The following is a 279379-nucleotide window of genomic DNA, read 5'->3' as shown; positions in this document are numbered from 1 at the left end:
AAGAGTGTGTTAGAAGTTGTGTTACAGATCAGAGATTCCTATATGGGATAAAGCTGTTGAGAATGAAGCTCAATCAGGTATTACACTTGTGCCTTATCATCTCACTGATTGCCTTAAGCAATGCAGCTTTCCCAGTAAAACAACCAAAAGAAAATGTCTGGGAGACTTTGGCCAATGCATCAGGCCTAGATACCATCTGTCTAACTCATTCAAGGCCAAAGAAGCTATTCTCAACATGTTTGGTCAGTCTACCAGCAGACAAATGGCCACCTTCCAAACATGCCAATCTAAAACTTTCACGATTCGGTTCAAATCCAGTGGAAAGTTGGGATGTTTGGACCAAATCCCTTCCGGAGGCTCCTTACGAACCTCAGGAATTGGAAATTCTTGGTTCAATAAAGATGGAGTTTTGTGTAGTATTCAGTTCTCCAGGGTTGAAACAAAATAAGACAAGATAACAGATGTCACTCCAAATTATGAAATATATAGAAATGCAACATCTTGGTGCAATTCAACAGTAAAAATGAGCATATTGTTCAACCAGGCTCCATTGCAATTGCCACAAGGGATGTTTCTCATTTGTGGAGACAGAATTTGGCCTGCAATTCCCTCAAATGTCAAAGTTGGTCCATGCAGCTTTGGAAAGCTTTCTTTGCTAACACCTAATGCAAAAATGATAAAAGAACATAAGTGGCGGGAAAAAAGATGTGTTGAGCAATATAAATCTGACTGTAATGACAAATTTGTAGCTTGGAATTTTGGACAAAGGTTTTCTGCAGCTCTCCTTTTACCTGGTGCTGCTGCAGGAGCAGCCTTAAGACAATTGGATCAATTAGGCTGTTCGCTATGTAAGAACTCTCATGCTGTCTCTCTTGCACTGAGCAATGTTAACTGATGCTCAGAGTGTGAGACAAGTGACTCTGCAAAACAGAGCAGCAATTGATTATCTTCTGTTAGTGCATGGACATGGATGTGAAGAATTTGAAGTTATGTGTTGTATGAATTTTTCGGATCATTCAAAATCCATCCATGAAAGTATACGGCAATTAGAGGATGGAATTGTAGAGGAATTCCTTGTGGAACGGGGGCATAGGATACCCCAGGAGAGCTTGGGCATCCCAGGGCTGTTGCAGAAGTACCCCCGACGGGGCCTCAGGCTGAAAACAGGCTTGCAAGGCACCTGCTAGCTGGCAGCCTTGAACCGCCTTGGGAAAAGGTATACACTGGTCAGCTCCCCTGCTGCTTAGAGGCTTTCTCATGGGAAAGGGGCGTGAACTTTGAAAAAGTATAACTTGGTGAAGGTAAACAATAAAACTGGAGCACGATGCTCAAATCGTATCGGTGTTCATGTCGTGTCTCAGGCTGGCTCTCCTGCACCCAGGACCCCCCCCCCCCCCCCCCCGCTAAATGGAATAGCTAAACTTGGAGAAGAAAGCGGATCATTGTTGAATGATTTGTTCAATTGGTTTGACTGTACACCCTTATGGAGAAAAATTTTGAAGATAGGTTTGTATGTTTTAACTATTGTTGTAATTCTTTTAGTATTTGTACCTTGTATACTCCACTGTGCTAGACGAGCCACGGACAAAGCTGCCAAGGAAGTGTTTTTGGTTCAAACAGGAGGGGGAGATGTAGGAACCCAGAGTGCCGAGAATATTTCTCTGCCTGTTTTGAAGGGTTCTTACCCCGCTGAACAACACTGTTTTAGCCTCAAATCTTGGAAAAAATTACCAACAGTCAGACAAGAACTAGAAAATACAGTGGTGTGAATTAGGTGATAGACTACTATGTAAGATTGTCACAGGGTGAAAAATTTAGAGGTTTTGGGCTTCTCTTTGTAGTAAATAGATAAGAGTAAAAACTATCAAAATGGAGGATTGTTGTTGTTCTCTAAACCACCTTCTCCTTCTACTACTCCATGTTCTGCAGTAAAAGTAGTTTGGAATGATTGGATAGAAAATTCTGCAGTTCCTGGCTGTGTTACTGAATAATTGGTAGGAAAGTGAAAATAGTATATGTTTTTAGTAACCATTGGTTAAATTATCTTTAAAAGGCTGTGTAAATCTTGACAGAGAGTCAGAAGAAGCTTTCACTCCTGCTTTTTTGTGCTCTGTGCTGTACCTGGGTCATGCTAGTGGCTCTGTTCCTCTGATAAGACTTAATAAACAACTATCTGGAAGCATTGAAACTCAAGGAAAAGTCTCAGTTTATCTTTGAAACTCCTTGCAAGGACTTTTAGAAAATTCTCTCCCATCAGGAGGGACTTGATTTACGGCACGGTACAGTGTCAACCCACTAATGTTCCTTAGCACTTTTCAGTTTTGTTCCCTCCAGATAGAGCAAAGCCAGTTCCTATCCCTGTTCCCTTGAAGCCTCAGCTCTAGCAAGGCAAAATAGCTTTCTATGAACACAGAATGTGTAACACATACACAGATCTGTTCATGTAATTGACATAATAGCACAGAAAGTCAAGCAGGAAGAATCTCCAGGGAAGTACATATTTGCTACTATATGCATTTTCTCAGTAGGAATTCTCCCTGATTTGGATGCAAATAGCTATTTCCTAACTTATGGAGTAGTTTACTTCACAGTCTTTCAACTATTTAATGTGATTAAGTTTTTCAGTTCTGTGCAATTTTACAGAGAAAACTTTTGCTGTTGATTTGACACTTAAAAACTTTTATCAGATTTAGATCAAAGGAAAGTTTTTTATTCATAATTCAGACCACTTTGACTGTAGAGGGATTCCTTGTGGAATATTGGGTACGCCAGGAGGGCTTGGGCATCCCAGGGCTGTTGCAGAAGTACCCCTGAAGGGGCCTCAGGCTGAAAACAGGCTTGCAAGGCACCTGCTAGCTGGCAGCCTTGAACCGCCTTGGGAAAAGGTATACACTGGTCAGCTCCCCCGCTGCTTAGAGGCTTTCTCATGGGAAAGGGGCGTGAACTTTGGAAAAAAGTATAACTTGGTGTAACCAAATAAAAAAACTGGAGCACGATGCTCAAATCGGTGTTTGTGTTGTGACTCTGGCTGGATTCCCCTGCTCCCGGGACCCCCCCTGCTACACGTGGCACCCGAACGGCAGGGACCTGAGTGAGTTTTGCTTCATGCAGGTTCGCTTCAATGCGGTAACACACCGAATTTCATCGTATCGGTGCAGCAGAGCCAGGGGAACCAGAGCGGGTGGCCCCAAAGCCAAGTAAAGCCGGGGGCCTGGTCTCAAAGCAGAATAGAAAGCCAGAGGATAAGTCCCAAAGCCGAGTAAAGCCGGGGGCTAAACCTCAAAGCCGAGTGGCTGGAGACCATATCTTCGCGTGGCTGAGTGAATACCCGCAGCACAGAAGCTATGGACTACAAGGCAGGACCTCGACTCCTAGCTAATATTCTCTCTATGAGAGGCGAAATCGTAAAAGACCGAGATCTGAATGCCCTCATTGCATGGGCCTGGGAACATGGATTATTGAGTTACACTTTGCTTTTGTTCTCAACCGAAGCTTGGGGGGAAAGTTGGATATAAACTGTGGCTGTCCACGATTGAGGGAGGAAAGGAAGCTAAAGAAGCTAAAGCTCTCGGCTTAACCTGGAGGGCAGTAACTAGCACTCTCGCAGAGATGAAAACAGAGAGGACAGTGGCCATGGCTGCCATAGAGGCTTTAGAGAGTAGCAGCTCCGGGAAAGAAACAGACGGGGATCTTACGGAGTGGTGGCCAGAGACCAGAGCAGAGTCCTGGGTAGCATGGTTCTTCGGGCTGGCCGCGAGAAAACCGATTAAAGGCACAGCAGCACCTGTCCGCTCACTGCGGGAGTTGCTGGATTCGGCAGGGCAGGATGTTATCCTTCCGACGTCTGAGAGAGAAATGGCTGCTAACGCGGAAGCAGAGCCGCCCGACTCAGGGGGCGGGGCACAGGCGGGCCAAGGAGACACAGGCAGTCCTGGTGCCCGGCCGAAAGCAGCAGAGCAGACGTGCGGTCCTAAAGCCCAGCCAAAAGCGGCAGAGCACAACCCCCCTCTGCGAAACAGCAGAGCAATGTCCAGCAGCGAAGTAGCTTCTGCGGTTTCATCGCCTGCAGAGCCAGAGCCAGCCAGGGCTGCTGGGGGTCAGCCCCAAGAGGGGGAGAAGCACCAAGAAATGATGCAAGAAGTAATCAAGAAGCTTGCTGACTTATCTACACGGCAAGATGCGCTAGACTCCAAAGCTTGTGATATTACACCATCAGCACCGTGGCATCCTGTGGCCCCACCGGTCAAGTTAGCACTCAAACCTCCTACATTCCTGTCGGGAGAATCAAGCACAGTGCCTACAGCCCCTCCCTCCTCGCGAGGGGAGGTGCAGCCATCATTTCCATCAGCCCCGACGGAGAGGACTGACCCGTTGCGAAGGAGATGGAAAGGAGTTATCCGTGATGCAATCATTGAGGGTGATTGGCAAGCAGTGAATGCCCTCGCTTGCCCTGTACAGATACAAGGGGACACTGCAAAGTGGGAACCCCATGACTGGAAAATCTTGCAGCAAGCCAAGCAAACAGTCACCACGCATGGCTTGCGGTCTGAAACTACACGAAGCATTCTGCAGTTTATCTTTACAGCAGATGTCCTATGTCCTGATGATTGCATCAGCATTGCACAACTGTTATTAACCCCTTCTCAGTTCCTGCTCTGGGAGCAAACATGGAAGCAGCTAGCACAAGAAGAAGCTAGCAAACATCAAAGTGACACACAAGACCCACTGTATACACTCCAAGCTGACATGCTAACTGGGAGCGGAGCTTACGGGGCGACGGTGACACAGCTGACCATGCCCGTAGTCATTCATCAGTTGTCACAGACTCTTGCCCACAAAGCCTTGTTGTCAGTACCTGAAAAGAAGAAGTCTCCCCCGTATGCAGCAGTCCAACAGGGGCTGTCAGAACCATATGGTCAGTTCATCGACCGTTTGTCAGCAGCCTTAAAGGATGCAACTGAGCTCTCTGAAGAGCTCCAAGAGCAAATGTTCTTTGCCTTTGAAAATGCTAATAGGCAAACTAAGACAATTCTTGCCACTCTGCCCCAAGGAGCAGGTGTAGATGAGATGCTCGTGCATGCTACCCGTGCAGAACAGTCATCTCAAACAGCTGCCTTTACTGCAATGCTGCAGAATGTCCTGCGACAACAGGGACAAGTCATCGCCGCAGCACTGACCAGAGGGGTGCCCAGCAAGTGGTGCTGTGCTACGCATACAAGACCCTGAAGCGAGAAGGCGCAGTCAGCATCAGCTCCTGAGGAAAGTGATGCCACTACTTCAACAGCTGGAACACTGGGACCTCCATCCCGAGAAGCCTTGGGAGAGGCTGCAGGTGTGGCTGAGTGAGGGAGCTGAGGACTTGCCAGATCCATCACTCTCCGTAGCAGGAGAAGTAGCGAGACCCTGGGCGAATGTAACAGCTGCCCTAGGTGGTTGCTAGTGACTTGTGGTGGGTGTCGGGAAACCCTCTCCAAAGGCAAAACTAAGAAGGGGAGTTGCATAAATTTTTGGGTATAGCACCAGACACAGAGGTAGAGTGAGAAATTGTTTTTTGACTGTCTTGAGACAAGAGCATTAGTGGAAATTTTCAGTCAGCTGTCCGCCCATTTAGATCGAGTGAAGGCAGTCAGTTTGGCTAACATCTATGTTTTTACCTGGTGCTTCAGCAGCCAGGGCTCACGCTATTTTGCATAAACTTGCTTTCTGGGAGAGGGATAAGTTAAACATAACTTCGCAGATGCTTGATGAGTTAAGCGTAGATGTTACTAGTGTTAGACATACAATATTACAAAATCGAGCAGCCATTGATTTTCTACTACTAGCTCACAGCCACGGCTGTGAAGAGTTCCAGGGTATGTGAGAGATTGGCTTAAGAGTCTGGGTATCACCAGATGGCTGTGTAACTTGGTAGTAGAAGGCTGCTGATTGCTATTTGTAGTTATATTAGGTTTAATAATATTTGGGTGTATTTTTTTTTTTCTTTTGCCTTAAAGCAGGGCTGCAAAAAATCATCGACCACACCTGGGTTGCCCAAAAAGAAAATGGGGGATATGTAGAGGGATTCCTTGTGGAATATAGGATACCCCAGTATTACCGCCGGCCTGGTTCCTACGGTATATCACCGTGTCCTGCAGCCATAGGGACGAGGAGGAGGAGAAGATCCAGCAGGCAGGAATTGTGCAGCAAGATTGATTGACTTAATTATTTTACAAACTCTTTTATAGATGTTTTTCTTCATCGTCTAAATGGACAAAGGACCAGCCACCCCTTGGGGGTGATTGGCTAAAATCCTAAACCATCCATTGTCAAAATATTTTTCTACTATACCATAAACAAGACTTTTCAAGGTTGCAGGTGTCTTGGTTGTTTACATTCCCTGCTACCTCTTCTGTGAGAGAGAAAAGTCTGTCACGGACTTAGAAAATAGCAAGAAAATCCTCGCTAACAGCATTTTTGAACCTACAATTCCCCCTTTTTGTTTTATAAGATAACAACTCTACTATTAATCCTAAATAGAAATCTACATCAGTTATTAATTCTAAATATGTCCTTAAGGCTTTAACTATCTGACTCCATAACAAGAAATTTAAAGTTCAGTCTCTGCTTGTGGAAGGACCATCTGCCTGATGGTTGGTATCCTGGTCATCATCAGAAGAGTCATTAGGCTGATGATCTACATTCTGGTCGCCATTTGGATGGTTGGCGTTCTGGTCATCATTTGGAGGTTGCCTGTTCTGCCTCTGGTGCCGTAGGTCAGGGCGAACGCATTTTGAAGGTAGCCACCGTATCCCAGCATCTGTGGAAACGCAAGCATACCCACGACCCCAAACGATAAGCTCATGAGGGCCTTCCCACTGGTTAGTGAGTAAATTCCGCACCCAGACTTTTGCCCGGGGCAGTTGTCTGTCGCCTGCAGACTGCAATGAGAGAAAATGATTCAGAATAACAGGATTATTTGAATTTTGTGGTACTGTGATTAATTGTATACAAAGCTTTTGCTAGTCGGCTCTGTGGAGTTTCTCCATGCATTCCCCTTTTCTGTTTGTCCAAAACACACTTCAAGGTACCATGAGCGCGTTCAACAATGGCTTGGCCAGTAGGAGAATGTGGGATACCAAAGGTATGGTCTACACCCCATAGGTGCAAGAACTGCTGCGTCTTCTCCGAGGCATAGGCAGGACCATTAACGGTTTTCACAGAAGCTGGCGCGCCCAGGACTGAGAAAGCCAATTTCCAATGGTCAATGACATCACAGCCCTTCTCTCCAGTGTGAGCAGTAGCCCACATAGCCGAGGAGAAAGTGTCAATAGACACGTGCACATATTTCAGCCAACCAAATTCTGGGATGTGAGTTACATCCGTTTGCCAAATCTGCAAGGCTTTTAGCCCTCTGGGGTTTACCCCCGCTGGCAAAGGCGCAGCGAGTCCGTGACAGTCAGCACAAGCACTGACAGTGTCGGGCGCCTCGGATGGTTTTAAATGAAACTGCTTCTGCAGGGTATGTGCACTTTGATGGAAGAAACCGTGCGATGCCTTGGCTTGTGCAATTTTGTCAGGCTGAGGCCCTACCCATGCAGGGTTGGCCAGCATGTCAGCCCTGGCAATGCCTTCTGTTAGAAACCCTGGTAAATTGGTGTGACTTCCAATGTGCAGAATGTAATACGGATGCACTCGAGCCTGAATTGCAGACCACAAGGTTTGCAACAGCGAAAACAGAGCCGCATTGTTCACCTCCTTCAGAAGGGAACCATCTAAGCGTTGGGTGATATCTGCTACATAAGCAGAGTCAGTAACCAAATTCAAAGGTTCCTGTGAGAATCACTGAAAAGCCATGGTAACAGCCCTTAATTCAACTAACTGAGCAGAGTCTGACTCGGATTGGTGTGTTAACGAACCACCTCAAAGGCAGTGTAGGATACTGTGCACTCTTACACACAGTGACCCCTACTAAAAATTTGTCCCAATCCATACGCCCCAAGCTGCCAACACATCCCGTCCCCAAAGATTATGGGAAGTGGTAGCAACATAAGGCCTAATCATAGCTGGGTGTCCCTCTGCGTCCTTCACCACCACAGGCCGTTCGCTTAAATAGCTCTGTGTGGTTCCTCCTAATTCTGCAATGGCCGATCCAACCAGGGCTAAAGGCCATGAGGGAGGCCACGCAGAGAAGGAGATAATAGTTACATCAGCACCCGTATCAATCAAACCTCGAAGCTGAATCCGGGGTGGTTGGGCGTTCGGCAGGACCAGGGTACATGTCATCTGTGGCCTTTGGTCAGAGATGTCTGCAGTCCAGAAGGCCTGCGGAAGTCCCGTAGATCCACTGCCGTTATCTTCGTGAGTTTGTTCTACCCTGGGGACACAAGACTTAAAAGGCACTAATTTAGCAAGGCAGGTCTTTTCAGGAATAGTTACAGGGGGTTTTTGTGTGGAGACCATAGCGCAAATCTGACCTTTAAAGTCAGCATCAATAACTCCAGAGTGCACTAAGATTCCTTGATGGGCAATATCAGGTTTTCCCACCAGCATTGCACTGGATCCGTGGGCTGAGGGTCCATATGCATCCAAGGGAACCTTATAAATACCGCTAGAGTCTAAGATGACTGCGGCTGCGGTGTGGACGTCAAACCCGTCTGATCCCTGGGTGCCGTGTGATCCCTGGGTGCTGTCTCTAGGGTGGCTGGGTAGGCCTGTGCCTGTACCTGAACCACTCTCTGGGGGAGCGGCTGCATCGGAGAGCAATTCCCCCTCCTTGCACCCTGGTGGAAGTTTCCCGGCAACAGCCGACCATCGGCATGAGTCTGGGATCTACAGTAGTCCGAGCAATGCCCTGGCCTGCCACACCTCTTGCACTGGGGGATCGGTGTGTTCTCTTTTTGGCTTGGCTTAGGCCGCTTCCGTTTCTTCACCTGTTTTGGTGGCTTTGGTTCAAGACCAGAAGATGCGTGAACAGGCTGCAGGAACGCAGCCAAAGCAGACCTTTTCTGGTTCCCAGATCCCACCTTACCACAGGCTTCGACCATGTCTGTTACCTCAGGATCCCCTGGTAAGGCATCTATGATTTTTCTGCACTCCTCATTTGTGTTATCTCTCACTAACTGCCTTAACAACAACTGTCTTAACCTGTCATCCTCAACCTGCTCCTCGAGAGAAGCAGCGACTTTCTCTACAAAGGAGAGGAATGACTCTGATTTGCCTTGAACTATTTCAGTATATCGCTTTCTGGGCGCAGACAACTCTATGGTTTTCAACAGGGCAGCCATGCTGACCTGTTGAGCTTGCTGCAGGATGCTAGAGGACAAGTTACCCTGTAGGCTGGGATCAGAGAAGGGACCAGTCCCCATCAAAGCATCCACTCCTGCTGTCTGTCTAGGATCAGCAGCAGGGAGCTGCAAATTTGCTAATGCAGTCTTGCCGGCCAGCTTTCTCCAGGTTTTCTCAAAACCTGTAAATTGTACAGGTTGAAATAGAATTTGACCTAAGTGTCTGATATCAAATGGAGAAAGCAAATCTGTATTTATCACCCTTATTATCTGCATAACCTCAGCAGAACCTAGCCCATATTGTGCCACCTTGGATTGGAGGTCCTGGGCAACTTTCCAAGCAATTACTTCATGCTTATCATGCTCCCCTGTATCTGGGAGAGCCTTATAACTGGGAAAGCTTGGATCTCTTTTGGGGAACCAGTACCATCCTGAACATCTGGCACAGCCTGTGGACGGAGTGTAACAGCTCCCCGGTTACCCCCAGAATCCTCAGATCCATTTTGCAGTCCAAGGATTTCTAATAACCTCCAGTCACCCTCCTCCAATGCTCGCATCTTAATAGACTCTAAGAAGCTATTATAATGCGTTGGACGCACTGTTACTGTGCAGTCCTGAAAGGTCCAGGGGCTAGACCGACGCAACCTCTTTCTTCGCCGCGCGGCTACAGCCGCCTGACGACCTGGGGCCAGAACCTCATCTGCCTCACTACCTGACGAGGAATCATCAGGCAAAGGCAACTTTGGGGTGCTGGGAGTGAACAGAAATGTACGTGGAGGGGCACTTTGGCTAAGTTTCCTAGAGGCAGAACAGACAGCACAGACTGCAGCTGGCTGTGCCGCAGTTTTTACAGCAGTTTATTTACCGGAGGCCGTCTCGGCCAATCCCGACCGAGCCGGCACTGGAGCTGCTGCCGCCATCTTAGCCTTGCTCTGCGGACGTGCCTGGCTCCGCCGCCGCTGGCCCATTCTCGGTGGTCGTGCCCGGCGTCGCCGCTTCTGCCCACTGGTCTGCAGCCGCCATCTCTGGCCGTGTCTCTGCAGCCGCCGCCGCTTCCGGGTTTTCCCGCAACAGCGCTGCTTCCGGATTCACCGCCGGCCGTGCCGTTTCTTGGCTCGTAGCCCCGTCTCCTCTGTCTGGCGGGGGGGGCGCGGGCGGCGCAGGCTGTGCTGGCGGCGCGGGCGGTGCGGGCTCGGGCATTCGCTGCTCTAACAGGCTGAGCAGGTCCTCTATCCTTCGGGATAGCTTCGGTAGCTCTGTCAGCAAAGGCAGATGCTTCATTAAAATGTGGATGGCTCGGTTCTGCGACTGCGCAGAACAGTCCAGCGCCAGGGAGGGCAGCGGATCACACCCAGGGAGTCTAGGTGCAGGCACGCCCAGCGCTACGCCGACTAAGAAGTTAGATCCAGGTCCATACGCAACCGAGCTAGGAGCCGCTCTGGGCATCCAAGTGGCCAAACCGCTGATTTGCGGCGCTGCATAAGCCATGGCCGACACCAAGCTGAGCGGCAAGGCATACTGCATGCCCTCCCGCTGCCCCGACCCCCCTGCCTCTGCCGGCGCAGGGTCTCTGGGGGCTGCGGAGTCCTGCAATTGTGCAGGGTGAGCTGTCGCAGGCTCTGCCTGTGGAGCCGGGGGGGGGGTTTTCCGAATCCACCATCATTTGCCCCGGAAACCCAGTCAACGGGGCCCCCCTCGGACATTCCTCTGTCACTCATCACCGAGATAGGCGATCCAGCCCTGCTATCACAGTCAAGGTCTGTCAGCAGAATAAATAACAAGTGCCAGGTTTTGTATAATTCTAACGCTGCTGGGTCCCCAGTCGGGAGCTCGTGTCGGACAGCAGATCCGAGTTCCTGCCATAAGGAAAAGTCCAGGGCAGTATCTCTGTCCATGGAAATCCCTCTTAAAGTAGCCCAGTCTAATAATTCCCGAACTGAGTTTTCAGGAATGGAGGTGTGCAATATGCTAAACACACCTTTCCAGACCAGTACGACAGCATCGTTCTGTGAGCCACTGTTCGCCATTTCTCAGTTCTGTCGGACCTCCCGGTCCCGGGGGGGAAGGGGAACAGCGTACCTCTAGAGGAATTCAGCTTGGCTCGCAGCAGCAGGACACGTCAGAGAGTGCAAATCACATCGGGCAGCACCAAATATTACCGCAGGCCTGGTTCCTACGGTATATCACCGTGTCCCGCAGCCATAGGGACAAGGAGGAGGAGAAGATCCAGCTGGCAGGAATTGTGGAGCAAGATTGATTAATTATTTTACAAACTCTTTTATAGACTTTTTTCTTCTTAGTTTAATTGGACAAAGGACCAGCCACCCCTTGGGGGTGATTGGCTGAAATCCTAAAACATCCATTGTCAAAATATTTTTCTACTATACCGTAAACAAGACTTTTCAAGGTTGCAGGTGTCTTGGTTGTTTACATTCCCTGCTACCTCTTCTGTGAGAGAGAAAAGTCTCTCATGGACTTAGAAAATAGGAAGAAAATCCTCGCTAACAGCATTTTTGTACCTACACCCCAGGAGGGCTTGGGCATCCCAGGGCTTTTGCAGAAGTACCCCTGATGGGGCCTCAGGCTGAAAACAGGCTTGCAAGGCACCTGCTAGCTGGCAGCCTTGAACCGCCTTGGGAAAAGGTATACACTGGTCAGCTCCCCCGCTGCTTAGAGGCTTTCTCATGGGAAAGGGGCGTGAACTTTGGAAAAAAGTATAACTTGGTGTAACCAAATAAAAAAACTGGTGCACGATGCTCAAATCGTATCGGTGTTTGTGTTGTGACTCTGGCTGGATTCCCCTGCTCCCGGGACCCCCCCCTGCTACATTTGACAAATTAATATGAACTCATAGCTCTACAACAGCAGGTCATTAGGTGTGTTCCAGGGCTTTTGTATAAGCTGCATCAAGAATTCTGAAAAAACTACAGTGCTCAGAGTTGTAGTGGACAGAGTTCTGCACAGCAGGTATTGGGAGGAAAGGGCTAAAAGTGGAAGATTTGGGAAGGAGGGACTGGTTTTGCTCAAGTGACGTTGGAGCTGGGAATGCTAAGAATGCTAGGGTGGGGAACTCCATTTGTTACACCTACTACTGATATCCTCTGCCTGTTTTGCGAAGTAGAATTCTTGTGTAGAGATAACACACTCTCACAGACATGCTTGAATGTCCTGATGAGAGAGAGAGAGATCAAAAGCTCAGAAATCATAAAAAGCACACAGCATGTTGATAAACTACACGTGCATGAGTCTTTGATAAATTGGTGAAAACAACAGGCCTGCTGCCCACTAGGATGGACTAAGACTAGTGTGCCTGCATTCCCACTTGTGTCTTTGCCTGGGTGGTTTTTTTTGGATCCTCCAGCCAGCAAGGTAATTAAATAAATCTGCTCTTTGCATTTCATCTGTGGGTTGTAGTCTCCTTGGCTACCTGCATGTGTCAATTCACACAACAGGAAAAAATACCATTTTCTTTTCTTGTCATTTTCTGAGATTCATTTTTGCACTTGGAAATTGCAGATATACAAAAAAACTTACAAATATTTGCAGACTCTAATACCTACAAAAAAAGTTGGTGAAAAACTGGATCCTGAGGATTTGAAAAGAACTGTTATGATCCTGTATCTGAGTTGGGACTGGAATTTGATAGTGTTGGGGTTTTAGGAGTTCTCCTGGGGTTTTTTTCTGTTAAAGGAATTTTCCCCATACGTGTTGCTAGGGGGACAAATTGCTGGGTACTTAAGAAAAACAAAAGAGCTGGTTACAGAAGTGGGGTGCATCTGGCTACTCTTTTGTTTCACCCGGGTGTGCGGTCAGTCGGGTGTGCAGTCAGTTGTCAAGTTTGGACAGAGAGGGAGGCTGTTTCGTCGGCTGCTTTTTCCTTCTGCTGGAGAAGCCCCGGGATCCCAAGCCCACCTTTCCCTGCATTGCTGGGAGCTGGGCCGTGGCCGCCCTGCCCCCGCCGTTGCTTCGAGCCTTTGCTACGTTGTAGCCCTGCTCGCCTTGCCTGCCCAGACCTCCGGGGGTTTCCCACCACAGCTCCACAGTTTGGATACATCTCGTCTGCCACCCGGGATTTGTGCTTGTCCCTGCCGTTCCAGCCTGCTGTTCCTGAGGGTCCGGCCAGACACCGGGATCGGCTGCCTAGGGGTTTGTGAAGCTTCTTTGTCCCATCCCTTCCCGGGATCCCAGGCCACCAGTGCTGCCTGCTCCCCGAGCTCCCTCTGGAGCGCCCTCTGCAGCCGCGGGGAAACCATCGCACCTGCCCTGCTCACCGGGAGCCGCCAGCGCCCCTGCCACCAGCTGTGAGCAGAACTGCACCCGAGGGGAAAGGGCCTGACAGCCGAGAAGGCTGGGACTGGGTTTGTGATTGTTTGCTGTTACTGCCAAAGTTATTTTTGTTTGTTTGACTGGTTATACACATATAGATAAATAATAGTAAAGAACTGTTATTCCTATTTTCCATATCTTTGCTTAAAAGCCACTTGATTTCAAAATTATAATAACTTGGAGGGAAAGGGGGTCCCATCTGCCATTCCAAGGGAGGCTTCTGCCTTCCTTAACAGATACCTGTCTTTCAAACCAAGACAGATAGCAATATCCATAGTGCAATTATGTTCTGTGCTGTTACAATGCGTTTTACCTCCCAGTGGTTTTCACTGAGTACAGATCAAGATAAAGAGTGAAGATGGTGAAGTAAGCTTGTTTGAAGGGGATGGAAAGGAACAAGGATTGCACCGCCTCTTTCTCAATTAGCATTTTTCTCCAGAAACGGGGGACAGTGTGATGGGCTCTTAAAGTGTAGCTTGGAAACTGAACTACCTCATGCTTTTCTAGAGTCTGGTATGGCACTGCATCATCAGGAGCTTCCACGGGAGCCCAGTGCTTTCTTTCATGGGTGTGCTTCTGCTCTCTGTCTCACTTCCATGAGCAGAAGGGCAACATAAGATTGCTCTTTCCATTTTACAGGGATTCTGAATTAGAGATAGCTGAACAAAATATGCATATGCATGTATACGAGTCAAATAGCTACATCAATGCAAATGCAGTTTTCCATAGCTGATGGACATGCAAGAATGTATGGAATTCTATATTTCAAGGTGTCTTTTCGCTTGAATTGGAATCAAGAAGATGGGACAAAAATCTGCCTAAACTGTTCCTTCTGAAATAATGGAACAAGATACATTTCGTATCCATACTTTGAATATACTTTATCATCCACGTTTATCTCAGATTAAAAAAAAAAAGGAAAAAAAATGTTTTGCAACAATCAAAAAAGGAAAGAACTAAAATTATTTAAAATATAAGAATAAATCCCTGTTGGGGTTTTAGTTTTGTCCTAGTTTTTTTCTGTTAGAGGAATTTTCTCCCATATGCATGTTGCTAGGAGACAAATGACCATACTTAAGAAAGACAAAAGCACCCCGTTTTTGGGGGTGGGGTGGGCCTGGCTACTCTTTGTTTCACCTGGGCGTGTTGGGAGTTCGCTCTCAGCGTCTGGAGAGAGAAGCCGCGGAGAGAAGAGCTGCTGGTTCCCGTTTTGTTTTCGGCGTCTTTCCTCTCTGCTGGAAACAACACCGGGATCCCAAGGCTGCTTTCCCTGCCCTGCTGGAGGCTGGGGTTGGGGCCGCCCTGCACCGCTGCTGTTTCGAGCCTTCGCTGCATTGTAGCCGTGCTCACCCTGCCTGCCTGGAGCCCCGGGGGGGTTCCCCTTTTGGATACATCTCGTCTGCCACCCGGGATTTGTGTTTGTGCCTGCCGCTCCGGCCTTGCCATTTCCAGCCTGCTGTTCCGGGAGTCCAGGACCGGCTGACCAGGGTTTGTGAAGCTCCTTTGTTCCACCCTCCCCCGGGATCCCAGGGCACCAGTGCCGCGTGATCCCCGAGCTCGCTCCGGAGCGCCCCCTGCAGCCGCGGGGGAACCATCGCACCTGCCCTGCTCACCGGGAGCCGCCAGCGATCCCTGCTGGCTGCGAGCGGAACTGCACCTGAGGGGGAGTAGCCTGACAGCCGAGAAGGCCGGGACTGGGTTTGTGTTTGCTGTTATTGTCATAGTTGTTGTTGTTTTGTTCGACTGGTTATATATCTATCTATCTATCTATAAATATATATATAGTAAAGAACTGTTATTCCTATTTCCCACATCTTTGCCTAAAGACCCTTGATTTCAAAATCATAATAACTCAGGGGGAAAGGGGTTATATTTGCCACTTCAAGGGGGGCTTCTGCCTTCCTTAGCAGACACCTGTCTTTCAAACCTAGACAGATTTTGGCGCCCAACCGTAGGGCCTGAGGGCATTAAGAGAGAGAGGTGAAAAAGGAATAACAGTTCCTGGATAGCTTAATTTGGTGTGTTGGATATAGGAACCTTGTTAGGCAGCAATATGTGGTCTACTTTGCCCTGGTTCGGGTGGCATGTGGCTGTGGCTATATTCTTCCCCTTTGCAGCTCCTTACTTGAATATGGGTCCTCTCACTAAGGCTACCATTGCTGTTATCCAGCTTGCGCTATGGGTCGAGAAGGTGAGGAATTCATGGGTTTTTAACTTCCTCCGGAATGTGGGCACGTGGATAAATGGCTATCACACACTGAGCGCATGTTTTTGGGGTTATGTTAACAATGGTACCTTCTGTGAGGAAATGACACCAGGGGAAGTTTTCCCCCAACCCCTCAACCAGTTCTTTGGACCCAGCCCATCAATTTTTGAAGGGTTTAGATTCCCTCTGAATACTAACCACCTGCTGCTGGTAGGCCTACTCTATTTAGCATTCAAGGATAAGTTGAGATTGGCTTGGATAACTACCCAGACACCAGCCCCAGAGACTAGAGATCCTGCCCCAGAGCCTGATCCTGCCCCAGAACCTGACATGGCCCCAGAGAGTAAAGTCCCTACCCCAGAGCCTGATCCTGCCCCGGAACCTGACACAGCCCCAGACACTAGAGACCCTGCCCCACAGCCAGATACTGCCCAACAGCCCACCTCAGAAATGGACTACCCGAAATGGGTGGGGGTACTGGCGAAAGGGATGCAGGAGATGTGCCAGGAGATGGGCCAGGTGCGCCAGGAGATGGGCCAGGTGCACCAGGGGATATGCCAATTGCTAAGGGAATACACCTCCTCAGCTAGTGAAAAAACCTCTCCCTGCCCCAAAGAGGGTGAGTCTGACGGTGCAGCAGTGGAACCCACGGATGTTACAACCATCCAGGTTTCAGCTGAACCACAAGGACAACCACAGCCAGCAGCAGTTGCCCCTGTGCAAAGGAGGAAGTGTAAGACCAAATCAGTACGACCAGTTAATGATGATGGGGAACCAGGGCCCTCACAACCAGCAGGGGAGCCAGAGCCAGAAATCATCATTGAGTCCCTGTCGTACGACAATCGCCGTGGTATGCGAGACGATATTGTGCGAAGGGGGCGTGAGCCTTATACCACCTGGCTACTTCGGGTTTGGGACCTTATGGGCACAGGTGTGCAACTGGATAGTGGTGAGGCAAGGTATCTGGGATCGTTGACCCAGGACCCAGGCGTGAACCAGGTATTTGTGAGGGAGCCAGGGCCCCTTTCTCTCTGGGACCGGCTCTTAATGAGTGTGAGAGAAAGGTTCATTCACAAAGAGAGAATGCAGGAGTACCATCATAGAATGCAGTGGAAGACACTCGAGGAAGGGATCCAACAGCTAAGAGAGGTGGCAGTATTAGAGGTACTCTTTGGGAGGGATGGACAGCACGGTAATGACCCCGATAAGGTCAGGTGCACAGGACAGATGATGTGGAACCTGGCAAGACTAGGGCCATCGCAATACACCACCTTCATTGCAACCATTGATGCTGACAATAACCGAGAAACAGTGGGCTCTGTTGCCAACAAGCTCAGGAATTATGACAGCATGGTCAATGGTCCGCTGAAAGCTCATGTCTCTGCTGTGGTCCAGGACCTCAAAGAGGAGATGAAGGAGATGAGGAAGGAAATGAGGGAGGAGATGGAGGAGATGAGGAAGATCAGTGTGGCACCAGTGCGAGTCACAGGCCCCCAAGTCAGAGCCCGTCGTCCCCCAGCTAGAGAGAGAGGGTACACCCCACGAGCTGAGCTGTGGTTTTTCCTGTGTGAGCATGGGGAAGACATGAGAAGGTGGGATGGGAAACCCACCTCTGTCCTGGCAGCGCGGGTGCGTGAACTCAAGGAGGGAGGCACTAACCGAGGGGGTTCCACTAAGGTGAAAGTAGCCTCAGCCTCCCGTGACCGAGCTGCCAAGTATTACAAAAGGGAGGATGATATGTCAGATCCCCTCGAAGGTACCTCTAGTATGTATGCCCAGGGAAAGAATGATAACCAGGGCTAGAGGGGCCCTGCCTCTAGCCAGGAAGAGGCACGGGAGAACCGCGTTTTCTGGACGGTGTGGATTCGATGGCCTGGCACATCAGAGCCACAAAAATATGATGCATTGGTTGATACTGGGGCACAGTGTACTTTAATGCCATCGGGACATGTGGGGGCAGAACCTGTATCCATTGCTGGGGTGACAGGGGGATCACAGCAGTTGACCCTTTTGGAAGCTGAGGTGAGCCTGACTGGGAAGGAGTGGCAAAAGCATCCAATTGTGACCGGTCCAGAGGCCCCATGTATTCTGGGCATAGACTTCCTCCGGAATGGCTCTTACAAAGACCCAAAAGGACTCAGGTGGGCATTTGGGATTGCTGCTGTGGAGGCAGAGGGCATTAGGCAATTAAACACCCTGTCTGGACTATCAGAGAATCCTTCTGCAGTTGGGCTCCTGAAAGTGGAAGAGCAACGAGTGCCAATTGCCACCTTGACAGTGCACCGCCGGCAGTATCGGACGAATCGAGATGCTGTGATTCCCATCCACAAGATGATCCGCGAGCTGGAGAGCCAAGGGGTGGTCAGCAAGACCCACTCACCCTTCAACAGCCCCATTTGGCCTGTGCGCAAGTCTGACGGGGAATGGAGATTGACTGTGGACTATCGTGCCTTGAATGAAGTGACTCCACCACTGAGCGCTGCTGTGCCGGACATGTTGGAGCTCCAGTATGAGCTGGAGTCCAAAGCAGCAAAGTGGTATGCCACTATTGACATTGCTAATGCATTTTTCTCCATTCCTTTAGCAGCAGAGTGCAGGCCTCAGTTTGCTTTCACCTGGAGGGGTGTGCAGTACACCTGGAACCGACTGCCCCAGGGGTGGAAGCACAGTCCCACCATCTGCCATGGACTGATCCAGGCTGCACTGGAAAAGGGTGAGGCCCCAGAACATCTGCAGTACATTGATGACATCATTGTGTGGGGGAACACCGCAACAGAAGTGTTTGAGAAAGGAGAGAGAATAATCCAAATTCTCCTGGAAGCTGGTTTCGCCATCAAGAAGAGCAAAGTCAAGGGACCTGCCCGAGAGATCCAGTTCCTGGGAGTAAAGTGGCAAGATGGACGACGTCAGATTCCCACTGAGGTCATCAACAAGATCACTGCAATGTCTCCACCGACCAGTAAGAAGGAAACACAAGCTTTCCTAGGCGCCATAGGTTTCTGGAGGATGCACATTCCTGAGTACAGCCAGATTGTGAGCCCTCTTTACCTGGTTACCCGCAAGAAGAACGATTTCCATTGGGGCCCAGAACAACAGCAAGCCTTTGCCCAGATCAAGCAGGAAATCGCTCACGCCGTAGCCCTTGGCCCAGTCCGGACAGGACCAGAGGTGAAGAACGTGCTCTACTCTGCAGCCGGGAACAATGGTCTGTCCTGGAGCCTCTGGCAGAAGGTGCCTGGTGAGACTCGGGGCCGACCACTGGGATTCTGGAGCCGAAGTTACAGAGGGTCTGAAGCCAACTACACTCCCACAGAGAAAGAAATCTTGGCAGCTTATGAAGGAGTCCAAGCTGCCTCAGAAGTAATCGGCACAGAGGCACAACTCCTCCTGGCACCCCGACTACCGGTGCTGGGGTGGATGTTCAAAGGAAAGGTTCCCTCCACGCATCACGCCACCGATGCTACTTGGAGCAAATGGATCGCCCTCATCACGCAGCGCGCCCGAATTGGAAACCCAAGTCGCCCTGGGATCTTGGAAATAATTACGAACTGGCCAGAAGGTGAGACCTTTGGGTTATCTTCTGAAGAAGAAGAGGAGCAGGTGACGCGTGCCGAAGAAGCCCCACCGTATAATGAGCTACCAGAGAGTGAAAGACAATATGCCCTCTTCACTGATGGTTCCTGCCGAATTGTAGGTGCTAGCCGGAAATGGAAAGCTGCTGTATGGAGCCCCACAGGACAAGTTGCACAGGCTACGGAAGGAGAAGGTGGATCGAGCCAATTTGCTGAGCTAAAAGCCGTTCAATTGGCTCTGGACATAGCTGAAAGAGAGAAGTGGCCAAAGCTCTACCTCTACACTGATTCATGGATGGTAGCCAATGCTCTGTGGGGTTGGCTGGAAAGGTGGAATAAGGCAAACTGGCAGCGCAGAGGAAAACCAATCTGGGCTGCTGAGGAGTGGAAAGACATTGCCACTCGAGTAGAGAAACTATCTGTGTAGGCCCGTCATGTAGATGCTCACATCCCCAAGAGCCGGGCTAATGAAGAACATCGTAATAACAAGCAGGTAGATCAGGCTGCGAAAATAGAGGTGTCCCAGATAGACTTGGATTGGCAACATAAAGGGGAGTTGTTCCTAGCTCGATGGGCCCATGATGCCTCAGGCCATCAGGGCAGAGATGCCACCTATAAGTGGGCACGAGACCGAGGGGTGGATCTGACCATGGACAGTATCTCCCAGGTGATCCATGACTGTGAGACATGCGCTGCGATCAAGCAGGCCAAGCGGGTGAAGCCCCTGTGGTATGGTGGGCGGTGGTCCAAATACAAGTATGGAGAGGCCTGGCAGATTGATTACATCACACTGCCTCAAACCCGCCAAGGCAAGCGCCATGTGCTCACAATGGTAGAAGCCACCACAGGATGGCTGGAGACCTACCCTGTGCCTCACGCTACGGCCTGGAACACCATCCTGGGCCTCGAAAAGCAAGTCCTTTGGAGGCATGGCACCCCTGAGAGGATTGAATCTGACAATGGGACTCACTTCAAGAACAGCCTTATAAACACCTGGGCTAGAGAACATGGCATTGAGTGGGTGTACCACATCCCTTACCATGCACCAGCAGCTGGGAAGGTTGAGCGGTGTAATGGACTGCTTAAAACCACCTTGAAGGCACTGGGCGGGGGGACTTTCAAAAACTGGGAGGTGCATTTAGCAAGAGCCACCTGGTTAGTTAACACCCGAGGCTCCACCAGCCGAGCAGGCCCTGCCCAATCCGAACCCCTATAAACGACGGATGGAGATAAGGTTCCAGTGGTGCACGTGAGAGGTATGCTTGGAAAAACTGTTTGGGTAAAGTCTGCCTTGAGCAAAGACAAACCCATCCGTGGGGTTGTTTTTGCTCAGGGACCAGGTTGTACCTGGTGGGTGATGCAAAGGGATGGAGAGACCAGATGCATACCGCAAGGGGACCTTGTTTTAGGGTGAACTACCCACGGCTCTGTACTTGTATCAGTATCAGCATGTACATATGTATATAATTTGGGTGATGCATGTATTTATATGGTTAAAAAGGTTAAGTTTCATGTAACATGTTAGTATGGGAAAAAATTCGGGGTGGATAATGTTGGGGTTTTAGTTTTGTCCTAGATTTTTCTGTTAGAGGAATTTTCTCCCATATGCATGTTGCTAGGAGACAAATGACCATACTTAAGAAAGACAAAAGCACCCCGTTTTTGGGGGTGGGGTGGGCCTGGCTACTCTTTGTTTCACCTGGGCGTGTTGGGAGTTCGCTCTCAGCGTCTGGAGAGAGAAGCCGCGGAGAGAAGAGCTGCTGGTTCCCGTTTTGTTTTCGGCGTCTTTCCTCTCTGCTGGAAACAACACCGGGATCCCAAGGCTGCTTTCCCTGCCCTGCTGGAGGCTGGGGTTGGGGCCGCCCTGCACCGCTGCTGTTTCGAGCCTTCGCTGCGTTGTAGCTGTGCTCACCCTGCCTGCCTGGAGCCCCGGGGGGGTTCCCCTTTTGGATACATCTCGTCTGCCACCCGGGATTTGTGTTTGTGCCTGCCGCTCCGGCCTTGCCATTTCCAGCCTGCTGTTCCGGGAGTCCAGGACCGGCTGACCAGGGTTTGTGAAGCTCCTTTGTTCCACCCTCCCCCGGGATCCCAGGGCACCAGCGCCGCGTGATCCCCGAGCTCGCTCCGGAGCGCCCCCTGCAGCCGCGGGGGAACCATCGCACCTGCCCTGCTCACCGGGAGCCGCCAGCGATCCCTGCTGGCTGCGAGCGGAACTGCACCTGAGGGGGAGTAGCCTGACAGCCGAGAAGGCCGGGACTGGGTTTGTGTTTGCTGTTATTGTCATAGTTGTTGTTGTTGTTTTGTTCGACTGGTTATATATCTATCTATCTATCTATAAATATATATATATATATAGTAAAGAACTGTTATTCCTATTTCCCACATCTTTGCCTAAAGACCCTTGATTTCAAAATCATAATAACTCAGGGGGAAAGGGGTTATATTTGCCACTTCAAGGGGGGCTTCTGCCTTCCTTAGCAGACACCTGTCTTTCAAACCTAGACAATCCCAAAACCAATAATGAAATGAAGCTGAACAGTTATAGATGAGGAATTGTAAGATAAAGCATGTAGAAGCTCTAGAAGAAAATTTCTTGTGATCTGTAGCTTTTTTTCTCCTTTACCCTTAAAGAATGATAAAATTAAGTACTAAGTCTTTTACATTCTGCACTCTTAGGTCTATGCTATCATGGATACATCCAACAGATGTATGATGTTCAGAAAATACCATTACCATGTCTCCTGGTTCTGGCCAGGACAGGCTTAATTTTTGCAGTAGCCAGGAGGGGGCATAGCCAGGACCCGGAGGTTATTCTATACCACCTCACATCATTGCTGGGGGCAGGGGGAAGGGAGTCTCCTCTGAGGAGAAAGGGTTCCTTCTGGTCAAGTAAGCATGGCAGAGGGAGTGGTGGGGTGGCCCCAGGTCCGAGCTGGAGGGAGTGGTGAGGGTAGCGTGGCAGAGGGAGTGGTCAGGTATCGTCTATTGTTGGGGGTTTCTGCTGTGAGCAATACCGTTTTTTTCTTGTACCCTCTGTCATTAGTATTGTTGCCGTTGCTGTTTCTTATTTCTTTGCTGTTTCCAGTAAATTGTTCTTATCTCAACCCATGATCTTTACCTTTTGTGCCTCCAATTCTCCTCTCCAGCTCACCACAGGGGGAGGGGAGGAGTGAGCAAGCATCAGTGTGGTTTAGAGAGTCTCAGTGGGACCACTAAATTGGGGAGTACCGCTCCTAAACTACGCCACCATGTTTGATGTCTTGGTCTTGTATTTGGGTGGCATAAATGTTGTGATACTTTTTCACTTCAGTCCACACTCCTTCAATAAACCTGTTGCCCAAATCCCTAGATTAATGGCCTGAAATAACCCTTTTCTGTAGGCATAATAAAAAAAAAAAAGTAAATTCTGTTTGTTCAGGAAATGAAGTTGGTCTTAGACCCTTAGGCTGTATCTCTACTAGTAAATTAAATATGCTCAAGGATGTTTCCTAGACATTAAAACCACCAAAAAGCCCAGAACTGCACCCATGCCTGCTAGCAAAACCTCTCCTTCCTTCAGATGCTGCCTGTTGCAGGTGGACTGTTAAACACAATAACTCCTGAAGGGTACTGAACAAGGAGGCTGGTGGGAGCAGGGCACAAAGCATGTGGGGGTAGTCCTAAAACTTTGATGTTACAGATGACCATGTTCTAGCACTACTTAATTTACTGGAAAAGCAGAGAGTATGTTGTAAAAATACAGGTCACCATCTCCTGCAAATGTATACTCTGTGCTTTGACATGGAAAGAAGGAAGGAACCCCATTAGTGACATCACTTACTACTGCTAATCACATTCTTGTTCAGATACCATGGTTTTGTGTTGCTGTTGAGACGGACATGACATACACACACACCCCGACAGCTCCAAGCAAAAAAGCTCCCTTTATTACTACACAGCTTCTTTTATACAATTTCTTAGCATTCATGCTACATGTTCATTGGCTATTAGGTTTTATCTGTTTACATAGTTTTAAAGCATAACAAGCATAATTTCAACCATCATACACCACGATGTGAACATGTGATGGTCACGCAGCATGCTTTTCTACCCATAATTCAGTTATGTCTCTTTACCACAGTCCTCTACTTAGCCAAAGTAACAGGTCTGAGCCATGATTTTACAAAGGCAACAAGGCTTTCATTTTATAAGGCTTTACCTATATGCAACAGTTTTGAGGAGCATATTTGTAGTAAAGAACAGACACGCAAAGTAAGTTTTTAAATCCCCTAGTTTTATCTATCTTCCCGTGCTTTTTCATGAGTCCAAGTAACACAGCTTTCTGCAGTACCAACTGGACTTCTGTATAATGTTGTCATGATCCAGTTATTAAAGTTATTAGAAATGCCTCTGCCCAAATTAAGGTGCAAATGAGACCATGTGCCAATAGTATGGGTTTTATTTGATAGTAAATATGAGAGGGAGAGAGAAAAGAAAGAGATAGAAAATGGGGGGGGGGGGGGGGGGGGGAACAGAAAGAGAATGACAGAGAATTAAGGAAAATATCACCACTCCGTGGATCCCAACAATGTTCTGTTGATCCTCTCCAGCTGGTCTTCTTGCTGGTAAAAGTCCCCCAAAAAAGCATAGAATCCGATGGGTTAATATACACTCAGGCCAGGTGGCAATGTCCAGGTATGTTCCCCAGGGGGGGCAGTCTCTTGCAGCAGACTCTGGATCTGTTGCATCATGTGCAATCCTGTGGTGCAAAGCCTCTGGGGAGCGCTTTGGGGGATTTTTGATGGATTATGACACCCCCTCATCTGCTCTTCACGTGAATGTCCTGTGGATGTTACCTGTGGGGTTGGGGGTTCCACAGCTGGGCCAGTTTCTGTAAGGGAGGATGGGTATTAAGTGCCTCTGACCAGAGGTTACACCCAAAACCTCCTCCCCCCCACCTCGTTTTGGAGGGAGTAAACCTGGCTTATGTGGGCTGTGGTCTCCTCCACCCCAAACACAGCCAGGGAAGAATCTCTGTTGTGTTTGGCTCTCTTGTGGATGCATTCCTTTCCCTCAGCCTTGTTTGTTTTTCCCTATGCCTGAGATGATTGAACAATAGCGTCCCCTTTATCTTATCTAGGCAGCTTACAGTCCAAAGTTCCAGTCAGGTATCTTCAGGGAGGCTTCTTTGGTTGTAGCTTCTTTATACAGTTTTTGTTATAATGGGCAAAACTCTTTCATAACAATGTTTAAGGCATGAATCATTTCAGTCCGACAAATGTAAGAAAGGTAGACTTTTAAAAATAGTTGCATTTGCTTACATCTCATGCTAAATTTTCAAAGGGAATAGCTTCCCTTACTTCTTTCTGAAGACTTTTAGTATTCTGCTATTTTTATAAAAATAGAAGTTTAATTTTGTCCTAAAGAACATAGAGAAAAAGTTTTAACTGATTTATTTTTCATAGTAATAATATTAGTATTAGGCAAAGAAAGCAGCATATTTTAGTGAACCTTACCAACAGCCAGCAGATTTACAACAAGGGGATGTTTTACCCAGACTTACAGACAGATACAACACATTCATGTAAGGATATCGCTGGTCCTTAAGAGATGGTATAATGTGTGCATAACAAATATTTTAATGTAGAGGAAGTTGTAGTGATATGCAGAAAAGACTCCACTACTGGAATAAGTAGTAAAGTAGGTATGTTTATTCCAGTGCTGGGACGCATGGGGGATAGCTCCTCCAAAGTCATGCTTGCCGACAGCTGCATTCAGCTTGGTATATATCGGGTTACAAGTTCCATATTCATTAAGTTTCCCAATACACCTATACATATTCATTACCTAGCCCCACCTAGCCTCGCCTCGTGTTACAATGAGCCCTAAAGTCATTTACATCTGCGTTGTGCTTGCGCAGTGTTGTCTGGTGGTTGTGGGCAGGGGTCATCCTCAGATGAAGTAAAGGGTCTTCCTCATTCTGAACTTTTCACCTTGCTTCCCTGCGCATGCTCTTTATGTTCCTGGCCCAAGTCCAAACTTCAAGTCTGGTTTAAGTTAGGTTTAAAAATAGGATCTTTGGTCAAGATTCCTTTCCTTTATCAATAGTCTTCTATCTTCTCATCCTGCTTTGCTAGGCACAATAAGTGTTGAGCAAGCTGTATGCATTGTTTTTAACAGCTTCTTAGCAAATCATTTAACCTCTGCTTCCCCCTCCTCCCCCTAATTCAGTAGAGCTTCTTTCATGAATTTAAACAATTTCATCTTGTCAGGAAAATTAATCCACAAACACCAGAGGTTTATGTCCAAAAAGGAGACAGAGGAGTCCTGTAACTTTATTCAAATAAAGGGAGAGGCCATGGGGCATTTCCCCTGGGGTCTCTCAAATTTTTGGAGGGCGCAACTTCCTTTTATCCTGATTTCCTGGCTGCATTTCCCTCTCTCTTTCCCCACTGGCAGAGGTGCTTGAGAGGTACAGACTTCCCAAAACGCCTAATACCTAAGGTTCCCTTCTAATGTATATCCCCCTTTATTTTAATTCTTATGAAATTTATGGTTCTTCCCATTGTTTCTTTCATCTCTCAATAGCCAATTTCATTAATCAGCAGACCTATAGTTTATTTGTAAAGACAAATCTCTTTCTTTCCATTCATCAATCAGTGGAATCCTTCCCGCTGTTTCTTTTATCTCTCGGTACTAGTTTGTTCCGGTTTAGCCAAATTTAGAAATATATCCTCTGAGAGAAAGCACAACCACCCCTCCCCCACCAGGTTTGGGAAAAATAAATTTTCCTTGAAGGAAAGTGAAGGAGAGAAAACTATTTATTTAACAAACACACGGGAAAAGGATAATAATGCTAAATAATAAAATCTCTCACTGTGGAGGAAAAACCTGGGAAAGCGTTAGAGTCCTCCCTTTGGTCTCCTCGGAGCTGGGGCTTGGCCCAGGGCCAGGCCCTCTGTGCCCGGTGGAAAGTCCTCCTGATGTGTTCTAATATTGAAGCAGTCCAGTAGAAAAGGGAGAAAAACTGAAATTCCAGGGAAGGAAAATGTTCAACTCTCAGTCTCTCTCCGGAGAAAAAGAAGCTGAACCACTGGCCAAAAGCTGACTGGAAAGCAGCAAGCCGGGTGCTTTCTCACTTCCCCGCCACAGCTGAAAAAAAAAGTCACTATCTCTGTGTGACCTTGAACAAGCTGCAAACAGCTTTGAGAAAGTTTTGCTCAGTTTTTTTTCCTTCCCCCTCTCAGGCTCAGTTTAAAGGCATAGAAAGGCGCAAGAATTAATTTCTGGGCATAGGGCAGCGATATGAGATACACATCATAAAGTCACCACAAGACATTCCACCCCTTATCCCATATTGTTGGCTCAATGCCCAAACTAAGATATTCTAATTCTACACACACACATCAATACATACATACATATATATATACACAGCTATGTATGAACAGTGACAGTGACACTCAGCAAGCAGTGGTATACAGGCATTTCACATTACAGGTGGTTTTCACCCATCAATCAGATCCCCCTGTGGTACACAATGTGTTGTTCCATCTTTCTGCATTACCCACCATGTGCAACCAGTTCCCTGAGCAAAGACAACCCCACGAATGGGTTTGTCTGCACTCGAGGCAGAATTTATCCACACAGTCTTTCCTAACAGACCTCTGACATGCACTACTGGGACCTTATCTTATGTAACTTTCTGGAGGACTAGCTGAGCCTTTTCAGGAGAGACTCTATATCCACTTAGTCCCAGAAAATTTAAAAGACTTACGGTCCAGTTCTTGCAGTCTTCACGGGTCCTTGTTGCTATTAGTAGATCATCGACGTACTGCAGAAGTGTACCTTCTCCAAGTGGCGGTGTCCAGGCTTCCAGTTCTTGGGATAATTGACCTCTAAATATCGTGGGGCTATTTTTGAATCTTTGTGGCAATACAGTCCATGTAAGTTGGCTTTTTCTCCCTGTTCTGGGGTTTTCCCATTCAAAGGCAAAAATTTCCTGACTGCTTTCAGCTAATGGCAGACAAAAGAAGGCATCCTTTAAATCTAAAACTGAAAACCACACCATCACTTTGTAATTTTGTGAGTAAAGTGTAAGGATTGGCTACTATGGGATGTAGTGTTTTTGATATTCTATTTATTGCCTTTAGGTCTTGAACTAACCAATAACTTCCATTTGGCTTTTGTACTGGCAGAATTGGGGTATCGCAGGAAGATCTACACTCTCTCAGCAACATCTGATCAATACATTTAGTAATTATTGGTTTTATTCTGACTTGTGCTTCATGCCTTAGTGGATATTGTTTAACTGACACTGGTTGTGCCCCTTCCAGTAGTTCAATAATCACTGGGGGAGCCTGTTTTGATTTCCCTGGAATTTCAATATCTCATCTTTCAGTCTTGTTTGTTTGGTCGGTTGGGTTTTTTTTTTTCCTAGGCCTGAGTTGATCAAAGAATGGGTTTTCCCTTTATCTAATCTTAGTGGTTTAACTTACAGTTTAAAGTCCTAGTCAGGTATCTTCAGGAGGCTTCTTTATACAGTTTTTGTTATAATAATATTCTTACTCTGCTGTATAATTCTATACATTATGAAGGATTTGTTTTTATGATACAGAACTAACACACAACACATTTTCAAACAAAATGTTCTCATGCAAACATATCTTTACATCAGGGTGATCCGGTTTGGCCAAATTTAGAAATATATCCTCTGAGAGAAGGCACAACCACCCCTCTCCCACCAGGTTCGGGGAAAATAAATCTTCCTCAAAGGAAAGTGAAAGAGATCAAAACTATTTATTTAACAAACACACGGGAAAAGGAAAATAATGCTAAATAATAAAATCTCTCGCTGCGGAGAAAAAACCTGGGAAAGTGTTAGAGTCCTCCCTTTGGTCTCTCTGTGCTTGGTGGAAAGTTCTCCCAATGTGCTCTGATATTAAAGCAGTCCAGTAGAAAAGGGAGAAAATCCGGAATTCCAGGGAAGGAAAAAAATTCAACTCTCAGTCTCTCTCCGGAGAAAAAAAAGAAACTGAACAACTGGCCAGAAACTGACCTGGGAGCAGCAAGCCGGGTGCTTCCTTGCTCCCCTGCCGCAGCTGGAAAAAAAAATTGCTATCTCTGTGTGACCTTGAACAAGCTGCAAACTGCTTTGAAAAAGTTTTGCTCAGTTTTTCCTTCTTCCTCTCAGGCTCAGTTTAGAGGCATAGAAAGGCACAAGAATTAATTTCTGGGCATAGGGCAGCGATATGGGATACACATCATAAAGTCACCCCAAGGCACAGGGCTATGCTCTGTTTTCCAGGAGACAGATTATAGCACTCTTGTCATTTAATCTTGACACAAACTACAAACTGTGGCTTTATTTTGGTGCGATGAAAAATGAAATTAATTCTCTTTCAAATTTAGGGTTTTTTTATCTCAAGTAGCCTTTTTTGTTTGTTTTTGTTTTTTTTTTTTTTAATTTTAGTGAATAAATTGCCTTCATCACATTCTGCACCTACAACTGAGATTGCAGAATGTGCTATAAATAGGAGGGGTGAGGAAAAGTTAAAATACCCTCTTAAGACATATGGCATGAGATTAAACAGCACATTAGTTTGAGAGCTGGTAGAAGGCTTTTCTGTATCCCTCTTGGTTTAGGAAGGGGGATTCAATCATTTCCCATGTAGCATTTGCTTGTGTTTTGTCAAGATTCTTTAATTCACTAATTAGAAAATCCAAAAAAATTTAGCCAGATTATAATAATTTTGAAGCCATCTGAGGCAGAACTGGGAAGGTTAGTCCATATTTGTAGGATTTCAAATATGTATAAATTCTTATACCAACTCTCAGGATAATATTGGTTGAGACAAATTATACATCCATAAGACCTTAGCCACACCATTTTTCAGTAAAAAGACAAAACGAGTTAGACAAAAATTAAACTCAAGAATAGGTAGAATGCTTTAACTACTATTTGATCTTTCACCATGTCACTTCCAATGAAAACACAAACAAATTACAAGCATTAATCAACTGACAATGCGAGCAATTATGGTGACACTTTAAATTTCATTGGTTTTCACACAGCTCCATCTCATGTGTTGGTCGATTCCTATAAAAGAAAAGTGAAAATTTGGCCCACTAGACCGATTATTAAAAAAGAAGTAAAACTTTTTTTCTTTTTTTTTTGGGCTAACACAAAGTGACGGTGAAGCAATGGTTATCATATTTATGTGTGATTTTTCTGCTTGCAGTTTCCTTGCTCTTAAACTGCTTTCTTTATCTTTGATGTCAGTGTTGCCCACCGACCACAAACACAAACCAACAGAGAGTCAGTTTATGCGGTGCTTTATTCAGGGCCCAGGGACCTGGGGACTGGTGTCCCAAATCAGGCTTCCCAAAGACCTATCGTTTCACTCAGCTCTTTATACAGTTTCAAACATTGGCACACATACAAAACATTAACAATTGATAATCATACCCCAAGCCGTATATCTTCATGGTTGTCTAGTCTTAGATAATGCTCAACGAACTCCCACCACTGAAATCCCCCTTGCATGCCACATATATCAACCCAGAACTATTTACTTTTAGACATGTTCTCCATGCCCAGCTAATTCACTACTCCTAACTTCCCCACCCAGCACATTCCATTCCTGTTTCCCAAGAGAACTATTTCTACACCTGAGGCCTTACAGCCTAGCAGAGCCTTAGCCTTACTACTTCTAAAATCCAATATCCTATCCTTTTTGTATCAAGTCCCCCCTTTTGAGCATCCTTTGAGCTTCTTCTGGGTTCGCAAGGATGCTCAACAATTCATGTCGCCGTTTCGCGATAAGCAGGAGGTGGAGTGGCTGGTTCTGCCAGAACTTCTCTTCGCATTATCGCCTTCATTATTCGCCGAGAGTGTTGACCTTCCTTGACAATCATTCCTAAAAGACACTTATATACTATTAAGGCAACTAAAAGGATTATAACAATCATGATTCCATACTGTACAATTGAGGATATCCACCCGGACATCCGAATTCCCAGGGAGCTGAACAGTTCTCCTACCCAATTATGTTCTGCCTCTTTCTGAATATTATTCACCTTTCCTTCAATCTGTTCTAATTGACTTATATCCTTTTCTACTTCCTGTGTAACATTCGGGATGTGAATGCAGCAATGATCATCTCTACCATGCAGATATCCACATATGCCATGCTCCTTCAACAATATCATATCTAAAGCCATCCGATTTTGAATTGTCATCCTAGACGTAGCTTGTAACTGCAGATTTAAGTCCTTGAATCCCTTCTTGGTCACAGCCGCCAACCTTTCTGTTTGCCCCAACAATTTGTACAACATTTCCCTGCTTCGATATGATGATATTGGTGCAAAGAGAGATTCTAATACCCACCCAAATTTAACTCCTGAAGAAGGTCCATGCCAATCTTCCCCTTCTTCTAACCCTATGTCTCTAATTTCCTGACTTATATCTCGCTTATGTCTCATTTGTATTTCTGAGGCCGTCAATTTTGTCGATTTCCAAAAAGGACAAAGAGTTGGAACTCCTAAAGTAATTTGTGTAGTTGGACCATCTACCGGCATATGAGTGGTCCAGTGTCCGTGACCCATTACCCAAACTAAATTTCCTGGAGCTCGGATTGATGTAGTTTTACAGTTTAACTCTCCTTCTGTATTTTTGTCTTTTATCATGTGGTTATATCCCCTACATTCACAGCCAAATCTCAAAAGTACCTTTACAGGCAGTAGACTCACAGACTCACTTGGGCTGTCACAAGTGAAGACCTTAGTGCAATTCCAATCGGTCATTCCAGGTGCATCTTTTCTCCAACTACCCTGTCCTTGATAGGTCTTTGAGTAAGTTTGATTTTTCCGTCCCTTCCAATAAATACACCATTGAACTGTTCCTATGTAACTATAGGTTTCTAACAAACTAGGTCCCCAGATTGTCTGCCATTGCTCCATGGTAGTTGTGTTTGTAACATTCTGGCATATTATTTCAAAATATTGTTCAGTTGCCTGGACTTGTAGCGTTTGCCTCTCATCGTATTCACACCATCCTACTCCATGGAATCTTCCGATTTTGGTAAATACAGCATTCGGAAGCTTGTAACAATCTGCTCGGTTCCCCGGGGTTTTCCAGTGTTTCCTTATCACATTTGTCCGATTAACCAATTTAGTTCGGATCCTAGTCTCCTGGGTACAACTTAAGGTAACTGTTCGATTAGATGCAGGCATGTCTGGAGCTGGTATAATTCCCCATGGTATAGGATCTCCTGCCGCATGGGGCAAAGGCAGACATGCAGTGATTGCTGATACATTTTGTGTTTGCCCAAAATCCCTAATTAAACCCACAATCAGATTCTCTGGTTTGGTTCGGATTTCATCCTCTGGTACCTGCCGAGTCACCCTTGTTCTTTCAACATAAACACTAATCATCCCGGTTGCCCACCAGTCATCTCGAGCAACCCAACACCAGTATTGTCCATTATCTTGCTGTTCCAGGACTTCTTTAATTACTAACACTATTTCTTGGGGTTTTCTTCTAATTTGATATTTCCCTTGAGCCACCAAGTTCTGTCCTCCAAACCACCATTCATACTCAGTGTAGCTTTCAGTTGGTATCCTACATCTTAAAACCAAATCCTGCCCTTCCTTTGCGTTATATATTTTCTGTTCAGGCTTGATTCCTCGATCCTGTTGTAATACCACTTCTACCTTCCTGACCCCATAACCTCCCCTATTACCACAAACGAGAACACAAAGGTATTTACCCTCCGATCTACCAATCTCTGAGTTCGTTATATTCAACCATCCTCTGCTTTCATTTCCCTGCGTCCACCAACTTGTCCCTTGTACCTGTGGATTCCACATTTCCTGTGTCGTGTTCCATTTCCACCATTTCATTCCAATCTGTTTCTGACACCCTGTCTCAATTTTATGAGTACATTTTATTCTGAGAGGAGGTCCGTCCCACATATCTACTTTCCCATTTGGGAGAGTCACCTGGACCTTATTTTCCGGTTCTGTTTGGGAGATATTTAAAATGTCAAGATTTACGAATCCATAATCATAACTCCCTTTTATCCAAACTATACAAGCATATTTTCCTGTTCTGGCCTTTGTTACATTGGATATCTGCAGGGTAGTCCTACCTTTTTGCTGCTTCTCATCCCAGACCGTTTCTACTCCTTTATCTTGAATTTGATCCTTGGTGATCCATTTCCATCGTGCCCTGACTCTGTCCCATCCAGCTCCCTGGTCATCGACAAACAAACATGTGAGATTTACATTTGAATTCTCCGGTACCCACACCCTTGATTCAGGTATTGTGATTTTAACAAAGGTTTCAACAATTATTATTTTACTCAAGAGTAACAACAACAGCATTAATTTTTGGCTTTGAACACCATTCTTGTGGGAGATAGGGGGGGTTCCACCGACCATCGGGAGGGGACCTTTTTGACCCGTGTGTAATGGATCCAGCTGTTGATCCCGTCGACCTTGACGGCGGTGTAAGTTGTCATTATCACTTGATGGGGGCCGTCCCATGTTTCCTTCAGAGGCTCCACCGACCAGTTCTTCACATAAACTTGGTCTCCTGGGTGAATGTCGTGAGCAGGAGTGTCCAGAGGTAACGGTCGATTCCACTCCAGCGTGGATCTCAGTGCTGCAAGGGTCTTATTTAAAGACAAAACATAATTTACAATCATCTGATCCCCAATTACATGTGGGTCCCCTTGATAGGTTACAGCATGATATGGTTTGCCGTACAAAATTTCATACGGACTTACCCCTATCCTTTCTCGTGGTTTAATCCTAATCCTCAGAAGGGCTAGAGGCAATGCTTGGGGCCACTGTATTTTAGCTTCTTGACAAATCTTTTTAATTTGATTTTTCAGAGTTTGATTCATTCGTTCCACCTGACCACTAGATTGAGGTCTCCAGGGGGTGTGTAAGTGCCACTGAATTCCCAGAATAGTAGAAACTTCCTGCACGATTCCTGCAGTAAAATGTGGTCCTCTATCTGATGATATTCCTAAAGGAACCCCAAACCTCGGAATAATTTCCTTGAGAAGGGTTTTCACTACCTCCTTGGCCTGGTTCGTCCTGCAAGGGAAAGCTTCGGGCCATCCCGAAAAGGTGCACACATAAACTAGTAAGTACTTGTATGCCTGAGATTTTGGTAACTCGGAAAAATCTATTTGCCAGAATCCCCTGGTTGTGGCCCTACACGTATTTTCCCCATTTGGACTTGTCTTCTAACCAACGGGTTATTTTTAATGCAAATCGGGCAGGTGGCATTTATTCTTTTGGCCATTGTTATCATCGAATTAGAGAGTACTATTTTCTTTAGATGTTCTACCAATGCTTCTGCACCACAGTGGAGTTTGTTATGTTCAGTTTTCATGACTACTTTCATTAATTCCACTGGCAGTATAACTTGTCCCACCGGTGTTACATACCATCCTACAACATTCCTTCTTGCTCCAGTGAATTGTGCCAACCGTTCATCCTCCGGAGAGTAGCACGGTTTCTCTTCCAAATAAAGTGCAGCGGGATTTTCTCTTGTCGGTATCAGAGCCATTTGAGTCCAGACCAATCTGGCTGCCTTTTTCGCAGCTTCATCTGCCATCCGATTCCCCTGAAATTCCTTCCCGGAGTCTGCTTGATGACCTCGGACATGCATGATCGCTACTGCTTTAGGTAAGTGTACAGCTTCCAACAACTGAATTATTACTTCCTTATGTTTGATCTGTGAGCCTTGAGAGATCAAAAGTCCTCTTTCTTTCCACAGAGCCCCATGGATGTGAACTACACCAAATGCATACTTTGAATCAGTCCAAATGTTCACTTTCCTGTCTCTACTAAGGACCAATGCCCTTACCAACGCCCATACTTCTGCTTTTTGCGCTGAAGTTTCCGGAGGCAGTGCTTTAGCTTCCACTATTTCCTGGAGTGTCACCACAGCATACCCTGCATACCTGGTTCCATGCTCCATAAAACTGGATCCGTCCGTGAACAGCTCCACATCGGGATCTGCCATCAGGACATCTTTCAGATCTTCACGGCTGGCATACACTTGTTCGATCACCTCCACGCAGTCATGCTCCAGTTCTCCTTCCTCTTGGGTGGACCTAAGGAATTCTGCTGGATTGAGATGGTTGGTTATTTTCAATTCAACATCATCTTGTTCCCGCAACTGAGCCTGGTACTGCATCATTCTGCTGGAGGAGAGCCAATGCCCCCCTTTTTGTTCCAAGACGGCTATGACCATGTGAGGTACATATACCGTGATGTGTTTTCCCAGTGTCAGTTTCCGTGCCTCCTGAATTAGGATTACCGTAGCAGCCACTGCTCGCAAACACCCTGGCCACCCTCCGCTCACCATGTCCAGCTGTTTCGAGAAGTACCCCACGGGCCTCTTCCATGACCCCAATCGCTGTGTGAGTACTCCTAAAGCTAATCTCTGCCTTTCATGCACATACAATTGAAAGTCTTTTGTCAGGTCCGGCAGACCCAGAGCGGGGGCCTCTTTGAGTGCTTGCTTCAGTTCCTGAAAGGCCTTGTGCTGTGTCTTACCCCACTTGAATTCGGGTTCCTTGATTGTTTCATATAGTGGTTTGGCCATAAGTCCGAAATTCGGAATCCACAGGCGACACCAGCCGACCATTCCTAGGAAAGATCTTAGTTCCTGATTATTTCGTGGTACAGGGATTGCACAGATGGCTTGAATGCGGTTTACCCCTATTCTCCTGACTCCTTGTGATATTTCACATCCCAGATAAATCACCTTCTGTTGCACCAGCTGCGCTTTTTCCTTGGATACTCGGTATCCTGCCTGACCCAACATGTTTAATAGTTCAATTGTTAACTTTGAGCACAGTCCTCGCTCCTCTGTTCCCAGGAGTATGTCATCCACATATTGTAAAACAACATAAGAAAAAGGAGAATCTTTTACCTTGGTAGTTTTCCATTCCTCTAACTCCTTTGCTAGCTGGTTTCCAAAAATGGTGGGTGAACACTTAAATCCTTGTGGCAACCTGGTCCATGTTAACTGTCGCTTGCGGCGAGTGTCTGGGCTTTCCCATTCAAAGGCGAAAATGTGTCGACTCTCGGGGGCCAGTGGCATGCAGAAGAAGGCGTCTTTTAGATCAATCACTGTGAACCACTGAAAATTCTCAGAAATCGATGTTAACAATGTATATGGATTGGCCACCACCGGGTGTATATCTTTGGCAATTGCATTTACTGCTCTCAGGTCCTGCACCAACCTGTATTTCCCATTTGGTTTCCTTACCGGAAAGATTGGAGTATTAAATTCCGATTCGCATTCTTGTAAAATCCCTAATGCTATAAATTGCGTGATCATTGGGGCAATTCCTTTCCTGGCTTCCAAACTAATAGGGTACTGTCGAACTCTTACCGGGTGTGCCCCTTCCTTTAATTCAATTTTCACAGGAACGGCTACCCTGGATCTGCCAGGGGTCCCTGTTTCCCATACCCACGGGACTACTGCCTGCTCTATTTCCTGGGGTATCTCCTCTGTCTTTGTCTCTTTAATCACAAAAAGTTTTGCCAGATTCCCCTCCGGGATTTCTAGTTTAGCACGCCCTTTCTCGAATATGATTTTTGCATCCAGTGCCGATAATAAATCTCGCCCCAACAAGCATTCCGGGCTGCTTGGCATATATAAAAACTGGTGATCCAATTCTTTGTTTCCAAATTTGATTTCCAGTGGCCGCAAGAATGACCTCTCCACCACCTCCCCCGACACCCCTACTACTTTCACAACTGAATCACTTAACGGTCCTATTTGTTCATTGATTGCAGAGAAAGTGGCTCCTGTATCTACCCTAAATTCCCTGGGCCCCCCGTCAACTTCCAGGACCACTTTTAGATCTTTATCTAGTCAGCTCTGATTTTGATAGCTCCCCATCATAAAGGCTTGAGCGACACCTTGTGGTCCTGGCGCGAAAGGGTTTAACCCATCATTCGCATTCATTCCCTGATTCATGGGATTCCCTCCTGGAAAGTTACTCATCGGTGTCCCCATCCCCAAATTGAGGGGTCACTCATTCTTCCAATGACCTTCGGCGAAGCATCGGGCGCACTGATTGGGCCCCAATTTACCTCTACCCCTACCCCTCATCTGGTTCCCTACATTCTGATTCACAAAACCTCCGAAACCACCTCTTCCCATGCCCCCGTTTCCTCTGCCTCGTCCCCTCCCCCGGCCTCTCACATTCATCTGACTTGCCTGTTGTAACACTGCCAACATGCTTGCTTGTTGCTTCTTCACTGCCTCTTTCTCTCTATTATTGTACACTTTCCATGCTACTTCAAGCATTTTCTCCAAGTCCCGAGTATCATTCCCTTCTAGCTTTTGTAGCTTCCTCCTAATATCCTCCTGTGACTGTCCCATAAATATCAAGGCCATTTGCAGTTTTCCTGCCTCCAATCCCACGTCTAAGTCTGTATACCTCCGCGCTATTTCTTTCAGCCTCTCCAAGAACGCAGATGGTGACTCTACCTTATCCTGTCTTACCGCATACAACTTAGACCAATTTAAAGTCTTTGGAATTCCCCTCTGAATTCCTTCCACCAACAGCTCCTGATAAACCTGCAACCTATGATACTCTTCTGCCAAATTAGGGTTCCATTCTGGATCTTCCCTTGGTACTATTTCATTCACATTCCCTATTCCTTGTAGTGCTGGTGCTCGCAACTGAATCATATCCCTTGCCCGATTAGACATAGCTTTAAATACCATCTCCTTTTCCGTAGAATCCATTATCGAGTCTAGCAACACCTGTAGGTCATTCCAGTCCGGATTCTGTGTCTTTATTACCATTTTCACCACCCGAGCCACTTTTTCAGGATTTTCTCTATAAGCTCCTGCAGATTGCTTCCAAATTATTAAATCATTGGAGGAGAACGGAACTTTCACTCTGACCCGATCCCCTGTTGGTCCAACTGCTTCTCCCAATGGGGCCATTAGATGTGCTCGAGAAGCGCTTTTTCCCCTGTCCAGACGCCCTCTGCGAGTACGCTGGGAGAGCGGAGTTCGGGATTGTTCCCTCCCTCTCTCCCTGGGCTCGGGAGTTCGGGATCGTTCCCTCTCTCCTTCCTCGGAGTCAGATTCCTCTTCCGAAGAATCTGAGTCCGGGAGGGGGAGGTTGACTGGGTCGGATGGTGATACCAACAAAGACATATCCTCCTCAGGCTCAGAAAACCGTAGCCTTCGCTCTTTACAACCCGCGCATTCCTCTGGTTCCGTTTCTAACACCATCATTCCACATTTCCTCTGCCAGTCCTTTTTTCCTATTAGCTGATAAAACAAATCCAAATAGGGTATCTCATCCCACTTCTCATTTTCCCGTAAATACCGCATCATGGGGGTTATAATTTCAGAATTAATAGTGCCATTCCACGGCCACTGCATCCCCCCAGTTTCATATTCAGGCCATACCTTATTACAATAATCAATCAATTCTCTTTTCCGCAGCTCCCGTCCCAATTTACCCTCCTTCCAATGACTTAGCAAACACCCGAGGGGAGAATCCTCCGGAATATCCTTATCTGAACTTGACAAAGCCCGAAACACCCGCAACGGCATCATTCCAGAGGTATGCAACCACACAATAACGCACACAACTAATAACACACAGACTAATACCAATACCAATTACCACAATATCCAATTCCCTCCTTGCTTATCTCGTCGCCGCGAGAAGCAAGGGCTGGCTCTGCAAAGCTTTCGCTCTGTCTGACGGCCAGCACCTAGGCTTTATAATCCCAAACCAATGCCCCAACCCTGCGAGTAGAGACTCGTCTTACCGGGCAGGCTACCACCACCGGTTTAAAAGGAATAAAGCACCTTGTGGGCTTACCTCACGGTTGTCCGTCGGACGCAGGGTCGGGCACGGGCTGATGTCTCCCCAGAAATCACCTGGTGCCGGCACGGAGCAGATCACCCCGCGAACCGCCCCTACGACCCCCGGAGTCCCACCTGGGTCGCCAGAAAACTGTTGCCCACCGACCACAAACACAAACCAACAGAGAGTCAGTTTATGCGGTGCTTTATTCAGGGCCCAGGGACCTGGGGACTGGTGTCCCAAATCAGGCTTCCCAAAGACCTATCGTTTCACTCAGCTCTTTATACAGTTTCAAACATTGGCACACATACAAAACATTAACAATTGATAATCATACCCCAAGCCGTATATCTTCATGGTTGTCTAGTCTTAGATAATGCTCAACGAACTCCCACCACTGAAATCCCCCTTGCATGCCACATATATCAACCCAGAACTATTTACTTTTAGACATGTTCTCCATGCCCAGCTAATTCACTACTCCTAACTTCCCCACCCAGCACATTCCATTCCTGTTTCCCAAGAGAACTATTTCTACACCTGAGGCCTTACAGCCTAGCAGAGCCTTAGCCTTACTACTTCTAAAATCCAATATCCTATCCTTTTTGTAACATCAGGACATTTGACATTCCTAGAAAAGAGAAAAGAAACAAACTTCCCCCCAAAAATGTGAAAAATATGTCTGAGTGAAACAAGAGTTTAATTGCATTAACTTATTCAAGTGGAGTTTTAGTTATTATTCTATGAAGTGCTTGTTGCACCACTTTTGTTGTTTCCCACAGGTTTTCAGTGGGGTTTCCTCCAGTTGATTGCTCAGCGGAGAGAGTGAGACTGCTTTTAAAAGTTTTGAAAGAGTTGCAGTCTGTGAATCAGGCATTTGAATTGCTTTTTCTTTTTTTCCCAGGGTTTTAGTAGGCTTCTGCTTTTCGCCCTGAAGCTGTTCACCTTATCAGTTTGCTCTTTATGTTTGTCTTGGGGTGACTTTATGATGTGTATCCCATATCGCTGCCCTATGCCCAGAAATTAATTCTTGTGCCTTTCTATGCCTCTGAACTGAGCCTGAGAGGAGGAAGGAAAAACTGAGCAAAACTTTTTCAAAGCAGTTTGCAGCTTGTTCAAGGTCACACAGAGATAGCACCTTTTTTTTCCCAGCTGCAGCAGGGGAGCGAGGAAGCACCCGGCTTGCTGCTCCCAGGTCAGTTTTTTTGGCCAGTTGTTCAGTTTCTTTTTTTTCTCCGGAGAGAGACTGAGAGTTGAACATTTTTTTCCTTCCCTGGAATTCCGGATTTTCTCCCTTTTCTACTGGACTGCTTTAATATCAGAGCACATCGGGAGGACTTTCCACCGAGCACAGAGTGCCTGGCTCTGGGCCAAACCCCAGCTCCAAGGAGACCAAAGGGAGGACTCTAACGCTTTCCCAGGTTTTTTCTCCACAGTGAGAGATTTTATTATTTAGCATTATTATCCTTTTCCCGTGTGTTTGTTAAATAAATAGTTTTGATCTCCTTCACTTTCCTTCAAGGAAAATTTATTTTCCCCGAACCTGGTGGGGGAGGGGTGGTTGTGCCTTCTCTCAGAGGATATATTTCTAAATTTGGCCAAACCGGCACATATTTAGTGCTGCCCAACTGTGTGGCTCGAAGGAAAGTGAAAAAAAGTGTGTTAATTACATTTTGGTTTGAATTTACTTATTCTGTGTTGGGGTAAAGTAGTCACCATGTTGGTTGAGTTCATAATGTTTCTCTGGCTTGATGTGTTCATGTCTTTCTGGTCCTTAGGCTTCATTGAGGTACTGGTGGTTTTTTGGTCCCTAGGGTTGTTTGCCTATTCACAACTTGCTCCGATCTTGTCCCTGATATGTAAATTTTACAGATAAGGGAGGCGAATCAGGATTTCTATCTTGCTGTGCTCGGTGATAATGATTTATAAGAAGTTGACAGAGGTACAGGCAGCTGTTCGAAGTGTGCATGATATGTGGTTTCTCCGTCCTAACCCCAGTCCTAGCTTCAGTAGCCTGTTTTGGGAATTTATTAGTAATTGCACCCAGATTGTTAGAGGAGGAGGAGACGGGGTTTCCCTTCCCTTTAGATTTGATAGGTTATCTTTTGAGAATGTTCAGTATCCCCTGGATGTTAAAGAGACCACCTTCCTGGTATTTCTGGTATTTTATCTGGTAAGCTTCCTCTATGTGGTTCGCAGCTTGTCTAGAATGAGAGCTCAGATTTCCAGGGTGACTGATGAGACACCTGACCCAGAGGTCAAAAATCCTGAGTGGTGTGGGGAATGGGAGGACATTGGCCAAACCCTAAAGCAATTCTCTGGCCCAATGGTTTGCAATTTCCCATCTGAACAAATTCAGAAACCAGCTGAGGTGGGGAAATATCTGAAAGAGAAATACAATGAAAATTCTGAGAAAAAGGTCCTTGCAATATGTTGGGCTTTGGCATATGCCTATCACACACTGCAGCAGGTAAAGGTAGAGGGGCAGAAAGATAAATCAGCAAAGCCTGCAGACACCCCAGTCACTCAGACTGCAGCCACACCAGACAGCAAGCCCAAACCAGATGGAGAGTCTAAGCCATTGACAGTGACTCCTGTCACGAGGAAAAAACACACCACCAAAACTGATCGCCCAGTGAAAGATGAGGATAATGCAGGGGAAGGAACTCAGGACAGGCATTTTCCCGAAAGCTTCTCTATAGCCCCCACAAACGAGGCTGCATGACAAATACTTAGGCCTGCCTAGGGACAACAACATCCCCACAAGGCAGCAGCTGCAGAATTGTCTTCAGGATTAGAATCTGCCAATTCTAGTTCTCCACAATAAACCACAGACTGGTGGGGGGGTTCCCCACAAGATAGGAGCTCTGGATTCGCCTCAGTACTGAAACCTGCCAATTTTGGCTTTTCACAACAAAACACAAAAGGCACAGGGGCATGGGTCCCCTCCAAACAGGAGTCTTACAGCTCCGCACAAAACACCAAGCAGAAAATGGAACTAAATACCCAAATCTATTAACCACGATGTCCACAATTCTTACAACCTCTGCCATTACCTTTGCCATTGCTTTTGCCTTTTCCTCATCTCCTTACATACACTTGCTGCACTTTTCTAACCAGTTCCTCTCAAATTTCTCACTATTCTCTGCCACTCTCCCCTCACTCTGACATTATCTACACCTTCTTTTTTTTTTGCCATGCTCTTGAAGTACAATACTACTTTCTCTCACAATTAATACATGCACACAAATACAAGCTTCACAACTGTTTTCACACACTAAACACAGGATTTCAAAAGGGAAATCAGATGGAGCTACTAACGCAACCAGGGGCTTGTAACCATAAGCCTCGGTGTGCCCTCGGGCAGAGGGGAAGCAGCGTTAGCCTCCACAACGTCCTCGCTGGACAGCTCAGTGGAAGCAGCGTGGGATGGGTGCGTGCGCTGGCTCCTCCTCAGAGGAAGAACGTTGGGCAGCCGATGGATTAGGCTCGCGTTAGCCCGGAAGCAAGAAAGGTGGGAGGGGCTTCTGGTGTGGGTTCCAACAGGTTTATTTGCAGGAGGGTCCAGGGACCAGAGAAGCCCCGAGGAGAAGCGGGCTTGCCCCTTTATGGAGGGGTGGAGCAAGGCACGGAAAGAGAAAACAACCAGTGGGGTAGAAGCAGAGGGGAGGATACAATTTTTCAGAACAAATGGGGAAAACAGGGAGGCAGGAGTCATAACAGGGAACCAATTAATAACTAAGAAAGGGAGAACTTTCTGGAACAGAGGGAGGTAATTTAGGATTGGGAGCCACCCAGGGGGAGGTAACCTAGACCTCAGTGATCTCTTCTGGTGACTGACATTTGATGGTTTCAGCCCGAGAGCAGGCTGAGCCACCCCAGCATCTCCCCCTTCTTTATTACATTGAAATGAAGGGAAAGGCTTAAGGGATTTCAAAACCAAACACTTAAAAATGGGAAGGGCTAATAAAATTAACAACTCCATAAAGAAATCCCATACAATGTCCTTGATAATGGAAGGAATCCTGCCGCTGGAGTTCCCAATGTACAGGAGGAGCTGCAGCAGCAGGTGGGACAGCAGCATGTAGGATGTCATCAGGCAGTCATGGGAGATAACTTTAGGAAAAGTATAACACAAATATGATTAACACAAAATTAACTTAAATAACAATGGCTCCCTTGGACTCCCCCTCTTTCAAAACAAAACTGAGGGGTCATTTTGGGAAGGAGGACACATTTTAAGGAGACTGAGAGGTGGAAGGTTTGTTTTTCAGGCCTGGAGGAGGAGTCTTTTTTCCAGGTGGCTTGGTTTTTCTTCTTTTCCAGGCTGTGGCAGATTCTTTCCTTTGCCTAGCATCTGCAGGTGGTTTCAAAAAGGGTTTGATCCACTTCCCAGGGATCCATCTTGGACCCTCTGGGGTGGAAACACACCCGTAGCCTCTACCCTGGGTGACTAGGAGGTACGGGCCACGTATCTGTAAAGTGTCAGGGTCTTTTATTAGGACCTCAGGTCTCTCAGTCAGTTTATGTTTGGCAGAGTTTGTGAAGTGTCTCAAGATGGGAGGATCAGGTTCTTCATAGGAACAGTTTAAAAAGTTCAAAGTGAACAACGCTTTGGACAGTCTTATGATGGGGGCAGCGATCTCATTGCCACCCTTTTGTTGTTCTAGCAGTCGTTTTAGTGTTTGATGTTTCCTCTCCACGATGGCTTGGCCTGTGGGCGAGTGAGGGATGCCAGTGATGTGATCCGCACCCCACTCACTCATGAATCTGTTTAACTCTGCAGAGGTGTATGCAGGGCCATTGTCAGATTTTAATTTATTTGGTGTCCCCAACACAGCGAAGGCCTGGACTAGGTGGTTGATGACATCTTTGGCCCTCTCCCCACTGTGAGCTGAGGCAAAGGTTGCACCAGAAAAAGTATCCACAGAAACATGAATATATTTCTGGCGGCCAAATTGGGGGAAGTGGGTGACATCTGTTTGCCATACCTCACAACTGCCTAGGCCTCGCGGGTTAACCCCCTGACCTAATGATGGAAGCTGATGTTTCTGGCAGCTGGGGCATGTCGCCACAATGGCTTTCACCTGATCTCTAGTGAGGTGGAACATTCGGATGAGAGCTGGAGCATTTTGATGGAACATTGCATGGCTCAGCTGGGCTTGCTGGAATCTGTTAGGCAGATTCGCTAACTCAATGGGCATAGCTAGGGCATCTGCTCTCCTGTTCCCTTTGGCAATAAATCCTGGCAGGTCAGTGCGTGACCTCACATGCATTACGTAAAAGGGTTGCTTTTGGTGGGAGACAATTTGGATTAGCTTCGAAAGCAATTTATAGATTTTTGGATTTGCCACCTCTCTGAGCAATGCTCTTTCTGCTCTGGACACCACTCCTGCTACATATGCGGAATCTGTTACCAAATTAAAAGGTTCGTTGAACCGCTCAAATGCTCTGACCACTGTGGCAAGCTCTGCAATCTGCGGTGATCCTTCGACCACCTGCACATCAGACTCCCACTTCTGAGTGCAAGGATTCCTCCAAGCGATGACAGACTTGTGAGATGCCCAAGAACCATCCGTAAAGATTGTCAGGGCATTGAGGGGTTCACGACTCTGAATTTCTTTTGGAATTAATTTAAAGGCCAAATTGAACAATTTGTGTTTCGGGTTGTGAGCCAATATTTGTCCCGAATAACTATCAAAGGCAAATTGGAGATGATTGTTGTTTTGAAGGAGATGGTCCAGTGCATTGGTTGTTAGTGGCAGGTAAACACATGTGAAATCACACCCCGCAAGGGTACGGAGGCGAGACCTAGCCTTTATCACCAACTGAGCCATGAGCTCCTGTGGCGTGGTAATACTTTTGGACGGCTGGTGCGAGAGGAAAACCCACTCAATAATCAGAAGGGGATCCCTCTGCACCTTGTCCCACTGGAAAATCAGCCCATGAAGGTATGGCATTTTCCCCAACACTATAAATTGAAAGGGCAGACCTGGGGCATAACGATGGGCTTGGCGAGATGACAGCGCCTCTTGGACCTTGATGAGGGAGTTTCTTGCCTCTTCTGTCAACTGCCTTGGGGATTTGAGATCCTCCTTCCCACAAAGCAGGTTGAACAGAGGGGCAAGGTCCTCAGTCATCAGTCCCAGGAGCTGCCTCACCCAGTTGATGGACCCGGAGAGTTGATGGAGTTCCTGCAGAGTCTTGGGGTTATCATTGATCTTTAACGGTTGGGGCACCACCATCTGCTCCTCTATTTTTAGTCCTAGATATTTAAAAGGTGAGGTCTTCTGGACCTTTTCTGGATGGATTTCGAATCCATCGGCCTCTAAAGCCCTGATTACCTCCCCCAGAGTCCAGTCCAGGTACTGCTGCGTGGGCGCACACACCAAAACATCTTCCATGTAGTGTAGGATCACATCTCTAACTGCCTTTTTCCGGACGGGACAGAATGCAAGCGACGTACCACTGGCAGATGGCGGCAGAACTCGCCAGTGGTAGCACTGCATGGGAGCCTCTCGGTTGAGGGAAGGCACCGAGAAGGCAAACTGGGGTGCATCGTCCGAATGCAGGGGGATATGGAAGAAGCAGTCCTTGATGTCTATGACTGCTAGCTTCCACTGCCTAGGGAGCATAGAGGGTGATGGCATTCCGGGCTGCAGGGGTCCCATGTCCTCAATGACCTCATTAATTTCCCGCAGGTCGTGAAGGAGTCTCCACTTGTCTGTCCCCGGCTTCCGCATCACAAAGACCGGGGAGTTCCAAGCGCTGTTGGAAGGCTCGATGTTCCCCTTCCCCAGCTGCTCCTCCAAGAGTGCAGTGAGCGCTCTCAATTGGTGTGTTTTTAAAGGCCACTGATCCACCCAGACCTTTTTATTGGTGAGCCAATTCAATTTCTGGGTGGGGCGCTCCGCAGTGGCCCCTACTAAAAATCCCGGGCTTGAGATGGGATCTCAACCCGGGCTCCCCACTGGGACATGAGATCCCTGCCCCACAATGTAAACCCAGAGTCAATAACAAATGGACAGACTGTTGCAATCCGCCCCTCTGGACCCTCAATCTGGACAAGCGTCCTGCTTCTCTGGGCAGCCACGGATCCTCCCACACCCGTAACAATACCTTCCGCTGGCTGCAACCCCCAATGTGACAGCCAGTTGTTGGAGGTGATGACCGTCACGTCTGCCCCCATGTCCATCATCCCTGCTAGGCTGATGTCCGAGCCCTGGCATGGAATCTTGAAGCTCAGCATCATCTTATCTTCCCCTACTACCTCAGCCCAGAAGACAGATGGGTTGTAGTTTTCTGGTGAACTTCTGGGCATGAGGATGGCCTGGGCGAGAACTTGGCCAGCTGCAAGAAAGAAAGGTGGATGAATACATTGGATGTTAATTGTAAAGAGTCTTTGTGACCCTACTTGAACGATCTCTGGTGTTATTGAGATCTCTGGTGGTGTAAGCGTAGTGTCTCCTATAACAAACAAGCAGCAGTCTTTCAATCCTTCACAACTCACGAGGACCCGCCGAGGTGTGATGGAGTCCATCGTGGTTGCAGTAGTGGTGGCCACAGTTTTTCTGGTTGCAGCTTCTTTATTTATGTCATCACGCAGGGCTGCAGATCCGGGCTGGGTCCTCAGTTTCCCGGCTGTATCTCCATAGGAGTGGGTGATGCTACTTGCCCTAGGGAAACAGCTTGGAAACTTTGATTAATCGGGGCTGGAGCTCTGCAGTTCTGGGCCACATGTCCTGGCTTGCCACATCTGTGACAAGTCCAGGTTCTGTTTGTCATCCTCTTGTCCTGAGGTGCTGTTGCCTCAGCGGCACCCGCAGCTCCTACCACATTCCCCCTTGTTTTTAAATTTGGTTGGCCAATTGGAACTAAGGTTGTGCAGTGTTGAATCATCTGCTTTAACGTTGGTGAAGGATCAAGTGGAAGGGTCATAATCACTCTCTTACAAGGTTCATTTGCATTAGCTTTTGCTATTTGAGTGATTATGCTTTCTCTAATTCTTGTATCTTCCACTTGCTTCTCCACCACTAATTTTAATTTGTCAATAAAGTCTATATATTGCTCATTTGGAAGTTGCCGAATTTCAGTAAAATTTAGTAGAGGCACCGATTTAGGGGGCATCATTAAAAATGCTTGCTCCGCCACATGTTTTACAGCATTTAAGACCGGCTCTGGGGTGTTTTGGGCCTGGTCTTGTGGCTTGGCAAGCAACCCCTCACCGGTCAGGTGGTCCATGGAAACCCCTGTGTTATTAGGGTCTTGCAACAGGATTGGGAGGACCTCTCTTAGTTGCTTTCTCCACCTGTCATCCCACATCTCGAATTCGGCTGGAGAAAGCAAGCAAGAAAAAATGCTTTGGAGGTCTGCTGGGACCAGCACTGTATTAGTGAGTGTGGCCCACAGGAGATTCCGGAAATACGGACTCTCCCTCCCAAACTCCTTCTGGGCTTTACAAAGTTCTTTGAGCCCAGCAGGGTCAAAGGGTTTCCAAGTGGGGTTGCCGCCAGCTCAGTTATAAGTAACTGGAGCAGCAAAGGGACCGGAGGAGGCTCCCGGTTCCGGGTTCAAGATGGCATTGGTTCCAGTTTCCACAGCGTGGGAACCGGAAGACGAGGCGTGGGAACCAGAAGGCTCCTCCCGGTAGGCGGGGGCTGAGGACAAAGAGGAGTGGCCATGGGAAGGGCAGGGACTCCCGACGCAGGGGGTGGTACCCAGCACGAAGGAGGAGCTCACAGACGTCAGGTTAGGAGGGGGCAGGGCCAGGAAAGGGCGAGGAGGAGGGCGGAGAAGAGGATTTTGGGAAGAAGAAGGAAAAAAGGCGGGCTGTGCCATGCGGTCTCCTCAATTTTGGGGGAGTGCAGGAACAGCAGGAAAAGGGGACAAAACAGTGGACGAAGAACAGCCTTCGCCGTCATTTTCAGGGCAATAAAACTGGGAACCTCTTTTTCGGCGAAAAACTGGGGAAGAGGGCATAGGAGAGCAGGTTTGGGTAGAAGCCGAAACAGCCTGACCAGAGCTACTACGGAGGGGTGGCTGAGAGGATCGAGGAGAGTCAGGGAGACGGTAGCACCCCTGTGCCTCTGGGCATTTTACAACTCCCGGTCTTCTCAGCGATGGGGTAGTGGGATAAGGAACATGAGGCCGGGGGGAGGAGGGACTTGGGAAGAACTGGGGAGAATTCGGGGCTTTTCCTTTATTTTCCGATTAGCTTTGTGTATATCTCTCAAAGCCCAGACCATGTAGAGAAACCTGTCTCCAGAGGGATCTCCCCTTTGGTTTAATTCTAATAATTTGTCCCCCACAAATTGCCAAAACATGGCCGACTTCAAATTAATAGGGGACATCTGGGGAAAATAAAAGAAGAGCCACTTAACAAACCTTTTCAAAAACCCCTTTGATAACTTTAACCCACAATTCTTCAGGGACTCCCCAACTTGGAGATAAACCTCCTGCTGAGGCTGGGAAAGCATAGCTCCCATCTTAAACCTCAGCCTCAATTTCACCCACCACCGGCAAAAAGGAGAAATTAAAAATAATTTCCCAGGGGCCGGGAATCACAAGAATACTCACATACACGAGAAGACACAGGTGTCCGGTCCTGGAAACAAAAAGGCACGGTGGGGTCCTCCGGATCAGGCTGCTCTCCTGGCAGGAGTTGGCAACCTCCTCTCGGAGCGCGGCTTTTAAAACAGAACGCCCTGCCGCGAGAGGCGTCGGCAACTCCAAATCGCTGCCAATCGCATCCCCCTGGCAGAGAGGACGATGCAGAAACACACGTGTGTGTTGTCCCTGTTCGGGGCGCCAACCTAACGCAACCAGGGGCTTGTAACCACAAGCCTCGGCGTGCCCTTGGGCAGAGGGGACGCAGCGTTAGCCTCCACAACGTCCTTGCTGGACGGCTCAGTGGAATCGGTGTGGGATGGGTGCGTGCGCTGGCTCCTCCTCAGAGGAAGAACGTCGGGCGGCCGATGGATTAGGCTCGCATTAGCCCGGAGGCAAAGAAGGTGGGAGGGGCTTCTGGTGTGGGTTCCAACAGGTTTATTTGCAGGAGGGTCCAGGGACCAGAGAAGCCCCAGGAGAAGCGGGCTTGCCCCTTTATGGGGGGGTGGAGCAAGGCACGGAAAGAGAAAACAACCAGTGGGGTAGAAGCAGAGGGGAGGATACAATTTTTCAGAACAAATGGGGAAAACAGGGAGGCAGGAGTCATAACAGGGAACCAATTAATAACTAAGAAAGGGAGAGCTTTCTGGAACAGAGGGAGGTAATTTAGTATTGGGAGCCACACAGGGGGAGGTAACCTAGACCTCAGTGATCTCTTCTGGTGACTGACATTTGATGGTTTCAGCCCGAGAGCAGGCTGAGCCACCCCAACAAGCTATATTAGAAAGGCGTTGGGGGTCTGGATGTTTTCAATTCAATAGCTAAAATCTTTTCTCTTCTAAAATCTGCCTCCCTTCAGACAGTAAGATTGAATTCCAAACCAACGGTTTATATGATTTATACTCATTCAGTCTTTGCCAAACGCTTCGCTTTTCTCTGGCCGAGCCCATCGCCGGGGGTACGGAACCGCAGATAGACCCCCTCACTCACTTCGCACTTTGACAGCACGTCTCATCCACTCACACAGCAGCAGAATAGCAACAGACAAAACAAAAATAGCAGTACAATAGCACATGACAGTGGCATTCAACCCCTTAAAGGTACCTTTCACAGTGGGATCCAACCCCTGGGGGTCCAACCCCTTTAAAAGTACTTTTCCTCTTGCCCAGGACTAATTTTGGGAGACCCAGTCTTCCTCCGGACTTTCAACCCACCCTCAGGGACTCGAACCCTGGACCTGCAGGTATTTCTGTGTTTAAAAGGAAGAGCAAATACCCTAATTTTGTGCAGATGGCCCTTGTCTGCCCCGCCATGAGCCAAAGGACAGCTGAGCTCCCTCTGAAAATTCAGGGTCGCGACTGAGAGGTCTCCTTACCCATGGATCCAGCAGCTGGGCAGAGAGGGTCCCATCTCAGGGTGTCAGATAAATAGCGCCGAAACCGAGCCAGGAGACACTTCAGAGACAGAGTCAGAGAAGTGGGTGTTTGCTTTATTCGGCGCTCCGGGTGTGTGGGGATAGCTCCTCCAAACCCACACACCGGTGCTCCCTACAACACAGTATTATGGGTTAAATTATGAATATTCATCACATTCTTTGGGACAGGTGTGGTTATATAAATTATTTCTCGGAAGTCATTAATACCATTAGCATACGGGTCACGCATGCGCTGTGTGTTCTGGTGGTCTCTCCTCTTCTTCCTCGGGGGTCTTTCTGATGAAGACCAGTAGTCTTCCTCACAGTGCACTTTTCACCTTTCTCCCTGGGCCTGTGTAGTCCTTTGAGGAATGATTCAGCAGTCTCTGAGATAATCCTTGTCCCCTCTATCTTGACAAGATTAGGGTGAGTTTGGCTTCTTAGGTTTTGTAATTAACATCTGCTGTCTGAACTAACATTTGCTGTCTCCCAATAGTTAACTTGTGCTTACATGAGTTAGTTGTTGACTGCCCTTTCCTCACCTTCTCCCCATTGGCTCCCATTCCCTAGTCCTGCCTTTGTACTGCCCCTGTGCCCTCAGATCATTGGTCCCTGGTGCTCTACCCCGTCCCCATATAAAACCCTGGACACGGCATTTTTCTCTCGTCTTTCGTCCCTGGTCACCTTCACGGTGCAACAGCAATAAACTTTCGTCCGTGGAACACTATATGAGGACCCCTCCTGACTCTTTTGTCTCTGGTAACGCATGAGGTATCCAGCTTGAGTGTGTGTGTGTCTCCATGCCTCTAGCTGCACGGGTGAAGAAGTTAGCCTGCTAGTGTGCTACACGGCATTGCCGGAGCAAATCCCCTGCCCAGGACACTTTCAGAATAATGCAGCGAACTCTCCACCGAACACAGCGCATAGCATTAGGAAACAACATGGAGACACCAAGGTCAATGGAGAAGGAGGGGGAGGAGGTGCTCCAGGTGCCGGGGCTGAGATTCTTCTGCAGGCTGTGGTGATGACCATGGTGAGACAGGCTGTCCCCCTGCAGCCCATGGAGGTCCACTGGGGATGCAGAGATCCACTTACATCCCTTGGGGGAGGTGCCCATGCCCAAGCAGGTGGATGCCTGAAGGAGTCTGTGATCCTGTGGGAGAACAGGCGGAGAGGGAGGGCCCTTGCTTCCAGGCTGGAGCAGCCTGGCCTTGGAGAGCTGCACCCCGTGGAAGAGTGACCCACACCGCAGCAGTTTTGGGAGGACTGCTGCTCGTGAGAGTGGACCCACATTGGAGAAATTCATGGAGAACTGTCTTCTGTGGGAAGGGACCCCACAGTCTCACAGGGGAAGGACTCCTCTCCCTGAGCAGTGGGAGAAAACCTCAGGTGACAAACTGACCAAAACCCCCATGCCCTGTCTCCCTGCACTGTCAGTGGGAAGGAGGGAGGGGTTGGGGGGAAAAAAGGTGTTTTTAAGGGCTTGTTTTACTTCTCATTATTGTCCTCTGATTTTGTTAGTAATAAACTTACTTTGTACCTCTAAGCTGAGCCTGTTTTGACCTTGGAGTGTTTTCTCCTGGTCCTTATCTCAACTCACGAACCCTTCATTTAAATTTTTCTCTCCTCTGCCCAGCTGTACCAGGGATGGTGAGTGAGTGGCTTTCATGAGTACCTGGTGTTTGGCCAGTATCAAACCACGACAGGTGGCACTGTATGTAATAGAAGGGCTTGAATGCATGGAGTTCACAGTTGACAATGGCACAGTTGAGAGCCTCTGGGTAAGAATCAAGGCAAAACAAATAATGCAGATGTCACCATAGGAGTCTACTACAGACCTCCTAGCCAGGACAATGATGCTGACAAATTATTCTTTGAGGAACTACGGAATACTTCCAAGTCAACTGCCCTTGTCCTTATGGGGGAACTTCAGCTTGCCAGAAATTAACTAGGAGCATCGCTCAGCTGGTACAACCCAGGCCAGAAGATTCCTAAAAAGCCAGGATGACACCTTATGGAACAGGTCCTAAGGGAGCCAACTCGGAAAGATGCCCTCCCCTATCTACTGCTTGTCAACAGAGAGGATCTCGTGAGTGAAGTGGTGATAGGTGGCCATCTTGGACACAGTGACCACGAATCAATCGAGTTTAAAATCTCTGTTGACAGGAGTTAAAGTGCCAGCAAAACCTCAACTCTGGACATGAGGAGACCTGACTTCAGGCTGCTCAGGGAGCTATTGAGTAAGGTCCTCTGGGAAAATGTTTTTGCAGGTGCTGGGGTCCATCAGTGCTGGTCACTTTTTAAACATCACCTCCTAAGGGCACAGGAGCAGCAATTCTCAAATGTCAGAAGTCAAGCAGATGAGGCAGAAGGCCATCTTGGCTGAACATCATTCTTCTCTTGGAAATAAGGCAAAAAAAGAAGGTGTAGGGCCAGTGGAAGCAAGGTCAGGTGACATGGGAAGAATACAGAGATGCTGCTTGCCACTGTAGGGAGAAAATTTGTGTGACCAAAGCTCAACTGGAGTTGAAGCTGCCAGAACTGTGGGGGACTATAAAAAGAGTTTTAAAAATAGATATTAATGGCCATAGGCAGCATAAAAATAATATCGACAATTACAGGATGAGGATGGTCACCTCATAAACAGGGACATGGACAAGGCAGAGATGTTTAATGCTTTCTTTGCCTCTGTCTTCATGAATGACGAGCCAAGGGGGTCCCAGTGCCCTGAGCTGGAGGACCATGACTAAGGCAATGATCAACTCCCAGTCGCCCCAGAAATTGTGTGAAATCTGCTGATCCAGCTGGATCCCTACAGATCTATGGGGCCTGATGGGATTAATCCAAGAATCCTCCAAGAGTTGATGATGTCATCACAAAATCTCTGTGATGATTTTTCAGTGGTCTTGGGAATCCAGAGAGATCCCAGCTAACTGGAAGCTAGCAAAACTTGTCCTGATTTTCAAGAAGGGCAAGAAGGAGGACCATGGAAACTACAGGCCTGTCAGTCTCACTTCAGTGCTTGGTAAAGTTATGGAAAAGGTTATTCTGGGTGGTATTGAAAAACACCTGAAAGACAATGCAGTCATTGGTCACAGCCACCACGGCTTCATGAAGGGAAAGTCCTGCTTATCAAACCTGATTTCCTTTTATGACAAGGTTCCCCACCTAGTTGATCAAGGGAAGCCAGTTGATGTAATCTTTTTGGATTCAGTAAAGCTTTTGATACTGTCTCTCCCAGGATCCCTCTGGAAAAAATGTCCAGCCCACAGCTGGATAAACACATCATGTGATGGGTGAGCAACTGGCTCATGGGTTGGGCGCAAAGGGTTATAGTTGATGGGGTGAAATCAGACTGGCCACCTGCCACTAGTGAGATTTTGAAGAGCTCCATCTTAGGCCCTATGCTCTTCAACATCTTCATAAACAAATTGGATGCAGGACTGGAAGGGATGCTAAGCAAGTTTGCATACGATACAAAACTGTGAGGAGCTGTTGGCTCCCTTGAATGCAGGGAGGCCCTGCAGGGAGACCATATGAAGTTTAACAAGGGCAAGTCCTGGAATGTGCACCTGGGAGGGGGCAACCCTGGATGTACAGACAAAATGGGGAACGAGATGCTGGAAAGCAGTGCCACAGAAAGGGACCTGGGGGTCCTGGTTGACAGAAAGTTGAATAAGAGTCAGCAGTGCCCTGGCAACCAGGAGAACCAAATGTGTTCTGGGGTGCATCAGGCAAAGCATTCCCAGCCAGTCAAGCAAGGGGATGGTCCTGCACTGCTCTGCACTGGTGCAGCCTCACCTGCAAAATTTCAGACCACAGAACCATGCAACAGACCACAGAATCACAGAGTGGGTTGGGTTGGGAGGAACCACAGTGGTCCAACCTCCTTGCTTGTGGGGAGGAAAGAGTCAAAAATGGAATATTGGTGAGGAGAAAGAGTTGTTTTTAAAATTGTTTTCTTTCAATATGACCTTGCAGCTGGGGGATGCCAAGAATATCCAGTCTGGGAAATTTCACATTGTCGAGAAGTGGAATTTCTGTAGAAGATAACAGAATGTTGTTAAAGACTTGAAAGCATTCTTCCCATAGGCTTGGGGCCTCTTTGTAAGGGGGGAAGGGAAGTTCCGAGATTGTAAAACACAGCCTGGAAAAAGATTGTGCATGCTCCAGGCCCTTTCATATGTAACACAAGGCTTAGGCCTCACTGCTTTTTGCCCCTGCTAAGATGGAATAATCTTAGAAGTGTATGCGTCCCTGTTTTGCCAGCAAAATAATGGAATAAATCTTTTCTTCACACTTCAGTGGCCATCTTGGTGTTACCTGCATATATTCAGTTCACACACTGCTCAAGCAGGGTCATTCTAGAGCACGTGGCACAGGATTGCATCCATATAGTTCTTGAATATCTCCAGTGAGGGAGACTCCACACCCTCTGGACAATCTGTTCCAGTGCTTGGTCACTGCACAGGAAAGAAGTTCTTCCTCATATTTAGGTAGAACTTCTTGTGCATCAGTTTCTGCCTATTGCATCTTGTCCCATTGCTTGGCACCACTGAGAGCTCGGCTCCATCCTCTTAACACCCTCCTTTCAGATACACTGATGAGGTCCTCTCTCAGTTGTCCCTTCTCGAGGCTGAACAGGCCCAGCTTCCTCAGACTTTCATAGTAAAAGAGATGCTCCAGTCCCTTAATCAACTTTATCGAATTTCGCTGGACCTGCTTCAGGAGCTCTATGTCATTCTTTGTGGGGTATGCCCAGCCCCTGCCCTGGAGGGATGTCTGCTGAGATGAGGAGATTGCTCAATCTCCCAGCAGGACTCCCTGGGAAGGCAGCTAACTTTTCACTTAGGGCGAGAAAAGACAGACCCAGAATCCTCTGGGAGACCCTATGCAGATCCTTTGTAACTCATTGGTCTCTACCCTCTGGCACCTACCCCCTGTATCCCTATAAAAGCTAGCCCTCTGCCCCTGTGAGAGAGAGGAGTACGGACCAACAATAAAGCTACCTTCATGCAGAACAGCTACACGAGCCTCTCGTCTCTCTCTGGTCTAGCCTGGAGGCTGCCCTGCAGAGCTGTGCTGAAATCACGAGCTGATAATCACTAAAGAGCTGACAGCTTCTGCACGGGCCCTCCTAGCTAGCAGCTGAAGGAAGACACCGGACCTCGGGAAGGCAATTCCTTCTGCGACCATCTCCCCGGACCAGTCACCTCTTCCTCAGTCAGAGCTACTGACCCATCACCAGCTGTAATAATTCTTTGTCCTGAGGAGCCCAGAACTGGACACAGAACTCCAAATGTGCCCTCACCAGGGCTGAGTAGAGGGGCAGGATCACCTCTGTGACCTGCTGGCGATGCTCTTCCTAGTCCACCCCAGGAGACTATTGGTCTTCTTGGCCACAAGGGCACTGCTGGCTTATGGACAGTTTGCTGTCCACTGGGACCCCCAGGTCCTTCTCCGCAGAGCTGCTTTTTTCACCCCCAGTCTGTACTGGTGCCTGGGGTTATTCTCCCCCAGGTGCTGAACCCTGCACTGGCCTTTGTTGAATTTCTGACAGTTCTTCTCTGCCCATCTCTCCAACTTGTCAAGGTCCCTCTGAAGGCCTGCACAGTACTCTGGGGTATTGGCCACTCCTCCCAGCTTTGTGTCATCAGCAAACTTGCTGAGGACGCATCTACCCCTTCAGCCAAGCCATTGACAAACAAGTTAAACAATACTGGGCCCAGTATTGAACCTTGGGGGACACCACCAGTGACAGGCCTCCAACTAGACCCTGTGCCACTGATTATGATCCTCTGGGATCTGCCATTCAGCCAGTTCTCAATCCACCTCCCTGTCCACTCAGCCACTCCACAGTTCCTGGGTTTGCCTATGAGCATGTTGTGAGAGTGTCGAAAGCCTTGCTGAAGTTGAGGTAGACAATATTCACTGCTCTCCCCTCATCCATCCACAGAACCATAGAATCATAGAATGTTAAGGGTTGTGAGGGACCTTAAAGATCATCTAGTTCCAACTCGCCTGCCATAGGCCAGGAGACGTCTTGCTAGACCAGGTTACTCAAGACCTCCAGCGTGGCCTTGAGCACTTCCAGGGATGGGGCATTCGCAACCTCCTTGGGCAACCTGTTCCAGTGTCTCACCACCCTCACTGTAAAGTATTACTTCCTAATATCCCACCTAAATTTCATCTCCTTCAATTTGTACCCATTACTCCTTGTCCTGTCACTGCAGTTCCTGATGAAGAGTCCCTCTCCATCTTCCCTGTAGGCTCGTTCAGATACTGGAAGGTACTGTGAGGTCTCCACACAACCTTCTCTTCTCCAGGATGAACAGCCCCAACTTTTTCAGCCTGTCTTTGTAAGGGAGGTGCTCCAGTCCTCTTATCAACTTCATTGGTCCTTCTCTGGACTTGTTCCAAACGTTCCATGTCCTTCTTACTTTAGGGGCACCAGAACTGAATGCAGTACTCCAGGTAGGGTCTCACAAGAGCAGAGTAGAGGGGCAGAATCACCTCCCTCACTCTGCTGGCCATGGCCCTTTGGATGCAACCCAGGTGTTCCGGTTTGGCCAAATTTAGAAATATATCCTCTGAGAGAAGGCAGGTCACCACCCCTCCCCCATCAGGTTCGGGAAAAATAAATTTTCCTCGAAGGAAAGTGAAGGAGATAAAACTATTTATTTAGCAAACACACAGGAAAAGGAAAATAATGCTAAATAATAACATCTCTCACTGTGGAGAAAAACCTGGGAAAGTGTTAGAGTCCTCCCTTTGGTCTCCTCGGAGCTGGGGCTTGGCCCAGGGCCAGACCCTCTGTGCCCAGTGGAAAGTCCTCCTGATGTGCTCTGAGGTTGAAGCAGCCCAGTAGAAAAGGGAGAAAATCCGAAATTCCAGGGAAGGGAAAAAAAATTCAACTCTCAGTCTCTCTCCAGAGAACAAGCAGCTGAACCACTGGCCAAAAGCTGGTTGGAAAGCAGCAAGCTGGGTGCCTCCTCGCCCCCCTGCCACAGCTGGAAAAAAAACCTATCTCTGTGTGACCTTGAACAAGCTGAAAACTGCTTTGAAAAAGTTTTGCTCAGTTTTTTCCTTCCCCCTCTCAGGCTCAGTTTAGAGGCATAGAAAGGCACAAAGTTAATTTCTGGGCATAGGGCAGTGACATGGGATACACATCATAAAGTCACCCCAAGACACCAGGACATGGTTGGCTTTCTGGGCTATGAGTGCTCACTGCTGGATCATGGTGAGTTTTTCTTCACCTGTCACCCCCAAATCCTTCTCCACAGGGCTGCTCTCAATCACTTCTCTGCCCAACCTGTAGGTGTGCCTGAGATTGCCGTGACCCAGGTGTAGGACCTTGCACTTTGCTCTGTTGATCTTCATGAGGTTTGCATCGGCCCATCTCTCAAGCATGTCAAGGTCCCTCTGAATGGCATCCCTTCCCTCCAGCCTGTAGCCTGCACCACACAGCTTGGTGTCATCAGCAAACTTGCTGAGGGTGTTCTGGATCCCACTGTCCATGTTGCAGACAAAGATGTTTAACAGCACTGACCCCAGTACCCATCCCTGAGGGACACCATTCATCACTGGTCTCCACATGAACAATGAGCTGTTGACCACACCACTTTGTGCATGACCGTCCAGCCAGTTCTTTATCCACTGAGTGGTCCATCCACCAAATCCATGTCTTTTCAATTTAGAGACAAGGATGTCATGCACGACAGTGTCAGACGCTTTGCATGAGTCCAGGTAGATGATGTCAGTAGCTCTTCCCCATCCACCAATACTCTAGCCCCATCATAGAAGGTCACCAAATTTGTCAGGCATGATTTCCCCTTTATAAAGCCATGCTGGCTGTTAACAATCACCTCTGTTTTCCATGTGCCTTAGCATAATTTCCAGGAAAATCTGTTCCATGATCTTGCCTGGCACAGAGGGGAGACTGACTGGGCTGTAGTTCCCCCAGTTTTCTGCTTTCCCCTTTTTATAAATGGGGTTATATTCCCCTTTTTCCAGTCATCAGGGACTTTACCTGACTGCCACAATTTTTTTTAAATGATGGATAGTGGCTTAGCAACTTGCACTGCCAGATCCCTCAGGACCCACAGATGAATCTCATTGGGTCCCATGGACTTGTGCACATTCAGATTCCTTAGATGGTCTTGAACCTGATCTTCTCCTACAGTGGGCTCGGGGTCTTCATTCTCCCAGTCCCCACATTTGCCTTTCCTGACTTGGGTGATGTGGCTGGAGCGCTTGCCATTGAAGACAGAAGCATAGAAGTAATTGAGAACCTCAGCCTTCTCTTTGCTTTGTCCAGGGTAGCCAGGTCTCCTGTTTCCTTCCAGAGAGGGATTGTCACCAAATTACTGAAAACTGGGTAAAATAAAACTCCTTAACACCAATTTTTAGTGTTAAAGAGGGCATCATTTATTCAGGTGCCTGGAGTGGCATGGGGCATAACTCCTCCTAACATGCCCCCCAATTTCTACAAGCCTATTGCTCATATACAGTCACTACGTGTGTATTATAATTTGCCCATCGCCATAAAAACCCTTCCCATGTTCCCCAAGTTCCCAAACTCAGTCCTTGTTTTGACTGTAGCTGCATTCCTGAGACAGATGTCTCCTCTTTATCTTCTAACATCCTTGCTTGGGTAGCAATTTCTGCATGCCTTGTTTCTCTACTAAAGGTCCGCAGACACAGTGTCTTCTCTGCCAAAAGTTCACAGTCACAGTGTCTTTCTACTAAAAGCTCACAGTTACAGTAGAAATTGAATTAACCATTTTGGTATCAGGCTCGCATTATCCCTAGTCTTTCTTTTGCTTGCAACATATCTATAGAAGCCCTTCCTGTTATCCTAGGTAACCCTGGCCAGACTCAATTCTAACTGGGCCTTGGCTTCCCTAACCTTGTCCCTAGTTAGTTTCCTGTACAATTTCCCTGTATTCCTCCCAGGCCACTGTGGATACTAAAAAGCTAGGAGCAGAGGAATTTTCCAGCTGCTGCAGCATCCTGTGAAGTTTTCTTTCTCATGCAAGCTAGCTGAGAAGCAGTTTGAGATTTTTGTAAACCAAGGCTTTATCTCACAGGTGCAAACTTGTTTTCCAACTATTGTTTTGGTACACTGGTGAAAATATTTTGAATGGGTGTTGTGGAACCTCCATCTATCATTCTAGAGGGTGGTTGATCAAGGGACCAATCTTATCATGCTCTCTTGCAGACCAAGTTATATAACCCATCTTGTAATTAATAAAATAATTCCATTTCTCCTTGGACCTCTGTGGTGATTCTTGCTGTTTCTTGGTACAACAGCGACAGGCCACCTGTCCTTGTTTCTACTTCCTGAAAGCTTATTTTTTCACTCTGAGTTTGCCCTAAGCTCCTTATCCATCCATGGAGGTGATGCCTTTTCCTGGTCTTAAAATCAAGAGTCAAACATGGTTAGAAGGGGAAAAGGAATTTTTCCTTGGTATTTATTTTATGGATCTTTAGGTGCATACGTCCAGGTCAAATGCACCAAAATGTACCCTGCAAAAATGCCCACCCAAAAGATCTGGTATAACATTATAGGTTTTACTAATTAGCATATCTATCAAAAATTCTCCAATGAGAGGCTCGAGTGAGCCCCCCTCCCAAGGAACCTTCTCGTGGATGGTTCTATCTTAGTTTACAGAACATGTTCTGGAGATGACCTTGGGGTCTGGGGCACACTGATCCCTAGCTACAAAGCTTCTAAAATGTTTCGTCTCAGCTTGACAAACAAGTCCAAGAATGTAGGCAAAAAGCACTAAGAATACAGAAGTTGTAAAAAGGTATAACAGGGGTATAAAAGAAAAGGCAAAAAATCTTCATGGCATCAGAGGCCTCCTGGCATTTTTGCCTAATTTCCTCCTTGTTGGGATGCATTGCTCCTGAGCTTGGAGGAAGTGATCCTGGAATATCAGCGAACATTCTTGGGCCCCTCTGCCTTGGTCTACTGAAGTCCAGGTATCCTGGGGTGACTGTATGATACTGTATTCCCTATTGTCGGGCTGTGCCTTTAAGCGAGATCCGAGGGGGGGGGGAAGGCGGTGGAATTCTTTTGGTGGCCTGTGTTCAAAATCACAGATAGCTCAATCACTCTCTTCCCAGTTCTCGGCTTTGCAGCAGGGAAGGGAGCTGCATTCTCTTGCTTTTCAGCTAGCTTCTTCTTCGTTAGCTGAAGCAAGGAGTTTTCCTGGGACTGTGGCTTCTTTTTTTCTTGAACTGTTCAGCTTGGCTCTGGTCCGGAGCACAATCACCCGGAGGCCCCACACTGCAGCTCGGAGGGGCCCATGCTGCATCCCAGATCTGGAGAGAGCAGACCCACACTTACAGAAAGGACTCTGAATCTACCAGGTCTTCTCCACAGCGAGAGGTTTTATTATTTAACATTATTCATTCTCTCGTGCCTGCATGAACCCGGTTTGTTAAATAAACAGCTTTTTTCCACTTTCATCCAAAAAATTTCTTTCTGAACCTGGTGGGGGAGGAGCTGCTGAAATCTGCCATCTATTAGAGGACACGTTAATTTCAGATGTTTCCTCCTCAAACCGAGGCACCAGGGCAGTGAGCTTGCTGTGAGTCGGGGAAACAAGGGTTAAGTGAATTACTAAAGAGGCTGCCTGCTAAAACAATGCATATAGCTTGCCTAACATTTATTGCATTTGCCAAGTAGGAAAAGGGAGGACACAAGACTATTGATAAGGAGAAGCAGCTGTGGCCAAAAGATCCTGCTTTGGACCCAGAAACCAGTTCAAACCAGCCTTGGGGTTTGAACTTGGGCCAGGGACTCAGGGAGCATGTGCAAGGAAGGAAGGTAAAAAGTTCAAATTAATGAAGACTCCTTACTTCATCTGAGGAAGACTCCCTACTTCATCCCAGAGACCCCTGCATGAGGCACTGCGCAAGCGCAAGCCATATGGAAATGACTTTGGGCTCATTATAATATGAAGCAGGGCTAGGCGGGGCTAGGAAATGAATATGTATAGGCGCATTTGGAAACTTAATGAATATGTAGCTTGTAACTCAATATATAGCAAGCCAAATAGTATTGCTGGCGTGCATGCATTTGGTGGAGCAATCCACATGTGCCCCAGCGCTGGAATAAACATACCTACTTTACTATTTATTCCACTCATTTCAAAAACAGCCTCATAGACACCTGGGCCAGAGAACAGAGGATTGAGTGGGTATATCATATTCCCTATCATGTACCAGCCTCTGGGAAAGTTGAACAGTACAACGGACTGTTAAAAAACACATTGAAAGCAATGGATGGTGGGACCTTCAAACACTGGGATCTACATTTCACATGGGCCACCTGGTTTGTTAACACTAGAGGCTCTACCAATGAGCTGGCCCTGCCCAATCAAAACCTCCATGTACTGTAGAAGGGGATAAAGTCCCCGTGCTGCATATGAGGAATGTGTTAGGGAAGACAGTTTGGATTAGTCTTGCCTCAAACAAAGGCAAACCCATCCATGAGATTGTTTTTGCTCAAGGACTTGGGTGCACTTGGTGGGTAATGCAGAGGGACAGGGAAACACAATGCGTACCTCAGGGGGATTTGATTTTTGGGTAAGAACAGTCTGTAATGATGAATTGTATGATATTGATTGCTGAATGACACTGCCACTGTGTGCCATAACTCCCATGACCAATGAGGATGGACTGCTCCAGATACACGAGTCGTGAGCCCCTGTTGCAGCAACCAGCCAAAAGCACACCAGCCTTCCTGCCCTGGAAGACATCTAGGACAGATAGAACCAACAGTCATGGACTAAATGAACTCAACAGACAGCTTTGAGTGACAGCCATTGAGTATGGACATGATACCTGTGCTTGTGTATATTTTGTATATAGTTGGAAGATGTAGGATCTGGGCATGATGAAAAAGGTTTAGAATAAGGGGTGGATAATGTCCTGGTTACAGCCAGGACAGAGTTAACTTTTTTAAGTAGCCGGGAAGGGGGGGTGGCCAGACCTGAATGGTATTTAATACCACCTCACATCATTGCCAGGAGCAGGGGAAGGTGATGAACTCTAGCTTCTGAGAGGAAGGGTGTCTTTTTCTGGTTGTGAGAAAAACATGGTCAGGAAAATGCAGTATTTGTCCTGGTTTTTCATGTAAATAATTTCTTTGTCTTATGCCTTTTGTTATTAAATATCGTTGCTGTTACTGTTCCTTTTCTTATCTTTTTTTTTCTTATTCTTATTTTTTAGTGATTTGTTCTTATCCATTGATCTTTGGCTTTTGTGACTCCAATTCTCAAGTCCATTCCGACACAGCGGGAACGGAGAGGGGAAGAGGGGAGGAAATGAGCAGCGTTGGGTTTGGGAGAGTCTCAGTGTGAGTGCTGAGTTGGGGATTACTTTTCCTAAATCACGACACTCCTCTTTCACTTGGATATGGAAGTTATCATCAATACATTCCAGGAACCTCCTGGATTGCCTGTGCCCTGCTGCGTTGTTCTTCTGTATCGGTTTGCATGGCCTGGTTATGGTACCAGGAGGGCCTACAGGGGTGGCTTCTGTGAGAAGCTGCTGAAAGCTTCCACCATGTCTGGAAGAGCCAATCCCTCCCTGGTGGCTCCAAAGACAGAAGTGCCGCTGGCCAAGACTGGGCCAATTAGAAATGGTGGTAACACCCGTGTGATAAAATATTTAAGAAGAAATCAAAACCAAAAGTTGTTGTGCAGCTTTAATTCCAGCCAGAGAAGAGTGGAGTGAGAACATGTGAGAAGAACAACTCTGTAAACACCAAGGCCAGTGAAGAAGGAGTGGAAGGAAGTGTTCCAGGCACTGGAGCTGAGATTCCTTTGCAGCCCATGGTGAAGACCATGGTGAAGCAGGCTGTCCTCCTGCAGCCCATGGAGAAGCCCCACGCTGGAGCAGGTGGATACCTAGAGGAGGCTGTGATCCTGTGGGAGAGCCATGGAGAGAGGAGCCCTGCTCCCATGCAGGAGCAGCCTGTCCTTGAAGGACTGCACCCCGTGGAAGAGTGACCCACGTTGCAGCAGTTTGAGGGGGACGGTTGCCTGTGGGATGGACTCACATTGCAGCAGTTTGCAGAGCTGTTGCTCGTGAGATGGACTTACATCGGAGAGGTTCACAGAGAACTGTCTCCTGTGGGAGGGACCCCACGGTGGAGCAGGGGAAGGACTTCTCTCCCTGAGCAGTAGGAGAAGTCACAGGTGATGAACCAACCATAACCCTCATTCCCTGTCTCCTTGTGCCACTGGGGTAGGAGGTAGAGCTGGAAGGCAAGGGGGGGGGGGGAAGGTGTTTTTAAGGGCTTATTTTACTTCTCATTATCCTGCTCTGATTATGTTAGTAATAAATTCACTTCATATGTCTAAGTTGAACCTGTTTTGCCCGTGATGGTATTTGATGAACGATCTCTCCCGGTTCTCATTTCAACCCATGAACCCTTTGTTAAATTTTCTCTCCACTGTCCAGCTGCAGAGGGGAGTGAGCAGCTTTCATGGGTGCCTGGTATCCAGCCAGCAGCAACCCATGACACTTTCAAAAAGATGTTGGGGTGGTTGAAGTCTCCCATGAGGACCAGGGCTTGTGAACATAAGGCTGCTCCTATCTGTCTGTAGATCTGTCTTCCCGGTCGGGTGGCCTGTAGCAGACTCCCACTATTATGTCACCTACCCTGACACTGAACCATGCCATAAATCAAATCCCTCCTGATGGGAGAGAATTTTCTAAAAGTCCTTGCAAGGAGTTACAAAGATAAACCGAGACTTTTCCTTGATTTTCAATGCTTCCAGATAGTTGTTTATTAAGTCTTATCAGAGGAACTGAGCCACTAGCGTGACCCAGGTACAGCATAGAGCACAGAAAGCAGGACTGAAGTCTCTCTATCACGATTTACACAGGCTTTTAAAGATATTTTAACCAATAGTTACTAAAAACGTATACTATTTTCACTTTCCTAACAATTATTCAGTAACATGGCCAGGAACTGCAGAATTTTCTATCCAATCATTCCAAACTACTTTTACTGCAGAACATGGAGTAGTAGAAGGAGAAGAAGGTTTAGAGAACAACAACAATCCTCAATTTTTATATTTTTTACTCTTATCTATTTACTACAAAGAGAAGCCTAAAACCTCTAAATTTTTCACCCTATGACAATCTTACATAGTAGTCTATCACCTAATTCACACCACTGTATTTTCGAGCTGTTATCTAACTGTTGGTAATTTTTTCCAAGGTTGGAGGCTAAAACAGTGTTGTTCAGGGCGGTAAAAACCCTTAAAAACAGGCAGAGAAATAATCTCGGTACTCTGGGTTCCTATACTGCCCCCTCCTGTTTTAACCAAAAACACTTCCTTGGCAGCTTTGTCCGTGGCTCGTCTAGCACAGTGGAGTATACAAGGTACAAATACTAAAAGAATTACAACAATTGTTAAATCATACAAACCTGTCTTCAAAATTTTTCTCCATAAAGGTGTAAGGTCAAACCAATTGAACAAATCGTTCAACAATGATCCGCTTTCCTCTCCAAGTTTAGCTATTCCATCCTCTAATTGCCATATACTTTCATGGATGGATTTCGAATGATCCGTCAAATTCATACAACACATAACTTCAAATTCTTCACATCCATGTCCATGCACTAATAGAAGATAATCAATTGCCGCTCTGTTCTGCAGAGTCGCTTGTCTCACACTCTGAACATCAGTTAACATATCGCTCAGTGCGAGAGAGACAGCACGAGAGTTCTTACTTAGCCAACAGCCTAAATTGATCCAATTGTCTTAAGGCTGCTCCTGCAGCAGCACCAGGTAAAAGGAGAGCTGCAGAAAACCTTTGTCCAAAATTCCAAGCTACAAATTTGTCATTACAGTCAGATTTATATTGCTCAACACATCTTTTCTCCCTTCTCTTATGCTCTTTTATCATTTTTGCATTAGGCGTTAGCAAAGAAAGCTTTCCAAAGCTGCATGGACCGCCCTTGACATTTGAGGGAATTGCAGGCCAAATTCTGTCTCCACAAATGAGAAACATCCCACGTGGCAATTGCAATGGAGCCCGGTTGAACGATGTGCTCATCTTTACTGTTGAATTGCACCAAGATGTTGCATTTCTATATATTTCATAATTTGGAGTGACATCTGTTATCTTGTCTTTATTTTGTTTCAACCCTGGAGAACTGAATACTACACAAAACACCATCTTTATTGAACCAAGAATTTCCAATTCCTGAGGTTCGTAAGGAGCCTCTGGAAGGGATTTGGTCCAAACATCCCAACTTTCCACTGGATTTGAACCGAATCGTGAAAGTTTTAGATTAGCATGTTTGGAAGGTGGCCATTTGTCTGCTGGTAGACCGACTGAACATGTTGAGAATAGCTTCTTTGGCCTTGAATGAGTTAGACAGATGGTATCTAGGCCTTATGCATTGGCCAGAGTCTCCCAGACATTTTCTTTTGGTTGCTTTACTGGGAAAGCTGCATTGCTTAAGGCAATTAGTGAGATGATAAGGCACAAGTGTAATACCTGATTGAGCTTCATTCTCAACAGCTTTATCCCATATAGGAATCTCTGATCTGTAACACAACTTCTAACACACTCTTACATAAAAAATTTACACCATTAACTTTCCCACTTTTTACATAAGACTCAGTCCACAGTTCTTGTACAGAAAGACAACTGATGTCTGTGGCATCGACCGTAGTGTTGACACTGATTCACATCTGCGTGCTCGCCTCCTTGTTCCCGGAGACAATTCCTGCTTGTTTCTGGACTTGATAAGGTTTCATGTTTTTTGCTGGAATCCACTTTGGTCCTGCACCTGTTGAGACACAAGCATACCCTTTTCCCCAAGTTATTAGTTGAAATGAACCCTCGATCTTTCCGGTCTCTAAATCTTTGATCAAAACTAAAGAATTTTCTCTCAATTTCCCCTGAGTACTATTTGAAAAATGCCTGATAATTGGTGGAGTAGGTTCTGCAAAGGAGCTATTCAGGAAGTTTAAAACGTACAAAGCTTTGTTCAACCGCATCTGAGGCGTAGCCTCTGCTTCCCCCCTTTTCTGTTTATCCAAAAGGGATTTTAAGGTATGGTGTGTTCTTTCAATGATGACTTGGCCTGTAGAAGAATTAGGAATGCCAAATATATAACGAACACCCCAATTTCTTTAAAAATGTGTTAAGGGTTCGTCCTCTGTAAGCTGGATCATTGTCTGTTTTAATTTCCAGAGGAACACCTAAGGCTACAAATGCTTGCAAAAAATGTTGACATGCATGTTTCGCTATTTTGACTACATGTAGGGAAGCAAAGACTGCACCTGAGAAGGTGTCCACAGACACATGAATATTTTTAAATCTCCCAAAAGATGGGTATTTTGTAACATCTGTCTTCCATAATTGCAGGCTCTGCAATCCTCTTGGATTGACTGCTCCTGTGGATACAGGGGGTTGCACAAGCTGACAGTCCGGACAGGCACTTATGATGGCCTTTGCTTTAAAAATGCGAAATGTTCGCATAAGTGCTTGTACGTTCTGACAAAAAAATGCATGACACAGTTTTGCTTGTTCAAAAATGTTTGGCAAAGTGTTTGAAATGACCATGGTCAATTTGTCTGCTTGTGCATTTTCCTCTAACTAAAAGTCTAATTTTTTCAGACACAAAAGATAAGAACACAGATTCTTATTATCAACTTCTTTCAAAAATGATCCTTCTATTCTTTTAATTATATTTGCTACATAAGCTGAATCTGTAATTAGATTGAATGGTTCTTGAAACAAATGAAATGCTCGAACAACTGCTGCTAATTCCACTATCTGGGGTGAGCCTTGTACTATCTGAATATCTGACTCCCATTCTTTTGTAGTTGCATTCTGCCATGTTATCACTGACCTATGTGTTTTCCTTGAACCATCATTAAATAACGTTATTGCGTCTAATGGCACTTCACTATTCATGGGTTTTTCTCTAAAGCCTATTTTTGCTTGTAGCAGTTTGTGGCTTGGAAAATGAATTGAGCAAATGCCTGAGTAATCTAACAATGCAACCTGCAAATCATCTGATTTTTGCATTGCCCAATCAAAATATTTCTTTTTCAAAGGCAGATAGATTGGTGTGAAGTCCTTGCCTGCCATTGTTAGCAACCTTGCTCTAGCTCTGATTATAATTTGAACTGCCATTTCTAAAGGTGTGAAAATAGTTTTAGGGGATCTGTAGGGCAGAAAAATCCACTCTAATATCAATAGAGGATCTCGCTGTGACGAGTCCCATTGAAATATGAGACCATACAATTGCATCTTTTCTCCCAACACTGCAAGGAAAAACAGTTGGCTCAGTATAAACCGATGTGCCTGTCTCTGTTGAAGAGCTTCAGTAATCTTTCTAAGAGCTTCTTGAGCTTCAGATGAGAGGGTTCTAGGTGAATTGATATCACAGTCTCCCCTCAAGAGATTAAAAAGTGGTGCAAGTTCATCATTTGTGATTCCTAAAATTGGTCTGATCCAGTTGATCTCTCCCAAAAGCTGTTGTAGATCTCGCAGGTTTTTTATTTGAGTTCTGACTTGTATTTTCTGTGGTCTTATTGCTTGCTCTGTAAGTCTCCATCCTAAATATCTCCACGGTGAATTTTCTTGAATTTTTGAAGTAGAGATTTCTAATCCGGCATTTTGGACTTCTGTAATCACACTGTCACGAGCTTCTTGTAGCTCTTGTTGTGTGGACGTTGCAATGAGTAGATCGTCCATATAATGAATAATTATTGCTTGTGGATGTTTCTTTCGCGCTGGATATAAGGCTTGCACCACAAACCATTGACAAATGGTTTGAGAATTTTTGAGACCTTGTGGAAGAACAACCCAATGATATCTTTGCAGAGGTTCTTGTCTGTTGATACTTGGGACAGAAAATGCAAATCGAGGAGCATCCTCTGGATGAACTGGGATATTTGTCTTGGGGTGACCTTATGATGTGTATCCCATATCACTGCCTATGCCCAGAAATTAATTCCTATGCCTTTCTATGCCTCTAAACTGAGCCTGAGAGGAGGAAGGAAAAAACTGAGCAAAACTTTTTCAAAGCAGTTTGCAGCTTGTTCAAGGTCACACAGAGATAGCAATTTGTTTCCAGCTGCGGCAGGGGAGGGAGGAAGCACCCGGCTTGCTGCGCCCAGGACAGTTTTTTTTTTTGGCCAGAGGTTCAGCTACTTTGTTCTCCAGAGAGAGACTGAGAGTTGAATTATTTTTTTCCCTGGAATTTCAGATTTTCTCCCTTTTCTACTGGACTGCTTCATTGCTTTAACATCAGAGCACATCGGGAGGACTTTCCACCGGGCACAGAGGGCCTGGCCCTGGGCCAGGACTCAGCTCCGAGGAGACCAAAGCGAGGACTCTAACACTTTCCCAGGTTTTTTCTCCACAGTGAGAGATTTTATTATTTAGCATTATTTTCCTTTTCCTGTGTGTTTGGTAAATAAATAGTTTTTATCTCCTTCACTTTCCTTCGAGGAAAATCTATCTTTTCCCAAACCTGGTGGGGGAGGGTTGGTTGTGCCTTCTCTCAGAGGATATATTTCTAAATTTGGCCAAACCGGAACAATGTTGAAGAAACAATCTTTGAGATCAATGATTACAAGTGGCCAATCTCTCGGAATCATTGAGACAGATGGAAGTCCAAGTTGAAGTGGTCCCATTTCTTCTATGACCTCATTAATCTTTCTGAGGTCATGGAGCAATCTCCATGAACCGGAGGTTTTCTTGCGAATCACGAATACTGGAGAATTCCAGGGACTATTAGTTGGTTTTATGTGGCCTTTCTGCAATTGTTCTTTAACAAGACTCTTGAGAGCACTCAGTTTCTTCTCTTCAAGGGGCCACTGGTCCACCCATACAGGTTCATCTGTTTTCCAGGTTAATTTCAAGGTGGTGAGTGCTGCAGCAACCCCTATTAAAAATCCACTTTTTTTTTTGTTCCCCATTGTGATAAGATGTTTCTTCCCCATACTGTGATGGGCTTCTGCACAATGAAAGGACGAATGACTGCTGTCTTTCCTCCTGGTCCTGAAACAATGATTGCATACTCACTCTGCAGGCATAGGGTATTTCCTCCAATACCTGAAAGTGAGTTCAAAGGTGCCCTCAAGCACCATTCTTTGGGCCAAAAGAGATAAGAGATGACTGTAACATCTGCACCAGTGTCCAAGATTCCCTTGATTGAGATTGTCTTGTCTCCACATGTTAAGCTGCAAACAAGCACAGGTCGATCATGGCCTATCTGCTTCACCCAACTGGCATGAATGTCCACATCCTCAGTGTCAATTGAAGCTTATTGATCAGTCACTGGCATGATCTGTTCTGTTGCATGAGATGGTAACGCAATAGCTTTGGCTATTGGAGTATTTTCTCGAATAACCAGTGGAGGACGTAAAGGTTGAGTCAAAACTGTTAGCTCTTCATTTTGATCTGCTGAAACAATTGATGGAAAAACAATGAGCCCTATGATGCTAGATCTTTCCTTGCCTACTATTAAAAAGTCTTGTCTCTTCCAAGATGTTCCAGTGACCCCTGTGGGTATCACTGCATGATTTTCATTCATAAAACATACTAATTTGGAAGCTGCCATTACTTCTGCGGAGTTTTTTCATTACAGATCTGAAAGAAGCGTTGCTATTTGCTCTCTAAGAAGTCTTCCAAGTTCTTGCCCAAAAGCATTTGCTTGGACTGCTGCAACATGCTGAGGTGTGCCCACCTTGCTGCATGCTTCTATCATTTCAGCTATGGTCGCTTGACCAGGTATAGCACAGATTAGACGTTTGCACTCTGCATTAGCATTTGCAAAAGCAAGACCTTGTAGCAGATATGGTTTTGCTGCTTCATCACTAACTTGTCTGTCCAAGGCTTGCTTTAGACGATCGACGAATGAGGTAAAAGTTTCAGGAAGACCTTGCTTTATTTCTGTGTAAACGCCTTCTGGGGTTCTAGTAGGTGGAATTTGTAAGATTGCTTTTTGCGCTGCTTCTTTGATATCTATAAGCACATTTCGAGGCAAAACCACTGCCTGATCTTCTGGTCTAGCATGAGGTTCATCACCAGCCAATTGCTCTAATGGGAGAGCTGCATGTGGTCCTCCTGCATATTTTTCTCTCAGCTCACGAAATGCTCTTCTCCATCTTGCATCCCATAGCAGGAGTTGTGCATCTGTAAATATTGTTGAGGCAATGCTTCTACAGTCAAAAGGTACTAAATCATAATTGTTAAATGTGCCTCTCAAAAGTTGTTTGAAGTACGGACTTCCCAGTCCATGATTCTTTACTGCATCCATTAAATCTTTGATGACTTGATGATCCATAGGTTGCCATACAGGAGGATTTTGATTTTGTCTGGTATACATAACCGGCATTACAATACTATCTGTTTCAGCTGTATTAAAATCTCTATCTTTGAGACCTTTTTTACCTAATATTTGACCAGTCTGTTATAACAGACGTATCTCTTGAAACATATTTGTTAGGCAAAACCATGTCCATACCAGTATCTCGTGTACTTGCAGCTTGATTGGACTGCAAGGATGCAGGTTCTCCTTCACCGAAGAATCCATGCATACCATTTTCTTCTCCCCCTCCTGGATGAGGAATAGGGGGCGGTATTTGCGGCTGTGCGCTGTAAGGTAATAAACGAGGAGTGGCTGAACCTGCCATCACAGGTGGCTTTGATCTGGATAGTGAAGGAAAGGGTACAGTGGATCGGGGTAGGGTACTGACACCATGCGGGATGGGTGAAGGCTGGGGACCCAGTGCTGCAACCTCTTGAGGTAGATAATCTGCACATTCTCTCAGTCGGAAATAAAGATGACGAACAAAGTCATCCGAAAGCTGAAAGCGACCGTGAAAAAATGAGGGATCAGATGCCTGTTGTTGTGGAACTCGAAGCTTCAAAGAAGGCATATGAAAAGTTGGAGTTGTATTAGTCGTTGTAAAAAGATGAGATGAAGCTTGGGAAGATAGCGGAATGCTTTCTGAAGCTATGCTGGTCACTATATCCTTCTCACTGAAGTGTTGAGCAGGCATTTGAGGATGAAAAAGTCCGATAAAATCAGCTGAATGTCCCTGAGAAGTTTGAGAAGAATGTGCATGAAGTGGAATGTCTCGATGCGAGATGTCACTTTTAATAACACGTGCTTGTTCCTGTTGTGATGGAAGAGGTGTCTACATATAGTTGAGAAAGTCCTCTTTCTCTTCTGGAGATAAAATGGTTTTTGTTTCGTTGAAATCGTATGGGAGACATGGTTCAACATCGTGTGATTGTTGTGATAATCCTCTGAGTGGTGTTATCAGAGTGAAGATAGGGGGTACATGCGATGGTAACACGGTAGTTGTTGAAATGTCTCTGCTGTGTGTCCACGGCTGTGGCTGCGGTGCAGACGGGGGCTGTGTTGACACAGGGCTGGTAGGAGGTGTAGCTGCCGAAAGCTTGTAGGATGTAACTGCAGTAGCCGAAAGAATTGCAGTGCTGGCTGGAGGTGCTGTGCGTATCGGCCGTATCGGTGTAGCAGCTGAGGCGTCGCTGACTGGCTGCCGTGCCGAGCGAGCAGCCGGGATCGTGGATGGGGCCGGGCTGGCCTGAGAAGCGCTGGTGCCGGGGAGCGGTGGCGTGGCTTGGCTGGAACCGGGGGCGTGGCTGACGCCCTGGCCAGGGCTGGGGGCCGGGCCAGGAGCGGCTCGAGTTGCAAGCGGCGTTGCCGAGGTAACCGCGGTATCTGTAGATGGGTTGCTAATGCTGCGCCGCGCAGGCGTGGAAGCGAGGTTTCCCAAACGCGGAAGTAAAGCTGGGCTGGCAGCGGCGGGAGTGATGACGTCAGCAGCAGGCTCCGCCGCCGCTGCCGCGGCGGGCCGTTCAAACACGGAAGCGGCCGCGAATCCGCGCCGCGTGGGGGTAGCGGGAGGGCTAGATGGAAGCTCTGGGACCGCCCCTGGCCGCGCGCGTGGTTCATTTGATCGGAGGACCCCAGGCTCCGGAGCTAGGGACTTGCTTCTGCCTTGCGCCGTAACGGATAGATCGGGCGAGATGGAAACCACGCCCTCCGAGGCAGGCTCCATTTTTAGGGAGGTGGTCGGGGGCCCCTCGTCTCCCCCCCGGGCATGCGCGCCTGAAGGAAAGTCTAAAATTGCCGTATCATATTCCTCTGCCGGACCTATTAAAAGTTTTAACTTCGGTTCCGGCAAAAATTCGCGTTCCGCCTTTGGAACGGCCGCGCTCCCCCCCCCCCTCCCCCGCCGCCTGCGGTGCCTGCAGGGACTCAGAACCGCTTGCGCCAAGAGCCTCGGGGACTTCCGCACGAACATCGCGTTCTCCGCCCGCGTCTGAGGGTGGGGAGGGTTCGAGCGGGGTTTTAAAATCTCCCGCTGCACTTACAGGTGTCAGCAAAGCTTCCGCGAGATGTTAAAGATCCCCTCTTCGTCAGAAGCAGGAGGTGCCACCTCCAAAAGCGTTTCAGAAATTATTGTAGCTAATGGTATTAATTTTTGAGCTGTTTCGTCTTTTAGGCTGCCGTAATGATATAGAATAGTATTAATATTTTCCCAAAAAGATGGTAAATATAAATCTCCAGTCACTGTATCAGGAAATTCTCTCGTTATCCAGGATACCAAGCATCGTATTTCTTGTAGAAATGCTGGCATGGGGTGGTTTCGAACTAAGTTCGCCTCCGGTTGGGAAGGAACTGCACCCATAATTTGTTTCGTGGTCTAGTTTTGGACAGCTTACCTTGTTTTTGATAGATGTTATGGGCTCGGGAAATCCCAGTCCGAGTTCCGTCCAGCAGACCACGGCTCCTCCTCCCCCCTGTCGACCGAGGTTAGGAGATACTGGAATTTCAAGGCCGACCCCGCGGGGTTTTCTTTTCGTCTGGTCTTAGGTGCGCACTGCTGTCCAAAAGGGTCCGGGTCGTTCTGTTCCGTGGAGGTTGAACACGGAGCACCATTTGACACTTTAACGTGCCATAAATCGAATCTCTCCTATGGGAGAGAATTTGCTGAAAGTCCTTGCAAGGCGTTTAAAAGATAGAGACGTCTTCTGTAGTTTCAATGCTTCTAGATAGTTGTTTATTAAGTCTTATCAGAGGAACTGAGCCACTAGCATGACCCAGGTACAGCATGGAAGGAGGAAAAGTAGGAGTGAGAGCGAGAGAGAGCCTAATTATCAAGATTTACACAGCCTTTTAAAGACATTTTAACCAATAGTTACTAAAAACGTACATTATTTTTACTTTCTTACCAATTATTCAGTAACACGACTAGGAACTGAGGAATTTTCTATCCAATCAATCCAAACTACTTTTACTGCAAAATATGGAGTGGTAGAAGAAGGAGAAGAAGGTCTAGAGAACAACAATCCTCCATTTTGATATTTTTTACTCTTATCTATTTACTATAAAGAGAAGCCTAAAACCTCTAAATTTTTCACCCTATGACAATCTTACATAGTAGTCTATCACCTAATTCACGCCACTGTATTTTCTAGTTGTTGTCTGACTGTTGGTAATTTTTTCCAAGGTTTGGAGCTATACCAGGGTTGTCCAGGGGGATAAAAACCCTTAAAAACAGGCAGAGAAATAATCTCGGCACTCTGGGTTCCTACACCGAACCTCATGCTAGACCAGAAGATCAGGCAGTGGTTTTTGCCTCAAAATGTGCTTATAGATATCAAAGAAGCAGCGCAAAAAGCAATCTTACAAATTCCACCTACTAGAACCCCAGAAGGCGTTTACACAGAAATAAAGCAAGGTCTTCCTGAAACTTTTACCTCATTCGTCGATCGTCTAAAGCAAGCCTTGGACAGACAAGTTAGTGATGAAGCAGCAAAACCATATCTGCTACAAGGTCTTGCTTTTGCAAATGCTAATGCAGAGTGCAAACGTCTAATCTGTGCTATACCTGGTCAAGCGACCATAGCTGAAATGATAGAAGCATGCAGTAAGGTGGGCACACCTCAGCATGTTGCAACAGTTCAAGCAAATGCTTTTGGGCAAGAACTTGGAAAACTTCTTAGAGAGCAAATAGCAACGCTTCTTTCAGATCTGCAACGAAGTAACTCCCCAGAAGTGATGGCTGCAGAATTCACTGGGGGACCATGCTTTAAATGCAGAAATATGGACACATGAAAAAGTATTGTCCAGGACCTGAAAAAAATGGGAAAACATCAGGCCTCTGTCCAAGATGTAGAAGAGGAAAGCATCATGCCAATCAATGTCACGCCAGAACAGATGTGGATGGGAATCTTTTACCACTTCCAGGAAACTTGAAAAGGAGCGTGGGACGCCAAAATGCTACGACACAAGTGATGGCAACGGCTCAATCCGTAATCCCACGGGGAACACAGTTATTGGAGAAGGTCACTCAAACTCCGTCAGCTGGACCATCTATAGATTCCCCAGCGACCCAGAATTGCTACAACCAGGGGTGCAATGCAAATTGGCAACTTCCAAATTAGTATGTTTTATGAATGAAAATCATGCAGTGATACCCACAGGGGTCACTGGAACATCTTGGAAGAGACAAGACTTTTTAATAGTAGGCAAGGAAAGATCTAGCATCATAGGGCTCATTGTTTTTCCATCAATTGTTTCAGCAGATCAAAATGAAGAGCTAACAGTTTTGACTCAACCTTTACGTCCTCCACTGGTTATTCGAGAAAATACTCCAATAGCCAAAGCTATTGCGTTACCATCTCATGCAACAGAACAGATCATGCCAGTGACTGATCAATAAGCTTCAATTGACACTGAGGATGTGGACATTCATGCCAGTTGGGTGAAGCAGATAGGCCATGATCGACCTGTGCTTGTTTGCAGCTTAACATGTGGAGACAAGACAATCTCAATCAAGGGAATCTTGGACACTGGTGCAGATGTTACAGTCATCTCTTATCTCTTTTGGCCCAAAGAATGGTGCTTGAGGGCACCTTTGAACTCACTTTCAGGTATTGGAGGAAATACCCTATGCCTGCAGAGTGAGTATGCAATCATTGTTTCAGGACCAGGAGGAAAGACAGCAGTCATTCGTCCTTTCATTGTGCAGAAGCCCATCACAGTATGGGGAAGAAACATCTTATCACAATGGGGAACAAAAAAAAAAGTGGATTTTTAATAGGGGTTGCTGCAGCACTCACCACCTTGAAATTAACCTGGAAAACAGATGAACCTGTATGGGTGGACCAGTGGCCCCTTGAAGAGAAGAAACTGAGTGCTCTCAAGAGTCTTGTTAAAGAACAATTGCAGAAAGGCCACATAAAACCAACTAATAGTCCCTGGAATTCTCCAGTATTCGTGATTCGCAAGAAAACCTCCGGTTCATGGAGATTGCTCCATGACCTCAGAAAGATTAATGAGGTCATAGAAGAAATGGGACCACTTCAACTTGGACTTCCATCTGTCTCAATGATTCCGAGAGATTGGCCACTTGTAATCATTGATCTCAAAGATTGTTTCTTCAACATTGTTCCGGTTTGGCCAAATTTAGAAATATATCCTCTGAGAGAAGGCACAACCAACCCTCCCCCACCAGGTTTGGGAAAAGATAGATTTTCCTCGAAGGAAAGTGAAGGAGATAAAAACTATTTATTTACCAAACACACAGGAAAAGGAAAATAATGCTAAATAATAAAATCTCTCACTGTGGAGAAAAAACCTGGGAAAGTGTTAGAGTCCTCGCTTTGGTCTCCTCGGAGCTGAGTCCTGGCCCAGGGCCAGGCCCTCTGTGCCCGGTGGAAAGTCCTCCCGATGTGCTCTGATGTTAAAGCAATGAAGCAGTCCAGTAGAAAAGGGAGAAAATCTGAAATTCCAGGGAAAAAAATAATTCAACTCTCAGTCTCTCTCTGGAGAACAAAGTAGCTGAACCTCTGGCCAAAAAAAAAAACTGTCCTGGGCGCAGCAAGCCGGGTGCTTCCTCCCTCCCCTGCCGCAGCTGGAAACAAATTGCTATCTCTGTGTGACCTTGAACAAGCTGCAAACTGCTTTGAAAAAGTTTTGCTCAGTTTTTTCCTTCCTCCTCTCAGGCTCAGTTTAGAGGCATAGAAAGGCATAGGAATTAATTTCTGGGCATAGGCAGTGATATGGGATACACATCATAAGGTCACCCCAAGACAAATATCCCAGTTCATCCAGAGGATGCTCCTCGATTTGCATTTTCTGTCCCAAGTATCAACAGACAAGAACCTCTGCAAAGATATCATTGGGTTGTTCTTCCACAAGGTCTCAAAAATTCTCAAACCATTTGTCAATGGTTTGTGGTGCAAGCCTTATATCCAGCGCGAAAGAAACATCCACAAGCAATAATTATTCATTATATGGACGATCTACTCATTGCAACGTCCACACAACAAGAGCTACAAGAAGCTCGTGACAGTGTGATTACAGAAGTCCAAAATGCCGGATTAGAAATCTCTACTTCAAAAATTCAAGAAAATTCACCGTGGAGATATTTAGGATGGAGACTTACAGAGCAAGCAATAAGACCACAGAAAATACAAGTCAGAACTCAAATAAAAAACCTGCGAGATCTACAACAGCTTTTGGGAGAGATCAACTGGATCAGACCAATTTTAGGAATCACAAATGATGAACTTGCACCACTTTTTAATCTCTTGAGGGGAGACTGTGATATCAATTCACCTAGAACCCTCTCATCTGAAGCTCAAGAAGCTCTTAGAAAGATTACTGAAGCTCTTCAACAGAGACAGGCACATCGGTTTATACTGAGCCAACTGTTTTTCCTTGCAGTGTTGGGAGAAAAGATGCAATTGTATGGTCTCATATTTCAATGGGACTCGTCACAGCGAGATCCTCTATTGATATTAGAGTGGATTTTTCTGCCCTACAGATCCCCTAAAACTATTTTCACACCTTTAGAAATGGCAGTTCAAATTATAATCAGAGCTAGAGCAAGGTTGCTAACAATGGCAGGCAAGGACTTCACACCAATCTATCTGCCTTTGAAAAAGAAATATTTTGATTGGGCAATGCAAAAATCAGATGATTTGCAGGTTGCATTGTTAGATTACTCAGGCATTTGCTCAATTCATTTTCCAAGCCACAAACTGCTACAAGCAAAAATAGGCTTTAGAGAAAAACCCATGAATAGTGAAGTGCCATTAGACGCAATAACGTTATTTAATGATGGTTCAAGGAAAACACATAGGTCAGTGATAACATGGCAGAATGCAACTACAAAAGAATGGGAGTCAGATATTCAGATAGTACAAGGCTCACCCCAGATAGTGGAATTAGCAGCAGTTGTTCGAGCATTTCATTTGTTTCAAGAACCATTCAATCTAATTACAGATTCAGCTTATGTAGCAAATATAATTAAAAGAATAGAAGGATCATTTTTGAAAGAAGTTGATAATAAGAATCTGTGTTCTTATCTTTTGTGTCTGAAAAAATTAGACTTTTAGTTAGAGGAAAATGCACAAGCAGACAAATTGACCATGGTCATTTCAAACACTTTGCCAAACATTTTTGAACAAGCAAAACTGTGTCATGCATTTTTTTGTCAGAACGTACAAGCACTTATGCGAACATTTCGCATTTTTAAAGCAAAGGCCATCATAAGTGCCTGTCCGGACTGTCAGCTTGTGCAACCCCCTGTATCCACAGGAGCAGTCAATCCAAGAGGATTGCAGAGCCTGCAATTATGGAAGACAGATGTTACAAAATACCCATCTTTTGGGAGATTTAAAAATATTCATGTGTCTGTGGACACCTTCTCAGGTGCAGTCTTTGCTTCCCTACATGTAGTCAAAATAGCGAAACATGCATGTCAACATTTTTTGCAAGCATTTGTAGCCTTAGGTGTTCCTCTGGAAATTAAAACAGACAATGATCCAGCTTACAGAGGACGAACCCTTAACACATTTTTAAAGAAATTGGGGTGTTCGTTATATATTTGGCATTCCTAATTCTTCTACAGGCCAAGTCATCATTGAAAGAACACACCATACCTTAAAATCCCTTTTGGATAAACAGAAAAGGGGGGAAGCAGAGGCTACGCCTCAGATGCGGTTGAACAAAGCTTTGTACGTTTTAAACTTCCTGAATAGCTCCTTTGCAGAACCTACTCCACCAATTATCAGGCATTTTTCAAATAGTACTCAGGGGAAATTGAGAGAAAATTCTTTAGTTTTGATCAAAGATTTAGAGACCGGAAAGATCGAGGGTTCATTTCAACTAATAACTTGGGGAAAAGGGTATGCTTGTGTCTCAACAGGTGCAGGACCAAAGTGGATTCCAGCAAAAAACATGAAACCTTATCAAGTCCAGAAACAAGCAGGAATTGTCTCCGGGAACAAGGAGGCGAGCACGCAGATGTGAATCAGTGTCAACACTACGGTCGATGCCACAGACATCAGTTGTCTTTCTGTACAAGAACTGTGGACTGAGTCTTATGTAAAAAGTGGGAAAGTTAATGGTGTAAATTTTTTATGTAAGAGTGTGTTAGAAGTTGTGTTACAGATCAGAGATTCCTATATGGGATAAAGCTGTTGAGAATGAAGCTCAATCAGGTATTACACTTGTGCCTTATCATCTCACTAATTGCCTTAAGCAATGCAGCTTTCCCAGTAAAGCAACCAAAAGAAAATGTCTGGGAGACTCTGGCCAATGCATAAGGCCTAGATACCATCTGTCTAACTCATTCAAGGCCAAAGAAGCTATTCTCAACATGTTCAGTCGGTCTACCAGCAGACAAATGGCCACCTTCCAAACATGCTAATCTAAAACTTTCACGATTCGGTTCAAATCCAGTGGAAAGTTGGGATGTTTGGACCAAATCCCTTCCAGAGGCTCCTTACGAACCTCAGGAATTGGAAATTCTTGGTTCAATAAAGATGGTGTTTTGTGTAGTATTCAGTTCTCCAGGGTTGAAACAAAATAAAGACAAGATAACAGATGTCACTCCAAATTATGAAATATATAGAAATGCAACATCTTGGTGCAATTCAACAGTAAAGATGAGCACATCGTTCAACCGGGCTCCATTGCAATTGCCACGTGGGATGTTTCTCATTTGTGGAGACAGAATTTGGCCTGCAATTCCCTCAAATGTCAAGGGCGGTCCATGCAGCTTTGGAAAGCTTTCTTTGCTAACGCCTAATGCAAAAATGATAAAAGAGCATAAGAGAAGGGAGAAAAGATGTGTTGAGCAATATAAATCTGACTGTAATGACAAATTTGTAGCTTGGAATTTTGGACAAAGGTTTTCTGCAGCTCTCCTTTTACCTGGTGCTGCTGCAGGAGCAGCCTTAAGACAATTGGATCAATTTAGGCTGTTGGCTAAGTAAGAACTCTCGTGCTGTCTCTCTCGCACTGAGCGATATGTTAACTGATGTTCAGAGTGTGAGACAAGCGACTCTGCAGAACAGAGCGGCAATTGATTATCTTCTATTAGTGCATGGACATGGATGTGAAGAATTTGAAGTTATGTGTTGTATGAATTTGACGGATCATTCGAAATCCATCCATGAAAGTATATGGCAATTAGAGGATGGAATAGCTAAACTTGGAGAGGAAAGCGGATCATTGTTGAACGATTTGTTCAATTGGTTTGACCTTACACCTTTATGGAGAAAAATTTTGAAGACAGGTTTGTATGATTTAACAATTGTTGTAATTCTTTTAGTATTTGTACCTTGTATACTCCACTGTGCTAGACGAGCCACGGACAAAGCTGCCAAGGAAGTGTTTTTGGTTAAAACAGGAGGGGGCAGTATAGGAACCCAGAGTACCGAGATTATTTCTCTGCCTGTTTTTAAGGGTTTTTACCGCCCTGAACAACACTGTTTTAGCCTCCAACCTTGGAAAAAATTACCAACAGTTAGATAACAGCTCGAAAATACAGTGGTGTGAATTAGGTGATAGACTACTATGTAAGATTGTCATAGGGTGAAAAATTTAGAGGTTTTAGGCTTCTCTTTGTAGTAAATAGATAAGAGTAAAAAATATAAAAATTGAGGATTGTTGTTGTTCTCTAAACCTTCTTCTCCTTCTACTACTCCATGTTCTGCAGTAAAAGTAGTTTGGAATGATTGGATAGAAAATTCTGCAGTTCCTGGCCATGTTACTGAATAATTGTTAGGAAAGTGAAAATAGTATACGTTTTTAGTAACTATTGGTTAAAATATCTTTAAAAGGCTGTGTAAATCGTGATAGAGAGACTTCAGTCCTGCTTTCTGTGCTCTATGCTGTACCTGGGTCACGCTAGTGGCTCAGTTCCTCTGATAAGACTTAATAAACAACTATCTGGAAGCATTGAAAATCAAGGAAAAGTCTCGGTTTATCTTTGTAACTCCTTGCAAGGACTTTTAGAAAATTCTCTCCCATCAGGAGGGATTTGATTTATGGCATGGTTCAGTGTCAGGGTAGGTGACATAATAGTGGGAGTCTGCTACAGGCCACCCGACCGGGAAGACAGATCTACAGACAGATAGGAGCAGCCTTATGTTCACAAGCCCTGGTCCTCATGGGAGACTTCAACCACCCCAACATCTTTTTGAAAGTGTCATGGGTTGCTGCTGGCTGGATACCAGGCACCCATGAAAGCTGCTCACTCCCCTCTGCAGCTGGACAGTGGAGAGAAAATTTAACAAAGGGTTCATGGGTTGAAATGAGAACCGGGAGAGATCGTTCATCAAATACCATCACGGGCAAAACAGGTTCAACTTAGACATATGAAGTGAATTTATTACTAACATAATCAGAGCAGGATAATGAGAAGTAAAATAAGCCCTTAAAAACACCTTCCCCCCCCCCCCTTGCCTTCCAGCTCTACCTCCTACCCCAGTGGCACAAGGAGACAGGGAATGAGGGTTATGGTTGGTTCATCACCTGTGACTTCTCCTACTGCTCAGGGAGAGAAGTCCTTCCCCTGCTCCACCGTGGGGTCCCTCCCACAGGAGACAGTTCTCTGTGAACCTCTCCGATGTAAGTCCATCTCACGAGCAACAGCTCTGCAAACTGCTGCAATGTGAGTCCATCCCACAGGCAACCGTCCCCCTCAAACTGCTGCAACGTGGGTCACTCTTCCACGGGGTGCAGTCCTTCAAGGACAGGCTGCTCCTGCATGGGAGCAGGGCTCCTCTCTCCATGGCTCTCCCACAGGATCACAGCCTCCTCTAGGTATCCACCTGCTCCAGCGTGGGGCTTCTCCATGGGCTGCAGGAGGACAGCCTGCTTCACCATGGTCTTCACCATGGGCTGCAAAGGAATCTCAGCTCCAGTGCCTGGAACACTTCCTTCCACTCCTTCTTCACTGGCCTTGGTGTTTACAGAGTTGTTCTTCTCACATGTTCTCACTCCACTCTTCTCTGGCTGGAATTAAAGCTGCACAACAACTTTTGGTTTTGATTTCTTCTTAAATATTTTATCACACGGGTGTTACCACCATTTCTAATTGGCCCAGTCTTGGCCAGCGGCACTTCTGTCTTTGGAGCCACCAGGGAGGGATTGGCTCTTCCAGACATGGTGGAAGCTTTCAGCAGCTTCTCACAGAAGCCACCCCTGTAGGCCCTCCTGGTACCATAACCAGGCCATGCAAACCGATACAGAAGAACAACGCAGCAGGGCACAGGCAATCCAGGAGGTTCCTGGAATGTATTGATGATAACTTCCATATCCAAGTGAAAGAGGAGTGTCGTGATTTAGGAAAAGTAATCCCCAACTCAGCACTCACACTGAGACTCTCCCAAACCCAACGCTGCTCATTTCCTCCCCTCTTCCCCTCTCCGTTCCCGCTGTGTCGGAATGGACTTGAGAATTGGAGTCACAAAAGCCAAAGATCAATGGATAAGAACAAATCACTAAAAAATAAGAATAAGAAAAAAAAAGATAAGAAAAGGAACAGTAACAGCAACGATATTTAATAACAAAAGGCATAAGACAAAGAAATTATTTACATGAAAAACCAGGACAAATACTGCATTTTCCTGACCATGTTTTTCTCACAACCAGAAAAAGACACCCTTCCTCTCAGAAGCTAGAGTTCATCACCTTCCCCTGCTCCTGGCAATGATGTGAGGTGGTATTAAATACCATTCAGGTCTGGCCACCCCCCCTTCCCGGCTACTTAAAAAAGTTAACTCTGTCCTGGCTGTAACCAGGACATTATCCACCCCTTATTCTAAACCTTTTTCATCATGCCCAGATCCTACATCTTCCAACTATATACAAAATATACACAAGCACAGGTATCATGTCCATACTCAATGGCTGTCACTCAAAGCTGTCTGTTGAGTTCATTTAGTCCATGACTGTTGGTTCTATCTGTCCTAGATGTCTTCCAGGGCAGGAAGGCTGGTGTGCTTTTGGCTGGTTGCTGCAACAGGGGCTCACGACTCGTGTATCTGGAGCAGTCCATCCTCATTGGTCATGGGAGTTATGGCACACAGTGGCAGTGTCATTCAGCAATCAATATCATACAATTCATCATTACAGACTGTTCTTACCCAAAAATCAAATCCCCCTGAGGTACGCATTGTGTTTCCCTGTCCCTCTGCATTACCCACCAAGTGCACCCAAGTCCTTGAGCAAAAACAATCTCATGGATGGGTTTGCCTTTGTTTGAGGCAAGACTAATCCAAACTGTCTTCCCTAACACATTCCTCATATGCAGCACGGGGACTTTATCCCCTTCTACAGTACATGGAGGTTTTGATTGGGCAGGGCCAGCTCATTGGTAGAGCCTCTAGTGTTAACAAACCAGGTGGCCCATGTGAAATGTAGATCCCAGTGTTTGAAGGTCCCACCATCCATTGCTTTCAATGTGTTTTTTAACAGTCCGTTGTACTGTTCAACTTTCCCAGAGGCTGGTACATGATAGGGAATATGATATACCCACTCAATCCTCTGTTCTCTGGCCCAGGTGTCTATGAGGCTGTTTTTGAAATGAGTGGAATAAATAGTAAAGTAGGTATGTTTATTCCAGCGCTGGGGCACATGTGGATTGCTCCACCAAATGCATGCACGCCAGCAATACTATTTGGCTTGCTATATATTGAGTTACAAGCTACATATTCATTAAGTTTCCAAATGCGCCTATACATATTCATTTCCTAGCCCCGCCTAGCCCTGCTTCATATTATAATGAGCCCAAAGTCATTTCCATATGGCTTGCGCTTGCGCAGTGCCTCATGCAGGGGTCTCTGGGATGAAGTAGGGAGTCTTCCTCAGATGAAGTAAGGAGTCTTCATTAATTTGAACTTTTTACCTTCCTTCCTTGCACATGCTCCCTGAGTCCCTGGCCCAAGTTCAAACCCCAAGGCTGGTTTGAACTGGTTTCTGGGTCCAAAGCAGGATCTTTTGGCCACAGCTGCTTCTCCTTATCAATAGTCTTGTGTCCTCCCTTTTCCTACTTGGCAAATGCAATAAATGTTAGGCAAGCTATATGCATTGTTTTAGCAGGCAGCCTCTTTAGTAATTCACTTAACCCTTGTTTCCCCGACTCACAGCAAGCTCACTGCCCTGGTGCCTCGGTTTGAGGAGGAAACATCTGAAATTAACGTGTCCTCTAATAGATGGCAGATTTCAGCAGCTCCTCCCCCACCAGGTTCAGAAAGAAATTTTTTGGATGAAAGTGGAAAAAAGCTGTTTATTTAACAAACCGGGTTCATGCAGGCACGAGAGAATGAATAATGTTAAATAATAAAACCTCTCGCTGTGGAGAAGACCTGGTAGATTCAGAGTCCTTTCTGTAAGTGTGGGTCTGCTCTCTCCAGATCTGGGATGCAGCATGGGCCCCTCCGAGCTGCAGTGTGGGGCCTCCGGGTGATTGTGCTCCGGACCAGAGCCAAGCTGAACAGTTCAAGAAAAAAAGAAGCCACAGTCCCAGGAAAACTCCTTGCTTCAGCTAACGAAGAAGAAGCTAGCTGAAAAGCAAGAGAATGCAGCTCCCTTCCCTGCTGCAAAGCCGAGAACTGGGAAGAGAGTGATTGAGCTATCTGTGATTTTGAACACAGGCCACCAAAAGAATTCCACCGCCTTCCCCCCCCCCTCGGATCTCGCTTAAAGGCACAGCCCGACAATAGGGAATACAGTATCATACAGTCACCCCAGGATACCTGGACTTCAGTAGACCAAGGCAGAGGGGCCCAAGAATGTTCGCTGATATTCCAGGATCACTTCCTCCAAGCTCAGGAGCAATGCATCCCAACAAGGAGGAAATTAGGCAAAAATGCCAGGAGGCCTCTGATGCCATGAAGATTTTTTGCCTTTTCTTTTATACCCCTGTTATACCTTTTTACAACTTCTGTATTCTTAGTGCTTTTTGCCTACATTCTTGGACTTGTTTGTCAAGCTGAGACGAAACATTTTAGAAGCTTTGTAGCTAGGGATCAGTGTGCCCCAGACCCCAAGGTCATCTCCAGAACATGTTCTGTAAACTAAGATAGAACCATCCACGAGAAGGTTCCTTGGGAGGGGGGCTCACTCGAGCCTCTCATTGGAGAATTTTTGATAGATATGCTAATTAGTAAAACCTATAATGTTATACCAGATCTTTTGGGTGGGCATTTTTGCAGGGTACATTTTGGTGCATTTGACCTGGACGTATGCACCTAAAGATCCATAAAATAAATACCAAGGAAAAATTCCTTTTCCCCTTCTAACCATGTTTGACTCTTGATTTTAAGACCAGGAAAAGGCATCACCTCCATGGATGGATAAGGAGCTTAGGGCAAACTCAGAGTGAAAAAATAAGCTTTCAGGAAGTAGAAACAAGGACAGGTGGCCTGTCGCTGTTGTACCAAGAAACAGCAAGAATCACCACAGAGGTCCAAGGAGAAATGGAATTATTTTATTAATTACAAGATGGGTTATATAACTTGGTCTGCAAGAGAGCATGATAAGATTGGTCCCTTGATCAACCACCCTCTAGAATGATAGATGGAGGTTCCACAACACCCATTCAAAATATTTTCACCAGTGTACCAAAACAATAGTTGGAAAACAAGTTTGCACCTGTGAGATAAAGCCTTGGTTTACAAAAATCTCAAACTGCTTCTCAGCTAGCTTGCATGAGAAAGAAAACTTCACAGGATGCTGCAGCAGCTGGAAAATTCCTCTGCTCCTAGCTTTTTAGTATCCACAGTGGCCTGGGAGGAATACAGGGAAATTGTACAGGAAACTAACTAGGGACAAGGTTAGGGAAGCCAAGGCCCAGTTAGAATTGAGTCTGGCCAGGGTTACCTAGGATAACAGGAAGGGCTTCTATAGATATGTTGCAAGCAAAAGAAAGACTAGGGATAATGCGAGCCTGATACCAAAATGGTTAATTCAATTTCTACTGTAACTGTGAGCTTTTAGTAGAAAGACACTGTGACTGTGAACTTTTGGCAGAGAAGACACTGTGTCTGCGGACCTTTAGTAGAGAAACAAGGCATGCAGAAATTGCTACCCAAGCAAGGATGTTAGAAGATAAAGAGGAGACATCTGTCTCAGGAATGCAGCTACAGTCAAAACAAGGACTGAGTTTGGGAACTTGGGGAACATGGGAAGGGTTTTTATGGCGATGGGCAAATTATAATACACACGTAGTGACTGTATATGAGCAATAGGCTTGTAGAAATTGGGGGGCATGTTAGGAGGAGTTATGCCCCATGCCACTCCAGGCACCTGAATAAATGATGCCCTCTTTAACACTAAAAATTGGTGTTAAGGAGTTTTATTTTACCCAGTTTTCAGTAATTTGGTGACAATCCCTCTCTGGAAGGAAACAGGAGACCTGGCTACCCTGGACAAAGCAAAGAGAAGGCTGAGGTTCTCAATTACTTCTATGCTTCTGTCTTCAATGGCAAGCGCTCCAGCCACATCACCCAAGTCAGGAAAGGCAAATGTGGGGACTGGGAGAATGAAGACCCCGAGCCCACTGTAGGAGAAGATCAGGTTCAAGACCATCTAAGGAATCTGAATGTGCACAAGTCCATGGGACCCAATGAGATTCATCTGTGGGTCCTGAGGGATCTGGCAGTGCAAGTTGCTAAGCCACTATCCATCATTTAAAAAAAATTGTGGCAGTCAGGTAAAGTCCCTGATGACTGGAAAAAGGGGAATATAACCCCATTTATAAAAAGGGGAAAGCAGAAAACTGGGGGAACTACAGCCCAGTCAGTCTCCCCTCTGTGCCAGGCAAGATCATGGAACAGATTTTCCTGGAAATTATGCTAAGGCACATGGAAAACAGAGGTGATTGTTAACAGCCAGCATGGCTTTATAAAGGGGAAATCATGCCTGACAAATTTGGTGACCTTCTATGATGGGGCTAGAGTATTGGTGGATGGGGAAGAGCTACTGACATCATCTACCTGGACTCATGCAAAGCGTCTGACACTGTCGTGCATGACATCCTTGTCTCTAAATTGAAAAGACATGGATTTGGTGGATGGACCACTCAGTGGATAAAGAACTGGCTGGACGGTCATGCACAAAGTGGTGTGGTCAACAGCTCATTGTTCATGTGGAGACCAGTGATGAATGGTGTCCCTCAGGGATGGGTACTGGGGTCAGTGCTGTTAAACATCTTTGTCTGCAACATGGACAGTGGGATCCAGAACACCCTCAGCAAGTTTGCTGATGACACCAAGCTGTGTGGTGCAGGCTACAGGCTGGAGGGAAGGGATGCCATTCAGAGGGACCTTGACATGCTTGAGAGATGGGCCGATGCAAACCTCATGAAGATCAACAGAGCAAAGTGCAAGGTCCTACACCTGGGTCACGGCAATCTCAGGCACACCTACAGGTTGGGCAGAGAAGTGATTGAGAGCAGCCCTGTGGAGAAGGATTTGGGGGTGACAGGTGAAGAAAAACTCACCATGATCCAGCAGTGAGCACTCATAGCCCAGAAAGCCAACCATGTCCTGGTGTCTTGGGGTGACTTTATGATGTGTATCCCATGTCACTGCCCTATGCCCAGAAATTAACTTTGTGCCTTTCTATGCCTCTAAACTGAGCCTGAGAGGGGGAAGGAAAAAACTGAGCAAAACTTTTTCAAAGCAGTTTTCAGCTTGTTCAAGGTCACACAGAGATAGGTTTTTTTTCCAGCTGTGGCAGGGGGGCGAGGAGGCACCCAGCTTGCTGCTTTCCAACCAGCTTTTGGCCAGTGGTTCAGCTGCTTGTTCTCTGGAGAGAGACTGAGAGTTGAATTTTTTTTCCCTTCCCTGGAATTTCGGATTTTCTCCCTTTTCTACTGGGCTGCTTCAACCTCAGAGCACATCAGGAGGACTTTCCACTGGGCACAGAGGGTCTGGCCCTGGGCCAAGCCCCAGCTCCGAGGAGACCAAAGGGAGGACTCTAACACTTTCCCAGGTTTTTCTCCACAGTGAGAGATGTTATTATTTAGCATTATTTTCCTTTTCCTGTGTGTTTGCTAAATAAATAGTTTTATCTCCTTCACTTTCCTTCGAGGAAAATTTATTTTTCCCGAACCTGATGGGGGAGGGGTGGTGACCTGCCTTCTCTCAGAGGATATATTTCTAAATTTGGCCAAACCGGAACACCTGGGTTGCATCCAAAGGGCCATGGCCAGCAGAGTGAGGGAGGTGATTCTGCCCCTCTACTCTGCTCTTGTGAGACCCTACCTGGAGTACTGCATTCAGTTCTGGTGCCCCTAAAGTAAGAAGGACATGGAACGTTTGGAACAAGTCCAGAGAAGCAATTGCCTTAAGCAATGCAGCTTTCCCAGTAAAGCAACCAAAAGAAAATGTCTGGGAGACTCTGGCCAATGCATAAGGCCTAGATACCATCTGTCTAACTCATTCAAGGCCAAAGAAGCTATTCTCAACATGTTCAGTCGGTCTACCAGCAGACAAATGGCCACCTTCCAAACATGCTAATCTAAAACTTTCACGATTCGGTTCAAATCCAGTGGAAAGTTGGGATGTTTGGACCAAATCCCTTCCAGAGGCTCCTTACGAACCTCAGGAATTGGAAATTCTTGGTTCAATAAAGATGGTGTTTTGTGTAGTATTCAGTTCTCCAGGGTTGAAACAAAATAAAGACAAGATAACAGATGTCACTCCAAATTATGAAATATATAGAAATGCAACATCTTGGTGCAATTCAACAGTAAAGATGAGCACATCGTTCAACCGGGCTCCATTGCAATTGCCACGTGGGATGTTTCTCATTTGTGGAGACAGAATTTGGCCTGCAATTCCCTCAAATGTCAAGGGCGGTCCATGCAGCTTTGGAAAGCTTTCTTTGCTAACGCCTAATGCAAAAATGATAAAAGAGCATAAGAGAAGGGAGAAAAGATGTGTTGAGCAATATAAATCTGACTGTAATGACAAATTTGTAGCTTGGAATTTTGGACAAAGGTTTTCTGCAGCTCTCCTTTTACCTGGTGCTGCTGCAGGAGCAGCCTTAAGACAATTGGATCAATTAGGCTGTTGGCTAAGTAAGAACTCTTGTGCTGTCTCTTTCGCACTGTGCGATATGTTAACTGATGTTCAGAGTGTGAGACAGGCGACTCTGCAAAATAGAGCAGCAATTGAGTATCTTCTATTAGTGCATGGACATGGATGTGAAGAATTTGAAGTTATGTGTTGTATGAATTTGTCGGATCATTCGAAATCCATCCATGAAAGTATATGGCAATTAGAGGATGGAATAGCTAAACTTGGAGAGGAAAGCAGATCATTGTTGAACGATTTGTTCAATTGGTTTGACCTTACACCTTTATGGAGAAAAATTTTGAAGACAGGTTTGTATGATTTAACAATTGTTGTAATTCTTTTAGTATTTGTACCTTGTATACTCCACTGTGCTAGACGAGCCACGGACAAAGCTGCCAAGGAAGTGTTTTTGGTTAAAACAGGAGGGGGCAGTATAGGAACCCAGAGTACCGAGATTATTTCTCTGCCTGTTTTTAAGGGTTTTTACCGCCCTGAACAACACTGTTTTAGCCTCCAACCTTGGAAAAAATTACCAACAGTTAGATAACAGCTCGAAAATACAGTGGTGTGAATTAGGTGATAGACTACTATGTAAGATTGTCATAGGGTGAAAAATTTAGAGGTTTTAGGCTTCTCTTTATAGTTAATAGATAAGAGTAAAAACTATCAAAATGGAGGATTGTTGTTGTTCTCTAGACCTTCTTCTCCTTCTTCTACCACTCCATATTTTGCAGTAAAAGTAGTTTGGATTTGTGAGGAATGAGACAACTCTTAGTAGAAATTAAAACAATTTATTAAAAACAGAAAATTGAAAAATTGCAAAAATTATCAATATATAAAAATTTGGGATCCTAGTGGCTCAGGAGGTATGCCCCCGGAGAGCAGGGATTCGAGATCTTCAGGCTTAGACAGCACTGGACCTCAGGTAGAGAGAAAAAAAAGGGCTTGCAGTGCTAGGCTGGTCAAAAAGAAATATATTTCTAAAAGGCTCCTGGAAAGGAGTAGGTTTCTCCAGCACTGAACTCAACTGGAGAGGAAGGGAAATGAGGAGGGGCGTGTCTTTCTCTTGCACCTTTATAGCTTTTGCTTCGCCCACAGTCCGCCCCTTTGGTTTAAGGTGATTGGTGTTTTCCCTTTGACAGATTATCTCTGTCCACCAATGGCTCACCCTTGTCAGAGGGGTGGTATTAGTTGAGATAAGGGTCATTAAAATTCAGGTTGCTATGGAGCTTACAGGGTAATGGCTGTGGGGGCTGTGCTGTTTGTTGGAACTGGGGTTTTGAAATCTTCTTTGGAACTAAAGTACAAGTAAAAACATAAAAAAATACATCCAACACATCTTAAAACACTTGTAAAAGTATACAGTAAACATAGGAAAGATAACTCTTATGGTGTACAAGTGATTAATGTTTGAAAAGGGATTTTAACTGGGGAACTTTTAACTGGGGATTTTTTACTGGGAAGGGCACAAATGAACAGCTTGGAACGAGTGAAAAGCAAAATAATAAAACTTGATTTGTGTACCTGGGCTGATGGGTTAATTTTAACATTCAATTTAAAAATATTTAACTCAAAATTAATTAAAGCACTTAATATGCAAAGACCAAGCACTAATAGGGATTTTATGTATGACAGATGGATTGGATAGAAAATTCCTCAGTTCCTAGTTGTGTTACTGAATAATTGGTAAGAAAGTAAAAATAATGTACGTTTTTAGTAACTATTGGTTAAAATGTCTTTAAAAGGCTGTGTAAATCTTGATAATCAGGCTCTCTCTCGCTCTCACTCCTACTTTTACTCCTTCCATGCTGTACCTGGGTCACGCTAGTGGCTCAGTTCCTCTGATCAGACTTAATAAACAACTATCTAGAAGCATTGAAACTACAGAAGACGTCTCTCTTTATCTTTTAAACGCCTTGCAAGGACTTTCAGCAAATTCTCTCCCATCAGGAGAGATTCAATTTATGGCACGTTAAAGTGTCAGTTCGTCACCAGCCAATTGCTTTAATGTGAGAGCTGCATGTGGTCCTCCTGCATATTTTTCTCTCAGCTCATGAAGTGCTCTTCTCCATCTTGCATCCCTTAGCAGGAGTTGTGCATCTGTAAGTATTGTCGAGGCAATACTTCTACAGTCAAAAGATAGCAAATCATAATTGTTAAATGTGCCTCTCAAAAGTTGTTTGAAGTATGGACCTCCCAGTCCATGATTCTTTACTGCATCCATTAAATCTTTGATGACTTGATGATCCATAGGTTGCCATACAGGAGGATTTTGATTTTGTCTGGTATACATAACCGGCATTACAATACTATCTGTTTCAGCTGTATTAAAGTCCCTCTCTTTGAGTCCTTTTTCCTAATACTTGCCCAGTCTGTTGTAGCAGACGTATCTCTTGAAACATATTTGTCAGGTGAAACCATGTCCATACCAGCATTTCGTGTACTTGCAGCTTGATTGGACTGCAGGAATGAAGGTTCTCCTTCACCGAAGAATCCATGCATTCCATCTTCTTCTCCCCCTACTGGATGAGGAATAGGGGGCGGTATTTGCGGTTGTGCGCTGTAAGGTAATAAACGAGGAGTGGCTGAACCTGCCATCGCAGGTGGCTTTGATCTGGACACGGGAGGAAAGGGTACAGTGGATCTGGACAGGGTACTGCCACCATGCGGGATGGGTGAAGGCTGGGGACCCAGTGCTGCAACCTCTTGAGGTAGATAATCTCTTACACATTCTCTGAGTAGGAAGTAAAGATGACGAACAAAGTCATCTGAAAGCGACCGTGAAAAAATGAGGGATCAGATGCCTGTTGTTGTGGAACTCGAAGCTTTGAAGAAGGCATACTGTGGGAGTGTGTTTGTTTTGGTTCAGTCCGGGTCTCCCCTCTAAGTTCTTTAAGTTTGGTGTACCCCAGTTGGTGCCCCCCCTGTTTTATTAAAATCACCCTATGTGTCAGTTCTGTCTCCTCCCAGGGCCCTGTCTGTCACTCTGGCACCCCTCCCAGGCTTCTGGAAAGTTCTAGCCAGGGGGCCAGGTGATTGGTCTGGGGAAAGGAGTCCCTCCCTTCCCCTGTTACAGTTGGTTCCCTTATGTGTCCCTCGTTCTGTTTGCCATACCCTTCCCTTCCCTGGTTGGTTAATCTGTAATCCCTCCCTTGTCTCCCCACCCCCATAAAATCCCTTGCACGAGGTCTGCAGGTGCTCAGAATTGGGCACCCCCTGGTGGTTGTGGTCCCCCCGTTCGGAGGGCCAATAAACTTTCTGGATTTAACCCAACTCTGAGCCTGCCTCCTTTCCTCCGCCGTCTGCCTTCATCGCCGCGGTCCCTTGGAAGGACCCACAAGCCAGACCTCTGATCCCTCCGATATCAGAGGCTGGCCCCCGCAGCCTGCTGTGTCCCGAGCTGACCGGGCTGAGTGGGAACTATTCCTAGAGGACACAAAGGCAGCTTGGCGCCCAAGCATGGGGCCCCCCGCTTCCACTGGACCCCACGGAAGGGACTGATTGCTTCGGCAAGCGCGTCCTTGGGACGTCAAGCTACCCCAGTTGAAGCACGCTCCGTTCTAGTGAGCTGCGCTCCTGGGGGTGAGGACGGTAGCTTCGCCTACGCCAGCGGAGTCATCCTCGGTGGAGGAACCGGTCGCCTGGAGCTTGCCTGGACGCCAGTCAGGTAAGTATTTTTCCCCGGGAGGGGGAAAAAAAAAACTTACCTTGAAGCCGGGAAAGGCTTTCGGAGGGATCGTCACGGTCCCTGGCTCTCGAAGAGCCGAACGTAGGCTGCGCAGCCCCGGGACAAGTGCGGTTAGCTTGTCTCTGGTTGGTTTCTGGGAAACCGGCGTTCTAGGCTTGAAGTTTTTAGCTCCTGACGCTGTGCTGTCGGTGCTATGGGCGCTAAACTCTCCACAGCACAGAAGGGGGTATTTTTCCAAGTTGTGGGACTCCTTGAGGGTGGAGGGATAAGTTTTTCAAAGGCACGTTTAAAAAGGTTTATTCGGTGGTTGTTTCTGCACTTCCCTCAGTGCTCCCAGAATTCGGTTTTGAGCGTTCCCTTTTGGAACGCCGTGGGAGCAAAATTGGCGCAATCAAATTCTGTCAAAGAGAAAGATTTGGAAAAATTTTCCTTTCTGTACTTGCAAATTAGATTGGCTTTAAATAAAATAAGGGAGAGGGAAGGACAAACAACCCCAAATTCCCCAGTTGTTACCCCTAAGCCGTCTCCCAAACCCGTGTCCCCTAAATCGGGCATCCTGAAGAGCGCAAACCGCGATGCGCAGGGCTGCTACTGACTCCCTGGCTCTCCTCGGGATTCCCGAAGCCCCCGCCCGGACAGTCCTGGCCAGACTGCCCGGGGCTCATCCCGTTCCCCGACTTCCCCAGTTGTCAGACCCCGAGTTTGGTTTAGTTATTCAGAGAGTTTAGAAAATGACCTCCCTGCCCAAGGAGGACAAGATGGCGGGCACCACATGGCAGAGACCCCCTCTTGCCCTCCCCCCCGCTCTTCAAGCCGAAATCCCTTTCTCCCAAGTTCCAACACCTTTCGCCTTGACCCCTCCTACTCCCAAGTTGGGTCCACCCCTCTTGCCCCTCCCACGTGTCACCAGTGCGAGCCCCCGTGCTCCGCCCCCAGAAATCGCGGTTCCATGCCCGGCTGCCACCCACTTCCTGCTTCCGGTTCCCATGCCTGCCCTTCCGGTTCCCACGGTGTCTGGCCGGAAGGGGGAGGGCCTGAGGACCAGAACCCGAAACTGGATCCCATTCCCTCAGCCGCTCCGGTTTTTTATCAGCGGTCCCGGAGAGGAGGAACAACCCATGTCAGCTGGGAACCCCTCTCCCACCAAACAATAAAGGAACTCTGCAAATCGCAGAAGGAGTTTGGGAGAGAAAGCGAATATTTTCGCAGCCTTTTAAAGGCAAATCTCCGGAGCAGTAATGACGCCCTTCGATCTGCGTCAGCTTTTCTCATGCTTGCTTTCCTCAGCAGAGTTTCTGCTCTGGAAGGCGGCGTGGGAAAGGGAGCTCCGCAAACTCCTTCCAGCGCTCTTGCAAAGTTCTGATACAGCCATTGATGCCGACAATCAGGAACTTACATTGGACCATCTAAGCAGCGAAGGAGATTGGGCTCTGGCGCCAAAGCAGGCTCACGGCCTGCCTTTGGAGGTCTTGCAACAGATCAAGGAAGCGGCCAGTAAGGCATTCCTTGGTCTGAGGCCTGATGCGCCCGTGGAATCGTACTCGCGGGTCCGGCAGCAACCCACTGAGTCGTTCCTCAAATTTGTGGAGAGACTAACCCGGGCTGTAGAGTTGCAGGTCAAGCAGCTGGTGGCCAGGGAAGAGGTCATCGCAGAGATGGCTATGGTGAATGCCAATCCTCAATGCAAGGCAGCCATCCTGAGCCTCCCCCTGGACCCCCCGCCGACCATACAGGCTATGTTAGAAGTTTGCGCTGCGAAGGCGCCACACCTGCAACCTACCAGCTAAGAGAGACAGCGGCCCAGAGGAACGGCCTCAGTGGGAACAGCAACGCATCGCCCTGCAGCGGACCAGAGGAGGACTACGGGCCCGAACACTAAACCACCTCCGACCACGAACAGCCAAAAGCGGACCCCGCAGGCCAGAAACACCTGCTTCCTATGTGACCAGCCTGGACATTGGACAAGGGACTGCCCACTCAAGAGGCAGTTCCAGCAATTTAAAAAGGAACATGGACCTGGGGGACAGGAGGGCCAACTGCAACAAAAAAACTGAATGGGGAGCGCGCGCCAGCCCCGCGTGAAGACAAAAAAGGGATGGGACGCGAGGGGGAGGGGGAACTCAAAGAGGCAAAACTACCGGACACGATTTTACAACCGGATTTGACTTCCTTTTCTGATGGTTCTTTCAGGTTGCAGCTGTTGACACCGCTCCACCTAAAGACCAACGAGTGGCATACCGCACCGGTAAGCGCTGGTGGTGAGCTGTGGGCAGAAGACCAAGGCCCTGACAGGTATGTCATAGTCGGAAATGTTACCTGCACACCACAAGAGATCGAAGTCACTCCGGGACTAATGACATCTAGTCCCGAAGGACCCGTTCTCTGGCTGCGCTGTGTCCACCCACCTCTGTTCCTGCCCAGAGGGCAGACAGTCGCCCAGGCTATCCCTGTGGAAAGGCCACCCCCAATGGTGTGTGCCACACATGTTATAGGGACAGAGAAGCCTCGGGTAGGCTGCAAGGTCAACAGAGGGGAGGAAGTCCTACACCTCAGAGGGCTTCTAGACACAGGGGCAGATGTGACGATCATTCCCACACGGGAATGGCCGGCACATTGGGAATTGCAGAACGTGGCTGGACACGTGCAAGGTGTTGGGGGCATTCAATTGGCCAAACAATCAAAGAGCATCGTGCAAATCAAGGGACCGAGCGGACAACTGGCAAACATACGTCCGTTCGTATTAGACTACAAGGAACCCCTCTTGGGGAGAGACCTCATGCAGCAGTGGGGAGCCACAATTGACCTACCTGACCCCCCGAAAAATTTTTGGGCTGCAGCCACTGAAGAGCGCCCTATTCAAAAACTGAATTGGAAAACTGATCAGCCCGTTTGGGTAGAGCAGTGGTCGCTCTATGATGAGAAGTTGAAGGCGCTCGAGAAGCTCGTGGAGGAGCAACTTGAAAAGGGGAATATCATGAAATCCAACAGCCCCTGGAATTCCCCTGTCTTTGTTATCAAAAAGCCTAACAAAGACAAATGGCGGCTCCTCCAGGACCTTCGTCAAATTAACAATGTTATAGAAGACATGGGCTCTCTCCAACCAGGGATGCCATCCCCAACGATTCTCCCTCAAAATTGGAATCTGGCAGTAATTGATATTAAAGACTGCTTTTTCCAAATTCCCCTGCACCCTGACGATGCCCCACGTTTTGCCTTCTCGATTCCTGTTATCAATCGAGAAGCCCCAAGGAAAAGATACCATTGGAAGGTGTTGCCACAGGGTATGAAGAACAGTCCAACCATCTGCCAATGGTATGTCTCTTCCTTGCTTGCCCCAGTTCATGCAGCAGCAAAAGAGGCCATCATCTTTCATTATATGGATGATGTCCTCGTGTGTGCCCCCGACAATGACATGCTTGCCAGTGTGCTCGACCTGACAATCAGTGCATTGGTCGCTGCAGGATTCGAGCTCCAAGAGGGAAAGATTCAACGGATGCCACCTTGGAAGTACCTGGGCCTGGAAATTACAAAGCGGACCATTGTGCCACAAAAATTGGCTATTAAAACCAACATCAAGACTCTGGCAGATGTCCACCAGCTGTGTGGGTCTTTAAATTGGGTGAGGCCGTGGCTGGGTCTGTCCACCGAAGACCTAGCCCCCCTTTTTGATTTACTAAAAGGGGGAGAGGAGCTTAGTTCTCCCCGGACACTCACCCCAGAGGCACAAACAGCTCTGGAGAGGGTGCAACATCTAATGTCCACCAGGCAGGCAAGCAGGTATAGGCCTGACTTGCCATTCAAGTTCATCATCCTGGGTAATCTGCCACACTTGCACGTGGTTGTCTTCCAATGGGAAGACAAGAAGAAGAGCAAAGAGGACCAGGACCGGAGGGATCCCCTCTTAATCATAGAGTGGGTATTTCTCAGCCATCATCGATCCAAGAGGATGACACAGCCACAAGAGCTGATGGCTGAACTGATCCGGAAGGCTAGGATCCGGATCAGAGAGTTATCAGGATGTGACTTCGACTGCATCCATGTGCCAATTAGGACAAAAAACGGGCCAAATTACTAAGGCGATGTTGGAGAGTCTGCTTCAAGATTGTGAAGCATTGCGGTTTGCTCTGGAGGGCTACACAGGCCAAATTTCCTTGCATAGGCCAGCCCACAAAATTTTCAATTCAGAAATTCAATTTGAGTTAAATATAATAAGTGTTCGGAGCAATGAACCTCTAAAGGCCTTGACAATTTTTACTGACGTGTCCGGGGCGTCCCATAAGTCCGTGGTGACTTGGAAAAACCCCCAAACGCAGCGGTGGGAGACTGACATCAAAGAGGTGGAAGGATCGCCTCAGGTTGCTGAGTTGGACGCAGTCGTCAGGGCTTTCGAAAGGTTCCCCGAACCCCTAAATTTGGTAACAGACTCTGCATATGTTGCAGGGGTAGTCTCCAGAGCCGAGCATGCCATTTTGCGTGAAGTCTCCAACATGGCCTTGTATGAGTTGCTCTCAAAGTTAATAAATCTGGTCTCCCACCGAGAGCAACCATTTTACGTGATGCACGTCAGGTCACACACGGACCTGCCCGGGTTCATCGCAGAAGGCAACAGGAGGGCAGATGCCCTCGCTGCGCCAGCTGCGATGGCCCCGACTCCAAATGTGTTTGAGCAGGCCAAAATCAGCCATCAGCTGTTCCATCAGAACGCTCCTGCTCTGGTTCGTCAATTCGATCTAAAGCATGACCAGTCCAAGGCGATTGTGGCTGCATGTCCAGAATGCCACCAGCTAGCTCTTCCTGCCATTGGTACTGGCGCAAACCCCCGTGGACTTAACAGCTGCAAAGTGTGGCAGATAGACGTGACACATGTTGCTTCATTCGGCAGAATGAAGTACGTACATGTGTCGGTTGATACCTTCTTGGGAGCAGTTTTTGCCTCAGCCCACACAGGGGAAAAGGCTAGCAATGTCCAAAAGCACTTAGTGCAGGCATTCGCTACCCTGGGCATCCCCAAAGTCATCAAAACAGACAATGGCCCAGTGTATACCTCCAAGGAGTTCAGGAGCTTCCTGCAGCAATGGGGAATAGAACACAAGACTGGCATCCCCTATTCCCCGACAGGTCAAGCCATTGTAGAGAGGGCCCACCAAAACATCAAAAGAATGCTCCAGCGCCAGTGCTCCTCAAAAAAGCTAGAGTCACCTGCTGTCAGGCTCTCAAAGGCATTGTTCACCCTAAATTTCCTCAACTGTGCCTTTGAGAACCTAAACCCACCAATTGTGCGGCACTTTGGGTGGTCTCAGCGGTTGCAAATGAAAGAAAGGCCTCCGGTGTTGGTTAAGGACCCAGAGACTAGGGAGATACACGGGCCTTATGAACTAGTTACCTGGGGGAAAGGGTACGCATGTGTATCCACCCCCGAGGGCCCTAGGTGGATCCCATCAAAGTGGGTGAAACCGTGTATCTCCCAGACCGTCAGGAAGGGAAATCAAATACCCCCAAAGACCGGGGTAGGCTAGTCGTGTGCCTCTCTGAACCCCAGGCCCCAAGTTTATCCCAATTACTATCCCCAGTTTCAACCTTATTTTTCTAAGTTTTGTTTTAGTTTGGAGACATCGGAGATGGGTCTTGTGCCGTCAATCCGAGCCGTCGCCGAGGTTCTGCAGATCGTCATCACCCTGCAGATGCTCCCATGGCTTGTGTCTTCGTGGATAGTTCCTCAACCAGCAGCCAATGTATGGTCAGTTCTAGCGTGTACCATGGGTCAGGACCACATATGCCTATCCACCGCTGCGGCCCAAAACCCCATGGCTACATGTCTAGTGGGGATCCCTCTCGAGCAAGAAGAATTTACTTCTCTTCCCGAAAAGCTCGAGCCCATGCAAGCTTCGATGACACCTTCCCAGACCACCAAATCATCAAATACGGGTAGGGCCTCTGTTGCCAAGCCGCCTGTCAACTTGCACCGTCCCCGGGTACCTTATCGGAGATGGCCCCCATTCAGCTGGCACCGCAGGGGAAAGCGTGACACCAACAACCCCCTTGAAAAATGGCTGCCCCGGCTCCCAAGGGCCAGTAGCGAGCCCCAGGAATTAGACCTCCTGGGGTCATACCCGGCTCGCTACTGCGTCCAGTTTCAGTTCGGGCTGTCCCCAGATCTGGAGGCTTTTAAGATCATTGCCCCAAATCACCGGGAGTACAAAGCAGCCAAATGGTGCCTGGCCATCAGTAAAGTGACCACTGAAAATCCTCACCGGTCACGCCCGAAAAGGTTACCCCGGGGACTGTTCCTCATTTGCGGCGACAGGGTGTGGGCAGGCATCCCCTCTCGCCTATTAGGAGGCCCATGCACAATAGGCCGTTTGACGCTGCTGACACCCAACCAAACAGTAGTCAGCAATTGGGAGAAGAAAACATACCAAACCTCCGAATTGGCAATCAAAAAACGTGAATTGGCTGAACTGGACCAGAATTGTGATTCAGAAGTAATCCATTGGTCCAGACCAAAAGGGGTCGCAATCACCGTGCTCTTGCCATGGGTGACTGCAGCCAAAGCTTTAGGGGAATTAGGCCACTTAGAATGTTGGGTCGCCAAGCAAGCGAACCTTACTTCAAGCGCCCTAAGTGACCTCTTAAAAGACAAGGAACTGACCAGACAAGCCACCCTACAAAATAGGGCGGCCATTGACTTCCTACTCCTCCTCCATGATCACCGGTGTGAGGAGTTCGAAGGACTATGCTGCCTCAATCTATCATCGAGGGCTGAGAACGTCCACAAGACCATCGATAAGATGCAGGCCATGGTGAAGCAGATTCAAAGAGAGACTGGCGACTGGCTCGGCAGCATCTTCAGCAGATGGGATTTATCCGGGTGGACTAGATCCATTCTCCGAACCGGACTGATCTTGTTTTTTATTCTCTTAGTTGTCATAATTATGTTCGGGCTGCTGAAAAGACTGCTAACCAACATGATTATGAGCTTATCCCCCCCTGCAGAAATCAACCAAGCAGAGCTCCCCAAAGACTTTGAACTCGAGCCTATGGCCCCAGAGATGACGTGGTTCGGGGACCTGTACCCAGACTCAGAGTACTGTCCCCAACCCGAATTCATGTCATCTTGAAAAAACAAAAAAGGAGGCATACTGTGGGAGTGTGTTTGTTTTGGTTCAGTCCGGGTCTCCCCTCTAAGTTCTTTAAGTTTGGTGTACCCCAGTTGGCGCCCCCCCTGTTTTATTAAAATCACCCTATGTGTCAGTTCTGTCTCCTCCCAGGGCCCTGTCTGTCACTCTGGCACCCCTCCCAGGCTTCTGGAAAGTTCTAGCCAGGGGGCCAGGTGATTGGTCTGGGGAAAGGAGTCCCTCCCTTCCCCTGTTACAGTTGGTTCCCTTATGTGTCCCTCGTTCTGTTTGCCACACCCTTCCCTTCCCTGGTTGGTTAATCTGTAATCCCTCCCTTGTCTCCCCCCCCCATAAAATCCCTTGCACGAGGTCTGCAGGTGCTCAGAATTGGGCACCCCCTGGTGGTTGAGGTCCCCCGTTCGGAGGGCCAATAAACTTTCTGGATTTAACCCAACTCTGAGCCTGCCTCCTTTCCTCTGCCGTCTGCCTTCATCGCCGCGGTCCCTTGGAAGGACCCACGAGCCAGACCTCTGATCACTCCGATATCAGAGGCTGGCCCCCACAGCCTGCTGTGTCCCGAGCTGACCAGGCTGAGTGGGAACTGTTCCTAGAGGACACAAAGGCAGCATACGAGAAGTTGGAGTTTTAGTGCTTGTTGTAAAAAAATGAGATGAAGCTTGAGAAGATATAGGAATGCCTTCTGAAGCTGTGATGGTCACCATATCCTCCCCACTGAGGTCCTGAACAGGCACTTGAGGATGAAAAAGTTCGATAAAATCAGCTGAACGCCCCTGAGAAGTTCAAGAAGAATGTGCATGAAGTGGAATGTCTCGCTGCGAGACTTCGCTTTTAATAGGAATAATACGTGCTTGGTCCTGTTGTGATGGAAGAGGTGTCAGCATATATTTGAAAAAGTCCTCTTTCTCTTCTGGAGATAAAATCGACTTTGTCTCGCTGAAACCGTGTGGGAGATGTGATTTAACATCGTGTGATTGTCGTGATAATTCTCTGAGTGGTTTTGTCATAGGGATGACAGGTGTTACATGCGATGGTGACACGGTAGTTGCTGAAATGTCTCGGCTGTATGCCCTCGGCCGTGGCTGCGGTGCAGACATGGGCTGTGTTGACACAGAGCTGGTGTGAGGTGTAGCTGCTGAAGGCTTGTAGGATGTAACTGCAGTAGCCAAAGGAATCGTAGTCCTGGCTGGAGGTGCTGTGCCTACCGGCCGCGCCGGCGTAGCAGCTGAGGCGTCCGTGCCTGGCAGACGTGCGGGGATAGCAGCCGGGACCAGGGGTGGGGCCGGGCTGGTAGTAGAAACGCTGGGGCCGGGGATCGGGGGCGCGGCTTGGCTGGAGCCAGGGACGTGGCTGACGCCCTGGCCAGGGCTGGGAGCAGGGCTAGGAGCGGCTCGAGTCGTGAGCGGCATTGCCGGGGTAACCGCGGTATCTGAGGACGGGTGGCTAATGCCGCGCCGCGCAGGTGTGGAAGCGAGGTTCCGCAAACGCAGAAGTAAAGCTGGGTTGGCATCGGTGGGAGTTATGACGTCAGAAGCAGGCGCCGTCACCGCCGCCGCGGCAGGCAGTTCAAATGTGGAAGCGGCCGCGAATCTGGGCCGTGTGGGGATAGCAGGAGGGACAGATGGGAGCTCCGGGACCGCCCCTGGCCGCGCGCATGCTTCATCTGATGGGAAGACCCCGGGTTCGGGAGGTACGGACCTGGCCCTGACTTGCGCTGTAACGGGTGGTTCGGGCGAGATGGAAACCACGCCCTCCGAGGCCGACTCTGTCCTCAGGGAGATGGTCGGGGACCCCCCCTCTTCCCCCCGGGCATGTGCGCGTGAAGGGAACTTCTAAAATTGACGTATCATGCTCCTCCGTCGGACCGATCAAAAGTTTTAATTTCGGGTCCGGCAAAAATTTCCGTTCCACCTCTGGAATGGCCGCACTCCCCCCCCCCCCCCCCCCCCCCCCCCACCGCCTGCGGTGCCTGCAGGAACTCATAACCGCTTTTGCTAAAAGCCTCGGGGACTTTCGCACGACTATCGAGTTCTCCGCCCGTCTCTGAGGGTGGGAAGGGTTCGAGCGGGGTTTTAAAATCTCCCGCTGCTTTTATGGGTGTCAGCGAAGTGTCCGTGGGAGTTTTAAACATCTCCTCTTCGTCAGAAGCAGGAGGTGCCAGCTCTAGAAGCGTTTCATTAATTACTCTAGCTGATGGTATGACTTTCTGAGCCATTTCATCTCTTAGACTCGCATAATGATATAGAATAGAATTAACATTCTCCCAAAAAGATGGTAAATACAAATCTCCAATTACTGCATCAGGAAACTCTTTTTACCCAGGAGAGCAAACAACATATTTCTTTTTTAGATGCTGGTAAGGGATGGTTACGAACTAGGTTTTCAAAACTATGTATTATATTTGCCTCCGCTTGGGATGGAACTGCACCCATAATTTGTTTCTTGGTCTAATTTTGGGCAGCTTACCGTGGTTTTGGTAGATATTATCGGCTTGTGAAATCCCAGTCCGAGTTCCATCCAGCAGTCCACGGCTCCTCCTCCCGCCTGTCGACCGAGGTTAGGAGATCCTGGAGTATCAAGGCCGACCCCGGGGTTTTCTTTTCTTCTGTTTCTGGTTGTGCATTGCTGTCTAAAATGTTCTGGGTTGCTTCGTTCCGATGAGGCCAAACACGGGGCACCAATTGACACTGAACTGTGCCATAAATCAAATCCCTCCTGATGGGAGAGAATTTTCTAAAAGTCCTTGCAAGGAGTTTCAAAGATAAACCGAGACTTTTCCTTGATTTTCAATGCTTCCAGATAGTTGTTTATTAAGTCTTATCAGAGGAACTGAGCCACTAGTGTGACCCAGGTACAGCATAGAGCACAGAAAGCAGGAGTGAAGTCTCTCTATCAAGATTTACACAGCCTTATAAAGATATTTCAACCAATAGTTACTAAAAACGTATACTTGTCGTAGGTTAGCAAGCTGAGTCTTGGAAGTGATGTCCATGCCAAGGGGTGCTTACAGCTTCCCCCCCTCCATGACCTATCAGATGGCCAGTTTGAATATGGACAATTCTTTAAACCACTTAAAATTGTGACCGCCTCTGTGATACACACTTAATAGACAAACTCCCCCCCAAGCTCTCGCTCGTTTCCGGTGCTGGGACAGGTGGCTGCGGGCACCGTGTGGGGGCCAGTGGGCCCGGCCCCTGCTCAGACCAGGCCGGGCCGGGCCACGGCTCCAGGATGACCCCCCCCCAGCAGGGCTGTGGGCAGCCAAAGCGGCTCGGAACCACCCCCCCCCCCCCCTCCACTTCGGCCAGGGGCCAGGATTTCAGCAAAGGAAGCACCTCTGTCCGGCAGAGGTCAGGTGACCAACAGCGGTAAGCCACACAGCTGCAAGCCCGAGGTGAGATTAACCCTTTTATTGCTGTGAAGAGCTGAAAACCTGAGGGAAGAGAAAGAGGAGATGCTTAAAGCTGAAAGTTTGTTGTGAAGCTATGATATATCAGAGTAGCCCGTTGTTATTTCATGAAGATATGGGGGGTGGAGTGTTTAACTCGTAAGCAAAAGCACCTGCGCTAAGATAGGCAGATGCTGACGCAGCTGTAATTTCATGAGAAGTTTGGACAGGGAGAGATGGAAGCGATGAGGACTTTGGCTCCAAATGGGAAAGGAGAAAACCTCAGTTCCTAGAGATGCTCCCAGAGATAGTCCTAAATGTTATAAATAAAGTATGTAATTCGTGCTATTATATATAAAACTAGAATGTAATCAGACCATGTAGAGACAAAGTTTCAAAACCCCCCCCACCGGCTTGGCTGAGAGAAAAATTTCACAACACCAAAAGAAGTTCTCTCACAATAAGTGAGGATTCGACCTAGGTGGGGTTGGATCTTATCACCGGGACATTTGCACTATGATGATTTGATCACCACCTTCTGGTATCTACATCTCATCTGATAAGGAATCGAACATTCCGGGAACTAAAAATAACTGTTCCAGGAACCAGAGATGGCCCATCCATCAGCAGAAATGACCCACTCATCACCCAGGATGGATGATTCATCAGACCCAGGAAAGGCTTTGTGCAGCCCAACTCCGGGACAAGAAAACTTCATGAATACGAGAAGAAAAGAATTAATTCGGACTTCACCCAAAAACTGTATAAGAAGGGACCAGCCAAAGCAGCAGTTGTGAACTTGGGATGTCTGGTGCGATAGAGATCAGATCTATGCGTGTTCACCCAGCTCCGACCCCGGGCTCGGTGCTGCTTTTCTCGATCATGGCTTTTGAAACCGATATTTTGGTTGCATAATAAATGTCATTTCTTTATAAATTTTGATTGGCCATTTTGTTTTTATCAATTTTTGGTGACCCCGACGTGATACGATTTGGGGTATCGTGGACCCCTTTTTCGGTCAGGAGGCGCCCCGCTAATCTTTCTAGCGGCCTAGCCGGACAGGGGATCCTGCGGACCAATCGTATCAACGAACCTAATTTAAAGTGATACCTCGATCGAGAAAAGGGAATAAAACGATCTCTCAGGGATCTTCGGGGGGGACCCAGGGTGGGATCCCCGGAGCCGCGGCAGGGTAATTCACTCATAAAAATCTACGTGCACAAAGAATCCACGCAGGAAAACGGACCGTAAGTATTGCGTGGTTGAGTGAGGGCGACCGAGCGTGTGTGTGAGACGTGATATTATCACGAAGCGAGTGTGGACCCCAAGATCGCAGTTCCTCTCTCCCGCGAGGGAAGAGGTCGGTCGCGGGGGAAGCGAAAGACACAGAGTAAAAACCTAAATTCTTTTCCACACGTCAAGCCCGAATAAATCGAGAAATTCGGGGGATCGGTCGCAGACGACCAGGGGGAAGGGTACGTCCTTTATCGAGGTCAAAGGACTGGTAAGCCCCCTTGTCTCGGACATATTATAGTCCAGGTAAAAGTCAGAAGTTTGAGAGCTGTTACCGGAGGAAAACCCCCAGGGCGGTCCCCTGCGAGGGCTACTATACCGGTAAGAAATTAAATACAAATTCGAAACTGTACCAAATTCGGGAATTTAGAGGACTCTGCGCAAAGTCCAGGTAAGAAGTAATTTTTTTTTTTTTTTCTTTAAGATGGAACAGAAAAAGAGTAAAATCCCGAGAAAACCCCAAGAAAAATCAGGGGGTGGGAAGGAACAAGGGGTACGTGAAATCCCGAGAGATAGTCCCTAAGCTGGATACTAGAACACTGGGGGGACTGTCCCGGAAGGAGAAATAAACCCAAGGAAAGGAGAAAAAGGCAAACAAGAAAGAGAGGGGTTGAGCCCCCTTGGAAGCATTGCCCCCTCCCCCCCCAGCCCAGGCTCCTGTTGCGCCGCCGCTCCTGGAGCCCGAGGTCCCGCCTGTCCCGGCTCTCACAGCACCGCCCGCGGCTCCACTGCTTGTCCCAGCGGCGGTGGCTCTGCCGGTAGCTCCGGTGCTCCCGCCGCCCCCTCCAGCCCCTGCGGGTCCGGCGGCAGACCAGCATCCCCTTACGGCCTCCCGCCCGTGCCCCTGCCCCGGCCCCGCTGATAGCCCCAGTCTCGGCTCCGGCCTTGGTCCCGATGTCCGCGGCCGTTCCGCCGGCCCCTGCCCCCTGCTGCGTTGTTTGACACAGCTCCATTGAACCCGGCTGCTGCCCCACGGGCTGCGCCGGGCCAGCCAGCAGCAGAGTTCTGCCGCCGTGGCTGCTGTGGACCCATGCAGAGGGTCCACCCCAGGCTCTGGTGTCTGTCAGAGGAGCTTGTCCCCTTGCCAGTTCCAGCGGCACTTTCCGCTTATCCCCCCCTCTTCTGGAGGAATCAGCCTCAGAGAGGATTCCCACCTCCTACCCCCCCACTCCCTCACCTGCACCGTTCCCTTGACAACGACCGCTTCTGCCGTTTCTCTTAAAGGAGAAGCAAACACCAAAGTTTGAGCAGATCTCAAATATTTAGCACACAAGAAGAAAAAGGGGTTGATTCATGGGAGAAGGATGAAAGATGAGAAAATCTTTCAGGACGTCTAGTACTGTCAGAGGCTTCTCAAACTAAGGTCCAGAAAGCCCTTGATAAACCTAAAAGTCGGACCCTTAAAGCAAGAACTTAATTTTTTTGTAGACTCGGGAGCTGAACAAACCACCGTTCAGTGACTGCCGAGTGGATGTACGACAAGCAAAGATACCCCGACGGTGGTCGGAGAAAAAGGGGAATCCTTTAAGGTCACGGTTATTAAAAATGTAGAGTTCAAATCTGAAACTAGGACATTGTCTCGGTTTGAAAGACAGGTGTCTGCTAAGGAAGGCAGAAGCCTCCCTTGGAGTGGCAGATGTAACCCCTTTCCCTCTGAGTTATTATAATTTTGAAATCAAGGGTCTTTAGGCAGAGATGTGGGAAAATAGGAATAACAGTTCTTTACTATATATATATATATATATATATATATATATATATATATAACTAGTCAAACAAAACAACAACAACTATGACAGTAACAGCAAACACAAACCCAGTCCCAGCCTTCTCGGCTGTCAGGCTATTTCCCCTCGGGTGCAGTTCTGCTCGCAGCCGGCAGGGATCGCTGGCGGCTCCCGGTGAGCAGGGCAGGTGCGATGGTTCCCCCGCGGCTGCAGGGGGCGCTCCGGAGCGAGCTCGGGAAGCACGCGGCTGCTCTGATGCCCTGGGATCCCGGGGAAGGATGGAACAAAGGAGCTTCAGAAACCGGTGGGCAGCTGGTCCTGGGTTCTCAGAAACAGCAGGCTGGACTGGTAGGCTGGAGCGGCAGGTACAAACACAAATCCCGGGTGGCAGACGAGATGTATCCAAAAGGGGAACCCCCCGGGGCTCCAGGCAGGCAGGGTAAGCACAGCTACAATGCAGCGAAGGCTCGAAGCAGCAGCGGGGTGGGGCGGCCGCAGCCCACGCTCCAGCAGGGCAGGGAAAGCAGCTTTGGGATCCCCGGTGGTGTTTCCAGCAGAAAGGAAAGACGCCGAAAACGGGAACCAGCAGCTCCTCTCTCTGCACCTTCTCCCTCCAGACGCTGAGAGCGAACGGAACTGCCCGCCAGGTGAGAACAAAAGCCTGGCCGGGCCCTTTTGTCTTTCTTAAGTATGGCTATCTCCTCTCAAGTATGGCCATTTATCTCCTAGCAACATGCTATGGGAAAAAATTCCTTTAACAGAAAAAAAAACTAGGACTAAACTAAAAACCCCAACATTATCCACCCCGAATTTTTTTCCATACTAACATGTTACATGAAACTTAACTTTTTAACCATATAAATACAAGCATCACCTAAATTATATACATATGTACATGCTGATACTGATACAAGTACAGAGCCATGGGTAGTTCACCCTAAAACAAGGTCCCCTTGCGGTATGCATCGGGTCTCTCCATCCCTTTGCATCACCCACCAGGTGCAACCTGGTCCCTGAGCAAAAACAACCCCACGGATGGGTTTGCCTTTGCTCAAGGCAGACTTTACCCAAACAGTTTTTCCAAGCATACCTCTCATGTGCACCACTGGAACCTTATCCCCATCCGTCGTTTGTAGGGGTTCGGATTGGGCAGGGCCTGCTCGGCTGGTGGAGCCTCGGGTGTTAACTAACCAGGTGGCTTTTGCTAAATGCACCTCCCAGTTTTTGAAACTCCCCCCACCCAGTGCCTTCAAGGTGGTTTTAAGCAGTCCATTACACCGCTCAACCTTCCCAGCTGCTGGTGCATGGTAAGGGATGTGGTACACCCACTCAATGCCATGTTCTCTAGCCCAGGTGTTTATAAGGCTGTTCTTGAAGTGAGTCCCATTGTCAGATTCAATCCTCTCAGGGGTACCATGCCTCCAAAGGACTTGCTTTTCAAGGCCCAGGATGGTGTTCCGGGCAGTAGCGTGAGGCACGGGGTAGGTCTCCAGCCATCCTGTGGTGGCTTCTACCATTGTGAGCACATGGCGCTTGCCTTGGCGGGTTTGAGGCAGTGTGATGTAATCAACCTGCCAGGCCTCCCCATACTTGTATTTGGACCACCGCCCACCATACCACAGGGGCTTCACCCGCTTGGCCTGCTTGATCGCAGCGCATGTCTCACAGTCATGGATGACCTGGGAGATACTGTCCATGGTCAGATCCACCCCTCGGTCTCGTGCCCACTTATAGGTGGCATCTCTGCCCTGATGGCCTGAGGCATCATGGGCCCATCGAGCTAGGAACAACTCTCCTTTATGTTGCCAATCCAGGTCTATCTGGGACACCTCTATTTTCGCAGCCTGATCTACCTGCTTGTTATTACGATGTTCTTCATTAGCCCGGCTCTTGGGAATGTGAGCATCTACATGACGGGCCTTCACAGATAGCTTCTCTACTCGAGCGGCAATGTCTTTCCACTCCTCAGCAGCCCAGATTGGTTTTCCTCTGCGCTGCCATTTTGCCTTATTCCACCTTTCCAGCCAACACCACAGAGCATTGGCTACCATCCATGAATCAGTGTAAAGGTAGAGCTTTGGCCACTTCTCTCTTTCAGCAATGTCCAGAGCTAATTGAACGGCTTTGAGTTCAGCAAATTGGCTCGATCCACCTTCTCCTTCCGTAGCCTGTGCAAATTGTCGTGTGGGGCTCCATACAGCAGCTTTCCATTTCCGGCTAGCGCCTACAATTCGGCAGGAACCATCAGTGAAGAGGGCATATTGTTTTTCACTCTCTGGTAGCTCGTTATACGGTGGGGCTTCTTCGGCACGCGTCACCTGCTCCTCTTCTTCTTCAGAAGATAACCCAAAAGTCTCACCTTCTGGCCAGTTCGTAATTATTTCCAAGATCCCAGGGCGACTTGGGTTTCCAATTCGGGCGCGCTGCGTGATGAGGGCGATCCATTTGCTCCAAGTAGCATCAGTGGCGTGATGCGTGGAGGGAACCTTTCCTTTGAACATCCACCCCAGCACTGGTAGTCGGGGTGCCAGGAGGAGTTGTGCCTCAGTTCCAATTACCTCTGAGGCAGCTTGGACTCCTTCATAGGCTGCCAAGATTTCTTTCTCTGTGGGAGTGTAGTTGGCTTCGGACCCTCTGTAGCTTCGGCTCCAGAATCCCAGCGGTCGGCCACGAGTCTCACCAGGCACCTTCTGCCAGAGGCTCCAGGACAGACCATTGTTCCCGGCTGCAGAGTAGAGCACGTTCTTCACCTCTGGTCCTGTCCTGACTGGGCCAAGGGCTACGGCGTGAGCGATTTCCTGCTTGATCTGGGCAAAGGCTTGCTGCTGTTCAGGGCCCCAGTGGAAATCGTTCTTCTTGCGGGTAACCAGGTAAAGAGGACTCACAATCTGGCTGTACTCGGGAATGTGCATCCTCCAGAAACCTATGGCGCCTAGGAAAGCTTGTGTTTCCTTCTTGTTGGTTGGTGGAGACATCGCAGTGATCTTATTGATGACCTCAGTGGGAATCTGACGCCGTCCATCTTGCCACTTCACTCCCAGGAACTGGATCTCTCGGGCAGGCCCCTTGACTTTGCTCTTCTTGATGGCGAAACCAGCTTTTAGGAGAATTTGGATTATTCTCTCTCCTTTCTCAAACACTTCTGTTGCGGTGTTCCCCCACACAATGATGTCATCAATGTACTGCAGATGTTCTGGGGCCTCACCCTTTTCCAGTGCAGCCTGGATCAGTCCATGGCAGATGGTGGGACTGTGCTTCCACCCCTGGGGCAGTCGGTTCCAGGTGTACTGCACACCCCTCCAGGTGAAAGCAAACTGGGGCCTGCACTCTGCTGCCAGAGGAATGGAGAAAAATGCATTGGCAATGTCAATAGTGGCATACCACTTCGCTGCTTTGGACTCCAGCTCATACTGGAGCTCCAACATGTCGGGCACAGCAGCGCTCAGCGGTGGAGTCACTTCATTCAAGCCACGATAGTCCACAGTCAATCTCCATTCCCCATCAGACTTGCGCACAGGCCAAATGGGGCTGTTGAAGGGTGAGTGGGTCTTGCTGACCACCCCTTGGCTCTCCAGCTCACGAATCATCTTGTGGATGGGAATCACAGCATCTCGATTCGTCCGATACTGCCGGCGGTGCACTGTCGAGGTGGCAATTGGCACTCGTTGCTCTTCCACTTTCAGGAGCCCAACTGCAGAAGGATTCTCAGACAGTCCGGACAGGGTGTTCAACTGCCTAATGCCCTCTGCCTCCACAGCAGCAATCCCAAACGCCCACCTGAGTCCCTTTGGGTCTTTGTAATAGCCATTCCGGAGGAAGTCTATGCCCAGAATACACGGGGCCTCTGGGCCGGTCACAATCGGATGCTTTTGCCACTCCTTCCCAGTCAGGCTCACCTCAGCTTCCAAAAGGGTCAACTGCTGTGATCCCCCGGTCACCCCAGCAATAGATACAGGTTCTGCCCCCACATGTCCCGATGGCATTAAAGTACACTGTGCCCCAGTATCAACCAATGCATCATATTTTTGTGGCTCTGATGTGCCAGGCCATCGGATCCACACTGTCCAGAAAACCCGGTTCTCCCGTGCCTCTTCCTGGCTAGAGGCAGGGCCCCTCTAGCCCTGGTTATCATTCTTTCCCTGGGCATACATACTAGAGGTACCTTCGAGGGGATCTGACATATCATCCTCCTGTCTGTAATACCTGGCAGCTCGGTCACGGGAGGCTGAGGCTACTTTCACCTTAGCGGAACCCCCTCGGTTAGTGCCTCCCTCCTTGAGTTCACGCACCCGCGCTGCCAGGACAGAGGTAGGTTTCCCATCCCACCTTCTCATGTCTTCCCCATGCTCACACAGGAAAAACCACAGCTCAGCTCGTGGGGTGTACCCTCTCTCTCTAGCAGGGGGACGACGGGCTCTGACCTGGGGGCCTGTGACTTGCACTGGTGCCACACTGACCTTCCTCATCTCCTCCCTTATCTCCTTTATCTCCTCTTTGAGGTCCTGGACCACAGCAGAGACATGAGTTTTCAGTGGACCATTGACCATACTGTCATAATTCCTGAGCTTGTTGGCAACAGAGCCCACTGTTTCTCGGTTATTGTCAGCATCAATGGTTGCAATGAAGGTGGTGTATTGCGATGGCCCTAGTCTTGCCAGGTTCCACATCATCTGTCCTGTGCACCTGACCTTATCGGGGTCATTACCGTGCTGTCCATCCCTCCCAAAGAGTACCTCTAATACTGCCACCTCTCTTAGCTGTTGGATCCCTTCCTCAAGTGTCTTCCACTGCATTCTATGATGGTACTCCTGCATTCTCTCTTTGTGAATGAACCTTTCTCTCACACTCATTAAGAGCCGGTCCCAGAGAGAAAGGGGTCCTGGCTCCCTCACAAATACCTGGTTCACACCTGGGTCCTGGGTCAACGATCCCAGATACCTTGCCTCACCACTATCCAGTTGCACACTTGTGCCCATAAGGTCCCAAACCCGAAGCAGCCAGGTGGTATAAGGCTCACGCCCCCTTCGCACAATGTCGTCTCGCATACCACGGAGACTGTCGTACGACAGGGACTCAATGATGATTTCTGGCTCTGGCTCCCCTGCTGGTTGTGAGGGCCCTGGTTCCCCATCATCATTAACTGGTCGTACTGATTTGGTCTTACACTTCCTCCTTTGCACAGGGGCGACTGCTGCTGGCTGTACTTGTCCTTGGGGTTCAGCTGAAACCTGGGCGGTTGTAACATCTGTGGGTTCCACTGCTGCACCATCGGACTCACCCTCTTTGGGGCAGGGAGAGGTTTTTTCACTAGCTGAGGAGGTGTATTCCCTTAGCAATTGGCATATCCCCTGGTGCACCTGGCCCATCTCCTTGCGCACCTGGCCCATCTCCTGGCACATCTCCTGCATCCCTTTCGCCAGTACCCCCACCCATTTCGGGTAGTCCATTTCTGAGGTGGGCTGTTGGGCGGTATCAGGCTGTGGGGCAGGGTCTCTAGTGTCTGGGGCTGTGTCAGGTTCCGGGGCAGGATCAGGCTCTGGGGTAGGAACTCTACTCTCTAGGGCCATGTCAGGTTCTGGGGCAGGGTCAGGCTCTGGGGCAGGATCTCTAGTCTCTGGGGCTGGTGTCTGGGTAGTTATCCAAGCCAATCTCAACTTATCTTTGAATGCTAAATAGAGTAGGCCTACCAGCAGCAGGTGGTTAGTATTCAGAGGGAATCTAAACCCTTCAAAAATTGATGGGGTGGGTCCAAATAACTGGTTGAGGGGTTGGGGGAAAACTTCCCCTGGTGTCATTTCCTCACAGAAGGTACCATTGTTAACATAACCCCAAAAACATGAGCTCAGTGTGTGATAGCCGTTTATCCACGTGCCCACATTCCGGAGGAAGTTAAAAACCCATGAATTCCTCACCTTCTCGACCCATAGCACAAGCTGGATAACAGCAATGGTAGCCTTAGTGAGAGGACCCATATTCAAGTAGGGAGCTGCAAAGGGGAAGAATATAGCCACGGCCACATGCCACCCGAACCAGGGCAAAGTAGACCACATAGTGCTGCCTACCAAGGTTCCTATATCCAACACACAAACTTAAGTTATTCAGGAACTGTTATTCCTTTTTCACCTCTCTCTCTTAATGCCCTCAGGCCCCACGTTGGGCGCCAAGATCTGTCTCGGTTTGAAAGACAGGTGTCTGCTAAGGAAGGCAGAAGCCTCCCTTGGAGTGGCAGATGTAACCCCTTTCCCTCTGAGTTATTATAATTTTGAAATCAAGGGTCTTTAGGCAGAGATGTGGGAAAATAGGAATAACAGTTCTTTACTATATATATATATATATATATATATATATATATATATAACTAGTCAAACAAAACAACAACAACTATGACAGTAACAGCAAACACAAACCCAGTCCCAGCCTTCTCGGCTGTCAGGCTATTTCCCCTCGGGTGCAGTTCTGCTCGCAGCCGGCAGGGATCGCTGGCGGCTCCCGGTGAGCAGGGCAGGTGCGATGGTTCCCCCGCGGCTGCAGGGGGCGCTCCGGAGCGAGCTCGGGAAACACGCGGCTGCTCTGATGCCCTGGGATCCCGGGGAAGGATGGAACAAAGGAGCTTCAGAAACCGGTGGGCAGCTGGTCCCGGGTTCTCGGAAACAGCAGGCTGGACTGGTAGGCTGGAGCGGCAGGTACAAACACAAATCCCGGGTGGCAGACGAGATGTATCCAAAAGGGGAACCCCCCGGGGCTCCAGGCAGGCAGGGTAAGCACAGCTACAATGCAGCGAAGGCTCGAAGCAGCAGCGGGGTGGGGCGGCCGCAGCCCACGCTCCAGCAGGGCAGGGAAAGCAGCTTTGGGATCCCCGGTGGTGTTTCCAGCAGAAAGGAAAGACGCCGAAAACGGGAACCAGCAGCTCCTCTCTCTGCACCTTCTCCCTCCAGACGCTGAGAGCGAACGGAACTGCCCGCCAGGTGAGAACAAAAGCCTGGCCGGGCCCTTTTGTCTTTCTTAAGTATGGCTATCTCCTCTCAAGTATGGCCATTTATCTCCTAGCAACATGCTATGGGAAAAAATTCCTTTAACAGAAAAAAAAACTAGGACTAAACTAAAAACCCCAACAGACATGCCTAGGGAATGTTTTGTTGATTGAAGAGGCAGACTACAATTTGTTAGGAAGAGATTGTGGCCTTGGAGGTAAACTTGATCTTTCAGGAGTCACAGCTTGTAGTGAGCTTATACAGACTAACCATAGAAGATAAAGACAAGGTGAATCCGAAAGTCTGATATACCAAAGGGGAGGCAAGCAGAATAGAAATGACACCTATTCGTATAGAGATTAAAAGACCAGAAGATCTGATTAAGGGTTAAACAATATCCTCTCCCCATAGAAGGGAGAAAGGGACTAAAGCAAGTAATAGCTGGGGCGCTGTTCCCCACGGTTCCCTAATCCGTGCACTTTGCTGGGTGGCATCTCCCCCTCAGATACCTGGTGTAGCGTGGTAGACTTGAGAGGTGCCTTTTGGACTTGTCCTCTGGCAGAGGAAAGCTGGGATTGTTTCACTTTTCGGTGGGGGGATCCAGGAACCCGCTGGGGGCGGTGGCTCTGGTGAGCCTCCTTGCCTCAGGGGTTTGTGGACTCACCGAGCTTGTTTGGTCGAGCTCTTGAGCAATTGCTCAGCCGGTTTTGTTCGGGGAGCCAGGCTGCCTCAGTGCGTGAATAGCTTGCTGGTAGCTGGACCAGCAGAAAGAGATGTGAGAAAAGCAACTATAAGGTTGTTAAATTTCTTAGGAGACAAGGGGTTAAAAGTCTCCAAATCAAAACCCCAGTTCACTGAACCCGAGGTAGAATGCCTGGGACATTGACTAACGAAAAAAAAAAAAGGGGGGGGGGGAACTATTTTTACAGACTCCCAAGTATGCATTTGGTGTGGTACACACTTTTGGGAAAATTTGGGAAGAAAGAGGGTTAATTAACACCAGAAGGAGAGGATTAATCCATAGGGAAATAATGAAACATCCTGGAAGCTGTCAGGGAGCCAGAGGCAATTTCAATAGTGCATACAGGAATGCATTTCCAGACCCGAGGAGCTGATAAAGAAGCAAAAAAACCGCAGCATTATTAAAGGTAAGTACCCCAGAGGTCGAGCAAGGAGAACCCAAAGAATACCCCCCACAACCCCCCAAAAAGGAGATTGAAAACTTCCTAAAAGTAAGAGCAAAACAAGAAGAAGGTAAGTGGAGGTTACCAGATGGGAGGGAGCTACTGTCAAAGGAATATAGTAAAAAAAAAAAAAAAAAAAAATTTTTTTTAGATGTAAGAATTTATGCGTTAACCAAGCAGGAGGTACAAGGATGCATGACATGCCAAAAAGTAAACCGGGCTAAATCTCAACGAGCAGTGTTGGGAAGTTGCCCTGCAGCCCCCCGGCCTTTTAAGAAAATTCAAATAAATTTTACAGAGTTGACTAAAGTGGGGAAGTATAAAAATCTGCTAGTTTAGTAGATAAATTAACACATTGAGTAGAGGCTTTTCCAACCCCTAGAGGTACAGCCCAAACCTTATAAAAAATATTATTAGAAGAAATTATACCCCGATATGGCATGATAGATTGTATAGACTCAGATGATGGGACACATTTTACCTCAAAAATTATTAAGCAATTGGCTAAAGCTCTGAGAATTCAATGGGAGTATCACACTCCTTAGCACCCCCAGAGTTCGAGTCAAGTTGAAAAATAATGAATCAGACACTAAAAGCTCAATTATTTAAATTAATGCTGGAAACAAAAATGTCATGGGTAAAATGTCTCCCCTTAGCCTTGTTAAATATCCAAACTATGCCGCATTCAGAGACAGGGCTGTCACCTTTCGAAATGTTATACAGGATGCCAGTAGGACACCCTGGGACAGAGGATGGACAAATACAACCATACCTATTAGAAATTAACAGAAATCTACAGAGATTGAGAAGGCATGGACTGACGCAGCAATTCAGACAGCAGAGAGAGGCTGGACGCACGCTTCTCGAGTGAAGAAAACAGAACTTCAAGAAGAGACACCTGAGTGGAGGATCACTTCTTCCCCAGGGGACTTAAAGTTAAAACTGCGCCGGCCCAGCAAATGCCCGGGAGGGACCAGATAAGTTGTATCATAATTGCTTGTCCATGTTACCTGTTTGTCTCTTTTGAGTGTGAATGTTGTCACGAGGTTCGGGTTACTCATTGCCAAAGGGGCTATAGACCCAGAGACTTGTGTACAAAGTGTTTAGAAGAAGAACTAAACTTGACTAGCCGTGTTTTACAGCTTGCTACAAATTTGAGTATAATATGATTCTTTAAAGTAGTATCACCTATACAAAAACGAAGTAAGGAGAAAATTGGACTCTTTAGCACAAATTCTGACTGTTGAGTGTCACAGGTTTTAAATAAAGTACCCTGCGGGACTGACACAGTTAAACTCTCTAGGTGGGGCGTGTACAAAAGGCAGTATGCAGCTCGATCTGGCCACAGGATCCCAGGACAATATTCCTGCTGCCGAGAAGATCGTTCACCTCGCCGCTGGTAGCAACCCAGTGGGCGTAGGCACAGGCAGAGGAATGCATCTGTGGGGATTCCTGATGGTTCTGAGCCTAGCCATATGCCAGACAGCTAACCTGCAGCCGGATAGCTGGTCCTACACTGAGGGGTGTACCGGTTTGGCCAAATTTAGAAATATATACTCTGAGAGAAGGCACAACCACCCCTCCCCCACCAGGTTCGGGAAAAAAAAAATAAATTTTCCTCGAAGGAAAGTGAAGAAGATAAAACAATTTATTTAACAAACACACGGGAAAGGAAAATGAGGTTAAATGGTAAAATCTTTTGCTGTGGAGGAAAAAAACCTGGGAAAGCGTTAGAGTCCTCCCTTTGGTCTCCTCGGCGCTGGGGCTTGGCCCAGGGCCAGGCCCTCTGTGCCCGACGAAAAGTCCTCCCGATGTGCTCTGAGGTTGAAAAGCAGTCCAGTAGCAAAGGGAGAAAAAATCCGGAATTCTAGAGAAGGGAAAAAGCAAAGTCCAACTCTCAGTCTCTCTCCGGAGAACCAGAAACTGAATCAACTGGCCAAAAGCTGACTGGAACACAGCAAGCCGGGTGCTTCCTCGCTCCCCTGCCGCGGCTGGGAAGGGAAAAAAAAAAAAAACCTCCTATCTTTATGTGACCTTGAACAAGCTGCAAACTGCTTTGAGAAAGTTTTGCTCAGTTTTTTCTTCTCCCTCTCAGGCTCAGTTTAGAGGCATAGAAAGGCACAAAATTAATTTCTGGGCATAGGCAGCGATATGGGATACATATCATAACGTCACCCCAAGACATTCCACCCCTTATCCCATATTGTTGGCTCAATGCCCAAAATGAGATATTCTAATTCTACACACACATTAATACATATATATATACATATATATATATATGTGCACAGCTATATACGAACAGTGACAGTGACAATCAGCAAGCAGGGGTATACAAGCATTTCACACTACAATCAGATCTCCCTGTGGTACACAACGTGTTGTTCCATCTTTCTGCATTACCCACCATGTGCAACCAGGTCCCTGGGCGAAGACAACCCCACGGGTGGGTTTGTCTGTACTCGAGGCAGATTTTACCCACACAGTCTTTCCTAACAGACCTCTGACATGCACTACTGGGACCTTATCTCCATCTGTTGTATGCAGGGATTCAGATTGGGCTGGACCAGCTCTATTGGTGGAACCTCGGGTGTTAACTAACCAGGTGGCCTTTGCTAGATGCTGTTCCCAATTTTTGAAAGTTCCCCCACCTAGTGCCTTCAAAGTGGTTTTCAACAATCCATTACACCGTTCCACTTTGCCTGCAGCTGGTGCATGGTAAGGGATGTGGTACACCCACTCAATGCCATGTTCTCTAGCCCAGGTGTTAATAAGGCTGTTCTTAAAATGAGTCCCATTATCAGATTCAATTCTCTCAGGGGTACCATGCCTCCAAAGGACTTGCTTTTCAAGGCCCAGGATGGTGTTCCGGGCAGTAGCGTGAGGCACGGGGTAGGTCTCCAACCATCCTGTGGTGGCTTCTACCATTGTGAGCACATGGCGCTTGCCTTGGCGGGTTTGAGGCAGTGTGATGTAATCAACCTGCCAGGCCTCCCCATACTTGTATTTGGACCACCGCCCACCATACCACAGGGGCTTCACCCGCTTGGCTTGCTTGATCGCAGCACATGTCTCACAGTCATGGATCACCTGGGAGATACTGTCCATGGTCAGATCCACCCCTCGATCTCGTGCCCACTTATAGGTGGCATCTCTGCCCTGATGGCCTGAGGCATCATGGGCCCATCGAGCTAGGAACAACTCTCCCTTGTGTTTCCAGTCCAAGTCTACCTGTGACACTTCTATCTTTGCAGCCTGATCTACCTGCTTGTTGTTTTGGTGTTCTTCATTAGCCCTACTCTTGGGGACATGGGCATCTACATGGCGGACTTTCACAACCAGCTTTCTCACTCGGGCAGTGATGTTTTTCCACTCTTCAGCAGCCCAGATTGGTTTTCCCCTACGCTGCCAATTAGCTTTTTCCCACTTCTCTAACCATCCCCACAGAGCATTGGCTACCATCCATGAATCAGTGTAGAGGTAGAGCTTTGGCCACTTCTCTCTTTCAGCAATGTCCAGGGCTAGTTGAACAGCTTTGAGTTCAGCGAGTTGGCTTGATCCACCTTCTCCCTCAGTAGCTTCTGCAACCCGTCGTGTGGGACTCCATACGGCTGCTTTCCACTTTCGTTTCATCCCTACGATGCGACAAGAACCGTCGGTGAAAAGAGCGTAGCGTGTGTCTTCTGATGGCAGTTGGTTGTACGGTGGAGCTTCTTCAGCACGTGTCACTTGTTCTTCTTCATCAGCGAGACCAAAGTTTTCACCTTCAGGCCAATTTGTGATTATTTCCAAAATCCCAGGGCGATTCAGTTTTCCAATACAGGCGCGCTGTGTGATGAGAGCAATCCATTTGCTCCATGTGGCATTGGTGGCGTGGTGGGTAGAGGGAACCTCTGCTTTGAACATCCACCCCAGCACTGGTAGTCGGGGTGCCAAGAGGAGTTGTGCCTCAGTTCCAATTACCTCTGAGGCGTCTTTGATTCCTTCATAGGCTGCCAGGATTTCCTTCTCTGTGGGAGTGTAGTTAGCTTCAGACCCTCTGTAGCTTCGGCTCCAAAACCCCAGTGGTCGACCACGAGTCTCACCAGACACCTTCTGCCAGAGGCTCCAGGACAGGCCATGGCTCCCAGCTGCAGAGTAGAGCACGTTCTTCACTTCGGGTCCTGTCCTAACTGGGCCAAGGGCTACCGCATGAGCGATTTCCTGCTTGATTTGGGTGAAAGCTTGTTGCTGTTCGGGGCCCCAATGGAAATCGTTCTTCTTGCGGGTAACCAGGTAGAGAGGGCTCACAATCTGGCTGTACTCAGGAATGTGCATCCTCCAAAAGCCTATGGCACCTAGGAAAGCTTGTGTTTCCTTCTTGTTGGTTGGTGGAGACATTGCAGTGATCTTATTGATGACCTCAGTGGGAATCTGACGTCGTCCATCTTGCCACTTCACTCCCAGGAACTGGATCTCTCGGGCAGGTCCCTTGACTTTACTCTTCTTGATGGCGAAACCAGCTTCCAGGAGAATCCGGATAACTTTCTCTCCTTTCTCAAACACTTCTGCTGCAGTGTTCCCCCACACAATGATGTCATCAATGTACTGCAGATGTTCTGGAGCCTCACCCTTTTCTAGTGCAGTCTGGATTAGTCCATGGCAGATGGTGGGACTGTGCTTCCACCCCTGGGGCAGTCGGTTCCAGGTGTACTGCACACCTCTCCAGGTGAAAGCAAACTGAGGCCTGCACTCTGCTGCCAGGGGGATGGAGAAAAATGCATTAGCAATGTCAATAGTGGCGTACCACTTTGCTGCTTTGGACTCCAGCTCATACTGGAGCTCCAACATGTCCGGCACAGCAGCGCTCAGTGGTGGAGTCACTTCATTCAAGCCACGATAGTCCACAGTCAATCTCCATTCTCCTTCAGATTTGCGCACAGGCCAAATGGGGCTGTTGAAGGGTGAGTGGGTCTTGCTGACCACCCCTTGGCTCTCCAGCTCACGAATCATCTTGTGGATGGGAATCACAGCATCTCGAGTTGTCCGGTACTGTCGGCGATGCACTGTCGAGGTAGCAATTGGTACTCTTTGTTCTTCCACCTTCAGAAGGCCGACTGCAGACGGGTTTTCTGATAGCCCAGGCAAAGTGTTCAATTGCTTACTGCCCTCTGTCTCCACAGCAGCTATTCCAAAAGCCCACTTGAGTCCCTTTGGGTCTCTAAAATACCCGTTCCGGAGGAAGTCTATGCCTAAAATGCACGGGGCCTCTGGGCCAGTCACAATGAGATGCTTCTTCCACTCAGTTCTAGTCAGGCTCACCTCAGCTTCCACCAAGGTCAAATTTTGTGATCCACCCGTTACACCAGAAATAGAAACAGATTCTACCCCCACATGCTGCGATGGAATTATTGTACACTGTGCACCAGTGTCAACCAAGGCATCATATTTTTGTGGTTCTGATGTACCAGGCCAACGAATCCACACAGTCCAAAAAACACGGTTTTCCCTGACCTCTACCTGGCTAGAGGCAGGGCCCCTCTATGCCTGGTTATCTTTCTTTCCCTGGGCCTGTATCTTAGAGGTTCCTTCATGGGAATTGGACATGTCATCCTCTTTTCCATCATTTCCGGCAGTTTGGCTACAGGCAACTGGTGCTACTTCCTTTTTGGTAGGTCCTCCTTTCTGAGACTTGCGCTCCTTCAATTCACGCACTCGTGCTGCCAGAGCAGAATTGGGTTGTCCACCCCACTTCCTCATGTTTTCCCCACTGTCACACAGGAAATCCCACAGCTCACTTCGTGGGATGTGCCTTCTCTCTGGGGAACGTCCGCGGAGAAGGCACTCTTTAATCTCCTGGAGACTCTTCTCCATCTTATCTTCCATTCTCTTCACATGTGTTTCCACAGCTGCGATCCTTGCATGTGTTGGGCCATGCACAGAGTCTGCATATGCTCGGAGCTTCACTGCCATATCCTTCACAGTCTCATTTGCACCGTAGTCTGGTTTCATTATTGCTAAAGCAGAAGCGTATTCTGGTGGCCCAAGTTGTATGAGTTTTCGCCACATGTATGGAATAACTCTGGCCCGGTCTGGACTCCTCAATCCTGGGTCATTTGCGAAGACAACCTCTACCACCCCTAGTTCTCTCAGGCGTTGGATCCCTTGTTCTATGGTCTTCCACGGGGTTTGCTGCATGTAGAGATCATCTCCACACATATATCTTTCAATCACGCCTGTCAAAACTCGTCTCCAGACACTGGTAGAGTCAGTCCCCCTTTTCATCGCTTGGTCGATCACTGGATCATGTGACAGGGATCCCAAATGCCTCGCTTCAGCACCGTCCAGCATCACATCATCACCTGCCGCATCCCAAATACGGACCATCCAACTTATTATGGATTCATCGGACCGTCGGGTGTAATCCTTTCTTAGGCTGTGAAGGTCCTTTATGGACATGGACTCAGTAATGGTTTCTGTGCCTGAGTCAGTTGGTGGTTTTGAGGTCCCTTCCCCTGCATCTTTTGAGGTTCCTTCCCCTCCATTATCCTCATCTTTCACTGGGCGATCAGTTTTGGTTATGTGCTTTTTCCTTGTAACAGGAGCCACTGTCAGTGGCTTAGACTCTCCATCTGGCTTGGGCTTGCTGTCTGGTTTATCTGCAGCCTGAGTGACTGGGATATCTGCAGGCTTTGCTGATTGATCTTCCTGCCTCTCTACCCTTACCGGCTGCAGTGTGCGATAGGCATATGCCAAGACCCAACATATTGCAAGGAGCTTGTTCTCATTGGAATTGTCATTGTATTTCTCTTTCAGATATTTCGCCACCTCAGCTGGTTTCTGAACTTGTTCAGGGGAAAAATTGCAAACCATTGGGTCAGAGAATTTCTTCAGGATTTGGCCTATATCCTCCCATTCCCCACACCACTCAGGATGTTCCACCTCTGGGTCAGGTGTCTCGGCAGTCACCCGGGAAATCTGAGCTCTCATTCTAGAGAAGTTGTGAATCATATAGAGGAAGATTACCAGGTTAAATACCAGGAGGGTGGTCTCTTTAATATCCAGGGGAAACTGAACACTCTCAAAAGAAAACCTATCAAATTTAAAGGGAAGGGAAACCCCATCTCCTCCTCCTCTAACAATCTGGGTGCAGTTACTAATAAATTCCCAAAACAGGCTACTGAAGCTAGGGCTGGGGTTAGGAGGGAGAAACCATTTATCATACACACTTTGAACCGATGCCTGTACCTCTGTCAACTTCTTATAAATCATTATCACCGAGCACAGCAAAATAGAAATCCGAATTCGTGTCCCTGCTCTGCAAAAATTCCTTATCAAGGATAAGATCGGACCAAGTTGTGGATAGGCAAATAAGCCTAGGGACCAGAAAGGCACTAGTACCTTAAACAAGCCTACAGACCAGAAATACATGAATATATCAAGCCAGAGAAATGTTATGAACTCAACCAACATGATGACTATTTTACTCCAGCACAGAATAAGTAAATTCAAACCAAAATGTAATTAGCACAGGTTTTCACTTTCCTTCGAGCCACACAGTTGGGCGCCACTAAATTTGTACCGGTTTGGCCAAATTTAGAAATATATACTCTGAGAGAAGGCACAACCACCCCTCCCCCACCAGGTTCGGGAAAAAAAAAATAAATTTTCCTCGAAGGAAAGTGAAGAAGATAAAACAATTTATTTAACAAACACACGGGAAAGGAAAATGAGGTTAAATGGTAAAATCTTTTGCTGTGGAGGAAAAAAACCTGGGAAAGCGTTAGAGTCCTCCCTTTGGTCTCCTCGGCGCTGGGGCTTGGCCCAGGGCCAGGCCCTCTGTGCCCGACGAAAAGTCCTCCCGATGTGCTCTGAGGTTGAAAAGCAGTCCAGTAGCAAAGGGAGAAAAAATCCGGAATTCTAGAGAAGGGAAAAAGCAAAGTCCAACTCTCAGTCTCTCTCCGGAGAACCAGAAACTGAATCAACTGGCCAAAAGCTGACTGGAACACAGCAAGCCGGGTGCTTCCTCGCTCCCCTGCCGCGGCTGGGAAGGGAAAAAAAAAAAAACCTCCTATCTTTATGTGACCTTGAACAAGCTGCAAACTGCTTTGAGAAAGTTTTGCTCAGTTTTTTCTTCTCCCTCTCAGGCTCAGTTTAGAGGCATAGAAAGGCACAAAATTAATTTCTGGGCATAGGCAGCGATATGGGATACATATCATAACGTCACCCCAAGACAGGGGGAAAACCTCACCGAGAGGTGTAAGCTGTGTCTGCCAAGCCTCTTAAAGGAACAGGGTACATATCAAGTCCCAGAGGTCTATGAAATCAGAAAGAAAGGCAAGACCTGTCATATAAACGGCACTCAATTCCAAATATGTAAAACAAATGGGGAAATTTTGTGCTACCCCCAAGTTGCAAGCTCTAAGCATGGGCAGTCAAGGGCACCTCCGATTAAAAGTAGACACCGCCTTAATAAATCTAAAAGGGAAACCACACAAAAACCTATTCCAACTTGCAACCAATGTAATCAAACTGTTGGGATAAGAAGAAAAATGAAACCCATTTTTGTGGCCTACTTTCAGGTTAACAATCTGTGCTATGATACCTCTGCATTAAGCATGTGTATTATAAATGGAAAAAAACCTACTAGGTGGGGCAAAATTTAAAATATCAAGGTAAACTGACCCTGAGCAATGAACCTGTTTTACTAGACCACCTTGAAGAAAATGATGACAGGGCATGCTTGCAATATGCTAACACCTTTTGCTTTTCTAAGAACAAAGATGGCATGGACCCAGAAAGCACTATGAAACAGGTAGCATTAGAGCTCAAGAGACAAGAATCAGAAATAAGAAAAAAGAGAATAAAACAAGAGAGACTATTGGCATTAAGCAAACAATACAACCTACTAGAAAAGCAGTATAATGATTGGGAATGGCCAGCCCCTAACACTTAATGCAAGAAGTCGCTACTGAGTTAGGTTTATCCAACTGTTGGATATGTGGGGGGGCTGAAATCAGCAGAAAAATGGCCTTGGAAGGGTGAAGGCTTAGCTCCAGAACAACTTCAAAAAAGAGATAAAAATCAGTTCTCAAGGACTACACAGAGACTGAAGGTTGGATTCTAAACCAACTAGTAATAGGAATAATTTGCATCAGCAGGGAAGGAAGTGAATATACTGAGGTTGTGGGATACACCCCGTGTATATCCACCCTAGCAATATATATATATATATTCAAATAATAAAAGTAAAATCTGGCAACCAGAACCCCTGCAGAATATTGGAGTCAAGAAAGAAAAGCAAATTGTGATTGGAATAGTCAAGTCAACCTTTTGCTGGTACAAGCAATCTGGAGCTAACCCTTACCAATCCTTAGAAGACTTAAAAGAATATTGGAGAGACCATCAGGGACCTCGCAGCTGTAATCAAAAAGGTGGCACATGTTCCAGTCCAAAAATGGAATTCCATCTTACAAGCATCTTGGTGAGAACAATTATTTGATAGTACATGGTGGAAGAAAGCAGCAATTTTCATACTTTGGTCAGCAGCCGGGGTGATATTCATACCCTGCATGATACCATGTTTTATTAGATTAATACACTCAGTAGTACAAGGTATGCAAATAGCTGCGATGCCCATGGACCCGGGACTAGCTACTAGAGGATTAGGCAAAAACAATAAAATCTCTAAAATCATGGAATTGAAAGAAGAAGCAACTAGTAAAGCTGCCGAGGTTCTGATAAAGTTTGAAAAGCAGATAAAAGAGGAAAAGCTAGAGTTACAAGAGAAACTAAATAGCTATGACGACTAAAAGGAATTCTTTTGTTTGAATATTCATACCTTTATATTTGTAGTAAGTATTTGATGATAGTGTTTCTATTTTTTTTGTAACAAAAGGTAGCACGAATTAATGTTTCCACATAAAAAGGGGGGGAATTGTTATAAATAAAGTATGTAATCCGTGCTATTATATATAAAACTAGAATGTAATCAGACCATGTAGAGACAAAGTTTCAAAACCCACCCCCCCCCCCGGCTTGGCTGAGAGAAAAATTTCACAACACCAAAAGAAGTTCTCTCACAATAAGTGAGGATTCGACCTAGGTGGGGTTGGATCTTATCACCGGGACATTTGCACTATGATGATTTGATCACCACCTTCTGGTATCTACATCTCATCTGATAAGGAATCGAACATTCCGGGAACTAAAAATAACTGTTCCAGGAACCAGAGATGGCCCATCCATCAGCAGAAATGACCCACTCATCACCCAGGATGGACGATTCATCAGACCCAGGAAAGGCTTTGTGCAGCCCAACTCCGGGACAAGAAAACTTCATGAATACGAGAAGAAAAGAATTAATTCGGACTTCACCCAAAAACTGTATAAGAAGGGACCAGCCAAAGCAGCAGTTGTGAACTTGGGATGTCTGGTGCGATAGAGATCAGATCTATGCATGTTCACCCAGCTCCGACCCTGGGCTCGGAGCTGCTTTTCTCGATCATGGCTTTTGAAACCGATATTTCGGTCGCATAATAAATGTCATTTCTTTATAAATTTTGATTGGCCATTTCGTTTTTATCATAAAGATGAGGAAGACCCTGTGCTCCCAAGGAAGGAGAAGGGCCTCTGTTTTTGTTTCTGAACGGCTCAACCTTAAAATTGTACCCCAAAAAACTTCAAGAGTGGACCCTCGAAAGCAGTTGCGGGAAAAGCTGCAAGTCGGGGGAAGGGAATCACATGCGAGCAGAGAGACTCCTCTTCCTAAATGGACTGAACAATATTTGGAAGTGGGCGGCTGTCTCGTTGTGATACTGTTTTCATAGCACGAGCAAAAAGAGACTTCTCTTTCTAAATGGACTGAACAAGGTTATTATGGAAGTGGTAAACAGACTGAACATCTTAAGGGTTGTCTTTTTACATTGTCAGTGGGAGAAGGGAGGAAGGCGGGGGAGGAGGAGAGTTCTGAAGGTATGGTATAATTTTTTTCCCCCTTCTTTTAGGTCTGTTAATAAACTTCTTTATATTCTTTCAAATTTGGTGCCTGCTTTGCATTTCTCCTAATTCTTATCTCACAGAAGATAAGCAGTAATGAGTATTTTGGACCAAACCACTGCAATACTATTTTCACTTTCCTAACAATTATTCTGTAACATGGCCAGGAACTGCAGAATTCTCTATCCAATCATTCCAAACTTCTTTTACTGCAGAACATGGAGTAGTAGAAGAAGGAGAAGAAGGTTTAGAGAACAACAATCCTCCATTTTGATATTTTTTACTCTTATCTATTTACTACAAAGAGAAGCCCAAAACCTCTAAATTTTTTACCCTGTGACAATCTTACATAATAGTCTATCACCTAATTCACACCACTGTATTTTCTAGTTGTTGTCTGACTGTTGGTAATTTTTTCCAAGGTTGGAGGCTAAAACAGTGTTGTTCAGGGGGGTAAGAACCCTTAAAAACAGGCAGAGAAATAGTCTCGGCACTCTGGGTTCCTATACTGCCCTTGCCCTCCCTTTAATCCTTACCCATAAGCTCTCAGTCAGCTCCTCATCCATCTCCAGGCGGAGCACTTTGCACTCTAGGTGGTCATTGACACAGAGGGTAACACTGCCTCCTCGTTTTCCCTGTCTGTCTTTCCTAGAGAGCCTGTATCCTTCCACTTCACCACTCCACTCATAGAGTCACCCTACCATGTTTCTGTGATGCCAATAAGGTCATAGCCCTGCAGCCATTTGCACATCTCCAACTCCTCTTTCTGTGTGTGTTTGCATAGAGGCGTTAAAGTTTGGCCCCTAATGATGGTGGCTTACTGGCTGGAGGGCCTGGAATTCTTTGTTATTGTCCTTCACGTGCTCTCCTGCTGACCTGTGATCCCTCTCCAGGCTCTGGGCATCTCTTGCTGGTACTGGCAGCAGCTTGGCAAGCATATGACAGGAGATGCTCTTCCCCTTGTCTGACAGATGGACGCCAAAATTTAAAAATTGCAAAAAGATTTCAAAATTGCAAAATCTTAATTCAGACATTTAGTTCCCAAGCTGCAAAAATCCTTCATGTTTCTTTCAAGAAAGCACATGTTAAATTACAGCACATACCTTAAACGTATTTCTACTCGTCAAGTTTGTAAGTTGAAGCTATTTCTAGTAATTCATTAAAGATTCTATTTTTTTTTTTGTTTAAACGGTGGTTATAGACTCTTACTCGCTTCAGGCCCTGCTGGTGCCATTCTGTTGCATTTGCGAGATCTGCTCAGCGTCTGTGAGGTGCAGAAGACCTTCAGTCTGCTCTCTCTGCCTGCAGCTGCAGGCACACTGTAACCCCACGGCCCATACGCCTCACTCATGGGGGCAGCAGTGCTCTCCCTGCCACCGACCAGGTTCCCTCGAGGGCGGTGGGACCAGGGTCGCACTCATCGGCCGTTCCATGCCCGCAGTCGCAGGTCCGCAGGGGGGCCGGCACCTGACCGTATGTCGCGCATGGACCTTCCAGCGGTCCCAGGCTGGTTTGTATGACCCGCATCTCGGTTTCGACATTACAGTGCTCAATCCAGGCCGCAGTGCCCGTCTTCTCCCCAGGCCACTCTCCCGACCAGCTGCTGGTGTCAGTAAGAGTGACACTGTAGAGCTGTGCCACGGCACAGCTCATTACAGCGGCGGCGCCAGGGATTTCCCCGCCGCCCCGCGCGGAACGTTCAGTATTGTTCCCGTGACGTTACGGCTGGGGGGCTCCCGCCAGAAGGGCGGGATCGCACCCTTGGTGGCGGCCGGAAAACTCCTCCCCGAACGCTCAAGGGGTCATGCGGCCAATTTTACGAGGATTGTGACTCGGAGCGGCACCATTTTGGGATTGAGGCGAGCGGTGTGGCGTGTGGGGGGCCGGGGGGGCGGGGAGGAGGTGTGCATGCGCTCACGCGTGGGCGATTCTCGCGTCCGGGGCTCCCACGGCTCTAGGGTGGTGGAAGGGGGCAGACTCCGTTAGGCGTGGCCTGGCGGTGCTGGGCCTGGGGCGCCGGGACCGGAGGCGGGGGGTGGTCATCTCATTCTTTTCCCCGTAGCAAGGCAGTCAAGGGGATCTGCCTCCGGCGTAGCGTTGGTGGCTGCTGCTGTTGTTGCGTGGGAGTGGCGAGTGCCTAAATGTGGGCCGCGGCTCCCCTGGAAGTCAGGGCGAGCGCCCAGCGCGGGTTGTCGGAGCCCTTCTCGGGAGCAGCCGCTGCTCCACACCAAAAGTCCCGATTGGGGCCGGGGAGCTGGGGGTCTGCCCGCGCACTTCACAGGCAGCCAGCCCCGGAGCGGTGAGGCTTCCCCAGGCGGCTTCTGCCTCTCCTCTGGGCTCGTTTTGTGCTTAAGCTCGGTGTCCCTGGCCCAGATCAGCGCCTTTCTCCCCAGGTGCCTTCGTCAGATCTATTATCTTTTCCAATAAAATGAGAAATGCTTCTTTACGGTTGTTTATTATTCTCGGAAATTAGAGACAGGAAAACGTTTTTGCTGATACGCTGCGTTTTCTGATAAATATGCCTGCTGCTTTCTTCAGGATGTGAGTGAATATTTAACTGAGGCTTCTGTACTCGGGTTTGGCTCTCTGATTGCGTATGTGTTTGCTTTTAAGATTCAGCTATATGTTCTTGTCTAATACCAATTCAGATTTCCAGTGGGAAAGCTGATTGTTCTTGTTCTTTTTCCCCTCGTCGATTTGCATTACAGAGTCCTGGATATTTGGAGCCTTTTGCTGGTAGGGAGGAAAAAAGGGGGAAGCTGTCCTGCACCAGTTGTTTCTTGTAAAAGGGGAGAAATATCGGACACTAATCTGGGATTATTTGTCTTAAGTGCTTCCTCCTGAAAAGGTTTCTGAAACAATCATTAGGCATCCGAGAAGTGAATTGCAAGTCATGAGCTTTTTCTTTCTAGCAGTGCAGAGCACCTCACCCTTGGACACTTTTGTCCACGTGGCATAGATACACAGCTAAATTTATTAAGTTCTGAATACTTTGCCTGCCAAAATAAAGTGCTTCTTTGCATTTAGTTACTTTTTTCTTCTACGCACGTTCTGAGTCATAGCCATAACCTGTTCTGTTAATTTACTCCAGGTTAAATGCAGCCTAAGTCACTGTGTAGATGTTGCTGAAAAGTTTCATGGCAGATATTTTTACACTTATTTTTTTAGATTTTTTGATATAGCCTACTCTCCTTTTGCAATGAGACCTACTTTCTAAATCAAGTGGCTGATATACATTTGCTTATAATTTTTTATTTTATATTTTATTTAATATTTTTATTGAAAAATGTTGTTGCCATTAAGCAATATGGTGGTATCCAGATAGCTGTTGTTTATAAATGCCTCTGTTACCTGAAGCTAGGAAATGTTCCTCAGTTCAGATGTGAAATTTGGATTTTTGGTTTCACAGGCTGTGGTGTAAAAAGTGTATTTGTTTCACCTGTAGCTGATGCTTCTTATAGTGAAGTGTGCATGGAATAGACAAACGAAGAAACTGTCAGAGGAAAAAAAAAGCCTCTTAAGGCAGAGACTTGGCGAATTTTGGAAATAGTCTTGCAGAATCTGTAAGCAGGAAGGATGGGTAGCTGATTTCTATGAGGTCAAATCTATGTCAAACAGCTATGAATGTAGTATTGATGAGAACTCTGGATATTATCTCAAAAACAAACTGGAAAAATATAAGTCGCACAGTACTAATACCTCGTGCAGCCTTCTTGTGTTAGGTAAGTATTGTAGTGTTCATATATAAATTTTCTACTGATAAAATGTTTATTCAAGAGTACAGTTAAACCAGTAATATTACTGCCTAGAGGATATTGGTTTTTCTTTTTTTTGGAGGACATTGAAATGAGCTTGCAGAATCTAACCTTTACTTGCCATTTTAACAATTAATGGAGTATTTTTAAAACTTTGCAGAATACATGTATTGCTGCAAAAAGAAATTTGTAAGTATGAGTGTTTTTTCATGGAGATTAAAAATATGTACATCTAGACTGAATCAGTAGGTAGCTTCATATTAATACTTTAATCATAACAATGAACTTTCATACTTATTGAACAAGTCTGCTGTATAGCTTGTGTGTCTCAGTCTTTCCATTTGCATTAGATATTTTTTCAGCATGAAGGTACTGATAATGTAGCTCTTTTAAAAATTCATTTCCTTCCAATGTTCTTTGTCATGTATAGAAGCCATATTTTATTACAAAAATTAATTTGCTGCCTATGCAAACTGGCTTTTACATGTGTTGATATTTTAAGGTTGGGTTCAGAGAAATTTCCTATTCTGTAATGGAAATTATTGACTCTGATTGATTAGTTTGAAAATATACCATAACAACCCCCCCAAAATCCTTTTGGAAGGATTCAAAACAAAATATAGTGGTGAACTAACCAATTTTGCATGTTATTGTTAGATGTATTGCTGTCCCCTTCCCTTGTAGTGGTTAAATGTTTCTGAATATAGATATAGTTTAGATATTGGAATGAATATATTTACAATGTTTTTTGTAGGTTTGCTTTCAGCTGAATTACTACTGCTTTGAAGACAATTAAGATGGACAGAACAACTTAATTCAGAAATCAGAGGTAATTTTACTAAGTTCTCTCCCCCTTACCCCACCTTGATTATTCATAAAGTTTTAATTAATTAAAATATTGGGTAGACTGTAAACTGAGTGTCTGGTAAAGGTGACACATTTACCTTTAGTTGCAACCTTTTCCAAAATTTTTCAGAGCTTCTGCAGTACTGAAATACTAAGAATAGTGAGTTAATGAAAAAAATTGTTTAATCTATGGGCACTGCAAAAATGTTTGATAAGATGGCTTATGTTAAGACCTTGTAGAAAAGTAATTTAAAGCATGTGAAACTGCCTAAAGATTACTACAGTGGTGGTGTTTTTTTTTTCTTCCTTGTAACTTGCTATTTTGACCATAAATGAAAGACTTGCACCTAAATAAGTATTTTAAATTCTTAAGCTCACTGAAGTACTTCTGTTCTGTGTGTGGTTTTGTCAATATCTAAAAGTTGACCTAGCTTCAGTATTTTGCTTTCTTTGAATGTTTTTGCTGTTTTGTTATTTTAACATACATTTCAGTTTTGCTGTTTTGAAAACATGAAAACTGTAGAACATAAATAGGAGTGTTTCTATAATTGCTTGGGGCTCTTCTAGATGGAGTCTTGGTATGGCTGGGCTTGGCTGAATGAACTGAGCCACACGTAAAGCAACCAAACTAACAGAATTACCTTCCTCATTCTCTTTTAGTTGCGTCAGTGTTTTGCTTGAAAACACTTGGTAAATGGGAAAAATTCAGGTGTGAGTGGCCATTTTATTAGATTTTGTCTATTATATGGCCATAAACATAGTAATACAAGTACTTGCTTTTTAAATCATAGAAAAAGTGATATCTGTCTTTTACAAGCTATTAACTTCCAGTGCTATGTGGCACTTTTATCTCTCAACAAGAGGTTCTCACTGAAATCAAGGAATTGCATTCTCTCCACTTACTATTTTGGGTGACATTTTATCTGGGCTCCTTTCTCTTCTGTATGTTTCGAAGAGTTTGCTTTTTATCTTTATTAAATTAACTTTCTTTACATTTTTCTGGTTGCTGGTAGGATAGTTCTTTTTTTTCTTTTCACTGAGTTTTGCATTTGGGAAGTGCAGTTGTTCTTATTTGTATGTGTATGTATTTGACACAGATTCAGGCATGTGCCCTTGTACCCTAAGCAAAATTCATGCTTGGGTGAGGACCATTGAGGAGAAAATGCCTAGCATGCTGGTCCTTCTTTAGGACCGTTCAGAGTGTGTTAAGTGGTTTGCAGACAACTATAAAGATAAGGTCCTTGCCCTGGAAAGATTATACTTTAAACCTTGATGTAAACATAGTTTTTGTACTGGAATAACTGTCAGCAGCTTGACTCTTTTACTGATGCGTTTATTCTGGTAGAATTCTAAAGTGAGTACCTTTCTTGAGAAATTATATTGAATGGTGTAGGCTGCTCTTCTGTGAAAAAACTGCTGGTGGAAGCTTTTCAGTTTATACTTGCTTAATAGAAACAAAATCTGTAAAATTATATAAGGAAATTGTGTAGATATCTACTTTGTTAGTACTTCACAAGCTAATGTACTTCAAGCTTTTTTTTTATCTATTCTAGTGAGATTTTTCTGTTTAAAATGTGTGAGTAAAACAGTTTGATAGTGATACTTCATCTGTAATTTCTAAGGAATTTGCTCTTAGTTCTTTATTCTTTAGTACTAGTATAGATGTATGGGGTGTTAGGGCAATTAGGGAGGTCACCGCTGTGTTCCCCAAAGCGTCTTGAGTGCAAGACCGCTCGAGTGCATTCGTTCACGCTAGCAGGCTTCTCCTTTCAGCCTGGCGCAGATGTTATGCGCTGGTGATACACACACACACACACTTATGCCAGATAGCTCAATATTACCAGAGATAAGGAGCCGAGGCGGGCCCTCCGTATGGCGTGTTCCACAGACGAGGTTTATTTCATCCTCTGCAGAGGTAACCAGGTGCGAGAGAGGACGAGCATGCTTTTTGAGCAGCTTTACATAGTGTTCTATAGCCAGTAATCTGAGGGCACAGGGGCGATACAAAGGCGGGACCAGGGAAGGGAACCAATGAACAGAGGAAAGGGGTGGAGTGGGGGACCAGGTCAGGTATGCAACCGCACAGGCTGCTGGGAGAGGTAGTTTTCTTTAACCAGGGTCTGGGGGGTGTGTAAGGTTACATTTCATCCACAAGGAGTTGTGGGAGAGGCTTTTCCTTTACTCACGCAAAGGTGAGAGTGGTGTCTCAAATATCTGAGTTTTTCCACCAGCAAGCTTTTGCTATTTTGTGGCTCTCTGGCCCAGCAGCTGGCTCAGCTGTTGGCTCAGTGACTCCAACATACTAGGAGTATATTCTGTCTTGCAAGGAGAATTATTTGCAGACTTTATTATAAATAAACTTGAATGCGACATTGTATTCTTTTTGTTTGGGTTTTTTGTGGTTTTTTTTTTTGTTTCTTTTTTTTGTTACTGTGGCGTTTTGTGCAGTAGTATTACACAGTGGCTGATGGTAATGCCCTATGTGGTGCTATGAACTCTTCCACAATCATCATCTTTTGTATTTTGGGTAAAAATAGTCTGGGAAACAGCTGAAATAATATAGAATTGTTTTTCTGCTTTATATGCTGAGGATATTTTAAAACTATCACCTTTTTTAACTGCTTTTTCTTTAGATCCTTGTGAAGACTCCAAAGTGCAAAAGCAGTCCTGGTGATTTTGTTACATAATATATGCTGAACTGGATGGTGATGTTAGTGCACTAATGCTTCAGCTTTTGGTCTTCGATCCTTGCAGAGGACAAGAGATTAGTGTTTATCCAGCTTCCTGCTAAATGGTAATGCAAGTGTAGGATTTCAAGCAGAAGGAACCTGGTTGTAGTTTACCTTCAAATATGAAGTTATTCTGTGTTACAAAATAGTTAGCTTTTTTTAAAAATTTATATTTTTGGTACAGTGGAAGAAGCAAAAACTTCTTTGGATAAAAGTAATGGTCAAGGTGTTCTAAGCTCTCTCATTAATTTTAGCTCTTTAAAACATTTCCTAAAAAATGTCTTTATTTTTGTAACAATAATATTTGATTCACAGAAGTGTTGTAAACCCTATTGCTTTTGAACCATATCTATATATGTTAAGGGTACCATATGATAAGGAGCAAGTGGTTGGGATTTTTAGAACACCAGTGTCCCACCAAGTCTGCCAACATTCTAGATCCTTATATAAAACAAAGGTAATAAGTGCACTTTAGTTGATTCATCCTCACTTAAGGAACTTGGGTCCTAACTAGAAATTAAGGTGGATTTTTCTTACGTGTTTTTGTTTGTATTTGCTAAGTCACTGTAAAGCTAGGTTTTAGGGCTGTGTCTGTGTTAGAGGATGTGTTGGCTTTTTATGGTTAAAAACTTGACTGTTAGAGTTTAATTCAATACACTTCTCACACCCTGGCATGTCATAAGACTTTTGGAAGTGTTCAGATTTGACAGAGGACTTTGTCCAATCATCACTGTTCTGCAGGAAGCCTTAGATATCATACTTTTTTTATTTTGAGACAAGAAGGTAAACTAAAGAAACAAATGTTCTATATTGGATGGTGTTGCGATCCAATTTAAATCCAGAAGAACAAAGAAAACTAAGTCTCTGTGTATAAAACGGAAAGAACTTTGAAGGTTCAAAATATACCCAAAAAATGTGATTAAAACCAAATGAGGTTAGATGTTGGTGCCAAAAAATTAATATATTTTATTTAATAGTAAAAGAGGCAAAGAGAAAGAGAAAAAAATAAAAGAAAAAAAATAGAGAAAGAAATGGGGGGGGGGGACACAGGGAGAGAGTGACAGGGGTTAGGTGGAAGCATATCACCTTTCCAGGGGTCCCAACGACATCTCATTGCTCCCCTCCATCTGGTCTTGGTGGTGAGGGTCCTCCACTGCCGCGGCCACGCTGTACCACACTGAAAAGTATAGAATCCAGTAGATTAATATATGCTTTGGGCCAGGTGGGAATGTCCACATGCCTCCCTTGCAGGGGGCCAGTTTGATACTGTCCCTTGCAATACTATGAATCTGTTGCATCATCTGCAGTGCTCAGGTGCAGGATCTGGGGCCTCCTCGGGGGGGGGGGGGGGGGGGGGCCTTGATGGGCCGTGACACCCCCTCTGCTGTGGATAAGCTTTTCCCCTGGTGAAGGGCCCCTCAGCTGGGCTTCTCTGCACAGCAGAGGATGGGTGTTAACTGTGCCTCTGACCAGAGGTTTTTCCAACACACCCAAAGCCTCTCTTCCCCCACCCTTTGGTGTGAGGGTCTGGCAGCTGATAGCCCTGGGGCTTTGGTCTCCACTCCGAAGGTGGTAAGTGTGTGCTCTGTGTATGTATCTTTTTTCCCCAGCCCTGAGTTGTTACTTTCTTCATTAGCTTGCAGTCCAGGGCCCCAGTCAGAAGGCCTATTCAGGGTGTGGTGGTCTTCTCTGCAGCTTTTGTAATACAGTTTTGCTATAAGTCCTTCATGAAAATGTTTAAGTCATAAACTATAATATTTCAGTCTCTGACAGATGGTGGGGACACGGAAACTAAAACTGGAGATTTTACTTGCTCTGCAGTAGCACAGTTGAAGAAAGAGGCTCTAGCTGAATTGTTCAGAACTTTTTAATGTCCGTTGAACCAGTGGGAGGGAAAACCTTTGAAGATTCAACTCCCTTTCTTATTAGTGGAGGTGTGAGTCTCTGAAAATAAATTTTAGAGAAGTAAAGAGCTTGAGAGAATTGCCATATCCAAATTTAACCTTGTTTGTAAATTATCATATGTCTGTAAACCCTCTTCTACATTGAAATGTGGGAGTGGGGGGTGGTGGTGGCACATGCATTTTCCTTTCCATGTGTTAAAAAGTTGGTTGTGAAGATTGAAGCTTAGTCTTTTGTTGTGGCTGTGCATTTAAGCGGAGAGAAAGGAAGGGAAATAAATAATCTTTAGTTCAAGTAGGTGTCACACTTTTGCATCAATCTGAGATCAGTAGAAATGTTTCCATTTTCAAAAACTTCATAAAGCTTGTGTTAGGATTCAAATAGTCTTTTCTCTTGTATTAACCTACAAATTTTGGATAGCAAAATAACAACTTGAAACTAGCTTATTTTGCTTTGTTCAAACTAATTGAATTACAGAGTAAGGAAGATCTTTAATAAGCTATTTTTTTTAAGGGGAATAAAAATTGAGATGTATAAGGTTTAAACAAAAGTCTTGTTTAAAACTTACACTTACCAACTTCAAATTAGCGCTACTCTTGACTAGACATAACAGGGAAGGATATTTTTATCACAATAAATACTCAGTTTAAAAGAAAATGTGGGATTTTTTGTGGCAGAAGGAAAAAAGCTTTTGATGGAGTAGGTTATTTTAATGGCCTGCATGGTTGAGAAAAATCCTGAACATTTCTGAAGAAGAGACTGTGTAGTCTGATGGTTAGGATTTGAGCATAGTTTCTTGCCCGTTTCTCGCGCTTTCACGTGTTGGAGGAAAATAACTTTCAGGGATGGGACTATGCAATTACACGAATTTATTGTTTAAAATAACAAACGCATCAGCCAAGGCGTGAGATTTTACAACACCTCTGAGTAATGGCGACTAGTCACAAGATTTAGGGTTACATCGTAATTTATAACTTTCTAATCCAATAGATACTTAGAACAACACTTTGTTTTAGATTTATGACATCACCTGTGGCACTTCTCACTGCAATGCAGCTATGTCTTGACCAATAACTTCTCATGTCACATACACACAGATGTCTCTCTTATGCCATCTACATTCTTAAACTATATAAAATCACACTATTATATTTTAAAACCCTTCACCAAAACACCCAGTGTACAATTTTACTTGTAATGATAGGAACACAAGTTTGTAATCCTTTTGCTTAAAGTCCACAAATCTCTGTCAATTAAGCCAGACCTAGTCTCTTCCAGGGTTGTAAATCAAAGCCTCCTTTAATTGCAGGAGTTTCTACTCCTCTGTCTCCCACATCTCCCCCTCCTTTCTGCACCAAAAAAACTCCTTTGATGGATTTATCAATCATTCGCTGTACACATTGAAACAGACAAGGCACCATTATGAGAACTATTACTATGACTGCCAAAATGTATAGGCCTGTTGTAAGACATTTCTTTACCCAAGATGCTAAACCCCATCCACTAAACAAATTATCCAGCCAAGTTCCATCATCGATTCTTATTTTCGACATACCCTCTTTAAGTTGTTGTATGCTCTTGTAAATAGACTCTGAGTGGTCAGGCAGATTCATACAGCACATCCCCTCAAAGTCTTTGCATCCATGTCCATGGGCTAGCAAAAGAAAATCAATGGCTGCTCTATTTTGCAAAGTGGCATGCCTCACATTTTTGACATCTGCTAAAAGGGCACTTAATGCAAGGGATGTAGCATTAGATTGTTTACTCAGCCAACATCCCAACCGATCCAACTGCTTTAACGCAACTACTGAGGCAACTGGTGGCATAAGAAGAGATGTTGCAAGCCTTTTTCCATAGCCCCATGGGGTAAAATCATCTTTGCAATCTGGTCCATATTGATGCGGAGTAGATCTTTTTTGTCTGTGTCTCACGTTGGCAATTGTCTTCATATTAGGAGTAAATAATGTAAGCTCTCCCAAAGTACAAGGACCACCCTTAATGTTTGAAGGGATAGCTGGCCATGCTCTGTCTCCACATACAAAAAACATTCCTCTTGGTAATTGCAGAGGAATAGAGCTAGGTGCAGATGAAACTACAAAAGTATTATTACACCAAAAGGAGTGGTTCTTATAGACAGGGTGATACGGAGAAACATCTCTAATCAATCACTGATGAATGTTTGTAGAATGGAACTCAACACAGAATTTCACTTTTACAGAACCAAGGATTTCCAATTCTTCAGGTTTATCAGAGGTTTTAGGAAGATAGGGAGTCCACCATTCCCATGTATTTACTGGAGTATAGTGTTCCCAAACTTCTGATCCTGCAAAGGTATCTCGTAAGGCCCTGTCAATTTTCTCTGGGATTGGCCAATTCTCTGTTGGAACATTGACTAGACAAGTTGAAAATGGATTTTCTGGAGTTGTGGTAGACAGACATAGAGTATCCAACCCTGAAGCATTAGCTAAAGTCACCCAAACATTGGTCTTAGGTTGATCGACCGGCAAACCTACTCCATCGAAAGTAAACAAGACAAACAAAGCAAAAAACAACATTTGATTAAATTTCATGTTTCTTGAAAGTTCTCTTGGCAAAAGACTCCTTCTCAAATCTCAATCTCTAAACGAATTTGTAAGAATATTTTTGTATTTCCCAATTTTACTTTCACTTCATCTAATGATGAGGATTATTTGCCAAAAGATCTTCGCAACACATTTGCTTATGCACTCTTACATTGACCTAAAACCTAAAATTTACAGCTTTAACAATAAAACAAAAGATTGCAGGTATGGGCTGTAGTCTCTGCGAAGTTCACATCTGAGTACTCTCTTCTCTACTCGTAGAGTTGTCAGCTTCTTTCTGCGCGTGATATGGTTTCACATTCTTCGCAGGAAGCCACCTAGGTCCCGTACCTGTAGAAACACAAGCAAACCCTTTGCCCCAGGTTATTGATGGGAATGGACCTTCTATTTGTCCTGTTTCTGGATTTCTAATCAGAACCAAAGGATTTTCTCTTAATTTTGCATGTGTGCTATTAGAGAAATGCCTAAATATTGGAGGATCGGGCTCTGCAGAAGAACTATTCAAAAAGTTATAAACATACAAAGCTTTACTTAATCGCATCTGTGGTGTTGCTTGTGCTAGATCTCCCTTTTGCTGATCTAAAATACGTTTCAAGGAATGATGTGTCCTTTCTACAATTGCCTGACTCGTGGGCGAATAAGGAATGCCGAAAGTATGGCGAACACCCCAATTCATCAAAAATGTGGCTACTTTCTGGGCTGTATAAGCAGGACCATTATCTGTTTTTATTTCTTGAGGTACCCCCAAGGAAGCGAAAGCTTGCAAAAAATGCTGACACACATGATTTGCTGTCTCTCCTGTGTGTACAGATGCAAAAACTGCATTGGAAAATGTATCCACTGACAGATGGATATTTTTATATTTTCCAAAGGACGGATATTTAGTGATATCTGTTTGCCACAATTGCAAACTGCAGCCCTCGAGGGTTTACTGCTCCCATGGAGACAGGAGGCTGCACCAGTTGGCAATCTGGGCAGGTATTTACAATTGTTCTAGCCTGATCTCTGGAAAGACGAAACATTCTCATAAGAGCTTGTGCGTTCTGATGAAAAAAGGCATGACTCAACTTCGCTTGTTCAAAAATATTTGGCAAGGTGTTCACTATGGCAACTGTTAACTTATCAGCCCTGGAGTTGCCCTCCCCCAGGAACCCTGGGAGTGAAGAATGAGCCCTAATATGGGAGACAAAATATTGATTAGTTCTATTTTGCACAAGTGTATAAAGACATTTAAGATGACGACACAGAGCATTATTGCTAACATCCTTCAAAACTGATCCTTCTATTCTCTTAACTATATTAGCAACATAAGCAGAATCTGTAATCAAATTAAAAGGCTCTGGGAAAAGCTGAAATGCTCTAACTACTGCTGCAAGTTCTACTACCTGGGTTGAACCCTCTACTATTTGAATATTCTGTTTCCATGTTTTAGTTTCTCGGTCTTGCCACATTACCACCGAGCCATGTGTTTTTCCTGATCCATCACTAAAAATTGTCACAGCATCCAAAGGCACTTCACTTAACAGTGGTCTTTCTCTAAAGCTTAATTTTGCCTGAAATAGTTTATGACTAGGGAAATGAATACAACAGGTACCTGGATAATTCAATAATGCAATCTGAAGTTCTTCTGAGTTTAGTAATGCCCAATCAAAATATTGCTTTTTCAGAGGCAAATAAATTATCGCAAACTCTTTGCCTGCCATAGTTAACAACCTTGACCTGCCTCTAATTATAATCTGTGCTAACATTTCCATCGTTGTGAAGACTGTTTTTGGAGATCTGTAAGGCAAAAAACCCCATTCTATTATCAATAAGGGATCTTTGGCAGAAGCATCCCATTGAAATATAAGACCATACAATTGCATTTTTTCCCCCAGTACTGCAAGGAAGAATGGTTGTGAATCTACACAATGATGTGCTTGTCTTTTCTGAAAAGCCTCTGTTACTCTGTAAAGTGCCTTAAGAGCTTCAGGTGTGAGGGTTCTTGGGGATGTAATGTCCTAATCTCCCTTTAACAAATCAAAAACTGGAGCAAGTTCATCATTGGTAATCCCTAAAGTAACTCTAATCCAATTTATCTCTCCCAAAAGCTGCTGTAAATCTTGTAAAGTATGAACTTTAATTCGAAGCTGTATTTTCTGTGGCCTTATTGACTGTTCTGTCATTTTCCATCCCAAATATTTCCACGGTGGAGTTTCTTGTATTTTTGACGTAGAAATCTCAAGTCCAGCCCTTTTAATCTCTGTTACGACACTGTCACAAGCTTCCTCCATCTCGGGTTTGCTCCTCTTCTCTCATATCTCACCGGCAATGCTAACAACGATTTACAAGCTGGGACAAGATCATCCTCTTTAGATACCTCCTGATGTATAACATTCCAATTTGTTAAAACAGGTTTTTCCCTTAGATTTATTTCTCTCTGCTTATCGGCAGAGGAGAGCCTATTCATATCTTGAAGGCTTAAATTAGATTCATCCACTGATGGTAAACACTCATCCTGAGTTTGCACATCTGCTGTGCTACCGGCAACCCTCTGAGCTGTCATGGGGGCATCCATCTTTGCTTTCATCACTTAGGAAGATGTCATTTCCTGAGATGTAATTTCCGGGGCCTCCCGCCCTCCAGCACCATACGTCACTTCCGAGGGCTCCCCCCTCTTTTCTTCATCACCCCCCCTTTCAGGTGCAATATCACAAGCGGCCGGAGGGGGCGACTGCGAGGGAGCCCATGGCGCAGTTAAAATTTCAGAGCCGCCATTAATCACTGAGCTGTTCAACAATTCTATCACCACCCGGCAAGCAGGGATTAACATAGCCGCCGCCTTATTGCGTTTTGAAGCGAGATCGTAAAGTCTAGTTGCAATATCATCCCAAACTGATTTAGTAAGAAGAAGGTCAAAGTCAACATCAGGGGAATTATGGAAAACCCAAAGCAATAAATCTTTCACTTCTTTGCTGGGAAGAGGCTCAGAATGTAACTTCAGCAAGGCATCTAACTTATTATAAACATCCCTCTGTTCTTTTGAAATATTCTCACCCATCTCTTAACTTCCCCGGCCCCTGCCTTCACTCAACGTTGAAGACAGTTTTCCTACCAGCGTGCTTGGGAGAAATCGGCCCGCGACCCTCCGTTAAGCTTCCTTTCAGCTTTGGCTCTTTCCGGATCACCCTTAGTTTCAGGGTTCGGCTAACTCACGTCTACCGGGGGAATCCTCTTCATCCTACTCCGACCTCTGCACCATAAATCCGCCGCACACCGGGCACCACTTGCCCGTTTCTCGCGCTTTCACGTGTCGGAGGAAAATAAATTTAAGGGATGGGACTATGCAATTACACGAATTTATTGTTTAAAATAACAAACGCATCAGCCAAGGCTTGAGATTTTACAACACCTCCGAGTAATGGAGACTAGTCACAAGATTTAGGGTTACATCATAATTTATAACTTTCTAATCCAATAGATACTTAGAACGACACTTTGTTTTAGATTTATGACTTATCACCTGTGGTACTTCTCACTGCAATGCAGCTATGTCTTGACCAATAACTTCTCATGTCACGTACACACAGATGTCTCTCTTACACCATCTACATTCTTAACTTAAACTATATAAAATCACACTATTATATTTTAAAACCCTTCACCAAAACACCCAGTGTACAATTTTACTTATCATGATAGGAACACAAGTTTGTAATCCTTTTGCTTAAAGTCCACAAATCTCTGTCAATTAAGCCAGACCTAGTCTCTTCCAGGGTTGTAAATCAAAGCCTTCTTTAATTGCAGGAGTTTCTACTCCTCTGTCTCCCACAGTTTCTTTGCCTAATTCAGAGCAAAACTTTGTAGTTCTGTGGCTGATGGTAAGTAGATGAAGTAAATATTTGAAGCTGCCCCAGATGGGAGAACTGAAGGATCAATTTATTCTGTAGCCCTGTTATTCCAGAGTTGTTCAGTTTTAATGAGAACTTTGCCTGCTGCTGATGCTTCTTCAGGGAAAAAAAAAAAAAAAGACCTTGGCAAGTAGTTTTCTCTTTTTGCTGTAGTGAAATGAAGTACAATTGGTATTTGGCATATCTGGTATACATTCAATTTTAATTCCCTCATAGAAAATTTTGTGTCTCCCTTCCCTTCTTGTAGATGGCTGCTCTTTTCTAAGATGTCATGCAGACTTGCTTAGTGGGCCCCTCTGAAATTCATATATGCTTGGTTTGTCTTCCTGACTTAATAAGGATGTGATACACTTGCCGTAGCTCATTACCAAGCAAGCAAATCAGCAGTAGCAACAGACTTGAGACACTGAGTCATAAATAATATTTTATTTTTCCATTGTCTTAAGAACACTCTATTTTAATTATGATGCCTTACAACCTTCTTTTACCCCATTTTTGAATTTTATACTAAAAATTATGATGGGGGGTGTTATCAAACAACTGTGTAGTTGAGGGGTGGAGTTAAGGTTCCACATGCAGTTTATGGTATGCTGTTCTTATGCTAATAATAATCTGTGAGGCATTAGGTAAAAGAATAGGGTATGTTCTGCTTAGATATGCATACATGTTAATTTTAGATTTTCTGAAAACTACATATATACATATATCCACATGCAAAAGCATGAACATTCTGTTCATGGATTTCTCTAAGCAAATCAGTAGACTGAAGTTCTAAATGGTCTTCAGGGAACATCAAGAAATTTGAATTTGTATTTCCTTTCTAACTTTGGGAATTCATGTCTTGAAACTCACTTTTTTTCTGTTAATAACTTTACTACTCTGCTTACAAACTTCAAGTATTCCTACCTATTTGAGTTTATATTACCTTTTATTTCAGTCTTCTACCAATCTCTGAAATACCTAATGTCATGGAAACTGCTTCCTGTAAAATAATTTAGGCTATCCACAGTGTGAGAAGTATAGGAGCTGAAAATGCAGAACTATTTTTCCTTGTGTCTAGTTTCTGGTGACATGGGTTCAGCTGACAGGGATTTTTTCGAAGTTTTAGCATCATTTTAAAATGTGTTAGACAAATTAGTGTAGGTAGTTCAGGCAAGTAGTGTTATCAAATGTATTTTGCCAACAGTAATGAAATCTGTCTCAGATCATAGTGTGGCCTGGGGGGAGGGGGGGGGGACAGGGTGGAGAGGATGTACCACCACAATATTGAAGACAGCTTTCTGGGCTAGGGAAATATTTTTATTTCATATACTGAAGAGACCTTCCTGGAGTTGGATCTGTTCAATATCAGCGGGGCTGTCTTTGCCAGCTAAATACTGGTTAAACAAGTTAAAGAACATGCCCTTAAAATTGGGTGGGGATGGTCTTTGATCTCATATCCTTGTCATCTTAAAGTTCTGCTGTGCTTTTTTCTCTACCCTCGATGGAAGAGGATCAGGTTAGGGAACAGTTAGATTTACATAAGTTCACGGGGCCTGACAGGATGCACCCATGTGTGCAGAGGGAGCTGGCTGATGTAATTGCAAGGCCATTCTTGAGTATCTTTGAGAGGTCATGGGAATTGGGAGAGGTTCTTGAGTACTAGAAGAGAGCAAATGTCAATCCTGTCATCAAGAAGCGTAAGGAGGATCCAGGGAACTACACGTTGGTCAATCTCACTTTGGTCCATGGGAAGGTGAATAGAGCAAGTAATCCTGGAAGCCATTTCCAAACATATGAAGGACAAGAAGGTAAGTGGGAGCAGTCAGCATGGTTTTATGAAGGGGAAATCATTCTTAACCAATCTAGTAGATCTCTAAAGCAAGTTGACTAGCTTGGTAGATGAAGGAAGCAATGGATGTTGGTTATCTTGACTTCAGTAAGGCTTTTGACACTGTCTTCCCAGACATACTCATAGAGAAGCTGACAAAGTATGTGTTAGAGAAGTGAACAATGAGGTATATAAAAAACTGGCTGAATGGCCAGGCCCAACCTGTCAGGGTTGTGATCAGTGGCACAAAAGCCATTTGAAGGAAGTCATTAGTGTTGTACCTCCAGGGTTCAATACTGGATGCAGTACTATTTAACATCTTCATTAATGACCTGGTGTAGTGGTTTGGCCCAAAATACTCATTACTGTTTATCTTCTGTGAGATAAGAATTAGGAGAAATGCAAAGCAGGCACCAAATTTGAAAGAATATAAAGAAGTTTATTAACAGACCTAAAAGAAGGAAAAAAAAAATATTATACCACCTTCAGAACTCTCCTCCTCCTCCCACCTTCCTCCCTTCTCCCACTGACAATGTAAAAAGACAACACTTAAGATGTTCAGTCTGTTTACCACTTCCATAATAACCTTGTTCAGTCCATTTAGAAAGAGAAGTCTCTTCTTGCTCATGCTATGAAAACATTATCACAACGAGACAGCCACCCACTTCCAAATATTGTTCAGTCCATTTAGGAAGAGGAGTCTCTCTGCTCGCAATGTGAGTCCCTTCCCCCGACTTGCAGCTTTTCCCGCAACTGCTTTCGAGGGTCCACTCTTGAAGTTTTTTGGGGTACAATTTTAAGGTTGAGCTGTTCAGAAACAAAAAACAGAGGCCCTTCTCCTTCCCTGGGAGCACAGGGTCTTCCTCATCTTCATCGTTAGGACTATCTCTGGGAGCATCTCTAGGAACTGAGGTTTTCTCCTTTCCCATTTGGAGCAAAAGTCCTCATCTGGTCCATCTCTAGGGACTGAGGTTTTCTCCTCTCCCGTTTGGAGCAAAAGTCCTCATCTGGTTCATCTCTCCCTGTCCAAATTTCTCATGAAATTACAGCTGCATCAGCATCTGCCTATTGCTTACGAGTTAAACACTCCACCCCCCATATCTTCATGAAATTACAACGGGATACTCTGATATATCATAGCTTCACAACAGAATTTCAGCTTTAAGCATCTCCTCTCTCTCTTCCCTCAGGTTTTCAGCTCTTCACAGCAATAAAAGGGTTAATCTCACCTTGGCCTTGCAGCTTTGCAGCTGGAATGTTGAATTTTTCTTATCACAGTGGAGAGGGGGGAGAGCCAAGCCGCTCCGGCTGCCCACAGCAAGGCAGTGGGGCGGGGGGGGGGGGGGGGGGAATTCCACGACTGGAACAGGTCCACAGACTCCAGGATGGCCGGGCCCGCTGGCCCCCGCACGGGGTCTGCAGCCACCTGTCCCAGCGCCAGAAACGAGAGAGAGCTTGGGGGGAGTTTGTCTATTCTTAAGTGTGTATCACAGAGGCGGTCACAACTTTAAGTGGCTTAAAGAATTGTCCATATTCAAACTGGCCAGCTGATAGGTTCTGTCAGGTCCCAGAGGAAACTGTAAGCACCCCTTAGCAAGGACATCCCTTCCGGGACTTTGCTTGCTAACCTACGACACCTGGACATAGGGAAGAATTTACCCTCAGCAAGTTTGCAGATAATGCAAAATGGGGAGGAGTGGCTGATACAATAGATATTTGTGTTGCCATTCAGAGGAACCTGGACAGAGGATCCTCATGAAGTTCAGTAAAGGGGAAAATGTGAAGTCCTACGTCTGGGGAGTAGTACTGCATATGCCACTACAGGCTGGAACCTGACCAGCTGGTAAGCAGCTCAGCAGAGAAACACCTGGGGGTCCTGTTGGGCAGCAAGCTGACCATGAGCCAGCAATGCATCCTCACAAAAAAGGTGGCCAACAGCACCCTGGGCTATGTTAGGAAGAGTGTTGCCAGCAGGTTGAGGAGAGTTCATCCTTCTCTACTTAGCACTGGTGAGGCCACATGTTGAGTGCTGTGTCCAGTTATAGGCTCCCTGGCACAAGAAAGACATAGACTTAGTGGAGTGAGTCTAGCAAAGAGCCACATTCCTCCTATAATCTGTAATGGGTGTGGATGTGGGAAAATAAAAGGTAGGATTACATGTTTTTACACTTGATTATGATTCACAAAAATGTTATAGTATTTATAGTTAAATATATTAAAAATGTGATACTAAATGCATTTCCTCTAGTTGGAACTACTTAAACCATTGGAAAAATAAATGAAAACAGTCTCAAAAAATCACAGCAATTAAATGTGAGTGCATAGTACCTTATATGCCACAGTCCTTCTAGGAATCTGTACTTTAATAATCAGGCTCATTTTTTCTGATTTGACCTGTTTATAGTAAACAAAACATGCTAGAAAGATCTGATAAATGAAAGTGAAGCTAGAAGAAATTCAGGATAAAGGACCATCTTTATAATGGAGCAGGAGTGATCACTTGAATTAATTTTTGTGTAATCAGTTTATTCCAGACCTCCGTATCCTTTGTTTTCTTGATGACCTGGTAAGGCCAAGTTGGAGACATTTGTAAAGGAAATTACTACTGTTCCACTGTGTTAGCAGGAGCAGTGGAGGAGACATTATATGAAGTTCTAGTATATGAAGAAAGTCAGGTTGGATCATTAGAGGACTGTGAAATCACCAACCATATGAAGTTTTACAGGGGCAAGTGCCAGATTCTGCACCTGGGAGGGGGCAACCCTGGATGTACAGACAGTCTGGGGAACGAGATGCTGGAAAGCAGTGCCACAGAAAGGGACCTGAGGGTCCTGGTTGATGGCAAGTTGAATATGAGCCAGCAGTGCCCTGGCAGCCAGGAGCACCAACTGTGTCCTGGGGTGCATCAGACACAGCATCGCCAGCCAGTCAAGGGAGGTGATTGTCCCATTCTGCTCTGCACTGGGGTGTCCTCACCTCAAGTCCTGGGTGCAGTTTTGGGTACCAAAATATAAGAGAGATATTAAATATTAGAGTGTCCAAAGGAGGGCAATGAAGATGATGAAGGGCCTTGAGGGGAAGCTGTATGAAGAGTGGCTGAGGTCACTTGGCTTGTTCAGCCTGGAGGAGACTGAGAGGAGACTTCATCACAGTCTACAAGTTTTTCGTGAGGGGAAGAGGAGGGGCAGGCACTGATCTCTTTTCTGGTGACCAGTAACAGGACCTGAGGGAATGGCTGAAGCTGTGTCAGGGGAGGTTTAGGTTAGCTATTAGGAAAAGGTTCTTCACCCAGAGGGTGGTTGGGCACTGAAACAGGCTCCCCAGGGAAGTGGTCACGGCACCAAGGCTGCCAGAGCTCAAGAAGCGTTTGGACAACGTTCTCAGGCACGGGGTGAGATTGTTGGGATGTCCTGTGCAGTGCCAGGAGTTGGACTCAATGATCCTTGTGGGTCCCATCCAACTCATTATATTCTGTGATAAGGCTTCCAGTGTTTGAGTTGGAGACTTGGGACTTTCTTGTTGTTTGTTTTGTTTTAAAGCTTTGTCAGTTCTAATTGTTTCCAGCATTTTATACATCTGGCATGGAAACAAAAAAAGTCTAGGTCTGTCTACTTGCCTTATCTTTTTGGTCCATGGCTTTTCTCACCACAACTGCTTCCTGGTTTAGCACCGCAGTTCAGAAATGCACCTGATTCTGTCTGTAGTGGCTCTACAGTTCTCCTGTCTAATGAGTCTGGTATGTGCCTGCACTGTATCCCCATTTTTTTTTTATGTGCTCTGCAGAGATATGAGCTGGACTAATGGATGTTTGCTAGGATTCTGCAGTATGCTTAGTCTATAATGCTCTCTATCGCATTTCACTAGTGGTTAGAAACTACTGCCACATATTGCCAGTCTGCCTATTTGGTGAAATTGTTCAGGAGTGAAGGAGGGTGAAATTTGTAACTGACATAGTTGTGGTGGCAGGAACCCCTAATTTAGGACAAAGGGCATGAGAATGAGTAAGCAGCCTGTTTTGGGTTTTTTTTCTCCTGTTAAATGGGAGGTGGCAGAGATTTTTAACAAAATATATTTTTACAGCAGGAAACGACACAAATTTTATTGAAATGTGAGAAATTGTGTTTGGTGAACCTGAGATATATTCCATAACAGTGTTTTGGGTAGTTTGTTCAACTATATCTCCTTGATCTATGTATTTCATACCCTTGTTTTATATGATAACTGCATGGAGGTCTTTAGTTTTGTTGCAAATGGAGTGATGCACTTCACTCTTAAGAAAGAAGCAACAATATATAAATAGTGAGTTAACAGAGTTCAAAGGTAAATGCAACAGTGGTTTAACAAGATTTGATGGCAAGGTACACTTACTTATTTTCTGCATAGAGGACAGAGTCAGACAGAATTGTCAGGGAGACCTTTCTGTTGAGTCACAAGGTGCAGAAAGGACCCCCTTGCTTTCTAAACTCCTTCTCAGGGAGGAGCCCAGGTGTGACCAGATCCAATCCTAGCTCCAGACTTGGTCAATGCTTTATGTCTAAAGGATTATAAGTGCATTACCAATTTGAGTTTCAATCATTAATTTTGTCAAAGTTCTTTTCAAAGTCTGGTTCATTCTTTCTACTCGGCCTGAACTTTGTGGGTGCCAGGGGGTATGTAATTCCCATTTTATCCCCAAGGCTTGAGTTATTTGTTGTAAGACTTTGGATGTAAAATGTGTTCCTCTATCTGAGTCTATTTTATTAACCATTCCATATCTGGGAATAATTTGTTCTAGAAGGGTTTTGCATACTACGTTAGCTGTAGCTCTAGTAGCAGGACCTGCTTCTACCCAATGAGTTAGATGGTCTACTATTACTAATAGGAACTTCCATCTCTGTACTTGAGGAAGTTCAGTGAAACCTACTTGGATACTTTGGAATGGTCACAGAGCTAACTCACGGCCTCCTAATGTTGTTTTCCTCATTATTTTCCTATTCACTCTTTGGAAAGTTATACAGTTCCCAGTTATTTGTTTTGCTACCCCAAAGATTTCAATACACCCATAATTTCTTAGAAAATGATCACACAAAGCTTGAGTACCCCAATGAGTTTTTTGATGCATATCTTCTAATATTCTCTTAGTGAGTGGCTTATTAAGTAACTGTCTCCTATCAGGGAGTTTCCATTTTCCAGATTGATCTTGTTCTCCCCCTTAGATAATCCCTTTTCTTCTTCTTTACTAAATTTGGGGATTTCCAATTCTTCCCTCTCTGGGGTCAAGATTAACATAATTCGTTTAGTCCCATTTTCTGCTGCATCTTTGGCTTCTTGGTCTGCTAGATTATTCCCTCTTATTTCTGGGGTCATCCCTTTTTGGTGTCCTTTGATATGCATTACGGCTATTTCTTCAGGCAATTTTAATGCCTCCAAAACTTCTGAAATCAGGCCTTCATGTATCAGTTCCTTCCCCTTTGAATTTAGTAAACCCCTTTCTTCCCAGATCTTTCCAAAAGTATGTATTACCCCAAAGGCATACTTTGAATCAGTATAGATGGTCCCCTTTTTGTGTGCTAAAGGCTCCAGTGCTCTTTTTAGAGCGTATAATTCACAAGATTGCGCTGACCAATTTGAAGGTAGTTTTCCTTTTTCGATGGTCTGCATATTTATCCCATCGACTAAGGTATATCCTGACATTCTTTTTCCTTGCAAGCATCTGGATGAACCATCAACATATATTCTTTCCCCTTCTAAGAGGGCTTGTTCTGCTAGATCTTCCCGAACTTTTGTTTGGTATTGAATAATTTCCAAGCAATCATGTGCCAGGTCATCTTTTGGTTCCCCATACAGGAATTGGGCCGGATTGAGGCTTTTGCTTGTTTCTATAGTTAGATCATTATTGTCAATTAGAATTGCTTCATATTTTAATATCCTGGAGTCTGTTAACCATTTTTCAGCTTTTTGATTTAGCACATTTCAGACCGCATGGGGTGTGTATACAATCAGTTTACTTCCAAAGGTGAGCTTATGGCTCTCCTCCACCAAAATAGCAGTAGCTGCTATGGCTTGAATGCATACCGGCCAGCCACGGCTTACTGGGTCCAATAATTTAGATAAATAAGCTATTGGTCTTTTCACCCCTCCCCATTCCTGGACTAAAACACCATGAGCTACTCCATTTTTTGCATTCACATATAAATGAAAGGGTTTTTCTAATGAGGGTAAGCTTAGAGCTGGTACCGAGGCTAATTTCAATTTCAGTTTTTCTAATTTGTCATCATCATTTGTGGTCCATTGTATATTGTCTCCCCCTGTTAATTTTTCATATAAAAATTTTACTGCTTGTGTATATCCTTCAATCCATAGTCTGCAGTATCCCAGTCTTCTAACCTCCTTCAGTCTTCTAACCTCCTTTTTTGAAGAGGGAGGAGGGAGGGATAAAATCCCTGTAATTCTTTCAGGACTTGGTTTTCAGCTACTTTTGCTTATCAGGTGGACGAGATATTTTACTTCTGATTCCACAAACTGTAATTTCTTTTTTGATGCCCTTAGTCCCTTTTCCCCAAGAAAATTTAGAAGCTTTATAGTAGCTTCTTTAACTTTAATTTCAACTTCTCCTGATATTAGAAGATCATCTACATTTTGGATAATTTGTATTCTTGGGGGAGTGGGGAAGGTTTGTAATATTTCTCCCAAGGCTTGCCCAAATAAATTTGGGGCCTCACAATACCCCTGTGGCAGTTTAGTCCACCTCAATTGGTTCTTTTTCCCAGTGTTTGGATCTTCCCATTCAAAGGCAAAAATATTCCGGCTTTCCTCTGCCAGTGGGCAGGCCCAAAAGGCATCTTTAAGATCCACCACGCTAAACCACTGATGTTGAGGTGGAATTTTGCTTAAAAGAGTGTAGGGATTAGGAACCATAGGGTAGCAGGCCCGTGTTCTTTTGTTTACTTCTCTTAAATCTTGCACTAATCTATAATTTCCATCAGATTTCTTTACTGGGAGAATAGGGGTATTATGAGGGGATTTACAAGGTTCCAGTGTCCCATCCTTTATTAATTCTTCTATTACTGGTTTTACGCCTTTTCTCCCTTCTAAAGATATAGGGTACTGTCTTGGGGTGACGTTATGATGTGTATCCCATATCGCTGCCTATGCCCAGAAATTAATTTTTGTGCCTTTCTATGCCTCTAAACTGAGCCTGAGAGGGAGAAGAAAAAAAAACTGAGCAAAACTTTCTCAAAGCAGTTTGCAGCTTGTTCAAGGTCACATAAAGATAGGAGGTTTTTTTTCCCCAGCTGCGGCAGGGGAGCGAGGAAGCACCCGGCTTGCTGTGTTCCAGTCAGCTTTTGGCCAGTTGTTTTCAGTTTCTGGTTCTCTGGAGAGAGACTGAGAGTTGGACTTTGCTTTTCCTTCTCTAGAATTCCGGATTTTCTCCCTTTGCTACTGGACTGCTTTCAACCTCAGAGCACATCGGGAGGACTTTTCATTGGGCACAGAGGGCCTGGCCCCAGGCCAAGCCTCAGCTCCGAGGAGACCAAAGGGAGGACTCTAATGCTTTCCCAGGTTTTTCCTCCACAGTGAAAGATTTTACCATTTCACCTCATTTTCCTTTCCCGTGTGTTTGTTAAATAAATAGTTTTATCTTTTTCACTTTCCTTCAAGGAAAATTTATTTTTTTTCCCGAACCTGGTGGGGGAGGGGTGGTTGTACCTTCTCTCAGAGGATATATTTCTAAATTTGGCCAAACCGGTACAGGTACTGACGTACATGAATGGGACATTCTTCTTTTTCAATGGTGACCCTTATGGGGTCAATATCTAGTCCACCCCTATTCCCTTCCCCAGCCCAAACCTCTCTGTTAATTTTTTTTCTCATCTTGGCTGAGTTTTAACACTTTGGCCATCATTTCCCCTTCTTCTGGTATGACTCCAATCCCCAGCTGGATCTGTAAATCCCTTCCCAATAAATTGCTGCCAGCCCCAGGAACTAACAAAACATCCCCTGTCCCTATTTTTGTTTCCCCTTCAATGACCACATTTTTAATGACAGGGACCTTAAATCCTTCCCCCTTTGCTCCTGTTACTTTCATCATATCATTACTTACATCACACCCTTTTGGAATATTCATCACACAAGTCCTTTCTGCCCCAGTGTCAACTATAAATTCTAATACTTCCTCTTGGGGGCCTACTTTTAACGTTATCAAAGGCTCCAGATGGTATTTATACCCCAAAAAATAGAGCCCATGACTTCCCTATTTTTCTTCTGTGTGTGTCTCTTGAAATATTTTCAGATCCCTCCTCAGGTGGGGGCATTCCCTTTTATAATGCCCCTCTTCCTTGCAATAGAAACAGGCATCCCTGGGTTGTTCTTGGAATCTTGACCGTGCTGAGGTTTTATTTTTCTCTTTTCTACCATTTCTGAATCTCGAATGTTTAGGAGTGGTACCTGAGGGCTTTTGATTTAGATTTTTTTGGAAGGTACTCTCTCGCATAGTGGCTATCATGATCTTTACTTCCACTTTGGCTTTTTCTTCATCCCTCCGGACATATATATCTTCTGAGCTTCCCTTACTAGGTCTTGTAATGGTTTCTCGTACCAGTCTTCTATTTTTTCCTAATATCTGACCAGGCATGAGTGCCAAAGTTAACTCTTAGCAGGGCTTGCCCTTCTAGGGACTCCGGGTCTATCCCAGAATATTGTTTCATATTCTTTCGGAGCCTCTCCAGCCACTCAGTTGGGGTTTCTTCCTTCCCTTGCTGCCCCTCAAAGGCCTTTCTGACATTTTGTCCTCGGGGTGCCCCCTCTTTTATTCCCTTGATTATCAAATTACGATAATCATTCATATGTCCCCTCCCAGCTTCATCATTTTGGTTCCAGTTAGGAGGTGTAATGGGCATTTTCTGATCCCCGGGTGGACCTTGTTGATTTTCTCTTTCCCAAATTTTTATTCCAGCAATTCTAATCATTTCTCTTTCCTCTTGGGAGAATATTATTTTCATTATTGATTGCATTTCTTCCCAAGTGAAAATGTTGGGACCTAAGAACTGGTCCAACTGTTCAGCTGTACCTATGGGGTCTTCTAATAATCCTTTAAGTTCTTTTTTGAAATTCCTAACCTCTGTAGAGGTTAGAGGGGCATTCACAAAGCCGGTTCCCGCTCCTCCCATAGGCACTTCTCTTAATGGTAATAAATGAATTTCTCGGCTTCCCTCTGTTTGTTTAGCAATGGAGGGATTGTTGGGCTGCCTCTGAGCCTTAATGGCACCTCTTGTATTCTGGTATGGTGCTCCTTCGTTAAGAAGAGGGTTTATTTGGGAAGAAAGCACCGAACTCCCCTGGGGAGGAGGGGCAGATTCAGAGTCTGGCGCTGAAGCCGAATATTCTGTGGTGCAGAGGGTGGGGGTGGGGTCTGGCAGTGAAGCCAAATATTCTGGAGCGCAGGAGGCGGGGTCCGGCGCTGAAGCCGGGTTTCTGAAGGCAGGAGAGGTGGGGGCTGAAGCCGGGACGTGTGACGTTTCCCTTGATTCAATTGAGGGTGCGGGGATTCCCGAGATATATGGTAAGGGTGGGATCCCCGGCATGGGCGGGGGCAGGGCTCCCCCCCAGCTCCATTGGGGCGGGAGGGCTGCCGGGGGAAAGGCCCCCGGTGTGGGCGGAGGGATGGCTGGCGGAGGAAACCCCGGAGCCGGGGGGTAGGGCAGCCTCTGGAACTGGCAGCGGAGGCAATACCTCTAAAGGGTCCCACCCTTTTTTCTCTTCTGTTTGCTTCTCCTCTGGGGTTTCTGATATTTTAAAGACTTTGGTTCCCAGAGGTTTTGTAATTCCTGTCCAGCAAGAAGCATATTCTTTCTCCTCAGGGTGAGATGGCTCTTTTGAATTTACAAATACATTTAGAGCCTGGCAAATCCATGCCTCATCAGACCCATATTTTGGCCAGAACACATGATCAGGTCTGATTTCCTTTTTTACCCACTCTTTCATGCAGAACTGAATAATTTTTACTTTATTTTTTCCTTTTGTAGAAGGATCAGTTTCCCAGTTCGCGGGTTTGACCCCGAGGGGACTGTCTTGGGGTATATCCTCTGGTACCCTTTTATCCTTTGAACTTAATTTACTAGGTTGTTGTCCCATTTTTCCAGGAGTTCTCTATTCCAACTTACTCTTTTCAAAATATCAATTTATCCCCCCCTTTGAAATACTAACTCATTCCTTTAAAACACCAACTTCACTGCTGTAAAATACTACCCACCCTTTCACAGTACAAAAAACAAAAAAAAAATTTTATAGCCCACCTTCCCCAAAAACAAAGGTAACTTCTAATTACACAGTCTTTCATTCACACATTCACTCTTTTTTTTTTTTTTTTTAATATTTGTTCACTCACTCATTCTTACTCACAACAGAATAATAAGGTACCTTTTTCAAGTCACTTGTTAGTATCCACCCATGGGTATTATATAATCCTTAGGATTCTGGGTGTTCTTGGATTTCCCTCTACCCAGCACTGCTAGCATCCAACCCCAAATTCTCTTGGGGTACCTTTAGACCCTGGGTGCTCTTGGAGTTTTCCTCAACACAGCATATGGAGGGGTAGCTCCCACTTTGCAACCCCTTCCCTGGGACCCCGTCCCAGTCACCCCGGGAGATTCTTTCACTCTTTTTATCTGTCGCTTCGTCTCCTCGCTGGCCGCTGTTCTCGCGAACAAGACGGAACCGCAGCACTCAGAGACTGCCACACTCGCTTCGCAGATCTGAGGGTAACCAGTCTGCGTCTCATTCACATACACTCATCTCCCATAACCACCCCCTTTTTCTTTGGACAATACTTACCAGTCCTGTTTCTTTTCCAGTGTCAGTGGGATTTTTGTCAAGAGCACTCTCTTTCATTTGCTTTATTTTTGTGTCTTTCTTGTCCTCCGGGTGTTGCCCTGCTGCCACCAAACCGTGCCAGAGGATGCTAAGCAAGGACTCTGCCAACATGGGCGAGGGGGCACCTTACCCTCACTTTTTGAATCCCCCCGCGCTTTTCAGAGGCAAGGTGTAGAACCCGGGCGAGGCCCCCAATTGTGAAAAACGAGATTCACTCTCCTGTGAGAATTTAAAGGGTTTAATATAAAGACAATAAGAGACACATAAAATAAAGCAAAGGGGTAACGGCCGGGTGCCTTGGCGCTCTGCCAAGAGCACACCTGATGCTAGAGGTGAGTCCTTTTTATACCATTTTTACTGTCTGTTCTTTATTCATATTCAAACTTTTCCCGGAGCTGTTCTGCATGGCCACTCCTTGGTTCCGCCTTTTTAGAGCATGCGTAGTCTTCTGCCTTGCGGTTTTATTTCTTTTGATTCTTGGGGTTGGGCTTGCTAGGTAAGAGTCGATGGTAGGGTGGATCTCTTAATTCTCCAGACAGTCAGGGCTGATTGTAGCTTTGGGCCTCTTTGCCCCCCCGGGCAGAGCGGTGATAACTAATGGCTCTCAGACTCTCCTGGCCGCTCATTCTCTGGGCGTAATAGCCTTTGGGCCCTTTTGTTCTCTGGACAGAGTGTTGATTAGCAGCTTCTTGGGCCTCATTCTCTGTTTGCTTGGAGGTTATCTTACTTGCTCACACTTGCTAACATTCTTGCTAAAAAGAGAGAAAACTACATCCACACAGCAAAGAGCATTTCTAACATTATATAATATCTACCTTTATACTTGCGAGAAGCCAATATTACAATATATGTTTATAACATGGGGAAGGCTTGAATCTGCTTCTACAATAGTTTTTGCGTGAAAAAAATTGACAACCAGTATCAGTGAGATCTGGACAAAGTTTTATTAATAACCCTTTTCCAATCCTTAGATACTTTGTGATCACCAAGTCTCACCTCAGCCCTCGATTTATGTACAAAGCTGAAAGGTAGGGATGTAAGTAAGTTAAGAATAAACTCTTTTCATGGCAGTTGGATAAATAGTAGTGTTAGGAAGCTTGACTAGTGTTCTAAAAACAGTAAGGATAAAATTTATTAAGAAATCACATTTAGTGCTTTTGTTGTCCCATACCTAATAGCCAATTCATCAAAAAACTTGGTAATACTTTTTGGATCCTTTGTTATATTCTTATTCAGTATAAACCTAATCTCTCTTTCACCGAAACTGCGGGAAAAACAAAACCCTCCAACATTTTTAATGTTAGAGAGTCAATACATTATTCTGGCCAGGATGTTGTTCTGGCCAGGATGTACCACAGAAATCATCCCATCCACACATAGCCCGGGTGTGCAGAGAGAATCATTTGATGACACATGGTTTTTATTAGATTTTTCAGATCTTTTATACAGTCAAAACTGATAGAAAGGAATTGGGTCAGTGTTCATTGGTCCCAAGTTGTGTAGTTCTTAGTATTTGGTCTCCTACTGGATCTGGATTTCCTTGCTTCTGGTGTTAATTAGATCTTCATTCCTTGATTTTCTTATCAGTCTTTTCCGGAGGCGATGTCTCCAACTCTGCCAGAAGCAGAGTCAGCGATTGATGTTCCATCGATGGCCTTTATCTCTTTTGGGCTACTCCCAGTCTGTGGAAATGCTGAGCCCATCAGGCCTCACCTAGAGAAACAATGCCCTGGAAAGAAGCTTCAGTTCCCCCAGGGCAAAGGTGAACAAACTTTGCTAAAGTTATAAAAAAAATTTTTTTAAACTGGTATGTTTTCCAACATCTCCATTTGTTTTTTTAGGCTGTAAGTGCCTTGGTCTGAAGATTTTGTTGTTGTGCTGATCTTCTAGCATCAATACCTGTCTTGATCCTTTCTAAAAATTTCATGGTTCTCTTGCTTGGAGATGAGAACTGTATCTGAGGGAAGGAGAAAAAAAAATTTCTTGCTGTAGTCTGTTTGTGAAAAACGAGATTCACTCTCTTGTTAGGATTTAAAGGTTTAATAAAGGACAATAAGGGACAAAGATAATAAAGCAAAATTCACAGCACTGGGTGCTTTGGCATTCAGCCAAGAGCACACCTGCTATTGCGGAGACACTATTTACATACCTGTCCTATTGAAACAGCCTAGTGCATATTCATAATCAATTATGCATATTCAAACTTTCCTCCAAACTAGTTTACATGTTCCAGGAACTGTTTAGCATGGCTCCTCCTTGGATCCACCTCTTTAGAGCATGCGCATTTCTTGGCTGTGGTTTTAGTCAGTTTTTATTATCACCCCCAGAGTGGGCTTTGGTCCATGGTTTCTGCAGATGGTAGTTGCCGATAGTTGGCATGTCAGTAGCAGGGGTCTTCAACACATGTTGGTTGGATGTTATCCAACCAAGCAGACACTTCAATTACCACAAGCATAACTATATCAGCTATTTCACTATTATGTCTAAGTTTAGTTAATGACAGAAATAAAGGCATTAGTTATTGTTACAAAACTATATCTTTATAACAAAGCTACATTATACATATAGCATATATTTGTAACAAAGCTACTTTTACATATAGCATCTATTTTTAGAAAGCCATTATAATATGTATCTATTACAGTAACAAAGCTACTTTAACATCATTAATTTTAACATTTGCAGAAAGCCAAAATTATAACATTTAGCTATCACAATCCCCCCTCTTATTTTTACAAATCATTTGGCTTGAGCAATAATTCTTGTTTTCTAACTTCCATCATTCACTCATTTTTTTCACAAATCAATTTTGCTTCTTCAAAGGGATCTTCCATATTATTTTGTTTCTTTAACAACATTATCTTTTGTGCCGTTCCAGATGTAGCCAATTTGGGGTCCATAGGCATTGTAACCACTTGCATACCTTGGACTATGCTGGTGATTAACCAAATAAAATGGGATCAAGCAAGGAAGAAATATCAAACCAGCTGTAGCACAGAAAAGGAAGAAGCCTAGCTTCTTCCACCATTCTATTCCCAATATGTTATCCCACCAGCTACTTTTTAACATTGATTCCCATTTTTGGACTGGTACATGGGCTATTTTTCTGATATCCTTGGCTATATCCAGGATGGCATCCCTGTTGTCATCTATTTTCAAACAACAATCTGATGTATTAAATTTTCCAGACACCCCCTTCTTCAGCTAGTAAATAGTCTAAAGCCAACCTGTTCTGATACACTGCAGCTCTGGTTTGGCTTTGTTGACTTGATATCAATTCCAATGCCTGGGCAGTTTTGTTCATTATTATCTCTACAACTGCTTGGAGTCTTATAATACGATTCAGCATGTAAATTGGGGTTTGATATCCCCAACTCCAATCTTGTGCCCAAGTGGCTGACCCATATGTTTCCAGTATGCATTCAGGGGGCCATTCTTCATCTCCCCATTTTTGAAATCCCCCAATCAATTCCCTTTTTTTTCTTTTTAGGTCCTCGTAAACTGGTACTCCTAATTGAGCTCCATCTGGTCCTGGTAAAAGGAAAAATCCTGGCTGTATCCCCAGAGTACAACTCCCTTTCCACCAGGAGGGGAGTTTTGGGGTATGCTCTTTTCCCACATATCCAAAATAAGCCATCTGGTGCTTTCCAATAATCATTTCTCTGTTGATTTATATTCTCCCCAAATTTGGATATTTCTGGGATCCCAAAATAAGGATTCTTGTCTGTATCATTACATTGAAAAAGTCTGGTTTCATTATTATACTTGCAATTTTTCCCTTTTGTTTTTCTCTGGGCCCAATACAGGGTTGGTTCCTCTGGGATCCACCATGTAAAAGTTCCATTACTAGCTTTATATCTCTTACAGGGAGTATTTCCTACTTCGCTAAGAAAATTCTTTCCAGTGCACCAGAGACATTCTTCTCCTAGCCCCGTTGAACTTAAAATCTATTGGGTTCCAACAAAAATCCACCCTTCTGGTTGGTTTTCCCCTCTTATATTTGATTGGTTCCACTTAAGGAGTTCAACTGGGCCTAAGCTACTGCCTTTCCATGGCCATTCCTCTGTCATTAAGGCCCCTCCACAGACCCAACAGTTGGTTATGTTTAGTTCCTTACTTATTCTTTCTCCCAATTCCACAAACAGATTTTCCCCAAATCTTGAGATATCTATTTCCTTTTCTAATTGCTGTTTAAGTTTCGTATACAAATCTTGACGTGGGGTTGACACAGAGTTAGATTGCTGTGCTGGCTTTGCCTTTTTGTTTACTACTTGTTCTTTTACCAAATCTTGGACTCTACCATTAAGGGCAAATGTGAAACAAACCCATCTTTCCCCTTTTGGACATTCATTTCCCCACCTATTACCACTTGTTCCTAAGTTTTCTGCAATCCAGAACTTTTTCCCATTTTGTGTACAGGTACCTAGTTTGGATGGGTTATAACAGTGACTGTTGATGTGGGTGTGTGTAATAAAAAAGGAACCTCCGTTTCTTTCCATGTAAAGCTTTCGGTAGCACTTGCGACATGATTTTGCTGGTATCCTGAAAGGGAAGAGACAAAAAATGAGGAGGAATAGTAGAGGTCCGGTATGTCTTATACCCCCACCTCCCATGCCTATGGGGTTGCTACCCACAGCAGGTGTATATGATCATCTCAGTGGTGAGTTATAGTGGCCAATCCGGTCTTGCCCTCTATTTCCTTGTTACCTCTTTTTGCTATTTTCCAGGCAAATCACTTTTGGCGCTGTTATTTTCCCACCGTTCCTCAGGTACCTTCCACTCAACAGGCACTAGTAATTCCCATCCACAGAGCAAAGTTATTATCTTGGTTATTCCTAGTTCTATTTGGATAGGGAATAAATTTGCCATTTGACACTCCATACAATGAGGGTGCCGGTTTTGTGAACTGCAGTACCAATTTTTACAACTTATGCACTTACATTTAACTCAGCTAGTATGTCCAGTATTGGGATGAATCAGACAGGGCATATGGTATGGCACTGATGGAGGTTGTGATATCTCGAGATTTAGGATATAGTCTATCCTCTTCTTTATAGAAATCACAGGCTAAGGTTAAAACATGAGGACTTTTTGACAGAAACAGTCCTGATCCTCCAGTTTGGAGTGGAGGTATTCCTTCCCAAGGGGGTGTTGGAGGTTCCTCAAAACTTGTCCAGACAGCACTTGATATAAGCTTGGCCTTATTTCCCAATTAGATGTGCTTCTTGGTACAGTCCTTGGATCATTTGGGTCTTTCTAGTTCACTACCACCCAGTCCTCGCTTTAAGAGTCAACTTGATATCACCCAGATTAGATGTTATAGTCCACTCCTTCAGTTCTTCCACAGGTCCTTTAATTCGGCTGGCGTGGATCCACCCTCTTTCCCTGGTTCGGATCGCTGCCTCAGTTGTCAGTAGTACCTGAAAAGGACCTTCCCATTGTGGAGTTAAAGATTGCTCTTTCCATGTTTTCACTAGTACCCGCTCCCCTGGATGGATATTATGGATTTTAAATTCTAAAGGTGTGGTTTGAGGGATTATCCCTTTCAACCGCAAATTTTCAAGAGTTCTTGCAATTGTGGTGACATATTTTCTATCACTCATTTCCCCTACTTCATAAGTAGCAGTTTCATGTTGGGTGGTCAGAAAGGATAATCCGAACATCATCTCATAGGGTGACACTCCTAGGTCTGACCTGGGTTGTGTTCCGACCCTCAACAGGGCCAAAGGTAAACATTTTACCCATGACATTTGTGTTTCAATCATTAGTTTTGTTAAAGTTCTCTTTAAAGTCTGGTTCATCCTCTCTACCCAGCCTGAACTTTGTGGATGCCATGGGGTATGTAATTCCCATTTTATTCCCGAGGCTTGAGTTATTTACTGTAAAACTCTTGACGTAAAATGTGTCCCTCTATCTGAGTCTATTCTATTAACCATTCCATACCTGGGAATAATTTGTTCCAGAAGGGTTTTATATACCACATTAGCTGTAGCTCTGACAGTGGGAACGGCTTCTATCCAATGAGTTAAATGGTCTATTATTACTAATAAAAACTTCCACCTCTGCACTTGGGGAAGTTCAGTAAAGTCCACTTGGATACTTTGAAACTGTCGCAGAGTGTGCCCCTTTGGCCAAATTTAGAAATATATCCTCTGAGAGAAGGCAGGTTACAATCCACCCCTCCCCCACCAGGTTCGGGAAAAAAGAAGCTTTTTCCTCGAAGGAAAGTGAAAGAGATAAAAACTATTTATTTAACAAACACACAGGGAAAAGGAAAGTAATGCTAAATAATAAAATCTCTCGCTGTGGAGAAAAACCTGGGAAAAATGTTAGAGTTCTCCCTTTGGTCTCCCTCCTCCTCGGAGCTGGGGCTTGGCCTAGGGCCAGGCCCTCTGTGCTCGGTGGAAAGTCCTCTGGATGTGCTCTGATATTGAAACAGTACAGTAGAAAAAGGAAAAAAATCCAAAATCCCAGGAAAAACAAAGTTCAACTCTCTGGAGGAAAAAAACCCCGAAAAATTGGCTGAACCAGCAAGCCCGGTGCTTCCCCGCTCCTCTCCCCAGCAGCAGAGCACAGAAGCCAAAAAAAGAAAAAATGCAGAGAACGAGAGTGTGTTATCTCTGTCTGTGTCCTTGAGGTTTTTTTTTTTTTTTCTCTCTCTTCTCAGGCTCAGTTTAAAGGCATAGAAAGGTATATATACTAATTTCTGGGCTTAGTGCCGCAATAGGGAATATAACATCAAGTCACCCCAAGACACAGAGCTAACTCACGGCCCCCTAGTGTTGTTTTTCTCATTACCTTTTTATTTACCTTTTGGCAAGTTATACATTTCTCAGTTACTTGCTTTGCCAATCCAAAGATCCCAATGCATCCATAATTCCTTAAAAAGTGATCACACAGACCTTGAGTACCCCCAATTACTTTTTTGATGCATGTCTTCGAATATTTTTCTAGTAAGTGGCTTATTAAGTAACTGCCTCCCATCAGGGAGTTTCCATTTTCCAGATTGATCTTGCTCTCCTCCTATCTTACTTAATTATTTTTCTTCTGCTTCACTACATTTTGGAACTTCTAATTCTTCCTTATCTGGAGTCAAAACTAACATAACCCTTTTGGCCCCATTTTCTGCTGCATCTCTAGCCTCTTGATCTGCCAAATTATTTCCTCTTATTTCTGAGGTCATTCTCCTTTGGTGTCCTTTAACATGTACTACAGCTATTTCTTCAGGCAATTTTAATGCCTCTAAAACCTCTAAAATGAGTCCCTAGTATCAGTCCCTTTCCTTTTGAATTAAGTAATCCCTTTTCTTCCCAAATTTTTCCAAAGGTGTGTACTACCCCAAAGGCATACTTTGAATCAGTATATATGGTTCCTTTCTTTTGTGCTAAATATTCCAGTGCTCTTTTTAGAGTGTATAACTCACAAGATTGAACCGACCAATTTGAAGGCAATTTCCCTTTTTCAGTGGTCTGCATATTTTTCCCATCAACCAACGCATATCCTGACATCCTTTTTCCTTCTAAACATCTAGATGAACCATCAACATATATTTTTTCCCCTTCTGGAAGGGCCTGTTCTGCTAGATCTTCCCGAATTTTAGTTTGGTATTGTATAATTTCTAAACAATTATGTGTTAAGTTACTCTTTGGTTCTCCATATAAAAATTGAGCTGGATTCAAACTTTTGTTTACTTCTAGTGTCAAGTCATCACTATCTATCAGAATTGCTTCATATTTTAACATCCTAGAATCTGTTAACCATTTTTCAGCTCTTTGATTTAACACATTTCGGACTGCGTGAGGCGCACACACAATTAGTTTACTTCCAAAAGTAAGTTTACGGCTCTCTTCTACCAGAATAGCTGTAGCTGCTATAGCTTGAATACATACTGGCCAGCCATGGCTCACCGGATCCAGCAATTTAGATAAATAAGCTACTGGCCTTTTCACTCCTCCCCATTCCTGGACTAAAACTCCATGAGCCACTCCATTTTCCACATTCACATACAGATGAAAGGGTTTTTCTAATGAGGGTAAGCTCTAAGCTGGTACCAAGGCCAATTTACACTTCAGTTCTTCTAATTTATTATCATCTTCTCTGGTCTACTTTATATTGTCCCCCTCTGTAAATTTTTCATATAGAAATTTTACTGCCTGCATATACCCCTCAATCCATAGTCTACAATATCCCAATAATCCAAGCAGTCTTCTAACCTCCTTCTTTGAAGAAGGAGGGAGAAGAGATAAAATCCCTGCAACCCTCTCAGGATTAAGTTTTCGGCTACCTTTACTTATTAAGTGACCAAGATATTTTACTTCTGATTCTGCAAATTGTAGTTTCCCTTTTGATACCCTTAATCCTTTTTTCTCCAAGAAAATTAAAAAGTTTTATAGTAACCTCCCTAACTTCGACTGCAGCTTCTCCTGATAATAAAAGGTCATCCCCACATATTGGATAATTTGTATTCCAGGAGGAGTGGGGAAAGTCTGCAATATTTCTTCCAAAGCTTGCCCAAATAGATTTGGAGACTCACTAAATCCTTGTGGTAATTTTGTCCATCTTAATTGCTGCTTTCTCCCAGTACTTGGATCCTCCCATTCAAAAACAAAAATATTTCGACTATCCTTTGCTAATGGGCAAGCCCAAAAAGCATCTTTAAGATCCACTACACTAAACCACTGATGCTGAGGTGGGACTTTACTTAAAAGGGTATAGGGGTTGGGTACCACTGGGTAACGGGTCTGAATTCTCTTGTTAACTTCCCTTAAGTCTTGTACTAATCTATAAATCCCATCAGACTTCTTTACTGGGAGAATAGGGGTGTTATGAGGAGACATACAAGGTTCCAATGTCCCATCCTTTATCAATTCTTCTATTACCAGCTTTAAGCCTTCTCTTCCTTCTAAAGATATGGGGTACTTACGCACACGTATGGGACATTCTTCTCTTTTAATTGTGACCCTTATGGGGTCAATATTCAATCCTCCCCTATTTCCTTCCCCAGCCCAAACTTCTTTGTTAATCTTTCCCTCATCTTCTTGGCCAAGTTTTAACACTTTAGCTGTCATCTTCCCTTCTTCCAGTATGACCCCTATTCCTAATTGTACGTCCGAATTGTAAGTCCCTCCCCAATAAGTTGCAACCTGCCCTAGGAACTAATAGGACATCTCCCATCCCTATTCTGGTTTCCCCTTCAATCACCACATTTTTAATGACAGGAACTTCAAACCCTTCTCCTTTTGCTCCTGTTACCTTCACAGTGTCATTACTCACATCACACCCTCTTGGAATATTTACTACACAAGTTCTCTCTGCCTCAGTATCAACTATAAATTCTAATACCTCCTCTTGGGGGCCTACTTTTAAAGTTACCAAAGGCTCTATATGGTATTTATCCCCCAGAAAATACAGCTCATGACCTCCCTATTCTTCTTCTGGGTGTATCTCTTGGAATATTTTCAGGTTCTTTTTTAGACGAGGGCATTCCCTCTTATAGTGTCCTTCTTCCCCACAATAGAAACAGGCATTTTTGCTTTGCTCCTGGGATTTTGATCGTGCTGGGGTTTTGTTTTTTCTCTTTTCCCTGTCTCTGAAACCTGAATGTTTGGGAGTGGTACTTGGGGGCTTCAGATTCCTCTGGGAGTTACTTTTCCTCATAGTGGCTATCATAATTTTTGCTTCTATTTTGGCTTTTTCTTCATCTCTCCGTACATAAACCTTCTGAGCTTCCCTTAATAATTCATTTAATGCCCACTCGTGCCAATCCTCTATCTTTTCCAGCTTTTTTCTAATATCTGGCCAGGCATGAGTGACAAAGTTAACTCTCAATAGAGCTTGCCCGGCTATGCTCTCAGGGTCAATTCCGGAGTATTATTTCGTATTCTTTCGGAGCCTCTCTAACCATTCAGTTGGAGTTTCCTCCTTCCCTTGCTGTCCATCAAAACCTTTGCTGATATTTTTCCCTCGGGGTGCTGCCTCTTTTATTCCTTTGATTATCAGATTACGATAATCATTCATATGTCCTCGTATGACAGCTGGTGAGGGATCATTAGCTCTGACCGAGGAAGAGGTGACCGGTCTGGAGAGATGGTCCCAAAAGGAATCGCCTTCCCGAGGCCCGGTGTCTTCCCTCAGCTGCTAGCTAGGAGGGCCTGTGCAGAAGCTGTCAGCTCTTTAGTGATTGTCAGCTCGTGATTTCAGCTCAGCTCTGCAGGGCAGTCTCCAGGCCAGACCAGAGAGAGACAAGAGGCTCGTGTAGCTGGTTCCGCACAAGGTAGCTTTATTGGTCCGGTGAAGGGGGGAGCTAGGGACAAGCTCTCTCTCTCACAGGGGCAGAGGGCTAGCTTTTATAGGGATACAGGGGGTGGGTGTCAGAGGGTAAAGGCCAATGGGTTACAAAGGATCTGCATAGGGTCTCCCAGAGGATTCTGGGTCTGTCTTTTTCTCACCATAACTGAAGAGTAGCTCCCTTTCCAGGGAGTCCTGCTGGGAGATTGCTCCATCTCCTTATCTCAGCAGACATCCCTCCAGGGCAGTGGCTGGGCATACCCTACATCCTCGCCCTGCCTCTTCATTGTGGTTGCAGTTAGGAGGTGCTATTGGCATTTTCTGGTCCCCAGGTGGACCTTGTTGATTCTCTCTTTCCCAAATTCTCATTCCAGCAGCTCTAATCATCTGCCTCTCCTCTTGGGAAAATATAATATTCATTATTGACTGCATTTCTTCCCAAGTGAAAATATTGGGACCTAAGAATTTGTTTAATTGTTCAGCTGTACCTATGGGATCTTCTAATAATCCTTTAATTTCCTTTTTAAAATTTCTGACTTCTGAAGAGGTCAAAGGAGCATTCACAAATCCTGTCCCCCCTTGAACCCCTCCCATAGGTACTTCTTGTAATGGGAATAAGTTGATTTCTTGATCCCAACCTTTTTGTTCCTCAATCATCATAACCTTAGAAGAGACCCTTTTCCTTTGTTTTGGAGTAGTGGCAGGAGAGCAATTATCGAGGTGTCTTTGATTTTTAACTGAATTTCTCCTAGTATTTTGGTATGGTGCTCCTTCGCGGGGAGGAGGACACATCGGAACCACGGAACTCGGTGGTGAAGCTGGAACCGCCAACGAGGCAAGGGCGGAAGTCCGCAGCCAGGCCAGAACCGTCAGCGGGGCAGGAGCTGTTGGCATGCGCGGAGCAGGGACGGGGGCGGAGGCGCCCGAGTTGGTCGGGGCTGCGGTCGGTGTGGGCACGGCCAGCACACGCGGGGCAGGGGCTGAGACATCCGAGCTGGCTGGAGCCACCGCTGGCACAGGCATGGCTGGCGTGCACAGGGTGTGGGCTGGGGGCCCACAGCTGGCGCAGTATTGTATGGGGGTGGAAAAGCTTCCAGGGGGTCCTAACCCTTTTCTTTCTTTTCCTCTGCTCGCTCTGTCTCTGGGGTTTCTGATCTCTTAATAATATTACAAACAGTGAAAACAGTGTACCAATTAAAGTTTTCACCCAACTTGACAAATTCCATGTCAACCTGTGAAAAATTTTGTCCACCCAGCTTTCCTTCATATCTTCTTGTTCCTTGTGTGTGTTCCTTTGAATATGGTCTAACAATCTCAGATCATTTTCCACATCCTGGGTCACATTTGGGATATGTATACAGCAATGGTCTAAGTCATCCTTCAGGTATCCACATACTCCATGTTCCTTGAGCTACATCATATCCAGTGCCATTCTGTTTTGTAAGGTCATCCTAGAGTTTGCCTGTACCTGCAGGTTTAGATCCTTGAATCCTTTTTATTTTTTTTGTTACATTAGCCAATTTCAAGACCTGCCCCTTCAATTGGTACAGCCATGCTGTATTTCTGTAAGTAGCTAAAGGAGTCAATAGGGATTCTAGTGCCCAACTAGCTTTAACCCCTGTATTTGGTTCATTCCAGTCAGTGTTAAAATCCCTATTTTCTCTTTTTACTCGTCTTTCTAGGTTTCCTTTAAAGGGAGAATTTTTCCAAATTTGGCATAAAGTAACCATCCCAAGCGTAATTTGTTTCACCTTTCTATCCAAGGGTAAACGTGTTGTCCAGGTTCCATCGCTTAAGGCCCAAATAAGATGTCCTGGGCTTGGAATGCTGGTTTTTGCAGTTTAGTGTGGTTCCCTTTTTGGGTTTTCACATGTCTTTCAATTTAATACTACTATTCCACCCCCTGCATTCGCATCCATATTCCAGGGCTGCTGCCAGAGGAGGAATTTGTTCTATTTCTTTATCAATTGAGCTACAATTATAGATTGTTAGGCAATGCCAAAAGGGAACTATTGCTGTTTTTATTTTTTTTACGGGAGGAGGTCCATTTTTCACCTAATGGTTCCTCTGTTCTATTACTTTCTAAATTTCCTCACCATATAATGCACCAGGGGCTACGGCCATGTATCTAAAATGTGACAAAATAGACACAGACCAAATTGACTCCCATTTTTCCTCTGTCTGTCCTACCTGGAGGGATTCAGCATCTTCACATTTCCAGTTCATGATTGTTACAGATACATTCTTCTTTACCCTTTCATTATAGGTACACCGTCCCAAATTAAATAGCCCAGGTCCCAATATTGGGTTCTTTACTTTCTCGTAATATGGGTCTTTTAATTTGTCACACTGGGATTTGGGTCTTGGGGTGGTCTGTTTCTTACAGGCAGTAGCCATCACTTCCTGCTACTCAACTCTAGGGTCTGGGCGACATTTAATCTGCTTGTTATCATTCTTATCTCCAACACTAGTCAAATTCATTGTTAATATTCCTCACGGCATAGGCTCCCCTGCTGCCTCAGGTAAAGGTAGACAGGCTGTAATTTCAGTAACATTCTGCAAATTGGCAAATGCTCTTATCAAGCCTACCACCAGTTTTTCCTTTTGTTCTGGTTTTGGGAGGTCAATTACTTGCCAATCTTTCTCTCTGGGATACCTGAAGCATTCCCAATCCCAAAATTGATATTATGATTAAAACATGATACGAGTCACTTGACAGTCTAGACATGTTTCAGAGCCAGTTTGGAAGTTGTTGGGTCTTGATAAATGACTTTCCAAACTTGTGGTGCTTTCTTCACTCGGGTGTAATGGATCCAAGCGTTCTGCTCCTTGATCATCGTAAAGGTAGTGAGAAGCACCTGGAATGGTCTTTCCCACTGTGGTTCCAAAACTTTTTCTGCAAAAGACTTAACATATACATAATCACCAGGCTGTATGTCATGTGCAAGACTATCCAGACCTGGACTTCGGGTCCCAGCCACATGCATTTTAATTTTTCTAAGCTGCTTGCTCAAAGCCACCATATAGGTGGCTAGTGTTTCTTCCCCAATTTGGATAGATGTCCCTTTTTGTTCTCCATATGGTGTCCTATAAAGCATTTCAAAGGAACTTTAGCTCTGGGTTTAGTCCGAATTCGTAGCAAGACAAGTGGAAGAGATTGGGGCCAGGGCAAGTTGGCTTCCTGCCCTAGTCTCACAATCTGTTGTTTGATCAAATGATTCATTTTCTCTTCTTGGCCACTTGACTGTGGGTGGTATGGAGTATGAAGCGAATCTATGCTCAAATAATGACTAATTTACTGCACCACCTTTGAAATAAAGTGTGGCCCTCTGTCTGAAAATATTGTGGCTGGGACTCCAAAGTGTGGTATTATTTCTTGTAGCAGTACTTTGGTTACTTCCTGGGCTTTGGCGGTTCTGGTGGGGAAAGCCTCTGGCCATCCTGAAAAGGCATCTGTTAATACCAACAAATATTAATACCCCCCTTTTCTTGGAAGTTCTGAAAAATAGATTTGCCACTGCTGCCCAGGCCCATGGCCTTTTCCGATTTGCTTGAGTTTTGGCTTGGGGGTATTCTTGGGTTTAGTCTGGATGCAAAGATCATGCTTCCGGGTTACCTGTATAATGGTCCTGGCAATAATCCTTTAATTATATAGGGCATCTATTCCCTAATGGGTTTTTACTAACCATAATGAATGGGAAGGAATGTCTAACTTTCTTTCCTCAGCAACAGCTCACCCCTCTTGATTCTATACTCTCGTTTGACTTTTAATTAGTTTTATTGGCTTACCTTCTAGGGAGATCTGCCTATCTGGGATCAAGGCCCTCTCAGTTGTTCTCGCCTCTCACAGCTTCTTTTGCCTCTCAATCGGCCAGCTCATTTCCTTTCTCTAATTCTGAGCTCACCTTTTGGTGTGCCTTAATGTGCATGATTACTATTTTTTCAGGTAACTGTACAGCATCTAACAGTCACATTATTTCTTGTGCATGTTTGATGTTTTTCCCTTGGGTATTCAACAACCCTCTCTCTTTCCAAATGGCTCCATGTGCATGTACAACTCCAAATGCATACTTCGAATCTGTGTGTATGTTTATTCTCTTTTCTTTTGCTATTTCCAAGGCACTGGTTAGGGCAATTATGTTAGCTTTCTGTGCAGAGGTGTTTGTTGGTAACGGTCCAGATTCTATTACCTCCCAGCAGGTGGTAACTGCATACCCAGCATGCCGCTTTCCACTGATGACATAACTGCTCCCATCAGTGAACCAGGTCTCTCCATCATCTAAAGGGGTATCCTTCAGATCTGGATGACTGGAGTAGGTGGCTTTGATAGTCTCTAGGCAATCGTGGTGTACCGGTTCCCCTCGGTCTCCACTGAGAAAAGAAGCTGGGTTGACAATGTTAGTTACTACTATTTCTACATCATCTTGTTCATGATGGCTTGATATTTCAGGAACCTTTGTGGGGAAAGCCAGTGCCCACCTTTCACTTCCAGCACTGCTGATCCAGTATGGGACACTAGCACAGTCATTTTCTGGCCTAAAGTGAACTTGCGTGCTTCTTGAACGTTCAGCACGACTGCACTGACAGCTCTGAGACACTCGGGCTATCCTTTAGCCGTTGCATCTAACTGCTTAGAGAAATAGGCCACTGCCCATCGGTATGGGCCCAGGTTCTGCGCCAGTATCCCCAAAGCAATCCCTTGTTTCTCATGAGAGAACAAAAAGAATAGTTTACTCATGTATGGAAGTCCTAGAGCTGGAGCTGACATGAGGGCATTCTTCAGCTGATTAAAGGCCTGTGTGGCCTCTTTCATAGATCCATAATCCACACCATCTTGTCATCTCCAGGAAAGTCTGTAACTCTTTCACTGTCTGGGGCTTAGGGGTTTGGCATATCATTTCTTTGCGATCTTGTCTGAAAGTTCGCTGTCCAGCGCTGGCTTCATAGCCCAGGTAGAAACTTTCTATTTCACCGCCTGAGCCTTTTTCTTAGATACCCTGTACCCTTGGAGCCCCAGAAAATTTAGGAGGTTTACCATCCAAGCTATGCAAGCTTCCTCTGTCCGGGAGAAGATCGTCCACGTACTGTAATAGCTTCCCTTCTTCTGGCAGGGCTTCCCAGGACTCTAGGTCTTTTGCAAGTTGTTCTCCAAACAGGGTGTTCCGGTTTGGCCAAATTTAGAAATATATCCTCTGAGGGAAGGCACAACCACCCCTCCCCCACATGGTTCGGGGAAAAAAAATAAATTTTCCTCGAAGGAAAGTGAAGGAGATAAAATTATTTATTTACCAAACACACAGGAAAAGGAAAATAATGCTAAATAATAAAATCTCTCACTGTGGAGAAAAAACCTGGGAAAAGTGTTAGAGTCCTCCCTTTGGTCTCCTTGGAGCTGGGGCTTGGCCCAGGGCCAGGCCCTCTGCGCTAGGTGGAAAGTCCTCCCGATGTGTTCTAATATTGTAGCAGTCCAGTGGAAAAGGGAGAAAATCCGAAATTCTAGGGAAAGGAAAAAAATTCAACTCTCAGTCTCTCTCTGGAGAAAAAGAAGCTGAACCACTGGCCAAAAGCTGACTCCAAAAAACAGCAAGCCGGGTGCCTCCTCCCTCCCCTGCCTCAGCTGGAAAAAAATGCTATCTGTATGTGACCTCGAACAAGCTGCAAACAGGTTTGAAAAAGTTTTGCTCAGTTTTTTCCTTCCCCCTCTCTGGCTCAGTTTAGAGGCATAGAAAGGCACAAAAATTAATTTCTGGGCATAGGCAGCAATATGGGACACACATCATAAGGTCATCCCAAGACACAGGGTGAGACTGTTCTTAAATCCTTGAGGCAACACCGTCTATGTGAGTTGAGTTTTGCGCCCACTCTTAAGGCTTTCTCATTAAAATGCTTTCTGACTGGCTTCATGGAGGGGGAGGCAAAAGAAGGCATCTTTTAAATCTAAAACAATAAACCAAGTTAGCTCGGATGTTAAATATGTTAACAAAGTATAGGGGTTTGCCACCACAGGATGAAGGTCCTCAGTTATTTTGTTAATAGCCCATAAATCTTGTACCACCCAGTATGACTCATCAAGTTTGCAGACAGGCAAAATAGGGGTGTTAAAATCGGACTGGCACTTCTTTAGTAGTTCTAGTCACAAAAATTTTCAATTACAGAGCTAATTCCTTCCCTGTCTCCTTTCTTAATGGGGTATTGTTTAACCCTGACTGGTTGCTTTCCCTCTTTGAGCTTAATCTCTGTCGGGGTGCATTCTTGGCTCTTCCAGATACATCTGTAGCCCATACCTCAGGAAATACTTGGTTTATAATTTCTTTCCTCATCTCTTCTTTAGCCTCTGAGGTAGTTAATATTAAACTTAATACTTCCACATATTGGTGATCATTTACTTCTAGAGTAATTTCCCAATTTTAAACATGATGGTTGCTTGTAGCTGTTCCTGCAAATCTCTACTCAAAAGTGCTTTTGGGGAGTTGGGCATAAATAAAAACTTGTGAATGCCCCATTGTTCTCTTAGTTTATACTTCAAGGGTTTACAAAAGTATGCCTTTTCAGATTGGCCAGTTGCTCCTTTTACCATAATATAATCATTCCCCCACTGTCATCAAAGCTTGATTTTAAACCGAATATGTCGCCCTTGTATCAATCAAGAATTCCACTTCTTTTCCTTTTCCCCTAGCCTCATTATAACCAGTGGATCTGCTAGGGTAAATTCCCCCAGTCCTCTTCAGTCTTCTTCTACAAGGGCAACCACCACCACCCCTTCCCGGTTTCTTTTCCCAGTCTCTTTTACGTACTGACCAAATCTCAGGGACTAAATGACTCTTCCCACATACAAATTTAACAATACTAAGCCCCAGGGTAACACCACATCCTAAACACTCCTTGCTTTGTAAACGAGTAGAAGAACTGTACCACTGAGTTGTACAAATGATACACTGCCCTAAAATCCACACAGGATGCCATGAATCTGAAACTGCAATATTTCTACAAACAAAGCAAGGAATTCCCCTAGTAAAACGTGAAGTTAGGACAGCATGGAACCAGTTAAAAGAGTCCCATGCTATGCTTCTCTTATATAACTACCGAGGAATGCTTTCTCTCTTAGGGGCTTGATACATTAATTACAAAACTTTGCTTGTGGTGCCTTAACCCCGTACCAAACACAACGGGCTGGCACAGAGCCAAAGGCAACCCCAGCAAAGTTAACTTCCCTTATATAACCACCAAGGAATACTTTCTCTCTTAAAAACTTAATACATTAATTACAAAACCTTGCTTGTGCTCCTTAACCCGTACCAAGCGCAGCAGGCTGGCATGGAGCCAAAGGCAGCCCCAGCAAAATTACTTTTAACATTAAACACCACACAAAAACACTAACCACCACATTCACACAAACTAGCCCCATTCATACCCATACAACAAAACCCCTGGGTCCACCTGATCCCCCCTGGATCATTTCTATTGGCGAACCCCCTTTGCCGGCTCCACAACACCTCAGATTCGCCCGATCCACCCCCAGGATCTCTCGCGGCCGCCTTATTGGTCGGCGAATTCCTCTGCCTTCAGTCTGCAGACTCCCTCTTTCCTTACAGGGGTAAGCCATGTGCCAGACATCTCTGCGTGTCTTATCAGCCCCCTTTTGTATTTCCCCAGACAAGCGTATGACTTACAGGCCCCTAAACTTTTCACATACCGTTTGTCCGCAGTCCCAACAGGTCATTGTCTGCCCCTGCAGTGAGCGAGCCAAGAAGGGGAATTCCACCAGGAAAATCTCCTGGGCTGCGGCTAGGACATGCACCCCCTCAGCCGATCCTGCAGCCGGGCAGACAAGGTCCTGCCGCGGTCGCCAAAATGATATGCGGAAGACTCTACAACTCAAAAGTTGTAAAGTAGGTATGTTTATTGCTGCATCGGACGCATGGAGGGTAGCCCCAAAACAACCATGTGTGCCAACTGCGGTACTCAGCTTGAAATATATCTAAAATATACTAATGCTAAATAATGAAACCTCTCGCTGTAGAGAGAAAACCTGGGAAAATTTCAGAGTCCTTCTGTAGTCTTTCTCTCTCCCCCTCCTTGGAGCTGGGACAGGGTGGTGGGCCCACCTCCAGGGCCAAGGCCTCAGTGGAAATTCCTCCCAATATATTCTGATGTTGAAACAGTCCAGCAGAGGAAAAGGAAAAAAAAATGAAGTCCCAGGAAAACAAAAGTTCAACTCTCCATCTCTCTCTGGAGAAAAAGAAAACCAAAAACTGGCTGAACAGCAAGCAGGGTGCTTCTCCGCTCCTCTCCCACAGCAGCAGAACACAGAAGAAAAAAATGCAGAGAACGAGAGTGTGTTATCTCTGTCTGTGTCCTTGAAAAGCACTGCTTTGAGCAGTTTGGTCAGTTTTCTCTCTCTCCACTTAGGCTCAGTTTAAAAGCATAGAAAGGCATAAAACTAATTTCTGGGCATAGAGCAGTGATAGGGAATACAACATCAAGTCACCCCAAGACAGTTGCACATGCTCTCTGAGGTCCTGGTCCAAGTCCAAACCCCAAAGCTGGTTCGAGCCAGTTCCAAGGTCCGAAAGCAGGAATTCTGGTCATGGTTTCTTCCTCTTATCAATGGCCTGGCATCCTATCCTCATCCTCCCATACATCCTTCCCCTTTGCCTGGCCGGTATAACAAATGTTCAGCAATCAGTACATTGTTTAGCAAGCACCTGCAAAGTTTTGCAATACTAGCAGTACCCACACCACTTAACCCCTAAAATCTAAGCCCCTTGTATCAGCTGTTAGAAAAAAAAGCCATTTTTTTGACAGTTCTGTGACTAGAACTTCATTTATTTAAACTAGTTTGACACAATTGGATTATTTAGAAAATTTCTCTGGAATTTCTTTTGAAGTTCATTTAGAAGAGAGTCTTGGATGACTTCGGTAGAGTAATTTATGACAAGTTAAATAACAAGTTAATTTAAAAACTTGTCTCTATTTAATGATAGCAGATTTTGTACATCTTACCTTATAGTTTAACACTGATATCAGAAGTACCTAAAAATTTTTGTATGAGCTCACTACATAAAAAGGAACCAACAACTTAGTTAAGTAGTACAGTTTAATGCTTATGAATCTGCTATACTTCCTTTTGGAAGTTGGAACATTTTTCTATTACTGGAAGTCTGCAGTAGCCCATTTCAGGCCAGAATAGAACAATAATTATCAGGTTCAGATTACTCAGCTCTTACTAAAATTTACTCAAATTACAGCAGCTTTCAATTAAAGTGAACTACATCTGTGCTCACCAACTAACAGATTTGCATTCCGTTGTGCAGAAATGTGGAATATGTCTTTTTTTGGGTCTCCCTGTAAAATGTGTGTGGATGTTAATTGTTTTCACTAGCTGAATTTCTAAGTGTGTATATCATACTTAAGATACTTTTGAGTCATTGACAATTTTGCAGTATCTAGCAGCAGAGCATAATTCTATGATACCCTTGCTGGAAAATATACCAGTTTAAAATTTTTTGTATAACTTTAGTCAAAGGTTTTGTTTGCCTTTGCCCTGGGGGAAGGGAACTGAAGCTTCTTTCCAGGGCATTGTTCCTCTAGGTGAGGCCTGATGAACTTAACATCTCAACAAATTGGGAGTAGCTCAAAAGACAAGAGCTATCAGTGGCCGTTAACGGAACATCAGCTTTGAACCTTAACCCTGGCTAGTCGGAGACAGCTAGTCTAAGAAAGGAGAGATAAGGAAGACCTAATTAGCATTGGAGGCGAAGAAACATGGATCCAATAAGAAACCAAATACTAAGAACTACTAAGAACTATGCAACCTGGGACCAATGAAGACTGACCCATTACATTTCTATGAGTTTTGGCTGTATAAAATATCTGAAAAATCTTGTAAAAGCCATGTGTCATGGAATGATTCTCTCTGCACACCCGGGCTATGTGTGGATGACATGATTTTTGTGGTACATCCTGGCCAGAACAAAGTAATGCCTTGACTCTCTAACATTAAAGATGTTGTTGGAGGGTTTTTGTTTTTCCTGCAGTTTTGGTGTGTCTTGGTTTGAAAGACAGGTGTCTGCCAAGGGAAGCAGGAGTCTCCCTTGAAATGGAAAATAAAATTAAACCCCCTTCCCTCCAAATTATTATAATTTCAAAATTAAGGGGCTTTCAGGCAAAGATAGGAATAGGAACAACAGTTCTTTACTATTATATATCTATATGTGTATAACAAGTCAAACAAACAGCAATAACTATGGCAGGCACAGCAAACAGAGCCACAAACCTAGTCCCAGCCTACTCGGCTGTCAGGCCCTTTCCCCTTTGATGCAGTTCTGGTCAGAGCCGGCAGGGGCGCTGGCAGCTCCCGGTGAGCAGGGCAGGTGCGATGTTTCCCCCGCGGCTGCAGGGGGAGCTCTGGAGTGAACTTGGGAGCATGCAGCAATGGCGGCCTGGGATCCTGGGAAGAGATGGAACAAAGGCTTCACAAACCCCCTGGGCAGCCGATCCCGGTGTCGGGCCGGACCCTCGGGAGCAGCAGGCTGGAACAGCAGGGACGAGCACAAATCCCGGGTGGCAGACGAGATGTATTGACCTCCGAAGCTGCAGTGGGAACCCCGGAAGGTCTCAGCAGGCAGGGCGTGGCGGGGCTACAGAGTAGTGAAGGCTCAAAGCAATGGTGGGGGCAGGGCGGCAGCAGCCCGGCTCCCAACAGGGCAGGGAAGGCGGGCTTGGGAATATCCCTGGGTTTTCTCCCTGAGGCACCCGAGCAGATGGTGAAAAGGTCCCTTGTTTAGTAAGATGGGGTGTTAGGGTCTTGGTGCAACAGCTGCTCCAGTGAGCAGGCTTCATTCATGGTAGAAGGAAGGCAGCTGAAAAGCAGAAGCCTACATAAGATAAGATCCCTCCACGAGGATGACAGCCTCTCTCCCCCATCCGAACGCCAAGAACACACACCAGCCCACACACCCAGGTGAAAGAGAGTAGCCCCCCTGGGTTCCTCCTTCCTGGCCAGGTCCTTTGTTCCTCACAAGCACCCAGCAATTTGTCACCCCTGCAACATATATGGGGAAAATTCCTCAAGGGAAAAAAAAAGAACAGAAGAGGAACTCCCAAACCCCAACACAGTGACACCCTTTTAATTCAGGCAATTTCATCTATTTCTTTCTGTGCTGATGCTCACCTCCAAGTAATATAGTTTGCATTATCTTGCATTCTCTTGCTTACTGATAGAGGTTTTCTCACCTGTGGAGAGAGCATGGGGTAAGAAAAGTACTCTTGGGTTGTATTTAAGCCATTATCTTGTCTTACTCATTTTCAAGCTAGAGAATTTTACTGGATTTTAGCAGTATTTCTGGACATGTAAACACTGTCTGGTCTCCTTGTTTTTTGAACGCTTTCAGGGATGGTGACTCCACCACTGCCCTGGGGAGTCTGTTCCAATGCTTAACCACTCTTTGTTCCTGGCACAGCTTGAGGCCATTTTCTCTTGTCCTGTCCCTTGTTCCCTGGGAGCAGAGCCCAACCCCCACCTGGCTCCACCCTCATATCAGGGAGTTGTAGAGAACAAGAAGGTCCCCCTTGAGCCTCCTTTTCTCCAGGCTGAGCCCCCCCCAGCTCCCTCAGCTGCTCCTCATAGGACTTACGTTCCAGCCCCTTTCCCAGTTCCGCTGCCCTTCTTCTTGTAGTGAGGGGCCCAGAACTGGACACAACACTCAAGGTGCCTCACCAGTGCCCAGTATAGAGAGACAATTATTACAGCTGGTGATGGGTCAGTAGCTCTGACCGAGGAAGCTGTGACCAGTCCAGAGAGATGGTCCCAAAAGGAATCGCCTTCCTGAGGCCTGGTGTCTTCCCTCAGCTGCTAGCTAGGAGGGCCCATGCAGAAGCTGTCAGCTCTTTAGTGATTATCAGCTCATGATTCCAGCTCAGCTCTGCAGGGCAGCCTCCAGGCCAGACCAGAGAGAGACGAGAGGCTCGTGTAGCTGGTTCCGCACAAGGTAGCTTTATTGGTCCAGTGAAGGGGGGAGCCAGGGACGAGAGCTCTCTCACAGAGGCAGAAGGCTAGCTTTTATAGGGATACAGGGGGTGGGTGTCAGAGGGTAAAGGCCAATGGGTTACAAAGGATCTGCATAGGGTCTCCCAGAGGATTCTGGGTCTGTCTTTTTCTCACCATAACTGAAGAGTAGCTCCCTTTCCAGGGAGTCCTGCTGGGAGATTGCTCCATCTCCTTATCTCAGCAGACATCCCTCCAGGGCAGTGGCTGGGCATACCCTACAGAAAATCACTTCCCTGGTCCCGCTGGCCACACTATTTCTGATACAGGCCAGGATGCCATTGGCTTTCTTGCCCACTTGGGCACATGCTGGCTCATGTTAAAGATGTTGTTGGGGTTTTGGGAGTTCCCCTTCTATTTTCTCTTGAGGAATTTTTCCCATATATGTTGCCCGGGAGACAAATTGCTGGGTGCTTGGGAGAAACAAAAGAACTGGCCGCAGAGGGAGGGGTCCAACTGGCTACTCTCTTTTACCTGGGCTTGTGGTCTGGTGTTCTCAGTGTTCGGAATAAGAGAGGCTGCCATCGTTGTGGAGGACATTCGTCAGCACTGCAGGCTTCTGCTTTTCGGCTGCCTTCCTTCTACCGTGAGTGGAGCCTGCTCACTGGAGCAGCTGTTCCACTGGGACCCTAACACCCCACCTTACTAAACAAGGGACCTTTTCACCATCTGCTCGGGTGCCTCAGGGAAAAACCCTGAGATTCCCAAGCCTGCCTTCCCTGCCGTGCTGGGAGCCGGGCTGCTGCCGCCCTGCCCCCACCATTGCTTTGAGCCTTCACTACTCTGTAGCCTCGCACGTCCTGCCTGCTGAGACCTTCCGGGGTTCCCACCGCAGCTCCGGAGTTCAATATATCTCGTCTGTCACCTGTGATTTGTGCTCGTCCCTGCTGTTCCAGCCTGCTGCTCCCGAGGGTCCGGCCCGACACCGGGATCGGCTGCCCAGGGGGTTTGTGAAGCCTTTGTTCCATCTCTTCCCAGGATCCCAGGCTGCCATTGCTGCATGCTCCCCGAGCTCACTCCGGAGCTCCCACCGCAGCCGTGGGGGAACCATTGCACCTGCCCTGCTCACCGGGAGCTGCCAGCACCCCTGCTGGCTGCGACCAGAACTGCACCAAAGGGGAAAGGGCCTGACAGCCGAGAAGGCTGGGACTAGGTTTGTGGCTCTGTTTGCTGTGCCTGCCATAGTTATTGCTGTTTGTTTGACTTGTTATACACATATAGATATATAATAGTAAAGAACTGTTATTCCTGTTCCTCATATCTTTGCCTGAAAACCCCTTAATATCAAAATTATAACAATTTGGAGGGAAGGGGGTTGCATTTTCCATTTCAAGGGAGTCTTCTGCCTTCCTTGGCAGACACCTGTCTTTCAAACCAAGGCAGATAATACTAGAAAAATACTAGAAAGCAAAATGGAAGTACTGATCAAAATACCTCAAGTGTAATCCTCTTGTAAGAGAAGCATCTGAAAAGTGCTCATTTCTTGTTTTGTTCTCATTACAGGGACTTGCCATGAGGTGCTGAAGCCTTGTTTCATTGATTCAGAGAGACTAGACCTAAATGGCGCAGCATGACTTTGCTCCAGCCTGGCTTAATTTTCCTACTCCGCCATCAACAAAGGTATGTTCTTTGCTATTCTTTTTAACAGGCAGTCTTGTTATTAGAGAAATCTAAACGCCATAACCTCAATCAGTAAAAATACAAATCTCTTTATGAAAATGTGAGGGGTGATACCAGATGTTATCTAGCAGGTCTTGCTGTCATGATTTAAATAGTTGGACCTTGGTTGTCAAGCTTGTACCTCTGGTAGGGGTTTTTCCTTGAGCATCTGAGTTCATGGAAAGTATGTGCCTGGATATGTTGTCAGAGCTATTGTTGGATTAAGATTGCCTTCATTGGGAGTTTAAAATTAATTATAGTATTTTGTACTAGAAGAAATGAGACAGAGGCATGTGTTTAATGTTCTTGCTTCTGATTTTGCTCTGTCCTATACATTTTACAGAAGTGTTATTCTATCATCCTGTTCCGGTTTGGCCAAATTTAGAAATATATCCTCTGAGAGAAGGCACAACCACCCCTCCCCCACCAGCTTCTGGAAAAAATAAATTTTCCTCGAAGGAAAGAGAAAGAGATAAAACTATTTATTTACCAAACACACAGGAAAAGGAAAATAATGCTAATTAATAAAATCTCTTGCTGTGGAGAAAAACGCTGGGAAAAAGTGTTAGAGTCCTCCCTTTGGTCTCCTCGGAGCTGGGGCTTGGCCCAGGGCAAGGCCCTCTGTGCCCAGTGGAAAGTCTTCCTGATGTGCTCTGAGGTTGAAGCAGTCCAGTAGAAAAGGGAGAAAATCTGAAATTCCAGGTAAGGAAAAGAAAAGTTCAACTCTCAGTCTCTCTCCGGAGAAAAGGAAACTGAAAAAAAAAAAACTGGCCAAAAGCTGACTGGAAAGCAGCAAGCTGGGTGCCTCCTCGCGCCCCTGCAGCAGCTGGGCAGAAACTGCTATCTCTGTGTGACCTTGAACAAGCTGCAAACTGCTTTGAGAAAGTTTTGCTCAGTTTTTTCCTTCCCCCTCTCAGGCTCAGTTTAGAGGCATAGAAAGACACAAAGTTAATTTCTGGGCATAGAGCAGCCACATGGGACACACATCATAAAGTCACCCCAGGACATTCCACCCCTTATCCCATATCGTTGGCTCAATGCCCAAATTAATATATTCTAACTCTAAACACACACATCAATACATTCATATATGTATACACAGCTATGTACAAAGAGTGACCCTCAGCAAGCAGTGGTACACAGGCATTTCACATTACAGCTGGTTTTCACCCAACAATCAGATCTCCTTGTGGTACCCAATGTGCTGTTCCATCATTCTGCATTACCCACCATGTGCAACCAGGTCCCTGAGCAAAGATAACCCCACAGATGGGTTTGACTGTACTTGAGGCAGAATTCATCCACACAGTCTTTCCTAACAGACCTCTGACATGCACTACTGGGACCTTATCTCCATCTACTGTATGCAGGGATTCAGATTGGGCTGGACCAGCTCTATTGGTGGAACCTCGGGTGTTAACTAACCAGGTGGCCTTTGCCAGATGCTGTTCCCAATTTTTGAAAGTTCCCCCACCCAGTGCCTTCAAAGTGGTTTTCAACAATCCATTGCACCGTTCCACTTTGCCTGCAGCTGGTGCATGGTAAGGGATGTGGTACACCCACTCAATGCCATGTTCTCTAGCCCAGGTGTTAATAAGGCTGTTCTTAAAATGAGTCCCATTGTCAGATTCAATTCTCTCAGGGGTACCATGCCTCCACAGGACTTGCTTCTCAAGGCCCAGGATGGTGTTCCGGGCAGTAGCGTGAGGCACGGGGTAGGTCTCCAACCATCCTGTGGTGGCTTCTACCATTGTGAGCACATAGCGCTTGCCTTGGCGGGTTTGAGGCAGTGTGATGTAATCAATCTGCCAGGCCTCCCCATACTTGTATTTGGACCACCGCCCACCATACCACAGGGGTTTCACCCACTTGGCCTGCTTGATCACAGCGCATGTCTCACAATCATGGATAACCTGGGAGATACTGTCCATGGTCAGATCCACCCCTCGATCTCGTGCCCACTTATAGGTGGCATCTCTGCCCTGATGGCCTGAGGCATCATGGGCCCATCGAGTTAAGAACAACTCTCCTTTACGTTTCCAATCTAAATCTACCTGTGACACTTCTATCTTTGCAGCCTGATCTACCTGCTTGTTTTTTTGGTGTTCTTCATTAGCCCTACTCTTGAGGACATGGGCATCTACATGGCAGACTTTCACAACCAGCTTTCTTACACGGGCAGCGATGTCTTTCCACTCTTCAGCAGCCCAGATTGGTTTTCCCCTACGCTGCCAATTAGCTTTTTCCCACTTTTCCAGCCATCCCCACAGAGCATTGTCTACCATCCATGAATCAGTGTAGAGGTAGAGCTTTGGCCACTTCTCTCTTTCAGCAATGTCCAGGGCTAGTTGAACGGCTTTGAATTCAGCGAGTTGGCTTGATCCAACTTTTCCTTCAGTAGCTTCTGCAACCCGTTGTGTGGGACTCCATACAGCTGCTTTCCACTTTTGTTTCATCCCTACGATGCGACAAGAACCGTCAGTGAAAAGAGCGTAGCATGTGTCTTCTGATGGCAGTTGGTTGTATGGTGGAGCTTCTTCAGCACGTGTCACTTGTTCTTGTTCCTCTTCACTTCTTGGTGGCAAAACCAGCTTCCAGGAGAATCCGGATAACTTTCCCTCCTTTCTCAGACACTTCTGTTGCGGTGTTCCCCCACACAGTGATGTCATCAATGTACTGCAAATGTTCTGGAGCCTCACCCTTTTCTAGTGCAGTCTGGATCAACCCATGGCAGATTGTGGGACTGTGCTTCCACCCCTGGGGCAGTCAGTTCCAGGTGTACTGCACACCCCTCCAGGTGAAGGCAAACTGAGGCCTGCACTCTGCTGCCAGAGGAATGGAGAAAAATGCATTGGCAATGTCAGTAGTGGCATACCACTTGGCTGCTTTGGACTCCAGCTCGTACTGGAGCTCCAAAATGTCCGGCACAGCAGCGCTCAATGGTGGAGTCACTTCATTCAAGGCACGATAGTCCACAGTCAATCTCCATTCCCCATCAGACTTGTGCACAGGCCAGATGGGGCTGTTGAAGGGTGAGTGGGTCTTGCTGACCACCCCTTGGCTCTCTAGCTCGCAGATCATCTTGTGGATGGGAATCACAGCATCTCGATTTGTCTGGTACTGTTGGCGATGCACTGTCGAGGTAGCAATTGGTACTCTTTGTTCTTCCACCTTCAGAAGGCCAACTGCAGATGGGTTCTCTGATAGTCCAGGCAAAGTGTTCAATTGCTTAATGCCCTCTGTCTCCACAGCAGCTATTCCAAGAGCCCACTTGAGTCCCTTGGGGTCTCTGAAATACCCGTTCCCGAGGAAGTCTATGCCCAAAATGCACGGGGCCTCTGGGCCAGTCACAATGAGATGTTTCTTGCACTCATTTCCAGTCAGGCTCACCTCAGCTTCCACCAAGGTCAAATTTTGTGATCCACCTGTTACACCAGAAATAGAAACAGATTCTACCCTCACATGTTGCGATGGGATTATTGTACACTGCGCACCAGTGTCAACCAAGGCATCATATTTTTGTGGTTCGGATGTACCAGGCCAACGAATCCACACAGTCCAAAAAACATGGTTTTCCCTGGCCTCTACCTGGCTAGAGGCAGGGCCCCTCTATGCCTGGTTGTCCTTCTTTCCCTGGGCTTGCATCTTAGAGGTTCCTTCATGGGAATTGGACATGTCATCGTCTTTTCCATCATTTCCAACAGTTTGGCTACAGGCAACTGGAGCTACGTCCTTTTTGGTCGAACTTCCTTTCTGAAACTTGTGCTTCTTCAATTCATGCACTCGTGCTGCCAGGGCAGATGTGGGTTGTCCACCCCACCTCTTCACATCTTCCCCACTGTCACACAGGAAATTGTTCTCATTAGAATTGTCATTGTATTTCTTTTTCAGATATTTTTCCACCTCAGCTGGTTTCTGAACTTGTTCAGGGGGAAACTTGCAAACCATTGGGTCAGAGAATTTCTTCAAGATTTGGCCCATATCCTCCCATTCCTCACACCACTCAGGATGTTCCACCTCTGTGTCAGGTGTCTCAGCAGTCACCCTGGAAATCTGAGCTCTTATTCTAGACAAGCTGCAAATCACATGGAGGAAGATTACCAGATTAAATACCAGGAGGGTGGTCTCTAACATCCAGGGAAAACTGAATACTCTCAAAAGATAACCTATCAAATTTAAAGGGAAGGGAAACCCCGTCTCCTCCTCCTCTAACAATCTGGGTGCAGTTACTAATAAATTCCCAAAACAGGCTACCGAACCTAAGACTGGTGTTAGGACGGAGAAACCACATATCATACACACTTTGAACAGCTGCTTGTACCTCTGTCAACTTCTTATAAATCATTATCACCGAGCACAGCAAGATATCCTGATTCGTCTCCCTTCTCTGTAAATTTACATATCAGGGACAAGATTGGAGCAAGTTGTGGATAGGCAAACAACCCTAGGGACCAAAAAAACACCAGTACCTCAATGAAGCCTATGTACCAGAAAGACATGAGTACATCAAGCAAGAGAGACATTATGAACTCAACCAACATGGTGACAACTTTACCCCAACACAGAATAAGTAAATTCAAACCAAAACATAATTAGCACAGGTTTTTTCACTTTCCTTCGAGCCTCAAGTTTGGGGCCACTAAATTTGTTCCCGTTTGGCCAAATTTAGAAATATATCCTCTGAGAGAAGGCACAACCACCCCTCCCCCACCAGCTTCTGGAAAAAATAAATTTTCCTCGTAGGAAAGTGAAAGAGATAAAAACTATTTATTTACCAATCACGCAGGAATAGGAAAATAATGCTAAATAATAAGATCTCTCGCTGTGGAGAAAAACGCTGGGAAAAAGTGTTAGAGTCCTCCCTTTGGTCTCCTCAGAGCTGGGGCTTGGCCCAGGGCCAGGCGCACTGTGCCCAGTGGAAAGTCCTCCGGATGTGCTCCGAGGTTGAAAGCAGTCCAGCAGAAAAGGGAGAAAATCTGAAATTCCAGGGAAGGAAAAGAAAAGTTCAACTCTCAGTCTCTCCCCGGAGAAAAGGAAACTGAAAAAAAAAAGTGGCCCAAAGCCAACAGGAAAGCAGCAAGCTGTGTGCCTTCTCGCTCCCCTGTGGCAGCTGGGCAGAAACTGCTATCTCTGTGTGACCTTGAACAAGCTGAAAACTGCTTTGAAAAAGTTTTGCTCAGTTTTTCCTTCCCCCTCTCAGGCTCAGTTTAGAGGCATAGAAAGACACAAAGTTAATTTCTGGGCATAGAGCAGCGACATGGGATACACATCATAAAGTCACCCCAGGACACATCCAAGTGATAAAAAAAATGCTTTTGAAATAGACCTTCTGAAATGGCTCCTCATTTGCTGGCAGGATGCTTGCTACTACTGGTAGCATGTGGCACTTTCAAATAGTTGTGTATTCTCATTGTGGTGGTTTCATCTAGACTACTTTTACTCTATGCAATGAGACAGCTTGGAAACAAGAAATAGAAATCTCTGAATCATTAGGATTGATAAGTATTCTAGGAAGTCTTGAATATATCTATCTCATAAATCCTTTTTTTTGGGGCTATCCTACTCTTTCTTAATTTGCGTGAGTGCAGAAACAGAGGCAGCACTACAGAGGCAGAACTGGTGTCTTGGGGCAATTTTATGAAGATACTTTATTCCCTAATCATCTGCTTTATGCCCAGAAATGTCTGCGGTATCTTTAAGATGAACCAGGGGGCGGGACCGGAGCCTGGAAACCCCGGGCATGGGCTCTATTCAATCTCTCTCTCCAGTGTGGTCAGCAGCTACACGGATTGTTACTTCCTTGCCTTTTGCGGAATTAATTTTCACCAACTTAGCCAAGAAGCTTCTGGGGTTTTTTTGGTTTTTTCCCCCTCCCCCTGGCCTGGAGGCTTTTCACTGGAAAATCCTTTCAGCGGCAGCTTTTTTTTTTTCTCTCTGGCCCGGGGAGCCTACAGGGTGGCCCCAGCCAGTCCAAAGCCCGGGAAGGCCAAGCCAGTGAAAGAAGGGACACTAAACTCCACCAACTTTGCCAGCTATGAGGAGAAGACCCAATCCAACCCAGCTGCTGTGTGAACTCTTTCTCCCTGCTTCCCAGAGACAAAGAAGGGCAGCTGCCATCTTTGCTGCTCGGCCACAAGGCGAGGTGGGGGTGGGATGTAAGGTTCAATTTTCTTTTTTTTCCTGTGCTTTGTGGGTATCTTGCTTTGTGTCATAGGTTAGCAAGCATAGTCCCGGAAGGGATGTCCTTGCTAAGGGGTGCTTACAGTTTCCTCTGGGACCTGATAGAACCTATCATCTGGCCAGTTTGAATATGGACAATTCTTTAATCCACTTAAAATTGTGACCGCCACTGTGATCCACATTTAAGAATAGACAAACTCCCCCCCCAGCTCTCTCTCTCGTTTCCGGTGCTGGGACAGGTGGCTGCGGGCCCCATGCGGGGGCCAGCGGGCCCGGCCAGGCCCTGCTCGGGCCAGGTCAGGCTGGGCCACGGCCATCCTGGAGTCGATGGACCTGTTCCAGCCGTGGAACCACCCCCCCCCCCGCCTTGCTGTGGGCAGCCGGAGCGGCTCGGCTCTCCCCCCTCTCCACTTCGATAAGCCACATTCCAGCTGCAAGGCCGAGGTGAGATTAACCCTTTTATTGCTGTGAAGAGCTGAAAACCTGAAGGAAGAGAGAGGAGATGCTTAAAGCTGAAATTCTGTTGTGAAGCTATGATATATCAGAGTATCCCGTTGTAATTTCATGAAGATATGGGGGGTGGAGTGTTCAACTCGTAAGCAAAAGCACCTGCGCTGAGATAGGCAGATGCTGACACAGCTGTAATTTCATGAGAAGTTTGGACAGGGAGAGATGAACCAGATGAGGACTTTTGCTCCAAACGGGGGAGGAGAAAACCTCAGTCCCTAGAGATGGACCAGATGAGGACTTTTGCTCCAAATGGGAAAGGAGAAAACCTCAGTTCCTAGAGATGCTCCCAGAGATAGTCCTAAAGATGAAGATGAGGGAGAGCCTTTGCTCCCAGGGAAGGAGAAGGGTCTCTGTTTTTGTTTCTGAACGGCTCAACCTTAAAATTGTACCCCAAAAAACTTCAAGAGTGGACCCCCGAAAGCAGTTGCAGGAAAAAGCTGCGAGTTGGGGGAAGGGAATCACATGGGAACAGAGAGACTCCTCTTCCTAAATGAACTGAACAATATTTGGAAGTGGGTGGCTGTTTTGTTGTGATACTGTTTTCATAGCACGAGCAAGAAGAGACTTCTCTTTCTAAATGGACTGAACAAGGTTATTATGGAAGTGGTAAACAGACTGAACATCTTAAGGGTTGTCTTTTTACATTGTCAGTGGGAGAAGGGAGGAAGGTGGGGCGAGGAGGAGAGTTCTGAAGGTGGCATAATTTTTTTTTTTCTTCTTTTAGGTCTGTTAATAAACTTCTTTATATTCTTTCAAGTTTGGTGCCTGCTTTGCCTTTCTCCTAATTCTTATCTCACAGAAGAGAAACAGTAATGAGTATTTTAGACCAAACCACTACACTAAATTGGTGTTTCTGCCTGGTTACAAACCCAACCTGCAACACTTTGTTAATAAACAATTTTACCTTTTTTTTTTTTCACTTTCATCCCCTGATATCCATTTCTCTCATTGGGAGAAGAAAAGGGAGTTATTGAAGCCTTTTCCCTCTAGAGAAAACGCTCATTCCAAGGCATTTTTCTCCTGAAATTTGTCTCCAAAACTGAGACAACTGTATATTTCAAACTCCTGTAATCTGTTTTATTTCTCCATTTGTAAAGATGTTGTCTTCATTATATTATTTTGAATGTAATATCTATATCTGCTGCTATGAGAGTCACATTGCCTTGCTTTAATGTATTTATGGAAGTTTCTTGCTGTCTTTCATGTCCATGGAAAATGTTTAGCCTTTATAAAGTTATGGAAATAGGCTTGTGCTGATATGCGGAAAAGACTCCACTACTGGAATAAGTAATAAAGTAGGTATGTTTATTCCAGCACTGGGACGCATGGGGGATAGCTCCTCCAAAGTCATGCTTGCCGACAGCTGCATTCAGCTTGGTATATATTGGGTTACAAACTCCATATTCATTGTTTCCCAATACACCTATAGATATTCATTACCTAGCCCCACCTAGCCTCACCTCGTATTATAATGAGCCCAAAAGTCATTTACATCTGCGTTGCGCTTGTGCAGTGTTGTCTGGTGGTTGTGGGCAGGGGTATCCGGGATGAAGTAAAGAGTCTTCTTCATTCTGAACTTTTCACCTTGCCTTCCTGCACATGCTCTTTATGTCCCTGGCCCAAGTCCAAACTTCAAGGCTGGTTTAAGTTAGGTTTAGGTTTGAAAACAGGATCTTTGGTCAAGATTCCTTCCCTTTTTAAATAGTCTTCTACTCATCCTGCTTTGGTAGGCACAATAAGTGTTGAGCAAGCTGTATGCATTGTTTTTAACAAACAGCTTCTTAGCAAATCATTTAAACTCTGCTTCCCCCTCCTCCCCTTGATTCAGTGCTACTGTTAAATGCACAGTCGACTGTCAATTGTGTTCCCATTGCTTTACTTTTATATATCTACACACGCACGTGCATGCATGCATTGAATGTCCTTATTTGTTATATTGCTCTATTTAACTTCTATGCTGATCTATCTAGCTTCTTTGTTTACTATAGTTGTGCCGGTTTGGACAAATTTGGAGGAAAAATATCCTCTGAGAGAAGGCAGGTTACAAACCATCCCTCCCCGACCAGGTTCGGGAAAAAAGAAACTTTTTCCTCGAAGGAAAGTGAAAGAGATAAAAACTATTTATTTAACAAAAACACAGGAAAAGGATAATAATGCTAAATAATAAAACCTCTCGCTCTGCTGAGAGGAACCTGGGAAAATTCAGAGTCCTTCCGTAGTCTCTCTCTCCCCCTCCTTGGAGCTGAGACAGGGTGGTGGGCCCACCTCCAGGGCCAAGGCCTTGGTGGAAATTCTTCCCAATGTATTCTGATGTTGAAACAGTCCAGCAGAAAAAAAAAAAAAAGGAAAAAAAACAAAGTCCCAGGAAAACAAAAGTTCAGCTCTCCGTCTCCAGAGAAAGAAAAAGGAGCTGAAAAACTGGCCAAAAGCAAGCCAGGTGCCTTCCTCACTCTCGCTCTGCTGCCACAGCTGAAAAAAAAAGTCTCTATCTCTGTGTGACCTTGAACAAGCTGCAAACTGCTTTGAAGAAGTTTTGCTCAGGTTTTCCTCCCCCCTCTCCGGCTCAGTTTAAAGGCACAGAAAGGCACAAAATTAATTTCTGGGCATGGGGCAGCAATAGGGGATACACATCACAAAGTCACCCCAAGACAGATGGGGTGGGCCCTCCTCTGGGGCCTTGATGAAAAAAATTCTCCTGATGTGTTCTGATGTTGAAGCAGTCCAGAAAGGAAGAAGAGAAAAATCGAAGTCCCAGGAAAACAAAGTTCAACTCTCCATCTCCCTCCAGAGAAAAGAGGCCGAAAGCTGGCTGAAGAGCAAGCAGGGTGCTTCCTCCCGCTCTGTTAGAAGCAGAGCAGTCTGTATCTCTGTGTCCTTGAACAAACTGTTTTGAAAGTTTCACTAGGGTTTTTTTCCCCCTCTCTCTCAGGCTCAGTTTAAAGGCACAGAAAGGCACAAAGTTAATTTTTGGGCATAGAGCAGCAATAGGGGATACACATCATAAAGCCATCCCAAGTTGCTTATAGACTATCTATAAGCAACTGTCAATTGCTGTTCTGAGAACATCAGGCCTATCTGTTCCAGAATGGTTCCTGTGATCTATTTGTTTTCATTCTACTTGATTTCTGAGGTATTCAGCTCTTATGATCTGCTTTTTCCAATTTAATACATTTTCAGTCAGAAAAGTAATTAGAGCTTAGTTTAACATGGTGTCACAATTGAAAAACAATCTTTTCCCACATTTTTCAAGAATCTGTTGGAAGAGCTTTAACTGTATACTTAAAGTGTCAATATAGCAGGATAAAAATAAGTTCTAGCCTTACCCCAGTACTACTCAAATATATCTGGGGTGTGGGTCGTATTTGTCACCTTATTCCTCATTTGTGGGAAATTTCATTGCAAGTATATGTTGTGGATCCTGTTCTCTTTCATTAATCTTTGCCTCAAGGAGTTTAGATACACTTTTTTAGTCTCTTGCAAAAACTCTGTAGTTGTATGCTTTCTCCATTATAGTCTTTGTGTTTTATTGTTTGAAATGCAGCTTATTTCCTTGCATTGTCTTCTCCCTCAGTGATCAGCATTGTGTTAAATAGAGCATATTTGGATATTAAACACTTGAAAAGTCTTTTTGGTCCTACCCAATGTGTAGTAGTTCCTAGTTTATGGAATAAAGCTTATCCTGTCATTCCTCTACAAGAGAGGTCTCAAATAATGTGCCCTTTTGCTCCCTGTTCCCCTCCATTTCCTAGGATAGATGTTTATTTCTGCTTCCCATATCTCAACATGAAAGATGCTGAAGAGAAGAGCAGGTAAGAGGGATGAAGAAGAATGGGATGAGGAAGGCAAAGTGTCTAATGCTTCATGTAGAATGTAGCTGGGATGAGGCTATAGTATCAACAGCATTTAAACTTGAGAAGGAGAAACTAAACTCTGCCCAGTCAGTTTTTATTTCCCTGAAAGGCACTTGGTAGGAATTGCATTTCAGTTTAGTTTCCCCCTCAATCCTGGGTAGCTGAGGCTTTCCCTTACCTAGACAAAGGGTAGCATTAGAAAAACCTGATGTAAGGAAGCTGGGATTGTGAAAGAATTTTCTTAACGTGACTGATTACAGCTTAAATGAAATCCATCTCGTCTATTACTGATGATTTCCTCTTAAAGATAAGCTTTTATATCACCCCCCTGTCACTTATATGGCAAAGTCAACTGCAATAGCTGGGTATCCATTGCTCAGTAGCTTTAGTTTGGGTCTGAAAGTAATATATTTACATCAGTACAGTATTGCAGTTGAGCAGATGAAAATGGGAAAGCTTTGTGAGTAGTGAAGCCATCTTGAGATATGGATGAAACTTTCAAAAACTAATTGCTGTAAAATGTGTATGGGGAGATTGCAGATTGGTAAATGCAGTCATTTTTGCAAGTTTTCTGTTACTTCATGTTAAGGAATAAGACTTCTTATATTTCAAAAATTTCTGTTGCTTTCTTTCTTGGCTGGTTACATCAAGTCAGATAATTTCTCAACTTCCAGAAATTGCCAATAGATTTCCTGTTGATTACAAGAAAGTTGATCAACTAATATCTCCATCATGTGGGTAAAATGCAAACTGCATGACCTTTGCATACAATTTAGAGGCTTTAAATGCATTATATCAAATACAACTCAAACACTATAAAGTACTGTCAGTTATAGCTTGTGAAAATGTGCTTGTTCTTCAAAGTTTATACCAAAAAAAGTTAAACTCCAAAGGCAACATTAGAAAGTTGTTGTATGTAAATGAACACGTGAAGCTAAATTCTAAAATTTCGTCTATGATCAACAGATCTGGAGCTTTCAGAAACTTTTGGCACTTTATTCAAAGTTTGTTTATAAGGAATGATTTTTTGTTAAGTACTTGGATCTTTTCATAATTTCTTGTGGTTTTCTATTTTTTTCTCTCCAAGTTTTTTAAGGAAATAATTCACAGGTTTCAAATTGAGAGGGAAATCCCTTTTCATTTGACTTCTATACAGTTTGGAAATACATATCTATTGCTTACTTGAGTCTGAATTTTAAGCAATGGATTTTGAATGGTACCTTGAGTTCCACTGGGGGAATTGTCAGTAGAACTTAGGTGTTATTTTTTGTGTGATTGTCTCAATGTATTTTCCAAAGTAGTTAAATCAATTACTGTAATTTCCTTTTTTTTTTTTTTCTCCTTCTCACTTTGACCAGTAGAGTACTTTGAATATTAATATGACTTGCTTAGACTTTAATGGGCAATAACTGTCAAAATATACTTGGGGCTTTAATTTTTAAACATGCCCCATTAATGCTATGCTTTTTTTTTTTTTTTTTTTCCTGACTGTTACTCAGTCTGGAGAGAGAGCAAGCTTCAGGCAGCAAAGTTGATACTTTTGGTGACGTTTATATTCCCTGGAATCACTAAGCTTACTTTGCTCACATAGTACATTTCCACATTTATATACATTTATGCATTTGTGGCTATTATGGCCCTGGGAAGTGTTGGATCTCTTGTACATGTGTAATACAGTGGACATATACGCAGTATGTGGTGGAGGGAAGGGGGCTTTGCTTTATCTGCATCAAAGGTTGGCTATGTACCAGGGAGGTACTGGGTAACAGCTTTCTGCTATCACTGGGGTTTGTGTGGCAGGTACAACAGTAAGGCTAAGCACTATTTTTGCAGAATGAAAATTTATTCTTTAATTTTGAAGGTATAACAATGAAAGAAATGTTATAGTATTAAAATAGTAAAGTCAGATAGAAGTAATAAGTAAGACAGCTGCTGTAAGACATGATTTTTTTTGTTTTGTTTATTCCCATTAGGTATGAGTTGTAGTCAGGATGTATTTGGATTTCTGAGTGCTATTCTCAACATAAGGTTTTAGTTTAATATACCAGTAGGAAGTACTTTATAAAGATTTAATTCTCTAAAATTTCTACCATGCCTACTTTATAACCCAGTAATTTGAAGTGTATTTATGAATCTGTACACTTTTGACTCTAGACTTTATTTCTATTTCATAACTAGTTGCATTTGCTTTATTATGTTGTAATGACAGGTCTAATAAACTGGGCCTTTTTTGGGTATAGCTGTCTGGCGGAAGCAACTCTCTGCTTTCTATGCAATACATGTGTAGTCTCTACTCAAATTAAGATCCCTGACTTCTTTCCTGCCTTCCAAAACTGCTCTTGTATTCTTTGTTACCTTTTTTTCATTTTTTCTCTGCTGCAACACGTCACTCGTGCTCTCTTCTGCTGCCAAACCAGAATAAATGCTTGGGATTTTTACATTGTGTCACAAGCATGGTCCTCAACACTGTTTCAGTGTCCTGAAGCAGAAGATATAGCTTCTGCTAGCATGGGAGATGATGACCTAACTGAACATATGCATACTCAAGGACTGCTGTATTGTCTGCTATTAGTAGTCCTTTTAAAAATGGACTGTATATACCATAAGTAATATACATATTACAGTTCTGATAATTCAGTTTTGTTATTAATCAGATATCTCTTGTGCTCCTTTACAGTCATCACTGAACTTTGAGAAACATTCTGAAAATTTTTTGTGGGCAGAAAATCATTATGAAACAAATCGCAGAAGACACAGCTCTTCAGATGGGTTTGATCCTAACATTGGATGGCCTAGCAGAGGTATAATTTAGATGTCATTGAACATTTTAAATATGTTCGTTGTTGTCCTATGCCAAATGCTGCATTCTGTTGTAGAATAGAGGTAATGGAAAGATAGATCTTTTGGGAGATGATGTGATGACTAAGGTTGGTTAAAGTAGTGTGATTCCAGGTGTATTTCTCTCTTAAGAAGGTGGTCAAGTTGATTCTCGAGCCAACAACATAAAAATGAGTAGCCAGAAAAGGGGTTTGACTTCTTAATGTTGGACTACTCTTCTCTTTCTTTGGCAATGTTTTGAGATTCTTCCCTGCTGCTTATGTAAATGAAAACTAAGTTTACTAAACTGTCACATCCCAGAGTATAGAGTTGCTTGCTTAATTTCTCTACCAATTTTGCAGAAGTAGAATGTTCTTTCAAAACAGCTAGTAACTACATTTCTTTAAAATTTAAAAATCTAAGGGCATTTTGGGAGAAAAGAGAAGAATGGTTGGCATTCACAAGGCAGAAATGGTACAGAAAATATAAACCATCCTGGGGGATACCATGGTGGAGGTTTCCGCACTTGTACCAGCACCTTCCACTGTGGAAAAGGCCAAGGACTGCATGAAAACAATGTATGTGATAATGAAACTGGGAAGAAGGAAGACAAGGAAGTACCCAAACAGTTTGAGGCTGAGGATTTTGTAAGTTAATTGTAATTATAATAAACAAGGTTTCATTGTTTCTGCGCTACTTTGTCCATTGCAAGCTACTTAGTGAGATTTCACCAGTTACAATCATCATGTAAGGGATCACCCTTCCCATAGGTAAGAGGGTGCTAGTCATTTGTCCACTAACTTCTCTTTCTATATCCAGACTTTATAATTGTTTTTATTATTGTCACTTAAGTGTTAAAGTGAAACTATAATTGAGTTCTAAATTTACTGTGGCATGTGTATGCATTAAATTCTATAAAAGTACCTTACTGGAAATCTGAAGTACTAACAAAATTATCTTTCTGCCACTGGCTGTTTGAGATCCCATGCTTCAGCCTAAAATTGTAGGATGTAATTTTGGGCATAGGCAGCGATATGGGATACACATCATAACGTCACCCCAAGACAGTGAGCTTCCTCTTTGAAGAACCATACATCACTGTTTTGCTTTCTTTGGACAGTTTATATAATGGTATTGACTGCTGCTTGAGATGTTTTGTTGGAGAAGAGGAAACAAGTGAGTGTTGAATCTATTTGGGTTGCAGGGAGAAGTGTCTAATCTGTCTCCATTTAAAAATCTTTGACAACAGAGGTCATACTTTCAATATTATTGTGTTTCTATATTTCATTGGTCTCAGAATTCAAGACTTATTAATAAATTTTATTTAATGATGCTAAATCTTCCTTTCAGCCATCTTTGAATCCTGAATATGAGACAACACCAAACCAGAATAATTCTTTAGCTTCAGGTGCTTGGGGTGAGTATTTTTGATGTTTCTAAATCTAAAAATATAGCAGAGATCTGAAGTTGTTTTATTTTTAACATAGAATGTTTTTAGAATGTTACACAGATATAGATTAAAATGGAGGAAACATCAATATTATTGCAATGGTAAGTATCTTTTTGTTAGAGAGGTGACACTTCTATTTGGATATAAATCTGTTACCACAACTAGGATTCTTTCCAAGAACAAGTGTATGTCTTTTTGTAAAGATGTCAAAAATTTATCTCCCAAGAGGAAATGCAGTAAAGATGGGTCACCTAAACTAGTGATGTGATTGCTAGCTGAAGACCTGGTATAAGAATGCTCCTGACTGATTAGAGCTGTTGGAAGATCTTGGAGAGAAACGTAGGAGGGCTAGGAAGACCAGGTTAGTTTGCACAGAATCATAGAATCACTTAGGTTGGAAATTACCTTTAAGATCATCAAGTCCAACTGTTAAACCTTATGCTGCCAAGTCCACCATTAAGCCATGTCCCCAAGTGCCATATCTACACATCTTGTAAATCCCTCCAGGGACTGAACCACTTCCCTGGGCTGTCTGTTCTAATGCTTGATAACCATTTCAGTGAAGAAATTGCTCCTAATATCCAATCTAAACCTCCCCTGGTGCAACTTAAAACCTTTTCCTCTCATCCTGTCACTTGTTACCTGGGAGAAGACTGATACTCACCTTGCTACTATCTCCTTTCAGGTACTTGTAGAGAATGAGAAGGTTCCCTTATGAGCCTCCTTTCCAGACTAAAAAACCCCAGTTCCTTCAGCTGCTCCTTATAGGACTTACTCTCTAGACCCTTCACCAGCTTTGTTATAAAATCAGAGGATGTTAAGGACTTGGAAGGGACCTTCAAGGTCATGTAGTCCCAACCTCCCCTGCCATGGTCAGGGACACCTTCCAGTAGACTGGGTTGATGAAGGCCTTATCCAACCTGGCTTTGAACACTTCTGGGGTTGGGGCATCCACAACCTCCCTGGGCAAGCTGTCCCAGTGTCTCAGCACCCTCACTGTAAAGAATTTCTTCCTAATATCTAACCTAAATTTGCCCTCTTTCAATTTGTACCTGTGTCATGGTTTATAAATGGTATTCTCCAATTTAGTGTTTGCACTGAGATACTCCAAACCACGTGCCGCTCGCTCACTCCCTCCTTCCCCTGCAGCAGGCTGGAGAGGAGAATTGGAGTCACAAAGGGTAGAGAGCAGGGGTTGAGAAAAGAACAATTTACTGGAAACAACAATAAGAAAATTAACAGTAACAGCAGCAATACTAATAATAAAGTGTACAAAAACCAAACAATTCATGTGCGAATGCTCACCACTGACAATGCCCCACCATGCTGCCAAGCAATGTAACCCAGAAAATGATGTGAGGTGCTATAGAATCGCCTCCAGGTATCTAGCCATTCCCCTTCCTGGATACTACAAACATTAACCCTGTCCTGGCTGGAACCAAGACAACCTACTACCCCTTATTCTATACAATCTACATCATGCCCAGATATATATATCTATAAAATATATATGCAAGCACAGGTATCATTTCCATACTCAATGGCCATCCCTCCAAGATGTCTGTTGAGTTCATTTAGTCCATGACTGTGGGCTTTATGTGTCCTAGATGTCTTCCAGGGCAGGAAGGCTGGTGTGCTGTTAGCTGGTTGCTGCAACAGGAGCTCACTACTTGTATATCTGGAGCAGTCCATCCTCATTGGCCATGGGAGCTATGGCACACAGTGGCAGTGTCATTCAGCAATCAATATCATACAATTCATCATTACAGACTGTTCTTACCCAAAAATCAAATGCCTTTGAAGTACACATTGTGTTTCCCTGTCCCTCTGCATTACCCACCAAGTGCACCCAAGTCCTTGAGCAAAAACAATCCCATGGATGGATTTCTCCCTTCTGTCAGCTGTAAGATGTTCCAGAGAATCTGTTTGGACATTTAAAGACTCAGGAGGGTGACTTGTTTTGTTTTGAAGCTGTTCTTGTTATGGTTATCCAGTTGTCTTCATTCTCCTTTTATCAAAATAAAACGGGTGAAATGTCGGGGTCCCTTCCCCGCCCTGTAGCCCTGGGAGCCCTGAGGGGAGGCACGGGGTTTCCCTGCCCCTGGTCAGCCTCGTTCCCCATTGGTTGGTTTGTGTTCTCCTGCGTGGGCAAAAGGAGCTCGGGTCCTGACTGTAGCAGTTCCTCGGCAGAGCCCGGCCATGCGGCTGGAGAAATAAACATCTCTCTGAAACATCTAGCAAGAATCCGTCCATATATATATTTCTTTTCCACGGGACTCCTGGTTTGGTATAGGCGTGTTGCAGTATCCCCACTGTAACATGGGTTTGCCTTTGTTTGAGGCAAGACTAATCCAAACTGTCTTCCCTAACACATTCCTCATATGCAGCACGGGGACTTTATCCCCTTCTACAGTACGTGGAGGTTTTGATTGGGCAAGGCCAGCTCATTGGTAGAGCCTCTAGTGTTAACAAACCAGGTGGCCTACATGAAATGTAGATCCCTATCTTTGAAGGTCCCACCATCCATTGCTTTCAATGTGTTTTTTAACAGTCCATTGTACTGTTCAACTTTCCCAGAGGCTGGTGCATGATAGGGAATATGATACACCCACTCAATCCTCTGTTCTCTGGCCCAGGTGTCTATGAGGCTGTTTTTGAAATGAGTCCCGTTGTACGACTCAGGTCTTTCTGGGGTGCCATGTCACTACAGGACTTGCTTTTCAAGGCCCAGGATGGTGTTCCAGGCCGTGGTGTGAGGCACAGGGTACATCTCCAGCCATCCAGTGGTTGTTTCCTCCATTGTCAGCATGTAGCACTTGCCTTGGTGGGTTTGCGGTGATGCCTTAGGTTTTAACTTTTATATTTTTCAAATCCTGTACTGCTTGGTGGGTAACTGAAGTTTCATGTGGCCTGTTAGCTACTGTTCTCTCATGCTGGTTAGACATAACACGCCACTCTAAATTTGCTCTTCAAGGACACCAGGCCCCAAAATGTGTAAACTAAAGCCTAGAGAAGGCGGGGGGGGGGGGGGGGGGGGGGGGGGGGAGGGGGCCAACTTGGGGTGATTACATAATTAACTGAAGTTATAATTGGAGAATTAACCCTGATATGCAAATGAACCAAACTTATAAAAGTGTGAAGAACCCATGACCCAGGGTCCATCTTGGGTGTAGCTTTTTGGCTGCCCAGGGTATACCTTTGAAGGCCCTTCAAATAAATACCTACTTTTATTCTCTTATTCTTCTCTAGTCTCTGTTTTTAGGTGGCCACCTCAAGGCATCAGCGGGAGTGTGATGCAATTGATCTGCCAGACCTACCCATATTTATATTTCAGTCATCATCCCTCATCATCCCCCATACCACAGGGGCTTTACCAGCTTGGCTCTGTTTGATTGCAGTGCATGTTTCACAGTTATGGATAACCTGGAAGATGGTGTCCATGTGTTGCCTAAGATCAGAAGAAAAACTTTCCAAACAATATTAGAATTGATAACATAAAGAGCAGTCTTTTAATGAAAGCTTTCAGGTGCACAAAATATACCTATGTGCATGTGCAGAATCGAATTTTCACAATTTTTATAAGTTTAACAGATTAGTATATCTAGCAAGTACATCCAATACGGGAAGGGTTGTCCTAGTAACCCACCATTGGACCTGCCCCATTGGAGTCCCTCCAAGGGGTTCTTAACCCTATATCTTGTTGTGTCTCCCAAGTGCTGGTGCAAAACAGGATGTCCTTTTTAGAAATTATTTTCTTGAAAATAAGACTAAATAGAATTTCAAGAGTGTGACATAAAGTGTGAGAAAAAGTAATTACTGTTCCAAAGTGTAAGAAAGTGCTGGAAACTATACAGCTATGTATTAAAAATGTACAAATATATAAAAAAGCTAAAAATCTTTAGGCATTACATGGTTAAGTCCACCCCTCAATCACGAGCCCGTCTGTATGCTGCATCTCTTCCCTGATGAGCTGAGGTGTCATGGGCCCACCGAGCCAGAAATAATTCACCCTTATGTTGCCGGTCCAGATTGACCTGAGACACTGGAATCTTGGCAGCTCAATCCACCTGTCCACTGTTGAGATGCTCTTCAGTAGCCCGAATCCTGGGCACATGTGCATCTACATGACATACTTTTACAGCCAATTTCTCTACCCAGGCAACGAAGTCCTGCCACAATTCAGCAGCCCAGATGGCTTTACCTGTGTGCTGCCAATTGGTCTTTTTCCATCAGTCCAGCTACCCCCACAGAGCATGTGCTACCATCCATGAGTCAGTGTAGAGGTAGAGCAGTGGCCATTTCTCTCGTTCAGCCATATCTAAAGCCAGCTGGATGGCTTTCAGCTCTGCAGCCTGACATGATCCACCTTGTCCCTCACTAGCTTCTGCGACTCGTCGCATAGGACTCCATACGGCAGCTTTTCATTTTTGATGTAGCCCTACAATACAGCAGGAAACATCAGTGAAGAGAGCATGTTGCTCATCATCTTCTAGTAGCTGATTATATGATGGGGCCTCCTCAGCCCGTGTCACTTGCTCTTCCTACTGTGATGGTGATAGTCCAAAATTTTCACCTTCAGGCCAGTTTGTGATGACCTCCAAGATCCCTGGGGGATTGGGATTTCCTATTCAAGCTCGCTATGTAATTAGCGCAAAGCACTTATGCCATGTGGCATCAGTGGCATGATGTGTGGAAGGGACTTTCCTTGTGAACATCCAGTCCAGCACTGGCTGTCAGGGTGCCAGGAGGAGCTGGGCTTTGATGCCAATCACTTCTGAAGCATTTTGAACACCTTCATAAGCTGCCAGTTGTTTTCTGTTGGGCTATAATAGGACATGGATCCTTTGTATCCCCGACTCCACAACCCCAGGGACCGTCCTCAAGTATCCCTGGGTACTTTTTGCCTTAGAGTCCAGGAAGGACCATTCACCCCAGGTGCGTTGTAGAGCACATTTTTCACATCCTGTCCTGTCCTGACTGGCCCAAGGGCTACTGCATGAACAATCTCCTGTTTAATTTGTTCAAAAGCTTGTTGTTGTTCAGGACACCACTTGAAATAGTTCTTCTTCCAGGGCATGATAGAGAGGGACTGCAATCTCACTGTAATCCGGAATGTGCATCCTCAAAAACCCACAGTGCCTAGGAAAGCCTGTGTTTCCTTCTTGCTGGTCGGTGGGGACATAGCTGCTATTTTGTTGACCACATGCATTGGAATCTGAGGACGTCCATCTTGCCCTTCTAAAAACTGGATTTCCTGGGCAGGTCCCTTGACCTTACTTTGTTTTATGGCCAAACTGGACTTCAGGAGGATCTGGATTATCTTTTTCCATTTTCAAAAACTTCCTCTTCTGTGTTCCCCATGCAATGATGTCATCAATGTGCTGCAAGTGTTTTGGAGCCTCACCCTTTTCCAGTGCAGCCTGGATCAGTCCATGGCAGATGGTAGAGCTGTGTTTCCACTCCTGGGGCAGTTGGTTCCAGGTGTACTGGATGCCCGTCCAGGTGAAAGCAAACTGTGGCCTGCACTCTGCTGCCAAAGGAATGGAGAAAAATGCATTCACAATGTCAATGGTGGCACCACTTAGCTGCCTTGGACTCCAGTTCATACTGAAGTTCCAGCATGTCCGGCACAGGAGCACTCAGTGGTGGTGTGACTTCATTCAGTCCATGATAGTCCACTGTCAGTCTCCACTCTCCATTGGACTTTCACACTGGCCATATAGTACTGTTAAAGGATGAATGAATCTTGATGACCACTCCCTGGGGTTCCAGTTCATGGATCATCTCATGGATGGCAGTCATGGAATCCCGTTTATTGTGGTAATGTTGACAGTGCACTGTTTTTGTAGTGATCAGGTCCTGTTGTTCTTAAACCCTCAGCAGTCTCACAGAAGAAGGGTCCTCAGAGCCCAGGCAAGGGATTAAGCTAATTCCCTCTGTCTCCACAGGAGCTATCCCAAAAGCCCAACAATTCCCTTTTGGGTCTTTGAAATACTCTCTCCTGAGGTAATATATGTTGAGGATAAACAGGGCCTCTGGACCAGTCACAGTGGGGTGTTAGTGCCATTGATTCTTGGCCAGGCTCACCTGAGCTTCTAGTACAGTCAGCTGTTGGGATCCCCCTGTCACTCCAGAAATAGAAATGGATTCTGCCCCTATATATTTTGATGGCTGTTGGAAGCCGCGCGGGACAGGGAGCCCGGATCCCCGGCGGGGGGAGAAAAACAGAAAACAACCAATATGGTTGAAAAATACACTCCGATTTATTAGCAGTCTAAAGACACTTATATAGTATACCAGCTTGTTAGCTCCTAAGTGGCTTAACGCTTATCAGGACACATTTCTATTTCTACACAATTGGACTACATTGGCAGTTTTCCACAGTCTTGTTATGATCAAAAGAATTTTGTGCTTGCCTCCTCGTATACTCCTAGATATCACACCTGCAAGTACGTTACTCCCTGAAATTTCTCAGGCTGAAACTGTTTAGTTTCACACAGGGACTTTCCCACGGAAAATGTCTCTCACACACACAGGCCTAAAAACCTCCAGCTCAATAGCTTGCACAGTTCTTTTATTGATCCCAATAATTCTATTCTCCAACAGATGGCATCAGGGTGCGTTGTGCACCGGTGTCAACTAAAGCCTTGTACTCTTGCGAGTCTGATGTGCCAGGCCATTGCATCCACACAGTCCAATAGATCCAATTTTCCCTTTCATCCACCTAGCTGGAGGCAGGGCCCCTCTAGTTCTGGTCATAGTACTTGTTGCTCACTTCTTGTAAATATGATGTGGAGGTCCCTTTAAGAGGATCGAAAGTAACATCAGCCCTCCCATTCTTTCAGAGGACTTGTCCACTGGAAACTGGAGCAGCATTTATCCTTAAAGAATTTCCTGTGGTGGTTGTTCTTCCACTCAAGTTACATACCCATGCTGCCAGGGCAGAGGTGGGTTTTCCATCCCACTTCCTCATGTCCTCTCCATGGTCATACAGGTAAAACCACATGTTACCTCATGGTGTGTCCCCTCTCTCTCAAGCAGGGAGGCACTTACTCCCAATAGCAGAGCCTCTGTTCCATACTGTCTAGGCATGGGACATTTCCTCTCTAACTTGATTGAGCCTTTTGAATTTGTCCACAGTCTTGGACAGTCTTTCCACAGACAGGCATTGCTCATTATTTGGATCCCTATAGATTATGTCCAATACAGCTAAATCTCTCAGGTACTGGATACCCTTCTCCATGGCATTCCACCTGCATGGGCTCACTACTAGATCATCCTTGAGGGAATACCTTTCCCTCACGCTTGACAGGAGTCGCCTCCAGAGGCTGAAAGTTTCTGTCCTCTTCCCAATTGTCTTGTCAATGCCCACATCCCTGGACAGGGATCCCAGCTGCTTGGCTTCACTACCATCTAGTTTCCTATTGTGGGCCATGGTATCCCAGCATCAGAGCTGCCAGGTCATATGGGGCTCACCTGACTGGCAGCTGAAATCTTTTCACATATCTCACAGCTCAACCAGGGATAGTGATCAGGTGATTATCTCTGGCCCTGCCTCTTCCTCTTGTTGTGAGGGCCCTGCTTCCTCTTCATCCCTCACTAAGTGAACTGATTTTGTCTTGTATTTCTTCTTCTGTGTAGGGGCAGCTGCTCCCAGCACTGCTTGTTCCTCTGGTTCAGCTGCAGTTTGAGTGGCCACAGTGCCTGTTGGTCTGCTTTCCTCCTCCTTGTCCCCCCAAGGGTGCTGTCTAGTAATGAGCAGTGTCCGATAAATAGTAGCCAGGGCCCAGCATGTTGCATAATTTTGCACCTCTCTGGAACTGCCACAGCCTTTTTCTCTCAAATATTCTGCCACTTTATCAAGGTCCTGTAGTTGTTCAGGGGTGAACTTCCAAACCATGGGACCAGAATAGTCCTTCAAAAACTACCCCATTTTCTCCCACATTCCATGCCACTCATGATTATCCACCCTTGGGGCAGATCTATGAAAGACCTTCCTAGAAATCTCTTGACTCTAAACATGGTATGGACCACAGTGAGAAAACCTGGCAGACTTTTAGTAAAAAGAACATGCTTTCCTAAAAATCCAAAGAAAATTCAAAATTCTCAGAAGCTGTTTAAACAGGCCTGAAGGAGGAAGAGGGGGTGAAAGGCTGGGGAATATCATCCTCCCCTGTTCCCCCCCCAGACTGGGTACAATTATTAATGGACTCCCACAGGTAGTGCCTGAGGTAAAAGTATGAGCACCACTGAATACACATCCCAAATGACCTTCATTGCCCTCTGTCTTGGGGTGACTTTGTGATGTGTATCCCATATCGCTGCCCTATGCCCAGAAATTAATTCTTGTGCCTTTCTATGCCTTTAAACTGAGCCTGAGAGGGGGAAGGAAAACTGAGCAAAACTTTCTCAAAGCAGTTTGCAGCTTGTTCAAGGTCACATAGAGATAGGGACTTTTTTTTCAGCTGCGTCAGGGGAGCGAGGAAGCACCCGGCTTGCTGCTTCCCAGTCAGCTTTTTGGCCAGTTGTTCAGCTTCTTTTTCTCCGGGGAGAGACTGAGAGTTGAACTTTGCTTTTCCTTCCCTGGAATTTCAGATTTTCTCCTTTTTCTACTGGACTGCTTCAACCTCAGAGCACATCAGGAGGACTTTCCACCGGGCACAGAGGCCCTGGCCCTGGGCTAAGCCCCAGCTCTGAGGAGACCAAAGGGAGGACTCTAACACTTTTCCCAGGTTTTTTCACCACAGCGAGAGATTTTATTATTTAGCATTATTTTCCTTTTCCCATGTGTTTGGTAAATAAATAGTTTTATCTCTTTCACTTTCCTTTAAGGAAAATTTATGTTTTCTCGAACCATGTGGGGGAGGGGTGGTTATGCCTTCTCTCAGAGGATATATTTCTAAATTTGGCCAAACCGGAACAAATTTAGTGGCGCCCAACTGCGTGGCTGTCCTGGGTTGAGGTGTATTCTATTACCATCCTCATGAGCTGTGGAAATCAGGTGGGGCAGTGGTTCCTTGCCTCCTCCCTCCAGACTATCTTGCTGTTAATGGCCCATCATTGTCCTGCTGCATGACTCAGAGATAACTCCCTCCGGACTATCTTCTGTTAATGAGCCTAATCAACACTTGGCCTCATGACTCATTACCCTATTGTGAGATGCTCCACCCAGAGGGAGGAACCAAGCATCCCATCGTGGATATAATCTGGGACTCTTAACACCAGAGACACTCTTTCCACTGGATTTCCAGAGGACAGGAGCTACACAGCCACCACTGGACTTTCTGAGGAAGAGCAGACCCCTTCTACTACAGGATCACCACTTCAGAGGACTGCTACCACCACCCTGCCTAACAGGGACTCAGGTTGTATCTTGACTCTGTCAGTGTTTTCTTTTACATTCTTTTCCTTTTCTTTAATTTCCATTAAATTGTTATTCTGACTTGGTGCCTCCCACTGGTTTGTTTTCAAACTAGCACAGTGGCTCGAAGGAAAGTGAAAAAACCTGTGCTGATTACATTTTGGTTTGAATTCACTTAATCTGTGTTGAGGTAAAATAGTCACCATGTTGGTTGAGTTCATAACGTTTCTCTGGCTTGATATATTCATGTATTTCTGGTCCGTAGGCTTGTTTAAGGTACTAGTGCCTTTCTGGTCCCTAGGCCTATTTGCCTATCCACAACTTGCTCCAATCTTGTCCTTGATATGTAAATTTTACAGAGAAGGGAGATGAATCAGGATTTCTATCTGGCTGTGCTCGGTGATAATGATTTATAAGAAGTTGACAGAGGTACAAGCAGCTGTTCGAAGTGTGTATGATATGTGGTTTCTCCGTCCTAACCCCAGTCCTAGCTTTGGTAGCCTGTTTTGGGAATTTATTAGTAATTGCACCCAGATTGTTAGAAGAGGAGGAGACGGGGTTTCCCTTCCATTTAAATTTGATAGGTTATCTTTTGAGAGTATTCAGTTTTCCCTGGATGTTAGAGACCACCCTCCTGGTATTTTATCTGGTAATCTTCCTCTATGTGATTCGCAGCTTGTCTAGAATAAGAGCTCAGATTTCCAGGGTGACTGCTGAGACACCTGACCCAGAGGTGGAACATCCTGAGTGGTGTGAGGAATGGGAGGATATGTGCCGTTGTGTCCTCTGGGAACAGTTCCCACTCAGCCCGGTCAGCTCGGGACACAGCAGGCAACGGGGGCCAGCCTCTGATATCGGAGGGATCAGAGGTCTGGCTTGTGGGTCCTTCCAAGGGACCACGGCGATAAAGGCAGACGGCGGAGGAAAGGGGCAGGCTCAGAGTTGGGTTAAATCCAGAAAGTTTATTGGTCCTCCGAACGGGGGGACCTCAACCACCAGGGGTGCCCAACCCAGAGCACCTGCAGATCGTGGGCCAGGGCATTTTATAGCGGGGGGGGCATGGGGGGGGGGGGGGTGTACAGAACAACCAACCAGGGAAGGGAAGGGTGCGGCAAGCAGAACGAGGGACACATAAGGGAACCAACTATAACAGGGGAAGGGAGGGACTCCTTTCCCAGGACTAATCACCTGGCCCCCTGGCTAGAACTTTCCAGAAGCCTGGGAGGAGTGGCAGAGTGACAGACAGGGTCCTGGGAGGAGATAAAAATGACAGACAGGGTGATTTTAATAAAACAGGGGGGGTGCCAACTGGGGTACACCAAACTTACAGAACATGGGGGGGAGACCCGGACTGAACTAAACAAACACACTCCCACAGATATGGGCCAAATCTTGAAGAAATTCTCTGACCCAATGGTTTGCAAGTTTCCCCATGAACAAGTTCAGCTGAGGTGGCGAAATATCTGAAAGAGAAATACAGTGACAATTCTAATGAGAACAAGCTCCTTGCAATATGTTGGGCTTTGGCATATGCCTATCGCACACTGCAGCAGGTAGAGAGGCAGGAAGATAAATCAGTAAAGCCTGCAGACACCCCAGTCACTCAGACTGCAGCCATACCAGACAGCAAGCCCAAACCAGATGGAGGGTCTAAGCCATTGACAGTGGTTCCTGTCACGAGGAAGAAACACACAACCAAAACTGATCGCCCAGTGAAAGATGAGGATAATGCAGGGGAAGGAACCTCAAAACCACTAACTGACTCACGCACAGAAACCATTACTGAGTCCATGTCCATAAAGGGCCTTCACAGCTTAAGAAAGGACTACACCCGACGGTCTGATGAATCCATAATAAGTTGGATGGTCTGTATTTGGGATGCTGCAGGCAATGATGTGATGCTGGACGGTGCTGAAGCGAGGCATTTGGGATCCCTGTCACGTGATCCAGTGATCGACCAAGCAATGATAAGGGGGGCTGACTCTGCCAGTCTCTGGAGATGGGTTTTGACAGGCATGATTAAAAGATATATGTGCGGAGATGATCTCTACACGCAGCACACCCAGTGGAAGACCATAGAACAAGGGATCCAGCGCCTGAGAGAACAAGGGGTGGTAGAAGTTTTCTTCACAGATGACCCAGGATTGAGGAGTCCAGACCAGGCCAGCGTTAATCCATATATGTGGTGAAAACTCATATGACTTGGGCCACCAGAATACGCTTCTGCTTTAGCAATAATGAAACCGGACTACGGTGCGAATGAGACTGTGCGGGATATGGCAGTGAAGCTCCGAGCATATGCAGACTCTGTGCATGGCCCAACACATGCAAGAGTCGCAGCTGTGGAAACACGAATGCAGAAAATGGAAGATAAGATGGTGAAGAATCATCAGGAACTCAAGGAGATTAAAGAGTGCCTTCCCCAAATCTCGGCAGTACAGATCAGAGATTCTAATACCAAACGTGGACGTTCCCCAGAGAGAAGGAACATCCCATGAAGTGAGCTGTGGGATTTCCTGTGTGACAGTGGGGAAGATGTGAAGAGGTGGGGTGGGCAACCCACCTCTGCTCTGGCAGCACGAGTGTGTGAATTGAAGAAGCGCAAGTTTCAGAAAGGAAGTTCTACCAAAAAGGACGTAGCTCCAGTTGCCTGTAGCCAAACTGTTGGAAATGATGGAAAAGACGATGACATGTCCAATTCCCATGAAGGAACCTCTAAGATGCAGGCCCAGGGAAAGAAGGATAACCAGGCATAGAGGGGCCCTGCCTCTAGCCAGGTAGAGGCCAGGGAAAACCGTGTTTTTGGGACGGTGTGGATTCGTTGGCCTGGTACATCCGAACCACAAAAATATGATGCCTTGGTTGACACTGGTGCGCAGTGTACAATAATCCCATCGCAACATGTGAGGGTAGAATCTGTTTCTATTTCTGGTGTAACAGGTGGATCACAAAATTTGACCTTGGTGGAAGCTGAGGTGAGCCTGACTGGAAATGAGTGCAAGAAACATCTCATTGTGACTGGCCCAGAGGCCCCGTGCATTTTGGGCATAGACTTCCTCGGGAACGGGTATTTCAGAGACCCCAAGGGACTCAAGTGGGCTCTTGGAATAGCTGCTGTGGAGACAGAGGGCATTAAGCAATTGAACACTTTGCCTGGACTATCAGAGAACCCATCTGCAGTTGGCCTTCTGAAGGTGGAAGAACAAAGAGTACCAATTGCTACCTCGACAGTGCATCGCCAACAGTACCGGACAAATCGAGATGCTGTGATTCCCATCCACAAGATGATCCGCGAGCTAGAGAGCCAAGGGGTGGTCAGCAAGACCCACTCACCCTTCAACAGCCCCATCTGGCCTGTGCACAAGTCTGATGGGGAATGGAGATTGACTGTGGACTATCGTGCCTTGAATGAAGTGACTCCACCATTGAGCGCTGCTGTGCCGGACATTTTGGAGCTCCAGTACGAGCTGGAGTCCAACGCAGAGAAGTGGTATGGCACTATTGACATTGCCAATGCATTTTTCTCCATTCCTCTGGCAGCAGAGTGCAGGCCTCAGTTTGCCTTCACCTGGAGGGGTATGCAGTACACCTGGAACTGACTGCCCCAGGGGTGGAAGCACAGTCCCACCATCTGCCATGGGTTGATCCAGATTGCACTAGAAAAGGGTGAGGCTCCAGAACATTTGCAGTGCATTGATGACATCATTGTGTGGGGGAACTCCGCAACAGAAGTGTTTGAGAAAGGTGAGAAAACCATCCAGATTCTCCTGGAAGCTGGTTTCGCCATCAAGAAGAGACAGGTCAAAGGACCTGCTCAAGAGATCCAGTTCCTGGGAGTGAAATAGCAAGATGGACGACATCAGATTCCCACTGAGGTCGTCAATAAGATCACTGCAATGTCTCCACCAACCAACATGAAAGGAGACGCAAGCTTTCCTAGGTGCCATAGGTTTTTGGAGGATGCATATTCCTGAGTATAGCCCGATTGTGAGTCCTCTTTACCTGGTTACCCGCAAGAAGAACGATTTCCACTGGGGCCCTAAACAGCAACAAGCTTTTGCCCAAATCAAGCAGGAAATCCCTCATGCTGTAGCCCTTGGCCCTGTCAGGACAGGACCTGAAGTGAAGAATGTGCTCTACTCTGCAGCCGGGAGCCATGGTCTGTCCTGGAGCCTTTGGCAGAAGGTGTCTGGTGAGACTAGAGGTCGACCACTGGGATTCTAGAGCCAAAGTTCCAGAGGGTCTGAAGCCAACTACACCCCAACAGAGAAGGAAATCTTGGCAGCCTATGAAGGAATCCAAGCCGCCTCAGAGGTAATCGGCACTGAAGCACAACTCCTCCTGGCACCCCGACTACCGGCTCTGGGGTGGATGTTCAAAGCAAAGGTTCCCTCTACCCACCATGCCACCAATGCCACATGGAGCAAATGGATTGCTCCCATCACACAGCGCACCTGTATCGGAAAACTGAATCGCCCTGGGATTTTGGAAATAATCACAAATTGGCCTGAAGGTGAAAACTTTGGTCTCACTGATGAAGAGGAACAAGAACAAGTGACACGTGCTGAAGAAGCTCCACCATACAATCAACTACCATCAGAAGACACACACTACGTTCTTTTCGCCGACGGTTCTTGTCGCATCGTAGGGATGAAACGAAAGTGGAAAGCAGCCGTATGGAGTCCCACACGACGGGTTGCAGAAGCTACTGAAGGAGAAGTTGGATCAAGCCAACTCGCTGAACTCAAAGCTGTTCAACTAGCCCTGGACATTGCTGAAAGAGAGAAGTGGCCAAAGCTCTACTTCTACACTGATTCATGGATGGTAGCCAATGCTCTATGGGGATGGTTGGAAAAGTGGGAAAAAGCTAATTGGCAGCATAGGGGAAAACCAATCTGGGCTGCTGAAGAGTGGAAAGACATCGCTGCACGAGTTAGAAAGCTAGTTATGAAAGTCTGCCATGTAGATGCTCACGTCCCCATGAGTAGGGCTAATAAGGAACACCAAAACAACAAGCAGGTAGATCAGGCTGCAAAGATAGAAGTGTCACAGATAGACTTGGACTGGAAACACAAGGGAGAGTTGTTCCTAGCTCGATGGGCCCATGATGCCTCAGGTCATCAAGGCAGAGATGCCACCTATAGTTGGGCACGAGACCGAGGGGTGGATCTAACCATGGACAGTATCTCCCAGGTGATGCACGACTGTGAGACGTGCTGCGATCAAGCAGGCCAAGAAGGTGAAGCCCCTGTGGTATGGCGGGCGGTGGTCCAAATACAAGTATGGAGTGGCCTGGTAGATTGAGTACATCAAATTTGTTCCGGTTTGGCCAAATTTAGTAATATATCCTCTAAGAGAAGGCATAACCACCCCTCCCCCACCAGGTTCCGGAATGAATAAATTTTCCTTAAAGGAAAGTGAAAGAGATAAAACTATTTATTTACCAAACACATGGGAAAAGGAAAATAATGCTAAATAATAAAATCTCTCGCTGTGGTGAAAAAACCTGGGAAAAGTGTTAGAGTCCTCCCTTTGGTCTCCTCAGAGCTGGGGCTTGGCCCAGGGCCAGGCGCTCTGTGCCCGGTGGAAAGTCCTCCTGATGTGCTCTGAGGTTGAAGCAGTCCAGTAGAAAAAGGAGAAAATCTGAAATTCCAGGGAAGGAAAAGCAAAGTTCAACTCTCAGTCTCTCCCCGGAGAAAAAGAAGCTGAACAACTGGCCAAAAAGCTGACTGGGAAGCAGCAAGCCGGGTGCTTCCTCGCTCCCCTGACGCAGCTGAAAAAAAAGTCCCTATCTCTATGTGACCTTGAACAAGCTGCAAACTGCTTTGAGAAAGTTTTGCTCAGTTTTCCTTCCCCCTCTCAGGCTCAGTTTAAAGGCATAGAAAGGCACAAGAATTAATTTCTGGGCATAGGGCAGTGATATGGGATACACATCACAAAGTCACCCCAAGACACCCTCAATGTTATCATGTCATAAAGTCATATCCCACAGTACAGCAACAAAGCAATGTTTATCCCTCTCCCTGCTCTGAGAAAGATTCCCGTGAGGACCGCATACAGGAATATATACAAATATGTACCACACCCACATGAACAGGCCAAGCAACATTGTGACCACTTCTTCTGGACCTCCTACAATAAATGCTTAGATTCAATTTGTTTAGAGCCTCTGTGGTCAAATCTGTTGTTATCTGTCGCGTGACGGTCAGTGATGAGAGAGAAGGGGCAGATTACTTGGATGCAATAAGCCGATTTTATTGATACAGAGCTGAGTATTTATACCTTTTTAGCAGTTATATAAGCAGTTATATAAGCAGCAATCACTATAACAACCATATCTATGTTTCTTAATAACATTGCAAAACTAGAAGCTAGCACTATCACAGGTACATACCAAGCATGCCTTTTATGCTGACTGTTTCATTATAGGCCTTACTGCCTGCCACGGTTTGCGGCCTAACAGCGTTAGCGCGTCTACTTCTGACATGAGTTTAGCAGTGCTCTCACTTCTGCTTTCTAGCTGTATCTCCACAGTTATCTCCCCCTTTCTTATCCACGAGTAAAATTTTCTTTGTTGACTTATCAGTCAGTCTCTGAACACATTGCAAAACACATGGCAGACAAATCTTCATAAGCAACAGCATGGCTAAAATATAAATTCCTGCTTTAGCTAAATGCTTTAGCCAGCCAGTAAGTCCCCATGCTCCAGGTATGCTTCCAAGCCAGTCGTTATCACTTACAACTCTCAATTTCCTGACACTATCCTGAAGGGCTTGTATGTTCGCATGAATAGACAGGGAGTGATCAGACAGGTTCATGCAGCATAAGCCTTCAAATTCATCACAGCCATGTCCATGCGCTAAAAGCAGAAAGTCAATTGCAGCTCTATTTTGCAGTGTAGCATGTCTTACGCTATCTCCATCTATTAATAAGCCTGTTAAAGCAGAGCTAGTAGCATTAGTTTGTTTTGCAAGCCAGCAGCCAAGGTTACTCAGAGTTTTCAGAGCATGAGCCATTCCAATAGATGGAATGATAGATGCAAACGCTCGGGCTCCTAGGTTCCAAGATTGAACATTATCATCACAATCTTGGCTATATGTGTGTGTGCTGCGTTTTGCTCGCACCAGTTTATGCAGAGATGGCAAGTTTCCTCAAAATGAGTGAAACATAGTTAGTCGCCCGAAAGTGCAAGGACCTCCTATAGCTTTGCCTGGTATTCCTTTCCATGCTCTGTTTCCACATATCAAAAATATATTGTCCAGCAGTCCAATATAGCATCACTTCCAGGAGTGATTGGTTGGGGCAAAGTATGATTACACCAGGCAGAAGCATTGGTGTAAACTCCTGTTCCTGAAACATCTAAGCCAAATTTTCTGCTGGGGCGGTTAGTATAGTTTAAATAAAAACATGCAAAGGACTGCGTGGACCCAAAAATATCCAGTTCTTGGGGCTGCATAGGGAGAGGGGGAAAATTAAGGACCTTATTTACTCCTAAACCCCTGTCATTAGAAAAGTACCATCCAGCTGATTCACCAGCCCTTTTTCACCAACTTTCCTGGCACCACCAGGTTGGCTCAATTCAGCCCATGGCACTACACTCCCTTTGAACTGTCAAATTGAATAAAGTATCCCATTCACTTTTCATTAAGGGCATAGCCACCAAACAGGTTTGGAAAGGGTCACCAGGGGAGGTCATGGACAGGTACAGCGTAGACTTATTTAAGGATTCCGCTAGCGTAAGCCAAACATTACGTTCTGGGAGGGGTGGCATTGTGGCCACTTCTCCGTTGTCGAGAAGGAGTCCTGCTAAGAGGACCAGCCTGAGAAGGCAGGTCTGGCTCCCAAAGATACTATTGTGGAGGCCAGCCATCTTAATGTCCACACACAAATTTTAAAATGAGACAGTTACCATAAGAATGGCACAAAGGATCACATTGTGGATAGTTGCTATGGCGGCGATGCGATATGCAATACCACTGCTTCTGACACTTTCGACACTGACACAAAACCCACACCTGATAAGAATAATTTTTGCAAATAAAACAAGGAATAGGGTTGCTCTCAAGTCCAAGTTTCTCTCTAAACCGTTTCCAGTACTGTTCACAGAGAGAGACTTGACGTGCAATTATAGTTTGTACTTCTGCTGGAGTGGGTTGTCCCTGGAAATCAAAAAGTGGTGTAAAGTCAATAAGTCCCCTGGAATCAAGTAGAAGCTGGCCGAGCTGATGGTCGAGGCAAGTGTCCTCTGTGGTCTCTGGAGCTGAGGCAGAGGCTGTGATGGCCGGGGTCTCTGCTGATAGTGTGCCAGGGTGATCAAGATCCTCAAAGTCCTCAGGAGAAGCTTTTAAAGATTCCCTGAAGGGTCTCACCTTCTTGGCTGGGATCCACCTCAGGCCATTCTCTGTAGAAACAGAGGCAAAACCCCTTCCCCATGTGATGAGGGGATAAGGTCCCAGGATCTTACCTGTTTCTGGGTCTTTAACAAGGACTGGGGCCTTCTGTTTGACTTATAAGTGTTGGTTACTGCCGAAGTGCCTTATAATTGGAGGGTTGGGATCCATCAGGGAACAATTTAAAAAGTTAAACACATACAATGCCTTCTGTAAGTGTTCATCTGGGGTAGCATTCCCCATTCCCCCTTTCTGTTGTAATAAAAGACGTTTTAGTGAACAGTGGGCTCGCTCAATAATAGCTTGGCCTGTGGAGGAATGAGGAATCCCTGTCTTGTGTATCACTCCCCAGAGGGCAAGAAAATTTGCAACTCTCTGGGAAATATATGCTGGACCATTATCAGTTTTAATTTGTGAAGGAATTCCCAAGACTGCAAAGGCACTCGCAAAATGAGGGCAAACATCTTTTGCCGATTCTCCTGTATGACAAGATGCAAACAGGGCACCTGAAAAGGTGTCTACAGAAGAGTGTATATACTTAAGTCTGCCAAATTCAGGAAAATGAGTAACATCTGTTTGCCAAATTTTGAGGCTCTGGAGTCCTCTAGGGTTAACACCTCCAGCTAGAGAAGGAAAGGAGTGTCTTTGACCGTCTGAGCACATAGCCACAATGCTAGAGGCTTGGCGAGAGGGCAAAGCAAAAGTTCTCACAAGTGCGGTAGCATTCTGATGAAAAAATGAGTGGCTGATTTTTGCTTGGGAAAAGCAATCAGGCACTACTTGCGCAGGTAGCGTAAGTAGATCTGCTTGGCGGTTCCCTTCTGCAATGAAACCAGGTAAGGTAGTATGAGATCTAACATGCATTACAAAATACACTTCTTGTCTATTATCTAAAAGAAAAACAAGTTGTTGTAGCCAATAAAACAAATCTGCATTAGGCACATCTTTCAACACAACAGCTTCAGCTCTTTTCACAAGTCCTGCAACATAAGCAGAATCAGTTATTAGGTTAAAAGGAATAGACCAGTGTTCAAAGGCTCATACAACGGCTGCTAATTCAGCAATTTGGGGAGATCCTGAAACAGTGGTTAACGCAGCCGGGGGCTTGAAACCACAAGCCCCAGCGTGCCCTCGGGCAGAGGGGACGCAGCGTTAGCCTCCACAGTGTCCTTGCTGGACGGCTCAGTGGAATCAGCATGAGATGGGTGCGTGCGCTGGCTCCTCCTCAGAGGAAGCACATCGGGCAGCCGATGATCAAGCTCGTGTTTGCCCGGAGGCAAAGAAGGCGGGAGGGGTTTCTGGTGTGAGTTCCAACAGGTTTATTTGCAGGACGGTCCAGGGACCAGCAAAAGCCTCGAGGAGAAGCGGGCTAGCCCCTTTATGGGGGGGGGGGGGGGGGGGGGGGGGTGGAGTAAGGCAGGGAAAGAGAAAACAACTAATGGGGTACAAGCAGAGGGGAGGATACAATTTTTCAGAACAAATGGGGAAAACAGGGAGGCAGGAGTCATAACAGGGAACCAATTAATAACTAAAAAAGGGAGAATTTTCTGGAACAGGGGGAGGTAATTTAGGATTGGGAGCCACCCAGGGGGAGGTAACCTAGACCTCAGTGATCTCTTCTGGTGACTGACATTTGATGGTTTCAGCCCGAGAGCAGGCTGACCCACCCCAACAAGTGGTGACATCTGAGTCCCATTGGTTGAGATTCGAATCCCACCACAGCGTCACAGATTTGTGGCTGTGACCAGACTCATCTGTAAAAACAGTTAATGCTCTCAAGGGAACTTTGCTCCTTTTGGGTCGTGTTAGAAGGTTAAAACCTGCTTCTATGAGCTTGTGTTTCAGGGGGTGTGTAGAAAGTTTTCCAGAAAAATCGGTAAGAGCCATCTGAAACACTTCAGACTGTTGAAAAAGCCACTGTAAATAAACAGCAGTAACAGGCAAACAAATCAAACAGAAATCAACACCTGCAAGTGTAACAAGTCTCTGTCTAGCTTTTACAATAAGCAAAGCAAACATTTCATGTTGGGTACTGACAGTTTTAGACGTGGTGTGGCAGAAAAATCCATTCAGTAATTAATAAAGGGTCTAGCAAGTTAGGGTCCCACTGAAAAATTAAAGCATGAGGCTGTTTAGCTGGATTTAAAATGATTAAAGAAAAGGGCAACTCTGGAGCCCAATGGGCTGCTTGTCGATTTGAGATAGCATCAGCTACCTTTTGCAATGCTTGGCAAGCTTCCAGTGTAAGCTGCCGAGGTGATAGTAAATCAGGCTCTCCTTTTAACAGAGCAAACAGAGGGCTCAAGTCTGCATTTGAGATTCCTAACAGGGGACAAACCCAATTAATTGTCCCCAAAAGTTTCTGAGCATCATGCAAAGTACAAATGTTGGTTTGAATTTGTAAAGGTTGAGGAGAAATACTCTGGGTCCTAATTTGCCAGCCCAGGTATTTCCAAGGGGGTTGACGCTGAATTTTTTCAGGAGCAACACAAAGTCCAGCTTGAGTTACAGCATTACTGACAAGGGCTAAGGCTTTCTCCATGACTTCTTGTTTTTCTGCTGCAATTAAAATGTCATCCATATAGTGATACAAAGGAGTGTCAGGCATGTCTAAGCGAATGGGACTAAGAATTTTTGCAACAAACCACTGGCAAATAGTGGGGCTATTTTTCATGCCTTGGGGCAGGACAACCCAGTGATACCTTTGCAAAGGTGCCTGCATATTGGTGCTCGGGACAGAAAAGGCAAATTTTAGTGCATCGTCAGGATGTAAGGGAATGCCAGAAAAGCAGTCTTTTAAATCAATGACTGTCAAGTGCCAATTTCGGGGGATCATGGTAGGAGATGGGAGACCAGGCTGGAGGGCTCCCATGTCCTCCATAACAGCATTAATTTTGCAGAGATCATGGAGCAAGCGCCATTTGCCAGATTGTTTTTTAATAACAAACACAGCTGAATTCCAAGGATTGGTGGAGGGGACTATATGTTCTTTTTGAAGTTGTTTCTGGACTAATTCAGTGAGTGCATGCAGTTTAGGCAATGGTAGGGACCATTGATCCACCCAAATGCATGTCTCAGTTTTCCAGGTTAATTTCAGGGCTTTGCGTGCCTCAATGGTCCCTGTTAAAAATCCGAGTGAATTCTGAAACCCCATTGTGAGAGTACATCTCATCCCCATAACACTATGGGCACAGGTAGAACAAATGGCCTTACAGAGGCTGTGTGGTTTTATGGTCCTGTCACTTGAATCAAATGGCGACTTTGATAACTGCGACTGCTTCCTCCTATCCCAGTGAGGGCCATAGGCACCTCCATAAGGGCCCAGTTAGAGGGCCACTTATCTTGAGAAATGACAGTAATGTCAGCTCCGGTATCTAAAATACCGGTGAGTGTTATTTGTTGTCCCTGCAATGACAAGGTGCACTGACAGGTAGGACGCTTATAAGAAATTGATTGTGCCCATAGTATTTGTGGGGTCCCTATAAAACCAGATTCTCCCACCTTGGTGCCATATTTTTCTACAAAGGATGGTGAATCATGTGGGAGAGGGATTAATTTAGCTATGCAGGTACCTTGTGGGATAAAACATGGAGGGTTAGCGGTCCAAACTATGATCTTAAGTTCATCCTTAAAATTTAAGTCCATAAATATAGGGAGAACAGAAAGTCCTGGAAGGCTGTTTGAGGACTTTCCTAAGAGTAGGGCGCTCTTTTGGGGCCCTAGCAGTCCAAAAATTCCTGTAGGGAGCAAATGAACAGAAGAATTGTTTAACGTTACTGTGGTTGAGGTGTGTAAGTCCAATCTGGCATTCCCTGTAGTTGCTGGGTGAAGACTTGAGGGAAGCGTTAGCTGGGCATCTGCGGGGCTGACATCTGCGAGGCTGGCATCTGCAGAGCAGGCATCTGCAGGGGCAGCTGAGGCATCCGTGTCAGAGGGTGGAGCCACCGTCCCACGCCCTGGTTCCAGTTTCCCTGGTATCCTTGGAGCAGGCGACCTTCAGAATCATACTTAGAGCAACATTGGTTAGCAGAATGTGGGCCTCTACGGCACCGTGAGCACACAGGAGTGGCTTTAGGTTTATCTCTTTTTGGAGCAGAAGAGTCCCGTCTCAAATGACTGGGTTTGCCGCAGACGAAACAGACTCCTGAAGTTGCAGAGGGCCCTCTCATGGCTGCAAGGGCTGCAGCCATGGCTGAATATTGGTGTTCTAGGGTGCCAACACGATTGCATGCTTCAATCATTTCGACCAGAGTTGGATTCTGGTTAGGAAGAGACTTAGGGAGTTTTTAACAGTCTGCGTTGGCATTTTCAACAGCAAGCTTCAGAAGCAAAGTTTCACGAGCTGCTGCATTATCAATTTGGCATTCGAGCGTCTGCTTAAGGCAGTCGATAAACTGCATATAGGATTCTTGGGGCCCCTGGACAATGATCGTAAATGATTTCTGAGGCGTATTTGCATCAGGGACCTTCAGGAAAGCTTGGCAAGCCACGTTTTGGACTCCCTCAAGGGCTTCCTGGGGAATGTCTCAGGCTTGGACATTAGGGTGGATATATGGTCCTGTTCCCAAAAGCTGTCTAATCATGAGGGCCGCCAGGGTCTGATTAGCATGACCCACATAAGTTAGGAGCAGATCCTGTAGACTTTTGTCCCACTCCTTTTCCCATAAAGCATTTTGAGCGGGAGATAGCAGCAGCCGTGCCAGAGTTTTTAAATCATATGGTGTCATAATATGAGCTGCAAGCACAGAATCTAGCAAGGTCACAAAATACGGTGAATTGATACCATGCTCTGTGGCTGCCTGCCAAAGCTCTTTGATCTCTGAGAAAGATATCTGTTCCCAATGGGCATTTCGTTTTCTCGGTCCTGTGTACAAGACAGGTGCCACAATTTTGTCTGCAAAGTCTAAGTCCCCTTCTTTTAATGCTTGTTGTTTCAAGCGGACCCAGGTCTCGTGAGGGTCGGGGGGAAATAAATCTGGCTCTTTTTCAGGATCGATAGATCCGGGGTCAAAGGGATCCTCTCCTTCATCCTCGCTGCTGTTAGCTGGACCATAGCCAGCAGTAAATGCTTTTATGGATTGTGAGGAGCCCCTCTCCCTTTTTGTTGCAAGGGGGGCTGAAGCCTTTGGTGAAAGAGGCACAGTCTCTTCAAATTGTAAAGAGTTCTGAGGCTCCGCTTCTGTGGAGGGGGAGCAAAGGGCATCCCCATTATCTTTAGCAAGAGATTTTTCTTGAGCTTTTAAAGCTTCAAAAATTACTTTCCAGGAGGAAATCATTTGTGCAGCATTTTTATCACCGTTAGCCGCAGCATTCCAAAGTTCTACTCCATAAATCTGCCGTAAAAATTGTGGACTGAGTTACTCCTTCTAGTTTAGAAGCAGTCCATCGAAGTATAGTTTTTAAGTCATGCGCAGGCAAAAGTTTGCCTTGCTTGTCAAGCAACTTTGACATAAGCTCAAGCACATCTCTTTCTAGGGTGGTCATCCCCTGACCCTGGCCCATAGTTCCCTGCAGCAACTCACCTCTTTTTCAGAGGATCAATTGCTGGCCAGTGTGGCTCCCGCTTCTCTCCGCGGCTTAACCACAGTTCCGAAGGCTCCCGCTTCTCCTGTGGCTTAACCTTCAGCGAAGTTACTGAAGTTCTGCAGGGCGTCGCCGACTGTCACATAGGAGGAAGCCCAGTCCTCACACGGAGGCACCAGTTGTCACGTGATGGTCAGTGATGAGAGAGAAGGGGCAGATTACTTGGATGCAATAAGCCGATTTTATTGATACAGAGCTGAGTATTTATACCTTTTTAGCAGTTATATAAGCAGTTATATAAGCAGCAATCACTATAACAACCATATCTATGTTTCTTAATAACATTGCAAAACTAGAAGCTAGCACTATCACAGGTACATACCAAGCATGCCTTTTATGCTGACTGTTTCATTATAGGCCTTACTGCCTGCCACGGTTTGCGGCCTAACAGCGTTAGCGCGTCTACTTCTGACATGAGTTTAGCAGTGCTCTCACTTCTGCTTTCTAGCTGTATCTCCACAGTTATCTCAACCCTTTGAGCTTCAAATTGGGAGCCAAATAATGCTGTTGTGGTTTAGGAATGGTATTCCACAATTTAGTGTTCCCACTGGAACCACTCCAAACCATGAACTGCTCGCTCACTCCCCCCTTTCCCTGTGTCAGGATAGAGAGAATTGAAGGCACAAAAGGTAAAGATCAGGGGTTGAGATAAGAACAATTTACTGGAAACAAGATAAGAAAATGAACAGTAGCAGCAACAATACTAACAATAGAGTGTAAAAGAAACAGGATTCACACGAGTGCTCACTCCTGACAATACCCCTATGCAAATCCCAGAAGGGACTCCTTCCCCATCCCTGGAAAATGATGTGAGGTGGTATAGAATAACCTCAGGGTCCTGGCCATGCCCCCTCCTGGCTACTGCACAAATTAACCCTGTCCTGGCAAAACCCAGGACAACCCATTACTCCTTGTCCTATCATGACAGTTCCTGATGAAGAGTCCCTCTCCAGTTCCCTGTAGCCCCCTTCTGATAATGGAAGGTATTGTGAGCTCTCCATGCAACCTTCTCTTCTCCAGGCTGAACAGCCCCAACTTTCTCAGCCTGTCTTCATAGTGGTGGTGCTCCAGTCCTTGGTATCAACTTAGTGTCCCTCCTCTGGACTTGCTCCAATAGTTCCATGTCCTTCTTATGTTGAGGGCACCAGACCTGAATGCAGTACTCCAGGTAGGTTCTCACAAGAACAGAGTAGAGGGGAAAAATCACCTCCCTTGACCTGCTGGCCATGTTTCTTTGGATGCAGCCCAGGATTCCATTGGTTTCTGGGCTGTGAGTGCTCACTGCTGGCTCATGGTGAATTTTTCACCACCCCCAGGTCTTTCTCCACAGGGCTGCTCTCAATCACTTCTCTGCCCAACCTGTAGGTGTGCCTGGGATTTTCGTGACCCAGGTGTAGGACCTTGCACTTTGCTTTGTTGATCTTCATGAGATCATTGACTCATCTCTCAAGCATGTCAAGGTCCCTCTGGATGGCATCCCTTCCCTCCAGCCTGTAGCCTGCACCACACAGCTTGGTGTGCCTTTGTTGCCCTTCTTTGGGCATGTACAAGCACCTCAATGCATTTCTTGTAGTGAGGGGCCCAAAACTGAATGCAGTACTCAAGGTGCAACTTGAGATTTAAGGTCTCTTCCTGGAAGCAAATTATTGTGGTGGGTTGACACTGACTGGATGCCAGGTACCCATCAAAGCCGCTCTATCACTCTGCTCTGCAATTGGACAGGAAAGAGAAAAAAATATCTAACAAAAGGTTCATGCATTTAGACAAGGATAGGAAAAGATCACTCACCAATTATCATAACAGGAAAAACAGACTTGACTTGGGGAAATTAATTTAATTTATTACCAAGAAAATCAGAGCACTATAATGAGAAGCAAAACAAATCTTAAATAGCCCTTTCCCTCACCTCTCCCTTCTTCCCAGCTCTACCTCCTCCCCCCAATGGTGCATGGGGATGGGGAAGGGGGGTTAAGGTCAGTTCATCACATGTTGCTTCTCCTGCTGCTCAGGGAGAGGAGTCCTTCCCCTGCTCCAGCATAGAGTCCCTCCCACAGGAGACAGTTCTCCATTAACTTCTCCAGCATGAGTCCATCCCCTGGGCAAAATTTCTCCATGAACTGCTGCAATGTGGGTCACTCTTCCACAGGGTCAGTCCTTAAGGCACAGCCTGCTCCAGCATGGGCACCCCAGGTCCACCAGGAAACCTGCTCCAGCATGGGCTCCTCTCTCCATAGGTCCCTGCCAGGAGCCTGCTCCAGCACAGGCATCCCACAGGTTCACAGCCTCCTCTCAGGCATCCACCGTCTCTGGCATGGGGCTCCTCCATGGGCTGCAGGTGGATCTCTGCATCCCTTTGGCCCTCTGTCCTGGGTTGCAGTATATTCTATTACCATCCTCATGAGCTGTTGAAATCAGGTGGGGCAGTGTTTCCTTGCCTCCTGCCCCCGGACTATCTTTCTGTTTATGGCCCATCATTGTCCTGCCCATGACTCAGAGATAACTCCCTCCAGACTATCTTCTGTTAATGAGCCTAATCAACACTTGACCTCATGACTCATTACCCCATTGTGAGATGCTCCACCCAGAGGGAGGAACCAAGCATCCCATCGTGGATATAATCTGAGATGCTGAACACCAGAGACAACCCTTTCCACTGGATTTCCAGAGGACAGGAGCTACACAGCCACTACTGGACATTCTGAGGAAGAGCAGACCCTTTTTCTACAGGATCACCACTTCAGAGGACTGCAGCTACCATTCTACCAGACTGCTACGACCACCCTGACTAACAGGGTGTCAGGTTGTATCTTGACTCTGTCAGTTTGAACCAGTGTTTTCTTTTAGTTTTTCCTTTTCTTTAATTTCCCCATTAAATTGTTATTCTGACTTGGTGCCTCCCACTGGTTTGTTTTCAAACTAGTATACCCTCCCTGGGCCGCAGGGGCACAGCTGCTTCACCATGGTCTTCACCATAGGCTGTAAGGGAATCTCAGCTCTGGCGCCTGGGGCACCTCCTCCCCCTCCTTCTCCACTGACCTTAGTGTCTGCAGTGTTGTTCCTCTGACATATTCTCACTCCACTTTTCTTTGGCTGCAACAACATCTGTGCAAGAACTTTTTTTCCTTCTAAAAAGGGAAGACATTGATGGGTCTGTCCTGGAGCCAGCTGACATTGGCTCTGTTGGACATGGGGGAAGCTTCTGGCAGCTTCTCACAGAAGCCACCTCTGTAGCCCCTCCCTGCCCCGTACCAAAACCTGGCCACACAAACCCAATACTATGTCTTAAGATGGTGGTTGTGTTGCTGAATTACTTGGAAGAATGGCAGTCCTGAGAATAGGCCTTTAACTGAACTGTAGTATAGGCTTGTTTTCTCATTTCCACCTGATATATTTGCTTACTGCTTTACAGTTCTGTGGGCTTTAAGTAGTGAATTGTTCACTCTAAGAAGGTGGCAGCTTTTAGATTGCACAGGTTTTAAAGTAGTAAACTTAGTCAAAATAAGAACCTTTCTCCTTGAGGAAATAAGTTTAAACATAAAAGCTAAAACTTAAATTGTTAATACTGAGGTCTGAAACTTGTTGCTTATTTTAAATGGTACTTTAACTTGCTGATTCTTTTTCTCACACTTCCCCATTATGTTTTGCATTCATAGGCAACTCTAGGTGTAGGCCAACCCCTCAATACAAATATGTAATTGCTAAAAACTTTTGCAGGAGCCTAAACAATAGGACTGCTTTCTATTTTTGTTCTTTTAGCAGCTTTCATGCAAAAGTCAGGAAATAGAGTTATCTTTCAATAAAAGAGTAACAATAGCTAATTTTTTTTCCTAACCAGGTTGTGGAAAATTATATAGTGACTTCAGTGTTTTAAAACCTTTGCAGCACTCTGGCAGTGGCTGCTGTATGATGTGTCTCAATTTGTTCTGAAGGAGAGCAAGGCTTCCAGGCTTTCTAGGTATCGCTCTTCACAAGCAAAGGAATCACAGAATATCCTGAGTTGGAAGGGACCCACAAGGATCATTGAGACCTGTCGCTGTTGTACCGGGGATGGCGAGAAGAACAACACAGAATTCAAGTCCAGGAAGAAAATGGGATTATTTAATTAATTATAAACTCGTTTATATAACTTGGTTCGCAAGAATGGCTAAGGCTATTGGTCCTCTGACCAGCCACCTCTTAGAGTGATTGGCTAAGACTCTACAACACCCATTTCAAAATATTTTCTTCAGTGTACCATAACAAGGCTGAAAACCAGGCTACAGGTGCAAGATAAAGTCTTGGTTTACAAAAACCTCTTAATTGTTTACAGCAACCCTGCATGAGAAAGCAAGGCTTTCACAGGATGCTGCAGAAAGATGGAAAATTTCTCTGCTTCTAGCTTTTTTGTATCCACGATTCCCCCTTTTTGTTTAAGACCAAAAAGGTAGCGTTTGTAATCCTCTGCGGGATCCCTTGCAGCAAGGAGAACAAACACAGCATAAGGGGTCCGTTTGGTAATGGCTGTTTCCAAACTGAATCCAAATCAGATACTGATTTAAAGTAGGCAGAGAGATTCTCCAGCAATGCCATGGGAGATACATCTAATGAACCCAATTCTACATCAGCTATTAATTCTACATAACCTTAAGGGCTCTACATCAGTTGCTAATTCTGGATAGCCTTAAGGGCTTTAACATTCTGAGTCCAAAACAAAAGGAAAACTTAAAGTTCAGTCTCTGCTAGTAGAAGGACCATCCGACTGATGGTTGACATCCTGGTCATCATCAGAAGGATCATTTGGTTGATGATCTCCATTCTGGTCATCATCTGGAGGTTGCCTTGGAGGTTGCCTGTTCTGCTGCTGGTGTCGCAGGTCAGGGCGAATGCATATTGCAGGTAGCCATCATACCTCAGTATCTGTGGAAACGCAAGCATACCCATGACCCCAAGCAATAAGCTCGTGCGGGCCTTCCCACTTCTCAGTGAGTAGGTCCTGTACCCAGACCTTCGCTCGAGGCAGGCGCATCTCGCCTGCAGACTGCAATGAGAGAAAATGGTTCAAAATAACAGGATTATTTGAATTTGGTGGCACTGTAAGAGGATTAATTGTGTACAACACTTTTTCTAATCGACTCTGGGGTTTCTCCATGCATTCCCCCTTTTTGTTTCTCCAAAACACGCTTCAAGGTGCCGTGTGTGCGTTCAACAATGGCTTGGCCAGTAGGAGAATGCAGAATACCCAAAGTATGATTTACACCCCATAGGTGTAAAAACTGCCGCATCTTCTCTGAGACATAGGTAGGGCCATTATCGGTTTTCACAGAAGAAGACACGCCCAGGACTGAGAAAGCGAGTTTCCAATGGGCAATGACATCATGGCCTTTCTCCCCAGTATGAACAGACGCCCACATAGCTGAGGAGAATGTGTCAATAGACACGTGCACATACTTAAGTCTGCCAAATTCAGGAATGTGTGTTACATCGGTTTGCCAAATCTGCAAGGCTTTTAGGCCTCTGGGGTTTACCCCTCGATAGCAGAGGTGCAGCGAGTCCATGACAGTCAGCACAAGCACTGACAATGTCGCGCGCCTCGGTGTTAGGTGGAACTGCTTCTGCAGGGTATGCGCACTTCGATGGAAAAAATTGTGCGATGCCTTGGCTTGTGCAATTTTGTCAGGCTGAGGCGCTACCCAAGCAGGGCTAGCTAGTCTGTCAGCCCTTAAAATTGCCTTCTGTTATGAAACATGGCAAAATGGTATGGCTTCAAATGTGCAGAATGTAATATGGGTGCACTCGAGCTTGAATTGCATACCACAAAGTTTTTAATAATGAAAACAGAGCTGCATTATTGACTTCCTTCAGAAGTGAACAATCTTAGCGTTGAGTTGTGTCTGCTACATAAGCAGAATCAGTGACCAAATTCAAAGGTACCTGACAGAACCGCTGAAAAGCCATGGCGACAGCCCTCAGTTCAACCAGCTGAGCTGAGCCTGACTGGTGGCCTTCCAGCCCCTGCCACTCAGATTCCTCCTTCCAGGTAACAATAGCTTTCCCAGTTTTCCCGGACCCATCGGTGAAGAAGGTGGGTCCTTGCACTGGCACCCGACTATTTTTTGACCGCAAAGTGAAGCTTGTTGATTTTGCCACTTGCAGTAATTTGTGGCTGGGCAGATGATAAGCAATCTGTCCTGAAAAGTTTTGCAGTAGACTTTGCAATGGAGCACTATTGGCCAGGCTCCACTCAAAGTATTCCTGCTGTACTGGAAGAACAATTGTTGCCGGGTCTGCTGCCAATAATTGCAAACACCGATGACAGCATTTGATTATCAGACAAGCGATCAGTTCAAACAATGTGGATGCTGTCTTTTTTGGCTGATGTGGCAAAAAGACCCATTCCAGGATGTGCAAGGGATCAGGCCACTGTTTATTCCATTGGCCAATGATACCTGTAGGATGTAGATCTGGAATGGTAATGAAAACAGTGATATCAATGGAGGGATCCATTCAATAAACCTGACGAGTAGAAACAGCCTGCTGCACCTCCTCCAGCACTCGTCGCGCTTCAGGAGTCAATTTCCAATGTGAATTCAACTCGGGGTCCCCTTTTAAAATATTAAAAACCGGGGAAAGTTGTGTCATGGTTAGTCCTAAGTAAGGACGTAACCAATTTATGATACCCAGCAATTTCTGAGCATCATTCAAGGTCTTAATAGAATCCGAGAATTGCACCTCTTGGTGTTGTATAGTTTGATCCAGAATTTTTGACTCCTAAATAATTCCAAGGAGGATGCTGTTGAACTTTTTCTGGACCACTTGCAATCCATAGGAATGCAGAGCAGCGAGCAGCTGAGGCTGTATCCTCAGCAGCTCATCCCGAGTGGATGCTGCCACCAGGATATCATCCATGTAATGGTAGCAGTGTGCCTCAGGAAACTGCTCACGGACTCTGGACAAAGCCTGAGCGACATACCATTGGCAGATAGTCGGGCTGTTCTTCATGCCCTGAGGTAGAACCTTCCATTGATACCTCTGCGTAGGTTCAGCATTGTTAACTGCAGGCACAGTAAAGGCAAATTTTGGTTTGTCATTAGGATGCAAATGAATAGTGAAAAAGCAATCCTTCAAATCAATGATCAGGATCACCTACCCCATTGGAATCATGGTGGGTGAGGGCATACCAGGCTGCAATGCCCCCATACTTTCCATCACTGCATTGACTTGTTGGAGAGCCTGTAACAATCTCCATTTCCCTGACTTTTTCTTAATTACAAAAACAGAGGAGTGTTCCAGGGACTACTAGAAGGCTCAAGATGTCCCTGACGTAATTGTTCCTGAACCAGCTGAAGAAGGGCAGCTAATTTCTCTTTTGGTAGGGGCCACTGGGGTATCCAGATGGGTCTGTTCACTAGCCACCGCAAAGGCAGCGTAGGATATACTGCGCCCTTCAGCACAGTGGCCCCCATCAAAAATTTGTCCCAATCCGTACCCCCCAGGCAGCCAACGCATCCCGCCCCCAGAGGTTAAGCAGAGCTGCAGTGACATAGGGCCTAACTGTAGCTTTTTGTCCCTCTGGGTTTTTTACCAGTACAGGTCGTTCGCTTAAGTAGCTCTTTGTGGTTCCTCCCAACCCTGCGATGGCTGACCCCACAGGGGCTAAAGGTCATGCAGGAGGCCATGCAGAGAAAGAGATGATAGTCACACCAGCGCCCTTGTCGATCAAACCTCGGAGCTGAATCTTGGGTGGCTGGGCATTTGGCAGGATTAGGGTACATGTCATCTGCGGCTTTTGGCTGGAGATGTCTGCAGTCCAGAAGATCTGCGGAAGTCCTGTAGATCCAAAGCCACCATCTCTGCGACTTCATTGTTCTGACCTGGGAACACACAACTTAAAAGGCACAAGTTGAGCAATGCAAGTCTTTTCAGGAATAGTGACGGGGGGTGGGTGTGGAAACCATAGCACAAATTTGGCCTGTAAAATCAGCATCAATAACTCCTGGGTGTACAAAGATCCCCTGAATGGTGACACTAGATCTGCCCACAAGCAATGCACTGAAGCCTTGACGTAGGGGCCCAAATGCATCCAAGGGAACCTTATGAACATGACAGGAGTCTAAGATGATTGTTGCTGGGGTGTGCACATCCACCCTGGCTGATCCCTGGGTGCTGCCTCTAAGCTGGCTGAGTAGGCCCGTGTCGGTGCCATGCCCTGGGGAAGTATTTGTGTCGGCACACAATTCTCCCTTGTGCTCCTGTTCACATTTCCCGAGCTGGTCAAAAGCCAACCGTTGGCATGGTATATAGATTCACAGTATTTTGCACAATGACCTGGCCTACCGCATCTCTCGCAGTGAGCACCTCCCTATTGTCTTTCTGCTTCCCTCTAGCCTGTTTCTGCTTGCTCTCAACCTTAGGCTTCCTTTGTCCACGATCAGAATTTACCTGGATAGGCCACAAAACTGCAGCCAGATCAGATTTATGATCCCCAGACCCCACCTTAGAGAAGGCCTCAACCATCTCTGTTAGAGTAGGTTCCCCTGGCAAAGCATCTATGATCTTTCTACACTCATCATTAGCATTATCTCTTGCTAGTTGCCTGCACAACATCTGTTTTAAGGTCTCATCTTCGACCTGCTTCTCAAGGGCCGCAGAAACTTTTTCCATGAAGGATAAAAAGTTCTCTTTCTGCCCCTGAGATATTTTCACATATCGTGTTTTAGGAGCAGCCATGTCTATGCTTTTTAATAGAGCTCCCATACCAATCCTTTGAGCCTGTTCAAGGACCTGAGGATGCCAGGTAGCTTGGACATCAGCATTAGAAAAGACATTAGCTCCCATAAGAACGTCTGCTGGAACTCCATGTCTGGGATCAGATGGAGGCACCTGCATATTCCCAGCTGCAGCTTTTTCAGCCATCCTTCTCCAGTTGCTCTCAAAAACTGTAAATTGCACAGGTTGAAATATTGCCTGACCTAAATGCTTAATATCAAACGGAGAGAGCAGCTCAGTATTCAGCACTCTAATAACTTGCATGACTTCAGGAGAACCGAGCCCATATTGTGCCACTTTAGACTGTAAATCTTGGATCACTTTCTAAGCAATAATCTCATGCTTGTCATGCTGACCCGAGTTAGGAAGGGCTTTCTGCATAGGAAAGGCTTGGATAACACCCTCCGAGGGGTCACTATCGCCTTGATCTACCTGTACACCACATTGAGGTACTGTAACAACCTGATCAGGTCCCTTTTCATCTTCAGGCACTTTCTCTATTAAGTCCCAATCTCCCACCTTCAGAGCCCACAACTTGACCACCTCCCAAAAACGCTTTGAATTTTTTGGACGCACAGTCACCTTACACTCTGGAAGTGTCCAAGGACGGTTGTGGAGCAGCCGTGTTACTGGTTGCCAGCGTCTGACCATCACCACAGCCTCCTGCAGCGGAGCAGGTGTTTCCACAGTAACACTGCTTGCATCATCGGGCAGGCAGAGTACGGGCACCGAGCCAGCAGACTGTGTAGAGGCGGAAGCTGTAGACAGTTGCACGGGGGGTAGCAATGCAGCTACTCACAGCAGTGCAGCTTGAGACGTTGTTGCTTGTGGTGGCACTGCTGTCCGTGCAGGCGCTGCTGCCGCTGCTGGAGCCGGCAAAGCCTCCGCTTCTAGGTTTGCCGCTGCTTCTGGGTTCGCTGCCATGGCTGCAGCCGCCATGCTGGTTTGCATAGCCAGCTCGTGTCGCCCTGGCGCGGGTCTGGCAGTGGCTGCCTGCAGCAACACCTCTGGCAGCGCTGCCAGCTGCCAAGATATCCACCATAGGTGGCTGCGCTCTCTGCGCCTGCGCCAGAAAATACCCAGATGCTGGCGCATGTGCCGGATAGCCGGGCGCTGTGTACACAGATGCAGATCACCAAGGCGCTGGAAACGTAGTTGCGGAAGACCAGGGCACCATGGACGCACCCGGGAGCGGTGCGGGTGGTCCTTGCGGCGCCACCAGGGCCAGTTGCAGAGGGGCAGGTGGCAGTGCCAGGGCCGACTGCGGAACGGTGAACGGTGATGAGACCGACGCCACCATGACAACCCCTGCCCCTCCCGACTGCAGTAGAATCCCAGCTGCCATGCCTGTTTGTGGCAAAGGCGGAGCCATAGGAAGGACAGGTGCCACAACAGTAACTGAAGTAAGCGGCTGTGCAGGCGTCTGTACCACGGAGGAGGGAGGGGAGGCCGCTGGGACGAAGGGTGGGGGGCGCTCCAACTCTTTGCGTTGTTCAGTTATCTTTGCGAGCTGTTCCGTGGGTGAAGGGTATTTCGGCATCACAAACTTGTGTGGAGAGGGATATTTAGGAGGAACTTAATCACAGGGTGAGGGATAGGATCCCCGCACAGTCTCCACGACTTTCTCAGTCTCTGACAGTATTGGAGGCTCGGTGACTGTGCCGCCTGTACTTGCACTGTCCTGAATCAGTCCTCACAGAGAGCTTCCTCGGAAATGTCAGCTCCCGCGATAGTTATCACAGATTTGAAGGCAGAAAGTACAGTGCTTTCTTTTGAGGATTTATGTCCCATCTTTTCAGTCTAGGGTTCCATCCCCTCAGACGTGTGTGGGGGGGTGGTGCACGTACCTTTTAAGTTCAGTTACGGTTGTAGTATGGGTTGCAGGTCACCAGATGTCACTGTTGTACCGGGGATGGCGAGAAGAACAACACAGAATTCAAGTCCAGGAAGAAAATGGGATTATTTAATTAATTATAAACTCGTTTATATAACTTGGTTCGCAAGAATGGCTAAGGCTATTGGTCCTCTGACCAGCCACCTCTTAGAGTGATTGGCTAAGACTCTACAACACCCATTTCAAAATATTTTCTTCAGTGTACCATAACAAGGCTGAAAACTAGGCTACAGGTGCAAGATAAAGTCTTGGTTTACAAAAACCTCTTAATTGTTTACAGCAACCCTGCATGAGAAAGCAAGGCTTTCACAGGATGCTGCAGAAAGATGGAAAATTTCTCTGCTTCTAGCTTTTTTGTATCCACAGAGACCAACTCCTTGCCTTGCATAGAAGAGTCCCCAAGAAAGAACAGTTCTGTTAGCTACATGGATCTGTAAGCTATAGTGTAGCAGTTTGTTACAGATTACATGTTGGTATCTTACTTTATTACAGTTCTGCTATTGCAAGTCTTGTTATCTAATTGAAAAATTGAAATTAAGGCTGTTCTTAGTCCCTGTTAAAGGAAACTTAATATTCAGGACAAGAGGAATGTTACCATCCCCTTTTAATGACCATTAAAAATGTATACTACTGTTAGATTGCATTTTATCTTGCGTTTACGGGATGGGAGCATGTGAGTACTACAAAAATTCTTTTCATAAATTTTAATGAGAGCTAAATATACAGTTATCACAAACATTTTGTAACATCTATCTGATAAACAAAGCTAAAATAACTTAGACTATTAAGATGGGTTTTTAAAATGTAGGATATGGTGACTGTTGTGGTTTAGCCCCAGCCAGCAACCAAGCACCACACAGCTGCTTGTCCACCTGCCGTCCCCTCCCCCCAAACAGTGCCATGGGGAGGAGAATCAGGAAAAAACCAGTAAAACTTGTGGGTTTGTGGAATACTCACAGCTTTTTACCGGCTATCACTTGTAGTTCAATGCCTTAGAAAGCTTTGAGCAGCCTAGAGAGGTAGCACGGGCAATCTAGCATTTCAGTAGCTCTAAAAGCAGCAAATAGTAGCTGCAAAGCTGATATCACCAGTAGAAGCAAAGAGGGAGAAATATAGCTCTTGGCTTAAGCTATAGTCCTGCTTTCAATAAGAGACAGAGACACACAGATGTTGTTCGCAGAAGGGATGCAAGCCAAAGAGGGCGGGCCCGCTCTGAGGTCCCTCTTTTATTCAGGAGAATGGAAAGAGGAGAGCTGGGGGCGGACCCGGGGTAACTGGCCAATCAGACACTGCTCCAGCGTTTGAGTTTCTTTCAGTTTTGCCCGCACTTGGAACAAAGGAGTTCAGAGCACATGGCAGGGACAAGTTCTGGCTTGTTTGACCAGGGAGGGGGAAGGGCAGCTCAGAGCAGGCAGCAACATGGGTTGAGACAAGAACAGTCCAACAATTGAAACAACGTAAATATAATGTAATAGCAAAACCAATAGTAATAAAAAGGAGAGAGAGAAAGAGATAAAACCAGCCCAGCAGGGATAACTGGGATGCCAGGAGGAGCTGTGCTTCAGCACCAATCACCTCCAAAGCAGCTCAGACTCCTTCATAAGCTGCCAGTATCTCCTTTTCAGTTTGAGTATAGCAGGCCTCTGATCCTCTGTATCCCGGACTCCAAAAACTTAGAGGTCCACCTTGAGTCTCCCCTGGTGCTTTCTGCCAAAGGCTCCAGGTAGGGCCATTGTTACAATCCGCTTAATATGAATTGTGGAAAGAACCTCAGGTTCAAATATTCCCCAAAATGAGATTAAAACTTATTTTAAATATTGATACCAAAAAATTGATCTATTTTATTTAACAGTAAATGAGAGAGAAAGAAAGAGAAAGAAATAGAAAAAGAGGTGGGGGATGTGGTGGTGCATTCCTCCCTCCTCCTTTCTAGGCTGCAGTGTGATCTGAGAAATGCTTGTTAGGCCTCAGCCTTGAAAACAGCACCTGGGCTCAGCTCTTCCCGAGCTCATCAGAAACACTGTCTTGCTCCCAGGGAACTGTGGTTGTCTAACAAGCTTCTCTTTTCCTTATGACCAGCCTTGGAGAATATTTTTGTTGCCTGAATGGCATAACATTCCTGTTCTCACACTTTCAAAGAAAATGCCGACCCAAACTGTGGCCAGGATGAAACATTGTGTGCGAACCCGCGACATTATGACTAAAGCCCACTCTCTTGCGACCCTATAAACAGCAGTCCAAAGTGAGACCCTTTTGAGCTCTCCTGGACTGCAGTGGGCTGCAACCACCGATCTCCCTCTGGGGGGAATGCCTTTCAGAGCTAGCAGACTCGCAGGTTTGCTATACTTGGAGGATCACTGAAAAACGACTTGTCTTGGGCCAATATCCTCATTCCTCGAGGCCTGATCTTTCACCCATCAGGAGATGCAAAAGCATCTGAAGTGAATATTTCACTGATCTATGAGGAGAATTTTTCACAGGTACCTTGTTTACACTGACTCTTTCTCTCTGGGTGCATAAATGTCCTCATATGCTATAGCAAATATGGGAGAAATGCTGTTTTCTTAGATGTTTAAGTACCTTAAGTACTTATGAAAGTTAGGCCTATAATTAAGGTTAAGTTATAGTTATAAGCTAAGTTAAATGCTACTAAGTGGTGTTCTTTTGCTAAGTTGCTAAGTTCAACGTCAAAATTAAAAGTTAGGTTAAATGCTGTTGTGTTATTCCTCTGTTAGATTGTTACGGTTAAGCTATAAGTTAAGCTAGGTATAAGTTAAGTGTTTTCATATGTTAAATTGTTAGGCTTAAGGTATAAGTTAAGTACTGTTAAGTTTGAGTGTTGTTAAGCTTTTAGGCTGTGTTCCTTTTTATCCTTGCCCACACTGTCTTTTGTCACATGCACCTAAACACACCCCACACCCCCCTCCCCCACCCTAGATAGTTCTCAGTTCATTTCTGGTTTTATTGCCTGGATTTTGTTTGGTTTTGTTGTTGCTTGTTTTCCCTTGTTGTGCCTTAGCTGTCCTGGAAGTAGTAGAGTGAATCTTGCCAATGAATTTGTCCTGCTTTCACTTAATATTAAATCTGGTTTTTGCTAATACCCTTGCTGATGATTTTTTAAGCGATCTCAAACACTTGTTCATAACAAGGGGAACAGGAAGAGTGACAGAGACAGATTAAGTAGAAAATATCACCCCTCTGTGGATCTTAATGGCATCCCATTGATCCTCTCCATCTGGTCTTCTTGGTGGTGAGAGTCCCCCACCAAAGGCATAGAATTCAATGGATTAATATACATTTGGGCCAGGTGGGAACGCCCAGGTACCTCCCTTGACAGGGTCAAGTTTGACACTGTCTCTTGCAAGACTGGATCGGTTGCATCACTTTGCATCATGTGCAGTGCTCTGGTTCAAGACCTCAGGAATGAGTCTGGGGAGCACTTCAGGGGTCTTTGATGGATTATGACACCCCATTGGCTGCCCCTCATGTGAATGTCCCTTGGTTGTGGCTTTCCTGGGGTGTGGGGTTTTACAGCTGAGCCAGTTTGTGTGATGGAGGAGGGGTGTTCACTGCCTCTGACCAGAGGTTATGCCATACACCCAAAACTCTCCTCTTTGTTTGGGGGGAATCTGTGCAAACCTGGTCTCAGTAGATAAGCCTGTGGCCTATGGCATCTGTGCCAAAGCCAGACAGGGATAATTTTCAGGACAGCTGCTGGGCTTGGCCCTCCCATGGATGCTCTCCCAGCCTTATCTATTTCTTCCCAGACCTGAGAGGATTGAACAAAAGTGTCACTTTTATCTTATCTCAAGTTCTCTTAGGCCGCTTAACTCACAGTTCAAGGTTTCAGTCAGGACGCCCATTCAGGGTGGGGTTGGCTTTGGTGGTGCAGCTTTGTTGGTTCAGATTCGTTATACAGTTTTGCTATAATAGGCAAAAGTCTTTCATATCAATGTTTAAGCCACGAACTATAACATTTCAGTCTCTGGCAGCCATTCTCCCCAGTGCAGTATAAAGCACATTTTTTACATCTTGTCCTGTTCAGACTGTCACAAAGACTACAGCATGAACTATCTCCTGCTTGATTTGTTCAAAGACTTGTCACTGCTCAGGGCCTCATTTGAAATCACTCTTCTTCCAGGTCACTTGATAGAGGAGGCTGATTGTAATTTGGAATATGCATTCTCCAAAATCCCACAACACCTAAAAAAGCATATGTTTCTTTCTTATTAGTTGGTGGGGACATGGCTGTTATTTTGGTGATCACATCCATTGGAATCTGGCAACATCAATCTTGTCATTTTGTTCCTGAAAACTGGATCTTCTGTACAAGTTCCTTGACCTTGCTTTGTTTTATGGCAAAACCAGCTTTCAGAAGGATTTGGACTATTTTCTTCTGCTGTATTTCCCCACACAATGATGTCATCAATTTATTGCAGGTGTTCTGGAGCTTCACTCTGTTCCAGTGCAGTCTGGATCAGTCCATGGCAACTGGTGGGGCTGTGTTTCCACCCCTGGGGCAGTCGATTGCAGGTGTACTGGACACCCCTCCAAGTGAGAGCAAACTGTGGTCTGCACTCTGCTTCCGAAGAGATAGGCGGCTGTCTTGGACACACTGACCACGAAGCGATCGAGTTTAAAATCTCTGTTGACAGGAGTTAAAGTGCAAGCAAAACCTCAACTCTAGACATGAGGAGACCTGACTTCAGGCTGCTCAGGGAATTAGTGAGTAAGGTCCCCTGGAAAAACACTTCTGAAGGTGCTGGGGTCCATCAGTGCTGGTCACTTTTTAAACATCACCTCCTAAGGGCACAGGAGCAGCAATTCTCAAATGTTGGAAATCAAGCAGGCAAGGCCAAAGGCCAGCTTGGCTGAGTAGGGATCTTCTCTTGGAAATAAGGCAAAAAAAGAAGGTATAGGGCCAGTGGAAGCAAGGTCAGGTGAAATGGGAAGAATACAGAGAAGCTGCTTGCCACTGTAGGGAGAAAATTTGTGTGACCAAAGCTCAACTGGAGTTGAAGCTGCCAGAACTGTGGGGGAAAATAAAGAGTTTTTTCAAATATATTAATGGTCATAGGCAGTTTAAAAATAAGTCAGAGATCACAGAATATTCTGAGTTGAAAGGGACCTACAAGGATCATCAAATCCAACTCTTAAGTGAATGGCCCATATGGGAATTGTACCCACAACCTTGGTGTTACTACAGGATGAGGATGGTCACCTCACAAACAGGGACACAGACGAGGCAGAGGTGTTTAATGCTTTTTTTGCCTCTGTCTTCAACATGGATGATAGACTAAGGGGATCCCAGTGCCCTGAGCTGGAGGCCCATGGCTGTGAGAATGATCAATTCCCAGTTGACCTTGAACTTGTGTGGGATCTACTGCTCCAGCTGGATCACTAAAAATATATGGGGCCTTATGGAATTCATCCAAGAATCCTCAAAGGGCTGCTGATTTCATCACAAAAAGTCTGCTATGATTTTTGAGTGGTCTTGGGAATCCAGAGAGGTCCCAGCTGACAGAAAGCTGGCAAAAGTCCCGATTTTCAAGAAGGGCAAGAAGGAGGACCATGGAAACTACAGGCTGTCAGTCTCACTTCAGTGCCTGGTAAAGTTATGGAGAAGGTTATTCAGGGGAAAATATCTGAAGGACAACACAATCATCAGTCAAAGCCAGCATGACTTCATGAGAGGAAAGTCCTGCTTATCAAACCTGATTTCCTTTTATGACAAGGTTCCCCACCTAGTTGATCAAGGGAAGTCAGTTGATGTCATCTTTTTGGATTCAGTAAAGCTTTTGATACTGTCTCTCCCAGGATCCCTCTGGAAAAAATGTCCAGCCCACAGCTGGATAAACACGTCATGTGATGGGTGAGCAACTGGCTCATGGGTTGGGCTCAAAGGGTTATAGTTGATGGGGTGAAATCAGACTGGCCACCTGCCACTAGTGAGATTCTGCAGGGCTCCATCTTAAGCCCTGTGCTTTTCAACATCTACATTAATGACTTGGACACAGGACTGGAAGGGATGCTAAGCAAGTTTGCATATAACACAAAACTGTGAGGAGCTGTTGACTCCCTTGAATGCAGGGAGGCCCTGCAGGGAGACCCTGACCAATTAGAGGACTGGGCAATCACCAACTGTATCAAGTTCAACAAGGGGAAGTGCCAGATTCTGCATCTGGAATGGGGCAACCCTGGATGTACAGACAGAATGGGGAACGAGATGCTGGAAAGCAGTGCCACAGAAAGGGACCTGGGGGTCCTGGTTGACAGAAAGTTGAATAAGAGTCAGCAGTGCCCTGGCAACCAGGAGAACCAAATGTGTCCTGGGGTGCATCAGGCAAAGCATTCCCAGCCAGTCAAGCAAGGGGATCGTCCTGCACTGCTCTGCACTGGTACAGCCTCACCTTGAGTACTGGGGGCAGTTTTGCTCACAACAGTATAAGAAAGATATAAAGCTAATAGAAAGCGTCCAAAGGAGGGCTACAAAGTTGGTGAAGGGCCTTGAGGGGAAGCCGTATGAGGAGCTGTTGAGGGCACTTGGCTTGTTCAGCCTGGAGGAGACTGAGGTCAGACCTCATTGCAGTCTACAACTTCCTTGTGAGGGGAAGAGGAGGGGCAGACACTGATCTCTTCTTTGGTGACCAGTAACAGGACCTGTGGGAATGGCGTGAAGTTGTGTCAGGGGAGGTTTAGGTTAGCTATTAAAGAAAGGTTCTTCACCCAGAGGGTGGTTGGGAACTGGAACAGGCTCTCCAGGGAAGTGGTCACTGCACCAAGCCTGACAGAGTTCAAGAAGCATTTGGACAATACTCTTGGGGGCATTGTGTGACTCTTGGTTATGGTCCTGTGCAGTGCCAGGAGGCGGACTCAATCCTTGTGGGTTCCATCCAACTCAGCATATTCTGCAATTGAGAAAAACGCATTGGTGATATCAATTATGGCACCAGTGGGCTGCCTTTGACTCCAGTTTGTACTGAAGTTCCAGCATGTCCAGTACAGCAGCACTTAGTGGTGTGAATTCATTCAGGCCATGATAATCTAGTGTTAGTCTCCATTTGACTCTCACAGGCCTTATGTGGCTATAAAGTGTGAGTGGGTCCTGCTGATCACTGCTTGGCTCTTCAGTTGATGAATAGGTTCTGGGTGGAATCAGGGAGTCTGGGTCAGTGCGATATTGCCATGATCAGCACCTGTTGTTATTTGACCTACAGTAACCCCACAACAGAAGGGTCCTCTGAAAGACCGGGCAAGGCAGACAGCTGCTTCATTTCCTCCCTCTCCAAGGCAGCCATACTGACAGCCCACCAGTGCCCTTTTGGATCCTTGAAATACCCTCTTCTGAGATGATCTATGCCAAGGATGTACGGAGCTTCTAAACCAGTCACAATAGGGTGCTTTTGCCATTCATTCCCAGTCAGGCTGATCTCGGCCTCCAATACAGTCAGCTGTTTGCATCTCCCTGTCCCTCCAGAAATACAAATGGATGCTGTCCCTCCAGAGCTTGAGGACATTAGGGTACACTGTGCACCAGTGTCTACTAAAGCCTTGTACTCCTGTGGGGCTGCTGTGTCAGGCCATCAAATCCACACAGTCCAGTAAACCCAGTTATCCCTCTCTTTCACCTGGCTGGGGGCAGGACCCCAAGAGTCCTGGTCATAGGATTCTCCACTTCTTGTAGAAATGGATTAGAATTTCTTTCCATACGATCAGGAGTAAAATCATCCCTTCCACTCTGCCTGGGGAACTGCCCACTGGATACTGGAGCAGCAGCTTTCCTGGAAGAACCTTCATTTTTGGGTTTTTTTCCTTGCAATTCACATCCCTGTGCCTCTAGGCTTGAGGTAGGTTTCCCATCCCTTTTCCTCATCTCCTCTCTGTGGTCTCATAGGTAAAACCACAGGGTACCCTGTTGTCCGTTTCTCGCGCTTTCACGTGTCAGAGGAAAATAACTTTAAGGGATGGGACTATGCAATTACACGAATTTATTGTTTAAAATAACAAACGCATCAGCCAAGGCGTGAGATTTTACAACACCTCCAAGTAATGGCGACTAGTCACAAGATTTAGGGTTACATCGTAATTTATAACTTTCTAATCCAATAGATACTTAAAACGACACTTTGTTTTAGATTTATGACCTATCACCTGTGGCACTTCTCACTGCAATGCAGCTATGTCTTGACCAATAACTTCTCATGTCACATACACACAGATGTCTCTCTTATACCATCTACATTCTTAACTTAAACTATATAAAACCACACTATTATATTTTAAAACCCTTCACCAAAACACCCAGTGTACAATTTTACTTGTAATGATAGGAACACAAGTTTGTAATCCTTTTGCTTAAAGTCCACAAATCTCTGTCAATTAAGCCAGACCTAGTCTCTTCCAGGGTTGTAAATCAAAGCCTCCTTTAATTGCAGGAGTTTCTACTCCTCTGTCTCCCACATCTCCCCCTCCTTTCTGCACCAAAAAAACTCCTTTGATGGATTTATCAATCATTCGCTGTACACATTGAAACAGACAAGGCACCATTATGAGAACTATTACTATGACTGCCAAAATGTATAGGCCTGTTGTAAGACATTTCTTTACCCAGGATGCTAAACCCTATCCACTAAACAAATTATCCAGCCAAGTTCCATCATCGATTCTTATTTTCGACACACCCTCTTTAAGTTGTTGTATGCTCTTGTAAATAGACTCTGAGTGGTCAGGCAGATTCATATAGCACATCCCCTCAAAGTCTTTGCATCCATGTCCATGGGCCAGCAAAAGAAAATCAATGGCTGCTCTATTTTGCAAAGTGGCATGCCTCACATTTTTGACATCTGCTAAGATGCCACTTAATGCAAGGGATGTAGCATTAGATTGTTTACTCAGCCAACATCCCAACTGATCCAACTGCTTTAACGCAACTACTGAGGCAACTGGTGGCATAAGAAGAGATGTTGCAAGCCTTTTTCCATAGCCCCATGGGGTAAAATCATCTCTGCATTCTGGTCCATATTGATGAGGAGTAGATCTTTTTTGTCTGTGTCTCATGTTGGCAATTGTCTTCATATTAGGAGTAAATAATGTAAGCTCTCCCAAAGTACAAGGACCACCCTTAATGTTTGAAGGGATAGCTGGCCATGCTCTGTCTCCACATACAAAAAACATTCCTCTTGGTAATTGCAGAGGAATAGAGCTAGGTGCAGATGAAACTACAAAAGTACTATTGCACCAAAAGGAGTGGTTCTTATAGACAGGGTGATATGGAGAAACATCTCTCATCAGTGATTGATTCATGTTTGTAGAATAGAACTCAACACAGAATTTCACTTTTACAGAACCAAGGATTTCCAATTCTTCAGGTTCATCAGAGGTTTTAGGAAGATAGGGAGTCCACCATTCCCATGTATTTACTGGAGTATAGTTTTCCCAAACTTTTGAACCCACAAAGGTACCTCGTAAGGCCCTGTCAATCTTCTCTGGGATTGGCCAATTCTCTATTGGAACATTGACTAGACAAGTTGAAAATGGATTTTCTGGAGTTGTGGTAGACAGACATAGAGTATCCAACCCTGAAGCATTAGCTAAAGTCACCCAAACATTGGTCTTAGGTTGATCAACCGGCAAAGCTACTCCACCGAAAACAAACAAAGCAAAAAACAAACTTAACATTTGATTAAATTTCATGTTTCTTGAAAGTTCTTTTGGCAAAAGACTCCTTCTCAAATCTCAATCTCTAAATGAATTTGTAAGAATATTTTTGTATTTCCCAATTTTTCTTTAACTTCATCTAATGATGAGGCACAAAAATATTTTATACCTTCTTTAAATAAAAAAATGAGGATTATTTGCCAAAAGATCTTCGCAACACATTTGCTTATGCACTCTTACACAGTCTAAAACCTAAAATTTACAGCTTTAACAATAAAACAAAAGCTTGCAGGTATGGGCTGTAGTCTCTGCGAAGTTCACATCTGCGTACTCTCTTCTCTACTCGTAGCATTGTCAGCTTCCTTCTGCACATGATATGGTTTCACATTCTTCGTAGGAAGCCACCTAGGTCCCGTACCTGTAGAAACACAAGCAAACCCTTTGCCCCAGGTTATTGATGGGAATGGACCTTCTATTTGTCCTGTTTCTGGATTTCTAATCAGAACCAAAGGATTTTCTCTTAACTTTGCATGTGTGCTATTAGAGAAATGCCTAAATATTGGAGGATCGGGCTCTGCAGAAGAACTATTCAAAAAGTTATAACATACAAAGCTTTACTTAATCGCATCTGTGGTGTTGCTTGTGCTAGATCTCCCTTTTGCTGATCTAAAATACGTTTCAAGGAATGATGTGTCCTTTCTACAATTGCCTGACTCGTAGGTGAATAAGGAATGCCGAAAGTATGGCGAACACCCCAATTCATCAAAAATGTGGCTACTTTCTGGGCTGTATAAGCAGGACCATTATCTGTTTTTATTTCTTGAGGTACCCCCAAGGAAGCGAAAGCTTGCAAAAAATGCTGACACACATGATTTGCTGTCTCTCCTGTGTGTACAGAAGCAAAAACTGCATTGGAAAATGTATCCACTGACAGATGGATATTTTTATATTTTCCAAAGGACGGATATTTAGTGATATCTGTTTGCCACAATTGCAAACTCTGTAGCCCTCGAGGATTTACTGCTCCCATGGAAACAGGAGGCTGCACCAGTTGGCAATCTGGGCAGGTATTTACAATTGCTCTAGCCTGATCTTCTCTGGAAAGACGAAACATTCTCATAAGAGCTTGTGCGTTCTGATGAAAAAAGGCATGACTCAACTTCGCTTGTTCAAAAATATTTGGCAAGGTGTTCACTATGGCAACTGTTAACTTATCAGCCCTGGAGTTGCCCTCCCCCAGGAACCCTGGGAGTGAAGAATGAGCCCTAATATGGGAGACAAAATATTGATTAGTTCTATTTTGCACAAGTGTATAAAGACATTTAAGATGACGACACAGAGCATTATTGCTAACATCCTTCTAAACTGATCCTTCTATTCTCTTAACTATATTAGCAACATAAGCAGAATCTGTAATCAAATTAAAAGGCTCTGGGAAAAGCTGAAATGCTCTAACTACTGCTGCAAGTTCTACTACCTGGGTTGAACCCTCTACTATTTGAATATTCTGTTTCCATGTTTTAGTTTCTCGGTCTTGCCACATTACCACCGAGCCATGTGTTTTTCCTGATCCATCACTAAAAATTGTCACAGCATCCAAAGGCACTTCACTTAACAGTGGTCTTTCTCTAAAGCTTAATTTTGCCTGAAATAGTTTATGACTAGGGAAATGAATACAACAGGTACCTGGATAATTCAATAATGCAATCTGAAGTTCTTCTGAGTTTAGTAATGCCCAATCAAAATATTGCTTTTTCAGAGGCAAATAAATTATCGCAAACTCTTTGCCTGCCATAGTTAACAACCTTGACCTGCCTCTAATTATAATCTGTGCTAACATTTCCATCGTTGTGAAGACTGTTTTTGGAGATCTGTAAGGCAAAAAACCCCATTCTATTATCAATAAGGGATCTTTGGCAGAAGCATCCCATTGAAATATAAGACCATACAATTGCATTTTTTCCCCCAGTACTGCAAGGAAGAATGGTTGTGAATCTACACAATGATGTGCTTGTCTTTTCTGAAAAGCCTCTGTTACTCTGTAAAGTGCCTTAAGAGCTTCAGGTGTGAGGGTTCTTGGGGAAGTAATGTCACAATCTCCCTTTAACAAATCAAAAACTGGAGCAAGTTCATCATTGGTAATCCCTAAAGTAACTCTAATCCAATTTATCTCTCCAAAAGCTGCTGTAAATCTTGTAAAGTATGAACTTTAATTTGAAGCTGTATTTTCTGTGGCCTTATTGACTGTTCTGTCATTTTCCATCCCAAATATTTCCACGGTGGAGTTTCTTGTATTTTTGATGTAGAAATCTCAAGTCCAGCCCTTTTAATCTCTGTTACAACATTGTCACGAGCTTCCTCCATCTCCTTCTGTGTTGGTGCTGAAATTAACAGATCATCCATTTAATGTTGAATCTTTGTGTTAGGATGTTTTTGCCTAGCTGGAGACAAGGCTTTTGCCTGAGATTTATTTCTCTCTGCTTATCAGCAGAGCAAAGCCTATTCATATCTTCAAGGCTTAAATTAAATTCATCCACTGATGGTAAACACTCATCCTGAGTTTGCACATCTGCTGTGCTACCAGCAACCCTCCGAGCTGTCATGGGGGCATCCACCTTTGCTTTCATCACTTCCGAAGATGTCATTTCCTGAGATGTAATTTCCGGGGCCTCCCGCCCTCTGGCACTATACGTCACTTCCAAGGGCTCCTCCCTCTTGTCTTCACCACCCTCCCTTTCGGGTGCAATATCACAAGCAGCCGGAGGGGGCGACTGCGAGGGAGCCCGTGGCGCAGTTAAAATTTCGGAGCCGCCATTAATCGCTGAGCTGTTCAACAATTCTATCACCACCCGGCAAGCAGGGATTAACATAGCCGCCGCCTTATCACGTTTCGAAGCAAGATCGTAAAGTCTAGTTGCAATATCATCCCAAACTGATTTAGTAAGAAGAAGGTCAAGGTCAACATCAGGGCAATTTCGGAAAACCCAAAGCAATAAATCTTTCACTTCTCTGCTGGGAAGAGGCTCAGAATGTAACTTCAGCAAGGCATCTAACTTATTATAAACATCCCTCTGTTCTTTTGAAATATTTTCACCCATCTCTTAACCTCCCCGGCCCCTGCCTTCACTCAACGTTGAAGACAGTTCTCCTACTGGCATGCTTGGGAGAAATCGGCCCGCGACCCTCCGTTAAGCTTCCTTTCAGTTTTAGCTCCCGCCAGATCACCCTTCATTTCAGGGTTCGGCTAACTCACGTCTACCGGGGGAATCCTCTTCATCCTACTCTGACCTCTGCGCCGTAAATCCGCCGCACACCAGGCACCACTTGTCACTTTCTCGCGCTTTCACGTGTCAGAGGAAAATAACTTTAAGGGATGGGACTATGCAATTACACGAATTTATTGTTTAAAATAACAAACGCATCAGCCAAGGCGTGAGATTTTACAACACCTCCAAGTAATGGCGACTAGTCACAAGATTTAGGGTTACATCGTAATTTATAACTTTCTAATCCAATAGATACTTAAAACGACACTTTGTTTTAGATTTATGACCTATCACCTGTGGCACTTCTCACTGCAATGCAGCTATGTCTTGACCAATAACTTCTCATGTCACGTACACACAGATGTCTCTCTTATACCATCTACATTCTTAACTTAAACTATATAAAACCACACTATTATATTTTAAAACCCTTCACCAAAACACCCAGTGTACAATTTTACTTGCAATTATAGGAATACAAGTTTGTAATCCTTTTGCTTAAAGTCCACAAATCTCTGTCAATTAAGCCAGACCTAGTCTCTTCCAGGGTTGTAAATCAAAGCCTCCTTTAATTGCAGGAGTTTCTACTCCTCTGTCTCCCACACCCTGTGATGTGTACTTTCCATATACTCTCTTCTGAGAGAAAGAATGCCTCCTGTCAATCACTGAGATGTGGGTGCATATAGGTGGGGAGTAGGACATATTCTCTCTGAATTGCTGGAATTCCCGGATCAGTTTATCTGATAGTTTCTCCACAAACAAGATAAGGGAAGAAGAAATACTGTCTTCATATTCCTGGATCTGACAAATCGCTTCATCCACTCTTGGTGGTACATCATCTTTTCAGATTAATATTGCCAAGTGGTTGGCATGTGCCATTGGTGCACTTTGTGCAAATTTCTGCCACATGGGTCATAGGCATAGGACTTTGTCTGGATCTGTGGGGAACTGCGCATTGGGTTATAATAAATCATCTCTTGCATGGCTAATTCCCTCAGGTATTGGATACCTTTATTGCAGTCCATTTGCTTGGGTGACATGGAATATCTTCCTTGCAGGATACCTTTCCCTCATGCTTGACAGGAGCGGCCTCCAGAGGCTAAGGGCTTGTGTCTTTTTTCCCCATCACTTTGTCAATGCCTGCTTCCTTAAAAAGTGATCCCAGCTGCTTGGCTTCCTTATCCTCTAATTTCCAAACTGCTAGCCCCATTATCCAAGCATCAGAGCAGCCAGGTGGTAATATGCTCACCTAAATCTTTTCATATCTCCCACAGCTCACTCAAGGATATGCATTAAGTGGTGATTACCTCTTCTGTGTCTTCCTCTTGTTCCTGTGTTAACCCTTGTGTAATGGAACTGAAAATGGCCCTTGTGATAGCCCTGCTGTTTTGCTCTCTTCACTCTCCTTATTTTTCTTTACTAAAGCTCTTTTATGAGATGACTTTCATGCGCATTTCTTCTTGTGTATAGGGGAGAGTGATACCAGCACAAGTTGGTTCTCTGATTCAGCTACAGGGCCTGTTGCTGGAGTTTGAATAGCTGCAGGGCCTGTTGTCTTATTGTCAGATCCAGAGACAACATTTTTCCCCCTGAGGGTACTGCGTAGTGATGAACATGGCTTGGTAGGCCTGGGGCAGGCCCCAGCACATTGCAGTGATTTGTGTCTCTCTGGAATTGCCAGGGTGACACCACACTTCTGAGGTGCTCACAGGAGTGAGAATATATGCGAGCAACAACTCTGCAGACACTAAGATCAGTGGAGAAGGAGGGGGAGAAGGTGCTTCAGGTGCCAGAGCAGTGATTCACCCGCAACCCACGGTGAAGGCAATGGTGAGGCAGATTGTGTCCCTGCAGCCCCTGGAGATTACCAGTGGAGCAGATATTCCCTTGCAGCCCCTGGAGGACCCCATGCCAGAGCAGGTGGATGCCCAAAAGAAGGCTGTGACCCTGTGGGATGCCCTTGCTGGAGCAGGGTCCTGGCAGGGACCTGCAGACCCATGGAGAGAGGAGCCCACACTGGAGCAGGTTTGCTGGCAGGACATGTGACCCTATGGGGAGCCCACACTTGAGCAGGCTGTTCTTGAAGGACTACACCCTGTGGAAGGGACCATGCTGGAGCAGCTTGTGAACTGTTGCCCATGGGAAGGACTCATGCTGGAGAAGTTCATGGAGGATTGTCTTCTGTAGGGGGGACCTTGCTACAAATGGAGAGAGAGAGCTTAGACAAGTCCTGCCTTTGACTCAGATTTCTGGCAGTAGCTCTGTTTGGGGCAGCCTGCACCCCAGATTGCTCTCATTCGCAAGTTCTTAATGGCCGATTAGGTCTATTACAAAATGAATTATTTATTTAATAGACACAAATTTAACAGACATAAGACTTTAACAGACTACGTACTACACAGGAATAAAACAGAAAGAACTACTAGTTATTACCGCAGGCCTGGTTCCTACGGTATATCACCATGTCCCGCAGCCATAGGGAGGAGGAGGAGGATAAGATCCAGCAGGCAGGAATTGTGCAGCAAGATTGATTTATTTAATTATTTTACAAACTCTTTTATAGACTTTTTTCTTCATAGTCTAATTGGACAAAGGACCAGCCACCCCTTGGGGGTGATTGGCTAAAATCCTAAAACACCCATTGTCAAAATATTTTTCTACTATACCCTAAACAAGACTTTTCAAGGTTGCAGGTGTCTTGGTTGTTTACATTCCCTGCTACCTCTTCTGTGAGAGAGAAAAGTCTCTCACAGAAAATAACAAGAAAATCCTCGCTAGCAGCATTTTTGTACCTGCAACTAGTAGATAAAATACAGTGCATGATAAAGGTACCTATATTACAGTTAGTGCAGAAATAGTATATATTAGTATTCAATGTAACTTACCATCAAATTGGTGATGGGGTACACATAGAATTCTTCCTCTCAATTCCTTGGGAAAGTATCTGCAGTGTTCGCATCTGAGCTCGTGGGAGAAGTCCCCTGCACGTTTCCACAGTGTGTGTAGGAGGCTTCTACCTCTGTGAAAATTTGTGTAACTTTTATAGTTGTAAAAGTAGTGCCTTTTCAGTCAGAAATCTCTGGCTTATCTCCCCACATCTGTTCTCACACCCAGTTGTTTATTGGGAGTTCTAGTCCCGGCGCCAGAGGAAGAAATAACTCACTATCTCATGACACTTACTAGTCAGAGAGCTGGCCTGGGTTATCTCATCACTTCACATGGGGGAGAGAACGTCCGGAGCTGTCGCACCAGCTGCATATAAGCTCTTCTGTGGTAGGGGGGATGTCCTGCCACATACCCCATGGTGGAGCAGGAGAAGTGTGAGGAGACCTCCCCCTGAGGAGAAAAAAGCAGCAGAGACAATGCGTGATGGACTGACCACAACACCCTTTCCCCATCCCCCTGTACTGCTGGAGGGGAGAGGTAGAGAAAACTGGGAGTAAAATTAAGCCAAGGAAAAAGGGAAGAGTGGGGGAAAGGTATTTTTAAGATTTGATTTTGTTTCTCATTATCCTACTCTGATTTGATTGGTAATAAATTCAGTTAATTTCTCCAAGTTGAGTCTGTTTTGCCCATGACATTAATTGGTGAGTGATCTCTCCCTGCCCTTATCTCAACCTGTGAGCCTTTTGTTGTATTTTTCTCTCCTCTGTCCAGCTGAGAAAGGAAGTGATAGAATGGGTTTGGTGGGCATCTAGCATCCAGCCAGGGTCAACCCGCCACACTTTATTTTTCAAAAGTACAATTATGGCATTTCCAAGTAAAATATTTTATAAAATGTGCTTGTGGAAAATGGAACAGAACTAGTGTTTACCCAGGCATCATGGGTTAGCAAGCATAGTCCCAGAAGTGATGTTCTTGCAAAGGGGTGCTTACAGCTTCCTCTGTGACCTGATAGAACCTATCAGATGGCCAGTTTGAATATGGACAATTCTTTAAGCCACTTAAAGTTGTGACCGCCTCTGTGATCCACACTTAAGAATAGGAAACTCCAAGGCAGAGGCTCTGTCTCATTTCCGGTGTTGGGACAGGTGGCTGCGGGCCCCGTGCGGGGGCCAGTGGGCCCAGCCAAGGCCCTGCTTGGGCCAGGCCGGGCCGGGCCACGGCCATCCTGGAGCCGATGGACCCTGTTCCACCTGCGGAACCCCCCACAGCTCTGCTATGTGCAGACGGGCAGTTCCCCCTTTCCAGTGCTGCCAAGATTCAGCTAAAGATGCACAGCTGCCCGGCAGAGGTCATGTGACCAACAGCAATAAGCTTCATTCCAACTGCAAGGCCAAGGTGAGATTAACCCTTTTATTGCTGTGAAGAGCTGAAAACCTGAGGGAAGAGAAAGGAGATGCTTAAAGCTGAAATTCTGTTGTGAAGCTATGATATATCAGAGTACCCGTTGTAATTTCATGAAGGCATGGGGGGTGGAGCGTTCAACTTGTGAGCAAAAGCACCTGCGCTGAGATAGGCAGATGCTGACGCAGCTGTAATTTCATGAGAAGTTTGAATAGGGAGAGATGGAAGCGATGACAACTTTTGCTCCAAATGGAAAAGGAGAAAACCTCTGTTCCTAGAGATGCTCCCAGAGATAGTCCTAGAGATGAAGATGAGGATGACCCTTTGCTCCCAGGGAAGGAGAAGAGCCTCTGTTCTTAGAGATGAAATGCTCCCAGAGATGGGTGAAGAGAACTTTTGTTTCTGAACGGCTCAACCTTAAAATTTTACCCCAGTAATTTCAAGAGTGGACCCTTGAAAGCAGTTATGGGAAAAGCTGCAAGTCGTGCGAAGGAACTCACATGCGAGCAGAGAACCAACCTGGGCGGCTGTCTCGTTGTGATAATGTTTTCATAGCATGGACAAGAGAGACTTCTCTTTCTAAATGGACTGAACAAGGTTATTATGGAAGTGGTAAACAGACTGAACATCTTAAGGGTTGTCTTTTTACATTGTCAGCGGGAGAGGGGAGGAAGGTGGGGGGAGAAGAAGTGTTCTGAAGGTGTGGTATAATTTTTTTTCTTCTTTTAGGTCTGTTAATAAACTTCTTTATATTCTTTCAAGTTTGGTGCCTGCTTTGCATTTCTCCTAATTCTTATCTCACAGAAGGTAAACAGTAATGAGTATTTTGGACCAAACCACTACACTAGGTTTGTACAGTATGTTATATGGGGAACTAATACTGAAACAAGTTTCCTATTTATGCCTATTTGCTCTGGACCATATGGCTATCCAGTACCCTATGAACTAGGAACTTAATAATATATACACATGCATATATATCTATACATATATACACACACACACACTTTTTTTTCCCCCAGATTGCCCTTTGAATCCTAAATCTAGATCTCCAAGAATGCTGGTCATTAAAAAGAGCAGTACAAAAGAACTGCAGATACCTGGATTCCCTGTAGTAGGAAGTCTTCATTCACTGACAGTAAAGAATGGAATTGGCACAAGTATTTATAAAGGATTAGTCCCTAAACCTGCTACTTCACCCGCAAAGGTGAGTCTTGGATAATGGTGAAATTAACAACATGTTGAAAAAAATAATGCTCTAATTCTGAATGTGCTTGTTTCACCCCTGAGAGTTCCATTCCTAGAGTATTATGCTTTCAAATCTTGCTAAGTGCACAACACCCCAAAAGTGAATAGAAACACTTTTTCTCATTTTTCTTTTTAAACTATACTGTAATTGGCTCTCTCTGTTTCTCATTTACTTTTTTTTGAGAAGTGCAAGAGCTGTCCAAAGGAGAGTGAAAAGGATGTTTTTAAGTTAGACAATCGAAATGCCATTTGTATATATGCATTTAACAGAAAAACAGATACCTAGTGGAAAACTATAGTTTGCAAATAAGTACCTCTAGAATTTATCCCAATGATTGATATAGATGCACTGAATTGTTTGTAAATTTAACTCTATATAAAAAGTGTAAACAGTAATTGAGAGATGATTGATTGCTCATAAACAGCCTCTTTTCCACAATAAAACAGGTATTTGCTCTAAATTATGGTTGTAGTTATGATTTGCTTTTCTTTAATTATTTTTTCTAAATATTCCTGAAAATAATCCTATTGTAGTTAATGGCTCTCTAAATTTTTGTTTAAATTTTTGTTTTGCCTACACAGTGGAAAAGCCAAGCAAAAGAAAATAAACTTGGGAATCTGTTTTCTCATGAATCTGCATATGGTATTGGCAATTTCAGTCCTCTCAAATCAACTGCCAAGGCATTTACAGTATCACAGAATTCAATAAAAGAGGTAAAGCAGTGTCTGTAGTTTTTATCAAATCTATCAAATTTTAAATTTGGTTGGATAACTGGATCAGTAAGCTTTATGCAGAATTATATTAAATAAGTTTATTTTTGTGGAAGTTAGTGTGGGAGAGAGAAATATGGAGCGTACATCACTGGCCTTTAAGCACTGCGGTATCTGCTTTGTCAGTTCAATTTGTAATAAAAGTGGTGTATTTGGAAGTATAACCTGGTAGATTTAAACTTCAAAATTGCTAATAGTGTGAACACTTTAGAAGGTTCACTGTTTGTTAGCAGGGCTTCATAAACCCTAATATCTGGGATTACATCTAAGAACTGTATCTCCCCTCTACTTTTTACTGTGGATATATATGAAACCAGAAACTACAGGTACCTATGAGTCTGTCTTTTATTCAAAGTTTTCTAAATGAATAGACTTATAATATTCTTTCCTTTTTTTCTGACCTCCCCTACATTAGTGTAATCGGTCAAATTTGTCATCTTCTATTGAGAAAGTTGGTCAGCCTCGTTTAACAAAATTGACAAGAATGCGGATTGATAAGAGTGAATTTTTGAAAGCATTGAAACAAGATAGAGTGGAAGAAGAACATGAAGATGAGAATCATGCTGGGCAAGAGAAGGTAGTTTTGTTCATACCTATTGTAGATCCAGCAGTAACAGTTCTCAGACTGAACATATGCTACTTTTTATTTGGCTGTAAACAGCTGTTGAGTCATGGTCTTGATCTCTAAATGAAGGAAAGTAGTTACCTTTTGATGATTTTTTTTAAGTTGCTCCAAGTACTACTCTTTCTTCAGTACTTCTTAGTTTCTTTTTTTCTCTTTCTGCAGTATCTGTTCATACATGTTAGAGACAGATGTGCCTGAGATTATTAGCAACAATAAAGTACACTAACCTAATCTTTGTGGAGGGCAGTGTTTCACACCTTGGCTGTTAGTTATTCTAGAAAACAGTTAATGGAAAAACTTGTTTTTGCTTCTTAAACCATTTCCTTTCTAATTTGAGTGTTTAGATAGCCAAAAGCTCTCTATTCTTGGTCTAGTCATAGGGGCAGTAGTTTGATTTATACATATATAAAGAACCTGGTTTTATTTCCTAATTGAGAACTTGGAGGTCTATACTGTGTATAATATTGTGTCAATTTTCTTTAAATTTTAATCAGTTTGTGCAGTGCATAGCTGGCACCTGAGAATATTTTTGTCAGTGCTACCAGCCACCAACAAACCATTAAGCATAGCTATCATACATAATCCAAGTGAAGAAATGTAATTCATTATTCAGGATGAGGTGATTAGAAGCCTGTTTGCTCTAAATGAGTGATTTAAAGTGTAAACAAAAAAAGGGACACAAATTAAAAATCAGCCAGATAACTAAAATAAGTGGTTTTGAGGAAGGGTTATTCAGATACACGATAAAAAAACAAAACAGTGCTAGTGTGCACGGCTCATAAAAGTAAGATTTACTTTTCTGACCTTGTTCCTATATTGGGCAAAATAAAATTTGCTCTAATGGGACTGTACAACTTATCTATATGTGTCAGTTGGGAAAGGTCTTCATCTTTCCATTAGGCATTTTATGACTGAGCACCCTGACATGGATGTTGGGGAAAATGCTGTTCATCTGTGTTTAAGAAACACACAAAATTTTGATTTAAAATTTTAAAAATCTTGGGAAACACTGTCTTGAGCTTCAGAATTCTGAACATGAATTTGGTGAGAATTTCTGTTCCTGAAATTGTCTTGAGTTCTTAATATGTTCATGATACTTATGTCAAATACGTTTTGTTGTCCCTGATTTTCAGAAGCAGTGTGTGTGTGGTGTTTAGTAGTGAAAATTGTAATGTCCTTGAGCAGGTGTATGTATCACATAGCCTGGAGTTATTGAGTAAGTGCATGCATCCTCTTCCCTGCCTTTGTTGTTTCACTAAGACGTGTGAAAAGATGTTAAAAAAATAATGTAACTAATAGTTGTCCTACTTCTAACATTAATTTTAATGATTACTGATAGAAAACATGGTGTGCAACATTGCATAGGGAGATAACCGTGCAACAGACATTTATGACAGGATACTGTTGATGGAATTTTAAGGCCTGCAGTGACAGATTTCATGTCTGAAATAATGAGACAAATTGTGATCAGCAGCTGAATCATGCTTGGATGATATTTTTCCCTAATAGATTAAAATAGTTTAATATTTTTATTAATTTTATTTGAGATATATATGAGATGCATTCTTCAGGTGTATGATTTGACAGGTGAATATATGTTTATTAGGTACTTCTTATGAAATTCTTGCCCAGAATTTCTGAAGACAGCACTGTGACCGGGAGGGAAATGACGATGGATGGTCTTGATTGTGGACTCTGAAGTATGATTTTGTACAAGTGCAGAACTGGCTGGTTGAGCAATTGCCTCCTGTTATGGATAATGCTGTTATGTGCCAAGTTTAGGGATTTCATTGTCAAAAGTGTGTTAGCTAGATAATGTTCATACTACCCTCTTTGTTTTGACAGTTGGTAAGACTTCTATTTGGCTCATTACTAAATAAGAATTACAAGTTGCTGAATGAGTAAAGTTAAAAGAAATATCTCTCATTTATAGGATTAAATAGCTTTTAATATTTGAGTGAGCCTGAACAGTCTGCTTTCTAAATAAACTTTCTTTCTAGTTCTAATTTCATGGCTAGTAAGTTACAGTTGCTGTAACAACAGCCTGAGAAGTTGTGATACATTCAGGGAAAACTGTTGTCTGAATTTAAAGAGCAGTATCTTAACTTATAGAAATAATAAGTTTGAATTTTAAGGTATGTTTGAAAATTTGTAGAAAACAGTTTGAGACCAAGCATGGGAGTTGATTTCTACATTACTTGATTGGTGGCATAACTTAGGATTTCTGTAGTATCCAGGTATTGCAAACTCTAGAAGTATGTACAGAATTACCCCCAAAGTAGTATAGAGCATCTCCATTTAAACAATTTAAATTAAATAGAATCACTGAATTGAAGCATTTGCAGAAATTTACTTGGGAATGAAATTTACTTTTAAACTTTGTAATAATAATTATTATTAACAGGATGATGAGTCCTTTAACTTGCACAACAGCAACAGTCCTCATCATGTGAGAGATATAAACCGAAACTTTGAAAATGAAATTCTGCAAGAGAATGGCAATGCTCAACAGATCATTCGATCTTCAGCTTTCCCTCGGGCAGATGTTCTTTCAAGCTCACTTGAGGCAGAGCATAGGTATGTACTTTATTAAAATATAAAGAGTGTTCCTTTATGGTAAGTGATTATGTCTTAAATTCTTAATAGTTCAGAGGTCAGAATCTGAAAACTGAGAACACATTAAATGTTTAATGAATAGTGTCAAAGCCCAACTCTCAAACATGTACTAATTTAACATGGAATATGCTTTATACTAGACTTGTGTAGTGACATCTTAAACTTGCTTTACTAAAAATTTGATTATAAATTATAATTATATATATGCCATTATAAAGAAATAAAGCAAACTACATAGGGATTTCATCCCTCTGATTTTAGTCTGCATGTTTAGGAAAAACAATGCATGTAATTGTTATTTTTATTAATTATACTTTAAAAGCTACATCTTATATAAAACTCTAGTCAGTTTTTCCTCACTGTTAAAGAAAATAATTATTTCTGTAGCTGACTACTTGGCATTGTCAGTGTATTGAGTCTGGCTGAGCTGGAGTTCATTTCCCCATAGTAGCCATCCCAGCGCTGTGCTTTGCATTGGGAGCTGGAAAGGTGTTGATAACACACCCATGTTTTGGCTACTGCTGAGCAGCGCTGGCACAGCATCAGCGCTGTCTCTCCAACATTTTCCTCCTCATCAAGGGGCTGGGAGTGGACAAGATCCTGGGAGGGGACACAACTAGGACAGTTACCAAGCTGCTGGAATATGATGCAGGAGTGCTTTGAACCACCTTCCTCCATGTGGCCATTGTGTACAGGGCATCCTCTGGATATTTAGGGATATCACTTTTTAGATCACTATAGCTGACTGCCAGCACTGCTAATTCTCACAAGTACTGGATACCTTGGTATGCAGTGGTCCACTTTCCTGGGAAGTTCACAAGATCTTCCTTAAATTGATATCTTGCGCTCATGCTTGAGAGATGCTGTCTCCAGAGGCTGCAAATTGATTCTTCTTTTCCAATTCCTCTTTCAATTTCCCAATCTTTAGCAAGGGATCCCAGTTGTTGGGTTTCATGACCTTCTAAATGCTGACTGTCAGCCCCATTATCCCAGCATCAAAGCAGCCAAGCAGAAATCCACTCACCTGGCTGGCAGCTGTAATCTTTTTGCAAGTTTCGAAGTTCGGATGAGGTCTGGGACCAAGTAACTTTGGTTTCCTGTTTGATTTGTCTCACTGTCTTAGGTTACAATGTAAGATGCAACCAAAAGTATGTATTCTACCACCATCTGTTAAAACCAGGTGGGGCAGTGTTCTTTATCTCTTCCATGACACATCCCTGATAACTCCCTCCATAGAGATATTTTTCTGTTAATGGGCTATCAAGCCTCACTGCATGACTCATAAAATTGCATCATCACATTGTGAGATGCTCCGCCCAGAGGGAGGAACCAAGCATTCCTACCTGGATATAATTTGAGGTTTGGAACACCACAGTCTGCCCTTACCTGCTGGGTTCCCAGAGGACAAGAGCTACATAACCGCTACTGGACCTTCAGAAGAAGACCAGACCCTTCTACAGGATCACCGCTTCAACAGAACCACATCTATCACTTCAGGAGGACTGCAGCCACCATTTAGTTGGACTGCTACCACCACCCTGACCAACAGGGTGTCAGGTTGTATCCTGACTCTGTCAGTGTTTCTGTACTACTGCATTTATTTTATTTTAATTTTCCTATTAAATTGTAGTTCTGATTTTGAGTCTCTCACTGGTTTGCTTTCAAACTAGTACATATTTTGGTGCCCAATGTGAGGCCAGTCCTGAGAGAAGTCAGAATTACAATTTTGTATTACAGAAACCACCTATTCACCATGATGCTCAACATGCTTACATGGGTCTTGCAGAAGAAATTGAAAAGCAAATCAGTGACTGACAAGGAGGTGCCTGGACCTCCGCACCCAGCAGAAGAGACAGAGCCAGAGATCATCACTCGCTCTCTATCCCTGGGTGAGCTGCGTGACCTGAGGAGGGAGTTCACCCATCAGACGAATGAGTCCATCTTGACCTGGCTGCTCTGCATCTGGGACGCTGCAGCCAATGACACAATTCTGGATGGAAGTGCAGCCAGGCAACTGGGATCCCTGTCCCAGGATGTGCTCATTGACCAGGGGATCCAGAGAACCCAGGAAACTCTCAGCCTCTGGCAGCAACTGCTGGCAAGTGTAAGGAACAGATACCTTTGTAAAGACCTCCAGGTGCACCAAGGAAAAGGGAGCACAATGGAACAAGGTATCCCATGCCTAAGGGAATTGGCTGTGCTGGAGATCATTTTTGCAGAAGACGAGAGATTCCCCAAGAGCCCAGATGGTGTCCAGTGCACATTGCAAATGTGGTTGAGATTTGCACGGCTTGGACCAGAGATGTACTCCTGTTACCTGGCAATGCTGCAATGGAGGGAAGGAGAGGACAAGGTGGGCACATGTGGTGGCCGGTTAGCCTGTGGTACAAGGGACAAAGATAGCCCACTGGTAAGACAGTCCCTAGTACCAGAAATTCCTCCCCAGGTTAGGGTGAGAAAAGAAGCTTCTCCCAGGATGCTCTGGTCTGTTATGCTAATCTACCCCAGTTCTGCTTCTCCGGTTGGCCCATGGCCCCTCCGCCCCCTTGTTACCTTATATGTCCCATGCCCTAGAAAGTTCTCCACTCCCTGTTCCCCCATTGGCCCTTGCCCCTTGCCACTCCCCCAGAGTTTCCCTATTGGCTCCCATTCCCTAGTCCCGCCTGTGTACTGCCCCCATGCCCTCAGATCATTGGTCTCTGATGCTCACCCTGCTCCCGTACTTAAACCTGGACCCTCCATTGTCTTTTGTCTTCATCCCTGGACTCCTTCACAGTGTGGCTGCAATAAACCTTCATCCGTGGAACTCTACACGGAGACCCTTCCTGCCTCTTTGCCCTTTACTCATATTACTGGAGCTATCCGTTTGTGTGTGCACGCGTGTGAGTGTGCGCTGGTCCTGCCGAGTGGCTTCGCTAAAGAGACGCTTTTGGAAGGTCGCAGCACCTCATGCTACGGCACAAAGCCGCAGCGCCTGGCTAGTGACAGGCGCATTGGTCAACAAGCTAAGAATTTACGAGGACACGGTCACCGCCCCGTTACTCAGCCATGTTTCATCCATGGAAACAAAGCTGGCTGAGCACGTCCAGAGCTTGGAAGAGAAAATTGAAGAGGGCCACCAGAAACTGAAAAAGGAGCTTAAGGAAGGAATTTACCAAATCTCACCAGAACCAGCAAGAGTCTCTTCCATCAGGAGCAGACTTCCCCCAGCCAGGGAGAGAAGACATACTCCGCAAGGTAACCTCTGTTTTTTTCCTTCAGGAGCGTGGCGAAGACATGAGGAAGTGGGATAAAACCCACCTCCTCCTTAGAAGCCCAGGTACGTGAACTAAAAAGAGGAACAACTACTACAAGAAACTCATCTAGATTCAATGCTGCTCCAATCTCTCGTGGACAGAACCCCAGATGGTATAGGAATGATAATATGATTGATTCTCTTGAAGGGACCTCAGGAGCATATTCACCAGAGGGGAGCAATGTGTACCATGACCAGGAATAGAGGGGCCCTGCCTCTAGCCAGGTAGAGGAGAGGGACAATAGGATCTATTGGACTGTGTGGATCTGATGGCCTGGCATGTCTGACCCACAAAAATACACAGCTTTGGTTTACACCAGCGCTCAATGTACTCTGATACCATCAAGGTGAGAGTAGAATTAATTTCTATTTCTGGGGTGACAAGAGGATCCCAGTAGCTGACAGCACTGGATGCTGAAGTGAGTTTAACTGGGAACGAGTGGCAGAAACACCCCATTGTGACTGACCCAGAGGCCCCATGCATCCTTGGCATAGACTATCTCAGAAATGGGTATTTCAAAGACCCAAAAGAACATTGTTGGGCTTTTGGAATAGCTGCTGTAGAGACAGAAGACATCAGACAACTAAATACCCTGCCTGGTCTCTCAGATGACCCCTCTGCTGTGGGACTGCTGAGAGTTGAAGATCAACAAGTACCAATCGCCACAGCAACAGTGCACTGTCGGCAATACTGCACCGACAGAGACTCTGTGGTCCCCATCCATAATTTGATTCGTAAACTGGAGAGGCAAGGGGTGGTCAGCAAGGCTCGTTCACCCTCAAAGAGCCCTATATGGTAAGTCCAGTGGAGAATGGAGACTGACCGTGTGTAGCAACATGTCCAAACTGCCAAAATTACCAGATACCATCTATGGGTACCAGGGTTAACCCCCAGGGCCTGAACAGCTGCCAATTATGGCAGTCTGACGTGACCCACTTCCCATCCTTTGGAAAGTCTAAGTATGTGCACGTCAGTCGGCACGTTTTCTGGGGCAGTGTTTGCATCAGCCCACTCAGGAGAGAATGCCACCCACACCATCAAGCATTTTCTCCTTGCATTTGCCACCCTGGGAGTCCCTGAACAAATAAAAACAGATAATGGGCCTGCCTATACCTCCCACAAATTGAAAGATTTCTTCAACCAATGGGGGGTAAAACACACAAAGGGTATACCCGCTAATCCCACAGGACAATCCATAGTAGAAAGGACTCATCAGACGCTCAAAAGAGTCCTCAATCAGCAACAGAGAGAAACAGAGATTATGTCTCCCATTGAGAGACTCTGTAAGGCTCTCTACGTTATTAATTTCCTAAATTGTACATCATCAGAGCCTGACCCCCCCGTACTCCGGCACTTCTTGAATTTGACCCGAGCTAAGCTCACTGAAAAACTGCCAGTGCTGATCAAGGATCCAGAAACACATCAGATTTCTGGGCCTTTCCAGTTGATTACCTGGGGGAGGGGGTATGCCTGTGTTTCACTACCATCCAGCCCCAAATGGTTCCCAGGAAAAAACATCAAACCATACTTAGGCCTGCAAACACTGCCTCCACAAATAATAACCAAAATATCCTGGAGTCTGACACATCAGGCCCAGATAACCAGAGAAGCTCAGCCTGGAGACAGAGGAAGCATCGTCTGCCAAGAAGAATCCACCATCCCATCACCAGATCACAGACAAAACGCAGCTCCAGGAAGGACTCTACTTAACAAAATGCAAACTACAGGCCAGACATACATCCGGCCAATGCTGTTATAAATAACAAGTTATTCCCCAGTTACCCCTAAAACCCCACTTACCTATATACCTACCTTCCTGTTCCCTCCCCTCCCTCTCCTCCCCAGCCCTCACTTACCTCCAACCAGAATATCCCAAACCCTCTATCCCCCCCAACAGTATTCATTTTTAAAATGCAAAGAAAGGGGAAATGGAAAGGGAGGAGGGAAGAAAAGTGAAGACAACCCTTCCCCTTCACCTCAAAGCTAACAAATTTTCATTTATATTCCCTATCAGAAGCCCCATCCCTGTCTAAAGATGTGACCCATCTACCTTGGTGCTGCCCTGACTGCTGCCTGGATGCTCCTCAGAGCGCCACAGGCCCTCAGCTGGGTTGTCCCACAGCCCAGCCATAACATCTGCGTGACCCTAGCAAGGACACTAAAACAAGATAACTCGTGCCTGTCCATGGGCAACCTAGACAACCCATTGTCGATATGCCTGGTAGGGATTCCTCTAGCAGCACATGAATATGCATATGCACGTAAGAAACCCAATCCGGTAGACATTTGGGACAAGTGGACCAAGATTCTTCCACAAGCACCAGAGGAACCCCAGGAATTGGACTTATTGGGGTCCTCCAAAGCTCATTACTGTGTGCAATTTTATTATAAACTATCCAGCCAACATTTGAACCACCTTGACCTTATTAGGTCTACCCATAGCAAAAATGTATCACCAAATAACAAAGTTTATAATCCTCCAAATTGGTGCAATTACACCAGTCATACAATTTCTTCATCCTCACTCCATCCCAAAGTGCTGCCCCGGGGAGTGTTTCTTATTTGTGGAGACAGGGCATGGGCCGGGATCCCCTCATACCTTCGAGGGGGTCCTTGTAGCCTTGGCCAGCTTACTACCCTCACCCCAAACATTACGATACTCCAAGGTTTAAAGAATAATTCGGCACACAAATTGGCACACCAAAAACGATCGTACATGGAATATGATGAAAATTGTGATTCCCAAGTTATTAATTGGAGTAAAGGAAAAAGGGTAGCAGTCTCCCTACTTCTACCTTGGGTAGCTGCTGCTAAAGCCCTTGGTGAGCTAAATCACCTGGGGTGCTGTCTTAGCAAGCAGGCCAATGCAACATCTGCCGCCCTAAGCGATCTCCTCCAAGATGAAGAAACCACCAGACACGTGACACTGCAAAACCGGGCAACCATTGACTTCCTGCTCCTAGTCCATGGACATGGCTGTCAAGATTTTGAAGGCATCTGCTGTTTTGATTTAACATCACGTAGTGACTCCATCTCAAAGAACATCCAGCTACTAAAAGATCAAGTCCACCAAATCAAGACAGAAGAAAAAATCACAGACGGTCTCAACAACTTTCTCAGAAAATGGGGACTCCAAGGGTGGGCACTTTCTTTAGTTAAGGGTGCTTTGTGGATTTTCATTGTAATTCTTATCGTATTGCTTATGTTCTCATGTTTTTTACACTGCTTTAAAAAGGCCATTGGGGAGGTGTTCTTGGTAAAAAAAGAAGGGGGAGTTGTGGAGGGCTGGGAGACCTTGGCACAAGAGCCCTCTGCACTCCCTTGGAGGAGAGAGGCCTGAGGGCAAGATGACCTTCCCCAGAGATAAGCAACCTTCCTCTGGGTCATGGCGAGAAAGTGAACCACCCCCAGCATGCCTTGTTTCTATATGGTAATAGCCTGTACCCAGTTGGCTAGTTGGTTTCTACCCCATCCCCTGCCTTTTCCATAAAAAGCCCCTGTTTCTGCCCCTCAGTAGGGAGTTCTCATCCCTGGACTTCTCTTCACAGAGGCTGCTGGACAATAAAGGCTACCTCCATGGAACTGCTATACAAGGCTCCTGTCTCTCTATCCTCGAGTTCGCCTTGGGTAATTTCACAAAGGGCTGAATCACAAGACCTGAAATCACTGGTAGCTGAGGAATTGCTACACTCGCTGAAATCACCTGCTGCCCAGGGAAGCCGGCCATTGCTCCTGGAAGAGTTGTTCTTTGCAGGATGCTCTCTCTAGGAAGGTCGTGGCACACCGGGTTGTTCACCCTCGGCTCTCCTGAATAGCAACAACCATGGATTACCGTGGCCCGAATGAAGTCACGCCTCCACTGAATGCTGCCATGCCAGACATGGAGCTTCAGTACGAGCTGGAATCCAAGGCAGCAAAGTGGTATGCAACCATCGATATTGCAAATGCCTTCTTCTCCATTCCTCTGGCAGCAGAGTGCAGGCCCTAGTTTGCTCTCACTTGGAGGGGTGTGCAGTATACCTGGAACCGGCTGCCCCAGGGGTGGAAGCACAGTCGCACCATTTGCCATGGGCTGATCCAGACTGCACTGGAAAAGGGTGAGGCTCCGGAACATCTGCAGTACATAGATAACATCATCATATGGAGGAACACAGCAGGGGAAGTCTTTGAGAAAGGAGAAAAGATTATCCAGATTCTGCTGAAAGCTGGCTTTGCCATTAAGCGAAGTAAGGTTAAGGGACCTGCTCAAGAAATTCAGTTTCTAGGAGTCAAGTGGCAAGATGGACTTTGCCAGATCCCGACGGAGGTAATCAACAAGATCACTATGTCCCCACCTACCAACAAGAATGAAACCCAGGCTTTTCTAGGAGCCGTGGGCTTTTGGAGGATGCATATCCTGGAGTACAGCACAATTGAGAGCCCTCTATATCTTGTGACATGAAAGAGAAACAATTTCCAGTGGGGCCCCGAACAACAACAAGTGTTCGAACAAATTAAGCAGGAGATTGCCCATGCAGTAGCCCTTGGGCCAGTCAGAACAGGGCAGGATGTGAAGAATGTGCTCTACACTGTGGCCGGGGAGAATGGTTCCTCTTGGAGCCTGTGGGAGAAGGGACCTGGAGAGACTCGAGGACAACCACTCAGGTTCTGGAGTCGGGGATACAAAGGATCCTAGGCCAGCTATACCCCAACAGAGAAGGAGATTCTTGCAGCTTATGAAGGGGTTCAAGCTGCCTCAGAGGTAATTGGCACCAAAGCACAGCTGCTTCTGGCACCCCGTCTACCAGTGCTGGGTTGGATGTTCAAGGGAAAGGTTCCTTCCACACATACCACCGATGTCACGTGGAGCAAGTGGATTGCCCTCATCACACATCCAGATAGGACATCTTAATCGCCCTGGGATTCTGGAAATTATAACAAACTGGCCTGAAGGTGAGACTTTTGGATTATCTTCTGAAGAAGAGAAGGAGCAAGTGACACGAGCTGAGGAAGCCCCACCATATAATGAGCTATCGGAGAGCGAAAGATGATATGCCCTCTTCACAGATGGTTCCTGACGAATTGTGGGCGCTAGCCAGAAATAGAAAGCTGCTGTATGGAGCCCCACACGACAAGTTGCACAAGCTACCGAGGGACAAGGTGGATCAAGTCAGGTCGCAGAGCTTAAAGCCGTCCAGCTGGCTTTGGATATTGCCGAATGAGAGAAGTGGCCAAGGCTCTGTCTCTACACCGACTCGTGGATGGTAGCTAACACTCTGTGGGGATGGCTGGATCTCTGGAGAAAGGCCAATGGGCAGTGCAGAGGGAAACCCATCTGGGCCACTGAGATTTGGCAGGAAATTGCCACTTGGGTAGAGAGGCTGGTCGGGAAAGTTCAACACATGGATACGTGTTACAGTGGGGATACTGTAACACGCCTATATCAAACCAGGAGTCCCGTGGAAAAGAAATATATATGGATGGATTCTTGATAGATGTTTCAGAGAGATGTTTATTTCCCCAGCTGCATGGCCGGGATCTGCCGAGGAACTGCTACAGTCACGAGACCCGAGGGTCCTTGCCCGCGCAGGAAACACAAACCAACCAATGGGGAACAAGGCTGACCAGGGGCAGGGAAACCCCGTGTCTCCCCTCAGGGCTACATGGCGGGGGGAGGAGACCCTGACATTTCACCCGTTTTATTTTAATAAAAGGAGAATGAAGACAACTGGATAAACAAAACAAGAACAGTTTCAAAACAAAACAAGCCACCCTCCTGAGTCTTTAAATGTCCAAACAGATTCTCTGGAACATCTTAGGGCTGACAGAAGGGAGACAGAACTCTCTGAGCAACCTTTGTGGGGAAACTAAGGCAGGAGAGGGTTTAATTTCGTTCCTCCCCCTTTTCATCCCCCACTCGGCATTGGAAAGGGATTTTTGGGGAAACAATTGGCAAAGGCATGGTTTTGTGAGGGAAACCATGGATGAAAAAATGGATTGGGAATACACTGGGGGTAATAGGACATAGGATAAAAAGGAAAGGTGGGATTAGGAAAGGGAGACTGTAGGGGGGGCTTACAATGGAGATATTGTCTAACAGGACTACGATATTTAGCATATATACTGCCTTTTACAGGAACACCATCAGGCCCAGTGACCTGCGATGCTTGTAACCCTTTTCTACCTTGTATGATTTTGAATTCTACCACCTCTCCATCTCCCAAGCTTGGGATGCATTTTTCAGGGTTGTTCTTTTTAATAGCAGTTCTATGCACGAATATGTCTTGCTGGTTGTCACACCTTGTTATAAAACCATAATTTTGCTTAACATCATACCATTTTACTATTCCTAAAATCTTAGCTACAATGGTCTTTTCCTTTTTCCGAGTGTCTGCTGTTTTCTGTCTCGCTGCGTCTTTGCTCTCTCTTTCGGTCGCTCCCATGTTGGAACTGTCAGGGCTGCTGGGGCTGCCAGAGCTGCTCGTGCCTGCGCGCTTTTCCCGGGGTCGCGTTCGGGGCCGCGCGGGCCGGGCCGGCCAGGCCGCTCAGTTCTCCGTGCGTCGCCTCCTCTGGCCTCAGCTTTGCTGCCGCTGCCAGGCTCTGCATCTCCGCCGGGTCCCTGAGCGATGACCCCCCCGCACTCTGCTCCAGTGCGCGTCTCGGCTGGGCACGGCTCCGCTCCACCGCTGCCAGCCGCCGCCCACGCGCCGCCCCTGTCATTCGGGCGCTCACAGGGCTCGCTCCACCACATGCTGCGCAGGGCCAGGCGGGCACCGCTGGGTCCCGCCACTCCCCGCTCTGCCACCGACACTGTGGCTCGCGTGGCTCCGCCCGCGCACGGGATCTGCCTCGCTGCTGCTCGCAGAGGGCTCGGTGCACGTGGCCTGGGTCGCACGGTCCCTGAGCCAGGCTTCCCTTCACCAGGACACAGCTGACATTGCTCAACAGTCTCGGTAATTAAATAATATTCATGAAAATATTCTTCCATCGGCATATATTTTGACTCAAATATTAACTGGGTCCAAATGGTCTTCCAAAAGCCCTTGGTAAGAATTAAATCCCAAGAAACATAGAAAAAGTTCTTAAACAACCATGCCAGGAAGTGTTTCAGTTCTTTCTGAGCTTGAATCAAGCTAAAATTTACAAATCATTGTTCAAGAATCATTTTAAGTTTAAGATAAATGTCCATATGCGGCTCTGAAAGCCAAGAGTCTTCCCACGGTTCCTCCATAGTTTAGATATGGAATAGCAAAACAAAACCAAGAAGAGGCATCCAAAGTTTCCAGGGTTTACTCACACAAATCAGTCGCTTAGGGATCGGGGATCGTTCTGCTAGCAATTGTCTACCATTTGTTACAGTGGGGATACTGTAACACGCCCATATCAAACCAGGAGTCCCGTGGAAAAGAAATATATATGGACGGATTCTTGATAGATGTTTCAGAGAGATGTTTATTTCCCCAGCTGCATGGCCGGGATCTGCCGAGGAACTGCTACAGTCACGGGACCCAAGGGTCCTTGCCCGTGCAGGAAACACAAACCAACCAATGGGGAACGAGGCTGACCAGGGGCAGGGAAACCCCGTGTCTCCCCTCAGGGCTACATGGCGGGGGGAGGAGACCCCGACAGATACGCACGTACCCAAGAGTCGGGCTAAATGAAGAACATCGCAACAACGAGCAGGTGGATCGAGCTGCCAAGGTGAAAGTATCACAGGTGGATCTGGACTGGCAGCACAAGGGAGAATTATTCCTAGCTCGTTGGGCCCATGACGCCTCTGGTCATCAGGGACGAGATGCAACGTACGGATGGGCTCGTGACCGAGGGGTGGACCTAACTATGGACAGTATCTCACAGGTCATCCACAGCTGCAAGACCTGTGCTGCAATCAAACAGCCCAAGCGGGTGAAACCTCTGTGGTACGGTGGACGATGGTCTAAGTATAGGTATGGGGAAACCTGGGAAATTGACTACATCACCCTTCCCCAAACCCGCCAAGGCAAGCACTATGTACTGACCATGGTGGAAGTCACAACTGGATGGTTGGAGACTGTCAGACCAAACCACTACAGAGACCTACCTTGTGCCTCATGCTACTTCCCAGAACACCATTCTGGGCCTGGAAAAGCAAGTCCTGTGGAGACATGGCACCCCTGTGAGAGAATCGAGTTGGACAACGGGACTCATTTCAGGAATAACCTTATAAACACCTGGGCCAGAGAACACAGTATCGAATGGATATATCATATCCCTTATCACACACCAGCTGCCAGGGAAGTTGAACAGTGCAATGGACTACTTAAGACCACCCTGAAGGCACTTGGCAGGGGGACCTTCAAAAATTGGGAAGTGAACTTAGCAAAGGACACCTGGATGGTCAATACCCAAGGGTCCTGAGTGATCTCAAGCTGGTCCTGCCCAGTCCGAGCCCTTGCACATGGTGGATGGAGATAAAGTCCCTGTGGTACACAAGAGGTATTTTAGGAAAGACTTTGGATTAATCCCAACTTAGGCAAAGGCAAATGTTAGAAGCATAACAAGACAAGAAGCCCGGGCCCCCGGCGGGGGGAGAGAAGCAGGCCAGCCAGTATGGTTGATAAGAGCAAGACTCCGTTTATTAGCAACCCAAAGGCACTTATATAGTATACCAGCTTGTTAACTCCTAAGTGGCTTAAAGCTTATCAAAACACATTTCTACTTCTACATAATTGGACTTACATCGGCAAGCTTTCATAGTCCTGTTATGATTAAAAGAATTCAGTGTCCCCCCTCGTTCACTCTCGGATAGCACAGCTTATCAGGATAGCTGCACCGTTTCAAAACTCCCTCTTTGTTCCCAGCCCTGCTTGTTATTTTTCACACAGGGACTTTCCCATGGAGGGTAGTTTCTCACACACAGGCCTTTTGCTTCTAGGCCTATTGCTTGTACAGTTCTTTTATTGATCCCAATAATTCTGTTTCCCAACAGGCAAACCCATCTGTGGGATTGTTTTTGCTCAAGGACCTGGTTACACTTGGTGGGTAATGCAGAAAGATGGGGAAACCCCTTGTGTACCACAAGGAGACCTAATCTTAAGTGAGAGCTGTGTGTAAGGTTTCATTGTGTATAGCAGAGTTTAAAGAGGGTATTGATTTGGGTATGATGCAGATGGTAATAGAATAAGGGGTGGATAATATCTTAGGTTACAATGTAAGATGCAACCAAAAGTATGTATTCTACCACCATCTGTTAAAACCAGGTGGGGCAGTGTTCTTTATCTCTTCCATGACACATCCCTGATAACTCCCTCCATAGAGATATTTTTCTGTTAATGGGCTATCAAGCCTCACTGCATGACTCATAAAATTGCATCATCACATTGTGAGATGCTCCGCCCAGAGGGAGGAACCAAGCATTCCTACCTGGATATAATTTGAGGTTTGGAACACCACAGTCTACCCTTACCTGCTGGGTTCCCAGAGGACAAGAGCTACATAACCGCTACTGGACCTTCAGAGGAAGACCAGACCCTTCTACAGGATCACCGCTTCAACAGAACCACATCTATCACTTCAGGAGGACTGCAGCCACCATTTAGTTGGACTGCTACCACCACCCTGACCAACAGGGTGTCAGGTTGTATCCTGACTCTGTCAGTGTTTCTGTACTACTGCATTTATTTTAGTTTTCCTATTAAACTGTAGTTCTGATTTTGAGTCTCTCACTGGTTTGCTTTCAAACTGGTACACACTCCTTTCAATTTCTTTGTTGAAGGACCTGCTTCTTCATCTCTCCCCTCCTCTCCTAGTTCTTTTTCTTCTTGCTCTTTATCTTCTTGTTCTTTTCTTTTTCTCTTCTTGTTCTTGTTCTTGTTCTTCTTCTTCTTCTTCTTCTTGTTCTTCTTGTTCTTGTTCTTGTTCTTCTTCTTGTTTTCCTTGTTGTTGTTCTTGTTGTTGTTCTTCTTCTTCCTCATTTTCTTCTTCTTCTTCCTCGTTTTCTTCTTCTTCCTCCTCATTTTCTTCTTCTTCTTTTTCATCCTCCTCCATTTCTAATCAATGATATGGACTTGTGACTTGCCTAATCCATTTTTTCCTCTTTCATTATTGGAGCAATTACTGTAGTTGTTCTTTTGATCCTTATCTCAGCTATAGTGCCCTCAAATGCAGTTTGAATTTTTGCTTCAACTACTGTCCTCTAAGAGTACTGAAGAGTGGCCCAATAGGCATAGACCAGGCTCCAGTACAGGGTGAGGAGCTGCTGGTTTTCAGTGGGGTACACAAGGCGCCCTTCTATCAGGTCACATGTCAGTTTGCCAGGGTTGGTTACCTGTTCAGGTGTAAAGTGCCAGGTACTGGGAGGTGATAACCACCCTAGGAACCTGCCCAAATCCTTCCACATACCCTGCCACCCAGGAACCGGATGCCTCAGGGCAGATTTCAATATCTTTTCACCTAAAGTTTGTTTTCTCTTACGCCAGGATGACACCAGATTCCATGAACCCCATAGCGTGCAAAGAGTATTAGTTAATATTATTAACAGTATTAAGAAGCTTACATGAGGATGAGCAATGACCATGGGAGGCTGCATTATAAAACCATTCACATAAATCTCAGGCAGGCGGAGAGAAGTGTATTCCCTCATTGTCCACAGAAGACAGCTCTCCCAGCATATGGCCATCAATGTAAAGGCAAAGCATAGAGCCATTGTTTATATTAGTATGTTCCCAAATAGCAAAATAAAGAGATAAGCAGTGCAGCTGACAAACTCTGTATCCCACACAGGAGCTTGCTACTCAATAACTACTATTACTATAGCATGCAAGATATATATAATTACCTTTGTCTTATCCCTGTTTGGGTGCCAAAAAGGACTGTAGTTGGTTGAACTTGGCTGGACACCAAACACACAATGCCTCTCTATTACTCCCCTCCACAACTGGACAGGGGATAGAAAATATAACAAAAAGTTCATGACTTGAGATAAGGACAGAGAAAGATCACTCACCAAATGCCTTCATGCACAGACTCGAATTAGAGATATTAATCAAATTCATTACTCACAAAATAAGAGCAGGATAATGAGAAGTAAAATAAGACCTTAAAAACACATTCCTCCCACCCCTTCCTCCTTCCCAGCTCTACCTCCTCCCCCAGTGGTGCAGGGAGATGGGAGTGGGAGTTATGGTCAGTTCATCACATGTTGTTTCTCCCATGCTCAGGGAGAGGAGTCCCTCCTCTGCTCCAGTGTAGGGTCCCTACCACGGGAGATAGTTCTCCATGAACTTCTCCAATGTGAGTCCATCCCCTAAGCAACATTTCTCCACAAGCTGCTCCAATGTTGGTCCCTTTCCTCAGGGTGCAGTCTTTCAGGCACAGCCTGCTCCAGCATGGGTCCCCCACAGGGTCACAGGTCCTACCAGGAAAACTGTTACAGCATGGACTCCTCTCTCCATGGGTCCACAGGTCCCTGACAGGAGCCTGCTCCAGCACAGGCATCCCACAAGGTCACAGCCTCCTCTCAGGTATCCACCTTCTCCACCATGGGTCTCCTTCATGGGCTACAGGTGGATCTTTGCATCCCAATGGACTTCCATGGGCTGCAGAGGCACAGCTGTCTCACCATGGTCTTCACCATGGGCTGCAGGGGAATCTCAGCTCCAGCACCTGGAGCACCTCCTGCCCCTCCTTCTCCACTAACCTTGGTATCTGCAGAGTTGTTCCTCTCACATATTCTCACCCCACTCTTCTCTGGCCACAATTACATCTGTGCAATCACTTTTTTTTCTTCTTAAATATGTTATCACAGAGGCGTTGCCACCATTTCTGATTGGCCCAGTCTTGGCCAGCAGCACATTCATCCTGGAGCCAGCTGGCATTGGCTGTGCTCGACATGGAGGAAGCTTCCAGCAGTTTCTCAGAGAAGCCACCCCTGTAGCTCCCCACTACCAAAACCTAGCCATGTAAACCCAGTACATTCAGTGATATCACAAGAAAATGCACTTGAAAGGGAGAAAGTAACTTCAAAAATGGATTGAAACAATTCTAGTATCTCATAATACTAGAGAAATACTACATAGTAAAGGACTTGGGGAAGCTGGTCAACAGTCAGCTGAACATGAGCCAGCAGTGTGCCCAGGTGGCCAAGAAGGCCAATGGCATCCTGGCCTGTATCAGAAATAGTGTGGCCAGCAGGACAAGGGAAGTGCCATGTACTCAGTACTGGTGAGGCATCTTGAGAACTGTGTTCAGTTTTGGGCTCCTCATGACAGGAAAGACATTGAAGTGCTTGAGCCTGTCCAAAGAAGGGCAACAAAGGTGGTGAAGGGTCTGGAGCACAAGTCTTATGAGGAGCAGCTGAGGGAGCTGGGGGTGTTTAGCCTGGAGAAAAGGAGGCTCGGGGGGACCTTATCAACATCTACAACTACCTGAAAGGAGGTTGTAGCCAGGTAGGGGTCAGTCTCTTCTCCCAAGTAACAAGAGACAGAATGAGAGGAAATGGCCTCAAGTGTCATCGGGGGAGGTTTAGACTGGATATTAGGAAGAAAATTCTTCACAGAAAGCGTTGTCAAGCAATGGAACAGGCTGCTCAGGAAAGTGGTGGAGTACCCACCCCTGAAGCGCTCAAAAAACATGTGGATGTGGCACTTGGGGACATGGTTTAGTGGTGAACATGGTGATGATGCTGGGTTGATTGTTGGAGTTGGTGATCTTAGAGGTATTTTCCAACATTAATGATTCTATGATAATAGTGACTACAGTAGCAACTGGTAGAGATTGGCAATGATACTGCTGGGAAATCACAATTTGGTCTGGAGGTGAGCTTGTCAATGAGCTCTGTTGAATTTCTACTATTTCTGGCAACTATGGAAATGTAGTGATTAGATAGATTTTTTTTTTTTTGGTGATACATATATTTATATATATTCACATATATTTATTTATATTTATTTATATATTTATATATTTAGTGATTCTACATATACATTGGACTAGAGAACTTTTCCTTTTATAGTACCTGCAGAGGAAACTTTCATGACCTTTTATTTTTCATGAGTATGAAAAATAAAATGTACCTTTCTCTGTTCCTTTTATTCCACCATTGGCTATGGAGACAGAAAATCTTGGCCACTAGAGGCTGCTGATTTTTGATTAGAAGGTAGGAGTCAAATCTAACTCTCATTTGTCAATTCAAATGACTTTGAGTGGCCTTCATAGGGTTTCTGGGCAAGGATCTTCCCTTGTGGTATTCCAGAGATGCTTTGTCTCCATACTATACCAGCCCTTTGGCTGAGACCTCTGCACGTATGTAGATGGATGTTATGGTAAGCCTTTTTCTGGTAAATTTGACTCGAAGTGACCAGGTTAACGCACAGAATACTTGTGCATAGGTAATAACTTATAGGTACATGCTGTACAAAATATATCTTGGGCTTCCTTTCTGCTGGGGGTGTTTCCAACATGCAGTGATGTACTCATCCTGTTGGTGTCAAGTTTGCTAATCAGAAGCCTAACTTTTTTTATCTAGTTCACACTTTTAACCATTCTAGAAGGGTAATGTTGCTTTAAAGGGTCAGTAGTCCTGCTAACTTTAGATGATATTGCTTAAAAGTTAGCTATTGCCCCAAATGTTATTTACATTAACAGGAGCTATGTAACTAGTCACTTTACTGTACATAATACCGTTAACATCTTCACTTGCTTGCAGTAAAATTTTCTGCCTCAAATTGCTGTTGCTTAAAAATATCATTGAACTGCTTTTGACATTGCATAATGGCAAGTCTTTTTCTGTATGTGTATACAAATGCACATATTCTCTTAAAAGAAAGAAGCTTTAGATGACTTGCATATTACTGCTTCCTGAGGATTTCACTGTTTCTGGCTGTCACATTGTCCAGTTTGGTTCAAACATTAGAGGATACACCCCCCCCCCCCCTCCACTCCCCCTTCAATTCCAGGCTTTTATTATGGTTTTAACAACAGTCTTTGGTGTCATTGGTCACCTGTAGTGACTCATCCAATGCATGTGTATTGTATTTGGATCTCGAATTTTTTGCAGGGAGGGTTGAAGGGCATTTCTTGCTGACATCTGGCTAAACAGATTACCTGGCACATGACCTCAACTGTGAGTTCATCTAACTTCCCTGTTTTAGTATATTCTGTTCTTCAGCTCTAAGTATCAGTTTCTTGTGTCAGTTCTGGCATATACTGGCATATACTTTAGAAACATCTATATTTTTTTGTGAAATAACTTTAACCTCCTTTAACATTTAAGGTCAACAGGTGTGTGGTTTGCTTGAAGAAGGTGCTAATCCTTTTGTCCCAAAACTTTGCAGCAAGAGAACTTATTATCTTCATTGTTAAATGTCACAGTGTCTTCACCCTCAGATAATCTCTGTTTTCACAGTGTCTTAAGGCCTAAAACCATTTTCTTTCTGCTCAGATACTGCTGTCCCACTTTTGGCACTAGCTAAAACACTTTTATTATTGCATCTTTGGACGTCTCAAGCTTAGTCGAGAGGAATCTGTCTCCATTTATTTTCTTACCCTCATCCCAAAATTTGCTCCTAGTTTTAGTCTGTCTATGCTGGAATATTAGCATCAACTGTCAGGTGAGACTCAATTGCAAAGAAGCCTATCTTGGCTCTGACATTAGCATGTACTAAAAAAAAGAAACTGTGAGACCATTTGATCCAGTTTGGCCAAATTTAGAAATATATCCTCTGAGAAAAGGCAGGTCACCCCCCCCCCCCCACCCCTCCCCCACCAGGTTCGGGGAAAATAAATTTTCCTCAAAGGAAAGTGAAAGAGATAAAAACTATTTATTTAACAAACACACGGGAAAAGGATAATAATGCTAAATAATAAAATCTCTCGCTGTGGAGAAAAAAACTGGGAAAGTGTTAGAGTCCTCCCTTTGGTCTCCTCGGAGCTGGGGCTTGGGCCAGGGCCAGGCCCTCTGTGCTCGGTGGAAAGTCCTCCCAATGTGTTCTGATATTGAAGCAGTCCAGTGGAAAAGGAGAAAATCCGAAATTCCAGAGAAGGGAAGAAAATTCAATTCTCAGTCTCTCTTCGGAGAAAAAGAAGCTGAACAACTGGCCAAAAACTGACCTGGGAGCAGCAAGCCGGGTGCCTCTTCCCTCCCCTGCCGCAGCTGGGAAAAAAAAAATTTGCTATCTCTGTGTGACCTTGAACAAGCTGTAAACTGCTTTGAAAAAGTTTTGCTCAGTTTTTCCTTCCCCATCTCAGGCTCAGTTTAGAGGCATAGAAAGGCACAAAAATTAATTTCTGGGCATAGGGCAGCAATATGGGATACACATCACAAAGTCACCCCAAGACACCATTGCATCCTGAATTGTGCTTCTGTCACTGAGTATCAATGCAACTTCTCTCAAGTGCATTGCCGCCATCTCCAAACTTGATGCAGAAGATACTATGGGTCTGAGGTGAGGAACCACCTCTGATGTTTGTTCGCATGGAGGAATATCGCCAGCGTTCCTACACTGCTGTTCCACCAGAGCAGTTATACAAAGGAGATATATTCTTATTTTTCCACCTGACAGAGATTTCTTGCCTTAAAATGAAGGTAGTTACTTAGATTCTGCTTTCTTCCTGCTTGAACTAGTGTAGCCAGGGTCACTTGATTGTACTAAAGTCATTTGCCCTTGATAACTTCTTACACAAAGATATTGACAATTTTTGGGGTTTTAAGAGTTCTCCTTTTGTTTTTTCTTCTCTTAAGGAATTTTCCCCCATATGTGTTGCTAGGAGACAATAACGACTGGATACTTAAGAGAGACAAAAGACCTGGCCACAGCTCAGGGGAAGGGTCCAGCTGGCTACTCTCTTTTACCTGGGGTTTTCTCGTGTGTAGGGCAGAGATGCCGAGAGATTTGGACTGGGAAAATGGGGTTGGGTGGAGCCCCTAGTTCTCTTGTTCTCTCAGCATTTGGAGGGGAGAGAGGCTGCGGTTGCTGTGGGGAGAATTCATCACCACTGCGGGGTCCTGCCTTCTGCTGCCTTTCTTCTACCGTGAGTGGAGCTCTGCTCGGGGGAGCTGCCGTTGCATTGGGACCCTATTTAACACCCTGCCTCACTAAAAGAAGTACTTTTCACCATCTGCTCAGGTGCCTCAGGGAAAAACCCCGGGATCCTGAGACCACCCTTCCTTGCCCTGCTGGGAGCGAGGCCACCACTGCCCAGCCCCCACGGTTTATTCTGCACTGCTCCAAGTCTTCGCTACACTGTAGTTCTGCACCCTCTGCCTGCTGAGACATCCCAGGGTTCCCGCTGCAGCTGTGGAGATTGATAGATCTCATCTACCACCCGGGATTTTTGATCATTCCTGCCATTCTAGTTTGTTGCTCCCTACGGTCCTGCTGGGGCACCAGAATCGGCTGCCCCAGGGGGTTTGTGAAGCCTTTCTTCCATCCCTTCCCGGCTCGGCCAAGCCGCTATTACTGCGTGCTCCCCGAGCTCGCAGCACAGCGTCCCCTGCAGCCGCGGGGGAACCATCGCACCTGCCCTGCTCACCAAGAGCCACCAGCACCCCTGCCGGCTTGTGACTGTAACTGCACCAAAGGGGAAAGTGCCTGACAGCTGAGAAGGCTGGCACTAGGTTACTGGTTCTGTTTGCTGTTACTGCCACAGTTATTGCTGTTTGTTTGCCCTGTTATACATACATATATATATTAGTAAAGAACTGTTATTCCTATTTCTCATATCTCTGCCTGAAACCCCCTTAATTTCAAAATTATAATAATTTGGAGGGAAGGGGGTTACATTTTCCATTCCAAGGGAGGCTTCTGCCTTCCTTAGTAGACACCCCTCTTTCAAACCAAGACAACAATGGAAGTTGCAGCTTAATGGGCTGTAAAGTCCATAGTCCCAATACCATATATGCTTTTAAGTGAAGTCCTGTGCATCAACAGCTGAACTTGCAGATGATCCAAATTATTTTATCTTTTGCTTTTTTTATTGCTGCAGTCCTGGAGAGCAGCCATCCAATTGAAACCGATACATACTAACATTGGTCAGATAGAAACTTTCTAACACAGTTTTGAGTATTAGAAAGCAGGCATTCTTTATTGCAGTGCACTGGTCACTCAGAGGATACTTCCTCTAATCGAGTGCCCCAAGTGTTGGGTAAGCAGTTTTTATCATACTGTAGTGGTTTGGTCTAAAATACTCATTACTGTTTATCTTCTGTGAGATAAGAATTAGGAGAAATGCAAAGCAGGCACCAACTTGAATGAATATAAAGAAGTTTATTAACAGACCTAAAAAAAGAAAAGAAAAAAAAAAATTATACCACCTTCAGAACTCTCCTCCTCCCCCCACCTTCCTCCCTTCTCCCACTGACAATGTAAAGACAACCCTTAAGATGTTCAGTCTGTTTACCACTTCCATAGTAACCTTGTTCAGTCCATTTAGAAAGAGAAGTCTCTTTTTGCTCGTGCTATGAAAACAGTATCACACTGAGACAGCCACCCACTTCCAAATATTGTTCAGTCCATTTAGGAAGAGGAGTCTCTCTGCTCGCAATGTGAGTCCCTTCCCCCAACTTGCAGCTTTTTCCTGCAACTGCTTTCAAGGGTCCACTCTTGAAAGTTTTTTGGGGTACAATTTTAAGGTTGAGCTGTTCAGAAACAAAGAAACAGAGGCCCTTCTCCTTCCCTGGGAGCAAAGGGTCTTCCTCATCTTCATCATTAGAACTATCTCTGGAAGCATCTCTAGGAATTGAGGTTTTTCTCCTTTCCTCTTTGGAGCAAAAGTCCTCATCTGGTTCATCTGGTTCATCTCTCTCTCTGTCCAAACTTCTCATGAAATTACAGCTGCGTCAGCATCTGCCTATTGCTTACGAGTTGAACACTCCACCCCCCATATCTTCATGAAATTACAACGGGATACTCTGATATATCATAGCTTCACAACAGACTTTCAGCTTTAAGCATCTCCTCTCTCTCTTCCCTCAGGTTTTCAGCTCTTCACAGCAATAAAAGGGTTAATCTCACCTCGGCCTTGCAGCTGGAATGTGGCTTATCGCTGTTGGTCACCTGACCTCTGCCGGACAGAGGTGCCGCTTTGCTGAAATCTTGGCAGCACTGGAGAGGGGGGGTTCCGAGCCTCTCTGGCCGCCCACGGCAAGGCAGTGGGGGGGGGCGGTTCCATGGCTGGAACAGGCCCATGGCTCCAGGCTGGCCGTGGCCCGGCCCAGCCTGGCCCAAGCAGGGCCTGGCCGGGCCTGCTGGGACCCTGCACGGGGCCTGCAGCCACCTGTCCCAGAGCCGGAAACGAGAGAGAGCTTGGGGGGGGAGTTTGTCTATTCTTAAGTGTGTATCACAGAGGCGGTCACAACTTTAAGTGGCTTAAAGAATTGTCCATATTCAAACTGGCCATCTGATAGGTTCTATCAGGTCCCAGAGGAAGCTGTAAGCACCCCTTAGCAAGGATATCCCTTCCGGGACTATGCTTGCTAACCTATGACACATACACACTGATTACATATTCATTAGCTATCCCCACTTACTTGATGCATATATATTACTTTATTTTACGTAGTCACACCCCTTATCAGAAGTCTATATCATTCTTTGGGGTCTTCTTCGGTGGTCCTCAACATCCAGTGTCCTTTTTAGGTGGCTGTTCCTCAACTCCCACTTTTGAGTAAGCACAATATCATTGTTTTGCATAACTTCTGCTTAGTCAGCCTTGCAGAGCTCAGCTGGCATCCTGCTTGCGTTTTGCATGAATTCTGTTTGCCTAAGTTACATCCTTTACCTACTTCTCCAAGGCTATGCTGTTCTGTTCTACTGTCCTTATCAAAACATAATATGAAAAACTATCAGCTTTTTTTCAGCTGGTAATAAAGATTTGTGAAGTGATGGTCTGGACATGGGGATTGAATGCACCCTCAGTAAATTTGCAGACAACACTAAGTTGGATGGGAATGTTGATCTGCTCAAGGGCAGGAAGGCTCTGCAGAGGGATCTGGGCAGGCTCGATCAATGGGCTAAGGACAGCTGTATGAGGTTCAATAAGGCAAAATGCTGTGTCCTGCACTTGGGTTGCAGCAACCCCATGCAGTGCTACAGGATGGGGGAACAGTGGCTTGAGAGCTGTTCAGCAGAAAGGGACTTGAGGGTGCTGGTTGAAGGCCAGTTGAACATGAGCCAGCAGTGTGTCCAGGTAGCCAAGAAGGCCAATGGCATCTTGGCCTGTATCATGAATAGTGTGGCCAGCAGGACAAGGGAAGTGATCATCCCCCTGTACTCAGCACTGGTGAGGCCACACCTTGAGTACTGTGTTCAGTTTTGGGCCCCTCATTTTAAAAAGGACATTGAGGTGATAGAACATGTCCAGCGAAGGGCAAAAAGGCTCATGAAAGGTCTAGAAAACATGTCTTATGAGGACCTGCTGAGGGAGCTGGGGTTGTTTAGTCTCGAGAAGAGGACGCTCAAGGGGGACCTCATCGCTCTACAACTCCCTGACAGGAAGTTGTAGTGAGGTGGGGGCAGGTCTTTTCTACTGTGCCTGCAGTGAGAGGACCAGAGGAAATGGCCTTAAGATGAGACAGGGGACATTCAGATTAGATATTAAAAAAATGTTTTTCACTGTTCAGGTGGTCAGGCATTGGAATAGATTGCCCAGAGAGGTGATAGAGTCACCATCTCTGGAGGTGTTTAAAAGGCATTTGGATCTGGCACTGGGTGATGTGGTTTAGTGGTTTAGGGGTTACAGTGGCAGTGCTGGGTTGACAATTGGACTGGATGATCTTAAAAGTGTCTTCTAACCTTGGCGATTCTATGATTCTGAGTGCGATAATATGATGAAATTTGCCTTTTGTGTCCTTATGTTCAGTGGGTTGGCAGAAGAGCAGTATCTATGTGAAATCTGATGGCAGGAAATGTAGTACTTGGTATGTGCAAGTGATGGTGTTGTTATGCTTAAAATTATGCTCTATAGATAAAGTATTACTGTTTAATTTTTGAAACCCTTGAAATTAAACATATGGAGGTAAAATAGTCATCTGTGAAAGACCTGAGAACTCAACTTTTGTGCTTTATGTATCTTTTGTAAAGCTTTAAACCTACTTCTATGTAACAGTTTGTTTAAAATAGTTATGGACTGATTAATGCATTTATTACAGGTCTTTACACATCTACGTATGCAGAGCTTGAAACATCTGAGTGTGTGTAGCAAATTCCTTAATGTTGTCCCTTTTTATTTTAAAGGTTGTTAAAGGAGATGGGCTGGCAGGAAGACAGTGAAAATGATGAAACATGTGCTCCACTAACAGAGGATGAGATGAGGGAATTTCAAGTCATTAGTGAACAGGTAACACTAATGTTCCTTTATGAACTTATCAGTGGCTACCCTAAGTGTCTACCTTTGAGGGGGATCTCCAGTAATTCTGATGGTTAGGGATGCTGCCATTTCAGCACCCTTTTTCTTTTCTCTGTCTTGCCTCCTTGTGCTTTTGGAATAATAGTTGCTTTAAAAAGATAGGGGGGCAATGCTTATTGTAAGTACACCTGTTCTCAAAATATCAAGGGAAGGGTAGGGGAATGGTTCTGAGTATTAAACTCTTAAATGCTTGGCTTATTACCCAGTTTCTGCACTATGTCTGGAAATGCAGTAATTTCTTTCTTGTGAAATAAGTTGTTTCCTTCTCTCCACTGTCTTTTACTTTCCAACTACATCAGGTATACAGACTGGGATACCCATTCCTCTCTGCTTCTTCTCTTCCCGGGCCCCTTCCTTGCTGCAGAACCTGCCTTTCTTAGCACAGGTGTCTGCAGCAGACCATGAAAAAAGGGACTGCATCACTGGAGACACCATGTGGGAGGGATCACTGGGGCAAGATGTCTGAGGAAGTGGGTGAGAAGAGGGTAAACTCTTGTTCACTGCAGGAGCTTAGTTTAGCACAGTTGGAGGCTCTTGGATGCAGGTGGCTGGCCCAGAAGTGAAGGTTCTCAGGTGAATTTTCCTTTGTGCATATACATAAAATAGATTGTGCAGTGGATCTAATGTAGCCCATAGATGACGTAGAGAATGCTGAAATGGAACAAATTGTTGTGTTTAGCTTTTTATTTATCTGATACATCTTGTTTTCTCATTTCAGTTACAAAAAAATGGCCTTCGAAAAAACGGCATTTTGAAAAATGGCTTCATCTGTGATTTTAAATTTAGCCCCTGGAAAAACAGTACTTTCAAACCTGCTCTGGAGAATGAGGATTCTGAGACAAGCAGCAGTGATACATCAGATGATGATGATGTGTGAAGATTTCTGTAACATCTGTTGAAGCTTGTTTTGATCCCATGAAAATTTGGGGATGTATTGTTTGAAAAAAAAAATCTAATTGATGTAGTAACATGCCCGATTAGAGGAAGAATGATGGGACTCTTCTCTGAAGAAAGCAAGGAATATTGTGTTGAACATTACTATAATTTCTTTGTGAAAAAATGTAGAATGAGGACTTGGGTTGACCCAACATTGACTGACTTCATCACTGTAGCATTTCTGAGCAATGTGCCAATGTAATAAATCAGACTTTCTCATTTAATAATAAAACCAAAAGGAATTGTGTAATGTTTAGCAAGACTTGTCTTAATATGTCCAAGTATATGAGAAAAAAAAAAAAAGGCAGCTTGACACAGTGCTTTGCTTGCTAAGTAATTTCTTTCCTAAAATGGAAATCCTTGAGTCCACTCTGTATGCAAAAAGGGCAATGTAGCATGTTGGCTAAAATGAGCTAAGTACACTAAAGATCTTTTCCTTAATTGAGCTGTTGTACCATTCTGCTTTTTCCACATATAACTGTTCTTTAGGCATTTGTAGTATAGTCATCATTATTAATGGAAAAAAACCCCTGATGTTTCAGTTTCAAATTCCTGGAACTAACCTTTTATTTGAAGGCTTTATGTGGGGTATTGCAAGACTGAGTACTCTCACAGTGAACATGTTTCTTGGGGGAAAATAAGCACTTTAATTTTACTATTCACATGCTGTAATGCCCCAGCCCACTTGCTGGGTTTAAGGAAAGGTAGTTGGATATACTCTGGACAGTGCACGGGAGAAACAACAAAGTTCTCAGGAAGTTCAATAACAAACAACTTTTATTCACAAACTTTAGAACATCCAGATAGGACAAGGCACTTGACATTGACTGGATTTTTGGTCCGGCTTACAATATATTTTGAAAGAAAGAAGGTAGGAGAAGGAAGAGAAAGGAAAAGGAGAGAGAGGTATAGTCACTACCCTAAGATCCAGCATGGTCTCATCAGCTTTTAAATCCAAGGTAGCAGGGTGTAAGGCCCCAAACAATTCGCTCGACAAGACTTTTAAAAGAGCTTACAGTTGTTCATGTACTCTGAGTTAGATGCACAGGAGAAATACCAACAAGATATTCTCAAGAGGTCAAAACAACACAAAAGACTTTACTGGCAACTTTAGAAAATCAAATAAACTTTGGCAAAAGGTTTAGAGCAACATTCAATCAACATAAAACACTTCTCAAAGCATTAACTTGGCCCATTCAACTTAGCAAACTTTAAGCCTGTTCAATTCCAAGTTACTCAAGAATTCCAAGAAGAGGGAATTAGAAGAAAAAAGAGAAAGAGAGAAAGGCAGAAAAGGTATAGAAAAGCACAGATAGAGCTTCCAACTCCTGGGTTCCAACAATGATAGAAACTCCAAGAAGAGGTAGGGTCCAGACAACATGATGGCCTTGTGTTCGGCTTTAAATACCCCTTGGCCTTTGTGGACCCTTCTCCCAGGTGGGACTTCTGGTCATTTGGCCACTCAGGAGCTGGGTTAGGGGTGTGTGGAGCACTGCCTCTGGTGTGCCATGGTTGACAGACACTGGGGGGCTGGGGTACAGGCTCTAGGGGTAGGGGATGTGGGGCAGGGTGATGCCTTAGGTTTTAACTTTCATATTTTTCAAATCCTGTACTGCTTAGTGTATAACTCTGAAGTTTTTGTAGCCTGTTAGCTTCTGCTCTCTCATGCTAGGTAGACATAACAAAGCCTCTCCAGGCCTGCTCTCCAAGGACACCCAGACCATCCTAGGCCCAAAAAGTATAAATCAAAAGCCTCTAAAGGGGGGGAGGGGGGGCAATCTTGGGGAAATTACATCATTAACTGAAGCTTTAATTGGAGAATTAACCCTGCTATGCAAATGAACCAAACTTATAGAAGTGTGAAGAACTCGTGACCTGTCGTCCATCTTGGGGTCCATATTGGCAGTAGCCTCTGGACTCCCAAGGGTGTACCTTTGAAGGCCCTTCAAATAAATACCTAGCTTTATTCCCTTATTCTTGTCTAGTCTCTGTTTTTAGGTGGCCACTTCAGGCATCAAGGGCACTGCCTCACGTGGGCAAGGCCTGATCTACCCTTTCCTCCCCACACATGCATCCCAAAATGTCTTGAGTCATCAATCTTTCCAGTCTCTAACAACCACCCTGTGGCTCAAGACATTGACTGGAACCACATTAATGGTACCTTTCCTCTTGTGGCAGCAGTGGGATCCTAATGTAGCAGACAGAGCAGAAAGGAGAGAAGAGGAAAGTATACAGGAACTCATATAATGGACAATTGTTATTCCAATACTCAAAGCATAAGTCTAGTTAATATCCTTCTACGCAGGTCATTGCCCCCACCCCACGAGTCTCTAAAATTGCAGGCAAGATACAATGCAAACCAGGATCAGGGAGGTTTATGAACCTGTCTTTCAGCTGCAGTGACCAAAGAGTCCAGCAGATTGGTCCGTAATTTCCTTTGTGTTTCTTGATGCCGTGTAATTCTTTGGTGAGGTTCAGCATTCTCGAGCATTAGACAATTTTATAAAACTATTTTTAATACTTGCTGGACTTGTAAGCTGGGCTCCAAAATAGCATGGCAAGTTCAATTTAAGATTCTCTGTTGCTTATTGATAGTGCAATATATTGCACTCTTTGTCAAGCTCTATAAGGATCAATAGTTAGGCCGCCTTGCCTTTTGGAGTCTGTGATCTTACAGGTCCAAGTATGACCACAACCCAAACAAATATATATGTGACATTACCACCCTTCTCCCTCCCACCAATCAGGTTTCAGGGGGATTCCCAGAACCTGTACTCAGGGAAAGAGGAAAAGGTCAATGGGCAGCTGTTGGGGTCTCCCCCTCCCTGCCATGGAGCCCTGGGGGATGGGCCCTGGAGGGGAGACACGGGCTTTCCCTGCCCCTGGTCAGCCTCATTCCCGATTGGTTGGTTTGTGTTCCCCGGGTGTGGGAAGGACCCTCGGGTCCCGTGACTGTGGGAGTTGCTGAGGAGAGCCCCAGCCATGCGGCTGGAGAAATAAACATCTCTCTGAAACATCTATCAAGAATCTGTCCATATATATTTCTTTTCCACAGGACTCCTGGTTTGATATATGGTGTTACAGTAATCCCCGCTGTAACAGGCACCATGGGAAAATTACATTCCATAAAAATTCTACTACATAATAGTCTGGATTGCTTCAGGGGTGGAAGTCAAAGATATAACAAAACTCAAGTCATTCCAACCTCCTCAGCATATAATTTCAGTCAGGGTCCTGGGTTTGGAACAAATATCTTTCCAACTTTACCAAAGCCTTCAGTGGTTCTCAAACCCAAAATCTTTCTTCTTTTCTTTTGTCAGCTTAACCACTTATGCCTTCTTTGTCTACAGCTGGAGAGAACTTCCCAGCTGCCACTTCAGCTCATCTGTCAGCCCCTTTTCTCCCTCCTCCCAGGGGCCACCAATAGTTCAACATCCCCTTCTGCACGGTCATGCTTTACACATCGCTTACCGTTACTACACGTGCTTCCCTCCGTATAGTAAATTTATGCTTTGCTCTGAAGAGATAGGAAGAGGTACACAATTTTGATTCCATAATCATATGAAATCCTGTGTGAGCTCCCAAAACTAAATTGAGGGAGGAATCTTTCCTACCCACTGTGGCAACCAGAGAGAAAATATAATCATTTAAAAATATTGGTGGCAAAAAGCTTATATGACATATATGAACATAAATATCTTAAAACTTATCAAGATAGAAACATGTAAACACTCAATTCAATGAAGAACAACAACTCTTCAGATCTGTTACCACTTCATCCTCTCATGAAACACTTCTAGAAGGAGAAAACTCAGTCCCACTTGGACCTACTTCAAAAGGAGGAACCATCCACCTGTCAATCTTTTGTGTTCTCTGCCATTTCATTGATCCTTTAATCAAACTAACAATAACAGTCTGTGAAAATAGAAGACATCAAAAATGCGACAATCACTAATAAAACTTATTCAGTAAAACTTATTTAAATTATCTAGTACCTTAACAATACTGATGAGGATTCTTAGCACCATGCAGGCAAACTTGAGCTAGAGTAGCCAGCCATCCTTTTGAGACCATTTCAGTTTTAGATAAAATGGTTTTTGTCTGATCTAGACATTCTGTTATATCCTATTTTGCAAATTTGGACTCAAGTATTTATTCTATGTGTGTGATGTTAGAGTGGTCCTTAGGGAAAAGTACACCACTGTTTTGTTTCTTGCTCACTTACCCCTCTGGCATTTGAAGCCATACTTGCTATTACAGTAAGGTACATGGTCCTGCTAGGATGGTTGACTAATCCAGGAGCAAACAACCATGCTGCCATACTGGGGACATTGTTCTGAAAATATAGAAAGATAAACCATTTAACGTATTTCATTTTAGAGTTACAGCTTTATCAGCAACAGAGTTACTGTTTACTATATTGTCCAATACAGTTCCTCTGTGTCTGGAGATGACTTTATTCAAGCAATTTAGGAGTCTCTGGCCATAGATCTCACAGCCATGTGGGTAGTCAAATGTCCTTTCCACTTCTGCTTAAGAGGCTCTTTATTCGACATCTGGGCATACATCCAGTCTTCTGGCTGGTGAGGATGTACTTGAACATTCAGAGTTATTAGTAAGGTCAAAAAAACAAACTTGCACAATGATAGAAGTATTTTTCCCCAAAAGGTTATGGATTCTCCAGCAGAAGCAGTTCCGCCTCCAGCCTCTAGTGGCAGGCAAGGCTCAATACTCACTTCTGCCAGAAGGAGGCAGTGCAGGAGCAGTTTGCTTCATTGCAAATTCAGGGAAAAAATTTCCATTTATTTCCAGTGAGCTTTTTAGGATATCTGAATTCACCACTGTCATGGTTTGACACTGGCCAAACGCCAGGCACCCACGAAAGCCACTCGCTCACCCTCCCCTGCCACAGCTGGACAGAGGAGAGGAAAAAAAATTAATGAAGGGTTCATGAGTTGAGATAAAGACCGGGAGAAAAAAACACTCCAAGGGCAAAACAGGCTCGACTTAGAGGTACAAAGTGACTTTATTACTAACAGTCAGAGGAAAATACTGAGAAGTAAAATAGGCCCTTAAAAAACCACCTTTTTTCCCCCAGCCCCTCCCTCCTTCCCACCGACAGTGCAGGGAGACAGGGGGTGGGGGTTTTGGTCAGTTTGTCACCTGAGGATTTTCTTCCACTGCTCAGAGAGAGGAGTCCTTCCCCTGTGAGACCTTGGGGTCCCTCCCACTGGAGAACATTCTCCATTAACTTCTCCAACGTGGCTCCAAATCTCATGAGCAGCAGTCCTCCCAAAACTGCTGTAGCGTGGGTCACTCTTCCACAGGGTGCAGTTCTCCAAGAACAGGCTGCTCCAGCCTGGAAGCAAGGGCCCTCCCTCTCCGCCTGTTCTCCCACAGGATCACAGCCTCCTTCAGGCATCTACCTGCTCTGGCATGGGCACCTCCCCCATGGGCTGCGGGTGGATCTCTGCATCCCCAGTGGACCTCCATGGGCTGCAGGGGTACAACCTGCCAACCTGCTTCACCACGGCCATCACCACAGCCTGCAGAGGAATCTTGGCTCCGGCACCTGGAGCACCTGCTCCCCCTCCTTCTTCACTGACCTTGGTGTCTCCATGTTGTTTTCCCTCACATGTTCTCACCTCCTCCTCTTCTCTGGCTAGAAGAAAAACTGTGTGCACTGTGTTTTGATTTTCTTCTTAAATATGTTATCACAGAGGTATTACCAACCTCTCTAATTGTCCCAGCTTTGGCCAGTAGGATGTCCATCTTCAGAGCCATCAGGGATTGGGTCTGCTGGACATGGTGGAAGCTTCTAGCAGCTTCTCACAGATGCCATCTCTGTGACCCCCCTGCTACCAAAAACCAGGCCGTGCAAAACCAACGTAGCCACCTTCTCCCAGCTCACTTTTTGGCGGTGTCACTGAGAGTTTGTTTTCTCTGTTTTGATCCTTACATTTTGCAATAAATAACAATAACATGGGAGAAGGTTGACGGAGCACCAGCTGTTTCTTGTGCATTGGTTGGAAGCTCGCCACCTCCCACACTCTCCCAGTAATTTTAGCACATGTTGGAGTGGGGAGAGGGATGAGGTCTCCCCCCTCCAAGGGGTCCAAATGTTTCACACAACAGGTTGCTTCCTGGGCAAAAGACCAGGGCACTTTGCCATGTTGTAGCGGGTTGGGTTTGTAACCAGGCAGAAACACCAATTTAGTGTAGTGGTTTGGTCTAAAATACTCATTACTATTTACCCTCTGTGAGATAAGAATTAGGAGAAATGCAAAGCATGCACAAAACTTGAAAGAATATAAAGAAATTTATTAACAGACCTAAAAGAAGAGGGAAAAAAAAAAATATCATACCACACCTTCAGAACACTTCTCCTCCCCTCACCTTTCTCCCTTCTCCCAGTGACAATGTAAAAAGACAACCCTTGAGATGTTCAGTCGGTTTACCACTTCCATAATAACCTTGTTCAGTCCATTTAGGAAGAGGAGTCTCTCTCTGCTCGCATGCGAGTCCCTTCCCCCAACTTGCAGCTTTTCCCACAACTGCTTTCGAGGGTCCACTCTTGAAGTTTTTGAGGTACAATTTTAAGGTTGAGCGGTTCAGAAACAAAAGTTCTCTTCACCCATCTCTGGGAGCATTTCATCTTTAAGAAATCTTTGGGAGCATCTCTAGGAACTGAGGTTTTCTCCTTTCCCATTTGGAGCAAAAGTCACCATCGCTTCCATCTCTCCCTGTTCAACTTCTCATGAAATTACAGCTGCGTCAGCATCTGCCTATCTCAGCGCAGGTGCTTTTGCTTACAAGTTGAACTGAACACTCCACCCCCCATATCTTCATGAAATTACAACGGGTACTCTGATATATCATAGCTTCACAACAGACTTTCAGCTTTAAGCATCTCCTCTTTCTCTCCCCTCAGGTTTTCAGCTCTTCACAGCAATAAAAGGGTTAATCTCACCTAGGCCTTGCAGCTGGAATGTGGCTTATCACTGTTGGTCACATGACCCCTGCTGGACATCGGTGCAGCTTTAGCTGGATCTTGGCAGAACTGGAGGGGGGGAGGGTGGTTCTGAGCGGCTCCGGCTGCCCGGCCTGGCCCGAGCAGGGCCTGGGCTGGGCCCACTGGCCCCCACA

At 45.5% G+C, this 279379-nt stretch overlaps 1 protein-coding gene and 2 long non-coding RNA genes across 18 annotated transcripts; 2 read left to right on the top strand and 1 right to left on the bottom strand.

Moving 5' to 3' along the window:
- The first annotated feature begins 33900 nt into the window (after positions 1-33900).
- LOC138102744 (uncharacterized) lies at positions 33901-38114 on the top strand. The gene is made up of 3 exons (XR_011147511.1): positions 33901-34049; positions 34141-34789; positions 37852-38114. It is a non-coding gene; the product is annotated as an uncharacterized lncRNA (long non-coding RNA).
- Positions 38115-120717: 82603 nt separating this feature from the next.
- Positions 120718-125297, bottom strand: LOC138102703 (uncharacterized). Its single transcript, XR_011147482.1, has 2 exons — positions 125136-125297; positions 120718-121078 (listed from the first exon to the last, which is right to left on the bottom strand). It is a non-coding gene; the product is annotated as an uncharacterized lncRNA (long non-coding RNA).
- LOC138102701 (vasculin-like) lies at positions 125297-272665 on the top strand. 16 transcript variants are annotated; one of them, XM_069000449.1, is made up of 13 exons: positions 125590-125891; positions 127948-127976; positions 128542-128616; positions 176234-176350; positions 189608-189731; positions 190171-190394; positions 191098-191164; positions 243403-243587; positions 244211-244342; positions 244815-244976; positions 247429-247601; positions 271126-271228; positions 272016-272662. In XM_069000449.1, the coding sequence occupies exons 4-13, from the start codon at positions 176291-176293 to the stop codon at positions 272172-272174; spliced, it is 1389 nt and encodes a 462-aa protein (XP_068856550.1). In that variant the 5' UTR covers positions 125590-125891; positions 127948-127976; positions 128542-128616; positions 176234-176290; the 3' UTR covers positions 272175-272662. The 16 variants fall into 16 exon arrangements, with proteins under 16 accessions (XP_068856553.1, XP_068856550.1, XP_068856558.1 ...); XM_069000448.1 differs by lacking the exon at positions 125590-125891 and adding an exon at positions 125924-126626; XM_069000446.1 differs by lacking the exon at positions 125590-125891 and adding an exon at positions 125924-126626 and having other exon boundaries at positions 127442-127976.
- The last annotated feature ends 6714 nt before the right edge of the window (positions 272666-279379 follow it).

The sequence above is a fragment of the Aphelocoma coerulescens genome (genome assembly GCF_041296385.1).
Source record: "Aphelocoma coerulescens isolate FSJ_1873_10779 chromosome W unlocalized genomic scaffold, UR_Acoe_1.0 ChrW_unloc_scaf_1, whole genome shotgun sequence".
Classification (NCBI taxonomy): domain Eukaryota; kingdom Metazoa; phylum Chordata; class Aves; order Passeriformes; family Corvidae; genus Aphelocoma; species Aphelocoma coerulescens.
The sequence above is the reverse complement of the archived record's forward strand: the minus strand, read 5'-3'. Positions and strand labels throughout refer to the sequence as shown.

Coding starts and splice junctions, on each gene's coding strand:
- LOC138102701 (XM_069000452.1), top strand. CDS start 176,291: ATGGCGCAGCATGACTTTGCTCCAGCCTGGCTTAATTTTCCTACTCCG. Junction 190,395..191,097: donor AGTTTGAGGCTGAGGATTTT/GTAAGTTAATTG, acceptor TCTTCCTTTCAG/CCATCTTTGAATCCTGAATA. Junction 244,343..244,814: donor CACAGAATTCAATAAAAGAG/GTAAAGCAGTGT, acceptor CCCCTACATTAG/TGTAATCGGTCAAATTTGTC.